The sequence below is a fragment of the Pongo abelii genome, chromosome 14 (genome assembly GCF_028885655.2).
Source record: "Pongo abelii isolate AG06213 chromosome 14, NHGRI_mPonAbe1-v2.0_pri, whole genome shotgun sequence".
NCBI classification, from domain to species: Eukaryota; Metazoa; Chordata; class Mammalia; order Primates; family Hominidae; genus Pongo; species Pongo abelii.
This window is the reverse complement of record NC_071999.2, coordinates 49,351,377-49,621,987: the sequence shown is the minus strand read 5'-3', so window position 1 is coordinate 49,621,987 and position 270,611 is coordinate 49,351,377. Positions and strand designations below refer to the sequence as shown.

The window sequence follows — 270,611 nt, the reverse complement described above, 5'->3', positions numbered from 1 at the left end:
TCTTAGTCACCTATCTAATATCTCTTCCCTTCTTCCTCCTTACTGATAGACTCCCAATTATCAACCTAAATAACAGAGAGGGGCTTTCTAGAGGAAAATTATATTTATGTAGGAATAGGGCATTGCAATAGAAATACACATATCATAGTATGTGCATATTCAAGGAGGTAAGGACAAAGGATTTTAAAGGAAAAATGAGGATTACATAATTGTTTTGAGATAACTATCCTTGACTACAAGGATCAATAAGACCGTGATGCCAGTTCCAGGAGGTACAGGCAGTTGCTGGACAGATGTCCTCAAAGAAATATTTTTTGTTTGTTTGTTTATTATATGTTTTCGTTTTTATAGAAACATTTTATTGGTTGGCTAGGTGAAGTGACTCACATCTGTAATCCTAGCACTTTGAGAGGCTGAGGCAGGAGGATCACTTGGGCCCAGGATTTCGAGACCAGCCTGGGCAAAAAAGCAAGACCCCATCTCTACAAAAAATTAAAAAATTAGTCAGGCATGGTGGCACATGCTTGTAGTCCCAGCTATTCAGTAGACTGAGGTGGGAGGGTCACTTGAGCCTGGGAGTTCAAAGCTGCAATGAGCTGTGACTGCGTCACTGCACTATAGCCTGGATGACAGAGTGAGAGATCCTGTCTCAAATTGAAAAATAAAACAAAGGCCTGGCGCGGTGGCTTACGCCTGTAATCCCAGCACTGGGAGGCTGAGGTGGGCAGATTACTAGGTCAGAAGTTCGAGACCCTCCTGGCCCACATGGTGAAACCCTGTGTCTACTAAAAATACAAAAATTAGCTGGGTGTGGTGTTGTGTGCCTTTAATCCCAGCTACTTGGGAAGCTGAGGCAGGAGAATCAATTGAACCCAGGAGGCGGAGTTTGCAGTGAGCTGAGATCGTGCCACTGTACTTCAGCCTGGTGACAGAGCTAGATGCCATCTCAAAAAAAAAGAAAAAAGAAAAAGAAAATTTTTTATCAGGCAACACTTCATTCTATAAAACAGAATAAGTGTTCCAGTCACAGAAGTATTTTTTTGTCACAAGTATTTTTGTGTAAGATTGCAATGGCCTTTGTGCAAGGTTGTGGTTTTTGAAGTCTTTTGTAATAGTTTTTGTTATCAGGCATTTATGCTTGAGAACCCTCTCTTCATGGCCTTCCTTGGCTGTCAGGTTTTTTTTGCTTTGTTTTATTTTTTGCTTTTTTTTTTCCAGATGGATTTTCACTCTTGTTGCCCAGGCTGGAGTGCAATGGTGCAATCTCAGCTTACTGCAACCTCCAGCTCTCGGATTCAAGCCATTCTCCTGCCTCAGCCTCTCGAGTAGCAGGGATTACAGGTGCACGTCACCATGCCTGGCTAATTTTTGTATTTTTAGTAGGGACAGTGTTTCACCATGTTCGCCAAGCTGGTCTTGAACTCCTGACCTCAAGTGATCTGCCTGCCTCGGCCTCCGAAAGTGCTGGGATTACAGATGTGAGCCACCGTGCCTGGCCTTTTTTTTTTTTTAACAAAAGCAACTCCAGTTTGATTCTGACAATGTTCATACAATATTATTCAAGACAGTCACGTCCCCAGCCAGGGTAGTGGATGAAGATTTTTCTATACCCACTTGACAGTTTTATTCCAGTGTTCCCATCCTCTCCTTGAGTGAGCATGGCCATATAATCCATATTTGCCAGATGAGATCTAAGTAGAACTCTAAGGAGGATAGTGTTTCTGTGAAGACTTTTATCTCTCAATAAAAGGAAACTGATGTGGCTATACCACTAGCATGTTTCCCCCTTATTCCTGCTTTCAGTGTGGATATGGCATTTAGAGATGCTACAGACATCATGCAACTATGAAGAGGCAAGTATAAGGGAAAAACCAAGGAAATTGTACACAGCAATCTTGTCATGGTTGAGCTGCAGAATCAAGGACCTCAACTGTTTATCACTAAACTTCTGTGGAAAAGAGGTGTGCCAGTTCATTTGAGCTACTTTTGACTAAATGTTCTACTACTTGCTGCTAAAAGCAATCCTAATTGATACAGAGCATCATGGTACATAATGTATGCAGAGAGGCCAGTTATGCCTTCTCCATGAGGAAATTTCTTGCTTTTATTTTTTTTTGAGATGGAGTCTTGCTCTGTCACCCAGGCTGGAGTGCAGTGGCGCAATCTCAGCTCACTGCAAGCTCTGCCTCCCAGGTTCATGCCATTCTCTTGCCTCAGCCTCCCGAGTAGCTGGGACTACAGGCGCCCGCCACCACGCCCAGCTAATTTTATTTATTTATTTATTTTGTATTTTTAGTAGAGACGGAGTTTCACTGTGTTAGCTAGGATGGTCTTGATCTCCTGACCTCGTGATCCACCTGCCTCGGCCTCCCAAGGCAATTTCTTACCTGCTAAGATTCCATATTTGAGGGGGCCATTATAATACACTGCTCAGATCTCCTGCTTCAGGGAGCACAACTGACTGATGGCTCCAGCCACTTCCAGCGGGGACCCAGCCCTGAGTTCATGCCAAGGCCATCCTTCTTGGGAGATGCTCTGAGCCTGTGACTGAGCAAGGCGGGGAGACTAATGCAGGCCCATTCCTGCAAGATGAAGGACTCCTTTAATGGGCAACTTTGGCTCAAGGACTCCCTGTCAACCTTGCTGAAACTTTAAAAAATTATGCTGCATGTGAGACTCTTCTCTCCAATTCTCCTTCCTTGCTCCTCTTCTTCACAAGCATCAGATTTACCTATGGTCTGAAAGCTCTCCTTGCCTTCTCTTTTTTCCTTTTCTTTATCCTTCATGGGGATTTCTCCTGATAAACCTCTTGTATGCCTAATCTTTTCTTGAAGTCTACTTCTTGAAGAACCCAATCTAACACAATACTCCTGGCTAAATTAATTAGGAACATAATCTAACCTAGGAAACTATAAGAGGCTCAGCCTGATTGAAGCATGAAGCAAAAGAGGGCTTATATTAGTCCACTTTGTGTTTCTATAAAGGAATACCTGAGGCTGGGTAGTTTATTTTAAAAAGGTTTATTTAGCTTACAGTTCTGCAAGCTGTACAGGAAGCATGGCCCCAACGTCTGCTTAGCTGTTGGTGAGGGCTTTTGTGCTGCATCGAAACATGGTAGAGGTAGCTGGGCACAGTGGCTCACGCCTGTAATCCCAGCACTTTGGGAGGCTGAGGCGGGTGAATCCAAGGTCAGGAGTTTGAGACCAGCCTGGCCAACATGGTGAAACCCTGTCTCTACTAAAAATACCAAAAATTAGCTGGGCATAATGGCGGGTGCCTGTAATCCCAGCTACTTGGGAGGCTGAGGCAGGAGAATTGCTTGAACCCGGGAGGCGGAGGTTGCAGTGAGCTTAGATCACACCATTACACTCCAGCCTGGGCGACAGAGGGAAACTCTGTCAAAAAAAAAAAAAAAGAAACATGGTAGAGAAGGTCAAAGGGGAAGTGGGCACGTGAGAAGAGAGACCAAACCTGAGGGGCATCCTGGCTTTATAACAACTCACTGTCTTAGGAATGAATCCATTGCCCCAAAACTAACCCAGCCTTGTAAGATGGAGAACTCACCACCAAGTAATTCATGACCAATCCACCCCCATGACCCAAATACCTCCCACTAAGCCTCACCTCCCAACACTGCTACCTTGGGGATCAGGTTTCAACCGAGATTTGGTGGGAACAAACACACCATATCACCATATGCAAACCACAGTAGGGCTGGAGAAGTAAGAAGACACGGAAGCAACATTCAAGCCACTTATTTACCAGCCTCTCTCAGCTTTCCTACATTTAAAATTCTTGCCACTAAAAAAATTTTCTTTAAATTTCAATAACTATAAGGGTACAAGTGGTTCTGGGTTGTACATGGATGAATTGTACAGTGGTGATGTCTGGGCTTTCAGTGTACCTGTTACCCAAATAGCATACATTGTATCCACTCTTGCCATGTTTCAGAGTCTAGACTCCTCATTCCCTCTGGATTAATCCCAAAAATCCACTCCTACCTTTCTGGATAATTCCTATCAGCATCAGTTTGGTTGCTTGTTTTCAAGATGGCCACAATAAATTCCTTTTCTTCATATGTGCTCATAGTATTTTTTATATTGAGAAAGAGATCAGTCTGTTCCTAACCTCCTCCTGAATCTGGAATAGTCTTGGTGACTTGCTGGACCAACACATATGGCAGAAGTGACACCGTGACTTTTGAGACAGTCATAAGAAGCCTTGCAGCTTCTCCTTACACCCATGGGCATGCTGTCTGTTGGGATTCTCTTGTACTCTGGGGAAAACCACCTACCATGTAAGAACTGTGGCCACCATGAAACCACCTTTGTAGACAGAGAGAGACAGAGTGAGGCCAGCCAGCCCTCAACCGTTCCAGCCATCCCAGCCCAGGCACTATACCTGAGTGAAAGAGACAACTTAGACTTCTTAGGCCCATCAGATGTCCCAAAAAGAAGAAAGGAGGTTCAGACATATGGCCCCAGTAAAGATATCTCAGCCATCTCCAACCATTCAAGCCACTCTAGTGGAGGACACAGATATCATGGAGCAAAGATAAGCCAGCCATTTCTGCTGTACCCCGCCCAAGTTCCTGACTCCCCAGATCATGAGTGCAATAAAATGTTATTTTATGCCACTAAATTTCAGGATGGTTTTTTATGCAGCAAAAGATAACTGGAACATCCTTGGGGTTTCTCAACATCCACATGGCTAAGCCGTTTAAAACAGTAACTTCTCAGAACTTCATTTAGCTCCCTGAACTCCATCTCATTGAACCAATTTAGCTTCCTAAACTCCATCATATTGAACCAATTCTTCTCAGTTTCTCTCACATTCCTGCCAGACTTGTTGTCTTCCTCACTGGATCCAGTACCATCTTGTACACTTGTAGATGTCATGCGCTGCACAAAGGTATCAGGCCAATGAGTTGAGTAGTGGCTGATGAGGGTGTCGTTTTTCATTTTTTGGTTTTGTTTTTGAGATAGAGTCTCACTCTGTTGCCCAGGCTGGAGTGCAGTGGCGTGATCTTTGCTCACTGCAAACTCTGCCTCCCAGGTTCAAGGGATCCTCCTGCCTCAGCCTCCCAAGTAGCTGAGATTACAGGCACAGGCACACCACCACTATCAGCTACTTTTTTTGTATTTTTAGTACAGATAGGGTTTCACCATGTTTGCCAGGCTGGTCTCAAACTCCTGACCTCAGGCGATCTGCCCACCTTAGCCTCCAAAAGTGCTGGATTACAGGCGTGAGCCACCGCACCCAGCCAGGGGTGTCTTTTTTTTTAGTTCCCGTAAATGTGTTAGGCGAGGCATGGTGGCTTAAGCCTGTAATCCCAGCACTTTGGGAGGCCAAGGCTGGTGGGTCACCTAAAGTCAGGAGTTCGAGACCAGCCTGGCCAACATGGTGAAACCCCGTCTCTACTAAAAACACAAAAATTAGCCAGGCGTAGTGGTGCATGGTTGTAGTCCCAGCTACTCAGGAGGCAGATGCAGGAGAATTGCCTGAACCTTGGAGGTGGAGGTTGCAGTGAGCCAAGATTGCACCACTGCACTCCAGCCTAGGCAACAGAGCGAGACTCCATCTCAAAAAAAAAAAAAAAAAAAAAAAAGTGTTATACAACTTAGTGGCTGCCATGACTGGGACAGTCAGATTCCCAAATTTTTCACTCCATCAGTTTCTATTGCTGATATCTGATTGCCTGTGCAGTATAATCCAATCTGCCTTTACCTCTATTTTCATTTTCTTGAATCCCTGATTGAAGTGCTTATTGTGCCTATCCTCAGTCTTGGATCTCTTTTTTTCCTCTTTCTCTATTAATAAACTTTCCTCTCTCAATGAAAATAGTTTATTTTCCTAATTATATGTATTTTCATATTTAAAAAAATTAAACAATGCATAAATTTATAAGAAGAAAGTAAAAACTCACCTGAAATCCCATCCCTGATGCAACTATAATTTAACTGCCATTAACATTTTGATGACATTTTTCATGTGTTTCTATATACATGGGAGTTTTTGGATCAATCTCACTGTCTGTTTTCTTCAGTCCTTTTCCCAGAGATAAATGAAGAACCATCTAATTAGAGCCCACTACATATTTAGTTGTCAGACTTTGCCTGAATACTTACACTGCTTAGCCATATTTAAAAATCTGTTTCATTTCATGTGGTAGGAATGTGGTTCCTATCACTTTCAGTTAGTTGATGCCTTCTAATTTCTCCTCAATAACTACCCATCTTGCTGAAAACAATGAATCTCTCCTCAACTCCCCTTAATCTCAGTAGATTTCTGTCATGGCCCATGCATCAAAAAACAAAACAAAACACACTAGGAGGAGCAAAGACAAGGGAGGCAAGTCAGGGATACTTCGGAGTGGGTTGTTGACAAACAAAGAGACAGAAGTTGGGAAGGTGAAGTATGTCAGGCCAGGATGGCATGTTCCCTGGAGCAAGGCCAACGCTATTCTAGATGCAAGGGTCAAAAGCCAAAATGAAATTGTAATGGAAGCAAAATAAAAAAGATCTTGTAGAAATTCTGCTAGTGTCGGTCTGTTTTGTGTTGCTATAACAGAATACCATAGACTGGGTAGTTCATAAAGAAAAATAATTTATTTCTTACATTTCTGGAGGATGAAAAGTCCGAAGTCAAGTGGCCTTCATGCTATGTCATCCCATGCTGGCGGGTGGATGGGCAAGAGAGGAAGAGAGGACAAGAGGCGACCAAACATGCTTTTATCAAGAACCCATTCCTGGCCGGGCACGGTGGCTCATGCCTGTAATCCCAGCACTTTGGGAGGCCGAGGTGGGTTGATTACTTGAGGTCAGGAGTTCAAGACCAGCCTGACTAACATGGTGAAACCCTGTCTTTACCAAAAATACAAAAAAAATTAGCCAGGCATGGTGGTGGGCGCCTGTAATCCCAGCTACTTGGGAGGCTGAGGTATGAGAATCACTTGAACCTGGGAGGTGGAGGTTGCAGTGAGCCGAGATCGCACCATGGCACTCCAGCCTGGGCAACACAGAGATTCCATCTCAAAAATGAATAAATAAATACAAAAATACCATCACAATGGCAATTAAATTTCTTTCTTTCTTTTTTTTTTTTTTTTTTTTAATTTTTCTTTGAGACGGTGTCTCGCTCTGTCGCCCAAGCTGGAGTGCAGTGGTTCGATCTCGGCTCACTGCAAGCTCCGCCTCCTGGGTTCACGCCATTCTCCTGCCTCAGCCTCCCAAGTAGCTGGGACCACAGGCGCCCGCCACCACCCCCAGCTAAATTTTTGTATTTTTAGTAGAGACGGGGTTTCACCGTGTTAGCCAGGATGATCTCGATCTCCTTACCTCGTGATCCACCCGCCTCGGCCTCCCAAAGTGCTGGGACTACAGGTGTGAGCCACTGCCCCTGGCCAGCAATGAAATTTCAAAATGAGTTTTGGTGGGGATATTCAGACACTGGCATTCTTCACTGGTCCCCCAAAACTTATGTCTTTCTCACATACAAAATACATTCATCCCATCACAACAGCCCTCAAATTTTTCACTCATTCCAGCGTTAACTCAAAAATCCAAAGTCCAGGGTCTCATCTAAGTTAGCTATGGGTAAGCCTAAAAGCACAATTCATCCTGAGACCAATTACTCTCCAGCTGTGAGCCTGTAAAATTAACAAGTTACATGGACCCAACAGGTCCCATGTAAGTCCAAAAGCTAACCAGAGGAACAACATCCAGTCTTCTTAAAGCTCCAGCATAATTTCCTTTGACACCATGTCCCGCATCCTGGGCACACTGGGGTGGGATATGGGCCTCCCAATGCTGCAGGCAGTCCAACTCCTATGGCTTTGTTGGACTCAGTCCACCCAGCAGTTCTCATAGGTTGGAGTCCTGTGCCTATAGCTCCCTGAAGCTGGTGCTGCAAGCTGGTAGCCCTACAGTTCTAGGGTTTTAGGACTGGCCCCACTTTCATGGCCCCAGTAGGCACTGCCCTAGTGGAGACTCTCTGTGGCAGCTCTGACCCCACATTTCCGCTTGACAATGCCCTAGTGGAAGCTTTCTGTGGTGACTCCGCCCCTGCAACAAGTGTCTCCCTCGACCCCCAGCCTATCTGCAACATCCTTTGAAATCAAGGTGGAGGAAGCCATGCCCCCACAGCTCTAGCATTCTGCTTGTCTGCGGAATTAGAACCACGTGGACACTGCCAAGGTTTCTGGCTTGTTCCTTCCAGAGCAGCAGGTCAAAATGTATCTGGGCCCACTTGAGCCATGGTTGGGGCAGTCCAGGAACACTGCACCAGAATGCAGGGAGCAGAGATCTGAGGCAGCTCTGAGCAGCAAGTCCATGGAGGGTACCCCAGGCCCATCTCCTGAAACCATTCTGCCCTCCTAGATCTCTGGGGCTGTAATGGGAGAAGCTGTCTCCAAGATCTCTGAAATGCCTTCAGTGTCTTTCTCCCATTGTCTTGATGATCTCTTCCATCCATGTATTAATCTACTTAGCAAACAGTCACTTGGCCACACGTTTGGTTTGCTCTCCCAACAAGTTTTTTCATCCTTTATGTAGCCAGGCTGAATTTCTTCAAAGTCTTTTTATTCTGCTTCTGTCTCTCTCTCTCTATTTTTTTTTTTTTCCCACAGACACTATGGTGACTTACGCTTTTCTTTTAATTATAAATTCCAACTTCACATCACTTTTTTCCTCTCATATCTTACTGTACGTGGTTAAAAGTAGCCACATAGCTCCTTTAATGTTTTAATTAGAAATTTCTTCCACTACATATCTTAGTTTATCACTCTTAAATTCCACCTTCCGTAAAGGCTTAGGGCATAGATAAAATTCAGCCAAATTCTTTACCAGTTTATAACAAAGACGGCCTTTACTCTAGTTTCCAATACCTGTTCCTCAGTTTCAGCCCTTACTATCCATATTTCTGCCAACATTCTGATCATGACAACTTAAGTAATCTCTAAGAAATTCCAGACTTTTCCTACATCCCTTGTCTTCTTCTGAGATTTCACCAGAATTTTTTTTAATGCTCCATTCAAGACAAAGGCTTTTTCTAGGCTTTTCCTCTAAATTCTTCCAGCCTCTATCCATTACCAGTTCAAACTCCTCCCACATTTTCAGGTATTTGTTAAAACAACAGCCCCATTTCTCCATAACGATTTTCTATCTTACCCATTTTGTGTTACTGTAACAGAATACCACAGACTGGGTAATTTATAAACAATAGAAATATATTTGGCTCATGGTTCTGGAGGTTGGAACGTCCAAGAGCATGGGGCTGGCATCTTGTACTGGTCTTCTTGCTGTGTCATCTCATGGAGGAAGGTGGAAGGGTAAGAGAGCACAAGAGAGCAAGAAAGGGCAAGAGGGGAGTAAACTTTAACCAGGAACCCATTCCGATGATAACAACATTAATCTGTTCCTAAGGGTGGAGCCCCACATGACCTAATCACCTTTTAAGAGTTCCACCTCTTAACGCTGTCACAGTGGCAATTAAATTTCAACATGAGGCCCAGCAAGGTGGCTCACATCTTAATACCAGCACTTTGGGAGGCTGAGGTGGGCAGATGACAAGGTCAGGAGTTCAAGACCAGCCTGGCCAACATGGTGAAACCCCGTCTCTACTAAAAATACAAAAATTAGCAGGGCGTGGGGGCATGTGCCTGTAATCAGAGCTACTGGGGAGGCTGAAACAGAAGAATTGCCTGAACGCAGGAGGCAGAGGTTGCAGTGAGCCAAGATCATGACACTGCATGCAACCTGGGTGACAGAGGAAGACTCTGTCTCAATAAATAAATAAATTAAATAAATAAATTTCTCTATGAGTTTTGGAAGGGACATTCAAATCACAGCAACCAGATACCAGAGTGTGACTCCAACTGGGCTTTGTTACAGCCAAGTCCAGATGCTAAATTACTTAAAGATGTAAGTGTGGGCTGGGTGCAGTGGCTCATGCCTGTAATCACAACACTTTGGGAGGCTAAGGCAGGCAGATCTCTTGAGCCCAGGAGTTCAAGACCAGCCTGGGCAACATGGTGAAACCCTGTTTCTATAAAAAATACAAAAATTAACCAGGCATGGCGGCTCAAGCCTGTAGTCCAAGTTACTCAGAAAGCTGAGGTGGGAGAATCACCTGAGCCTGGGGAGGTTGAAGCTGCAGTGAGCTGCAATCATACCACTGCATTCCAGCCTGGGCAACTGAGTAAGATCCTGTCTCAAAAAAAAAAAGGATCCTTTTGTAGTTCATGAGGATGATGATTGGGTGTTTCACACATGTGTGTGAAATGTGCCACCCTCAAACCTTGTTACAAAGTCAGCACATTACCTGCCTGACCTGAAAAAAAAAAAAGTTACAAGTGTGACCTAAGACCCTCTGGAGTTCTGGTTCTTGAAAGTGACTCCACATGAATCCTTGGCTAGTTGCTCCATTCACTCCAATTGCCTAACTATACGCCTTGGAACCAGCTCTTGCTTGCATTATGGCTCAGCTTGTACTCATGGCAGAAGGTGAAGTGGGAGCAGGCATGCCACATGGCCAGTGCAGGAGCAAGAGAGACAAGTGCCACATACTTTTTTTTTTTTTTGAGACAGAGTCTCACTCTGTCACCCAGGCTGGAGCGCAGTGGCGAGATCTCGGCTCACTGCAAGCTCCGCCTCCTGGGTTGACACCATTCTCCTGCCTCCCTAGTAGCTGGGACTACAGGCGCCTGCCACCCAAGCCCGGCTAATTTTTTTCTATTTTTAGTAGAGGCGGGGTTTCACCGTGTTAGCCAGGATGGTCTCGATCTCCTGACCTCGTGATCCACCCGCCTCGGCCTCCCAAAGTGCTGGGATTACAAGCGTGAGCCACCGCGCCCGGCCAGTGCCACATACTTTTAAGCAACCAGATCTCCCAGGAACTCCACTGACTATTTCGAGGACAGCAGCAAGACGTAAAGGATCTGCCCCCATAATCCAAACACCTCCCTCCAGGCTCCACCTCCAACATTGGAGATTACAATTTAACATGACATTTGGCAAGGACATATATTCAAACTATATTGGCCCTGCAAAAGACTGGAAAGTTTGCTGTGATGGAGAAGCGGCTGTGTGCAGTAGGGGTAGGAATCTAAGGATCTAATGACTTTTTATGCAGACTTTGAAGCAATCGCTAGTTTTCAGCTGCATGTTCATTGCCAGTGAGTGCCCAAGCTTCCTGTGATTCCAATTCCTAAGAATCTCAGAGATTTTGTGATATAAATCAGGTCACTTACAGACTTCCCTCACTGATTTAGAATTCAATTTTCACAAGTCTAGTGAGTCAGTTATCACTCATCCATCTGCTTTACAGTTTTCAAAATGTTGATGATGTTTGTCTTTATGGGTTTATTTATTTTAAACATTTTACTGTCATTTTCAAGGGGTTTAAGAAAAGAATTTGAAGTCAATATGTGCTCAATCCATCATCTTAAACAAGAGGCTATCATAAAAGTATCTGCAAAGGAGAACAACATGGAAAAAACCTTATTTTAAGACGCTGAGATCATCCATAAAATGCAGAATAAATTAAAGGGGCAGAAACTAAAGCCATGGGGTCAGAAAAACATACAAAAATCCAAAAGGGAGACAATAGAAGGACCAAAATACGATGGCAGCAAAGGGGATAAAAATAAAGAACAAGACTTTTGAAAAGAAAGAAAAAAAAATCTGTGGACCAGTTGACTAAGACAAAGAGGGTTCTATAGTGTTGTTGGTTTGGAACAGAATGACAGATAATTCTAGCGAATTTATGAAAAGTAATGAAGAGTAAGGGAAGAGGATTTGGGGACAGGTCATGGGTTGTGTTTTTATAATAGTGATTATTGAGACTGTGTTATGGAGGCTGATGTGAGCAGATCACTTAAGCCCAGGAGTTTGAGATCAGCCTGGGCAACATGGCAACACCCCCATCTCTACAAAAAATACAAAAAAATTAGACTGGTGTGGTGGCGTGTCCCTGTAATTCCTGCTACTTGGGAGCCTGAGGCTCAAGAATCGCTTGAACCAGGGAGGCGGAGACTGCAGTGAGCCGAGAACACAACACTGCACTCCAGCCTGAGCAAAAGAGTGAGACTCCATCTTAAAAAAAAAAAAAAAGAAAGAAAGAAAAGAAAAGAAATCTGGCCATCTCAAGAGGAACACCCTAAATATACAGACAGTAGAGACTCCTTTTGTCAGTTAGGGTTGTCAGAGAAACAGAACCAATAGGATATACGTGTATTTATATTAAGAGATTTACTTTAAAGAATTGCCTCATGTGATTATGGGAGCTGGAAAGTCCAAAATCTGTAGGGCTGACCAGCAGGCTAGAAACTCAGGCAAGAGTTGACTCCTCAAGTAGTCTTGAGTCTGAAACATGTAGGGCAGGCCAAGAGGCTGGAAACTGAGGCAGCATTTCTTTGTTACAGTCTTGAGGCCAAATTCCTTTTCTCTGGGAAGCCTCCATTTTGTTTTGCTTTGTTTCTCTTAAGGTCTTCAACTGATTAAAAGAGGCCTACCCACATTATTGAGGGTAATCTCTTTTACTTAAAGTCAACTGACTGTTGATGTTAGTCATATCAACAAAATACCTTCACAGCAATGTCTAGCCTAGTGTTTGACCAAACAACAAGGCTCCATAGCTTAGTCAAGTTGATGCATAAAATTTAGCTTTTACACTCCCCAGTGAAACTGCCCAGCTAGAGCCTTCCAATGTCAAAGTCCGCTATCAATCAACAAGGTCCACTCATAGCACAGAACTCCCAGTCAGCCTTCTAAATGCCCCATCCTAAAGAAAGAGCAGGGAACCAAAAATTATTAAATAGACATCTGTGGAAAGTTACTAGGAGGAAACAAAAACAATTCAGGAAGAAGAAAACGACAAAAAGTATTGATACCTTCAGAGAGATAAGAGAAGATAATTCAGTCATGAAAGAAAGAAGCTAGTGGGGGGAAAAGATTTCAGAGAACAAAAAGGAACTCTTGGAAATTACAAATATGATAACATGAATGAAAAACTTGGTAAAAGGATTATAAATTAAAGGTAAGAAAATCTCCAAGAAAGTTAAACAAAATGATAAAGACACAGAAAAAAGAAAAGAGAAGAAAAATATCAGTTTCGGAGGATTAGCATCTGAATAAAGTTTCCAGAAAGAGAATGGAGAAAATGAAGGAGGGGAAATTATCTAAGTAATAATTCAAAAAAATTTTTGAGCATTATCAATCATGAGTTTCCAGAATGAAAAGGTCTACCAAGTTCCCAGCACAGTGGTTAACTACATATCCACACCAAACCACTTCATCATTGAAGAAATTAAAGAAAACAAAGATAGTAAAGTTTTGAGTGGGTGAGAGGGACAGATGACACAGAAATGATCAAGAATCAGACTGACTTCAGGTATCAGAAAGGGCAATGAAACCATGCCTTCAAAACTCTAAGGAAAAATGACATTTCGACCCTGGATTCTATTTCCAACCAAACATAGCAAATTTAAGGGTAGCAGAATGATCTTTTCAGAAATGAAAATTCATGGTGACTCAAGCCTGTAAGCCTAGCACTTTGGGAGGCCAAGGCAGGAGGATCACTTGACCTCAGGAGTTTGAGACCAGCCTGGCCAATGTAGTGAGACCCTATCTCTAAATTAAAAATATTATGTATAAAAAATATAAAAATCAAAAATCAAAAAAAAAATAAAATGAAAATTCTCCAAAAATTTACTTCCCAAGGACTTTTTATCAGCAAGTGATAGTGGAGGTATTCCCCTAAAAAAAGGAGAAACCAAAGAAAGAGGAGGACAAAACAGTCAGGAATCAAGAGAATCTGAGGCCACATGTGGTGGCTCACTCCTGTAATCCCAGCACTTTGGGAGGCTGAGAAGGGTGGATCACCTGAGGTCAGGAGTTTGAGACCAGTCTGGCCAACATGATGAAACCCCATCTCTACTGAAAATACAAAAAATTAGCCGGACATGGTGGCTGATGCCTGTAATCCCAGCTATTTGGGAGGCTGAGGCAGAAGAATCACTTGAATCCGGGAGGCAGAGGTTGCAGTGAGCTGAAATTGCACCACTGCACTCCAGCCTGGGCAACAGGAGTGAAACTCCATCTCAAAAAAAAAAAAGGAATCTGAGAAAGAGAGAGGCAGGGGAATACTTAGCAGGATGAAGGGAGATCCCAGGATACAGCATTAGACATAGATAGCAGTCAGTCCAAACTGGATGAGGTCAGAGGATTCTGGGAGAGATGCCTTCAAGAATATGGAATCCATAGGGCACCTGACATGTTTCAACTAGTAAGAGGAGATTTATACCTCTTGAGGACAATTTGGGGCCAGAAAACTAAGCAAATTTTTTTTAAAGAAACAAGAAAAGTCAGGTGTGGTGGCTTTCGCCTGTAATCCCAGCACTTTGGGAGGCTGAGGCGGGTGGATCACCTGAGGTCGGGAGTTCAAGACCAGCCTGACCAATGTGGAGAAACCCTGTCTCTACTAAAAATACAAAATAAGCCGGCGTGGTGGCGCATGACTGTAATCCCAGCTACTCGGGAGGCTGAGGCAGGAGAATCGCTTGAACCTGGGAGGCAGAAGTTGCGGTAAGCCGAGATCGCGCCATTGCACTCCAGCCTGGGCAAAAAGAGCAAAACTCCGTCTCAAAAAAAAAAAAAAAAAAAAAAGAAAGAAACAAGAAAAGTATTAAACCTAAGAGAAGCAAAAGGTTATTCAAGAGTGGAAAAGTAATAATATGGGTTCATAGTACTTGGGTCAGTTATGAATAATATTTACCTAGTTAAAATAATGTAAATAGTGGATATTGTTTAACAAAATTACCTTTTTTTTTTTTTTGAGACAGGGATCTCACTCTGTTGCCCAGGTTGGAGTGCAGTGGTGTGATCACAGCTCACTGCATCCTTAACTTCCTGGGCTTGAGGGATCCTTCTGCCTCAGTTTCCCAAGTAGCTGAGACTACAGGTGCACACCATTACACCTGGCTAATTTAAAAAATTTTTTTTATAGAGACTGAGGTCTCACTTTATTGCCCCAGCTGGTCTTGAATTCCTGGGCTCAAGCAATCCTCCCACCTCAGCCTCCCAAAGTGCTGGAATTACAGATATGAACCACTATGCCTGGCCCAAAATTACATACTTGTATGAAGGATAATATTTGTGGTGAAGGCAAGGGAGTGGAAAAAGAGAGTTAAGTTTTTATCATTTATGATGAAAATAGATAATATATAATATCACAAAATTAAGAAACACTGGTTCAGGAGGGTTGTGTAAAGATTTAGGGGTAAATAACAAAAACAAAGATTTGATTTTTAATTAATTAATTAATTTTATTTTATTTTATTTTATTATTTTTGAGATGGAGTCTTGCTCTGTCACCCAGGCTGGAGTACAGTGGCGTGATCTCAGTTCACTGCAACCTCCACTTCCCAGTTTCATCTGTTTCTCCTGCCTCAGCCTCCCGAGTAGCTGGGATTATAGGCGCCCACCACCACGTCCAGCTAATTTTTGTATTTTTAGTAAAGATGGGGGTTTCATCATGTTGGCCAGGCTGGTCTCACACTCCTGAACTCAAGTGAGCCGCCCGCCTCAGCCCCCCAAAGTGCTGGGATTACAGGCGTGAGCCACCATGCCCAGCCAAAAATAAAGATTTAAAAGGACTTGTCTTTGGAAGGAAAAAAATGGTGGAAACAGGGAGAAAAGATGACTGCTGTTTTTTATACTAAGCATTGCATAACTGTTTACCCTTCTTGCTTACATAATTTTGATTAAAAATATAAACTTTCTTTTAAAAAAACTTCTCATACCTGTAGAAAAAAACACAAACTCCTGACAGTCTAAGAGCTCAGCTTATAGGATCAGAGTACCAGCTATGTAAGCTTGGTCAAGTTATCTAAGTTTTCTAAATTTTGTGAAAAGAGAAGAATAATTCTCATGGTAACGGTGCATACTGACTGATTAGCAGCCCTGGTTGTGAAGAATGAATTAAAAAACCCATGTGGAGTCTAAGCATTATGCCTGACACACAGTTAGTGTTGTGTAAACTTTCACTAGTTTTGCTATTATCAGGCTGACATTCAAGGATCTTTGTAATCTCTCTCCAATCTACTTTTTCAACCTCATGTCTTATTACTCTCCTAGAGAAACTCCAATCTTGGACCAGGCAGTTCTTATCCTTTCTGAAATATATCATGTTTTTTCAAACTGCCTCCTCACTATTGCTTGTGCAATTGTTTGTTTTCCTATTCACCAACCTATTTGGTTGAAATAACAATGGAAATGAAATGTGTTACACCCTGTAAATAACTGGACAGTATTTGCATTCATAGGATCAAAATCCAAGATGTAAATATTTCCTCTAGGGGCTAAAAGCTGAAAGGAGGAGTTCCATTTTTGTTCAAGATGTGTTAATCTTGTCATTGCTCAGGTTGCCATGGTTCCTGTCTGAAATATTTTCTTGGTGTTTCTAGGACTTAAGCTTATGCCACTGCATCTGAACAAGTGGCAATAACCCCATTCTATTGAGACAACGATATGGAGTTGGGAGAGGGTAGGATTCTTGTGGATAGGTCAGTGCTAGAACCAGAAATATAAGCCAAGATTTTTCATGTCTCTATTACAAACTAATTCTTGCTACTGCTGACACTGCATATTTCTGTTTTCATTTTTTCCTGGTGATCAGGGAGCAATTTATTTTGTAAACCAGGGAAATACTCTTTTCCCTTTCTCTCCTGTGGCATAATTTATTAAATGGGAAAAACCTAGTAACTGTTTCCTTGTAGTTTTTTTCAAAAAATAAAGGCTTTAATTTTATAAGTAAATTATTAGTCAATTATTTTATTAGACAGAGAGATAATTCACTAGAATATAAAAAGGAGTAAATTCTAGCCTAAAAAAAGATTCAACCAATGAAAAGTAAGTAAATTAACTTTGGTAAATCATAATCATCGGTCAACTTCACAATCATTTTTAATTTCACGATCATAGATAGAAGAGCTCCTTGAACAAAATGGAAATTGTGTTTTTATGAATCTTGCTAATCTATCTCTGATGACATTTATGTCCCATGGGACATCCTTGCTTCTTTTCTAACCTCCTAGAGACTTGTGGTCTCTAGTGTATATAGGAAGTAAATAGTAATATGAGAATAGTGTTAATTGCTCTTGATTGCCTAAAATGATCATAACATTTCATAATTTTATGAATTTCATAAATCATTTTATAAGATTTTCTTTTGCAGATTCAAAGAGGAGGGATAATATTATCTTCTTTCTTTCATTCTAAGTTGAATTCAGACTATCCAGAATCTTACACAAATTCACCAGCGTTTCATTATTTATTATCCTTGCCATCAATATTTTGTTGACATTTGCTGACACTTTATAAGTGTCCTTAAGGCATATGATAATAGATCAGTTGCTGTAAGTTGTGCATTTGTATGTACTAGGAAGATTCTCTTTCTTCATAGAGAGTAATTTGTGAAGGGCTGTTTCATGTGAGCTGTATTCATTTTTTTAGATATGAACAATAAAGTGAGATACCTTTTAATGCAAAATAGAAAAATGGAAAACCCTCAAGTTAAGTTTTGAGAACCTTTTTTCCTTGGCTTTAAGGAAGGATAAAGTAGAAGCCATTTAGGTGAGTAAAGGGCTGCTAAGACTTACGCTTTAATTTCAATTACTCAGTCCTGTTCCTGTGTTCTCCCTTCCAAGCCAAGTACTGTTGCATAGGATATTTCAGGAACAATTAGAGCACAGCTTAGTCTCTATTTGAGATAAATTCTTATAATCTAAATATTAACCCATGACTGCCCTTTATTTCTAATTACTTTCTTATTTTTTGATATCTTTCTTAATTTAAACATACTGTCCCTGCTTAAATGTCATGATACCAAAGTCCTGAAAAGTAGACAAGGACATGTTGCCAATGAAAAGTTGCCAACTACGGGTTGAGAATGTTCTTAAAATAAGAGCAGGGCGCAGTGGCTCATGCCTGTAATCCTAGCATTTTGGGAGACTGAAGCAGAAGGATTGTTTGAGTTCAGGAGTTTGAGACCAGCCCAGGCAACATAGCAAGACCCTGTCTCTATAAGGAAAAAAAAAAAAAAGAGTCTTCTTAAAATAAGAAAGTCATATCCTAAAAAGGACCCATAAACCAAGAAACCAAGTTCCTAAGACCCTCTAGTATACTCTAGATACCAGTGATTTCACGTGAAAGTAATACTGAATATCAACCCCTAGGGTTCAAAAATTTCATCCAATAACAACATCTTTCATGGATTCAATACTACAATGACTTCAAGTGCAATGGCTACCAACTCATCAATTAACAGATTGTTTGATGAATTTATTGAAAAATTGGCAGTTCTCAAGTGGTAATCCCACTAATGGATATTATGCCTGATAAGTTAATTCTGAGGCTTACAATCTATGCAATGTAGAAAACAATTAGAAAACCAGAAAGAAAACCAAAATAAAAACACTAGAGCACTAGATACACATTTCAAAGAAATGGCCTGTAGCCTCTTGTATAGAAGAGGACAAGGAGAAATAGACATTCCTGAAAACATGGCACATGACACAAGATGACTTATTAGCTTGCCTCAAGTGGCTAAGTGGCATGGAATGCTGCCTTGAACTGAACGGTGCACATGATGTGAGTGCAAAGGCTGTTCGTTCATGATGATTTTTACTGCCGTCTATGCAGAATTCACTCAATTATATGTGATGACCACATATTTTTTTTTTCCAAAGCAGCATCTATAGGACATTCCAGAACAACAGTCTAAAGGCCAACAGGACCTCACCTTCCTTCCCACCAAGTGGTGCACAGTGAATCCTCTTCCTGATTGTGGTTGATGACTGACTTAGGTTTCATACTTTCCTGATTTCTTCACCTTAATTTTTTGACTTTTTTCTTCTCTTTCAATTACTGGTGACATGCAGATTGGGGTAAAACACTTCACAAATTATTTCTGGCTTAACATTCCTCATTTCCAAATGTGCTTTTCAGACTTTAATTAAACCTGGTCTCCCTGAGCACCAACAAAGAAGCACTGTTTTCCTGCTTTCCAGAAGGGGACAATGAAAATGGAATAATGAATACAGCCAGTAAAAGTGAGAAGGGACAATAAAAAAGAAGCTCTCCTGACTTAATCAGAGTTTAGAAGCTTTTCTGCCTTTCTTTAGATCTAAATTCACATTATCAAGCATTTTGGAAAAATTTGTTTCCTTGAGGGGATTAAAAGGCATTGTGTTCTATTTCAAATTATGAGAAAAAATTTTATTAACAAATTCCTTTTAGATGTAACATTATATATAAATTAAAATACAAAATATAAGAAAAAAATTACACTTTTAGCTGATTTGCATAGATAAATTATTTTTGTGTGTGTGTGTGTGTTTTTTTTTTTGAGACCGAGTTTCACTCTTGTTGCCCAGGCTGGAGTGCAATGGCACGATCTTGGCTCACCGCAACCTCCACCTCCTGGATTCAAGCAATTCTCCTGCCTCAGCCTCCTGAGTAGCTGAGATTACAAGCATGTGCCACCACACCTGGCTAATTTTTTTGTATTTTTAGTAGAGACGGGGTTTCTCCATGTTGGTCAGGCTGGTCTGGAACTCCCGACCTCAGGTGATCCGCCTGCCTCTGCCTCCCAAACTGCTGGGATTACAGGCATGAGCCACCGCGCCCGGCCCTAGATAAATTATTTTTATTATTTACTGTTAAACATTAAACATTTACTATTAAATAATAAATATTATTTATCATATTTAGATAAAATTCACTTATAATTAGATTAAAATGATTATAATTTGACCAGTTGATCTTCAAGTCACATAATTTTTTTTTTTTTCCTTAAGACAGAGTCTCATCCTGTCACCCAGGCTGGAGTGCAGTGGTGCAATCTTGGCACACTGCAACCTCCGCCTCCCGGATGCAAGCGGTTCTCCTGCCTCAGCCTCCCTAGTAGCTGGGATTACAGGCATGCGCCACCACGCCCAGCTAATTTTTGTATTTTTAGTAGAGACAGGGTTTCACCATGTTGGCCAGGCTGGTCTCAAACTCCTGACCTCAAGTGATCCACCTGTCTCAGCCTCCCAAAGTGCTGGGATTACAAGCCTGAGCCACTGTATCTGGCCTAAGTCACATAATCTGATTGTTTTATAGAATTATAATTTATTAAGAAAATTTAAAATATACTACTTTGTCTTTAAAACCCACACAGGCTGGGCAATCCAGCGAAATCCCATCTCTATTTTAAAAAAGTTTAAAAAAATACCCACACATACTGGACATAAAAGAGTTAAACTACAAAACCTCAGTGAGGCAGCCACTGGACAGCTGTAACCACATTTACTGAGGCCAAAGAGTACATTTGCTAGTGGTATACACAAAATAACCATAGAAAACATTTTTGAGGGGTAATGAAGTCCTTGAGGTAGCACTTACCCTTTCTTCCAAATTCCTCAGCAGGACAAAGAAAATCTTTTTTTTAAAGGCCTGTTTTTGCAAAGGAGGCATTAAAACAGAGTTTCCCTTCCTTGAGGTCTGGTGCTGCACAAATATTTTTAACAGCTAATAGGGACAGAAGCAAAGATGTACAGAATTTAAGCTGATAAAGATACTTTTATCTGAAATTTATATTTTTAATAATTGCAGATAGAGAAATGAAAGAATAAGAATGTGCTACAGATATTATATTAAGAAAACACTGGCCAGGCACAGTGGCTCATGCCTGTAATCTTAGCACTTTGGGAGGCCAAGGCAGGAAGATCACTTGAGGTCGGGAGTTCCAGTCCAGCCTGGCCAACATGGTGAAACCCCCATCTCTACTGAAAATACAAAAATTACCCGGGCATGGTGGTGCACGCCTGTAGTCCCAGCTACTCAGGAGGCTGAGGCATGAGAATCGCTTGAACCTGGGAGGTGGAGGTTCGAGTAAGACGAGATTGTGCCACTGCACTCCACCCTGGGTGACAGAGGGAGACTCTGTCTCAAAAAAAAAAAAAGTACTCTCCAGCATGGGCCGGTTTGGAATGAAGGGAGGAATGTGAGTAACTCAGAATCCCAGGGCAAAGGAAGCAGAGGACATGAGCAAGTCCAGGTGAGAAACAGTTGCCTCTACAGCAGTTCCTTGGTGCTATATAACGTTTATTATGGTTGACTCCTCATTAGCCATTCCACTCACCAGGTGATTGGTACAAGTCAATTGTGATAATCCCATTTGTTTTGCCAGTGATTGGGTTAGGAATGGGAATGTGACTCAATGAGAAAAAGTCTGCTGGGGGGGTTTTAGAAAATATTTCCTCACTACCATGAAAGAGACAGAGGAAAAAATGAAATTTCTTTCTTCTTTGGGAACCAAATCTATACTCAGAAGTTGGCAGAGTGGAAAGAACTTCAGTATCTGATGACATTTTTGAATTACTAAATCAACGAATCTTGAATCCTTCCATAACTATGGACTTCCATTTATGTAAAATAACGTTTCCCAATGTTTAAGCCAGTTGAAATCAAGGTTTTCTATTAACTATTAACCAGGAGTATTCTAATTGTTATAATTATTTGGAAAGATTAGATATTTTATCAAAATTCTTTCATGGTTTTATTTTATTCTATTTTTTTTTTTTTTGAGATGGAGTTTCACTCTTGTTGCCCAGGCTGGAGTGCAATGGCGCGATCTTGGCTCACCACAACCTCCACCTCCCAGGTTCAAGCAATTCTCCTGCTTCAGCCTCCCACGTAGCTGGGATTACAAGCATGTTCCACCCCAGCCCCAGCTAATTTTGTATTTTTAGTAGAGACAGGGTTTCTCCATGTTGGTCAGGCTGGACTTGAACTCCCGACCTCAGGTGATCTGCCTGCCTTGGCCTCCCAAAGTGCTGGGATTACAGGCATGAGCCACCACGCCCCGCCCATGGTTATATTTTAAATATGACTTTCATAATATGTATTTATACTTAAGTTAATTGCACTTACTTTATTCCACAACTTGAGTTCTCTTCTGACTTCTGAAGTCTAAATTCTCTTTCTTAAATCCTAACTCAAGAACCCTTTATAGCCGGGCATGGTGGTGCATGCCTGTAATCTCAGCTACTCAGGGGGCTGAGGCAGGAGAATCACCTGAGCCAGGGAGGCAAAGGTTGCAGTGAGCTGAGATCGAGCCCCTGCACCCCAGCCTGGGTGACACAGTGAGACTCCGTCTCAAAAAAAAAAAAAAAAAAAAAAGCACTTTAGGCCAGACGCAGTGGCTCATGCCTGTAATCCTGGCATTTTGGGAGTCTGAGGTAAGTGGATCACCTGAGGTCAGGAGTTTGAGGCCAGTCTGGCCAACATGGCGACATCCCATCTCTACAAATAAACACAAATTAGTTAGGTGTGGTGGCAGGTGCCTGTAGTCCCAGCTTCTTGGGAGGCTGAGGTAGGAAAATCACTTGAACCCAGGAAGCAGAGGTTGCAGCAGTGAACTGAGGTTTTGCCATGGCACTCTAGCCTGGGTGATAGAGTGAGGCTCTGTTTCAAAAAAAAAAAAAAAAAGAATCACTTTAAGGCCAGGCACAGAGGCTCACACCTGTAATCCCAGTACTTTGGGAGGCCGAGGCAAGAGGAATGCTTCAGAGTAGGAGTTCAAGGTTGCAGTGAGCTATAATTTCGCCATCGAACTCCAACTCCAGCCTGGGTGACAGAGCAAGACAACGTCTCTAAGAAAAAAAAAATTACTTTACATGTTAATAGAAAGATAACTGATGGCTGGACATGGTAGCTCACACCTGTAATGCCAGCACTTTGGGAAGCCAAGGTGGATGGATCACCTGAGGTCAGGAGTTCAAGACCAGTCTGACCAATATGGTGAAACCCCATCTCTACTAAAAATACAAAAATTAGCTGGACATGGTGGCACGTGCCTGTAGTCCTAGCTACTCGGGAGGCTGAGGCAGGAGAATCACTTGAACCCGGGAGGTGGAGATTGCAGTGAGCCAAGATTGAACCACTGTACTCCAGCCTGGGCAACAGGACGAGACTCCATCTCAAAAAAAAAAGAAAAAGAAAGATAATTGATGAATTGACTTTAAATGTCTTTGCAACTAGGATTTTGGTGTTCAAAACTGGAAGATAAAACAAGCAGCATCACTGGTAGAATAACACTTGAAGCATCTATGCAGGTGTCACATGTTATCCTTTCCAGATTATATAACAAAATGGGCATATTTGATATTCCTAATAATGTGAACAGAAAAATGTGTATAATTTATACAGAACGGCCAGGCGCAGTGGCCTATGTCTGTAATCCCAGCACTTTGGGAGGCTGAGGCAGGCAGATCACCTGAGGTCAGGAGTTCAAGACCAGCCTGGCCAACATGGTGAAACTCCATCTCTACTAAAAATACAAAAATTAGCCGGGCGTGGTGGTGCACCTGTAATCACAGCTACTCAGGAGGCTGAGGCAGGAGAATCACTTGAACCTGGGAGGTGGAGGTTGCAGTGAGTTGAGATTGCACCATTGCACTCCAGCCTGGGCTATAGAGTGAGAATTTTTTCTCAAAAAAACCCCAAAAAAGAATTTATACAGAATTTATTCTTCCCCTCACACTTCCACCATCTGATGATTATCTTATTTATGACTTAATATGTTCTCCATTCTTTTTTTATTTGAAATGGGATCTCACTCTGTCCTCCAGGCTGGAGTGCAGTGGCACAATCATGGCTCACTGCAGCCTCAACCTCCTGGGCTCAAATTATCCTCCCACCTCAGCCTACTGAGTAGCTGAGACCACAGGCATGCACTAGCATGCCCAGCTAATTTCCCTTTTTAGAAAATTTCTTGTAGAGACAGGGTCTTACTATGTTGCCCAGGTTGGTCTCAAACTCTTGTGTTCAAGTGATCTTCCCACCTCAGCCTCACAAAGTGCTTGGATTACAGGTGTTAGCCACTGTGCTTAGCTGTATGTTCTCCATTCTATGCTGGCATTGAGAGCTAAGCATTCACTATGAATATCCATGTTCACATTGCTGGGATGAGGAATAATGAGCATTAAAGAAGAATCCTGGCCAGGCATGGTGGCTCGCACCTGTAATCCCAGCACTTTGGGAGGCTGAAGCAGGCAGATCATGAGGTCAGGAGTTCCAGATCAGCCTGGCCAACATGGTGAAACCCCATCTCTACTAAAAATACAAAAATTAGCCAGGTGTGGTGGCACATGCCTGTAATCCCAGCTATTTGGGAGGCTGAGGCAGGAGAATTGCTTGAACCTGGGAGATGGAGGTTGCAGTGAGCTGAGATCGTGCCACTCACTCCAGCCTGGGCAACAAAGCAAGACTCTGTCTTGGGGGAAAAAAAGAGGAATCCTGTTATTTCAGGAATCTGTAAACCAATATTTCTAAAACTGAAAAATTACAGGTCTTTCAGAAAGAAAATCATGGTTTAAATTTTGACCTTTTAGAATAGCATGGTAAGAGCACCACTACAAGGAGCATAGCCTGTGGCAGGTTTGGATAACGAAGTGAAGTAGGATGGCCTCTAGCCTAGAGTATCTTACATCCTATATAGGGCCCCTTTGAATGAGTCTTAGGAGTCATCTGTCCTTTTGCCAGGACTCTTTTGTTCCTGGTTTGATCCTAATAATAGAATACAGATATAAGGTAACAAAAGGGGAAATATGATAGAGGAGACATTAGTTATTACACCTAGTATTCTTAGCAATACATCCCTTCCCTTTCTATTAATAGTCTTCCATAGTGCTTTAGTGTATCTAAGTGCACCTTGGAGTGCATCTAAAGTTATCTCAACCTCTTGCCTCTACTACTTCCCACTTCAAATAAATCTCATCTAATTGTCTTTCTTGCCTATAGTTCTGATTTATTATCCTCATGACAGCCACAATGATTCTTTTTTTTTTTTCTTGAGACAGAGTTTTGCTCTTGTTGCCCAGGCTGGAGTGCAATGGCGCAATCTCGGCTCACCACAACCTCTGCCTCCTGGGTTCAAGCGATTTCCCCTGCCTCAGCCTCCTGAGTAGCTGGGATTACAGGCCTGCACCACCACGCCTGGCTAATTTTTTTGTACTTTGGGTAGAGACAGGATTTCTCCATGTTGGTCAGGCTGGTCTCAAACTCCCGACCTCAGGTGATCCGCCCACCTTGGCCTCCCAAAATGCTGGGATTACAGGCATGAGCCACCACGCACGGCCCACAGTGATTCTTTCAAAACATTTTAATGGCATAACATTTTGCATCATCTCACTCTCAACCTTTCCGTATTCTTATATTTAGGTATGCTTCTTGTAAGCAACATATAACTGGGTTTTGTTTTCTTATCCAGTTTGACAATTTTTATATTTTAATTAGAACATTTAGTCCACTTACATTTAATATATGTATTGATTTATTTCATTTTAAATCTACTATAGTAATGTTTACTTTCTGTTTGTTCCTCTATTCTATGTTCTATTTTCTCCTATTTCCATCAACTTTTGAACTTATTTTATGATTATTAATATTCCAGTTTTTTGCTGGGTATAGTGACATATACCTGTAGCCACAACTACCAGGGAGAATGCGGTGGGAGGATCGCTTGAGCCCAGGCATTTGAGGCCAGACTGGGCAACACAGACAGAACTTGTCTCTGAAAGAAAAAATTGTTAATTCCAATTTTCCCATTCTGTTAGTTTAGAAGTTATACACTTTTATTTTTCTCTTACTGTAGAGATTATTAATTTATCAAAGTCTCAGACTGGGCACAGTGGCTCACACCTATAATCCCAGCACTTTGGGAGGCCAAGGCAGGCAGATCGATTGAGCTCAGGAGTTCAAGACCAGCCTGGTCAACATGGCGCAACCCCATCTCTACAAAATATACAAAAATTAGCCAGGCATGGTGGTCCCTGCCTGTAGTCCCAGTTACTTGAGGGGCTGAAGTGGGAGGATTGCTTAAGCCTGGAAGGTTGAGGCTGCAATGAGCTGCATTTGTACCACTGCACTCTAGCCTGGGCAACAAACAAGATCCTGTCTCAAAAAAAAAAAAAAAAAATCAAAGCCTATTTATTTTTTTAAGAGACAGGGTCTCACTCTGTCACCTAGGCAAGAGTTCAGTGGCACAATCATAAATCACTGCAGCCTCAAACTGCTGGGCTGAAATGATCCTCCCACCTCAGCTTCATAAGTAGCTGAGACAACAGGTGCATGCCACCAGACCCGGCTAATTTCTTTTTCATTTTTTGTAGAGATGGGGATCTCTCTATGTTGCCTAGGCTGGTCTTGAACTACTCTCAAGTGATCTGCCTACCTCAGCCCTCTGATGTGCTGGGATTACAGGCATGAGCCTCTGTGCCTGACCCCAAAGTCTAATATTAATTGGTATTTTCACACTCTTACCCAAGTCTGTAATGAAAGCACTTAGAACATTTAATGCCATTTATACTCTTTCTGACTTGGATGCCATTGTTGTTATATTTTAATTTTACATTTATAAAGCATTCTACATTATTATTATGTTATACAGTCCATATTTATTTATATTTATTCACATATTTGCCTTTCTCATTGCTCTTTATACTTTCTGGTATCTCTGGGCTTCCACGTAGGGTCATTTTCTTTCTGCCTAAAGAACACACTTAGTGTTTTCTTTATTGTGAATCTGCTAATAATGTATTTTACCAATTTTCATTTGCCTGTATATTTATTTCAGCTTCATTCTTGAAGGATATTTTCACTGGGTAAATAATTCTAGTTTGATGATTTTTCTTTTCTTTTTAAGATGAAGTCTTGCTCTGTCACCCAGGATGGAGTTCAAGCAATTCTCCTGCCTCAGCCTCCCAAGTAGCTGGGATTACAGACGCTAACCACCATGCCCAGCTAATTTTTGTATTTTTAGTAGAGACAGGGTTTCGCCATGTTGGCCAGGCTGGTCTTGAACTCCTGATCTCAGGTTATCCATCTGCCTTGGCCTCCCAAAGTGCTGGGATTACAGACATGAGCCACCGCACTCGGCCAACAGCTATTTTCTTTTAGCTTTTTTTTTTTTGAGACAGAATCTCTCTCTGTCATCCAGGCTGGAGTGCAGTGGTGTGATCTCGGTTTGCCACAAACTCCACTTCTCGGGTTCAAGTAATTCTTCTGCCTCAGCTTCCTGAGGAGCTGGGATTACAGATGAGTGCCACTACACCCAGGTAATTTTTATATTTTTAGTAGAGATGGGGTTTTGCTATGTTGGCCAGGCTGGTTTCGAACTCCTGGCCTCAAGTGATCTGCCCACCTTGGCCTCCCAAAATGCTGGGATTACAGGTGTGAGCCACCACACCCAGCCTTCTTTTAGCATTTTCAATTTATCATTCCATTCTCTTCTGGTTTCTATAATTTTATGAAGGAGTTAGCTGTAAACCTAGTTTTGTTGCTCTGAAGTTAATCTTTTTTCTTTTTGTCTGTGGTTTTACTATGATAAATCTAGGTATAGTATTTTTTTATTTATCCTGCTTTGGTTCATAGTAATCCTTGAATCTGTGGCTTGGTGTCTTTTTTTTTTTTTTTTTTAGACGGAGTTTTACTCCCATTGGCCAGGCTGGAGTGCAGTGGCATGATCTCAGCTCACTGCAACCTTCACCTCCCAGGCTCAAGTGATTCTCCTGCCTTAGCCTCCTGAGTAGCTGGGACTGTAGGTGCACGCCACCATGACTAGCTAATTTTTATATTTTTAGTAGAGATGGAGTTTTGCCATGTTGCCCAGGCTGGTCTTGAACTCCTGAGCTCAAGTGATCCGCCCAACTCAGCCTCCCAAAGTGCTGGGATTACAGGTGTAAGCCACTATGCCTGGCCAGCTTGGTGTCTTTTATCTATATTATTTAATTCTGGAAAATCCTTAGCCATTCTCTTCAAATATGGTTTCTGCCTCATTTTCTCTCTCTCTTTCTTGTTGGGGATCTATTTATAAGCATCTTGTACATTTTCACTGTATGCTGTATGTCTCTTATACTCTGTTCTGTACTTTCCATCCTTTTTCCTCCCCATTCTGGATATTTTCTTGTTCTCCATCTTCCAGTTCACTAATTGTCTTTTTATCTTTGTCTAATTTTCTGTTAATCTCATCTCTTGAATTTTTAACTTTAGTTTTGTGTTTTTCAGCTATATAATTTTTTTTTTTTGAGACAGAGTCTTGCTCTGTTGCCCAGCCTGGAGTGCAGTGGCATGATCTCAGCTCACTGCAACATCTGCCTCCTGGGTTCAAGCCATTCTCCTGCCTCAGCCTCCTGAGTAGCTGGAATTACAGGCACCTGCCACCATGCCTGGCTAATTTTTGTATTTCTAGTAGAGATGGAGTTTCACCATGTTGCCCCGGCTGGTTTTGAACTCCTGAGCTCAGGTGATCCACCCACTTCGGCTTCCCAAAGTGCTGGGATTACAGGCATGAACCACCGTGCCTGGCCTCCAGTCACCTTATATCAGATAGTAGCCACTGATTCCATTACTTGCCATTCTCATTCTGCTTCATTTTTTCATTAAGGCCTTCCTCTTCCCTCTCTCTCATACACACATATACATATCCATATACATACAGATTTTTATATATATATATATATATATAGATGCACACATACACATATTACAATGGTCCAGAAGAGCCTCTGTGTTCCAGCTCCAGCTTTTATAATATATAAAAAATATATATATTATTTTTATATGTATAAATTAATTTTGATTTGCCTCACTCTATTTGAATATATGCTTCCCCATAAAGATGACAACTTTTATTTGTTCAGTGCTGTATCTGATACCTAGAACAGTGCTTTGATTATTGCAAACACTCAGTAAGTGTTGAATGAATAAACAAAAATGTAGTAACCAATACTGCCTTGGAGAAGTACCTGAATTTTGGCAACTTGTAGTTGGTTAAGGGATCTCCAAGTGTCTTAGGATCCAAAAATTCTCTTAATGTCTTCTGCAAATTAAAGGGAATTCTATTCCTTTTTATTTATATTTAGCAAGTCAGTTTGTGTGAACATAGAGCAGTTCTTCACCAATAAATATTGTTGGTAGCCTACTCTATGCTTTGGTGGAAGGATATAACAATAAATATGATACGGTCTCTCCTCTTAAGACTCTAGAGTGGCTTTCTGTAAATCTAAGGATCAACACAATATAAACTCCTAAAGAGATCTTGTGATATGTTTAAAGCATTTAGATTACTATCAAAGCAATATAATCAATATGATTAAATTTGACTACTTTAAACAATAAAGATCCCCCAAATAGTGGCTTCAACTAGAAAACATACTTTTTGCTTACAGGGAAGAAATCCGGAGATTGGAAATTCAAGGCTGATATGAAAGCAGCACGTATTGGGAATCCAAGTTTTTTCTATCTCACTGCTTTACTGTACATGGCAGGCCATCTGTGGTCTAAGATGGCTGCTAAAGCTCCCGCTAGGTAGCAGTAAGAAGAAAGATGGAAGTAAAAGGGTGCCGCTACATTTTAGGAGACCTTCCACAAGTACTACATGCCACCTCTGCTTTCATTCTCTTTACCTAAAACTTAGTCACATGGATTCATCTAGCTGCAAGGGCAGCTGGGAAATGTAGTCTTTTAGAGGAGCTGCAGTGTGCCTAGCTAAAAAATTGGAGTACTTTTATTAAAGGAGAAATCAGATACTGGTATGCAACTAGCAGTCTGTTCCACAAACCCTAAGCATGGCTTTCTGAAATTGGAGTTTCTTAGTGTCTTTTTCCTTGATCTTGATCTCCTCAACTACTGCTCATAGACTCATTCATTCACTACTCACCTCATTCAAATGCACGATTTCAATTTCCCAAAGATTCTCCATGCAAAATCCTACAATTGAAACTTCTCCACTAAGGAAACCAATCTCTCTTCTCTTCCTTACACAAATATAGAAATATTATCTCTTTAGTGAAATACTCTTTGACTGAGTGAGGGATGGGACAATTTCCCCTGAACACCCGGAGTTACCAATTGTATTTCTCCAGTGAGTTCACCTGGCATCTGCAAAATGTGAATATTTCCCTTACTTAATTCATATCTATATTTAACTTATGTAGTGTGAGTATGACCATTTGTGAACCTCTAATTAATGTGTCTTTTGATACCAATATTGTCTACATTAGATTTGACTAATGTGTGTCTTTCCCCTGAGAATGTAACCTCCAAGAAGGTAGGAAGTCTGTCTGTTCCCATTGTATTCCTACTGTGTAGCGTAGCGTAGAGGGAAACCACACGTGCTCAATAAATATTTGTCAAAAAAAGGAATTTTAACACTTACTGAATACCCTCTATGTGCCAGACAATATGGTGAGTACTTTGTAAATACTATTTTATTGACTTTTTTTTGAGACAAGTTCCCAGTCTGTTGCACAGGCTGCAATGCAGTGGTGTGTTCTCGGCTCACTGCAGCCTTGACTTCCAAGGCTCAGGTGATCCTTTCACCTCAGCCTCTTGGGTGGCTGGATCTACAGGAGTGCACCACCATGCCTGGCTAATTTTTGTACTTTTTGTAGAGACTGGGTTTTGCCATGTTGCCCAGGTTGGTCTCAAATTCCTTGCCTCAAGCTATCTGCCCACCTCAGCCTCCCAAAGAGCTGGGACTAAAGGCATGAGCCACAGTGCCCTGCTAATTTTATTGACTTTTCACAACCAAATGTTATAAGAATTTTATCCCCATTTCACAGCTGAGGTAAATGGAGCTTAAGGAAGATGAATAATTTCACCAAGCCCACACAACCAGAAAGAAGTAGATCTGAGGTCAGTCCTATGAGCTCTGCCTCCATAGTAAATGCTAATTTAACTCTGCCACATTTATGTTGGGAGCGTGGGTTGATACCTGGCTTCCTATGATAACATAGGTTGACTGATTTTATAAGATGGAAAAAAATAAATAATGAATTAATATCTTTCAGTGGTAAATTCCTCAGGTCTCGTTGCTTTAACCAAAGGAATGAATTTGTAACAATTAAATTGTAGGCATAATGGCAGGCAATTGAATGAGTTGGTAGTTTGGAAGGGATAAATTCAGGAATATTTCTTCAAATATTATGCTATGTAGACATTTGCCTACTTAGCCAACACCAATTGCCCATAAGGATCAGTTGTTTAGGTGATACAATTTTGATATTAGTATTACTAGTAAAGAAGCGGGAGCAATGACAAAAATTCCAGCCAAGACAACAGATAAATTCTATTTTTATTTATTTAATTTGTTTAAATTGGGACAGAATTTCACTACATTACCCAGGCTGGTCTTGAACTCCTGGCCTCAAACAATCCTCATTCTTTGGCCTCCCAAAGTGCTGAGGTTACAGGTGTGAGCCACAGAGCCCAGCTGAGATAAATTTTAAAAGGCAAGAGAAAGGGAGATTTAAAAACAGAGAGATAGACAAAGGAAGAGAGAAAACATAAAAAAGGAGAAAGCACAGTGAAGTGGAAAAGGGATGGGGATGGTACCCATTCATTTTTTTGGTTATTTTTGCCTTTCTAGCTTTCAGTCCATCTTCTTGCAGCAGTAGCATCCCCACTTACTATTTGAGAATTACTAATTACTACCTGGATAAATCTTGTGGGACTGTTGTTCACATACTCTGCCTTCTCCCAGTGAAGAAAAGAGGAACTGACTCTAGGACCCTATTAAACCAAATACTCTATTCCTGGAATTGGCATCATTTGTGCTGGATGGGGTTGTTTAGATGTGCATGCTTTGGAGACTCATGTGAGCTGCCAGGGCTGTCTTCTCAATCCTTTGATATTCCCCCAATTTGCCCAATAAATTCCCTTATTACTTAAGTTGACCAGCAGCAACTACTATTGCTGGCAACCAAAGAACTCTGATACAGTCAAGGAAGAAGAAAATAAGTGGAAATAAATGCTGAAATCAAGGCCTGGAATGAGACCCATTGAAAACATATTTTCACTTCCTAAAATAGTAGCTATTGGAGACAAACAATTCTAGTTTAAACCTGAATCAAAGTGCAAATTAGCGTTCAATCATCTTAGTACATCTCTAGGAGCAAATGTAATTACACCATAAAGTAGCAAAGAGCTTTCAAAAGATGCGAGTACAAAGAGCTAAAAGCAGAACTACCATTCAACCCAGCAATCACATTACTAGGTATATACCCAGAGGAATATAAATCATTCTACCATAAAGACACAGACACACAAATGTTCATTGCAGCACTATTCACAATAGCAAAGACAGGGAATCAACCTAAATGCCCATCAATGACAGATTGGATAAAGAAAATGTGGTACATACACACCACAGAATACTATGCAGCCATAAAAAAGAATGAGATCATGACTTTTGTGGGAACATGGATGGAGCTGGAGGCTATTATCCTTAGTAAACTAACAAAGGAACAGAAAACCAAATACTGCATGTTCTCACTTACAAGTGGGAGCTAAATGATGAGAACTTAGGAACACAAAGAAGAAAACACTGGGGTCTGCTTGAAACAGGAGGGTGAGAGGAGGGAGAGGAGCAGAAAAGGTAACTATTGGGAACTGGGCTTAATACCTGGGTGATGAAATAATATGTACAACATATTATTGACACACATTTACCTGTGTAACAAACCTTCACATGTAACCCCAAACCTAAAATAAAAGTTAAAAAAAAAAACAGATGAGGGTAATAGTCTTTTTCAAGGCTAACCTACTATAGGACTGATGTAATAATTTTTAGTATTGAAAAGAGAATGCAAGGCAGAGGTTTGCCTCTGTTTTTACAACGTTAAATCTTCGTTTCTTTAATAATTTTACATCTTTGGCATGACTAAAGAATTTTCGATTCAAATTAAACTCCTTCAACTTGGCTAGTCCCTCCCCTCCCCTCACTGACTTCCCCTGTGGGATTCTTTCTTTTCACTGCCACAGATTACATTATCTGTGAAAGCCTTGAAGGCAACAAACATCTGTACTGGAAATGAGATACAAAACTATCCAGAAAGAACGAAGCAACCTCAAAGCTTACGTGAGAAAATAATTGAATGCTTATGCATATTGGGAAAATGTCTGGTTTCAAACCGAGTTTTTTTTGGTCATAAAAAGAATTATAATTTATGTTAAACTGAAACTTTATTTATTTATTTTTTGAGACAGAATCACTTTGTTGCCAAGGCTGGAGTGCAGTGGTGTGATCACGGCTCACTGCAGCCTCAACTTTTCAGGCTCAAGTGATCCTCCCACCTCAGCCTCCCAAATAGCTGGGCCATCACGCCTGGCTAACTTTTTTTTTCTATTTTTTGTAGAGATCGAGTCTCCCTATGTTTCCCAGGCTAGTCTCACTCCTGGTCTCAAACAATCCTCCTGCCTCAGCCTCTCAAAGTGCTGGCATGAGCCATCACGGCACTTAGTTTGTTATTATTTTCCTTTGCCAAAGATGCAAAGTTTTGTATGTTTTAAATACCAAGCATTTCCACAGAAAATGACTTGCTGCCAATATCTGGTGTGTCCAGGAATGCAAACTGATCTTGTACCTAAAGCACAGCATCACATATCAGATTCTTTGAATACTGGTAATAAACATAATTTAACCAAATGTCTAAATGTTTTAGAAAGGCAAACCACTTGTGATTTAACTAAGTTATAGTGTGGTAATGGAGTGATTCTTTTTCTTTACATGGGCTAAGAGCAAGAGAGCAATCTTTGGACAGAATGATCTTTCTCCACATGTGAAGCTAGTTGCAAGCATGCCCGCCCTTCAGAACAGTCCAGTGACACCAGTTCTGTGTTGGCAGTTGAGTAATTCAAGGCAGAATGCTGAATTAGAATTCAATCCTAATCCTGCTGCAAGTGCTGGTTTTACTGGGTCATATCTTGGTAGTCAGAAAATGACCCCACAGCCCCAACAGTTTCACAGATGCAATATCTGCCCCTCAAGTCACACACATGAAAGGCATCATGTCACTAGTGATATGCAAACATCAAATGTGATGAGTACAAATAAAAAGGACCCACAGTATACAGTGAAATTCTTCACTATTGTTCTTTTATCAGTCCTTAATCTCTCCACCCTCATACATGAAATATCGTACAAAAATTTTACATACTGACACGGGTGGGTGGAGTCATAAGTTGTGCCAAACTAAATTGATTTAGACATGATGATAAGGAGGATCATAGAAGAGTGATGTATTATCAGAACTGTACCACCTCAACTGTAGTTGGCCATTCAGTGTATTAATCCAAAAACTGTGAGGAGCCTGAGACTGGATTTGGGGAAATCTGATTCAATGAACAAGAACTGAGCTCTAAATATTAGCGCTTATAGAATAGCCCCTTGAAAATGTCTTTTCTTTATGCTTATTTGCATGGGAAATGACATCAGTTTTGTTCTGTGTGAGAAAACTTAGCTCGAGGTAAAATCACTTAGGTTATCGTGTCAGGTCTCCCAAAAAGTTAGATGACCCTTTAATTAAGAAACCTAGGGCAGGCGCGGTGGCTCCCGCCTGTAATCCCGGCACTTTGGGAGGCTGAGGCAGGCGGATCACGAGGTCAGGGGATCGAGACCATCCTGGCTAACACGGTGAAACCCCATCTCTACTAAAAATAAATAAAAATTAGCCGGGCATGGTGGCGGGCGCCTGTAGTCCCAGCTACTCGGGAGGCTGAGGCAGGAGAATGCGTGAACCCGTGAGGCGGAGCTTGCAGTGAGCTGAGATTGCGCCACTGCACTCCAGCCTGGGTGACAGAGTGAGACTCCATTTCAAAAAAAAAAAAAAAAACCTAAGAGTACTCTGCTTTTCTTATAACTGCTCAAGCTTCAAACCTACTGAAAAGTGACTGGAAAGGTCATTCTATGAAATGACTCTTTAATATTTGATGAATGATTCAGTCTTATGGGCCTACACGGTTACATCAGTCACCAGCTAACACTGCATATGTTCACATGGGATGGCCATTAAAACTTTCAAGATGACAGGAGTTCAGTTCTTCTGTCTCATTTCCCAGGAAGAAAAATAAGGCATAAAGTCTTCAGAGTTAAAAGGAAAAGAAAAAGTTGTGCGCACAGACACACACACATACACATAAACACACATGCACACACAGGCACATATGCAGATATGTACATGAGTCTTTCTAACCTAGAGATGCCACATAATTTAGTGGCAAATAGCCATATTCTAAGTGGCAAAGTGAACAGGAGACACTTTTTTTTTTTTTTGAGACAGAGTCTCTGTCGCCCAGGCTGGAGTGCGCCACCACACCCAGCTAATTTTTGTATTTTTAGCAGAGATGGGGTTTCACCATGTTGGCCAAGCTGGTCTCAAATTCCTGACCTCGTGATCCACCCACCTAGGCCTCCCAAAGTGCTGGGATTACAGGCGTGAGCCACCGCGCCCAGCCTCAAAAAATATAATTTATTTTTATAGAGATAGGGTCTTGCTATATAGCCTAGGCTGGTCTCAAACTCTTCAAGCAACCCCCTTGCCTTAGCCTCCCAAAATGCTGGGATTACCGACATAAGCCACCATGTCAGCTGCAACACCAAAGTATATTGGTAAGGTTAATTAATGTTGTTTATTAAATAATGAAAGGAAAATCTCTCTCTCTCTCTCTTTCTATATATATATATATATATATATTTTTTTTTTTTTGAGACAGAGTCTCACCCCATCGCCCAGGCTGGAGTGCAGTGGCACAATCTTGGCTCACTGCAACCTCTGCCTCCCGGGTCCAAGCAATTCTCTGCCTCAGCCTCCCCAGTAGCTGCGATTACAGGTGCCCGCCACCATGCCTGGCTAAATTTTTTGTATTTTTAGTAGAGATGGGGTTTCACCATGTTGGCCAGGCTGGTCTTGAACTCCTGATCTCGTGATCCACCAGCCTCCCAAAGTGCTGGGATTACAGGTGTGAGCCACGGCGCCCAGCCGGAAACCTATACATTTTTAAAGGATGCCTAGAGAGGTGGGGAGCAGTGGCTCACACCTGTAATCCCAGTCCTTTGGGAGGCCAAGGCAGGCAGATCACTTGAGGTCAGGAGTTCGAGACCAGCCTGGCCAACATGATAAAACCCCAATTCTACTGAAAATACAAAAACTAGCTGGGTGTGGTGGTGCATGCCTATAGTCCCAGCTACTTGGGAGGCTGAGGCAGGAGAATAACTTGAACCCGGGAGGTGGAGGTTGCGGTGAGCTGAGATCATGCCACTGCACTCCAGCCTGGGCAATAGAGCAAGACTCCATCTTAAAAAATAATTTTTTTAAAAAAAAAGATGCCTAGAGAAAATATGCACGAAGCAGGTCATACTCATACTGTAATTAAGTATAATATCTTTTTTTTTTTTTTTAAATAGAGACAGGGTCTGCCTTTGTTGCCCAGGCTGTTCTCGAACTCGTGGGCTCAAGTGATCCTCTTGCCTTGGCCGTCCAAAATGCTGGGATTACAAGTGTGATCCACTGCATATGGCCACGAAGTATAATTTTCTGAATATGACATTGCAGTTTCTGACATTAGACTCTTTTTTTAACAGCTTTACTGAAGACTTAGAAAATGAGGTAAGCAGTATGATGATGGCAATTCTGTCCATTGCTTAGACAATTCTGTTCTCCATCAAAACAAAAAATATTCTTGGCTGGGTGCGGTGGCTCACTACTATAAATCATAGCATTTTGGGAGGCCGAGGCGGGTGGATCACTTAAGGCCAGGAGTTCGAGACCAACATGGTGAAACCCCGTCTCTACTAAAAAAAATACAACAAAATTAGCTGTGCGTGGTGGCGGGCGCCTGTAATCCCAGCTAGTCAGGAGGCTGAGGCAGGAGAATCGCTTGAACCCGGGAGGCAGAGGTTGCAGTGAGCCGAGATCTTGCCATTGCACTCCAGCCTGGGTGACAGAGGGAGACTCTGTCTCAAAAAGAAAAAAAGGATTCTCAAGGACAAGAAAAAACAATGAGGTTTAACCTCTAGCAAATAATTTTGTTAGGCTACTGATCCTGATAGCACCAGCGTCTCCCTTTGCTTCAGAGCTATCTCCAATTTCCCAGTTACAGCCAGAGGGGAGGGCTAGACCTGGGCTAGAGCTAGGAGGAAAGAGCTAAAGTAAGGGCACTAAGAGAAGACTGTGGCTGGTTGCAAAGGTGATTATGGGCTGTGATTAGCTGCATTCCAACCCAAGGGTTGTTCCTTCTGCATCACCTGGGTAAATGACCTGCACTGTCTGGGGAATCCCTTTCCCCATTTATACAGTAGGGACAATAAAACCTACTTTTGATAGTAGTAGATGTTTCTTGAAAGTTTGACTATTGTCATTTATAATTCATTTATGTTATTTCATGTATTTCTACTTGCCCTTTACTTTTTTGACCATGGAATTGCAGCCCATTTCAACAGCGGTTCTCGTTGCTTGCCTTTGTTCATTTCATCCTTATCATTAACCTACCAGACTAGTTCTACGACAACCCAGACAGTTTCCTTCTAGTCTAGGACTTGCCATTTGATGTTTAATAAAACTCTTAGGTGGCACTGATAATGTTCTTTAAACATTAATTAAACAAAATATTTCCTCAGTAATTTTTTTATTGAGAGTCTATGTGCTAAGCATTATGTGCTAAGGACTATGCCAAATGATATATCTAGAAATTTATAAATCCTGACTGGAGAAAACTGTCTGGATACATTTAGGAAAAAGCTTGGGCAAATATTTTTTAAATGTGTAACAGGGCTAATAAAAGGTAAAATTCTAGGTGTGTCATGAGTTAAAGACAATTTTGATTTAATTTCAAGAAGTTTTCTGATAGTGAAAGAATATGAATTAAGAAATTGGAAAGTCAGAGTGAAATAGTAATTAGGAGACTTGATCTTCCGGCAATGAATTTGCTATAAAATTTTGAGCAAGACATTTAATTTTCCTGGACTTTAGTTACTTTATCTGTAAAACAGAATTTAGGGGTAACAAACTGAAAAAATACTCTTCTAAAAAACCCATGGGTTCAAGAGAACATCAAAATGGAAATTATGAACTATTTTTGTATGTACAACATATCAAAACTTGTGGGCAACTAGAAAGATAATGGGAATTAGTGTCAATTTAGAATGAAATGCATAAATGGAAATGAATTTATTTAAAATATAGGACAGATTGAGAATAATTGAACTACATGTGCAATTCAAAAGCTAGTAAGAAACAAAGTAGAAGAAGAAAATAAAATTAGCAATGGAAATTAAGGAAATATAAAAAAATAATAAAAAATATAGATATAACCAACAAAACCAAAAGCTATTTTTGGGAAGTAATCCAGACAAGGTAATTTATGGAAAGATAATTATAGGCTAATTTCACTTACAAATTTAGAGGCAAAATTTATAATTTACTAACAAATCATATTCAATAATGCATTAAAAATACATGGCAAGGACTATGAGCAGTGGTTCATGCCTGTAGTCCCAGCATTTTGGGAGGTCGAGGTGGGAGGATCCCTGGAGCCTAGGAGTTCGAGGCCAACCTGGGCAACATGGTGAAACCCCATCTCTACAAAAAATACATAAATTAGTCAGGCATGGTGGCATATGCTTGTAATCCCAGCTACTCTAGAGGCTGAGGCGGAAGGATCACCTGAGCCCAGGGAGGTTGAGGCTGCAGTGAGCTATGATTGCACCACCGCATTCCAGCCTTGGTGACAGAGTGAGACCCTGTCTCAAACAACAACAACAACATTGTAATCAAATAAGGTTTATCCCAATATCTGTCAGCCCAAGCTGGTGTGATCATAGCTCACCACAGCCTCAAACTCCTGAGCTCAAGAAATCCTCCTGCTTCAGCCTCCTGAGTAGCTGAGACTACAGGTGCACGCCAGCATGCCAGGCTAATTTTATAATGATTATTTTTACAGGTAGGGCATAAACATTTATATATAATATACCAATCATGTAAAAATTAAAATGCATATATAATTACGTTAAAAAAAGACTGGGTGCACCCTGAGGTTAAGCATTGAGAAGATGAAACAGCACATATATAGTATTCCTGTCTGCAGTCTCCTCCTCAAAAAAAGTTTAACCTGCAACTAATTATAAAAAACAAACAAGGCCAGGTGTAGTGACTCATGGCTGTAATCCCAGCACTTTGGGAGGCCGAGGTGGGCAGATCACGAGGTCAGGAGTTCGAGACCAGCCTGGCCAACATGGTGAAACCCTGTCTCTACTAAAAATACAAAAATTAGCCAGGTGTGGTGGCACGTGCCTGTAGTCCCAGCTACTCGGGAGGCTGAGGCAGAAGAATCACTTGAACTGGGAGGTGGAGGTTGCTGTGAGCCAAGATCGTACCACTGCACTCTAGCCTGCACAACAGAGTGAGGCTGTCTCAAAAAAAAAAAAAATCTAGCTTGTGGGACATATTACAAAACGACTGGCCTGCAATCTTTAAATTGTCAGTGTCAGGAAAGAACTAAAGAGACTAGAGATTGTTCCAGATTAAAGAAGGGTAAAGGGACATGTAAATGAAATGCAATGGATTTTCTTCCATTGACTCTGGGATTTTTATTTTTTCAAGTTATAAAAGACATGACTAGAACAGAATTGGAGCCCAGGTGTGGTGGCTCACACCTACATTTCCCAGTTTTGGGAGGCTGGGGTGGGAGGATCTCTTGGGGCCAGGGGTTCAAGACTAGCAAACAAGGCCAGGTGCGGTGGCTGGGCAACATAACAAGACCGTTTTTTTCAAAAAAAATTTATATTAAAAAGAAATTAAAGAAAAAGTTTTTTAAAAGAGAACAATAATTGGGAAAATTTGAATGTGGACTTTATATTAGATAATAGGATTGTATCAATGTTAAATTTCTCAAGTGTGATCAGAGTATTGTGATTATGGGAAAGAATGCTATCATTCTTAGGAAATACATATTGAAAGCTTTAGGATTAAAATGAGACCAACTCTCAAGAGTGTGTGTGTGTGTGTGTGTGTGTGTGTGTGTGCGCGCGCGCGCGCGCGCACGCGTGTGGGTGTCAGAGAGAAAGAGAGGGCTACACAGAGAAAAAAGAAATGTGGTAATATATTAATAATTGGTGAATCTAGGTGAAGAGTATAAGCTGTTTATCCTAGTATTACAACTTTTCAAGTTATTTGAAAGTTGAGAAAATAATCTTTTAACAGTAAATGCAAGATTAGAAGGAATTGAGGTATTAAGCATAGCTTTATTTTATTGTAGAATTAAGATACATTTTTACACTTTTTGGCCAGGTGCAAAGACTCACACCTGTAATCACTTTGGGAGGCTGAGGTGGCTGGATCACCGAGGTCAGCAGTTTGAGACCAACCTGCCAACATTGTGAAACCCTGTCTCTGCCTAAAAATAGAAAATCAGCTGGATGTGGTGGCCCGCGCCTGCAGTCCCAGCTGCTTGGGAGTCTGAGGCAGGATAATCACTTGAACTACACTTTTCTGTAGTTCTGTATTTTCAATATTTTAACATGCTGAGCCTGTTTTTATTATTGGCAAATAATTAAAGATGGAAAAAAGGCTGGGCGCGGTGGTGCACGCCTGTAATCCCAGCAGTTTGGGAGGCTGAGGTGGGTGGATCATCTGAGGTCAGGAGTTTGAGACCAGCCTGGCAAACATGGCAGAACCCCGTCTCCACCAGAAATACAAAAAATTAGCTGGACATGGTGGTGAGTGCCTATTATCCCAGCTACTCAGGAGGCTGAGGCAGGAGGATGGCTTGAACCCTGGGGGTGGAGGTTGCAGTGAGCTGAGATCGCGCCATTGCACTCCAGCCTAGATGAAAGAGTGAAACTCCGTTTCAAAAAAATAAAAATAAAGAAAAAATGACAGATTCTTCTTTGTTAGGAACATCCATTTTAGTTTTGTGTACCTGATTCTATAAATTCTTTAAATTGGCTTTATTTAACTTTGTACACGGCAGAAATTTTGCCTTGAAATTAAAATGAGATGATTTGGAGATACCAGTCAGAACCACCATGTATGTTGGTTTTAAAAGACACGAGTTAACAACATGGATGATCCTTTAAAGTATTATATTTATTATATTGAATGTCTAAGAAAGGCAAATATATAAAGACAGAAAGTTTGGTGGTGCCTAGGGCAGGCAATGGGGAGAACTGTAAAAGGACATGAGGTTTGTTTTTAGGATAATGGAAATGTCCTAAAATTAGATTGGGATTATGGTACACAACTCTGTAAATATAGTAAAATTTATTGAATTGTATACTTAGAATTGATAGAGACAGGAGGCAGGGAAATTCTGGGAAGAAGAGGGCAGGTCCCTGGCAATGGCCCCACCCTCAAGCAGAAAAGCCTAATGCCACGGCCCAAAGTGAGAACTTACATTCCTGTTTTCCTGCTCAAATGTTGCCTTTTCCAAAAGCACCCATGGCCCACCCTGCCCACCCATCCTATACCTACAAAAACCCCAGAACTCAGCCAGCAGAAAAGAGAAGCAGCTGGATGTCAGAGACTACAGTTGGATGTTGGAGAGAAGTAGTTCCTGACTTCAGAGGGAGAGTTTGATAGCACAGCTTCGGAGAGGAGTCAGGCCAGGGACAGCCAGACTCCAGGGGAAGATCACCTTCCCACTCTGTCCCGTTTTCAGCTCCCCCTCCTGTGAGGGGTGGAATGCAGTGGTACCAAGTGAGTAGAGTCCACCCCTGCCAGCACTGAAGCAGCCAGCTAATTCTAGCATCCGTGCACTCCAGTTCCTGCTAGTGAAAGGGTCAGGAAAATATCCTGCTTCACAATGGGTGCGTTTTATAGTATACAAGTATCTCGGATGTTAAAAAAAGGTATGTAGGTTAAAAGACGTTAGCCAGCTGAAACATACAATCTCAATTTGAAGGGACTTAAAGGTATAAGAAGTCTATTGTAACTACTTGTGAAATATTCAATAGAATCTTATTGTTCTATCCTTAGATTTTCCCTATTTTTACCAAAAGAAGCATCATAAATTCAGACTGCCTGGAGGCATTTAGATGTAGAGGAACATCTGATTTATAGAATGATTCTCTAAAACATAGTTTAATAAATTTAAACTATACACAATGACTAGAATCAAGCTATTAGAGGATCAGAGAAGACCCATTCCTTAATTATTAAGTCACTCTGCAACTACAATTTAAAATTTTAATTCCTTCAGCAAATGACTATTGAATGTTTATTATGGCCAGTTTTAGTTTTGTTTTTTTAAAGACAGGGTCTCACTATTTTTTCCCAGGCTGGTCTCCCACTCTTGGGCTCAAGCAATCCTCCCATACTTAGCCTCCTGAGTAGCTGGGATTACCAGCTACTGTAGCAGCTCATATTATGGCCAGTTTTAGAGATAACTGCCAAGATATAATTGTATATAGCTAATGATAGATATAAATATTTTAAAATGCTATTTGGAGCCAGGTTTTACATGCTTAATTTCTCGATTTTTTTTTTCTTTTTTTCTTTTCTTTTATTTTTTGATAGATCTTGCTCTGTCACCCAGGCTGGAGTGCAGTGGCATAATCTCGAGTCACTGCAACTTCCACTGCCCGGGTTCAAGCAATTTTCCTGCTTAACCTCCCGAGTAGCTGGGACTACAGGCATGCGCCACCATGCCCAGATAATTTTTGTATTTTTAGTAGAGACAGGGTTTCACCATGTTGGCCAGGATGGTCTCGAATTCCTGACTTCAAGTGGTCCAACCACCTCTGCCTCCCAAAGTGTTGGGTTTACAGGCATGAGCCACTGCGCCTTGCCTACATGCTTAATTTCTTTTTTTAAACCAAAAAACATTTTTTCATTTCAAAAAGTATTTAGAACACATGAAACAAGGCAACATTTATTCTTTTTTCTCATCTTCTGGTATGGGATCTGTTGGTGGCTCCTCCACTGTTGTGCTGTTGCTCTCTGAGCCAGTGTTACTATCACTGGTTCCTTCCTGTGCCATACTGTTGACCCCCTCCTGCCACTCTCCTTGTCCTCAGGAGTGGACGTGTCTTCTTCACCATTCTGTTGGCTCTCTGTCATTTCTTCAAGGTGTGTCTCCTCTGTCTCCATTGGAATGTTGTCATCTTTCTTCTCCTTGCCTTTGTTGGCTGCTTGTTATTCCTCAGGAAGGATGTTGCTCTGACTGCACTCAGCTTGCTCTGCTGCCTCCTTCTCCCTTTCCTCCTGCCCTTTGCGGGCCTGTTCCTCTGCCTGTGCAATCTCAGGTGCAATTTTCTCCATATCCACTTCTACTTTCAGATGGCACAATCTTTTAAGTTCATTGTTAAGTGAATCTGTGCTTTCCAGGAATTTCCTCTGCTTCTCCTGGTGTCGTTCCTCTATTTGAAGAAGTTCAGTTTCTAGTTTTCGCTGATGAACCATTAAGGACTGGACCTGTCGTTTGAGGACCTGCATTCTAGCTGCTGTGACAACTGACCGAATGTCTGCCACCACACTCCCACTAAGGATTTCACTGATGAGGAGGTGGTTTCTCTGGAAATGGGTAGTGGCTGTATGCTTCATTGAAAAGCCATCATCATAATCATCTGGATCTTCAGTAGGCTGAATCCTCATGTATGGTTCTCCTTTCTCCAAGCGAGACTGTCTCTGTCCACTTTCTCCCTCTAAAGCAGCTTCTGCACGACTTTTTGCATTTATGTAAGCAAAGTACACGGGGAAATTATGATAGGCCTTCATAGATTCATTGTACTCTATCTTTTCTGCTTTGTATTCATTTAAATATTCTTGTTTTTTATCAGTGAGATCTTGCCACATGCCATCAATAATCTAGCGAATCTCCCACAACTTTAGGTCAGGGTTGGAAGACTTTATTTGGTCTCAGACCTTTCTGCTGCACCTCATGTAGGGCAACAGCAGCTTATCTCGTGGCTTCCAGGGTTTTGGAATTGTAATAGCAGAGGATGCCCCGTGACCCAGCTGTTGGTGGGCGGGTTTCCCACCAGCCTGTAGTTGCTGTCTGCGAGCTGACTGTATGGATTGTATCCCACAAACCCTGGTGTGCTGGGCATTTGTGTTGCAGGAGCTGGGGTGGGAGGTGGGGCATAAGATGGTCTTTTTGACATTTTGGAAGATTAAGTTCTCAGTTCCTTAAGAATGAATCTGAGACACCGTGGGCAGAAAAAGCACCTGCAGCTCCAGCTTCACTTCCCTTTACATGCTTAATTTCTAGGCAGACCCTTTAAAAAAAAAAAGGTAATACAAATGTAAATTTACTCTCAGTCCATGAATCCTGGTGATTAATGCAGTCTGAATTTGTGAGATCTTACTGTGTTTTTGAAAGGTGAAGCCAGCTGGGCTTCTGGGTCGGGTGGGGACTTGGAGAACTTTTCTGTCTAGCTAAAGGATTGTAAACACACCACTCAGCGCTCTGTGTCTAGCTAAAGGTTTGTAAATGCACCAATTAGCACTTTGTAAAAACACACCAATCAGCGCTCTGTGTCCAGCTAAAGGTTTGTAAACGCCAATCAGCACTGTGTAAAAACGCACCAATCAGCACTCTGTCTAGCTAAAGGTTTGTAAATGCACCAGTCAGCACTCTGTAAAAATGGACCGATCAGCACTCTGTAAAATGGACCACTCTGCACTCTGTAAAATGGACCATGAGCAGGATGTGCGCGGGGCCATATAAGGGAATAAAAGCTGTGCACCCTAGCCAGCTGTTGTGACCCACTCGGGTGTCCTTCCACGCTGTGGAAGCTTTGTTTTTTCGCTCTTCACAATAAATCTTGCTGTTGCTCACTCTTTGGGTTCGTGCTACTATTATGAGCTGTAACAATAATTGCGAAGGTCTGCAGCTTTACTCCTGAAGTCAGCGAGACCACCAACCTACCGGGAGGAACAAGCAACTCCACACGCGCTCCCTTTAAGAGCTGTATCACTCACTGTGAAGGTCTGCGGCTTCATTCTTGAAGTCAGCGAGACCGCGAACCCACCACGAGGAACAAACAACTCTGGATGCACCACCTTTAAGAGCTGTAACACTCACTGCGAAGGTCTGCGGCTTTACTCCTGAAGTCCGCAAGACCACGAACCCACCAGAAGGAAGAAACTGTGGACATACCCTCTTTAAGAACTGTAACACTTACTGTGAGGGTCTGTGGCTTCATTCTTGACGTCAGGAAGACCAAGAACCCACCGGAAGGAATGAATTCCGGACACATTTTCACATGTATTAATGAAGTTATGCTCAGTAAATCTAAACAACTCTATATTAATTGAAAGGTATTTAATCAGAATTAGATTAATATTATTCAAATTCAAATTGTGGCAATCAATTCTAAAGCACAGTGATAGCAGGACACCTCTTTTTTTTTTTTGAGACAAAGTCTCCCTGCGTCACCCATGCTGAAGTACAGTGGTGCAATCTTGGCTCACTGCTCTGCCCACCTTGGCTTTCAAAGTTCTGGGATTACAGGTGTGAACCTTCACACCTGGCCTCCTGGAAAACATTTTTATTTTTATTTATTTTTATTTATTTTTGAGACGGGGTCTTGCTCTTGTCATCCAGGCTGGAGTGCAATGGCACAGTCTCGGCTTACTGCAACCTCCAACTCCCAGGTTCAAGTGATTCTCCTGCCTCAGGCTCCCAAGTATCTGGGATTGCAGGTGCCTACCATCACGCCCAGCTAATTTTTGTATTTTCAGTAGAGATGGGGTTTCACCATGTTGGCCAGGCTGGTCTCGAACTCCTGACCTCAGGTGAGCCACCTGTCTCGGCCTTCCAAAGTGCTGGCATTACAGGCATGACCCACCGTGCCAGCCCCGGAAAACATTTTTGAAGGTGCCTCAGTGATAGCCAACTCAGTACTCATCTTAGTGCCTTCCTTCCCTATTTCACTGCCCCTGCTGACATTCATGCCCACTGGCTCCATTTTTTCAAGTACACTCTGCATGTGAGCTTTGTCTCTTATTTTGAGGAACTCAGGCTAAGATATATGGGATATTTGATATATGCAATATATAGTGCTTGATAGTAAATAAATACAATGTTGTGCCAATAATATTTGCATTACTCACTTGGATCATTCAGGTAGCATGAATTTTATACAAAATATGTGCATAATCTGATAGGAAATAAGTCCCTAACACACATTTGATGGCAAAATCTTCGTAGCATAGCTCTGATTACATCTGTCATTCAAACCACTCAACAGTATATGAGGGTCATTGTCATTGAAAATCAGCTTAGGCCTCAGTGGAAGAAAATAGCAATGTTATGGGATCTCTGGGGTGTCAGTTTTCTTCCTGGAAACCTCTGTGGCTGGTGGTGCTTTTGCCTGAGTTCTTGTCCTGCATCCAGGAAGAATGAAGTACACAGACAAGTGAAGGGTGAAGAAGATGAAGAGGAGTTTTAGTGTTAAAACAGTTCAGAAGAGACCCACAGTGGATAATTCCTTTCTGTAGGCAAGTCCTCCCATTGAGTGTTCAGCTCTCAGCAGAGAGAAGGCCCTGGAGAGGGTGGCAGAGAGGAGGCCCTGGAAAGGGTGGCTCCTCTCCACAGGCTGTGCAGACATCTCTGCAGGCCTCTGAAGTGCTCAGCAGAGAGGGTAGCTCCTCTTTGCAGCTGGTCCTCCTGTTGTCTCTCCATCTTAGACAGGCAGGGCAGCCCTTTGCCCTGCTCTGGCTGAGCCCGAGGCTTTTATGGACCTCAGAGGGGAAGAAGTGCCAGCCGATTGGTCCATGGGCAGCCATGGGCAACCCAGAGGAGGCACCACAAGTCCCCATTCCAATTCATGAACTGGTAGCCCAGTGCTCAGCCTTTAGGCCATCCCTGGCCTGAAGTTGGGCCTTGCTAGGAACCAGCCCCCTTCTGCCCAGGAGCCTGTCTGCCTCCTGTGGCCATCCATGGCAGGGTGCTGGCACCAAAGGGCACCTGCAGGCCACTACCCAGCCACCCTCAGCTTCCCCTCCTGTGCTCCTCAGTGCCCAAAATCCAGAGGGGGCCGAGGTGGCAGAGGGATAGCATGTCAGCACTGGCCCAAGCCTACGCTTACCTGGTCTGGCTGTGACAGTGCTTGGGCTCGACCCCAATCCCGCTTTAAGATCAGAGTAGGCCCTGGGAGTGGGGAGATGCTAGGCAGTGGGAGTAGGCACTTCTGAGTCTGCAAGGGCATGGGGGGGCCTTCCCAGGCCCCCCAAACCTGCAGGATACCTGGCGCTGCAGCCCCGGTTTTCAGTGGGGTGGGGTGGGGCTCCTGCCTATTGCATGGAGCTGGAGGCCCTGATCCACAGCCAAGACTTGGGAGGCTGTAGCCTCGCCCAGGAGGGCGGAGCTCCTGCCTACTCCCGGCTCCCAAGAGCACAGAGGTGCTGGAGTTGCTGTTGTAGCTTAAGCAGCTGCAGTTGTACCTGGGGAGGTCCCGCCCCACTAACTTGTAAGGGGCAGAGTTCCCGCTTGTCCCTGGCTCCCAGCTCCTCGCACCGGCAACCGGCAGCACCCCCTCGAAGCCTGGGGCAGGGGCTCCAGGTCCTCACTGGGTCTGGACCGGCATCTCGGGTAGGGGCGATATTGCTGAAAGCTCCTGCTGTGGTCCTGGCTCTTAGGGGTGGCCTGGAGCTCCCCCATCGCCAGGCAGGCGACTTGGCCATTCCCCATTGTGGTGGCCCCCAGGGTGGCGGGCTGGGGGTGGGGGGGTTGTGGTGGGGTGGAGGGGTGGAGGAATTGGGGGTAGAGGGGTGGGGGCAGTCTGCCTCCTCCCTGTACCCTCCTTGCAGTGGCCAGTGTGATGGCAGCGGCACACCAGATGGCCCACTGCAGCCATCAACATGTATAGTAACAATATAGGGCCGGGTGTGGTGCCTCACGCCTGTAATCCCAGCATTTTGGGAGGCCAAGTCAGGCAGAACACTTGAGGCCAGGAGTTGGAGACCAGCCTGGCCAACATGGAGAAACCCCATCTCAACCAAAAATACAAAAATTAGCTTGACGTGGTGGCATGCACCTGTAATCTCAGCTATTCAGGAGGCTGAGGCAGGAGAATCGCTTGAACCTGGGAGGTGGAGGTTGCAGTGAGCTGAGATCACACCACTGCACTCCAGCCTGGGCAACAAAGCGAGACTCTGTCTCAATAATAATAGTAATAATAATAATAAACAATATAAGATGATGTTCACCTGGAGCAGTGGTTCACGCCTATAATCCCAGCACTTTGGGAGGCCCAGGCGGGTGGATCACGAGGTCAGGAGATCGAGACCATCCTGGCTAACACGGTGAAACCCCGTCTCTACAAAAAGTACCAAAAAAATTAGCCGGGCGTGGTGGCAGGCGCCTGTAGTCCCAGTTACTTGGGAGGCTGAGGCAGGAGAATGGCGTGAACCTGGGAGGCGGAGCTTGCAGTGAGCCGAGATCACGCCACTGCACTCCAGCCTGGGCGACAGAGCGAAACTCCATCTCAAAAAAAAAAAAAAAAAGAGAGAGAAAGCTGTTCAGGCCAGGCATAGTGGCTCAAGCCTGTAATCCCAGCACTTTGGGAGGCCAAGGTGGGTGGATAACCTGAGTGATCCACATGGCCAACATGGCGAAATCCTGTCTCTACAATCTTGCCGGGCTTGGTGGCTGGCGCCTGCAGTCCCAACTACTCAGGAGGTTGAGATGGGAGAATCCATTGAGCCCGGAGGTCCAGGCTCCAGTGAGCCGTGATCGCACCACTGCACTCCAGCCTGGGCAACAGAATGAGACCCTGTCTGTATGAGATCCAGGTTCTGTAGGCCTGGGCTTTCTTTTTGTTTGAAGAAGGCATGCCTGCCCCGAAAAATAAATAAATAGAAAGCAGGCTTCTTACTCTTACAGAGACCTCTCCCAGCCGCTCTCCAACCAACTGGAGAGTTCTGTGTTAATGTTAAACAGTATCCCCAGTGCAGTCTTTGAAGAATTCTGGACATTACCTCAGTTTCCTGAATGAAGTTCTTGCTCTGCGATTGACCCCCTTGGCCTGCCTTTAGTGTTTATTCTTCAACGACCCAATCATTCCAGATTTCTGCTGGTGGTCTAAGTATAATACAATTTACTGAAATGTATTGTTAGAATCATTCTAGAATGACCTGTTATGAGAAATGTAGGCACAAGCTGAGTTTTCTGTTCCACATTAAAAATGAGCTACAATTTAGGTGAGTTCTTAGTAAATGTGTGCAGAGAGATCTCATTGAAACAGCAATCAATTCTTCATTAACTTTGCTATTAGAAGCAAGCAATAATAGAATTCTCCCAAAATAGTGGATAAACTATAATATACTTTGAATTAAATTTAATGGATTTCTTCCCACTCAATGGATTTGACTGCCTAAACTCTTTTGGTCTGAATTTTAAATGATTTCATATCCCCTGTGCACATATTGTGGTGTGGCCATGGGAGACCTGATTGCTGTTGGGTAAGAGGTTCAAGGTGGTCTGGGAATGGAAACGGCCCATGGGAAATTCACATGCAGATAATGAAGTGGTGGTTGTACCTGAAATAGTGAACAAAATGCAATTCAATCTGTGTAGAGACTTCAGTCTCTGCTCTTCTGGGGCCTTTCCTGCATAGGACAAGCAAGTTAATGCTTTTAAAATGATCCCCATGTTCCTTCTTGAGAATGGAATTTAAACTTACATTTTAAATCTTCGGTTCAGTGCTTTAAAGGTAAAGTTGATAATTTATTATAATTATTAAAAAAAATAAAACCCACTTTCTAGTCCTTGTCTTTATGGAATACTCTGTCACTATGTAGACAATGGCCTGCTGTGGAATAAAATTGGTGAATGCTAAATATATGAGATAGAAACAATTTTATTCTACTATGCATGCTCATTTGCTACCATCACATTTATCAGGGAACAAGTAGCCTCAAATAGTCCTTTAGTGTGTTGTTATTGTTCCTGTTTTCCGTTAAGTTTTGTGTATTTTCCTGGTCTTAGTAGTAATGTTACTATATTTAGTTATATTGCAAACACAATCTTCCTTTTGGTAGGCTTTGTTCTTCCTAAATGTCTGCCATGAAAAACCAGCCAACCAACCAACCATCCAGCCAAACAAACAGCAAAAGCTTAATTACCAAAAAAAAAAAAAAAAAAAAAAATTAAGACAACGAGGAAAACTCAAACGTTTACTCAGAATCAATTATCTTACTAAGAAGCCGTAATTGCAGTTTTTACATATGTAGCAGGCACTAACCATATGCTCAGTCCCCAGCAGATGTATGCATCAATGAGGCCTCACCATTATGGTTTCTAAACTATATTGCTGTCATTATTTCACATTAAAATCATTCTTATCTAATTTCCAAAGATCCATATTGTGCCTATATATAATTGGTGGATTAATAGGTATTTACAATTGTTGTAGGACTTCTTAGTTCAGCTAAAAGCCAGGTTCTTGTCACACGGCCATGAGAAATTAGGCTCGCAGACACTTTGAAAGGTAAGAAGAATGGAATTTATTGGGTGAAAAGGAAAAAAAGGGAAATGGGGGCTCTCGCTTGCTAACTGGTTTCCTGCCTCACAGATTGAATCCCAGGTTCCACCCCAGAACAGGAGAGGCCAGGCTGGAATCCCAGACTCCTCTCCCATGCAAAGGGCACAAACTTACATGGCTCACCCTATTCTCCCAGTGTGCAGGCCAGTTGGAGTTTCTCCCGGGACCCCTTTATACTTGGCTGTCTCACAATGATTTGGAAGTCTCTGATTACCTTTAACCTGAAGGAAATATATCTTTGGTGAAACATGAACCAAATTGTTCTCCTACTTCCCATTTGTCCTTTGTTTAGAATAAGGTTATGTAAATACACCTTTGAGCTGGGGATGAGGTTTGGGGAAGTTGCCTCAGTGTGTGCCCTCACTGATATGTAAAAAAAACAAGAAATGGCATTTTTGTCTCCTAAAGAACAGGAAGTAGATATTTAATTAATGACGCCAAAGTTGGACCAACCTTAAATGTTTGTAGTTTTTCTTTTCATTATATACATAAATACATATATACATACATATATATATATATTTAAAATTAATAGTGTAGGCCATGCTCAGTGGCTTACACCTGTAATCCCAGCACTTTGGGAAGCTAAGGTGCATCACTTGAGGCCAGAGGTTCCAGACCAACCTGGCCAACAGGGCAAAACCTTCTCTCTACAAAAAATACAAAAATTAGCCGGGCATAGTGGCACACACCTGTAATCCCAGCTACTAGCGAGGCTGAGGCACAAGAATCACTTGAACCCTGGAGGCGGAGGCTGCAGTGAGCCAAGATCACACCACTGCACTCCAGCATGGTCAGCAGAGCCAGACCTTGTCTCAGAAAAAAAAAAAAAAAAGAAAAGAAAAAAGAAAAAAACATTGATAGTGTAAACCAAAAATAAAATTTGAAGGACCCCAACCATCTGAATGGACCCCTCCTCTCAGTTAAGGACATGCCAGAGTCATCTAAAAATCTAGTTCAGGCCATGAAAGAAGAAGGGGTTGGACATGCCTCATTATACCTCTCTAGAATTAACATCAACACAGACCTTTATATAGTAGTCTATTCTCTCCAAAGCCTGTTAATTGGAAGATTCATCTGCATGATGAAACATAGATCTCTGCAACCCTTTATCCACAAACCCTTATCATAACCCAGATATTCCTTTCTACTGATAACTCTTTTAATCAGTTGCCAATCAGGAAATTTTTAAATCTGCCTATGACCTGGAAGCCCCACCCTCTCCCTCGGACCTTTGAGTTGTCCTGCCCTTCCAGATCAAACCAGTGTAAACCTTACATGTACTGATTGATGTATTATGTCTCCCTAAAATGTATGAAAGCAAGCTCCACCCCAACAACCGTGAGCACATGTCATCAGGACCTCCTGCGGCTGTGCATCCCTAACCTTGGCCAAATAACCTTTCTAAATTGACTGAGACCTGTCTCAGATGTTTTGGTTTCACAATAGTGATGGGGTCTCACTAAGTTGCCTCAGCTTGTCATGAACTCCTGGGCTCAAGCCATCTTCCCCTCTCTGCCTCCTAAAGTGCTGAGTTTACAGGTGTGAGCCACTGCACCTGGTCCCTGTTCCTTTTTTTTCTAAGGAGAACAGAATCCCATATTTCCCATCTTCTAGTCCTTAACAATGTAGCAGCCCATAAATTATCACGCACTTTTTTTCCTAAGACACAGTTTCACTCTGTTGCCCAGGCTGGAGTGCAGTGGCCTAATCACGGTTTACTGCAACCTCTGCCTCCCAGGTTCAAGCAATCCTCTTGCCTCAGCCTTCTAAGTAGCTGGGATTACAGGCGCACACCACCATGCCCAGCTAATTTTTGTATTTTTAGTAGAGATGTGGTTTCACCATATTGGCCAGGCTGGTCTTGAACTCCTGATCTCAGGTGATCCGCCCTCCTCGGCCTCCCACAGTGTTGGGATTACAGGCGTTAGCCATCGCACCTGGCCCCCTCCACTTATTTTTATCCAGTTTCTGTAGCAGTACTATTCATGAAATACACTCATTATGTACTTAGGACGAGCAGAATGGTGAATGGTGTTATTAGTTGACTGCTGCTGCACAATTACCACAAAGAAGAAAATAAAATATTACTATTTGGGGGTTTCATCAACATGAAGATGGCTGTAATTTCAATTTCTGAGTTACGGTAAGGAAAATGGGAGCAGAGGGAAGAGTACAGTGGAGCAGTGAATGGTAAGGGAAGGGAAGAAGGGTTGGGGACTGGTGTCGAATATCCAATGTATTTGGCATTCAAAAGACTTGACTTGTATATCAAAGCCACTTTGAATGTATGTTAGCGACTGAGTCTTAAACGAGTGACTCGTCTGGCACAACTAGTAATAAGATGAATGCTAAATTAATGTTTTATTAGAACAGAATTACTGAAAACAGTGCCAAAGGCTATTCTCTTTGGACATATTAATAATGTAGAGCTGGCCGCACTTTGGGCAGCACTTTGGGAGGCTGAGGAGGGCAGATCACAAGGTCAGGAGTTTGAGACCAGCCTGGCCAACACAGTGAAACCGTCTCTACTAAAAATACAAAAATTAGCCAGGCGTGGTGGCACATGCCTGCAGTCCCAGTTACTCAGGAGACTGAGGCAGGAGAATAGCTAGAACCTCGGAGGCAGAGGTTGCAGTGAGCTGAGATCAGGCCACTGTACTCCAGCCTGGGTGACAGGGCAAGACTCCGTCTCAAAAAAAAAAAAAAAAAAAAAAAAAAAGATTCTTCATTTAGTAGCATCTGCAAAGTCTTTTGGCCATATAAGGTAACATCACAAGCTTTGGGGATCAGGATGTAGATATCTTTTGGAGGCTATTATTCAGCCCACCATGATTATATAAATGTTCACAGCAATTTAATGGATCTTATTGTCATCCTCCAATGCTATGATTGTTACATTCTCCTCCAGGACCCCCTCCTTCCCAAAGCTATCAGAAGAGGAGATACAGATTCAACTCATATCCTATTACCATTTTCACTTAACTTTGCTTCTTACAAAAAAAAGTGCTTTGGGCATGATGCTTAATGAAAAGAGTAGTCAGCAAGTTGTTATTGGCTTAGGTTGGGCAAGGAGAATTTTACAGATATCAAGTGAAAGAACAGAGAAGGAAATTTAATACCGTTGCATGCCCTTGACCAAAATTTTAATAATGAGCTTGTTTTTAATGCTGTAATGTCTGAACTTTATGTTCTTCAGAAACACCTTGTGAAAAGTTCAGTACTAAAGTTCATGTGATCACTTAATGTTGACAATGTTACTACATAGTATAGGATTTAGAACATTTTTTCTAAGAACTTTTAAGTTTCTGCTATATACTTGAAATAACAAAGAAAACTTAACACCTTTCTCAAGATGCTTTTAATTGGAAGTATTTCTTTCAAAGCTCTTGTTTTTATTATCAAATAATTTGGGATCAACATTGGGGTAAAACAGAGTATTACTCCCATTTTACTCGAAATATACCTTGAGTTGTAATATAGTTGTACATCTACTAACCATTTTGTATGTCAGTTATATCAGTGTGTCTCTTGAATAAATTCTTTTGAAACACTGAAGTTAAACCACTAAGTTGGCATTATCATTCCTGTCTATAAATAACTGTGGCAAGAAAGTACCTGGACCTTTCTAGTTTTTGATGGAAAACTTTGTTGGTATCTTTGCAATTAACTTTATGTTTAACTCAGTGAAGGGGCTGAGTCAGTCATATTTTTAATTTTCTTGAATGTGATAAGTGTGTATATATTGCATATAAAACAAATCATTTTGCTGGGCTTTTTCTCCTAAATCCCATCTCACAATTTTGTCTAAAAATCTAACATTTCCTCTTTAATCATTCTAATTTATCATCCATATAGAAAGGTTTTGTAAACATCTACCATATGTAAATTGTGCTGTTGCATTTAAATTTTTGTGGTCATAATATTTTTGGGAATTTATTTTGTGTCTCTGACTCCATTTTAGAGTGCATACATTTAGGATTTTCTTTTCTTCTTTTATTAATGGTATTAAAATCAGAAAAGATGTTGGCCTTTAAGACTACTGATTTCCTGTTTTCTACAATGAAAATAACTGGAAATGTCAATTTGAATGTGTTACTAAAAATTATTTTAAAACTATTTTATCAATTTTCTTATCTTAAAAGACATGTTAGAGCAGAGGGAGAAAATAAATGATCAAAGGAAATTTCCAGACTAAGGAATGACCCCAGTAGCCATTCTTTTTTCTTTGAGCTTGAAGACTTGAGATATACCTAAATATTTGTGAATGTAATCTTAAAATACAAAGGAATATCGGTTGCTTTCATTTTTAAATTTCATTAATTTCTTTTGAGGCAGGGTCTTTCTCTGCTGCCTAGGCTGGAGTGCAGAGGCATGATGCTTACTGGGCTTACTCAGCCTTGACCTCCAAGGCTCAACCAATCCTCCCACCTCAGCCTCCCAAGTAGCTGGGACCACAGGTGCACACCACCACACCCAGCTAATTTTTGTATTTTTTGTAGAGATGAGGTCTTGCCATGTTGCCCATTCTGGTCTCGAACTCCTGGGCTCAAGCGATTGGTCTGCCTCAGCCTCCCAAAGTGCTGGGGTTACAGGTGTGAGCCATGGCACCCAGCCGCTTTTGTTTGTTTGTACAACTTGGCCTTATTTTTGTTGACAGTGAATGGACAAAGGTCTTATTAGAATCATGATATAAACAAATGTGATAAATGTGTTTATTTCTATAATTTTACGTATTCAAAAAATATATAAATACACATGGGCCCTTAGAACATGTTGAAAAGACTGAGTTATTACTTTCTTATTACTCTCTCTATTCTACAGGCTCTTATGTTCAATAAAGACTAACTGTTAAAACAGGAAAACATTTATCTTGTCCTATATAGATAGCATTTCTCACTTACGTGTGACTGATGCCTTTTTTCAAGTATTTGGCATCTGTTTCGATCAGTGAAGAATCCTCCTACTTAAATCATTGTTCTGTTCCTTTATGTCTAATTCCTACATGGCCACAGTAGTCTCTAAAATGTACATTCTTGGAATGTCTCTGCATAGGAGAAAATGTGCTTATAGATTCTTTGAAGGTGTCTAATTAGAAAAATTAAAACATGAGTATTCTGTAGAAACTTAACTTGGGAGCATGAGTTGGCAGTAGCCTGAATTAACAATATGCCTTGGAAGCAGCTGTGAAGGGGTGGTTAGACTGCCAGGATTTTCATTTTAGCCCTACCACTCTAGTCAAGTTGTAAGACTGAAACCTCCCAGCACCTCACTTTCCTCACTTGTAACATGGGGCAATTTCGGCTCTTACTTTGTACAACTGTGAGGACTGAGTGGGATAGAACATTTACAGCATTGAAAACAATGTGCAGTATATAGTAGGCATTAAATAAAATTAGCTAACACTGGAAAGATTTGGAGGGCTATTTGATCATAGTCTTTAAAAATATAAATTAATAAATTCTTTTTTCAATGTCATTTCACAGTACTGTAGCAGACATTAGAAATGATTTTTTTAGGTTGTGAGAACATTCTCCAAATTAACACGTTTATAAATCAGAAAGGAGTATAGAAGAATCTATAACATTTACATTGGTTCAAACAGGGAAAAAGTCTTTTATCCTCTTCATACAGAAGAAATGCTGTTTCAAATTAATGTGTATATGGCACATCTTCTTTGGCACTCAAAAGCACCGAAGGAACATTTATTAATTTCAAGAGATTTTTGAAAAATACTTGTCTCTAATGCTCAGACTTTTTCAGAAAAATCCTTAAATACAGAGGCATAGAATCTGATATTAAGAGGACATGAGTATTCAGATTTAGGCATGAATCTTGGAAAAGTTATTTAACTTCCCTGTGATTACTCACTTCTAAAATGAGAATGATAATGTCTTCTCCCTCAAAGGGTAGAATTAAATGAGCTAATGTGTATCAGTGTGCCTTCTGAACCACAAATTCAAATAACTAGACTTTTCTGTTTTATAAGCATTATCTCCTTTGAGGATATAAAATTGTTTAGCTGGACTGAAATATACTATTGAAAAACTTAACAAATGCTGCCAAAATTAATCAGTTATAAGCTAAACTGTACTCATTAAAATTGGAATTAAAGTTTTGAAATAAGCATTTTGTGATATCGATAGTGATGGCACACTCCTGGTCTCATTAAAAATTTTACAGAGAGCAAATTGATTAATAAACATACTGCAATATCCCCTTGCATTAGGTTCTTCATATGTAAAAATGTGTGATTATTTGAGTTTATAAGTCATATTTAAACATCTGACTTTTTTTTCCCAGATGACATCTAAAAGCTATAAATAAGTATTAATAATATTACATGACTAAAGCACTGGTTAGCCAGAATAATTACTGGAGTGGAACAGTGGCATATTTTCTGTACACATTTCTCTTTAATAATATCTATTGTTGTAGCTCAGCCATTCGGAGTATAGGTATTCCCTTTCTGCTTTTCAAGGGCATTGCTTTTGGAGAATTACTTTATTTATTTATTTATTTATTTTTTTGAGACGGGGTTTCACTCTTGTTGCCTAGGCTGGAGTGCAATGGCATGATCTCGGCTCACCACAACCTCTGCCTCTTGGGTTCAAGAGATTCTCCTGCCTCAGCCTCCCGAGTAGCTGGGATTACAGGCATGCACCACCACATCCGGCTGATTTTTTTTGTATTTTTAGCAGAGATGGCGTTTCTCCATGTTGGTCAGGCTAGCCTTGAACTCCCGACCTCAGGTGATCCACCCGCCTCGGCCTCCCAAAGTGCTGGGATTGCAGGCGTGAGCCACCACGCCTGGCGAGAATTACTTGATTTTAACTGATCTATTTCACAGTACTCACAAATAGATAAATTGTGTTATAATGTTCAGCAAATTTTTATTTTTTTTTTTGAGACGGAGTCTCACTCAGTCGCCCAGGCTGGAGTGCAGTGGCGCGATCTCGGCTCACTGCAAGCTCTGCCTCAAGGGTTCACGCCATTCTCCTGCCTCAGCCTCCCGAGTAGCTGGGACTACAGGCGCCTGCCACCACGCCCGGCTAATTTTTTGTATTTTTAGTAGAGACCGGGTTTCACCGTGATAGCCAGGATGGTCTTGATCTCCTGACCTCGTGATCCGCCCGCCTTGGCCTCCCAAAGTGCTGGGATTACAGGCGTGAACCACTGAGCCCGGCCGCAAATTTTTTTTTCTTTTTTTTTGAGACGGAGTCTCACTCTGTCGCCCAGGCTGGAGTGCAATAGCGCGATCTCGGCTCACAGCAACCTCAGCCTCCCGGGTACAAGCGATTCACCCTGCCTCAGTCTCCCAAGTGGCTGGGATTATAGGTGTGCCCCACGGTGCCCGGCTAATTTTTGTATTTTTAGTGGAGAGGGCATTTCATATGTTGTCCAGGCTGGTCTCGAACTCCTGACCTCAGGTGATCCGCCTGCCTAGGCCTCCCAAAGTGCTGGGGTTACAGGCGTGAGCCACTGCACCCAACCCAAATTTTCTATTTTTACGGTACAGTAAACAGTAAACATGTCCAAATATATAAGGCTGGTTTGTAATGTTGCAACTGAATTTAAGTGAGCACCGCAATACAGGCTAATCTTTGAGTAAGCAGAAAAGTAATTCAGAGGCTGGGCGCGGTCGCTTACGCCTGTAATCCCAGCACTTTGGGAGGCTGAGGTACATGTATCACCTGAGGTCAGGAGTTCGTGACCAGCCTGGCCAACATGGTAAAACCCCGTCTCTACTAAAAATACAAAAATTAGCCGGGTATGGTGGCACATGCCTGTAATCCCAGCTACTCGGGAGGCTGAGGCAGGAGAATCCCTGGAACCCGGGAGGCGGAGGTTGCAGTGAGCTGAGATTGTGCCTTTTTACAGCCTGGGAGACAGAATACGACTCTGTCTCAAAAAACATCAACAACAAAAAAGTAATTCAGAGGTACAGCTTCAGAATGAAAACAGCTAAAATTCGGTCTTTCAAAAGGCAAAGGATAGCTCTAAGTACTTGGTTAAAAGGATTTAATGACTTTATTATACATAGCAGTCGGCATTTAATGTTTATGTAATAAAAATCCAGGCCTTTTTAATTAAAAGATGATAGTATAAGAAAATCTGGCTCTTCAGGTGCCTTCTCCTTGTTTTAATGTATTTGTGTTCATATATTGCTGGTCGTAAGAATTTTGGAGGGGGAAAGAGAGACCCAGATTTTTGAAACTCAGATTTCTCTCACTGTAGAGTTGCCCTTTTTTTTTTAATTTTTAATTTTTAATTTTTTGAGACGGAGTCTCGCTCTGTCGCCCAGGCCGGAGTGTGGTGGCCTGATCTCGGCTCACTGCAAGCTCCGCCTCCCAGGTTCACGACATTCCCCTGCCTCAGCCTCTCACGTAGCTCGGACTACAGGCACCTGCCACCACGCCCAGCTAATTTTTCGTATTTTTAGTAGAGACGGGGTTTCACCGCGTTAGCGAGAATGGTCTCCATCTCCTCACCTCGTGATCCGCCCGCCTCAGCCTCCTAAAGTGCTGGGATTACAGGCGTGAGCCACCGCGCCCAGCCGACTTGCTCTTTATATCTTAGTGGGACTTGATGCAGCCTAAGCAGGAGTTTGAAAGTGATATGGCAGGCAAAAATTAATACACTTCAAAATATCTTATTTTCTTAGGTCTTATGTTAATTCTGGATTTTTTTTAAACCTTTATTTTAAAGGGAATAACACCCCAACCCTTCTTCCCCCATCAAAACAGCTCAAACAGTACCCTTTGCTACTGGTCATTAAAACAAGCATCTGCTTCCATAAGGCTATCTCAACAGCTCTTTTACTCTATCAGCTTTGGGTAAGACTTTAATATATGTGTTTATTAAGCGTCAAACTGTATCAGCACAATCATAGTGAATTATTTAGGCAGCCCAAGGGGTGTAGAGCTGCTGTTTGGGGTAATTTAAAACTTTGACTTAAAAAAAAAAACAAAACAAAAAACCTTTGACTTAAGGCTACATTTTGAGAGATCAAGAGCATTTTCTTTCATACTGAAGTCCAAAGAAAGGACATTCCACCCATCTACATTCCACTGCAGTTTCAATCGGTTAGGGTAGTTTCTATTTTCCATTCAAAAACTATTGAAAAAGAATGTCAGATTTGCATTTCAACAATGGATGGCAGCGATTAACCAGGCATATCACTTGCAACAAAAGCTCAAGAAGTTAAAAACAAATAATTATTTTTGTGAAAACACAAATAGCCATAGTTCTATAAAAACACAACCAATCACATATTAATGAATATCATAGAACAAGTGGTCTTCTCAAACATATTTGATTTTTATTACTGTAGCACTTTGAATATTTGTGAGAGCCTATTCTAGCAGAGGTTTACATTAGCAATATAAAGTAAAAAAATAAATAAATAAATAAATGAAGTCCGGGTTTTTCTTTTCAGTGTGGGAGACCCCAGATAAAGCAACAATGTATCATAGCTTTGATACTGGATAAATGGGATGTTGAGAGTGCACTTCTATTCAATAACGTGCACATGGTGACATAATTCACTTTTTGAAGTCTTTCCTTTGGAGCAAGGGGAAGAGTTCAGAGAAAACTAAAGGTAAAAAGTTGAACTGACAACTGGAGGTGTATCAAAACTGCAAATGACAATCGTTTCTGCTTTAACAATCTTCTGAAATAGGAATGTAAATCCGTGAGACTTCCTGAATCAGAGGTCTAACCATAAGCGTTGATTCCCCTAACAACCTAAATTTAACAAAATGAAAATTCCTCCCTACAGTTTTTCGGCTTGCTTTATCATTTTTAAATTCCTGGGAGAGACTTACATTCTCGATTATTGGTAAGAAACGCTTAGAACTAGGTTTTGACATGAAATACGAAGAAAGTAACTGCCAGTAAATTGCCCCCAATCAAACCTAACATTGCTTCTGTAGAACTACAGTTGGACCTATGAAATGTAACGTGTGTGTGTGTGTGTGTGTGTTTTAAAACTGGAATTTCGGATGGCTTTTTCTTTTCTAGCCCTAAAAGGCATTCTTATCATTGTGTTGCTCACATGTCCGGGCCACCTTGCCTCCTGAGTCAAACCAATGGGAGATATAGCCAGGACGATGAACGAAAGACGCGTCGCTGCTTGGAAACACCTGTTGAGGTCAGTCGATTACAGGGCCGGCCTGCTTCTGTCCTCCAGTTAAGGATGGATTGCAACCACTCCTCGTTAGAGAAGAGCCTACCCCAGAGGAGCTCAGGCAGTTAACTGGAAACAGCTGCAACATCTGCCCGGCCGCCTCGCCCCTGCCCGTGGAAGGGCGAGGGGACCGCATGGCAGCAACTGCACTGCACAAAAGACAACACCTATCACCGGGAGCCACCGGTCTTCCGTAGACCCCACAGCTCCCGGCCCCAGGGCATCCCCCGAGGCGGCAAGGGCCGGGGGCGAGCCCAGGTGCGGCGAGGGGGAGGAGGTTTCCGCCACGCGCCGGGGAAGAAAGCCTGACTCATGTCGTGGCAGCGGCAGCAGCGGCGGCGGGCTCCTGGGAACTGAAACTCGTGATGCTGTTGCTGCGGAGAAACGCCTCATTACCCATTCCGCAGGCGGGGGACACCACCCAGGGCGCGCACACCAAGCGCCGGCGCTCCCGCCGCCTCCGCCGACCCTTCCGCGCCGCGCCCCCTCTGCCGCGTGCCCGCGCGCGCCGGCCGCGAGTGTGAAAAGAGCGGACACACCTAACCTGGGCGCGCGGCAGGCGCGCACCCTGCCCACCCCCACCAGGCCGAATCACGCAGTCCGACCCGGACTCGCTCCTTCGGCCGAAATTCCCCACCCCCACTATCCCCTCCGGCTCCACCACTCCCGGCTTCGGCGCCTCTGCCAGCCTTCGGTAATTTCCGTCGGAAGACCCGGCGCTCGCTTAGGCCCGAAGACCCGCCGCCTCCTGCCCCGCCAGACCCGGCTTTATGTCTGCGGCGCCGAAGCGCATGCGCAGACGCCATCTTCCCTCCTTCTCCTCCGCCTGCCCCCTCCCCCCCGCCACCACCGCCTCCTCTCGCAGGCGGTCGCCCCTCCTCCTCCTGCGCTCCGCGCTGGTCCCTCCCCTCCCGATGCCGCGAGAGACTGGGGGATACGGTGGAGCCGGGGGAGCCGAAGAAGAGCACTAGTAACAACCACCACAGCCCCCTCCCCGCCCGACACCCTCCCTCGGCACCCACCCACTCCCCCGCCCTGTTTGCCGACACCGACCAACCCCACCTCGTTCCTTTGAACGGCGTCGGCTGCAGTCGCTGCACCAGCCCGTCTGGCCACCAACGCCGCCGAGAAAGGAGCCGCCGCCGCCTGCGGCCCCCTCCCGCCCGGTCGCGGGAGCAGCGGGGTGAGGAAGAGCTGGCTGCGGAGGAAGAGGACAAGAGAGGGTCGCACCCTCCGCCCTAGCGCACGTCCCGCCGCCCTCCGGGGAGGCTCGGGCGCCGGCCCCTTCCTCCCCGAGGACGTGTGCCGAGCCGAGGCGCCTGCCCTGAGGGAGGAAAATGCTCGGGCTCCATGGCTGCCAGTGATGGAGCGGTCCCTGGGCTCCTGCTGCCACCGCCGCCGCCGCCGCGCCCCGGCCGTGCTCCGCGAGGACCCGGCGTCTCTGCGCGCCCGCCCGCGCCTCGTTGCTGGGCTCACCGTACCGGGCGCCTCGCCGCCGCCCCGCTCGCAGCCGCGTCGCCCCGGCCCCAGCCGCGGCCAGCGTTTCCTCACCGAGCAGCCACTGCGAGCCCAGGGGGTTTGAAAGGGTCTGCGGGGCGCGGGGGGAGGGCCGAGCGGGGCCGGGAGGGGAGGTTTGAGCGACACTGAGCTCGGGGCTCGCTGGCGGCGGCGGCGGCCCGGGGGGTGGCGAGGGGAAGGCGACACTTGCTTGGCGTTGCCTCCGTGCAGAGCGGCCGGGAGGGCTTTGCAGCGGCCGCCGCCGCGGCGGGAGGAGGGGGCTGAGGCGGCTTCGGAGTTGGCCGGAGAAGGTGGGCATTTCTCGCTTTTCCTCCCCTTCCTGCGCTCTCCCCCTCCCTCCTGCCCCGCACCCCACGTGAAGCGGAGTATAAAGGGGGGTGTGAGGCTAGAGGGGAAAGTGAATGGCGAAGGACTGAAGGGATCCCCCCTTCGGGTCCCCGGCCGCCCTGTTCACCCTCGTTCATCCTCCTTTCCGAAGCTCGCTCTCGAAGGCAGGAGCGACCGGCGCCTTCGGCTGAGGAGCAGGAGAAGGAGGAATCGCGCCAGGCGGAGCGTCAGGTCCCGTTTTCCTCTCCGGCGTCTGGAATACAAAGATTACGGTGCAGAAGGAGATTGCACTCGTCTCCTCCGCGCCCCCGGTACCCAACACAATGCACCAGCCGCCTGAGTCCACCGCCGCGGCCGCCGCCGCTGCAGACATTAGCGCTAGGAAGATGGCGCACCCGGCAATGTTCCCTCGAAGGGGCAGCGGTAGTGGCAGCGCCTCTGCTCTCAATGCAGCAGGTACCGGCGTCGGTAGTAATGCCACATCTTCCGAGGATTTTCCGCCTCCGTCGCTGCTTCAGCCGCCGCCCCCTGCAGCATCTTCTACGTCGGGACCACAGCCTCCGCCTCCACAAAGCCTGAACCTCCTTTCGCAGGCTCAGCTGCAGGCACAGCCTCTTGCGCCAGGCGGAACTCAAATGAAAAAGAAAAGTGGCTTCCAGATAACTAGCGTTACTCCTGCTCAGATCTCCGCTAGTATCAGCTCTAACAACAGTATAGCAGAGGACACTGAGAGCTATGATGATCTGGATGAATCTCACACGGAAGATCTCTCTTCTTCGGAGATCCTTGATGTGTCACTTTCCAGGGCTACTGACTTAGGGGAGCCCGAACGCAGCTCCTCAGAAGAGACCCTAAATAACTTCCAGGAAGCTGAGACACCTGGGGCAGTCTCTCCCAACCAGCCCCACCTTCCTCAGCCTCATTTGCCTCACCTTCCACAACAGAATGTTGTGATCAATGGGAATGCTCATCCACACCACCTCCATCACCACCATCACATTCATCATGGGCACCACCTCCAACATGGGCACCACCATCCATCTCATGTTGCTGTGGCCAGTGCATCCATTCCTGGTGGGCCACCCCCAAGCCCAGTAACTAGAAAACTCTCTACAACTGGAAGCTCTGACAGTATCACACCAGTTGCACCAACTTCTGCTGTATCATCCAGTGGTTCACCTGCATCTGTAATGACTAATATGCGTGCTCCAAGTACTACAGGCGGAATAGGTATAAATTCTGTTACTGGCACTAGTACAGTAAATAATGTTAACATTACTGCTGTGGGTAGTTTTATCCCTAATGTGACAAGCAGCATGCTTGGTAATGTTAATATAAGTACAAGCAATATTCCTAGTGCTGCTAGTGTGAGTGTTGGGCCTGGAGTTACCAGTGGTGTTAATGTGAATATCTTGAGTGGCATGGGCAATGGTACTATTTCTTCCTCCGCTGCTGTTAACAGTGTTCCTAATGCAGCTGCAGGGATGACTGGGGGATCGATTTCAAGTCAGCAGCAACAACCAACAGTTAACACTTCGAGGTTCAGAGTTGTGAAGTTAGATTCTAGTTCTGAGCCCTTTAAAAAAGGTAGATGGACTTGCACTGAGTTCTATGAAAAAGAAAATGCTGTACTTGCTACAGAAGGTGTGCTGATAAATAAAGTGGTGGAGACTGTAAAGCAAAATCCCATAGAAGTGACTTCTGAAAGGGAGAGCACTAGTGGGAGTTCAGTGAGCAGTAGTGTCAGCACACTGAGTCACTATACAGAGAGTGTGGGAAGTGGAGAGATGGGAGCCCCTACTGTGGTGGTGCAGCAGCAGCAGCAACAACAACAGCAACAACCAGCTCTCCAAGGTGTGACCCTCCAACAGATGGATTTTGGTAGCACTGGTCCACAGAGTATTCCAGCAGTTAGTATACCACAGAGTATTTCTCAGTCACAGATCTCACAAGTACAATTACAGTCTCAAGAACTGAGCTATCAGCAAAAGCAAGGTCTCCAGCCGGTACCTCTGCAAGCCACTATGAGTGCTGCAACTGGTATCCAGCCATCGCCTGTAAATGTGGTTGGTGTAACTTCAGCTTTAGGTCAGCAGCCTTCCATTTCCAGTTTGGCTCAACCCCAGCTACCATATTCTCAGGCGGCTCCTCCAGTGCAAACTACCCTTCCAGGGGCACCACCACCCCAACAGTTACAGTATGGACAACAGCAACCAATGGTTTCTACACAGATGGCCCCAGGCCATGTCAAATCAGTGACTCAAAATCCTGCTTCAGAGTATGTACAACAGCAGCCAATTCTTCAAACAGCAATGTCCTCCGGACAGCCCAGTTCTGCAGGAGTAGGAGCAGGAACAACAGTGATTCCTGTGGCTCAGCCACAGGGTATCCAGCTGCCAGTGCAGCCCACAGCAGTCCCAGCACAACCTGCAGGGGCATCTGTCCAGCCTGTTGGCCAGGCTCAGGCAGCAGTGTCTGCTGTACCTACTGGCAGTCAGATTGCAAATATTGGTCAGCAAGCAAACATACCTACTGCAGTGCAGCAGCCCTCTACCCAGGTTCCACCTTCAGTTATTCAGCAAGGTGCTCCTCCATCTTCGCAAGTGGTTCCACCTGCTCAAACTGGGATTATTCATCAGGGAGTTCAAACTAGCGCTCCAAGCCTTCCTCAACAATTGGTTATTGCATCCCAAAGTTCCTTGTTAACTGTGCCTCCCCAGCCACAAGGAGTAGAACCAGTAGCTCAAGGAATTGTTTCACAGCAGTTGCCTGCAGTTAGTCCTTTGCCCTCTGCTAGTAGTATTTCTGTTACAAGTCAGGTTAGTTCCACTGGTCCTTCTGGAATGCCTTCTGCCCCAACAAACTTGGTTCCACCACAAAATATAGCACAAACCCCTGCCACCCAAAATGGTAATTTGGTTCAAAGTGTTAGTCAACCTCCCTTGATAGCAACTAATATAAATTTGCCTTTGGCACAACAGATACCACTAAGTTCTACCCAGTTCTCTGCACAATCATTAGCTCAGGCAATTGGAAGCCAAATTGAAGATGCCAGGCGTGCAGCGGAGCCCTCCTTAGTTGGCTTACCTCAGACTATCAGTGGTGACAGTGGGGGAATGTCAGCAGTTTCAGATGGGAGTAGCAGCAGCCTAGCAGCCTCTGCTTCTCTTTTCCCGTTGAAGGTGCTACCGCTGACGACACCCCTGGTGGATGGCGAGGATGAGAGGTAAGATCATGTCATATTTCTGGACACATTCAACAGATTTGAAGTTAATCTATTTAGTAGCTATATGTATGCACAAAATTAGTCTAAAACATTGTATATTGTTTTCATTTTGTATGTGAAAAATGCATTTTTATGGGAAGTTTTATAGAGCAAGAGTTATGGAATGGTTTCAGAGTGGGTAGGAAATAATAGTAGTATGTGAACAATATTTTCAGAATAGTTGAGCATGTGTTCACATTAAAAACAGGTTTGGGGGCACCAAGTGGTTTTATTATCTATAAAATGCTTTTTAGAAATATTAATTATGGAAAGCTTAATTTTTGCTAACCCACATAATAGTTAATCTGTTTTGAGCTGCTAAAATAATCTCTTGGGGGGTTGTGGTTCCCACGTTTGTTCTCCTTTACTAGACATCCCTTTTTCATTTCTACTGTGTTTGATCTTAGTCTGTGAAAGATACTGTTGCCTGCTTTTCCTAGTCAGATATGGTAGGAAAGATGACTTAATCTGGGTTATATAGGTTGCCCTCATACTCCAAGTGACCAACTTTTGCGTACTTATTTAATGGTCATTTTATCTGAACAGTAAAGGAATGGGGATCTTATTTTGTGGGAAAGGAGGACATAAACTATCAAAATAACCAGACTTATCTTGATAGTATGCTGTACATTTTTTCTTTTGCATGGTAGATCAAGGTGGTAGCCATTTTAAAGAATAGAGAAAGTAAGTCTTGGAGGATTGAATTTATAGAGGCGTGAAAATAAGACCTTGGTCTCTGGCTAATCTACTCCACCTGTTCCTTTCTCTCCTTACCAAAAAGGTACAGAAAGCCTAAAGTACATTATTAAACCAAGCGTTTTTTCACTTAGATTGGAAATAATATGCCAGTAACGCTTATTGAATCAAATTGTGTTTTTGAAGCTGACTGGCTAAATAAGTTGTGAAATCTTTCATGTTGATTTTTAAAGTAATGTTCTTTTCACAAATTTTCCAGTCTTACTAACCTTGATTAAAATGCTATTATAGGAGTTATGAAAAGACATCATTTTCACGGTGGAATTTGGAGTAAGCGTGCAAGATATTTAATTATTTTAGTATTAGTTGGAGGGTTTTGTGATTGAACTTTCATCAAGCGAATTTAAGCATTTATATTCTATATGTATGTTTGTGGGTTTTGCTTTGGAAAAATTGAGCATATTGCAAAATAGTTGTAATTTTAGAAAAAGAAAACAGGTCAAATGTTTCAGTGAGGTTTGTGTTATTTAGTTGTTTAAAAGATAAGATAAAGACATGGTTAAATTGATAAAATCTTGTCTTTCAAGATTTTTATTATTTTTCTAATAGTCAGGTAATTAAAACCTTGTTACCCAACCAAATGTATTCTGTATTATTTGTACAAAACTGTACTCTAAAAGATAAACTTTTAGGAGGTAGTTTCCTTAACTGTTCCATTATTATTGTTAAACCTTTAATTTTATCATGCTAATACTCATCTGTAATTTTAAAAGAATTACCACAAATATTAATGTTTTTTTAAGTCAAAAGGTTATGATTTAAGTGAAGCCTCTATAAAAACAGCTATATTATGTGGATGCTAAGTTTAGAGAAACAAAAGACGGGTAAAATACACAAACGAAAACACTCATTTTGAATTCAAACTTGCCATGATTTTGTAATTGCCATTTGTGGTCTCCTGGCTTGACTTTCATCTCTTTTTCCTCCTATTGGTAAGGACATGATAGGATTTTCCACAGCTTGCTCTTCCAGGCAATTAAAGTCAGATGATGCTACTTTCAACTAGATTTTTAACTATAGGAATAGGGTCCCAGTTTAAGATATTAATATAAAATTAATTTTCCAGATAATAATTGAGCAAAGGATTAATAAGGTAGAAATTATGGAATTCTAGAAAGGGACAAAAAGACATACTGAGAAATAAGGAAATATAAATCTAATACAACAAGTTGTCTTCAGACACTGTACACATTCAATTATAATTATGTTTACCAGTCTCTCCCACAAGACCAGGAGTTCCTCAAGAGCAGGGACTGTTTTGAATTTACTACCTATTTGGGCCCTGGTTAGTTAACATCAAAGTTTCGTGATTAAAAACCAGAAAATTTTTGTTTTAGCAGTATCTTAAATTCTGTGAAATCAGAATGTAGCCCTAAAACACCTTGTAAGATCAGAAAAGATATATATTATATTCTTTATTGTGTTTTACTGAAGATTATTTATCACTACAGTTTGGAAAAAGAAGTTAATTTTTCATTTAAATTTGCCCTTGGAAGATAACTTAAGTATAACTACAAGAGAAAACAGTGATATGATTAAAAAACAAACTTTAAAAACCTTTCTTCCCATGGTAGCTTCTGTTGTCACTTGCATCTTCTGGGCTTGGTCACCATTAGTCTCAGGAGAGAGAGAATACATATATAATTTCAATATTATGAATCAGGAAATGTATTAACAATATAACTTGGGCAGTAGGACAGATGAGGATGGTTATCTTTTAATCATCTTTTGAGATAATACTCAACACTTTAGATTATAAAATGTTTAGACATGTAGAAAGTGCCTTCAGTTGATCACTGGGAGAGACTATAAACATGGATCAGGATGTTAAGATTATGTATCTTGTTTTAAAAAAAAATCATTCTTATTTAAAAGGTCTTAATGTCAGGCTGTGTGCGGTGGCTCACACCTGTAATCCCAGCACTTTGGGAGGCTGAGGTGGGCGGATTGCTTGAGCCCAGATCATGCCACTGCACTCCAGCCTGGGTGGCAGAGCAGGACCCTGTTTCAGGAAAAAAAAAAAAAAAAGGCTTAATGTCTTAGACTATAACATGAACTGTGAATTCACCTCTACAAGAATGGGAAAATACAGGTATTTCATCTTTTATGTTTTGTGATTGTTATTAGCACAGCCTCTTAATGTGAAATGGGTCAAACTTCTATTCATCCTTCAAGACTCAGCTCAAATGTTCTCTTTAAAGCATTCTTTTCACTCAGGGGACATTGTTTCCTTAGCACTTTTAATATTCCTCTATTTAAGCACTGTACACATTCAATTATAATTATGTTTACCAATCTTTCCCACAAGACTGGATGTTCCTCAAGGGCAGGGACGAAGTATTTTTTTGAATTAATTAGCAGGCATTTCTCTGATTTTTTTTTGTCATGATTTAAAGTTTATATTGTCCCTCATCTTAAGCACAATTGTGAGAGATGCAGGATCATATAATTTATGCAACAAATGGAAAAGAACTGAATAAAAAGACTTGCTTTTTTGTATCTCTCATCAACATTTTTAGGTGAATTGATGTCTGTCTGCAAAATACAGTGCCTGTTTTATAGTAGGTCCTCAAATATTTAAGACGCATGTGTGTTACCTATAAAATAAGAGTAATACTCATTTTGCCTACTTCTCAGGATGGCAGTAGTATCAGTTAAAATACTTTGTTAACTAAAATATGAAATAATTTTTAAAGTTTTTTTCAAGATATACATGCACAGTTTAAAGATAGTTTAAATGGTTTTCCAAGAAATAAATGGAAGAGCTTCCTGCACCCTTACTTTCCAGTTTTCCTTTCCTAGAAACAATCACTTTCACCTCTTTTAGATGATTATTGTGATATTTACCTCCCAGTCTCTAAATAACTTGCTTATCTTACTACTAGATATGTAATATAGCCTGCTGGTTAGGAGCGTGGACTGTGGAGTTAGATTGCCTAGATTTGATCTTTCTTGTCATTTACTAGTTTTATGTAACATTGGGCTATTTATCCTCTTTATGGTTCAATTTTCTCATTAAAAAAAACGATGACAATAGTAGTTACCTCATGGGGTTGATATAAGAATTAAATGAATTTGGAAATTCCCTAGAACTTTGTCTAACTCACATGCCCTATGTAAGTATTTGTTAAATAAAATACACCTTTCATTTGTTTTTGTCTTTATTAACTTCCTGGTTAGAAAATGAAGATTTAATTTTGTTGTTACCATATACCTACCTGGTCTCCTGTTTTCCCAGTACCCTTCCTCCCAGTAGTTATCACTATTGATTATTCAGTATTCTTGTCAAATATTACTTTTCCTATCCTGTACAGTGTTTTGTGGCTGCTTCCCTTCCCCATCCCCACCTGTCTATTATAGAAATGGATTTTCCTCCACTCCCAAGTTTTCATCTGTCAGCGCTGTCCGTTTTCTCCAAGTTACCCCTCCTTTCCCCACCCTCATCCCATTTTTGTATGTTTTGGGCTCTACCTTTCCTGTAGAACCTTTCCTTAGATGTCTGGTAAGTCTTGATTGTCTGCTTGCAAATAAGTGTTAAAGGATTAAAGAGCTGATTAGAAAATTGCAGTGTGGGCCTGGCCATGGTGGCTCACGCCTATAATTCCACCACTTTGGGAGGCCAAGGTGAGAGGATTGTTTGAGGCCAGGAGTTTGAGATTAGTTTGGGCAATATAGCAAGATCCTGTCTCTACTATATATATATAATTATTTTTAAAAATTCTTTTTCCATGTGGCTTGTTGACTGTTAACTTTACCACAGAGTAATCTGGCTAGAGTTCATTGTCTTTTTTTTACCTCTTTGCCTAGTTTTCTCTATATTTATTACTAAATCCACTTTTCATCAGATGCCTCTTAGGATGTTCCAATATCAGATATTGTTAACAATTTTATCTTAGGAAGTCTCATATACCACTGACCTCCATTCTTGACTGGTTGCCTTCTTGGCTTGGTACACAACTATTATTCTGGGATTCCTTTCACTTTCTCTTGTGTTGGATGTTCATTTTCCAGAGACTAGTGTCTTTATTCTTAGTTTACTTGTTTTAAAATGGCTTTAGTTTACTCTGACACTTTCTTAGGTGAAGAATACCAGGTGGGGAAGTTACGTTCTCTTATATTTTGTGCCATTGCCTTCTAACATCCGTATTGCTTTTGAGAAATCTGAAGCCATTCTGATATCTTATATATTGTATGTGACCTTTGTATTTTGTTTTTCCTTCCTTTCCTTTTCCTTCTCCTTCCTTTTCTTCCCCTCATTTTTAAAACCTCTAAAACCTTTATAAGATTTTATGTTTCCAGTGTTCTGAAGTTTTGCCATGATGGATTTTTGTGTGGGTCTGTTTTCATCCACTGTGCTGAGTACTTGGTGAACCCTTTCAGTTCGGAAACATCTTTTCATTCTGGGACTTTTTCTTGAGTCAGGTTGTTGATTATGTCTTTCCATTTTTTCTCTCTTTCTCAAACTCCTCTTATTTGGATAATGGACCCTCTTGACTGGTCTTCTAATTTTCTTGTGTTTTCTCAACTATTTTTCATCTGTTTTTCTTTTTGCTCTATTGAGTTTCCATTTCCGTTATCACATATTTAATTTCCAAGAACTTTTTTTGCTCCTTTTTAATAGTATACTATTGTATTTTAATAATGGTAGTATTTTTTTCTTAGCTATCTGAATATATAAAATGTTAGCTTTTTTTAAAAGTTTTTTTTTTTCTTTCTATGTGGTGTTTCCTCCAGGTTTTATTTTCTTACTTTTTGTTTGCTTTGGTCTTTATCTTTCATCTTATAGCCTTTCCTCAGATAGTTGGTAGTCATGTGTAAGAGTAAGGAATTGAAATGCTAATTAGAAATTCTGAGCGTGGCTTGTCAATTGTTAGCTTTCCTATATGTTAACCTGGCTGGGGTGTTTGGTTGGAGGACTTCTAGTGTCGGTTTCTTCTTGTATATCCTCCTAGCTGGTTAGATCCCTATAAGAAGGCTCTTCTGATTTCTTGCTTGGAATTGAAGGCCTTTCTACAAGCATTCTGTGGGGTGGGCAGTGAGGGGGATGTGGAATGAAAGGTTTTGGGGGATCCCCAGATATGTTTCTTCACTCAACCCTGTTTTCAGTATGTTCTGCATTTTGCTGTGCCTGATTTCCTTAGTCCTGTGATCTTATGTTTTACCTTCTTCAGACAATATTCCTTTTTTTTTCTTGGGATTAGGGAGGGACAGTTGGGAATCTGTAGGACTGGTTGCTTCTTAAACTGACTTCTAAACAATCTTTTTAATTTTAGCACCTTCTCCCCCCACATCCCACTTATATAGATGTGGTACTGCCAATTCCTGAGTCTTTTGGGGATTTTGCAGTTTAAATTGGGTTTGTTCTTGGCATTCTCCATTGTTTGCTAAAGATTTGATTTTCTAGTGTTTGCTAAGTCATTTGTCACTCAACTCTCTGCTTTCCAGCTTTCAAATTTTTTTGCTATTGTCTTTTCATCTGCCTCAGTTTTTGTGGGCTTATGTCTTTATATCTTAACAAATTGCTTTTCTGTCATTTTAGTGGGGTTTTAGGGAAGGAGTGAAAAAATAGATGTGTGTGTTTAGTATCATTACACATCTATTTCAGTGGCAGAATACTGTACTATTAAATGTAAAGAATGATGCTAATTTTAATTAAGTCATTGCTCCAAGTTAGTTCTCTAATGAATACATAAATTTTAAGAGTGGAATTACTTGGTTTATATTTATTAGAAATAAGAATAGTATGTAATTCAGAATTTCAGTTCATAGAAGTGATGAAAAATGTTAGTATTAGATTCAGTTAATGTCTACCATATTTAACCACTCAGTAATCTTGTGAATTAAGTTTTTTTCTATTTTATTGGTGAATAAACTGAAACTTGCTGAGTGTTTAGAGAGGGCGAGTTGTCTAAGGTTACATGCATAGCAGTAAAGCAGAGCTAGGATTCAAGGCTGTTTTTTCAATTCAAAATCTAGTGCCGTTTTTACTTCTTATAAAGCTAATAAGAGGTAAGGCCAGTGCCTTATTTTTAAGAGTGTCTGTAAACCTAAAAAATAGGCAGGCTTCATTGCTTCATTGCTTTGTGTATTCGTATAACTGATGGAATTGGCATAGAACATAACATTTCCCTGCAAGTCCTTGGTGAGAAAAAAGTGGGTAAAGTCATCACAGTGGTGTGCCTGGAATGCATTAGACATTCAAATGTTAAATGTTAAGGTGGACACGTTTTATTTATTTATTTTTTCTTTTGAAACTTATGTGGAAATTTTCTTTTTAGGAAAACCATTTTAATTTTTTAATAATTTAGATTCAGCTTTTGCAGCATTAGCTTCAGAAATACAAAACACGTAAATTTTATTTCTTGTTTAGAAAGTTTAATTTCACACCTGTAATCCCATCACTTTGGGAGGCCAAGATAGGAGGATCACTTGAGCTCAGGAGTTCAAGACCAACCTAGGCAACATAGTCCCCATCTCGATTTAAAAAATTCGATAAAAGAGAAAGTTTAATTTAAAAATATGAAGCTGTTAAGCATGACCTGCTCTGGTGCTACAGTATTAGAACTTTGGTGGTTGGTTTTTGCCTTCTCACTGTTGTTAAAGTTGAATATGTCATGGTAAGAACATGCTTTATTGGCTCATTAAGAGAAACTACACGAGGTTGAAAAATTTTAAAGTATCTTTATACTGATTCTTAAAAAATTATAACAACTTTTTAGATTCTAGGTTAACTTTTTTCCTAGTTTCACATATATTCAAAAGCTGCCCTCCACCACTCCATTTCTTCTTTACCAGTCAATTTGACCAGGAAATCTTGACCTTTCAGCACGATTAGGCCTAGTTGACCTTTGTTTGCCCTCCTTGAAGCACTCTATTTTGCTTTTTGTGATAATCTTGCATTTTCTTCCCACTCTTCTGGCCATTCCTTTTCAGTCTGTCTTTCAGATTTCTCTCTTCTGTCAGACTCTGTTTCCTAGGTTTTCTGAGTCTTCTTTATACTTACTACCTTTTCCCTAGGTAATCATTGGTTTCCATGGCTGTAAAGACAGTTTGTATGCTATTGGCTTCTGAATGCCTATCACTAGTCCAGACTTCTCTTCTTAGCCTTAGACGGGTAAAGTCATCTGCCTTCATAACATCTCCGCTTGCATTCTCATAGGCTTATCAGTCTCAACAGGTCATAAATGTAACTCTTGATTACCTAGTTCCTCAAATTTCCTTCTTTAGTTGTCTTTATTTTGATAAATATCATTTCTTAATGCAGTTCTTCACTTTAGAAACCTGAGAGTCATTCCTGATAGTTTCTTTTCCTTGCTCTCTACCTCTTGATCATTACTTTAAAATATATCTTCATCTTTTTTTCCATCCTTATTGCCATTGCTCTAACATAACACCAGCTCTCATTTAATGCACTGCATGTGGTAGCTTCCTCACAGAGCCTCCTGCATATGTCTTGCCTTTTTCTAATATTGTATCTTACAGTCAGAGTCATATTCTTAAAATGGAAATCTGTTCAGGTAACTCACTTGGCCAGAACCCCTTTTAAGCCTTTCCGTTTATTTTAAGGTAATTTCTTTCTGTCTTTGCTTACTGCTGGCTTCATCATGCTTCTTTCTCCCAACTTTCTTCATTCCAGTTGTACTTGACCTTTCAGAAAGTTTTTCAGTTTTCATCCATTCTTCTTCTAGGCCTTTGCACATGCTGTTATTTTAGCCTGAATATCCCCTATGCCATCTCACTTTCATTCCACTTTAAAGCTAAACTCACTTTTTGAGAGGCTGCCTCTGACGTACCCATCTAAACTTAGGTTCTTTGTTAATAACTGTTTAATAGCACCTTGTTCTTTTCTTTTATAATGCTTATTACAGTTCGTAATTAGATTTTGTTTTCATGATTATCTGATGATTTTAAGCTTCTTGAATAGGAATGGGGATGTTTGATGTGCTACATACATTCAAAGCCTATTTCAATGCCTGTTAGATAAAATCTGCTTAATCAAGAAAATATACTGTTAATATTGTCATAAGAAATCTGCTTAATCAAGAAAATATACTATGAATATTGTCATAAGAAAAACCAAGGAGAACTTCTGTTTTTAAAAACAGAAAGATAAAGTTCTTTATGATCATGTGATAACACTATTTTCTTCTTTAAGAGAGAATTAACTGATTTACTTTTTGCTGTGTTTGTAAGCCAAAAAAACCAATGCTTAGGTATAATCAAATATGGTTCTTGTCCCCAAGGAGTGTATAATATTATAATAAGATATGTATGCATGTGGCAGTTATTTGGCAATATAAGGGCTAAGTAATAGTTTTAAGCAACATGAAATATTAAATCAAATAATCAGAAACTTAAGAGTTGGAAATCTTGATCTCATTCAACCTATGAAGGAACAAGTTTTGGTTAGGTGAATTCGCTGAGACAGTTTTACAAATTGTTTGTTAGACTGTACCTGGAACTTGGGTTTTCAAAATTACATAAGCAAAGTTCACAGATGGTATAGATTTGACCTTTGGTAGGTCAGAAAAGCAGTGTTATTTGAAGTGACTTTTCACAAGTTTTAGGGTGAAGGAAAATGTTTCAGGTGGGAGAATATTAATAGAAATGGGGGGAAATAAGAAAAACACCTGGGCAGCAGTAAGGCAACAGTTGGATTAAGTGATAGGAAATGACCGAAGGTTGAATTGGGGAATTAATGATTGGCCCTCAACACTTGTTGACTAAATGGTGTTCAGGGAAGATTAGTGTAAAAGGAATCTGTAGTTTGGATGGAAGTGGGAAGCAGGAAGAACCATGTTGGATGTTATGCATTTCTATAATTTGTTAATGAATGAAGGAAATAAATGATGGGGATAGGGATTTTCATTGCAAAATGATTCAGTACAGGGTTTCTTTGCTTAGCAGATTCCACAATTTGACAAAGCACTGTATTCACTTTCCTGTCTTCTCTCTCAAAGCAATATGTTAACTCTTCTCATTTTGAAAAAGGGGAAAACAACCCCAAAACCCAATTTCCCCAAAAATTGATGACCCAGCCTCAGTTTTAAAGGTTTGAAGGATAAGCGGTTATAACAAGACAGGGTTTTTGGCAATTTAATTTTTTTTTTTTTTTTGAGATGGAGTTTTGTTCTTGTTGCCCAGGCTGGAGTGCAATGATGCAATCTTGGCTCATTGCAACCTCCCCCTCCTGGGTTCATCGATTCTCCTGCCTTAGCCTCCCAAGTAGCTGGGATTACAGGAATGCACCACCATGATCGGCTAATTTTTTGTATTTAGTAGAGTTGGGGTTTCACCATGTTGGTCAGGCTGGTCTCGAACTCCTGACCTCAGGTGATCCACCCGCCTGGGCCCCCAAAGTGTTGGGATTACAGGCATGAGCCATAGCTCCCAGCTCAATTTAGCGTTTTTATAGGGTTTATCCATATCTGAAATCCAAAGCAGATGTGTCCCAAATATATTTAGTAGTGGAAAGAAATCCAGGTAAATGTGAACTAATACGAATATTTTAGGATTGGTTCCTTATATTAGTGATTGTAGAGAAGTTTGCCAGCTTCCTTTTCATACTAAACAGATTTCCATTGTCAGTCTCTTCCAGGCAGTAGAAAGGAGGAATTATTTTTTTCCTGTCTACTGGGGACTCCTAGGTCTCTACCAAAAAGGAAGTGGTGTACATCTTAAATTATTTAAAATGTGAAAAACATTAATGCTACTGTTGATACTAAATGTGAGCATTTTGGTTATTTTGCTGATATTTAAGGAGCCACAATACTAATATTTATTCAGTTCTTTGTTGGTGCCCTTTCACGTTGCCATTTTTCAAAGTATAAGGATATATACATGTATATAGATACATATATAAAGAAATATAATTTTTTGGTCTGGGCTTGGTGGCTCACGCCTGTAGTCCCAGCACTTTGGGAGGCTGAGGCAGGTTGATTGCTGGAGTCCAGGAGTTTGAGACCAGTCTGGGCAACATGGTAAAACCCTGTCTCTACAAAAAAAAATACAGAAATTAGCTGGGCATGGTGGCGTGCATGCCTGTTGTCCCAGCTCCCTGGGAGGTTGAGGTGGGAGGATCGATTGAGCCTGGGAGGTGGAGGTTGCAGTGAGCTGAGATGGCGCCACTGCACTCCAGCCTGAGTGACAGAGTAGTGAGACCTTGTCTCAAAAATATATATATATAATTTTTTAAAAGTCATTTTGAAATTGTCTTTAGATGATTATAAAATCTCTTAGGTATCTGAAAGAATGTAATTTATTTAATAAGTATGTGCATAGCGCTCTCTCTCTCTCCTTAAGGAGAGCCAGCAGTTGAATACAAGAATAAATGTGTGTTTGTATTTAAGAAAAATGACAAAAGATTCCATTACTCCTGCAATTTTTGGTCCTTTACTTCAACTTTTTTTCACCTATTTTAAATTTACTTTATTTCAAAACATTTCTGTCTTTGTAAGCTGCTTTAAATATTTTAAGGAATGGCTTGGGATGGAAATCTAATCGCATTTGGGAAAAGTGTGACAAGGTAGAAAATTATGTTTAGGAGAGGTACTAAGAAAGGAGTATTGGGAGTCAGAGAAGTTAAGATCACATGCTTGAGGAGGAGTTTGATAGCTACTGGGCATAGTAAGTCATTTTAGTAGAGAAAACGTTAAGCAAAGAGGTTCAAAGTACACAGATGTTGATAGAAAAGAATATAAGACATAGTCCAAGTTGGTATCAGATGGGCTTTGTATACATAAGGCTAACTTTGAAAAGCCTTAAATGTAAGATTGAAAAGTCTGGATTTGATTGGACATGGAATGGAGGGCTCTTTTTTGTTTTTGTACGATGCAGTGGCCTGATCAGTACTATGTTTTAGGAGGATGCTGGCTTTACTTGGGATGTCTAGTTGCTTCCTTCCTTAATTGAGTATGAGAAACTCAATAATTCCTTTTTCCTCAGTGGTGGAAATGGAGGCATATTCTCTGTCATTGTCTGAGATAATGGTTTGAATCAGTCCCTTTGGCCTAATTAGGAAAAGTAAGGAGGTTAGGACCCAGTCCACATATGGTAACACTCCACTTAATCCAGAGGTTAAACCAGCTCTGGAATGTAAGGAGCCCAAAAACTGCTTGAAATTGCTATCAAAGCCATGTCCCCTCCTCTCCCTGGTCCCCCGACCCCCCGGGGGGTATTTTTGCATAGCATTTCTGATCCTTTTTTTGACTTTTAATAAGTCTTCTTATGTTTACTAGCTTTGTTATCTTAAAGCAGATGAGACTAGGGAGGGAAAAGAAATGGGATTCTGAGGCATGTAAGTTGACATCAGGAAAGTTAGCAATTTATAGCCTGACATGAAGGTAGGAGTTAGAAATTTTAAGAAAACCCCAAAGAACTGTGATAGGGTATTGAATATTTGCTAGTTGAAAGTTAGATTATGTTCGTTATATTGTTTTAAGGAATCATGGATGTAAGAATAAATTCCAAATGATGTTAATGACTGAGCTATGGACAGGTATAAAGAAACCATGTTTTAGTTGTATTGCCTCCACTGTATCATTTAAGCATAGACAAATCATTTTACTCCTCTATATTGCTTTTTTCCTGTTCTAAAATAAGACAAGATGCTTCATACTTTTTTACCTTTTAGGGCAGCAAGGTTATTCTCTAAGACATTCTTAACATATGTTCTAATATGTTACAAAAATAAAAGCTAGACCTTTACATATAGAAATTACGAAGAATATTTGTAGTAATATTCAGAAGTGTAAAATTAGAAGTTCCTAATAGATGCTAAGATTTAAGTAATTGGTAGTGATAATTTTTATTTTTAGTTAAATTAGCGAATGACATATTAGGTACTAAGTCTGCATAAGGTATTTTGTAGATATTTAATGATTTAGATGTTTAGGTATAATGAAGATCCCCCCCAATTTTTCTCTTTGAAATATTTTTATTAATTACCTTTTTATTTTTTTAAAAAGAGATGAGGTTTCACCATGTTGCCCAGGCTGGGCTCAAACTCTTGAGCTCAAGTGATCTTCCCACCTCGGCCTCTCAAAGTGCTGGGATTACAGGCGTGAGCCACTGTGCCTGGCCTAATTACCACAGTACATCAAATACTGTATCAACGAAAACTGACTTTTCTCATTCTATAGGTTTTTATCTCCTTTTTTAGAAATTGACAACCAAGCCAACTTGGTTTTTTTCATAAGGAAGCTTTTGTTTGTGCCTAATATTAAACTGATTTTTAGAGACTGGGTGTGGTGGCTCACACCTGTAATCCCAGCACTTTGGGAGGCCAAGGCAGGCGGATCACTTGAGGTCAGGAGTTCAAGACCAACCTGGCCAACATGGGGAAACCACATCTCTACTAAAAATACAAAAATGAGCCAGTCATGGTGGCACACACCTGCAGTCCCCAGCTTCTTGAGGAGGCTGAGGTATGAGAATCACTTGGACCTGGAAGGCAGAGGTTGCAGTGAGCTGAGATCACACCACTGTACTCCAGCCTGGACAACAGAGCAAGACTGTGTCTCAAAAAAATAAAAAAAGAATAAATTTTTGGGCTGGGCACAGTGGCTCACACCAGTAATCCCAGCACTTAGGGAGGCTGGACAATTGCTTGGGCCCAGGAGTTAGAGGCTGCAGTGAGCTGTGATGGCACCACTGTACTCTAGACTGGGTGACCAAGTGAGACCCTGTCTCAAGAAAAAAAAAGTTAATTTTTTTTCTTGGTTGTGTCCTCTAAACAAATTTGTTGTGGTACTTTTGACAATGATCAGTACATCTTCCTGTTGAGGAAATACACTCCCATGTTTTAAAAATTACTTTTTAAAAAAGGTGGTATTTAGTGAAATTTGTCTTAGTGAATTTAATTTAGGAAAAAATGCTGCTTTATAAGTTATGTTTTTTGCTTTATTTTTGGTTAAGGTTGTTCCTTTGGGTACAAGGTGTGTGAGATGTGTGAATTGAGAAAATCCCTGGTTTGGGCTATAGACTGTCCACTGCTTAGGTGCTCAGATATCTGAGTCTTTCCTTTTCTTCCTCTTTTAAAAGGCTTTTATTGCTGTAGTTCACCTAAACTTCTTTTTGAGAGTCAAACATGGAGCCAAGTCTTGTCTTTGGTTGATGGTTCATTTTACTGTAGAATTTGGAATAAGAGTTTTAAACTGTTCTTCATTTTCAATGTGTTATTTTGCTCTATGGAGATCCACCAAACATTCATCAGTTATTCTCTGAAATAATGGATAGCAGGATTTATACATTTGTACAATCGGTTATGTTTTATTATTAGGAATTTTACCTATTTTGAGGTTCCAGGCAGGAAGGGTGGGTACAGAAAGAGGAGATGGAAATGAGAATTTCACCCTAGATAACCTTAGTGGTTTCCTACCTCCATCTCTGAATCCCATGATAACGATCATGATATCACACCCTAATCCTTTTAGGAACAAGTATATTTAATACTTGGTGAAGGTGCATAATGTTTATTTTATTTTATTTTATTTTTTTGAGATGGAGTCTTGCTCTGTCGCCCAGGCTGGAGTGCAGTGGCACTCACTGCAGCTTCCGCCTCCTGGGTTCAAGCTATTCTTCTGCCTCAGCCTCCTAAGTAGCTGGGATTACAGGCATGTGGCACCACGCCTGGCTAATTTTTGTATTTTTAGTAGAGATGGGGTTTCGTCATCTTGGCCAGGCTGGTCTTGAACTTCTGAGCTCAGACTCTCCATCCGCCTCAGCCTCCCGAAGTGCTGGGATTACAGGCATGAGCCACCACGCCCAGCCTGAAGGTACATAACATTTAAATTGGCAGCTGTTTAGCTCCTCTTTTTTGTAAGCTTGTATAAGATTGATAATAAATTCATAGTAGACCTGAGGATTATATGACAGGGAAATGATTCTAAAATTTTTTTTACTGTATTATTGGCTGATATGTTACTACAAATAAAATATTGTGAAGTTAAGGACCTTGGTCACATAACTACTAAGTGATGGAGCTAGTCAGTATTCCATTAGGTGATTTCATTCCAAAACTTGCACTCAACCACATTCTGGAGGTTTCTTATGTCCATTGAGAAGAACAAAAGGTGACAGCTGACAACTATAAAAAGCAGTCGTTAGCCTATTGAGTATAGAGGCGTTTGAAACTATAGACTTCCCTGGTTATTTCGGTCACTATTTTATGGAGTTGTCCAGTAATGAGTGTACCTAATAATTCCTTCAATCTTAATTATTATTTTCTCTTAGTACATTTAAAAAGTATAGTTTCTACCCCAGTGGTTAAATTCTCCAGATTTATTGCTAAAAAGTAAATTTTAAATTTGGAAAATTTGCTGAAGTAGATTGCAATTTCAGAAAAATAAGTGAATATGGAGACACTCAGTTTCATGACATATTTCAATAAATTAGATTACTAGCCTTCTAGTGGTCTCAGATTCTATAAGCTGTTGATGCTTAGGATTTTTTTTATAAGCTTAATGCAATCAAATTAAAATTTGATTAAAATACTTTTAAAGTAGAAACCTAATTTTAATCAGCTGAATAATAGCACATTTTATGAATCAGATTTTTAATTTTGAGTGGTTACAACTTATCTTCACATCATATTTATTATTGGAACAAGAAAGTGATAATTTTCCTGTGAACTCACTTGGGAAAGTATAAAAAAAAAAGAAAATGATAGTTTATATGAATGCTTTAATATTCATTTGAAAAATAGGATTTAGCTTGTCTTTTTGCTTATTCTAGAAGGTAGAATTAACTTTTTGTTTTGTTTTGTTTTGTTTTGAGACGGAGTCTTGCTCTGTCGCCAGACTGGAGTGCAGTGACGTGATCTCAGCTCACCGCAACCTCCACCTCCCAGGTTCAAGCAATGCTTCTGCCTCAGCCTCCCAAGTAGCTGGGATTACAGGCATGCACCACCATGCCCAGCTAATTTTTGTATTTTTAGTAGAGACAGGGTTTTACCACATTGGCCAGGATGGTCAATCTTGTGATCCGCCCACCTTGGCCTCTCAAAGTGCTGGGATTACAGGTGTGTGCCACTGCGCCCGGCCACTTTTTCTTTTTTTTTTTCTTTTTATTTTTTTTCCCTTTGAGATGGAGTTTCTACCTTGTTGAAATCCAGGCTGTTTCAACCTACCTTGTTGAAACCCAGGCTGGGTTGAAACCTAGGCTGTTTCAACCTACCTTGTTGAAACCCAGCCTACCTTGTTGAAGCCCAGGCTGGAGTGCAATGGCACGATCTCGGCTCACCACAACCTCTGACTCCCGGGTTCAAGCCATTTTCCTGCCTCAGCCTCCCAAGTAGCTGGGATTACAGGCATGCACCACCATGCCTGGCTAATTTTGTATTTTTAGTAGAGATGGGGTTTCTTCATGTTGGTCAAGCTGGTCTCGAACTCCCGACCTCAGGTGATCCGCCTGCCTTGGCCTCCCAAAGTGCTGGGATTACAGGTGTGAGACACCATGCCTGGCCTTGAATCTTAGACATCTGCATTAGGTCTTCAAAGGTTTTTTAGCCCATGTAATGAAAATTTTTTTTGGTTTTTTTGAGACAGAGTCTTGCTTTGTTGCTCAGGCTGGAGTGCAAGTGGCATGATCTCGGCTCACTGCAGCCTCCGCCTTGTGGGTTTAAAGGATTCTCCTGCCTCAGCCTCCTGAGTAGCTGGGATTACAGGCATGCGTCACCACGTCCAACTAGTTTTTGTATTTTTAGTAGAGACAGGGTTTTGCCATGTTGGCTAGACTGGTCTTGAACTCCTGACCCCAAGTGATCTGCTCGCCTTGGCCTCCTAAAATGCTGGGATTACAGGCATGAGCCACTGCACCTGGCTACAAAAACTTTTTAACGTATTCAGATTTTTTTTTTTTTTTTGAGATGGAGTCTCATTCTCGCCCAGACTGGAGTGCATTTGCATGATCTCGATTCACTGCAACCTCTGCTTCCTGGGTTCAAGTGATTCTCCTGCCTCAGCCTCCCTAGTAGCTGGAACTACAGGCGTGCACCACTGTGCCCAGCTAATTTTTGTTTTTTTTAAGAGAAGGGGTTTCACCGTGTTGGTCAGGCTGGTCTTGAACTCCTGACCTTGTGATCCATCTGCCTTGGCCTCCCAAAGTACAAGGATTACAGGCGTTGAGTCACCGCACCCGGCCCCAAGAGGTGGTGGTGGTGGTGGTTTTTTTTTTTTTTTTTTTTTTAACAGTAGAACTGTTTTTTTCATTTTCATTATTTATTTCCTGATTCACTTATAAATGTTGGAGCTGTTGAAGCAATTGGATTTTTTTTGAATTGTAGTTAACAATAGTAAAGATGTATCTTAAAAGATATAGTAGCTTGATTTATCATTTAATAGTAATGTAAGCCTTACTTGCATGTTCCATAATTTTTACTTTCTGCCAGTATGAAATAGCCAAAAGTGACTGAAAGCCGGTAATTTTCACATCCCGTGCAAGTCGATTGCATTTCTAGATATTTTACTTATTTAGTATGCTTTTGACAGCCTAAAATTGCCATTCTCCCCAATCAGTGTCAACATTCATGGAGAAGAGAGAATATTTTTTCATTTTGTTAGATATTATTTTAATACCATATCAAAACACCTTAACTAATGAAAAAAGCTTTTCTCTCAAGTTTTTAACATTTTTGAAGGCATTTCATACTTTTTTTTTGGTATTTTAATGTATAAATACAGAAACCTATCTTGCATGGGTGGATGCCACATGTAAACATCAATGGCTAAAATGTTCTCAAAGTGCTTGAAGACAAGGATGGCTGTACATATTTATTTATTTATTTATTTTTTAGACAGAGTCTTTTGCTGTCGCTCAAGTTGGAGTGCAGTGGCACAATCTCGGCTCACTGCAACCTCCACCTCGTGGGTTCAAGTGGTTCTCCTGCCTCAGCCTCCTGAGTAGCTGGGATGACAGGCTCGTGCCACGACACCCAGCTTATTTTTGTATTTTTAGTAGAGACGGAGTTCACTGTTGGCCAGTCTGGTCTCAAACTCCTCAGCTCAGGTGATCCATCCTCCTTGGCCTCCCAAAGTGCTGAGATTACAGGCATGACCCACCACGCCTGACCTACGTATTTCTTATTAGTCTTTTGTTGTTGTTGTTTGCTTAAGTTTTCTGGAAAAAAAAAAAAAATTCACAAGGGCCTAAGAATAACATTCTGGCATTTTTGTAAGACACTTGTGGCTGTTGAATCTTCTTAAGAGATAATATTTTAAAACTGGGTTACCTTTTATAAAATGGACAGGCTAAGATCAACTTTGGATTTTTTTTTTTTTTTTTTTAATTTAGAGGTCTAGTTATCTTTCCAGTTGTATTCAGACTCTTAGCCCTTAAGGATCTACAAGTGGCTTATTAGGAAATTGATCCAATATGTAGAATCAAAAGCTTCTAACAAGTGGACACATTGGCCTAACAAAAACCAAGTTATACTATATTTGAGTTTATGACTGTCTGACCTAAATGCCATTAGTACCATTCATTCAGTAATCTGAATTAGGCTTAACACATGAGAAGGGGAGAGGAGACAAGAGAAATAGGGAGTTGAAGACCATTAGAAGGAGTGGAAGAGAAGGAGGGGATTTGGTGATAATTGATAATTTGGTAAACATTTGGTGCAGTTTGCGGTCAGGGGCACTGTGTCCTCATTACCTGCATCAGCGAATTTATCTATATAAAAATTATTTTAGAAAAATTACCTAAGGTAGTTTAAGCAATTGTCTTTTAGCCTGGAAGGTTTTTAACAGTACCTCTTTTTTTTTTCCTGGTATTGGGATGATTTATTTACTTCAGAAATACTCATTCAATATTTATTGAATGCTTGTTACATACCTAGCACTGAGCAAAGATACTAAGGGTATGAAGGAAAAAAAAGACATGGTTTTGGTCTTCAATAGTTTCATCTAGTACACTCAAGCATCATAAGATCTTGATTTATCTTCCGAATTATCCAAATAAGTTTATATTGTGCTCAATTGTTATTGTGTGTATGGTATACATGACAGTTTTTCTATTCAAATGAATTGATGCATGTGGACTATCGATGAATGAGCATAATGAGGTAGAGTTTAATGAACGTTAGTCTTGGCATCAGCCCTGGCATCTAATCTTATTTCTGCTACCTCTTCATTGTATGACCTTTGTAAATGAGTTAACTTTTTAAAGCCTGATTTCCATAGCTGTTATGTGCAGGTAATAGCTACCCATGCTGTTGTTGTGAGGATAAAAGGAGAAAGGCATATAATGCACCTGGCTCAGTTGTTGATAGTTCTGTAAATCGGTGGCTGTTTTTATTACTGTGCTAAGTAAGAGTGATTTCTTTCTTAAGCACTGTAAGTTAAAATGGAAAGCTTGTTTACTTGTTCAGAGACTTTATACATAATTTTCTAAAGCAGCGGTTCTGTACCTTTGCGACAGTTTTGGTGCAGTCTTTCTCACCTGGGGTCCATAAGACAATCCCTACGAGAAAAGAGTGCCTACTCTCTTAGTTCTAAGAATGGCATATATCTAGCACCATCATTCTAAATGCGTAAGAGAATAGTGAATTCATTACATACAGTGGAGGCATCAGGGATTAATTCTTTCGCTGACTCTCATGCTGCCAGGACAGTACTATATGTGATTATTGAGAAGTTCTTTGAAATTCCTAAATTCACAAAAACATAAGTAGTTGTAAAAGCACCCTTTTCCTTTTTTTTAAATGGGGGTGGGGAATACTTGGAAGAAATATAGCGTCATGTAGCAGTTCATTAATACTCTAAAATAGAACCATTACCCCAATTAAGTGATTCTCAAACTTTTTCATTCTGAAAGATTGTTTTAGATGGGCATTATGCCCTGAAGACCATCTCTTCCATGCTCAGTCCCATATGGGCCTGAAAACTATCTCCTTAGAATGAATGGGATTAATCTGTTTGTTTTAAGTAAGATTATAAGTCAATATCTGGTTTTTTAAGTTTCAAACATTCATTGAACTGGATTTTGAAATCTATAAAGTTTCAAAACTAGTTTTTTTGTAATACTGATTCTAAAAGTTGAAAAAAAAATAGTATTAGAGCCCAGAAATTTGGGGGAATGCTTTTTGTCATATATATTTTGGAAATTGACATTGCATTTTAGTTTATTGAAGACTGATACATTCTGAAGAAGAAAGACGGTTTTATTGAAATCTGGCTCTTTCATCATATAATACCTGTTACTGACCTGGAGAACCAGTGTTCCTTGAAACACAGATTGAGAAATGTTAGTTTGCTTCATTTTATATACGAGAAATGTCGTTGGTCACGTGTAGTCAAGTGATGGCAGGCCTCAACTGCAGCCCATCTCTACATTTATTATTCTGCTGTAACAGTTCCCTTTCTCTCATCCAAGTACTAACCAGGCCCGACCCTGCTTAGCTTCCGAGATCAGACGAGATCGGTCGCGTTCAGGGTGGTATGGCCGTAGACAACAGTTCCCTTTCTGTTTACCACCTTATTTTCTTTTTTTTTTTGAGACGGAGTCTCACTCTGTCGCCCAGGCTGGAGTGCAGTGGCGCGATCGCAGCTCACTGCAAGCTCTGCCTCCCGGGTTCACGCCATTCTCCTGCCTCAGCCTCTGGAGTACTGGGACTAAAGGAGCCCACCACCACGCCCGGCTAATTTTTTGCATTTTTAGTAGAGACAGGGTTTCACCATGTTAGCCAGGATGGTCTCAATCTCCTGACCTCGTGATCCGCCTGCCTCGGCCTCCCAAAGTGCTGGGATTACAGGCGTGAGCCACCATGCCCGGCCTACCACCTTATTTTCTATTAGTATTCAATTCATATTAGAAATAAAAGTATAATTATTGTCATGTGAGAGTGTTTGTAACAAGTAGAGATCTGGCAGATGTTAAAGAACACATTTTGAGAAGTGCAGCACTGACATATTTGCAGACTCTTTTAATTGGCCCTGTCTTTGTAAATGGTTTGCAGACCTTAGCGGGGGAATAGACTTTCTATGTGGTAGTATATTCCTGATGGAAATCTTGTACATAAGTTAGAAAGAACTAGTTAACGTCATAAATGTAGGGAAACGATCAGTTTATTATGTGCTTCAATTGCCATCAGTATGGGATATTTTACTAGCTTTATGTTCTCTGTTCCTCATGTTGGAGAGTTAAACCTTGATGGTGTTCGTGAAGTAAGGGAGCCAGTTGAACATTCTTGTCTATTGTTTATCCATTTCCTAGGTTATGCTTATCAGAAAAATGAAATATGAAGTACAGAAAGGGTTGTCAAAAACTGGAGAAACCTTGAAGTCATTTTGGGAATAAGATTTGCTAAAGGATTTGGGGCTAAAAGATGGTTATTGGGAGACATTTCTGAAGATATACAGGTAAATTAGGGAGTGAATTCATGGCTCTTTTGGGAATGCCTTTAAGATGGCCAGCATAAGCTTCATGTGGGGGTAACAGCTACCCTTGTAAAGGAGAGAGGTGTATAATGCACCTAGTGAAGTTCTTGGTCGTTCTGTAAATGGTGTCTGCTCTTAGTACTGTGCCAAATAAGAGTGATTGAAAGTGTTGGTCTTTTTTTGTTTTTTTACTTTTAATTTTTAGACACAGGGCCTTGCCCTGTTGCCCAGGCTAGAGTGTAGTGGCACAATCATAGCTCACTGCAGCCTCGAACACCTGACCTCAAGCATTCCTCCCAACTCCGTCTCCCAAAGTGTTGGGATTACAGGTCTGAACCACTGTACCCAGCCTATGTCAAAATCTTTAAAGTACCAGCTGATGGTGGCCGGGCACAATGGCTCATACCTGTAATCCCACCACTTTGGGAGGCTGAGGCAGGTGGATCGCTTGAGCTTAGGAGTTCAAGACCAGCCTGCCCAACATGGTGAAACCTCGTCTCTACTAAAAACACAAAAATTAGCCAGGCGTGGTGGCACGCTTCTGTAATCCCAGCTACTTGGGAGGCTGAGGCACGAGAATTGCTTGAACCTGGGAGGCAGAGTTTGCAGTGAGCTAAGATTGCGCCACTGCATTCCAGCCTGGGCAACAGAGTGAGACTCTTTCCAGCCTGGGCAACAGAGTGAGACTCTGTCTCAGACACACACACACACACACACACACACACACACACACACACACACACACACACACACACACACACACACACACACACACACACACACACACACACACACACACACACACACACACACACACACACACACACACACACACACACACACACCTAGCTGATTGGGGTTTTGGGTTTTTGTTTTAGTTTTTGAGACAGGGTCTTGCTCTGTCACCCAGGCTGGAGTGTAGTGGCGAGATCTCGGATCACTGCCACTTCTGCCCCCAGGCTCAAGCGATTCTCCCACTCAGTTTCCTTGAGTAACCAGGACTGCAGGTACATGTCACCATGCCTAATTCTTGTTTTTGTTTTCTGAGATGGGATTCCATTCTGTTGCCCAGGCTGGAGTACAGTGGTGCAATCACAGCTCACTGCAGCCTCAATTTCCCCAAGCTCAGGTGATCCTCCCACCTCAGCCTCTTGAGTAGCAGAGACTACAGGTGGGTGCCACCATGCCAGGTTTATTTTTATTTTTTTTGAGACTGGATCTCACTTTGTCACCCAGGCTGGAGTACAGTGGCAGTCATAGCTCATTGCAGCCTCAACCTCCAGGGCCCAAGTGATTCTCCCACCTTGGCCTCCTGAATAGCTAGGACTACAGATGTGTGCCACCACATTTGGCTAATATTAAATTTTTGTAGAGATGGAGTCTCACTATGTTGCCCAGGCTGGGCTGATTGGTTTTGAAGGAAGTATGGAAATAAACTTTTCTTCTATTTAGAAATACTATAATCTGGTATTCTGAATAATATTTTAAGAAGTGGCTTATTAAAAACTGAAGGAATGTACACTAGCTTTACTTCTTTTTTTCTTTTTTTTTTTTTTCCCCGAGACAGAGTTTCACTCTCTTTGTCCAGGCTGGAGTGCAATGGTGCAATCTCAGCTCACTGCAACCTCCGTCTCCCAGGTTCAGGCAATTCTCCTTCCTCAGCCCCTCAAGTAGCTGGGATTACAGGCATGCGCCACCACGCCTGGCTACTTTTTGTATTTTTAGTAGAGATGGGGTTTCACCATGTTAGTCAGGCTGGTCTCGAACTCCTGACCTCAGGTGATCCACCCACGCCGGCCTCCCAAAGTGCTGGGATTACAGACATGAGCCACCGTGCCCGGCTGCTTTATTTCTTAATGGAGCTTGCCAAATAAAGAACTTGAGTTCTAGTAATATTAGCACTTTCAAAGACATAAACTAAGATCTGTTGTGGCTTTTGTGAAGTTTTACTGATAGTTATTACAATGTTAATTAGACTCCACATACTTTTTAAATCAAAGCATATTTTTTAAATTGTTAATTTAATGGTGGGTTGATGTTCTTTTTTCTTAATACATTTTCATTTTCTTTTTGGCAACATTTTAATTTCCAGACGTGGATTAGTCACTATCAAAATTTTATTCCTAAAATGTTTGGAAAGTGGAAATAGCTGTGGAAACTGTGAATAGTCAGTAAGGTAGCAGAATTCAAATTATTTTTTCCAGTACTGACATTTAGAATGTCATGTTGGACATTTAAAATTTTTCTGGTTTGTAGCCTCGTTACTGTATAGAAATCAACTACCAGATGAGTAGTTGACAGACACAGCTAGCTTGGTTGCTTGCTTGCTGTTCTTGCCGCCTTCTTCTTCTTCTTCTTTTTTTTTTTTCTTTTTTTTCTGAGGCAGGGTCTGGCCCTGTTCCCCAGGCTGGAATGCAATGGTGTGATCTTAGCTCATTGCAACCTCTGCCTCCTTGGGCTCAAGCCATCCCCCCACCTCAGCCTCTCCAAGTAGCTGGGACTACAGGTGTGCGCAACCACGCCTGGCTAATTTTTTGTAGAGATAGGATTTCACCATGTTGCTTAGGCTGGTCTTGAACTCCTGAGCTCAAGAGATCCTCTCTCCTCAGCCTCCCAATGTGCTGGGATTACAAGCCTGATCCACTGTGCCCAGCCAGGCTTTCTTAATTTCTGACAGTTTGCTGAAATGGGCCCTAAGGCTGAGGATGCCTTCTGAGATTGGTGGAAGCTACTGATATTTCCTTGTCACTTTAGGCTCAATTGCTGTATAAGTTATAATATGATAGAGTAGATTAAAGGATTTATTTGTAAGTAGATGTGTTCTGTCTTTTACAAAACCTGCCCCACTTTATTGGTAAAGAATTGGAAAACGCCCTGTTTTAACTAAAATGTTGATTGCTTCTGCAGATGTCTAATATCATATTTATATTTTTTATTACATTCAAATTGAGATAAGGCAATGACCTTTTCATCTTATTATATATGGAGGAACTTGAATAGATATATTGTAAGCTATCATAAGTAATACTTAAAATATATTAAAATTCAGGTCAGCCACAGCATTCATGCAGATTATTATCTATTCTGTAATAAACTAAAGACTGTTTCTCTGGTTCTTTAAGCAGAATTGAGCTCTGAATCTAGTTTATTATTGTCGGATTATTATTTTAATCATGCTTATAACAAATGGTGACTTAAACTGTTGCTATAAATGTTTACATTATGTTAGGATAATAAAACTCATTAAATTATGAAGTTCTTGTACATTTAAAAGTCTATCTTATATATTTGTTATGCAAATCAATAGATATGTATCAGGTAAACCAGAAATTCTAGTTAGAAAAAATCCTTTTTGTGTCTTGGTGTTTGAAGATATTAAAAGGTGAAAGGAATTTCTGATTACCATTTTAACATGTTTAGATATGGGCTTTTTAGTTTTAATAGAAACATCTTTTCCTAGATTATCTTGCTGATATTAAGTTGTTAAATTTTGCTACACTTTATTTTGAAGTTTTACTGTCTTGTAAAACTCCATATTTTTACATAGTTTTACTGTCTTGTAAAATTCCCTATTTCATAGGTTGATAGAAATGGCAAAACAAGTTAACTTGCTTAAGCTTAGCTTGCTTAACTGTCAATTGATGTATGTTTAAATGAATTTGAAGTTGTTTCAGAATTCTACTTAAAACAGTACATTTATTCTAGCTTTTATCATATACTAAGTATTTATTTATTTATTTGAGACGGAGTCTCACTCTGTCACCCAGGCTGGAGTGCAGTGATGTGTCTCTATTTTAGTAGAGACGGGGTTTTGCCATGTTGGCCAGGCTGGTCTCTAACTCCTGACCTCAAGTGATCCGCCTGCCTTGGCCTCCCAAAGTGCTGGGATTACAGGCATGCGCCACCACACCCAGCCCCAGTCTATATACTAAGTATTTAAAAAGAAGTACTCAGTTGTTAATCAAAATAATATGATTTGGAAAAATGTAAAATTAAACCTCAGAGTCCTAGAGTCAAACTGGTTTTGAATTTCCTGTTCTTTACTGACATGTGATCTTAGGTGAGTTAGTTCACCACTTTGTGCCTTAGTTTCCTTATCAAGTAAAGTTGTGATGATAATAATATTCCATATATGATAGGGTTATGCTAATGAATGAGGCAATATATATAAAATGCATAATACAATGCATAATAATGCACACAGTGGCAATTTCCTGTAGTTCCAGCTACTTGGGTAGCCGAGACAGGAGGATTGCTTGAGCCCAGGAGTTCGAGGCTATAGTGTGCCGTGATTGTACCTGTAACTAGTCACTGCATTCCAGCCTGGGCATCATAGGAAGACCTTGTTTCTCTTTTCTTAAAAGCATAATACATTACCTACCGTATACTAAGCTCTCAGTAAATTAAAAATTAAAACAAAAAGTTATGAATATTTACCTGTAACCAACTTTGTAAGTGAAGGTATTAATACATTGGAGTTTATCTCTTGAATTTTAATTTAAAAAAAGGAAGAAGGATATTTATGGCACTAAACTCTATTTCCTGCGAAAATTTTTGAAGAAACAAATGAGAAGGTCTTCAGTTTTAATAATGCAGGAATAAACGTACATAATGTAAATTGGAAAGAACTTTTGCTTTTTTATTCACCTGTTCTATGATATGCTTGCTATAGTCTGGAGTTAATTTCCACACTTGCTATTTAATGTAGACATTGTTTTTCTATCTGTAGGAAAGATTTTCCCTTTTGATCTCTCCCATATTATCTTCTGAATTAAAGTTCTCTATCTAGAGAACTGTTTACCAAAGGGAAAGAAAAAGACTATTAACATCTGGTTACTTTTCTGATATTAGTACAGAACATGACATAATGCTCTCATTTCCATTAGGATTAGCTTTTAAAGAAAGATTGGACTAAATTTTTCATCTGAATGAAAAATTGGAGATTTATATTTCTTAATTTCTCAGTGGATATTCCACAGGTGTGTTGAATATGGAACCGTATTCAGGATGTTTTGTTCTATTTTTTATTTTTAACTTTCTATTTTGAAATAATTTTAGACTTACCAAAGTTGCAAAAATTTAGTACACAGGCTTGGTGTGGTGGCTCATGCCTGTAATCTCACCATTTTGGGAGACTCAGGCAGGCAGATTACTTAAGCCCAGGAGTTCAAGACCAGCCTGGGCAACATGATGAAACTTTGTCTCTACAAAAATTAGCCAAGCATGGTGGTGTGTCCCTGTAGTCCCAGGTACTAGTGAGGCTGAGGTGGGAGGCTTGCTCGAGTCAGGGAAGTGGACATTGCAGTGAGCCACGATTGTGCCAATGCATCCCAGCCTGGGCGACAGAGCCACACCCTGTCTAAATACACACACACACACACACACACACGCCACACCCTATCTAAATATGCACACACACACATGCCACACCCTATCTAAATACACACACACACACGTATTTCACACCGAATCCCCATATACCTGTCACCCAGCTTTCCTTAATGTTCGTATCATGTATAACCATAGTACAGAAGTCAGGAAATGCAGTAGTCAGGAAATTAATACCAACTACTCTAGACATTTTTTAATTTTGACGTTGTCTACTAAATGATCTTTTTCTGGTCCAGAATCCAGTTTAGGAATTCATATTGTACTTGGTTGTCATATCTCCTTAATCTCCTTTAATCTAGGCCTGCTCTTCATTCTTTCTTTCCTTTCATGACTTTGACACTTTGGAAGAATACTAGGTAGTTTGATTGGTCCTTAATCTGTGCATTTTTGGCAAGGATATGACAGAGGTGATGGTGTATTCTTATTAGTAGATAAGGAGGTACATGATTATGATCCATCCCATTATTGGTGATGTCATCTTGATCATTTGATTAAGGAGGTGCCTGCCAGGTTTCTAAACTATCAAGTTTCTATTTTTCACTTTGTAATTAACACGTGTCTTGGGGGGAATATTTTGAGACTGTGTAAATAATCTTATTTCTCATCATACTTCCATTAATTTTAGTATCCATTGATGATACTTGCTTGATCAGAATCTTTTACATTTAATTATTTAACATCTGTTTTTGTTTCGTTGTTGACTGATATATTATTTTCCTTGTCATAAATGGTTAAAGACCCCAAAGGAATTAATGTAAAGGCAGCCTAATTCGCAAAACGTAAGTGGTTTTGTTGCTATGGTCTTTCTTTTCTTTTTTATTTATTTGTATTTGTATTTGTTTGTTTTTTTGAGACGGAGTCTCGCCCTGTCACCCAGGCAGGCTGGAGTGCAGTGGCACGATCTTGGCTCACTGCAACCTTTGCCTCCTGGATTCAAGTGATTCTTGTGCTTCAGCCTCCCAAGTAGCTGGGATTACAGGCATGCACCATCACACCCGGCTAATTTTTGTATTTTTAGTAGAGACGGGGTTTCACCATGTTGGCCAGGCTGGTCTTGAACTCCTGGCCTCAAGTGATCCACCTGCCTTGGCCTCCCAGAATGCTGAGATTACAGGCGTGAGCCACCACGCCTGGTCTGGTCTTTCATGTTTTCTGAGTTTTCTGAGTGCACTCTTATGAACGTAATGCAACTCAAGATCCTAGAATGAAAAAATACAGTAGGAAGATTATCCTTTTTTTTTTTTTTCAATACCTTATAGGTCCTTCAAAATGTGCTGCTGGCCATTATAAGAATAAAGCTAAATATTTCATGCTAGCAAGACGAAGAAGACACTAGCGAGGTAAAAGTAATGGATAGGTTAATTATGAAAAAAGTATTTGTTAGAGCAATTTAGAGATCTTAAAATTACTAAGGTTTTTTTTAATGACATATACTAGCCTTTTTCATTTAAAGGAGTCAGTGGCAAATTTAAGCTTTATTTATTTTTTTTTTTTTTGAGACGGAATCTCGCTCGTTGCCCAGGCTACAGTGCAGTGGTGTGATCTCGGCTCATTGCAACCTCTGCCTCCCAGGTTCAAGCGATTCTCTTGCCTCAGCCTCCCAAGTAGCTGGGACTACAGGCGTGTGCCACCACACCTGGCTAATTTTTGTATTTTTTATTAGAGATGGGTTTTACCATGTTGGCCAGGCTGGTCTTGAACTCCTGACTTCAGGTGATCCGCCTACCTTGGCCTTCCAAAGTGCTGAGATTTCAGGTGTGAGCCACTGTGCCGGCCAAATTTAACCATTTTTATATTTAGTTTTTCTTGACCCTTAGGTTGCCTTATCCTTTTTTATAGTCAATATAGTTTATGCAACTGTGTTTCTATGATTGCCTTTTATCTTTTATTCTATAGTGGATTAACTACTCTAAAATATATATATTGTAGATTGTTTCTTTTTCATCTGTTTTACTTCATCTTCTACCTTAATGGAGCATGAACACATTTGGGTTATCTGTTGCTTGTCTTTTAACAAATAGTTGATATTTATATCTAGTGGACTAACTTGAATACCAGTAACATTTTCAGATGGTATATTTTCCAAAAGGATGAAGAGAAAATATACAGATAATGGAATTTGGCTGGATGTTGAGCTCTAAAAATGCTTTAATAGTTAGGTTTTTCTGTTTTCGTTACAGCTTCCTTCTCTTTTAGGAAATTACTGTCCATGATTAAGCACATATCCTCTTGATGGTATTCAGCCCCTTAAGTTCAGACTTCCTTCCTGTTGGTTGTTTTTTTTTTTTTAATTAAAAAAAAAATCTTTTTAACACACAACTTTGCTCAGTCTTCCCTATTTTTTTCAAAAAATGTGTATTCCATTTGATAATACACACAAGATTTATGGTTTAGAAATAATCTTTACCTCCAGTGCCATTACAATACCTTAGTTAACTAATTCCGAATAACTTGGGTGGGGTTTTTTTTTTTTTTGCCTTTTTGTTTTGTTATGGGGTAAGATCTCTCCCTTTTTGCGATTGGATATTCTGGCAGTATCTGGTTTTTGTACTACTTTTAAATCTCTGAAAAAGAATATTAGAAATCTGTAATCGTTGCAATTTGGCTAACATTTGTATCATCTCAGGATAATACCTTTGAAATTTCTGCTAACTATGCTAAAAAATTAATCCTTAGAAGTTGACGACCCCAAAAAGAGATGGACCCAAGAAAGTTTATTTTTAATTTTTTGAGACGGCGGAATCTTGCTCTGTTGCCCAGGCTGGAGTGCAGTGGCTCAGTCTCAGCTCATTGCAACTTCTGCCTCCTAGGCTCAGGCGGTTCTCCTGCTTCAGCCTCCCGAGTAGGTGGGACTACAGGTGAGCGCCACCATGCCCAGCTAATTTTTTGTGTTTTTAGTAGAGACAGGGTTTCACCATGTTGGCCAGTCTGGTCTTGAACTCCTGACCTCAGGTGATCGGCCTGCCTCAGCTTCACAAAGTGCTGGGATTACGAGTGTGAGCCATGGTGCCTGGCCGAAAGTTATACTTTTGATAAATTTTTTGTTTTCTTTAGGATTAGAAAGTTGAACTTTTTAGTGTCTACTTTAGATATCAGCCACTTGACAAAATTCTCCTTTGTTTTTTTGATCAGTAACTTATTTGTAAAGCATTTACTGAATTACCTATTCCATGTGCCAAGCACTTTTCTAGGGGCTAGAGATAAAAGACACACTGCTTCTGTTAAGCATGTTCTTTCCTTTTCTTCTTACTGCCAGCTAGGACTGTTTTGGATACTTAGAGGAATTTGTGAAGAGTTTGTTTTCTTTGTAGAAGTGCCTTAGAACCAGTATGAATGGGTGATAATAGGTAAAGAATAAAAAGATGCTTCCAATGTATGTAGAATGTCCAGGTTAATGAATAATCGGTAAATTTATAAATCATTAAGTTCAACTTTAGAACAGTCAGTTGTAGCACGTTTGAGTAGAAATCAGTCTTTGTAGAAACATAATGCCTTCTATTTCATAGCTTAAATAGGTGTAGCCTTCCCTTATGCTTAGCTATTAGAAATGCTTAAAACTAATAAGCTGTGTATGCTCATTTAATAATTTAATATTGAGAACAAATATTGCAAACAGCCTAATTTGATGTACTTCTCGTAAAATTTTTTCAGTGGTGTTTATATATAAAATACTGTTTCTGATTTAAATATACATGGATTTTCAGTAAGAATCTTTAAAAATTTCATTATTTACAGAAAATGTTAAAATGATTTCATTGATGTACTGGTAGGTTAATAGAGCTTATAACAGCCATTTGAGGTAGCAGCTCAGCATTGCTGATTTTGTTAGCTTTGGTTTGAAATTTTTTCTCTAGTGGTTGAAATGTAAGTCTTGCAGTGTAATAAATATTTCCCCCTCTTAAAATATCACATAGAAGAATGTTGTCCACTGAAATAGAATTAGGTAAGGGCTTCCTGTATCATTTTTAGGAGCTTCTATCAATAATATTCTCACAAAGCCTGCTCTTCCTTGTTCAAATAATGACCCCATTTTGAAAGCCTCTTTACATTTTTTATATAAATGATACATTATCAAATTCAGAGTCTTCATAAATTATTAACTCTTAAAGCAGGAGAGATACCAGCTCTCAGTGATTTCAAAATAATTTCTACTTAGAGAAATCTGCTTATTCATTTCTGAGTATGAGTGTTGAATTAGGATGTTTTGGTACTTCAGGCAAAATAAAGAAGTTATATTCTGAAAGCGTTCTGACTTAGGGGAAGTTTGTAAAGATTCATTTTCTCCAGTGAGCTCTCATATTTAACTTGCTGTGTAACCTAACCTAAGGACATTTGGTTTTTTAAATCTAAGTTTGGTGTACTTTTAATCTATATTATACTGTGGTGTGTGATAAATAAAGATTTGGATGCATTTAACGTAAAGTTCCTGTTGTAGAAATTCTAAATTTAGAACAATGTTAATCTGAGCAAGATCTGGTTTTTTGTGAGTTGTTTTTCATTTTCAAAGTGAAGTAGGCCTGTAAACTTAAAAATGAAAATTACCAGGTGTATTTCCTATATCAAAATGTACCTCTTTCTTTTTGCCTGTATTTTCACTCACCTATATGTTATTATTGATTAGTATTCAAGAACTGAAGGAAAACTATTGGAAAGTTAACTATTGGAAATGACTGGAAAGGAAACTAAAGGAAATTTGGAAAATCATATCTTAATTATAATTTCTGAATAGGTTTTAAACTATTTTAAAGTAGTAAGTTTTACTTAGAGTTCATTAATTTAGAAATCTTAGATAATTTTCATGGTTGATATTGAGCTATTACTATATGAAAAAGAATAATTTGTCAAGGAAATTGATTAGAAAAGACTAGAGGATGATTGTTTAATAAATAAATTTTAAAGCACTTTTGTAGCACCTATTTGCACCATATAGGTACTGTGAAAATGTATGTAGATAGCTCCAACATACTGATTTTAAGCCTTTTTCCTCTGTTGAAGAGCCACTCCTTAACAACTCCAGCTGTGGAATGCTTTGTTAATCTACTAGGGTTTTTTAGGCTCTTGAAACTACTTAATTAGATTGCATTTATTTACTAAGATTCGGCATTCAGATCCTTTTTCTAATCTGTGCTCCTTTCTTCTTATCATCCATCATATACCTCCTCATTGTGATTATACTGTAAAATACTTTTTAAAGCCTACTGATCTAAAGATACAGTCTTTTAAATACTAAAAGGCTTTTGGACTTAAAATCTATTGGAAACTTAAATTGAAAAAATATCTGCCACTTTAGGTGCATAAAGTACTTTCATAATTATTTGATACCTCTTGTTAGATGGCAGTTTCACCTTCTTCTTTCTAATTTGTTTTTTCTTTAATATTTGGTAATTACAGATTTGATGGTTAAATTCATAGGTTTTCTTTACTTAGGCCAAACTGTCTTCATTTCTCATTTGTACAGAATTGGATACGTCCCTGTGCAGAAGGGTTAGCTCATTCTTTTCATCTTTAAGCTTTTAAAGTTACTTAGTCTAAATGTTGTTAGGTAATGGAATAACCATTCCTTTTCAGCTTTTGGTACATTTCCAAACTGGCTGGCAGAGCCAGGAGGAAGTGAAGGCATTAAAAACACTAACTTTGGTTGGTTGCTACCGTCTTAGTGCTGAGACTATAACCTTTGTTGGTTGATTGATAGAGAACAAGAGAACACAATCCTCGTTCCACTAACAGGTAAGGAACTCTTGTGATAACCAGTTGGTATGTGAGGGAGATTACTTGATAGCATTTCATAAAAACTTTATCCCAAAATATAACATGTCCCAGAAATAGGATACTGTGACTGTACTCCATAGAACAAGGAGATGCAGCACCTTTAAATTTAGAATAAGATCTGAAATTTAATAGGGATGTATTACTCTGTACCACAAAGCATAATTGATCTGTTTTCCAAAGGCAACACTGTTAAAATTTATCCTGCAGTCCCTGTAACTTTAAATATGTATCTGCCTATCTTATTCTCCTTTCAGCTTTTCCTTGATCAGATGCTATGTGCTTTGAACTTCCTTCTCTTATTTATTCCTATAATAAAGCTAACTATTTTCTAGTGTCTTTGCCATCATCTATAATTTGGGTATATCTTACTGCTTTAATTTCTATGTTATAGCCATTAATGATTATTCCTGGTTCTTCTTGACCCAAAAGAAAATGATTATGCATTTTAAAAAGGATTTTGAGTCTGTATTGCCTGTATCCACTATTCTGCCTTCCCAGTTTTAAAGCTGAGTGCTTGAAGAATAAATCTTTTCAGTGACAGTAGTCATAAGCTTTGATAAAATATAGGCTTAGCTTTGTATTGCTGTAATATGGGCCTATAGTGTGATTAATTCTTTAAGTTAATGAAGACTTGAACTCAGAGAAGAAATTCAGCTTCTTAGACTTTCCCAAAGTTTAGTAGTATTCCTGTTAATATGCTTGATTTTTTCTGTTTCTACTTTTCAGTCCATCTTCTTTTCTTTGACAGAAGAATTAACTGGGACTCCTCTTTTGATATATCTGAGGTTGCATGCCTTTTCACTGTCCCTTAAAGACAACTATGATCTTGTTTCCAGTCATAATTTATCATTTTTGATTTGGTCTTCCACTCAAAGTTGAGTGGTTTATCACAGAGTGTGTTATGGCTTAGACCAATAAGGTCCCTTCTTATTAGTTACTGAGGAATTAATCATTTGTGGTGACAGACTTCTAAAATTCAAATTAAGAAGGCACTAAAGAAAGTATGCCCAAAGGTAGCTCCTTTTTATCCTGAGGATTAAGCCATTACAAACTCAAATGACCAGAGAATGTAATTTCTTAATAAGAATTTTTTCTTAAATCTATATTCAGCTCTCTATTTCAGTGCTTCTCTCCTACCAGAGGTGCAAGGAGTGATCCTAGAACCACAGATACAGCCAAGACCACGGAGAGCTTTTGACGTCAGGGGTCCACTTTCTCCACTGAACCCTTGGAGACAGAATATCCAGCTTCTGGAGAGAGTGGGAAAGGATAATAAACAAGTGGGTGCTTTCCATTATTTACTTGGGTTAATTTATAGATTGGAGTGTCCTTCCATTGCCCATTTAATTCTGTGGTAAACTCCTTGGGTTCATTTAAGAACCAGGTGGGACTACAATCTGTTTTGTTTTTCTAAGAATGCTAACTAGTACTCATTCAAAAATGAGACCTAAAATTTAATTTTCTCTCCAGATAATTAAAGCAGTGGATGATTTGGGGCACATGATTTGACGAATGCCTATGTAGTCCACAGGAATTTTAAAACGGGAATATCTACCCATTTTGGCCTTTATGGTTTTAGTGGACTTCTAAGTGCTCTTTTATATTCAAGTAATTTAAAAGGTTCTGTATTTCATCTTTGGGCAAACTGGACATTTGAAGTCTAATTTATACAGTCAGATGTCCAGGTGTTATCCTACCCTGTTAGTGAGAACCTTTTGGTCTTCTTCCTACCTCAAATATTAGGACTTCATATTAGATCTTTTAAAAGATGCAATGATAGTACTATTGTGGTTTTACTGTCAATTCTAGGCTCCATTCTTTAATAAAACATAACTATGAATGAATGTAAGTTTCAGGATACAGTATCCCTGAAAGCTATGTTTAATATACTCAAAAGTCACTTTCTAGTCCCTAGGAATAAATATTTGTGGTAAAAGAACGCTTTCCTAGATTTCCCCCATGGCATTAAGATGGTTTTCTCTTAGTTTCTTTGATGCCAAGGGTAGGATTTGATTCCAGGAAGTTCTTACCACCTACAGTGGGTAGAATGTGAACTTGTTACCTTTGGCAAGTTTTCATTTTTCCTTGGTGGATTCCTTCTGTGACTCCAGGTATCTTGATAATGGGAGACTGGTTTATTTGTTCTCTAATTGCCCAGATTTCTTTCAACTGGTAAAACATCATACTTCTTCAGCAAAAGGAATTCTTCTAGCAGAGCCTTCATGGATGATATCTGTCACACATGCCAGCACCTGCAGTTTGGAAGGCAGTGGTGAATGGATCCATGCAATATGTCTAGAAGACACAAGGATGAGCCAGCCACCTGATCTTGTCATTTATAAACTTTTAAGAATTACTCTGGTTTACTTTTGGTCTGAAAATGGAAAGGCTCAAATAATGAAATAATCTTTTCAGATTGGAATTTTACATGGCCATGAAAATATTTCTTTCTATTCAGAAGACTGAAATAGAGGAAGCTTGAGAGACTCCTTTCTTTTAAAAGCAGCTCTCTGTATCTGTTTCATTTAAAACATTTGTGGGATTGAAAATCACCTTAATGAAGTAGGCAAACATTTTTTTAAGTAGTAGAGGAAGTCCAGAAAACTTAATGAAATGGTTTTTTTTGTTGCCTGACACTGGAAGTAACTAGTAAATAAAGGGTGAACTTCTTAATTATTCAAAAACTGCTTTTAATATTAGGATATACTCTTTTAGCTCATCTTTGCTGGTCTTGAGCCTTATTATAATTGTCAAATCAACAAAGTTTCTAATAGAGAAGTAGAAGAAATATCTTTTGAGATGTAAGTAGCTTGGTCTGTCTTCTAAAGTAATACATGCCTGTTAAACTTGAGGTATTTTTTTCATACTGAAGGCATTCTAAAGTTTGAGTGGTACTGTCACAGAACGGTAGTTTACAGAGCAGAGACACTTAGTATTAGAAGAAGCTTGTAGGTGTGAAGGAATAAGTGTTGCAAAATAGTTATTTATCCAAGCTATCAATTAATTGAAGTAGTTATCAAAATGTTTCTGTTTCTTTCTTTGGTATCTATTAACTGGTCAGTCAAAAGCTATTAACGTTTTTAAAGTCACCTAATGCTGCCAGTTTGTTAAATTTGGTATACATTTTAAGAATAGACATTCTAGAGTTATTAATATGGAAGCAGCTAAAATGTTTTAGGAAATCTCAAGAGTTTTAGAAGCCACATTTGCTAAAGCATAACCTGCACTTAGTCTTTCTTGGCTATCTGTATTTTTTTTCTCATTAATTATAAATAAATTTTTGTAAATATAGTATTTAAAAGTAAGTTTAAAGGCTCAATTTGAACTGAAATTTCCCCAGAGAGCTTTGAATTCCCATAAATGATTACAGCTTTTACTTCCAACTTGTTTTTAGTAAATGTTAATAAGACAATTGGTTTACAAACACATATAAATTAAAAAAACAACTGTCCCTCATTTTAGGAAGAACTGAAGGAACTAAAAATGAGATTTGCTTGGAAATTAAGTTAGTTGAACTCTTTGAACCACAGTAGAAACCACTTTGTGTGGCCTGTGAGATTATAAGCTTTTTGTTTCAGCTTTGAACATGAAAAGTGATTTAATCTCTTAATCTCATTCTTTGATTGAATTTTAGCTCTGTTCCTTAAAATATGCAAAAGGAAATGTAAGTGCATTTCTAGTCACCTCATGCCACTACGAGCTATTTATTTAAAAGTGAAACTTTTTGTATATTATTGTGAACTGATTTGTTTATTTAAACTTTTATTTTGGTGAATTTACCTTTGAGTTTTTTAATATTTTATGTCACAAAATGAAGTCCTATATTTTTCAGTGTTTATGAATATTAATATAAACTTTTTTCTAGAATGACTAATTGTGTAATCTCTGTATTATGTGATAATTTGAAATCTAATAAATATTTTCTCCATTAAAAAATGCACTTACTGATAATGGCTTATTTCTGTTTCAGGAGTGGAAAGTGAAAACTTGCAACAGTATTTTTAAATGTATTTTAATTTTCTGTGTCTTTAAATATTTCTGAATATGTATTCTACCTTTCTGTGTGTTACAGTTTTTTTTTTTTCCAGAAAAATACTTTTTTGAACTGTTAAAAAGTGATTCTTCAAGGGGGTCACCAGTGAATGTATGAAATAGGTGATCTGTTTTGTATGTTTTTGCATTTTCCTGATTAGCATCGTCTTTCCTGATTAGTTTCCAGAATTGGATTTTTTTAGATGCAATTTTTGTACCTCAATTTTACAAACCATTAAAACTCTCTTGAGTTAATACTGTAAATACAAGAGTAATTTGGCCAAGTCTTTTAATGCTAGATTGATCAAAATATAACTCTTATAGAATAGCATCCAAAAACAGTTCCTTTACCCAGAAGAACATTTGAAAATAATGGCTGATTAGAGAACTATGCAATTCATAAGAACTGTTGAAATGAAAAATGTTTTGTATTTTAGTGTTCTACTTGCACAAATAATTGTAGAAGGAGAAATCTTGACCTCATAGTCTCTTGTTTATAAATCTTATCAAGACAGATATTTAGTTTTATTGATTCTTGTTTTTATAGCTACATAATTTTACTTAATTGAAGCCCCAGGAACAATTTACCTTTTCTATGCAGGATTTGCTTAGAAGCAAGAGGATTTCATTTCAGATTTGAAGAAAAGTTATTGAAGAAGTGGACCCCCAAATTTAAAAATAACATTAAGATGGGGTCCTAGGCAAGTAAAAATTGAATTAATGACAGTTGGTGGATTAAAATGTAATAATTTGGCTCCCCAAAGAAATTAATACTCTGAAAAAAATCAAATTTCTAAAAGGCAGTTATGATTTAGAATAGCTGTTGTATTGGGGGTGGGGGAAAGGAAGCTAACATTCTTGGCTTTATTAACCTGGTAAGTTTGGAAAAAAAGTAAAGATTCTGTGGACAAAATTTTGTTTTTAGAATTAAAGCTATTAAAAGGTTTACAGACACAGCATGTTTCAATGAAAGGCTGTATTTTATTTGAATATAAAAAAATCTATAAGCTTTTCCTATATGTGTATGAAAGGGTAGGTTGGGCATGGAAGTTAAAATACACCCTGCATTGGAAACCTGAAAAATATTGCAAAGATAATGGTGACATGAGTTTTTAAAAAGTAATTTTTAGAACATAGACTCTTCTCTACATCATCAGTAACCTTCAAAATAAAAATACTACAGAATGTTGAATTTGGCTTACCATTGTATTTTCGAGGTATAGGAACATAGGCTTATGGTTTCACCACCACTGACTATATTAACTATAGTATAAAAATCTGTTTTGATTGTTCTTTGGTAAGGAAACAAAGGGTTTGTTTTTTTTTTTTTGTAGCTTCTGTTTATAAAAACATGACAAGCAGTGTGACTGCAGAGTCCTGACTTTATAGGTTATTGTAAATATGTACACAGATCTTATTTTCTTTGCCGTATTGAAATAGTCTGACAAATGTCAGTGCTTAGATGTCCTAAGCAGTTTTTTTACTTTATTTTTATCCAGGTATTTTTGTTTCCCTTTAAAAATATTTCATAGTAATTTAGTCCTCAAATGTGAAAGATTTGTTTCAAAATTAAGCCCTTAGGTACTCTGGAGTGTTTTTTCCACTAATATGTACATCTAAGGTAATTAGATTACTGCATCAAAAATGTTAGTGAACTTTGAAGTATTCATCGGAGTTTTCAGGAATTATGATCAAAGGGATCTCTGCTCAAGAGGTAAGGAATGGCATAGGTAGAAAAATATTCAAAATATGTTTAATGTTTGGATTATAATGTAAACTACAACAGGTATCCTTGGGTTTTCAGATAGATGTAGAATTAGGAAAATAATTTTTCTTAAAACTCTCAGAGAAGAGAAATTGATAAACCACAAATTTTTTTGTGTGTGGCTTTGGAGGGCATTTAGAAACATGTCCACAGACATTGTACTCTGTGTATATGTAGCCTCCAATATTCCAAGGCATTTCCTACCCCTGCTCTTTTAGTATTTATGATTCATATTTAATATCTCAAGCCTGAGCACTGTAAAAATATTGTACTTTGGTAAGTTGAGTATATATTTCATGAGATTATTGCCTGGAATATTTTTGGCAAAATTTTTGCAGATTTTGGCAAAGCAAAAGGCAAGTACAATCTCCTTTTGCCTGTTTGTATTAAATAATATCTAGAACTTAGAAAACAACTGCTTGACTTAGTAACTTTTATTTTGGTTTGAGAAATTAAGGAATTCTGTAAACGTTTACTTAACACTGTAACTCGGAAGTCTTGTACTGAGGATCAAGAAATAATATTGTTGCCTTGTATATAAAATAATTGACAGGAGAAAGTGATATACTATTATTCTCTAGGGAATATTAAGTAGGTTCAAAGGGTTGTGTTAGGATAATAATCAGTATATCTAGAAACAAAGAAAAATGCAATATTGAATATGGACAAGATAGGAAAATAGATTAGGACTTTTCTCCCTAGAATTAAATTACTAGTGTAATTTACTCAATAAAGGATAACATCGAAAAATGCAATAATCCTTCATCATGTTTTTGAGTTCTTTAAAAAGAACTGCTAGTGGACATTTTTGGCTTTTTTTTTTTTTTAAGACAAGGTCTCACAGTGTCACCTAGGCTGGAGTGCAGTAGCACCATGATAGTTCACTGGAGCCTGGAACTCTTAGCCTCAAGTGATCCTCTCGCCTCACTTTTTCTGCTACAGGCGTGCACTGCCACGTCTGCTTTTTTTTTTTTTCTCCTTGAGACAGGGTCTTACTCTGTCGCTCAGGCTGCAGTGCAGTGGCTCGATCCTGGCTCACTGCAGCCTCGAACTCCCCAGGTTCAGGTGATCCTCCTACCTCAGCCTCTCAAGCTGGGACTATAGGTATGCACCACCGTACCCAGCTAATTTTTGTATGTTTTTGCAGAGATGGAGTTTATGTTGCCCAGGCTGAGGAGTGATCCTCCCTCCTCAGTCTCCTAAAATGTTGAGATTACGGGCATGGGCTACTGTTCCTGGCCTGGCTTTTCTTAAAATAATTTGCTATTTATTCCATCTTACCTTTTGATGTAGAAAAAGGGATAATGTAAATCAACATGCCATCATTACCTTTGCTAAGTTCTTTGTGATAGAACTTAGCATTTCATAGCTGATTCCATGTACATTCAGGATACTGTTTTTGTTTGTTTGTTTGTTTGTTTTGGAGACAAGAGTCTCGCTCTATTGCCCGGGCTGGAGTGCCGTGGGGCAATCTCAGCTCACTGCAACCACCGCCTCTTGGGTTCAAGCGATTCTCCCACCTCAGCCTTCCGAGTACCTGGGATTACAGGCACCTGCCATCATGTTCGGCTAATTTTTGTATTTTTGTAGAGATGGGGTTTCACCATGGTTGCCAGGCTGATCTTGAACTCCTGACCTCAGGTGATCCACCTGCCTCGGCCTCCCAGAGTGCTGGGAAAGGATACTCTTTGCTAAGAAGTTGATTCAGAATTTGCTTCCATGTCTTTTTTTTTATTATTAATTTTATTTGATAATGAAGTCTTACTCTCACCTAAGCTGGATTGCAGTGGCATGATCTCAGCTCACTGCAACATCTGCCTCCTGGGTTCAAGTGGTTCTCGCCTCAGCCTCGTGAGTAGCTGGGATTACAGGCATGGACCACCATGCCCGGCTAATTTTTTGTACTTCTAGTAGAGATGAGGTTTCACCATGTTGGCCAGGCTGGTCTCGAACTCCTGACCTCAAGTGATCCATCCACCTCAGCCTCCCAAAGTACTGGGATTACAGGCACCGGCCATCATGCCTGGCTAATCATGCCCTCAAGTGAACCACCACGCCCGGCCCCCGCTCCCATGCCATTTTTACTTGAAAATTACTTTAGAATTATCTAGCTTAGCACCCTTATTTTACATGCAAGATAATTGGTATCCAGAAATACCACATACATTTCTAATACCACACTGTTTTTAAACAAAGTGTCTGTGGTACTCAAGTCTCTTCACTACCAGATTTAACACTTTACTACTTGGTGCTGCTTGTTGATCCTAGTTTGAGACGACAGAGCAAGTCTGATCCCTTTCAAATGTGACAGCCTTCAAGATAGCTATTAATTTCCCATGAATTCCAAGCCCAAGTCTTCCACATATTAAGTATCCCCATATTCTTACCTCTTATTCATGTAGCATGCATTTGAGATCCTTAAAGATTTTGTAGATCGGCTGGGTGTGATGGCTCACGCCTGTAATCCCAGCACTTCAGGAGGCTGAGGCGGGCGGATCACAGGTCAGGAGATAGAGACCATCCTGGCTAACACGGTGAAACCCCGTCTCACACCATCCTGGCTAACACGGTGAAACCCCGTCTCTACTAAAAATATAGAAAAATTAGCCGGGCATGGTGGCGTGCGCCTATAGTCCCAGCTACTCGGGAGGCTGAGGCAGGAGAATGGCGAGGACCTGGGAGGCGGAGCTTGCAGTGAGCCGAGATGGCGCCACTACACTCCAGCCTGGGCGACAGAGCAAGACTCTGTCTCAAAAAAAAGATTTTGTAGATCTTCTGTGAGCACACTGCAGCTTCTGTTAGTGTGTGACACCAAACCAGCACATTACAAATGTGCTCTTCCTGGGCTTATAACGCGTGACCTTATGTTACGTTTGGCCTGGAATACTCATACCGCTTTCTCCTTAAATATTTATCCAGTGAAGTGCTTGATTTTATGCATGTTGAGATTCTCCTAGGCAAATTAATTATAGTGATATGAAAAAGTATTTTGTTTCTAAAAACTAGGCTAGTAGTCTGTATCTGCAAAGTATTTGTATTTTGCACAGCTTAGAAATTGACTCTGTTACAGCCACAACCTTGGGAAATCATAAATACAAAAGTAGAGTCTCCATTTAAGTTATTTTCAGTTTGCTTTCTTAATTCTGACAACTTTAAATTGTATATTAAATTGTGTAAATATAAAATGTTATTTTTCAGGTTGTATTTACTAATTTAAGGGTAACCAGGCTTCTTGGAGACACTTGTCATGTGACTGGTATTGAGAAGAAAATAAACTTTTTAGTAACATAATTAAAATTAGTGGAAAAGTGTGGGAAATATATCAAATGGCAGAAGATGGTGAAGAAGTAGTCCTGGAAGTTTGAGAATATGGCACAGTCTTGTGTTGCATATTGAAATACAGTGCAAACATTCTGCTATAGCAACATTATTTTAGTATAATAGTGCTTTTAATTACCATTTAAAATATTTATCCTTCCTCCCCCAAATCTTGAACTCCTGGAAGACATGAGGTGTTTTATTTATTTAATGGTTGCATGTACATCTAAGGGTATAGGTACCCTAATTTAAGAAACACTGGTTGTTAGGATATATCCTGTGCCTGAGTTAGAAATAATTTGGGGGAAAATAAGAAAAGAACAAACATTTACATACCTACTAAGTGTACCTTTACTAGGTGCTTCAGGTATATTTACCTAATTTAACTGAGTTAATCTGTGAGAAAGGTGATAATTTTTTCATTTTACACATAAAAATGAAGCTTAGAGGTTACAAGACCTGGCCAAGGACATATAATCTGTAAGCAATGAAGATGGCATTCAAAGGCAGATCTGTTGATCTATTACACCATTGATAATGCATTTGCATATTCTCAGAATTTCATATAGAACCTCAGTGTCTGAATTAAAGGGTTATTTTAGTATTTTTTAATAGACTTTTAAAAAAGAGCAGTTTTACATTTATGGAATAATTGACCAGTAAGTGTAGAGAGTTCCCATTTACCTCCTCCTCCCTCCCACAGTTTCCTGTTACCATCTTGTGTTAGTGTGTTACATTTGTTATAATTGATGAACCAGTATTGATCAATTATTAATTAAAGTCCATAGTTTACATTGGGGTTCATGCTTTCTGTCATGCAGTTCTGTAGGTTCTGTCAAATACATGTCATATATTCACCATTAGTATCATACAGAATAGTTTGACCTAGAAATGTCCTTTGCTCCCTTATTTGTGTGATGGCTGGATCATATGGTAAGTCAGTGTTTAGCTTTGCAGTACAGAAACTGCCAAACTGTCTTCTAAAGTGACTTTACCGTTTTGCATTCCCATCAGCAATGAATGTGATTTCTGTTGCTTCACATTCTCACCAGCATTTGATGTTATCATTTGGTTGTAGCTACTCTAATAGGTGTGTAGTGGTATCTCATTGTTTTAATTTGCAGTTCCCTAATGATATATGATGTTGAACATCTTCTCATACACTTTCCACTCAATCTGCTGAGTGTCTGCTTAAATTATTTACCCATTTTAGAAATCAGGTTTTTTTTTTTTGAGTTTTAAGAGTTCTTGATATATTTTGGATACCAGCCCTTTATCGGGTGTTTGGTAAATGTTTTCTCCCAGCCTGTGGCTTGTCTTCTCGTTCTCTTAATATTGTCTTTTGCAAAGAAATTTTAATAAAGTCTGCCTTTACTGGGTCATGATTTTGGTGGTGCACCTAAAAATTTAAGGCCACCTAAGTTTTCCCCTGTTTTATATTCTACAGATTTTTTTTTTGAGTTTTGTGATTTACATTTAGATCTATGACTTGTTCTCAGTTTTTGTGAAAGGGGTAAGGTTTATGTTTACATTGATTTTTGGAGGGATTAGGGACATGTGATGTCCAGTTGTTCCAGCACCATTCGCTGAAGACTGTTCTTTCTCCATGAATTGCCTTTGCTGTCTTTTCAAAGGTCAGTTGACTATATGTGGTTTTACATCTGGGCTCTTTATTCCATTCCACTGATCTTTTCTTTGCCAATATCATACTGTGTTGAATACTGAAGCTTTTTAGTAAGTCTTGAAGTCTGGAGAGTGTAAATCCTCTGACTTGGTTCTTCGGTATTGTGTTGGCCATTTAGGACCTTTTGCTTTTCTACGTAGACTTTCAAATCAGTTTGCCTGTATCCACCATGCCAGGATTTTGACTGGGATTGCACTGAATCTAAAGATCAAGTTGGGAAGAATTGACATCTTAGCATTATTGAGTATTCCTATCTATAAACATGGACTATCCATTTTTTCAGATCTTTGATTTTTGATTAGCATTTTTTAGCTTTTTCCTTATATAGATCTTATATGAGATCCTATTTTGTTAGATTTATACCAAAGTGTTTAACTTCTTGGTGTTAATGTAAATGGTGTTTTAATTTCAAATTCCAATTGTTCGTTGCTGGTGTATGGGAAAGCAATTGACTTATATACTAACCTTATATTCTTCAACCTTGCTATAGTTGTTAGTTGCAGGAATCTTTTCCTTGATTCCTAGGGGTTTTCAACATACACAATCATATCATCTGCAAACAAGTTTTATTCGTTCCTTTTCAGTCTGCATACCTTTCATTCTGTTTGCTTATTGCACTAGCTAGGACTTCCCAATATAATGTTGAATTGGGGTGGTGAGAGGAGACATCCTTGTCTTGCTCCCAATATTAGGGGAAAGCATCCTTCTTCACCAACAAGAAAGACATTTCTCAACAGTAAGTGAGATGTTCACTGTAGGTTTTTTTTGTTGATGCTCTTTATCAGGCTGAGGGAGTTTCCCTCTCTTCCTAGTTTGCGCAGGGTTTTTATGAATGGATGTTGGATTTTTGTCATGTGCTTTTTCTGCATTTATTGATAGTATCACATGATTTTTCTTTAGCCTATTGATGTAGTAGATTTTATAAATTGACTTTTGAATGTCAAACCAGCCTTGTATATATGGAAAAATCTCACTTGATCATGGTGTAGAATATTTTTTATACATTGTTGGATTTGATTCGTATTTTGTCAAGGATTTTTGCATCAATAGTAATGAGAGATTGGTCTGTAATTTTCCTTTCTAGTATTATCTTTGTCTAGTTCTGTTACAAAGGCCTCACAGAATGAGCTAGGAATTGTTTACTGTTTCTGCTTTCTAAAGAGATTATAGAGAATTGGTATCATATCATGAGATACCTGGTAGAACTCTAAATGGGAAGGTTATTAATGATTGATTCAATTTCTTTAATAGATATGGGCCTATTCAGTTTATCTGTTTCTTCCCGTGTGAATTTTGATAGATTGTATTATTCAAGGAATTTGCCCATTTCATCTAACTTACCAAATTTGTGGAGGCAGAACTGCTCATAACAATTATTATTCTTTTAATACCCATGGGATCAGTAGTCATGCTCTTTGATTTGTGGTAGTATTTTTTGGTGTCTTTTATTGGCTAGCCTGGCCCTAAGTTTATCAGTTTTATTGATCAAAGAACTAGATTTTGGTTTTGTTGATTTTTCTCTATTAACATGTTTTTAGTTTCATTGATTTCTGATCTAATTTCTTTTTCTGTTTGCTTTAGATTTATATTGCTCTTCTGTCTCAGTTTTCCTAGATTATTGGTTTTCAGTCTTCTTTTATATGCTTTCAGTGTTATAAATTTCCCTCTAGCACTGTTTCTACTGCATTCCAAAAATTTTGATAAACTATTTTTATTTTCATTTAGTTTGAAACAATTAAAAAAAATTGAGGCTTCTTTGACCCATGTTATATTTAGAAGTGTATTTTTAAATTTCTAAGTATTTTGTGGGTTTGCAACTATCTGTAAATATTTGGTATGTGTTACTGATTTTTAGTTTAATTCCATTGTGGTCTGAAAGCTTGGTTTGTATTCTTTTACATTTGTTATATGTTTTTATTGCCCAGAACGTGGTCTGTTTTGGTGAACATTTATGTGAGCTTGAGAAGAATGTGTATTTTGTTTGTTGTTGGATGAAGTAGCCTATAGATGTCAATTAGATCCTGTTGATTGATGGTGCTGTTTAGTTCAATTATGTCCTTATCGATTTTCTGCCTTCTGGATCTGTCAATTCCTGATTGAGGAGTGTTTAAGTCTTTAACTGTGATAGTGGATTTGACTAGTCCTCCTTACATTTCTATCAGTTTTTGCCTTATATTTTGATGCTCTATTGCTAGGCACATACATATTAAGAATGGTTATGTCTTCTTGGAGTATTGGCCCCTTTATCATGATGAAATGCCCTTTCTTTGTCTTTGATAATTTTCCTTGTTCTGAGGTCTGCTTTGAGATTAATGCAGCTATTCCCACTTTGTTTTGATTAGCGTTAGCATAGCATATCTGTCCCTATTCTTTTACTTTTAACCTCTATGTGTTTTTATATTTAAAGTGGGTTTCTTGTAGACAACATATAGTGTACAGTCGGGTCTTGTTGTTTTAAATCCCCTTTGAAAGTCTCTGTCTTTTAATTAGTATATTTAAGCTGTTCACATTTAAAATGATTATTGATTTAGTTGGATTAGTTATCTGGTCTAGGTTTGCAGCTTTTCTGTTCATTGCTCTTGTTCTTTTTTAAAAAATTTATTTTGCCTTCCACTCTTTTTCTGCCTTCTCTGTTATTAGTTGAACATTTTAAATAATTCCATTTTCTGTCTGCTCTTAGCATATCAATTATACTTAAAAAATTTTTGTTTTAGTTGCCCTAGAGTTGGCAGTGTACATTTATGACTAATCCACCTTCAGTTAACATTAAAACTGTTTTATGGGCAGTGCTGGTACCTTATAACATAGCATTCCCAATTATTTCTCCCATTTCTTATAACACTGCTGTTTATTTTGCTTTTCCATAAATTATAATTATTCAATATATTGTTGATGTCATTATTTTGAACAAACTTATGTGTTAGATCAGTTAGGAATTTTTAAAATAAATGTTTTGTTTTTATCTTTTATTCTTTAATGCTTTTTCTTTGTGTAGATCTGTAACCTATATTTTCCTTCTTTCGGAAGAACTTTTAACATTTTTTTCAAGACAGGTCTAGTAGTGACAAATTCTCTATTTTTATCTGAGAAAGTCTTTTTTTCTCTTGTACTTTTTAAGAATTTTGCTGTTTGCAGAATTGTAGGTTGATAGTTTTTTCTTTCGGCACTAAATATTTCACTTAAATCTTCTTGCTTGCATGGTTTCTGAAGAAATGTCTGATGTAATTCTTATCCTTGTTCCTCAATAGGTAAGGTTTCTCTTAACTACCATCTGTGGCTTCTTTAAGTATTTTTTCGTTGTCTTTGATTTTCTGCAGATTGAATATGACATGCCTAAGTGTAGATTTTTGGTATTTATCTTACTTCATGTTCTCCAAACTTTCTGCATCTGTGATTTGGTGTCTGTCATAAATGTTGGAAAATTTTCAGCCATTTTTTTCTTCGATTACTATTTTAATGATTTTTCAGCTTTACGATGGTGCAAAAGCAATACGCATGCAGTAGAAACCATACTTCTCTTGCTATGCTGGGCAGCAGCAAGCCTCAGCTTCCAGTCAGCTATGCCTTTTTGACTGATAGTATTTTCACTCAGGATGGACTTATTGGGACTTAAGTGGAGGAGCATCTGTATTCTGTTTCCTTCTCTCTCTCTTTTCTGTCTTGGATTCCTATTATGCATACATTTTACCTTTTTAAATTGTCCTGAAGTCTTAGGATATTCTATTCCTTTTTTCTTTCTTTGCTTTTCAGTTTTGGAAGTTTTTATTGACATATCTTTGAGCTCACTGATTCTCAGGCCATGTGCAGATGATCTGGTAACATGCATTTTTTTCTGTTGCTGTGTTTTTTATTTCTAGCATTTCCTTTTGATTCTCAGAATTTTCATCTCTCTGCTTATATTACCCATCAGTTCTTAACATGTTCTGTACTTTTTCCACTAGAGCCCTTAGCATGTTAGTAGTTATTTGCAATTGTTGACCTAATAATTGCAAAATATCTGCCATATCTGAATCTGATTCTGACACTTGCTTTGGATCCTCAGACTGTTTTATTTTTCCTAACCTTTTAGCATGTCTAATGGTGTTTTTTGTTTGTTTGTTTGTTTTTGAGACAGGGTCTCACTCTTTTATCCAGGCTGGAGTACAGTGGCGCAGTCTCAGCTAACTGCAATCTCCACTTCCCGGTCTCAAGTGATTCTCCAGCCTCAGCCTCCTGAGGAGCTGGGACTGCAGGCGCAAGCCACCAACACCTGGCTAATTTGTCTATTTTTGTAGAGATGGGTTTTTGCCATGTTGTCCAGACTGGTTTCGAACTCCTGAGATCAAGGCGGTCTGCTCACCTTAGCCTCCCAAAATGCTGGGATTACAGGTGTGAACCACTGAGCCTGGCTATGTTTTTTTGTTTGTTTGTTTGTTTTTGTTTTTGTTTTGTTAAAAGCTAGATATGATGTATTGGGTAAAAGGAACTAAGATCAGTAGGCCTTGAGTATGAAGTTTCATGTTTATCTGGCGAGGGGTTAATCTGTGTTTATTTGCTGTTGATGTCAGAGGCTAAAATTTCCTATAGTGTCCTTGATTTTGTCTGCTCTGTGGTATTTGGGTTTCCCTAGAGATTCCCTTTTATTTTTACTTTTTTAGACAGGGTCTTGCTGTGTTACCCAGGCTAGAGTGCAGTGGCACGATCATGGCTTACTGCAGCCTTCAACTCCTGGGCTCAAGGGATCCTCCTGCCTCAGGCTCTTGAGAAGATGGGACTATAGGCATGTGCCTCCATGCTTGGCTAATTTATCTTTTTATTTTTGTAGAGGTGGGGTCTCACTGTGTTGCTAGGCTGGTCTTGAATTCCTGGACTCAAGTGATCCTCCTGCCTCGGTTTCCCAAAGTGCTGTGATTACAGGCATGAGACTCCTTTTTAAATAGAGCCTGAGCCTTACCATTCTTTCAGTTGTGATTTCCTGTTTTACAGGAGCCCTGTTGATTGTAGTAAGATGAGTGTTGTGGGGTGGGGAGAGTAGTCTGTAGTCCTGTGATTAGGCCTCAGGTTTTTTGTGGGACAGTGCCCCTGGGCTTTCACCTTCACAAATGCTTCTCAGCTTTTTTACCCACCTTAGGTGGAACAAGTAAGCTAGAGAAAGAACCCTAGTTGGATATTTTCCTTATTCCACTTGGTCAGGCTTTGATATACCCGCTGTTGGTTAGCCTCTGGTAAAATAATTTTCTTTAAGGTCAGTCCTTTGTTAAGGATAACAGAATGTTCTGGGAATATTTGAATATGGTTACTTTTTACTTTTTTCCTTTCTCCTTCCAGAAGCACAGGGATTTTTTTTCTCTTTTCTTTACCCTGACAACCTGATGGGGCTTTTGGAGTTAAAAATCATGGAAGTAGCTGGGCACGGTGGCTCACGCCTGTAATCCCAGCACTTTGGGAGGCCTAGGCAGGTGGATCACTTCAGGGATTCGAGACCAGCCTAGCCAACATGGTGAAACCTCATCTCTTCTAAAAAAAATATAAAAATTAGCTGGGCGTCATGGCGGGTGCTATTAATACTCAGGAGGCTGAGACAGGAGAATTGCTTGAATCCGGGAAGCGGAGGTTGCAGTGAGCCGAGATCACGCCATTGCACTCTAGCCTGGGTGACAAGAGTGAAACTCCATCTCAGACAAACAAACAAACAAAAATCATGGAAGTGTGGGGAGCCCCTTAAGGCTGGTTTGCCAGGAGTTTCCATCTGTCAAACTAGTCCATATTTAGACTCTCTTAATTAATCTATTATCCTTTAAGTTTTTCTTCCAGTTGTTGGCTTCAGCAATAGTTGCTGCTTCTGGTAAGCTGTGATTTTCTGTATTTGCTTGTTTCTTTAGTTTTGGAGGAGGCAGCAGATTGTCCTGTGATCTCAGTTCTCTGATGGATCTAAGAGAAGCTATTGATTTCCAGTTCAGCTTTTTTTTTTTCTGTTGCATGGACAGGAGTGACAACTTCACTAGTTGAACGCAAAACTGGAAGTAGTATGAATTTTTCAGTGTCTGCATTTGCCTTCAATTTAGTTTGAGTCCCATCACTTAGAAGTATGCTGTTCTAAACCATTACAGTTATTTAATTTGATTCATTTAATCTCTATTGAGGATCTACTAAGTTTCATGCATCTTTTATTATATATAGTATTTCATGCACTGGAAATATTAAGATGCTTCTATCCCCATACTTCTTTTTTCAAAGGCTTTTTCTCATTGTTCTCTAGAGGATGGGTCTATCTCTTGTATTTTGTTAAAGATTTGTTGCCTTTAGTATTTTCTCTTTCCTTCTATTAGCAAATGTTTTTCTCTATTAGCTCATTCTCATGAGTATCTAATTATGCTTTCATACATCATCTTAAGAAAAGGGAACCACCTTGGGTCTTTCCACACCCCCTAACTTCTGCAATCTCTGTTCACTTTCATTATCAAGAGTTGTCTACTTATATTGTTACAATTTCTCAAATTTAGTTTACTTTTCAATCTGTTCCATTCTGGCTGTTGCTTCTGATACCACTGTGAATGCTCCGTCATCAAGCTCCTCCCTGTTGCAAAATCCTTCTTCTCTGTGTGCCACATACTCCTACCTCCCCACCTCAGGCTCTGGCAGCCACAGATCTTACTATCTCTCTAGTTTTGCCTTTCCTGGAATGTCATAGTGTTGGAGTCATGCAGTGTGTAGCCTTTTCAGACTGGCTTTCACTTAGCAATATGAAAGTTTTTTTCATGTCTTTTTGTGACTTGAGAGCTCATTTCTTATTATTGTATATATCTACCACGGTTTGTTTATCCATCACCTGATGAAGGACAGCTTGGTTGCTTGATGTTTTTGGCAGTTCTGAATAAAGCTGCTGCAAACACTCCTGTGCAGGTTTTTATGTGGACTTGTTTTCAACTCATTTGGGAAAATACCTATGTGTGCAATTGCTGAGTCATGTAGTAAGCCTATGCTTAGCTCTGTAAGAGACTGCAAACTGTCTCAACTCGACTGTACTGTTTTTGCATTCCCACCAGCAATGAATATGAATTCATTTGCTCTGCATTCTTAGCAGCATTTGGTTTGTCAGTGATTGTAGCCTGTCTAATAGGGGTGTGGTAGTATCCATTGTTTTAATTAGCATTTCTCTAGTGATATAGGGTGTTGAGCTCCATTTCATGGTTTGTTTTTTTTTTTTTCTCTATTATCTTTGGTGATACGCCTGCTCAGATTTTTTGCTCTTTTTTAAGATTTTTTGTTTATTGTGTGTTAAGAGTTCTTGGTATATTTTAGATACCAGTCCTTTATAAGATAATGTGTTTGACAAATATTTTCTCCTAGTCTGTGGCTTGTCTTTTCATTTTTTTTAAACAGTGTTTTACAGAGAAGAAAAGTTTTCAATTTTAATGAAGTCTACTTTATCAATTTTTTCTTTATGGGTCATGATTTTGGTGCTGTGTTTACAAATTTATTGCCAAACAAGATTTTCTTCCACATTACCTCAAGTTTTACAGTTTTGAATTGTACGTATAGGTCTGTGATACTTTTTGAGTTAACTTTTGTGAAAGATAAAAGGTCATTGTTGGATAGATTCTTTTTCCTTTTGCATGTGGATGTCCAGCACCATGAAGACTCTTCCTTCTCCACTGAATTGTCTTTGCACTTTTGCCAAAGATCAGATTTGCCTCTTAAATCTTTGTCAAACCTGTCCACTTCTCACCATCTCCATTTTCAATCTCTTCAAGCCATCATCCTCTCTTGCCTAATTATTGCAATAGTCCTTACTGGTCTTGCTTTATCTGTTGATCCCTGTTTTATTCACAGAATATGATTTGTGATTTTAAAGGCATAAATAAAATGCCTTTCTGTTTCATATCTAATTGCTTTCCTTTATACAAACAACAAAATCCAAATTCTTTATCATGGCCTGTGAGACCCTAAATGATCAGGCCCTACCTTTTCCTCCAACTTTACCCTCATTCTTGCTCTCCAGCCACCTTTGGCTCGGTTAGTCTCTGAATGTGTTACTTTCTACTACCTTAGGGGATTCCTAATGACTGGAATGCCCCTTTTAAGTCTCAGCTTAAATGTTTCCTCTTCAGGGATGCCTTCTCCAGTCATTATATCTAAACATTTAGTTCTCTTCCTTGACTTTTACTCTCTAACATTACATCAATTCTTTCCTACTATTTTGCCCAATTTAAAAGCATATGTTGTTGGTCTATTTATTATCTGACTTCCTGAGACCAGGGATCATGTCTGTCTTGTTTGCTATTGTTTTTTTAGCAGCTGCTACACAGTAGGCACCAAACAAATATTTTAATGAAGAAGACATAGGCAGCCTTTGAGATGCCCAAATTTAGTGAGGAAGATCCATATGTAAGTAGGTAAATTATAGTGCCATTTTAGTGCTGTTAGAAAGTTGTCGTTTTGGAAAACAAGTAATGAAAAGTTAAGAAAGAAAAATCTTTCGGATTCTTCCTCAAGTGTGTGAACTTTATAGCTGTCAATTTGTGAAGTCTTATTGCCTAGGTTTCTTTTTTTTCTTTTTTTCCATTCTTTGTCACTTTTATTCAGTAGGTTTTTTTCCCCTTATTTTCAGTGCCAGACATGGCGAGGAGTGATTACAGCCAACTATTATTAAAACATTTGTTCGCAACATATACCCCCTTTATACCACTGACCCCAAACTGACTCATTTTGTGTGCTTTCATTCTTTTTTTAATATACCACCACCAAGACTGGGTGGAGGGGGCAAGGGTAAGAGAGATGAAGGGGAGGAGTCCAGGAGGCCAGAAGAGGAGGAATGCACAAGCCACAGTAAGAATGAGCTGTATTTAATTTTAAAAAAGGGGGAAGGGGTGTATCCCACAAATGATACAGTAATGAGGATACACAATTAAATCCCATAGCATGACTGAAGGCTTTCACTGTGTTTGACATCATCACAATGGAATTTCCTAGGTTTCTTAGCTAAAAGTGCATGACTGAAGGCTTTCACTGTGTTTGACATCATCACAATGGAATTTCCTAGGTTTCTTAGCTAAAAGTGCATGACTGAAGGCTTTCACTGTGTTTGACATCATCACAATGGAATTTCCTAGGTTTCTTAGCTAAAAGTAAGTTTGTATCTTTTATTATTTGATAATGGGGGGTTAGCATTCTAGAAGTCCCAGACTTAGATTCTCAGTTGTCCTAAGAAACCATCCATCTGCATTGACAATATGGGTGCTCTAGGGGCAATCTTAAGCCCAATAAGAGGTCTTTTAGCACACTGAGCTTTTGCTCTCTAGGGTCAGTGTTTGGATTTGAATATCCAGCACTGCCACTCACCTTGGGCAAGTCATTTAAACTGCATGTCTCAGTTTCCTCATCTGCAAAGGGACTAATAAACACACCTACCTCCTGGGGTGGTTTTGAGGAATAAATTGGCTAATATATGTAAAGCATTTACTATGTGCCAGACACTGCAATAAACGTGAAAGTAGTCTCTGTTATTACATAAAGGGCTTCTCATTTAGCCAAAATTTTATTACATTCTAGTACACTTACATTGAGTAATATGCAACTTTTTCAGTGGATACTTCATTTCAACCTTACGGAGGAATTAGAAACCATCAGATGGGATATCCTTCATTCTGATACCAGACATAAATCTGACATGTTCAACACCCCTTCCTTCAGCTTCACTTATGCTCTATATGCTATCACCTCTGCTATCTGAGATCTTAAGATTTTTAAAAAATTACTTCTTTGTCATATTTAACTTTTTCCTTTCAGCTAGATCCTTCTCTTATGCATAGAAGCATGTTAAAGTTTGTCTAAAACTTTCATTGATTTATATCTAGCTACTTCCCCATGCTTCCTCTGCGTACCCAAACTTAAAAACTCTATAATCTCTCCATTCCTCCCCTACTCAGCCCACTTGAATCTTGCTTCCACCTCTGATAACCTCACTGAAATAATACTATTGAGGTTATTAGTAGATCAAGCGGACAGTTTTGTATCTAGTCATATGTGTACCCTCAGCAGCATTTGAAACAGTAGACTACATTCTCTTTTCACACTTTGGGTGCTATTAATCTTTAGTTCTCTGATTTCCTGTCTTTCTGGCCAGTTTTTAGTCTGATTCACAGACTCATTCTCACTCTACTTGGACTTTATATATGGGAGTTTCTTAGGCAGGGTCCTTGGTTGTCATGTGTCAATTCTCTGGGCATTTCTACCAATACCACAGATTGAATACCTTCACACAGATGACTCGTGTTTATAACACTGATCAAATTCATAGATCTACCTATTTGACATCTCTTTTTGGGTGTCCCAGGAGCACTTCAAACATGCTTTATGAGTTTATGATCTTCACCTTCAAATCTGGGTTTCTTTTGGGATTCCTCATCTTAGTGACTGTCACCCACATGTGTTCAGTTATGTATGCTGGAAACCTGGGTGTCATATTTCAGTATATGTAGTCCTTACACCGTAATCCATCATCTAGTCCTGTTGATTTTTTTTTGGGGTGTGGGGGCTGAAATATCTCAGCCATATATCCTGTTGTCATTACCTTGTCTCAATCCGTGATTTCCTAACTTGGATACAAGAGTTCTAATTGGTCTCCTTGTATATACCCTTGTGCTAATGAAATTCATTCTCCAGAGTTTGGCTGGAGTGATGTTATTCCTTTAATTAAAACATTATATTGGCTTCCTATTAATTTTGGGATTCATGGGTAGGGTAGAGACAAATATTCTTACTATAATTTGTGAAAACCTGAGAGTCTCCATTTACCTTTCCAGTCTCACCTTTGACCACTTTTTGGCTGTCTCTCTTGCCCATTTACTTACTTCAGGGACGTCTCTTGTGAATAGGTGAGATCATTCTGTTTGCTGTCATTGTGCCACGTATACTCCATTTTGTATACTCCTGGTTTTACATTTTTGCGTGCCATTTCTCCCTGTAGCTAAAATCCTGTGAGAGACCAGGATCTTGTTTACTTTTGCTTACCATTTGCCATTGCTTATTAGCACAGCTAATTGGCTTGTACCCTTCATTCATTGAATTTTAAGATGTCAGCCTTATTTTTCATTTACTATGAAAAAAAGGGAAGGAAAGTAATCAGTGAAAGAAGAAACCTAACATGAGAGATTTAAAACATATTGCTTTGAGTCAATGAAAGATAAGATCACAATGATATTGTTGAAATCATTTTCTGTAAAAGCTGAACTAACTTGAACTATAACATCCTCTCCCAGCCCCTTGCTTTTCTATAATGGTAAAATAAATGCTATTGAAGAAAAAAAATTTAGACCAATTCTAGATTCTAACACCTTAAGAAAATAATTGGCACTAAATAATTCCACTATTTCAGGCCTTTCAAAACTGAAAAATTACATTGTGTTTCTAACATTGAAAATAAAGTTTCAAGATAGTTTTAATTAATTTGGATATAAGTATAGAAGGTTTGATCACTTTCAGAACTCTCAGGTGATTTTGACTTGTGATCATCTCTGGGAAGGGATATTTAGTGATAGTCAGATGGTCTCCCATCAACTCCCAGAGTTCCAGTTGAGGTTTTTAAAATTCAGGCTAAGGGATGGACTAAATAAGTGTACCAGTGTCAGTTTGCCTATTAAATACAATCAAAGCGCAATGTCTTTCCTTTTAAGATAAAAAACCAGTAATTTGGATAATATTTTAATTCAGCACCAAGTAGATTGTTTCTCACACCTGTGTTGGAAGTTACTGGTTTAGAGTATGGTTTAAAATTTTTTTCTCTCATAGGCCTTTAAAATTAAAATAATTTGCATGTTAATTAAATTCCAGCCTTAATAGGGTTTTCCATCACCTTAATTCCCACATTTTTTTTTCATTTCCAACATCTTTGAACTTTTTCTGAATAATTATACAATCTTAGATAAATATTAAACCAAAATTTGATGAAAGTAATACTGCATTCATGATACTTTGCTAGCTAGATACTATAATTAGAACTGAATAAAATAAACAACCTGTTTTTAATTTTTCCCTTTTTTGAGGGATGACACAATTTGCCTAATTAGAAATACCTTTTGTGACTGTTGTTTGTTTACCTCTACTTTGCAGCAGCATAGCACTTCTGAGATTTTTAACTTCTTTTTTCATCAAAATTATTTTGAACATGCTGACATATCTTTGAGATTTAATTCCTAGTCATTTAAAGAAAATAAGGGGCTGGGGCGGTGGCTCACTCCTGTAATCCCAACACTGGGAGGCCGACGCTGGGGGATCACTTGAGTCCAGGAGTTTGAGACCAGCCTGGACAACATAGAGACCTGTTTCTACAAAAAAAAAAAAAAAAAAAAAGTTAGCTGGGCGTGGTGGTGCACGTCTATAGCCCCAGCTACTCTGGAGGCTAGGGTGAGAGGATCGCTTGAGCCTGGGAGGTCCGTGTCTGCAGTGAGCTGTGATCCTGCCAATGCACTCAGCCTGGGCTCAGTGAGACCTTGTTAAAAAAAAAAAAAAAAAAAGTATATATATATATATATATATATATATATATATATATATATATATATATATAGTATTAAGCTGGAAAATACTTAAACTACTTTTTTTTTTTTTTGGATAGAAACAGGGTTTCACCCTGTTGGCCAGGCTCGTCTCGAACTCCTGACCTCAAGTGATCCACCCACCTCAGTCTCCCAAAGTGCTGGGATTATAGGCGCAAGCCACTGCACCTGGCCTGGAAAATACTTCAAAATGCTCAGGTTTTGATTGATCAATGGATACTAATCTTGCACATTTTCAGTTTGAAAATTTAACAATTCTGTTGTTATTGATATGTCTTGCCAATTATAGGGGATAATTTCTTGTGGGAAATTTTCTGGTTTATGCTTACTGTTTATTTTTTCCAATCTTTACCCAACTTTTGTGAGGAAGGAGTACATTTTTTTGTGTGTGTGTGTATGTGTGTTTTGTTTTTGTTTTTACGGTAACGATTGTTACTATTGCTCTCTGTTTTAGAAGTAATGGTCATACATAAGAGCACATTGTGTACAAAAATAAATATTAGTTTGTAAAATAGGTTTTAGTACAAGATGAATAGAGAGGTTTGAAAAATAGGTCCGTTTCCGTTATTTCCTTTAAAATGCATATACACACATATAATCTAGATCAAATTTTTGTATACAGGTATACATGTGTATACACACAAACACACACGTGTATATCTCTGTGTAAACCTTTCATTGATCTCAGACCAGGAGGGGAGCATGATGGATCAGGCAGCTGTAATTCCAGGTTGGTTTTTTAGAATTGTTGCCATGGTGTAGAGCTGAGATCAGCAGACGGCAGGAAGAAGACGGGGTGACTAACTGGGCAGGACTTAGGAAGAGACTGCTATCCCTTTCTTCCTCCATCTTATAGGTAATTGATGTGCTTTTGCTGAAATGTTTTCTGCTTTGATAAGTTTCTGTTGTTAGTAGTGTTGCCGTTTCCAGAAATAGGAGGAGAAATGAAGGGAATTATCGAGGGAAAATTTAACTTTTAAAAATCCTGCCTTTGAGGGAAGAAAACTGAGTGCCTCAGCCTCAGCCTCATTTCTTCTGCTTAATGGATTCTTGATGGGGTGCTTTAAAAAATGTCTCTTTATACATTTTGCTAATTTTAACAAAGGTAAATCAAGTGGGTATTCACTTGTAATATTAGTTTGCTTTTTTCCCCCCCATAAAAAGAATATTTCTTTACTGGTATAATGCAGTCACTGGTGTGCTTTGAAAATGGCCTGGGTATCTTTGATGTGTTGAGGTGTCCTGGGTTTCTTTTCTGTCTGATGGCCACCATGTGGCTAGTTTCCATAAGCCTTTATACTAAAGTCCCCTTTGGGAGCTTGATTTCAAGTCTTCAAGAACTTTTATTTATTAAGAGATTTTAAAAAGACTATTAAGAGAATTTGTTTTTAAAAAGCAGGGTCTTCAGAATTAGAGGGAGGTAACCTGTGGTAGAGGGGAGCTGGTAAGGGGAGGTGCTTTCTCATCATTCAGCGTCAATTTCTAGTGCCCCCAAAGTCTCAAATAAACTAATGATGTTCAGCAAGAGAACTTTTTTCTTAGTAGCATAGATGCTAAAGTTCTGCAGATCAAGTAATGTATTATTCTGGGGATACTGCATACTACTAATAGCTAAAACACTTGAAACCACTTTTTGGGAATTGGATATGTTTTTATTAAAATCAACCCCACTTTCTATTTCAGCTGTTCATTTCAAAAAGTATTAGAAAACATGAAAAGTTTACCTACTCTTGAAAATAGTATACTAGAAGTGTGAATTTTGTTTATATTAATATCCTTATTTCTCCCTCTGTGAAGTTTTACTGCTTATTTGAAGTGAGATGGTTTTTCTTTTGAAAATTTTTAATAGCTGTAAAATGGTACATATTGCAAAGTTTTGCTCTTACTTGTTTTAAATTCACCAAATACCTCTCACCTTCTTAGCCCTAGGCAGCCACTGTTAAGTTTTTTATATGTTATTTCAGATATATACATATTCATGCAATTAAGAATTTTTTCACTTAGGCCGGGCATGGTAGCTCACACCTGCAATCCCAGCACTTTGGGAGGCCAAGGCAGGTGGATCACTTGAAGCCAGGAGTTTGAGGCCAGCCTGGCCAACATGGCAAAACCCTGTCTCTATTAAAAATACCAAAATTAGCCAGGTATGGTGGCACATGTCTGTAATTCCAGCTATTTGGGAGTCTGAGGCAGGAGAATCACTTGAACCCAGAAGATGGAGGCTGCAGAGAACCGAGATTGTGCCACTGCAGTCCAGCCTGGGTGAAAGAAAGAACTGTCTCAAAAAAAAAAAAAAAAAAGATTTTTTTCACTTAAAATTTTACACAAAATTTGTACACTATACACACTGTTCTGCTCTTTGCTTTTTTTTTCACTTAATACTTCTTGGCCATCTTTCCATATAGTAAATAGAGGACTACCTTATTCTTTTTTTAAAAAAATAGTTGTAGAGGATTGCATCTCATGGATATACCACATTTTACTTAACCAGTCTCTAATCAATGCTTATTTTAGATAGTTTATTATCTTTTGCTACTAAATATAATACCGTAGTGAGTAACCTTGTACAGGTGTCATTCCTGTCTATCTGCATATATATATTCATAAGTTAAATTCCCAGAAGTAGAATTGCTGGGACAAAGGGTATGATTTTATAATTTTCATGACTGTTGTCAAATTGCCCTCTATAGGAGTTGTACCAGATTACCCTCCCACTAGCAATGGATGAGAATGCCTCTTTTCCTGCTGCCTTGTCATTAGAGTATGCTATTAAACATCTGGATTTTTGCTTATCTATTAGGTTAATACTGTATCTCAGAGTAATTTCAATTTGCATGTTTCTAATGAATGACTTTAAACTTCTTCTTTTATTTATTTATTTTTTTTCTTTGAGACAGGATCTTGTTCTGTCACCTAGGCTGGAGTGCAATGGTGCGATCTCGGCTCCCTGCAACCTCCACCTCCTGGGTTCAAGCAATTCTCCTGCCTCAGCCTCCCAAGTAGCTGGAATTACAGGTGCATACCACCACGTCCAGCTAATTTTTGTGTTTTTTGTAGAGACGTGGTTTCACCATGTTGGCCAGGCTGGTCTTGAACTCCTGACCTCAAGTGATCTGCCCCCTTTGGCCTCCCAAAGTGTTGGGATTACAGGTGTGAGTCACGGTGCCTGGCCTAAACTTCTTTTTATAAATATTTGTGTTTCCATATACTGTCAGTTGGTATCATCGTGTGTGTGTGTGTATGTGTGTTTTGGATTAGCCCTTTGTCAGTGATATGAGTAGTAAATGTTTTTCCCAGTTTGATATTTATCTTTTGATCTTGTTCATGGTGGTTTTTTTTTTTTTTTTTTTTTTTTTGTGATGTGGGGGGCATGCATAGGTTTTTTTATGTAGTCAAATTCATCAAAGTTTCCTTTTATGACTAGAATTTTGAGTAGGGAAGATCTTGTTTACTTCAAGGCGATAAAGGAATTATTTTACATTTACTTTATTGATTCTTTTATTTTCTACATAAATCTTAACTCCTTTGAAATTGATTTTGGTGCACTGAGTGGATTCAATTGTATTTTTTTGCAGATGGCTTCTAGTTCTAATAACACTTAATGAATAATTTATATTTTCTCCAGATCATCAGATCATATTCAGAATGAGTTTTAATTGGAATGTCCTTCAAATTTGCATATAAGGGTGATAGAATAAATGAGTAATAGAAAAGGTAACATTTTCTGTTCTCAGTTTCCTTGCTAGTTGAGTTGCCAAAACTTTAGTTGTCTACACCTGCAAGTTGAAAGGAACTTTTAGCAACTTTTCTACTACATTGTTAGAGTTTGGTGTGGGTTATCCTCAAGGTTTATCTATTAAAACTGTTTTTAATTGGTGTCTGAGGTTATTTGTGCTTACTGAAGTAACTTGTCATCTGAATTCTCTTTTCCCGAAGGCCTTAATTAGCTGAGAACAAAGTTAAAAGAAGTTAGAAGAGAAAAGATTCTCTACTGTGGTTCAGCATTGCCCTGGTTGATACTGCTTATGGTGACTGTAGTTGGATATGTCTCCTGTTGTTAGGGTTTCCAGTGGGTTACACAAACTCTGAATCTGAATGAAAAAACATAGCCAGGGTTTATAAGTGGATCTCTGTCCTAGCCAATTCACTTTATTTCCGGAGTGTTTTCTATTGCTAAATATTTCACTCTATTTTGTTAGGCCATTTTCTTCCCAATCTAGTTATCTCCACATTTTCAAGTATGAAGACCTATTTCTGTTATCAAAAAAAGTCACAGGTTGTGTGTTTTGTGTATTGTGACTTTTGGAAATACATGACAAAAACCTATCATTTCTAGCAGTGAGATTTAAATTGGTATAGTATTGATCACCAAAAACATTTATATATGTTTGGAAAAGTATGTTCATGTTTGAGATATAAAGCATGAGGCAATTATTAGTCATATGTTAGATCATATATAAGTGATTTTAATCAACTCCTAGATGCAGTAAAGCAAAATGGTATCAGAGAGAGAATCCCTTCTCTCATGCAGAAGCTGACTTAATAGGATAAAGACAACCATTACAAGGACATTTTTTAGTGTTAGGGGAAGTAGAGGAGTACTGTGAGATCAATTGCAGTTAAATCCAACCTGGCCTGGAGAATGGGCAAGACCTTCCTGAGGAGGTGACATTTAAGCTGATTTCTGAAGAGAACTGGTGAAAGTTAGGACTAGAGGTGAGAAAGTCAACTAGGAAGCAATTTCAGGATTTAGGAAGGAGCTAACCTGATCCTGAATTAGGACACAGGCTTTAGAGATAAGAATGAAGAGGCCAGGCGCGGTGGCTCACGCCTGTAATCCCAGCAGTTTGGGAGGCTGAGGCAGGCAGATCACAAGGTCAAGAGATCGAGACCATCCTGGCCAACATGGTGAAACCCTGTCTCTACTAAAAATACAAAAATTAGCTGGGCGTGATGGTGCATGCCTGTAGTCCCAGCTACTTGGGAGGCTGAGGCAGGAGAATTGCTTGAACCTGGGAGGCAGAGGTTGCAGTGAGTCGAGATTGCGTCGCTGCACTGGTGACAGAGCAAGACTCCATCTCAAAAAACAAAACAAAAAAAAGAGATTGCTTTTACTAAGGAATTCCTAAGTCTTGTTAATTTATGGATGTAGATGTAGAGAAAGGGATAAAGATAATCTGATTTTCTAGGTGGGAAGTGGTTCTGTTTCACAGTAATAGGGAATATAGGAGAAACAGGTTTACAGAGGAAACACTAAGCTTAAGGCACGTTGAGTTTGAAATAAATATCCAAGGCCGGGCGCGTTGGCTCACGCCTGTAATCCCAGCACTCTGGGAGGCCGAGGCGGGCGGATCAGGAGGTCAGGAGATCAAGACCATCCTGGCTAACACGGTGAAACCCCGTCTCTATTAAAAATACAAAAAATTAGCCGGGCGCGGTGATGGGCGCCTGTAGTCCCAGCTACTCGAGAGGCTACGGCAGGAGAATGGCGTGAACCCGGGAGGCGGAGCTTGCAGTGAGCCGAGATAGCGCCACTGCACTCCAGCCTGGGCGAAAGAGCGAGACTCCGTCTGAAAAAAAACAAAAAGAAAAAAACAAAAAAATAAATATCCAAGTAGACATGGCCAGTGGGCGTTCAAATTTGAGTTTGAAGATTGGGATACAATTCTGAAATGAAGATGTTGATGGTGGGAGCTGTCATCTTAAGTGATAATTAAAGCTGTGAGAATAAATGCGATTTCCCTGAAAATGTGTGTAGAATGAGAAGAGCAGAAGGTTGAAGGTACAACTTTTGGGAGCATTGGCATTTAAGGGGGATGGAAGATCCTAATTCTGCCCTTTGCTTGGGTAGTTCCTGTTTATCTAAATTGCTCTCCAAGCCCTTCACTTAACCAAATATAATCAGGCCCTCCTTCAGTGTCTGAATTAAAACTTACCTTCATGAATCCATTTCTACTACTTCCTCTAAAGATTTTTTAAAAAGCATTCATTGGTGGCAGCATTTAAAAAAAATCATAAATTCTACTTCAGAGATTCCCAGGTTTTTTGGCTTGGTTGTCTGATTCCTGATTGTTTAACAACAACAAAAAAGTGTGTGTGTGTATTTCTTTTTATTCAGAAAGCTGTCATTTAGATGGATAGGTGTTTTCGGATTGTCATATTGAACAATTACTATATGTCAATTAGTTATATGCCAGATGTTAGCGATAAATAAAACTTGGCTTCTGATCTTAGAGTACCAACAACTTAATTGGGATGATAGACAGCTGGGTGGATGTTTTATGACGTTCATAGCTTTCTTTTCCCAAATATAAGTTAGAATTAACCTTCTTCCTTTCCCACTATTACTGTGACATGAGCTCAGCTATGGAAAAGCAGAAGAATTACAGGCAAAGGTTTTTGTTTATGTTGTTTGAAAATTGTTTTTGGTTTTTTTTTTGAAACAGGTTCTCACTCTGTTGCCCCGTCTGAAGTGTAGTGGTGTGATCATGGTCACTGCAGCTGCAACCTCCCGGGCTCAAGCAGTCCTCCAGCCTCTCAGTCCCCTGAGTAGCTGGGATTACAGGTGCGCACCACCATGCCCGGCTAATATTTTGTATTTGTTTGTAGAGATAGGGTTTTGCTGTGTTGCCCAGGCTGGTCTCCCTGGGCTCAAGCGATTCTCCCACCTCTGCCTCCCAAAACGCTGGGATTACAGGTGTAAACCACCACATTGGCCTGAAAATGTTTGAAATTATACTTGGTATATACAATTTTTCAGAATTTTTTCACAAATTACCACAAGTTCTTCAGAAACATTTTCACTTTCTTATAAAAAACATATGGCTGGGCTGGACATGGTGGCTCGTGCCTGTAATTCCAGCACTTGGGAGGCTGAAGTGGGCGGATCACCTGAGGTCAGGAGTTTGAGACCAGACTGGCCAACATGGGGAAACCCTGTCTGTACCAAAAAAAATACAAAAATTAGCTGGGTGTGGTGGTGCATTCCTGTAGTCCCAGCTACTCGGGAGGCTGAGGCAGGAGAATCCCTTGAACCTGGGAGGTAGAGTGAGCCGAGATCATGCCACTTCACTCCAGCCTGGGCAACAGAGAGACCTTGTCTCCAAACAAAACAAAACAAAACAAACATATGGCTGTACCAGAGCTTTATTCTTATTGCCTGATGTTCATTTCATTTTCTACTATATTTATAAATAGTGCTGTGAAGAACATTCATATTTGTGCATTAATCTTGTTAGACACTTAGGATTATTTCCTTAGAGTTAATTCACAGAAGTGAAATTGCAGGGCTGAAGAGTATGAACATTTTTTGTTTTTTCTGAGACGGAGTTTCACTCTTGTTGCTCCTGCTGGAGTGCATTGGCGCAATCTCGGCTCACTGCAACCCCCGCCTCCCAGGTTCAAGTGATTCTCCTGCCTCAGCCTCCTGAGTAGCTGGGATTACAGGCATGCGCCACCATGCCCGGCTAATTTTGTGTTTTTGTTTTTTTAATAGACAGGGTTTCTCCATGTTGGTCAGGCTGGTCTCGATCTCCTGACCTCAGGTGATCCGCCTGCCTCAGCCTCCCAAAGTGCTGGGATTACAGGTGTGAGCCACCATGCCTAGCGGAGTATAAGCATTTTTAAGACTCCTAATATATGCTGACAAGTTCCTTTTCCAAAGGGCCTTGACTATAGCTTCACTAGCAAAGTACATGATAACTCATTTTCCTTGCCCAGGTTATTTTTTTTTTAATTTTTTTATTTTATTTTTTGCTTATTTTCTAGTTTGACAGGTGAAAATAATATCTTGTTTTAATAATGTGAGTTTATTAGTGAAGCTAAACATGTTAAAAATATATTTCTTTCAACTGTCTCTTTTTTCTGTTAGTGAACCATTACGTATTCTTACTGCGTCTTTAATGATTTAATAGATTTAGAAGATATCTTTCTTAGCTTTTATGTTTTTTCATGGTGAAAAATTGTCTTACAGATCTGATGAAACTTTCTTATTCCTTGAAAAAAAACCTGGTAAAATACACATAACATAAAATTTACCATCTTAACCATTTTTTTAAGTGTATAAAATCATGGATGGAGTCTTGCTGTGTCTCCCAGGCTGGAGTACATTGGCACGATCTTGGCTCACTGCAACCTCCGCCTCCTGGGTTCAAGCGATTCTCCTGCCTCAGCCTCCCGAGTAGCTGGGACTACAGGCGCCCGCCACCATGCCCGGCTCATTTTTTGTATTTTTAATAGAGATGGGGTTTCACCATGTTGACCAGGCTGGTCTCAAACTCCTGACCTCAAGTGATCCGCCTGCCTTGGCCTCCCAAAGTGCTGGGATTACAGACATGAGCCACGACGCCCTGCCTTATACACTTCTTAAATGTACAGTTCAGTGGCATTAAGTATATTCACATTGTTGTGCAACCATCACCAGCGTCCTACCCTGTTCATCATTTTGATTACTCCAGCGTAATAATCTTGGCTTCAGAATTTACTGGTATTGCCTGTAGCATTGTTAGTGTTAGTGCACCATTCTGGGGGGGGGTACTGTTTTGTTTCTAATAATTTTATTGGCCTGTCTGAGTGTGGAAGCACACTGGGTAAAGCTGAGATTTTCATTTTATATTGGGTCTTGGGTTGTTTGATAATAACTTAAGAGTTCTTCATTCAATGAGTATGGCTTATTAGCATTCATTTTAATTTTCCCTAAACTTGTTATTTTGTCCTGTCAAGATTGTTGCTTATCTGCCACTTCATGCTTATCACATGGGGCCTCATGTGCTTTTTATATAGTTTTTTGTTTTTGCTTGGACATTTCCTTCCTCAGTTCTTACCCATGAGCATGGGGGCTGTGTCTGACTGTGTGTATTGGCTGAGGATGCAGGAGGTACAAAGGCTCTGCTGTGGAAAGGAGCCTTGATTTGCTTGAGGAACAGCAGGGAGGCTTGGGTGGCTGGAGCATAGGGAGCAAGGGGACAGTGGTGTGAGATGAAGCTGCAGAGGTAAGCAGGGGCCAGATGCTGTAGGGCCCTGTAAGAGTTAGGTTCCTATTATACTGTGAATAGAGCTCTATTGAAAGATTTTTAACTGGAACTGGGTGGTGGGCAACATAGTCTAATGTGCCTTTAAAAAATCATCCTGGCTGTTGGATGGAGAAACGGATTATAGAGGAATAAGAGTGGAAGCTGGGAGGTGTGCTGGGACGTGACTTATGTTATCCAGGTGGCAGTGTTAAACTGATTCGTTTCCTTTTTTTAAAAAAACAAAATTCATATTGTGACCATCTGCAGCACAACTGAAGATAACTGGCCAAGTTTACTCCATGGAAAAGTTAAGCTTATAGAACGTGTAAACATCGGAACCATGGGTTCATTAGTATCATACTTTAACCAAGCTCACCAACCCCTGGCTAAATATAGTTTCTATGTATGTGAATCTCAAACATTTACTGTCAGCTGTCTTTGAACATCCCTGTGAAGTTAACTGAACTTTAGTTATAAATGATTGAGTGAATTTAGAAGATACTAATATTGCTATTTTACATAGAAAGAATAGGAAGTCTGGTCATTTATAGTACTGAAATAAAAAGCAAAACACTTGTCAGTTTCTCCTAGCTGCAAGCACCATTTTATCAACAACATGTTTTAAGTTTAATTCCCTCCAAATCTATTATAACTTCAGTGTATGGATGAGACTTGAGAGTTCTGGGATATATTATTCTTAGGACACCAGTTAAATTATTCCCACACTTAACTGCTGTCCCAAGTTAGAATTTGTATAATTCCTCTAGGAAGCTACCTGTGATTCCCCAGGGCTCAGGAAGGGTCCCTCTTTGTGCTGTCGTAGTGCCTTATATATTCCCCTGTGGTAGGCATTTATCATGCTGAATTATATGGCACTCTGAGGACAGAGCCAAAGATTCAGGAGAATGAATACAAACATGGGGAGTTGGAGAAGCAAAATTGAAGGGACTTGAGGCAAGAGTGAAAATTCTTTGAAGTCTTGTGAATCTTCTACTTCACTTCTTAATGCGGTTTTGTTTTCATATGAAATACTTTACCTAATGAATAAAATTGATATTACAGCAAGCTGTAAATTTTGTTTATATTGCAGCTTCATCTATTTTCAGTATCTTCTTCAGTCTGAGGGGTTACAATTCTATAGTATTTTCTGTACTTTAAATCCATCTCCTGTGTTAGCTATAGGGGGCTAGCATCAGTACATACATATTAGTCTTTGCACATTAAAAAAAAAAAAAAGTAAAGTAAGATATTTGCTTTGCAAAACTTTGAAAACATCTCAGCTTTCTTAGCCTTTCAGTATAATGTATTACTCTGATGCCTTCTCAGACGTCCCTAAGCTTGGCCTTTCGCTCCTTTTTGAGCCTTCCTCATTTTGACCCTTGTGCTACTGTAGCGTTATTCTTACCTCTGCTGCCTTTATCTCCTTTCTTGGCTGTTAACCCTTCCTCCCATAAGGTACCTGTAGGTATAAAAGGTTATCTCCTTAGTTCTGTTCCTTTCTGTCTACTTACTCCTGAAGCATTTGCTGTAGTTCTTAAAGTCTAAACTCTGCAATTGACTCCAAATCTTTATCTTCAACCTGGGCCTCTTTCCCATTGCCCTGTCGTGAGATAGCTGCCTCATATTTATATGTGCTCCCTCTCCTCAGTTTGTAGCTTCTATTGATGATTGTCCCAATTTTCTAGTACTCCAGGCTAAAAGCCTGGGACCTTTGACTCCATTTTCTCATGCCTCTGACATGCTTGTTCCTGAGTCCCCAGATACACAGCAGGCACTGTGTACACATTCATCCCATTGTGAAATCTCAGATTCTGTAGTGTCTTGCCTTTTTGTTCTTCTCTCTATCCCCGTTATCACCACTGTAGTCCAGTCTGTATGACTTCTTTAAATTATTTGTGGAGACACCTTACTGGTCACCCAGTGTCCAAGCCCACTTCCATCCTTTCCATACTCTCTCAATACCCAGCTCAGAAATCTTTAGTGGTAGAACAGTTTTCCCTGTTCCCTTCTAGCTATCTTCTTACACATACTTTTTATTTATTTTTTCCCATCCACTTTTAAGTTCTGGGATACATGTGCAGGATGTGTAGGTTTGTTACATAGGTAAACATGTGCCATGGTGATTTGCTGCACAGATCAACCCTAGGTATTAAGCCTAGCATCCATTAGCTATTCTTCCTGATGCTCTCCCTCTCCCGTCCCCTCAACAGGTCCCAGTGTGTGTTGTAACCCCTGAAGTGTTCATATGACATCATCGTTCAGCTCCCACTTATAAGCGAGAACATGCGGCATTTGGTTTTCTGTTCCTGCATTAGTTTGCTGAGGATAATGGCTTCCAGCTCTATCCATGACCCTGCAAAGGTAGACTGCTTTCACACAGCGTCTTGCTTTTTCTTAGGCATCTCCCTTTCCCAGAATTGCTACTCAACTGTTCCCCTGAAACTCACCTGCCCTTCTGGGACCATATTTAAATTTCTACTTGATGGAATGTAATCTAATTTTGGAAACTCCATACATTTCTTTTGTAGTCTTAAGAAACTGCCATCATTATTACTTCGTTATACCTTCATCAGTGCTTGAGAGTCAGTGGGGCAGAGTGGTTAGAAGCATGGACTCTGGAGCCACACTGCCTGCATTCACATCCCAGTTCACCTCTTATTATTCTCCACCTTGCTCTGGTTATTTAACCTCTGTGAGTCTCATTTTCCTACCTATTTCACAGGGCTGTTAGGAGGGATAAAATGAGTTAATGTGTGTTTAAAATACTGAAAACACTGCCCAGTACTAGAGAGATTTCTGCTGTTATCATTACATGTTAAAAAAGATTTCTTCTTTTCCATAAGCCCCTTTAGGTTAAGAAATGTCTTATTCTTCTTTGGATGCCCTCACAGAATCTAGCATGGTGCCTTATACATAGTAAGCATTCAATAAATAAGTACTTAATGAAATGGAAATTTATTGAAAAGTCGAGTAGTTCAATAACAATGATTTTTGGTTTTGATCCTCAAGTGAAACCACAGAGTTTTTCTGGGATAATTTAATAGCAGAATATGTTGTTTCCTCATTTAATTGCACAATTTGGATTTTAAAAAACTGTATAGTTTAAATATATATATTGTATTTATTTTATTTTTTGAGACAGGGTCTCATTCTGCTCCAGGCTGGAGTGCAGTGGTGCAGTCTTGGCTTACTGCAGCCTCACCCTCCAGGGATCAAGCAATCCTCCCACCTCAGCCTCCCAAGTAGCAGGGATCATAGACACGCACCACCACGCCCGACTAATTTTTTGCATTTTTGTAGATACAGGGTCTTGCCATATTGCTCAGTCTTGTCTCGAACTCCTGAGCTCAAGTGATCTGCCTGCCTCAGCCTCCCAAGGTTACAGGCAGGAGCTGCCGCACCCACCCTTATTTTAATTTTTTTTGGAGATGAGGTCTTGCTTTGTTGCTCAGGCTGACTCAAGCTCCTGGCTTCACGTGATCCTCCTGCCTTGGCCTCCCAAAGTTCTGGGATTGCAGGCATGAGCCACTGTGCTTGACCCAAAAATATATATTTTGACCAAATCATACAAGGATGATGAAATGGCAAACCTGTGAGTACTAAAATATAAGACACAGGCTTTGACATTAAAGGAAAAGAACATTATGATTCACATTGGGCAAAAATTTGCCTGCAATGGCGATAACCTTCTAAATGAAAGCATCCCAGAGTAGAAAGATCCCAGAGTAGATCCAGTCATGATGTATAATTTTTTTCAAGAACACTAGTTTTAAGTACTGTTCTGGGATTTTTAGCTTATATATGCATTTGGCCTTTAACATATATTTGATAGAGCTTTTTAGTACCTCTTAGAATTAAATAAAAGATGTCCAGGATTAAAATTTGCTGCTGATGTTGATATGTGAAGTTTAATGCATCGTAGATTGTGGTAATCTGATGTTTCAACTTTAAGTATTTGACATCATTTGGGGTGTTAGTTTTATGATTTTAAAGAAATGAAAAACATTATCATTGGGGCAGATATTTCATTCAAATTACTTCTATCAATTTGCTTGAAACTTTTTTTTTTTTTTGAGACAGTCTTCCTCTGTCATCCAGGCTGGAGTGTGGTGATAGGATCACTGCTCACTGCAACCTCCACCTCCCAGGCTCAGGTGATCCTCCCACCTCAGCCTCTCAAATAGCTGGGAACACAGGTGCAAGCCACCATGTCCACCTAATTTTTCTATTTCTTGTAGAGACAGGGTTTCATCATGTTTCCCAGGCTGTTCTTAAACTCTTGTGATTCTCTTTCCTTGGCCTCTCAAAGTGCTGGGATTACAGGCATGAGCTACTGGGCCCACCCAGTGACTTTTAAGAGAGTCACTTGAGACTTTTAAGAGAGACTTAAGAATACTCTAAAACTAGACTACAGGTGAAATGTAGAGTGATATTTGGTTTCCGGGGAGGGGTGGGTAGGGAAGAAAGAAATTAAATACAGGCTTACTTTTTCTGGCTTCAAGTCAAGTAAAGTAGTTTTTTTTTTTTTTTTTTTCATTTGTAGATTTTACAGGGGCTTTGATGGGTCTGACAAAGAAGCACTTGCAATGTTTTGGGGTTTCTGTTATGAAATTAACACATAGCTCAAATTCCCATTAAGTAATCATGACTTAAAATAGAGCCCAGCTATATAATCTTGCATATTTCAGAGTTAAGAATGTAATTTTTATCTTTTAATGTTAATATTCTCTAAGGTTTATTTACTGTATTCTTATTTTGTCATGAGTTTATTTAAAATATTTTTAAATATTAAAGTATTTTAAGCATTTCTAGTTGTAATAAAATGTAGATATATTCAAGAAATTATAAAATTAGGTTTTGTAATTGATCGGTATTCAAGTAAAAGGAGGAAAGCTATCAAGTAGTCATGATGAAATATTCATCAAATGTAAAATGACCTACTCATCAACTTGCCAGGTCTAACCTCTGTTTCTGTTTCATTTGTCTTTACAACCTTTTAAGAAGTTTATTTTGTAAACTTCTTTTTTCTCTGCTTTAGAGTTGGAAATACTGAAAGACTTTTATATTCTAGATTATGTCTTTTCCCCCCAGCCCCAACCCAAATTGAAGAGAACTATTGGGACAACTGGATGATTTACAAATCTATTAGCAATGGCAACAATATGAAAATTTGAAGGTATTTATGTATGGCATCCTGTAGTTTGGGTGGAAATCACTTTTTTTTCCTTTCACTTCTGCCATGTCAACTTTAGTCTCAATGTGTAGATTCCAAAAGAGAATCCCAACAGATTTCTGGAGACTTTCATCTTTAACTGTGTTGTCTCTCTCTTCTCTGTTTTTTTTTTCTGTGTACTTTAGGATATCTGTGTGGGAACATAAGAAACTATCAGAAGGAACTAGGAAGTAAAATTGCTGAAATAGCAGCCTTCATATTAGTATTATATGATAACTTGAAAATTATTGGTGATATGTTTACGTTATGTAAATCTTGTTTGTATTTTTGTTTTCAGATTTCAGAATGTTTAATATGCACATATTAGCATGTCTCTAACAACTGATGACTATAGTTTGGCTCGAGAGGCTTATATCATGTAAGCTAGTCACACCTATTTGAATTCACTTTTCTTTGTTTCTTGATTTCTTATGGCTATTATTAGTTGCAACAATCAAACAAATTTTGAATATCTTTTGTGAGTCTAGCACTGTGGAAATACAAGGGAAGTTTATTGTGGTTCTTACTTTAAATAGTTTGCAGTTTTATTGTGTATACAAATGTATGCATGTGAAATATACAGATTTTAAAAAAGCAGATCATTAAAGATTAGGTCATAAGGTGTAGTCTGTACATGGAGGAAGAGCTAAGTTGATTCAGAATAACATGGTTAGATTTTGAAGCTAGCCTGGATTTGAATCTTGGATCCACCACTGACGAGCTATGTAAGCTTAGTCAAGCAGCTCAACCCCTGCCACAGTTTCCTCATCTGTCAGTCAAATGGTGATGATAATATAACCTACCTACTGTATAGTTGTTACTTGTGGCCTTTCTTTACTGGTATTTCTTGAGAAAATTGACCCCTAATGAGCTAAGCATTTGTCGTATGAATGAATACAACAGATTTTGTGGTTCTGGAATAGCATTGGTCATCAACCATCCTTGGGAGATTTGAGAAAACAGGCACTCAGATCATTTTCTGTGTGCGGTGGTTCTGATGAAGGAATCTTAGTTAAGGATTAAATGAGTTAACATATAATAAATAACAGAAAACAAGGCCTGGAAGTTTTAAAACTAGTATTGTTGGACTCTGAAAAATGAAGACAATTTAATTAATCAGAGGTGAGAGTTTTCAGGCTGAGAGAAATCAAAGGTTTATATGAAAATGTTTTTCATCTTAAGCAAGTATCCAATTACTTTGTCTCTGGGACCAAATGGGGCTGGGAAAATCAACAACGTACTCACCAATCAGGAAGGCATCCAACATTTGGAAGGAGGCTCACACATAGAAAAAAGATTCTTAGTAAGCGTATTACCTGTATCAGAATCATCAAAATTTACAAATATATTGAAATGATAGGAGACAGAGTGCACGTAAGAGTAAGCCATAAAAACTTCTAATAAGAAAGAGATGGTGTATGGAAATGAACCATGTAGGATAAGATGTGTAAACTGATACACCTTTTGTTGCTATATATAAAGACAAATTATTTCACTTGGTCTTCAGTGCCATATGAGTACAATTTTAGGTAGGTTAAGTGTGAAGAACTGGCTGTTAAGTATAAAGATCATTTGGTGACTTTGGGAAAGAGCCATTTTAATGGACCATCAGCCCACAGCACGTGGGTTAGCGCTCATGTTTTCTCTCTCACACACATACATTAGTTTCAATATATTAGTAAATTTATGAGGCTTTGGTACAGGTAATATTTTTCTTAAGAAGTTTAGCTTTTCATGTTTTATTACAGTAGACTCTTAGCTCATTATCCTTCTTTTAGGGTTTGTCTTCCTGGCAGTTTATTCTGCATGTCACTGCCATGATCATTTTCTTTCATCTGTTCCACTTGATTCCCACTAATATGCTACCCCCTCCACCCAGCCTAGCCTGTGGGACCAAGTGTGCCCTTATGAAGGATTTAGAGTTCCATTTCAATGCCAGGGGATTCAGCAGTAAGGGTAGTTGTTGCTAGTTTGATGCTTTATTCAGTATTTATAATTGGTATGCTACCTTATTCCAGTGATTGGTTCCCCACCTTGTACTCCAATTCAGGTACCTGGGCTACTTATATTTCTCTTTGAAGAGTCCTTGGTTTGATAACCCTAAGCCTTTGGAGAGGGGTCTCTCTGATGTGTGACATTTGCGATTTCCTATCATTGGGATATCTGTTAATGCATGCTGAACTTCCCTCAAACCAACCACTTGCCTGATTATTAACTGTTGCCTGTCAGGGTTTTATCTGTTTTCTATTATACCTTCTAAATTGTCCCTCACTGCTTGCTATTGCTTCACCACCTCGCAGTTTCTAGTCCCAAATCATTATTCTTTTCAATCCATGGCAGGAACCTCTGGTGCTACCTGGAAAATGACAATGGCAGAGAATGTAGTGTTCTTTATAAAACTCCTCTGGCATATGAAGGAGCCAGCAGAATCAATGCCATTAAATATACCAGTTGGACCACGCATGGTGGCTCATGCCTGTAATCCCAGCACTTTGGGAGGTGAAGGCAGGAGGATTGCTGGAGGTCAGGAGTTTGAAACTAGCCTGGGCAATAAAGTGAGATGCTCATCTTCACAAAAAATAAAAAAATTAGCCAGGCATGGTGGTGTGCATCTGTAGTCCCAGCTACTCAGGAGGCTGAGGCAGGAGGATTGCTTGAGCCCAGGAATTTGAGGCTGCAGTGAGCTATGATTGCACCACTGCACTCCAGCCTGGGTGGCAGAATGAGACTCTGTCTCTAAACAAAAATGAAGCATGTCCATAGAAAGAAACTGAAAAATGTTAGCATTAAGAACCCAGATGGAGGCCTTTCTTTTGGTCAAGATTATAATTTAGAAATTTTGAGATGGGGTGTGGTGAAGAAAGTGAGGAAGCTTAACTGCTTGGTTTTATCATCTCTGAAATTTAGGCAGTGACATTATTTATTTAGAGCGAGATAAATTGTGATGGCTCAAAGAGAATGAAAAAGCCCTATAATGGTTTATATGGGGGAATAGATATATAGTCAACTAAGAATGAACACAAGGATTGTTGAACAGCTGTGAAATAATTTTATGTCTGGCTCCTGTAACATTTGGAGGCCTAGAAACAGACTGGCTAATAATTAGCCAAGTGTGTATATGAGGTTTTTTTAAAGGATTTCTTCCAGAAGGGATTAAAGGCAGTTTACAAAAATATATCCAGCATGACAAAATTAAATATATATAATGGCAAAGGGGAAAAAAAGTTTAATAAGATGGAGCTCAGAATGAGGATAATAACCAGATTGCATATGAGGAAGTTTAGAAATGGGCCGTAAGTTAGCCATGAGCTTTTTTCTTTTTCTTTTCTTTTCTTTTTTTTTTTCTTTTTTGAGACGGACTTTCGCTCTTGTCACCCAGGCTGGAGTGCAGTGGGTGCCATCTCAGCTCACTGCAACCTCCACCTCCTGGGTTCAAGCAATTCTCCTGCCTCAGCCTCCCAAGTAGCTGGGATTACAAGCACCTGCCACCACACCTGGCTAATTTTTGTATTTTTAGTAGAGATGGGGTTTCACCATGTTGGCCAGGCTGGTCTTCAACTCCTGACTTCAGGTGACCCGCCTGCCTCAGCCTCCCAAAGTGCTGTGATTACACATGTGAGCCACTGCACCTGGCTAGCTGTGAGCTTTTTAGTAGCCAATTGCAAAGATGCAGATAATAATCAAGTGATCCCAAGCCTGTAAAATATAAAACAAATGAATTACTTAGGCAAAGCACAAGAATTGGTGGCATTGAGAAAATGTTTGCCCGAGGTCTTTTCTGGGAATTTATCAAATATTAACTTGGGGGAAATGCTTTGGGTCCAGCAGAAATAGCCCTAGGAAGAACCAGCCTTGATTCTAAGAAAGTTTATAGTTGTGCTTCATGCCTTCCAGGGTTTGAAATCTATAGATATTGTAAAGTGGGCAGAATTAGATTGGATTCCAACAACTAGAGTAAAACTAACCTCATTAACAAAACACTTTAATGTGTCACACAAACGTAATTTTATAGGAAATATTTATATATTTTAGATATTTTAAAATATTAATTTATCTCTAGTCATCAAGGAAATCCTGAGATATATTCTGGCTTTTCTTGGACTCACCTGGGTACATTCAGATTGTCAAAATATTGTCAGATATCAAGTGTGTCAGCACAAACAAAAGGAAAGAGTAGAGAATACTTTCTTTGAAAAATATTCTGAAAGAATCTAGTTTCCAGCATATTATCTAATGCCAACCAAATGATTTGGCAAGCCTGAGAACTTGGCAATATGCCTTAGGGGATTGGTAGATAGTGGTACAGGAGTGAGTATAACTATGTCAAACTCTAAAGACTGAAATTGAATTGTATTTCCAGTGAGGGAGAGAACAGTTAGTTAAATTTTTGTATTTAGGGTTTTTAAAAAATTTCTAAACTAATTAAAGGATTTTACCTTGACTGCAGTCTTATTTAATGAAACTTTGCATTTTTTCTTACATTTCCTTAGATTGACTTAGACTAGTTTTCAGTTTTTTTAATAAGAAGGATTAAAAAGTATTCTTTCATGTATCAAATGTGTTAATCATGTCAAAAGCTCTTGTTTTAATTAGTTTGAGGATGGAGTACTAAACAGAAACATTACACAAACAAGTTGCTAATTATTCTCAAATACTGGCTAGTCATGAAGGATGAGGGCAGTGGTGAGTGGGGAATGACGAATAGTGATCCTCACTACTAAAGATCAAGTAGTGAAGGATGAGCAGATCCCTGAATTATTTTATGTTTGACTGAATGATTGAATGGATGAACATTTGCTGAGCTAGGTTCTTGAGACAGAAGTATGATAAAGTCATGGTCCCTGCTCTGAGAGTCTACTGGGGGATTATCTAGTTGATTAGAAAATAAGCCAGTTATACTACAGTGTGGTATAACTGTATACCAACCATTATCCAAGCATGGCATAAATGGTTGGTATGCTGTGAAAATAGAGAATTGGAAACTGAGACGTTTAGTTGAATTTTTAGGGGAGTTGCTCACTTGGGAAAGAGTATCCGAGGCAGAAGTAGAGAACTTAATTAAACAGCATGGTTTTTGTTTTGTTTGTTTTTGGTTTTGTTTGTTTGTTTTTGAGACAGAATCTCACTTTGTTGCCCAGGCTGAAGGGCAGTGGCACCATCACAGCTCATTGTAGCCTCAACCTCCCAGTCTCAGGTGATCTTCCCACCTCAGCCTCCAGAGTAGCTGAGACCACAGGTGCATGCCACCTTGCCCAGCTAATTTTGTATTTTTTTGTAGAGACATTTTTGTAGAGACATTTTTTTTTTTTGGTTTTTTTTTGGTTTTATCATGTTGCCCAGGCTGAGCATAGATCTTGGAAGTAGGAAGACTACACCCTCTGTATAGTGGAGGAAGGAGAGGAGTGACAGGAAGTGAGCCCAGAGGGATAGGAAGGGGCTAGAATAGGAATGGCCTTTTGTGCTAGGATAAGGAGCTTCATATTATCCTGAAAGCTATCAGGGAACAAGGAAAGATTTTGAGTAGGAAACTTATATGATTAGATTTGCATTTTTAGAAAGGTGAATCTGGTAGCAACTTCGGAAGGGATTAAATGTGGGAACAGTGCTGTTGACAACTAGACAATCTATGAAACTTGTAATTAGTAGGTGAGAAGTGATGGTTCTGAATGAAGGCAGGGACAGTTGCAAAGGAAAAAGGGGGAGAATCACCTTCTAAAGTGGAAGTAGAATCTGCCTTGGCTCAGTGACAGGTGGGATGTAAGTGATGATGGGAAAAAGAAATTGAAGATAATTTGTGGCTTTCTGATTAAGGCCACAGGTGTTTTGTTGTTGTTGTTGTTCTTGTTTCCTTCTTAAATTGAGGTGACATTTAATTTATAAACAACATAAGATTAACCGTTTGAACTATATAATTCAGTAGTATTTGGTACATTCACGGTGTTGTGTAACTGTCACATTTATCAAGTCTCAAAACATTTTCATCACCCCAAAAGAAAGTGGCAATTCCCAGTTCGCCTCTGCCCCAGCCCTTGGCACCCACCAATATGCTTTCTGTTTCTATGAATTTACCTATTCTGAATATTTCATATGAATGAAATCATATACTATGTGACCTTGTATGTGGCGTCTTTCACTTAGCACGATTTTTAAGGTCATCCATATTATAATACAAATCAGTACTTTATTTATATGGCTGAATGATATTTCATGTATATATTTACCACATTTTGTTTGTTTATCTATTGATGGACATTTGAGGTGTTTTCACCTTTTGGCTATTGTGAATAGCCAAAAGGTGATTTGGCTATTGTGAAAGCTCCTGTGAACATTAGAACGGGTAGTATCTGACTACCCATTTTCAATTATTTTGGTAATATCTAAGAGTGGAAGAGTGACTCATAATTCCATGTTTAATTTTTTGAGAAACTACTATATATATATGTGTATATATATGTGTATATGTGTATATATGTGTATATATGTATATATGTGTGTATATATGTATATATGTATATATGTGTATATATGTATATATGTGTATATATGTATGTGTGTATATATGTGTACATATGTATATATGTGTACATATGTGTATATATGTGTACATATGTATATATGTGTACATATGTGTATGTATGTGTACATATATGTATATATGTATATATGTGTGTATATGTATGTGTGTGTATATGTATATATGTGTGTATATATGTGTATATATGTGTATATATATGTGTATACATATACAGCACAGCAGCTATACCACTTTACACTCTCACCATTGTATGAGGGATCCAGTTTCTTCTCATCCTCACCAACACTTGTTATTTTCCATATTTTTGATTGTAGCTATCCTAGTGGGTGTGGATTGGTATCTTGTGGCTTTGTTTTTTGAGACAGAGTCTCACTTTGTTGTCCAGGCTGGAGTGCAGTGGTAGCCTCACACTCCTGGGCTCAAGTGATCCCCCTGTCTTTGCCTCCTGAATAGCTAAGACTGCAGGTGTATACCACTATGCCCCACTAATTTATTTATTATTATTATTATTTTTTTTTTTGAGACAGAGTCTTGCTTTTGTTGCCCAGGCTGGAATGCAATGGCGTGATCTTGGCTCACTGCAACCTCCACCTCTCGGGTTCCAGTGATTCTCCTGTCTCAGCCTCCTGAGTAGCTGGGACTACAGGCGCTTGCCACCACGCCTGGCTAATTTTTTTGTATTTTTAGTAGAGATGGGGTTTCGCAGTGTTGGCCAGGCTGGTCTCGAGCTCCTGCCCTCAGGTGATCCACCCGCCTCGGCCTCCCAAAGGCTGGGATTACAGGCGTGAGCCACCACGCCCAGCCACCCCACTGATTTTTTAAAAAAATTTTTGTAGAGACAGGGTCTCCCTATGTTGCCCAGGCTAGTCTCAAACTCCTGGTCTAAGCAATAGCCTCCCAAAGTGCTGGGATTATGGGTGTGAGCCACTACACTGGCCTCTTGTGGCTTTGATTTCCATTTCCCTAATAGCTAATGATGAGCATCTTTCATGTGCTTGACAGCCATTTGTATATCTTCTTAATTCCACTCCCAGGTGTATACCCAAAAGGTCTTTTCAAATTCTTTGCACATTTTTTAATTGCGTTGTGTTTTTTGTTGAGTTGTAAGAGTTCTTTATGTATTCTAGATACAAGTCCCTTATAACATACAATTCACAAATATTTTCTCCCATTCTGTAGGTTATCTTTCATTTTGATGTACAAAAGTTTTAATTTTGATGAAGTTCAATTTATCTATTCTTTTTTGCTTATATGTTTGGTATTATATCTAAGAGTCTATTGTCAAGTCCAAGGTTATGAATATACACTCTGTGTTTTGCTCTAAGAATTTTATAGTTTTAACTGTTACATTTAGTTCATTGGTATATTTTGAGTTGTATATGTTAAGATGTCCAACTTAATTTTTTTGCATGTGGATATCCAGTTGTGCCAGCACCATTTATTAAAAGAGATTATTCTTTCCCCTTTGGATGGTCTTGACACCCTTTTCTGAAATCAGTTGGTTGTAGATGTAGGTGTTTATTTCTAGATTCTCAGTTTTATTCCACTGGCCTGTTTTTTTATGTTGTTGCTACAAATTACTTCTTTTACGTGGTGTCACTGTCAACAGATTTATGATTATTGTTTTATGTAGATGTCTTTTAGTTCATAAGGGTAAGAAAAGAAGAGTTGCAAATTAAGAAGTAAAATAGTACTGACTTTCGTATTTATCTATATAGTTACCTTTACCAGTATTCTTTATTTCTTTGTATGGCTTTGTGTTATTATCTAGCATCCTTTCATTTCCACCTGAAGGACTTCTTTAGCATCACTCGTAGGGCAGGTCTACTAGGGAGAATGTCTTAATTTCTCTCTCATTTTTAAAAGATAGTTTTGTCAGATACAGAATTATTGTTAGACTGGTTTTTTTTTTTCTTAGCATTTTACATATGTCACCCTGCTGCTTTCTGGCTTACATATAGTTTCTGCTGAGAAATTGGCTTATCAAATTTGGGAAGTTTTTGGCCATTATTTCTTCAAATAATTCTTTCCCTTTCTATTCTTTCCTTCTGGAACTTTCATTATGTGTTGAGAGTGCTTGATGTTACGTCACAGGTCTTTTGGCCTCCATTTATTTTTCTTCATTCTTTCTGCTCCTCTAGTTTGATAATTTCAGTTGGCCTATTTTCAGTTTCACTGTTTCTTTCTTCTGCCTACTCAAATCTGCTCTTAAACCTCCCTAGTGCAATTTTCATTTCAGTTATAGTATTTTTCAATTCTAGAATTTCTCTTTGGTTCCTTTTTATACTTTCTATCTTGTTACTGATATTCTGTATTTGTTGAGACATAATTCTCCTGGTTTCCTTTAGTTCCTTGTCCATGTTTCCTTTAAGCTCTTTGAGCATACTTAAGAAATCTGATTTAAAGTCTTTGTCTAGTAAGTCCAATGTCAGGAACAGTTTCTGTTAATTTCTTCCGTGATGGGTCATATTTTCTTGTTTCTTTGCATGCTTTGTAAGTTTTTGAAAACTGGACATTTTATTATTGTAATGTGTGATAATGCTGGAATTCAGATTCTTCCCCTTCCTCAGATCCTCAGAGTTTGTTTTTGTTGCTTGTGTGGGTTGTAATTGTTTGGTGACTTTCTTTTTATTTTTTATTTATTTTTTATTTTTTTTGCAATGGGATCTCACTGTGTTGCCCAGGCTGAAATGCAGTGGCACAATTATGGCTCACTGCAGCGTTGACCTCCTAGGCTCAAGCAGTCCTCCTGCTTCAGCCTCTTAAGTAGCTGGGACCACAGGTATGTGCCACCATGCTTGGCTAATCTTTTTTTTTTTTTTTTTTTTTTTTTGATACAGAGTCTTGGTCTGTCACCCAGGCTGGAGTGTAGTGGTATGATCTCGGCTCACTGCAACCTCCGCCTCTTGGGTTCAAGCGATTCTCCTGCCTCAGCCTCCCAAGTACCTGGGATTACACATGCACACCACCACGCCTGGCTAATTTTTGTATTTTTAGTAGAGACAGGGTTTCAACATGTTGGCCACGCTAGTCTCGAACTCCTGACCTCAAGTGATCCGCCTGCCTTGGCTTCCCAAAGTGCTGGGATTAGAGGCGTGAGCCACCGTGCCCGACCATGCTTGGCTAATTTTTAAATTGTTTGTAGAGATGATGTCGTGCTGTGTTGCCCAGGCTGGTCTCGAACTCCTGGACGTAAGCAGTCTTCCCTCCTCATCCTCCCAAAGTGCTGGGATTACAGGCATGAGCCACTGCACCTGGCCAACTTTCGTAAGCTATTTTTATAAAGACTGTACCTTTGTCTTGTATGATGTCTGAAGTGTCTGTTCGTTAGCTTGTGGTTAGCAATTGTTTTGACAGATGGCCTTGAATATCTGGAGCCTCACCACCCACCTCACCACTACTTCCAAAATAAAAATAAATAAATAAACAACAAAGCGGATTCTTCTAAAATTTGCTGATTGGCTTTGCACTGGGGCACTTTTTCAAAGCTTAGACAGGTTATTTACAGTCCTCTCATAGCCTACTTGAACTGAGCCTAAAGATCAGCAAGATGTGAAAGTTTAGGGTCTTCTCAGGTCTTTTCTGAATATGCGTCCTACCACGGGCATGCATATGGCTTTCTAAATTCCCCAGTAACACATGGCAGCTTTTCAATGCGCTAAATCTCCAAAGAATCTTTCTTCCCAGGCTGCAGCATATCTTTTGTGTGCCTTAACAGTCATCTTTTGCTTCAGGTGACAGTGGGTTGTTCATTTGCCTTTCACTGTTTTCAAAGAATGCCCTCTGTATAGCCACTTTTCTGCCTTGAGGAAAGTCTTGAGTTAGGTGAAAGTAAGGCAAGTGTCTTTTGTCAGGCCTGAAGGTTGTCCCCAGATAGGTCAAAACAGACAAACACAGTTCTTTGAAAATAAGATCTGCTCTGCCTTCTGTAGAACTGGAGTCCCACACTGGAAATGTGGGCTGCCATTGTCAAGATTGTCACTAAATCAGGGAGGGCATTGGGGCAAGGGCAAGTAAAAATGCCACCAAAATTTCATGTTTCCTCTTTCTTGAGTCACTATTCACTTAGTTGCTGTAAACCTTTGACTATTTTCCAGCGTTCAGATGAAGTTAATTCTGATAGTTTCTTCTCATTTTTTTGTTAGTGTGTTTTTCTGGAGGGAAGGGCCATTGGCACTCTGCTGTCTTTGCTGACATTACTCCCATGGGTGATTTTTTTGAAGAATAAATTTGATAGAAGAGTTTCTGAGCTAGAGAGAGAGGGATTTGAGAGTTAGTAGATGCCAAGAGCTACAAGGGAGGTATATCTCTTGAGCAGTTTTCAAGGGAAATATTAGAACTCATATTTATGTGTTTTAAGAAGTTTTTTTTGTCATTTGTTATGGGATTCATGTAAAAGAAATACATAACTTTTAAGTAAATTATTAGGAAAAAAAACCCTGTGAATCTAATACCAAACTTAAAGCTAAAACATCATAGTAACTTTGAAATGATATTGTATTCCTCCCAGCCCCATCCTCCGCCATTCCTCCAGAGATAAGTACTAGAGTGATTTTTCTTGTTTGGAGAGGGGAGCTTATATTTCTGCATTTTAAAACAAAGCAGACTCCAAAGCAGCTTACCTAGACATGTACATATCCCTAAACAATGTGTTGCTTAGTTTTGTCTTATGCTTTATATGGAATCCTGTACAGAGTCTTGTCTGTTTTACATTTTTCACTCAGTATTGATCTAAGAGTATCCATGTCGTGTATAGCTGTACAGATGGTCCTAACTTAACTATTGTTCAACTCAAGATTTTCCAACTTTACAATGGTGCAAAAGCGATACACATTCAGTAAAAACTGTACAGCCATTCTGTTTTTTCACTTTGAGTATTCAATAAATTACATGAGATATTCAACACTTTCTTATAAAATAGGTTTTGTGTTAGATGATTTTGCCCAATTGTAGGCTAATGTAAATGTTCTGAGCACATTTAAGGTAGGCTAGGCTAAGCTATGGTGTTCAGTAAGCTAGCTATTTAAATGTATTTTTGACTGATAGTATTTTCAACATATGATGGCTTTATAAGAACGTAACCCCATTGTAGATTAAGGAGCATCTGTATGTTGTTCATTTCATGAATGAATGAAACTTAGACGTGAATGTACCACAATTGATCTGCTCTCTACTTGATGGGCATTTAGGGTTGTTTCAGTTTTTATGTTTTGTGAAGATGAACAATGCTAGTATGAACATTTTTATGTGTGTGCTTAAGAAGATATGTATAGTGTTTCCACTGAAATGAAATGACTGAATCATGGAAGATATACATGTTCAGCTTTACAAGATGCTATCACATTGTTTTCTACAATGATTGTTCCACTTGGCTTTCCAATACCATCAACACATAAAAAACCCCACTGATTATTGTTTTCCTAACATTTGATATTGTCGGGCTGCTTCAATTTTGCTGATATAATGCTTGTAAATATTAGTTCATTGTGGTTTTAATTTCAAGCTAAGCATGTTATATCTGTTAAACCATTCATACTTCCTTTTCCGTAAAATTCATTTTCTCAATTTTCTATTGCATTTTTTTGGATTGTACTTATTTGTGGAAGCTCTTTATGTATTCTGGATACTAATCTTTTCTTTTTTTTTTTTTTGAGATGGAGTCTCGCTCTGTCTCCCAGGCTGGAGTGCAGTGGCTCAATCTCGGCTCACTGCAAGCTCTGCCTCCCGGATTCACACCATTCTCCTGCCTCAGCCTCCTGAGTAGCTGGGACTACAGGCGCCTGCCACCACTCCTGGCTAGTTTTTTTGTATTTTTAGTAGAGACAGGGTTTCACCATGTTAGCCAGGATGGTCTCGATCTCCTGACCTTGTGATCTGCCCGCCTCAGCCTCCCAAAGTGCTGGGATTACGGGCGTGAGCCACCGCGCTCGGCCTCTGGATACTAATCTTTTGGCTACTTATATTGTCGACATTATTACCTCATTTGTGGTATGCCTTTTCACATTCTCTATGATGTCCTTTGTTTTGTTTTTTTGAGGCGGAGTCTTGCTCTGTCGCCCAGGCTGGAATGCAGTGGCACCATCTCGGCTCATTGCAACCTCTGCCTCCTGGTTTCAAATGATTCTTCCTGCCTCAGCCTCCCAAGTGGCTGGGACCACAGGCATGTGCCACAAAGCCTGGCTAATTGTGATATCCTTTGAACAGAAGTTCTTAACTTTAATGTAGTCAAATTTATGAATATATATATATTTATTATTTTATATATATTTATTTATTTTATATATATATATATATATATATTTTTTTTTTTTGTAATGAGACGGAGTTTCACTCTTGTTGCCCAGGCTGGAGTGCAGTGGCGTGATCTTGGCTCACCACAACCTCCACCTCCCAGGTTCAAGTGATTCTCCTGCCTCAGCCTCCCAAGTAGCTGGGATTACAGGCATGCACCACCATGCCCGGCTAATTTTGTATTTTTAGTAGAGACGGGATTTCTCCATGTTGGTCAGGCTGGTCTCAAACTCCCGACCTTGGGTGATCCGCCCGCCTCGGCCTCTCAAAGTGCTGGGATTACAGGCGTGAACTACTGTGCCCAGCCTATGAATATATTCTTTATAGTTAGCGATTCTTGGGCTTAAGACATCTTTTATTACCTCAGTGTCATCAAGAGAGTTTCCTATAATTTGTTCTAAAATGTTGATTTTTTTGGTTGAACATTTATATCTTTAATTATTCAGAATTATTTTTAAAAATTGAAGTATAGCATACAGAGAGGAAAATGTACAAATCATATCACTTGATGAATTATTACAAAGTAATGAGTATGTAACCTCCATCCACATGAAAAAAAAAAAACAACAACTTAGCATTCTCTCAAACCACCTGCTAAATACTATTCTTCTCCCCAGCGATACCTCCTCTACAGACCTCTAACACTCAGTTATTTCTGGCCATTTTGAAATTTATATAAATGAAATTATATACTGTATATTCTTTTGTTTCTTATCGTCCTTGCTCAATACTATGTGAGATTCATTCATGTTAAGCTTAATAGAAGTTTGTTCATTTTCATAGATATATACTATTTGTACAAGTATGCCATATTTTATTTCTCTATTCTGTTGATAGATATTTGGGTTTTTTCCATCTGGGGGCTAGTACACCTTTGCATCTCTGTTGGGGATGTTTGTAGGAATGGAACTGCTGGTAGGTTTGTGTATGTTCGTCTTGAGTAGGTATTGCCACATTTCCAAAGTGGTGTACCTGTTTTCGCTCCTTCTAGCTGTGTATGTGAATGTTCCAGCTGTTCCACATTCCATCCATCTCTTAGGTTTAACCCCCGTCAGTCTTTCAAATTTTGGCCATCTTGGTGGTGTGTAGTGGTACCTCACTGTGGTTTTAAGTTGCATTTCCCTTATTGCTATTGAGATTGAGCATAGATTGATCAATAGGCAGACAGACTATTTGGTTATATTATTTTATAAAATGTCTGTCAAAGTCTCTTGCCTATTTTTCTTTTATTTATGTAATTTATTTTTATTTTTTAAAATTTTTTATAGAGATGAGGTCTTGCTATGTTGCCCAGGCTGGTCTGGAATTCCTGGACTGAAACAATCCTCCCATCTCGGCCTCCCAAAGTGCTGGAATTATAGGCATGAGCCAGTGTACTCAGCCTTGCCTATTTTTCTAGTGGTTTATTTGTCTTTTTTTTTTATTATTGATTTTAGGACTTGTCTTAATATTTATAAAATGAGCTCTTTGATGTTTAACAAATATCTCTTCTCTCCATGTGACTTAAATTTTTGTTCTCTTATTGATGTCTTTTAATTATCATAAATTCCTAATTTTGATGTAGTTTACTTTGTTCAGCTTTTCCTTCATAGTTAATGTTTTTGTATCCTGTTTAAAAAATCTTTGCCTATTCCCAAAATATTCTCCTATTTATCTTCTAGGAACAGTTTTACCTTTCACAGTTAGAGCTATAATTCTTCTGATTTTTTTTTTTTTTTTTGCATGAAATGAGGTAAGGCTCAAAAGTAATTTTTTCCCCATGTGGATACCTAATTGACTCAGCACCAATATTTGAAAAGACTTTCTCTTTTTTTGCAGTGCTGCTTTTGTCATAAATCCATATATTTAGGGTTAATTTCATTTCTGCATTCTGTTCTTTTAATGGAATATTGCTTTGCTGAAAAGTTTTGGTATCTGGGAAGGTCTCTTCACTTTCTTCTTTAAGATGCCATGGCCATTCTGGGGTCTTCCATATAAATTTTATGGTTCCTCATAAAACTATTTTGGGATTTTGGTGAATACCATTGGATTTAAGAATACTGCTGAATCTACAGATGAATTTGGGGATTTTTGATATTGAATTTCTCTGTTTATTTCAGTCTCTTTAATATAGTTTAATAAAATTCTATGTATCCTTTGTTAAATTCTAGGTGTTTTATATTTTTGTTTCTTTTGTAAATGGTATGTTTTTGAAAATTACATTTTCTAAGTGTTGATATACGCAGAATGCAATTAGCCATTTTGCTAAACCTTCTTATTGATTCTAACAGATTCTTTATATATTATTTTGTTTTTCTATGTAGATAACCGTAGCATCTGAGAATAATGACAGCTTTGTTTTTTCTTTTCCAATATTGGTTCGTTCTGTTCTTTTTTCTTGTTTTACTAACTGATTAGGATAGCACTATCCCATGGAAATGTAACGTTAGCCTTATGTGTAATTTAAAAATGGCTAGTAGTCACAGTGAAAAAAAAAAAACGAAAAACAGGTGAAGTTAGTTTTAATAATTTGCTTTATTTTGTTTAACTCAAAATTGTCACTTCAATATGTAATCATTATAAAATTAATGAGATATTTTACTTTTGGGGGGGGTACTAAATCTTAAAAAGCTGGTGTGTATTTTGCACTTATAGCACATCTCAGTTTGGACTAGTTGTATTTCCAGGCCTCGTAGCTGTGTGTGTATGGCTAGTAGCTATTGTATTAGACAATGCAGGACTTCAGTTACCAGTAGAGTGCTGATACTGCGCATACTTGTTACTCATTTTGAAACAAATACTTCTGACATTTGACCATTAAAAAGGATGTGTTCTGTAGATTTTGGTAGATATCTTTTATGTTATTAAAGAAGTTTCATTTTTTTTCTTTTGAGACAGTGTCTTGATCTGTTGCCCAGGCTGGAGTGCAGTGGTGTGATCTCAACTCACTGTAACCTCCACCTCCCAAGCTCAAGCAATTCTCATGCCTTAGCCTCCCAAATAACTGGGATTACAGGCGTGCACCACCACGCCCAGCTAATTTTTGTATTTTTAGTAGAGAGGGGGTATTGCCACATTGGCCAGGCTGGTCTCAAACTCCTGGCCTGAGGTGATCTGCCTGCCTTGGCCTCCCAAAGTGCTGGGATTACAGGTGTGAGCTTATGCGCCTAGCCAAGAAGTGTTTTTATACTTTTAGTGTACTGTGTTTTCTTCTTAACAAGAAATGTATTTATCAATTTTTTTTAACCTCTTGAAGTGATCTTTCTTGATTTTCTAATGGTGAGCTACTCTTGTATTGCTGGGATAAACTCAATTTGGTCCTGATACCTCTTTATTCACTACTAGATTTGTTTTAATTTTGTTTTTAAGAATTTTTACATTGTTCATAAAAGGAATGGCTGGTAATTTCTTTTTCTTTTTTTTTTGAGATGGAGTCTTGCTCTGTTGCCCATGCTGGAGTGCAGTGGCACGATCTCGGCTCACTGCAACCTCCGCCTCCCAGGTTCAAGTGATTCTCCTGCCTTAGCCTCCCGAGTAGCTGGGATTACAGGTGTGCATCACCATGCCCGGCTAATTTTTATATTTTTAGTAGAGATGGGGTTGTGCCATGTTGGACAGGCTGGTCTTGAACTCCTGACCTCAGGTGATCCACCTGCCTTGGCCTCCCAAAGTGCTGGGATTACAGGCGTGAGCCACTGCACCTGGCCAGTAATTTCTTTTTTTAACTATGCTTTTCTGATTTTGGTTTAAAGGTTTTACTAGGCTCTTAAAATAAGCTGGAGAGTAAATAATTTTATATATATGTAAAATCTCTAGAAAAGTTTTTATACAAGAGTTTCATCTTCTGTTACTTGGCAGTTTGGTAGATGGTAGAAACTTTGCATTTAAAACCTTATAGGTATTTTTTTTTTAACATTTCCTAAGTTTATAATCCTCTACGTTATTGTAAGCATTTACAATAATATAAGCATTTAAGCTATACAATTCCTTGTGACTACATTCATAGCATATTTTAGAAATCTGCATTTCTTTTTCATTCTAAGTGTCTTAAGTTTCTATTAAGATTTATTTTTTGATCCACATATTATTTAAAGTGTTTTGAAATTATCCAGTGTAGGTGCTTTTATGCTTTGTCATTTTGTTAGTGAATTACACATTAATTAATTGCATAGTGTTCAGCAAACGTGGTTGTATGAACTGATTCTTTTAAATGTATTTGGTCTTGCTGTATGGTTTAGCACATGAACAGTTTATATAGATTGTCCATGTATGCCTATAATTCTTTAATTTTGAGGCTGAGGATTCTCTATGTGTCCATTCAGTCAAGTTTTTAATTGCTTTAATTAGATCTTTAGTATCTTAACTAATTTTCTGTGCTAGACCTAACAATAATATAGAGATTATTTGATACTTCCTTACAGTTCTAGCAAATTTTTATATGTCTATTTATCTATATTCGGTACATGTAAGTTTAGAATTCTTATATCTTCCTGGTGCATTGAAGCTGTTATGTCACGATTCTCTTTAACCCTAATGATGCATTTTGCTTAGATTTATTTTGTCTTATTTAACAAGGTTATTCCACCTTTCTTTGGTTAATATTGCCAGTGATATCTTTTTTTCTACTTCCACTTTCCATCTTTTAGCATTTGCGTGCCCTTATATTTTAGTGTGTTTCTTGTAAATATCATATAGTGGATTTTTTTTTGTGGGGGTGACATTTAAAATCTTTGGTGAGTCTTCTCTGTTTATATTTATTGTGATTATGGATCTGAATTTCTTTATTCCATCCCTGTTCTTCTGTTTGTCCTGCTTTTTCTATGCTTTGCCCTCCATTCTTGCCTTATTTTTTTAGATTAAGATTTTTGCTTTGGATTATTTACGTTTTCTTTTTCGCCTTTTCTGGTTGGGGAGCTATGTATTAATGTTCCTTTAGTTTATACTTTTGTCTAATCCATCTAACAAAATCTAAAATTAATCCATATCTTAAAACCCATCCCCCTTGAAAAAATACAGAAGCCTTACAACAGTTTAACACTAATTACCCTAACCTTCCCCACTACCTACAATTTATATGATATTCTTATCCATAATTTTAACTTTATTTTAAATAATTCTACAAATTTGACATTATTTTATATAGGTAATGTTTGTTTAGATTGGCCCACAGGTTTACCAGTTTCTTTGCCTACTGTTCTTTCTTGTAACTCATACCTTTCTAATGGAGTATTTTTCTTCTTCCTGAAGAATATTTTTTGTGAGTTCCTTTAGTGAATGTCAAATGGTGGTAAACTTTAATGTTTATCTGAAAAATGCTTTTATTTTATTCTAGTTCTACAAATATCTGGGTACCCATTTCCATGTTATTCTAGTCATCTGTTCTCTCTGAACTAGTAGGACATTTTTGAAATGTCTTTCTAATTAGAAAGGTAATCTAGAGGTCTAATATTTGTTATGTATGGGATTAATTTAAAAATCTTACTAAAAACGCTTTTAATAACCTTGTACAAAGTTTGTGTTATACTGAAAGAATTGCTATACATTTAAAGACGGAAATATGACTAAAAGAATTTTCTATATATATATCATGGTGATTGCTTATAGGTTCGTAGCTGGAGTCACTATAGGGCTTATTGTTTATGGCTTTGAGTTTCATTTACTTACACTAAGCACTCATTTTTCAGAAAACTTGTACTTTATTAGTTCTTGGTGTTGGGAGGCAGCATGCATTCTATTCTTTAAAACTCTTATTTTCTAACTGTTGCCTTGATTGGAGTCAGCTTAAGTGGATATGTACTATTATTGCTGCCTGCTCCTTATTGCTTCTATAATATGGTAAAAGAAAGAGGATGGACTCTAATATTTATTGACTCTTTATGTATTACTCATCTTACATACTCTATGTATCTATTCTTTTTTAGTTCTCACTACATATAATCCCACCTTACTTTCATTTTGTAAATGAGGAAATCGAGTTTGAAAGTTAGGTGACTTCTTGAGTTATAGTATACAAGTGTTGGGACTAGGAGTCAAAACACAGATGCTTATGTGTTTTCTACAATTCCAGCGTTATCAGTTAAAATATCTTCTGGTAATCAGTTCTTTATATGCAGCCCAATAAGCAGAAGGGATACCCACCTGTGTGGCTTGAGGTTCGATGTGGGAAAGAGCCCATCAACTAATGATACTACTGTACTATTATTCTGTGGTGCTGCATATGTACTATTATTCTGTGGTATGGCCTATAATTAGATTTACTTCTAGGGTTTGCGTTGGGCTATAAATCGTTAAATATGTTTATCATGAATATTAGTTGTACCTTTAACAATTTCCATCATTTCCTGCCTTCTCCAACCGCATCTCCCATCTAGACTAACATGATAATAATACACAGCTATGCATTTTTCCTCTTCCAGACTAATTAAAGTAACGTATGTTTCTGTGCTCACATTCGGAGACATTATTTACCTCTGAATTGAGAAGCACTATTATTTATAAAGTATATAGGATGGACTAGTATGGGAGGGGAGGAAGGACTGTGTTCCCTTGCTTGTCAACAAGAAATTAGTATATTCTTCATAGCCTTAAAGGGTTTTACAGTAAGAAATGGAAATCTTGTTACTGTAGAGACTAGAGATTTTTGAGAGATTTTTTTAGCATCCCCATAGTTGAGCTGTAGACATAATTTCAAACTCTTAGGCTACTCAAACCTCAAAACATTCAGATACTACTTGTTTTGAGGGTTTTTAAAAACCTGTTCCTACTTTTTTCAGTTTCAAACTTTGTGATAGTATGTATGTCTATTTGTTAGCAAATTTTGTAGTTTTTTATTCTGTTTAAGTAATGCTTTTAAAAAGGGCCAAGATTCGTGTATAAGGTACCAATGTGTTCAGCTTAAGCAAAATTAGGTTAGAAATGAAATTATATGAATCAAATTGTACTTAATTTAAGAGCCCTGATTGCATTCGTAAAAATAGAAGGCTAAATGGACAATTTTTTAATAAAAAGGATACGTTGTTTTAGCGCCATCTACTGTTAGGTCAGAATAATTACTTCTTGGTGTACATTTGGATTTTTCCCAATGGCATATTCCAAGTCCAGCGTCTTTCTGCATGTCCTTTAACTTAATTGACCAGTCTGTAGAATGTGGGCGTTTTGGGCTATTCAAATAGTATCCTGTCTATGTTCAGGGTCAGCCAATTTTTGTAGATCTTGTTTCATAATTTTTTTTTTTTTTGAGACGGAGTCTCGCTCTGTCGCCCAGGCTGGAGTGCAGTGGCGAGATCTCCGCTCACTGCAAGCTCCGCCTCCCGGGTTCACGCCATTCTCCTGCCTCAGCCTGTCGCTGGGACTACAGGCGCCCGCCACCACGCCCGGCTAATTTTTTTTTTTTTTTTTTGTATTTGTAGTAGAGACGGCGTTTCACTGTGTTAGCCAGGATGGTCTCGATCTCCTGACCTCATGATCCGTCCGCCTCGGCCTCCCAACGTGCTGGGATTACAGGCTTGAGCCACCGCGCCCGGCCCATAATTCTTGTTAAAGTAGCAATGGCAAATTTCCTACAATTTTCTTGATAGTTCATGATTTTAAAATAAAGCTAGCTGATTGTGCTAGTTTTCTACAAAGCATCCTTGTTTTAAAATTTGCTAACTGATAATTGTTATAAAGACTGGGAGATTAAAATTGAACATCCAATTTGTAGCTGAAAGACTGTCTACAGAAAGCTATACCGCGATATGTTGCTTGTTCATTCACTGAATGTCTAACTCTGCATCGTACGTTATTGAGTGTATTGGTAATTTAGGGGAAAACCTATATCTAAATAATGTAGTTACTTTTTTTTTAATTTCTTTATGGAAAGAATATTACAAAAATAGTTTTATATAATGTACTGATTAGGAATATAAGCTTTAAAGTTATACTCTCTGAGTTTAAATACTGGCTTTAGCACTTGTTGCATTTGTGATCTTGGGATAATTGTGAAGCATAAATATCTTTCTAAAGCACTTGGAATAACATCTGGCATATTAGTAAGCACTCAATAAATGTTAGTTGCTATCATTAATATTTTAATCAATGTTTACATATCCAAAGTGAACATAATGTTTCAATAACTGTATTTTTATCTTAGTAACTAATAACTTTTTTGGTAATGAAACTTACAATATTTTACATAAAATATGTAACTTAAGAATATAAATGTTCAAAATGTTTACTGTTTGTTTCTGCATATCATTTAGAGTAAAGGGTAGTATGGTAGAGCAGAAACAACAAAGTTGAGTCTTCAGTCTCAGCTCTGTCAGTTACTAGCAGTGTAACTTGAGGTTATTTAATCTCTCTACTGAGTTTTTTGTTTTGTTTTGTTTTGTAATGGAGTCTCACTCTGTTGCCCAGGCTGGAGTGCAGTGGCATGATCTCGGCTCACTGCAGCCCCTGCCTCCCAGGTTCAAGCGATCCTCTGGCCTCAGCCTCCTGAGGTACTGGGATTACAGGTGTGTGCCACCATGCCTGGCTAATTTTTTTTGTATTTTTAGTAGAGGTGGGGTTTTGCCATGTGGGCCAGACTGGTCTTGAACTCCTGATCTCAGGTGATCCACTTGCCTCAGCCTCCCGAAGTGTCCGGATTACAGGCATGAGCCACTGCACCTGGCTAACCTCTCTAAAGCTCAGTCTCTTCACCTGAAAATGAGTTGTTTCGAGGATTAAATTATATAATGTATGTGTAAAGTCATGCTTGGCACTTAGTAGACTAACAGCATAAATGTCAATTCTTTTATAACATACTGCAAATTTACTAACATGCACATGTTTCCATAATTTTGCTTTATGTTATATGAAAATAAAAATATATTAAGCACCCTTTGTATTTGAAAGGCTGATGGAGTTTGAGAAGGAACAAAGAAATTGTGACATCTTGAGAAGTATAACTGAGGATGGAATATAAATGTGAAGAGTTTTAACTGGGAATAATGGTTCAGTCAGTAACATTTGTATGTGATTGCTAAATATACAGAATTTTTTTTAATTCAAAGGAGGAATACTTTCTACACTGGACCTAGATTGCACGTCCCCCGCTGACTTTGTTATTATTGCTATAATTTTTTCGGTAGTATGGCCCATTGCACATTCTAGGAGGACATAAAGAGGATGAAATCCACTTGTGGATTATTAGAAATATTTGTTGATTTCATGTTATCTGCCAGCATCATGGACCACGACTGTAGATATATCCAGCCTTCAGGGTGGGTGGAGTCAGGTGGGCTGTGTTGGTAAATGATCAGCACCGAGTATTGTTCCTGAGCATAGTAGATGCTTGTAAATATTTGAATGAACAAATGAAAGTGTCTGCATCACAGTTATTACACTGACTGAGACTAGTGTTCTCATCACACGCTAATTTAAATTTCTATGTCAAGTGGTAAATAGCTCATTCCTTCCTGTGTTCTCTGGGACTTTGCTTTATCAGGATATATCATCTCTTGTTTAATCTTTTCCACTTTATTGACAACCTAAGTGAACCAGAACCACCCACCCCTCACCAGTTACCTGTCTTCCTCATTTTACCCATTCATCTACACTGCTGTGGTGTGGCTGTTCTTTTTCCTTACCACCTCCCACCCCAAGCTTTTTCTGCAGATGTCACCAATGACTTCCTAATTGCGAAGTCTCAAGCCCCGAGGAGCCCATTTCCATCCTTCTTGTCTCATTTGATCTCTCTGTATCTTTGGCATTGCTGCCTGTTACTTCCTGAAGTTCTCCTCTGTTGGCTCCAGTGCACCAGTCTCTTCTGGTTCTCCTTCTGTCTCTTGGCCTTCTGCTTTTCAGTCTCATTTACTATTTGTTTGGCTTCTCTCCCCAGCTCTCTTAAACGTTGGTGTTTCCCTAGGTTCTGTTGCTTGGCCTCCCTTCTTTTTATAGTAGGTTTTCTTCGTACTCCAGCGACCCTACCCTTATCCTGATAATTGGGTGCCTCCACTTGAGATTTATCTGTGGAACCCAATTCAGCCGCTGATAACACAAGGGGAAGAGGGTGTAGGCAGCAGCTCCCGATAATCTCTATGACCTGTTACACATGAAAGCTTCACTGAGTAAGCATACAATCTATGTAAAACAACCAAAAAACAAACATTTATGTAAAAGGAGTGTGGTTAGTATGGAAACTTGGCCTCAAGAAGTGTCTCCTAACCCCTGTCCCTGGACTCCTTTGTAGAAATTCTAGAGCTGCCCAGAGTGTCTTCAATTTCCCTGTGAACATATCTACTTGGATGTCTCCTCCAAACAGCCTGTTATTTATTCCTGTTTTCATATAATCTACCCCTCCTGTATTCTCTCACAGCTACTAGTACCAACATGTACTCTACCTTAAGCCCAAACCCTACATCATCCTAAATTCTACTTTATTCTCAACAGCTGGTCCTGGGATCGCTGCTGCCTTCATCTCTCATCTGTGAGAGAATTTCCTATATTATAATTATTTGATTCATGTCTGTTTCTTTCATTAGAATCTTTATGTCCCAGGCACCTACAATTTTTATAGTATTAAGTGTTCAACTAATACTTTTATATGTAAAAATGAATTTATCAGCAATCACTAATTCCCAAGGAATTAATAGCATTACCATGTTGTCTTAAAAAATGCCAAAACCATAAAACAATTGATTTTCCAATCTTAATTTTTTAATGTTAATGAATGTTAAATTCATGCTATATTAAAATGAAATACTTTTAAGATCTTTGTCTTTTACAGTTGCTCAATTTAAAGGAAAGTTTTTTTAGGTGCTGTTGATAACATTTTGGAACTTGTACACATCTTATACATTCGATTTAAAAAAAAGATCCAAACCTCTTATCAGTCTTGTTATTAACCGTATTTTTCAAATTTAATATTTCTCAGTATTTATTCATTGAATGCTCTCAAATGGTGGCTTAATAGTTTCATGTTTGTTAAATGCAGAGCTGTGTCTTCCATTTGCTATTTTTGAAATAAAATTTTCATAGAGCAGTCCTTGATAGGGCCAGCCTAGAATCATAGACTTTTTCCATTTTAGTCCTAAATAAATAATAGGATGGCACGCTGTAGATTCTGAATAGTAACAACTTATTTACCTGATTTTTCATTGGTTTGAGTATTTGATACACAGAAATTGAAGCTTAAACTTTTATCTAATCTAGTTTTAACCTTCTGAGAAGACTATGTGTCCTTAGTGCCTCAGATTTAGCATACGGGTGATGAGTTGTCTCATTTGGTGGCCAGTACTTATTTTTTGTCATATTAGGTTGAAAGCTATCTCTTCTTGAGAATGCTGGTGTATGTGACTGGTAACAGCTTGCCATTTTTGTTTAGTTGCTTTTACTTTCCTGAAACCCAGGAAGCCAGATAATTAAGTTTTAAGGATTATACGATATACAAGTCAATAATTTTCTAACCAGATCTTAAAAGCACAGTATATTGCTTTGGTACAGTGGCTTTATGAGAGCTTTTTGAACTGTTTAGAGTAGAGGTGTCCAGTCTTTTGGTTTCCCTGGGCCACACTGGAATAAGAATTGTCTTGGGCCACACGTAAAATACACTAACACTAATGATAGCTGGTGAGCTAAAAAAAAAAAAAAAAAAAAAATCACAGAAAGATCTCATACTGTTTTAAGAAAGTTCACGAGTTAGGCTGCATTCAAAGCTGTCCTGGGCCATGCCCATGGGTTGGGCAAGCTTGGTGTAGAGGTTGGTTTTCATTCTTCGAGTTTCTAGACTGTGTGCTAAAGGTTAGGGTTGCTGATTCTAAATACACAGATGCATTTTCCATTCATAGATAACCTAGTTCTGGTGTTTTTTAGAATCAGTCACTCTTGTGTAGTTTATTTCATTGGATCTGCTCATAGAGCCATCTAGGACCAAGTAAGAGGGCTTAATATTTTTTCATTCAGTAATATTCAGAGACCTATAATCTTTGATGATAGAGGATAGAGAGCCTGACTGAAAAGCTACACACATACACACACACATGTAAACATACACACATACATAAACACACACACAGAGTACCCGTGTGTTTGTTTATATATCAGACATAGCAAAAATTCATTAATCTCGTTTCTTTTGGTTCACTGCCAGAAATCCCTACCTAGTGCTATTTGACAGTCAATTAGTGTCCATGTCTGCATACTGGGCTCTCTTGCTGGGTGGTGTCCACAGTAGGAAAACTAGATACCGTGGTAGAGTGTGGGAAACAAACTAATCATGAGTTTTCCATAAATAGTTTGATGTTGGCTTATGTTTTGGAATGTGGTGTAAATTTACTATCATTGGCTCATTTTAATTATGTAAAGAATTGCTATGCATGAAAAATGTGAAAAAATTCAAATACCCCATTATTTTACCCTTGCCCCCCCCAAATTTTGAGCTTCCTATTTATTTTATTCTTTGTAGAGACAATAAAGCATATACACTCTGGCATCAGACTGCCAGGTTCCAAGCCTGACAAAAAATTATTAACTTATACCTATGAACTTGGGCATGTTATTTAGTCTTTCTGTGTCTCAGTTTTTCTGCCCATAAAATGGTAAAACAGAGTTAGAGTTATCATGAGGATTACATGAGGTAATATACGTATAAAGTACTTAGTGTGTGGAGTTCAATATTGGTAATATTATTCTACATGTATTTTTTTCTGTATAAAACATACAGAAATGTAAGTAAATTTTAAATGTGAGTAAATTTTAATATTTCTTGTAAGGCTTGCAGAATTTTTGGCATCTCTAAGAGAATGTTGTGATTTAACTGTTTAAGTAATTTAAAAATAGTTCTGGTTTTAAATTTTCTCCTAGTTTTCCCAAGGAATCTGTAGAAATTATTTTACTTATTTATTATTATTATACTTATTATTTTACTATTTACTTTTTATATAAGGACTTTACTTTAAAATAGTGTTAATACTTCTGTGTTCTTCATGGTCTCTTCTTCTGTCTCTTAAGGAATGGTATTTAAATCTATTAGCAGGCTGGGCGCGGTGGCTCACACCTGTAATCCCAGCACTTTGGGAAGCTGAGGCGGGCAGATCACTAGGTCAGGAGTTTGAGACCAGCCTGGCCAACAAGGCGAAATCCTGTCTCTACTAAAAATACAAAAATTAGCCGGGTGTGGTGGCACGCACCTGTAAGCCCAGCTACTCAGGAGGCTGAGGCAGGAGAATCACTTGAGCCCAGGAGGTGGAGGTTGCAGTGAGCTGAGATCGTGCCACTGTACTCCAGCCTGGGTGACAGAGCAAGACTCCATCTCAAAAAAAAAAAAAAAAATCTATGAGCACATTTGATAGGGAGACCTCACTTGGTCTAAGGGTTCATGCAAGGCTCACTTCAGGAAGGAACTTCCTGAGATCCAAAGAGTGATCAGAGTTATAAACTAGAAAAGTGTACCATGGAAGGACATGCCTTTCAGGCAGAATTAGACGTTTAAATGCCCAGAGATGAAAGGGAGCCATTATTATATATAAATAATATATATTGTTTCAGGAAAAATAATGGATTCTTATTTTTGCAGTGATTGTATTTTATTGTTAAATATATTCCATCTGGGAAGATCCGTGCAACAATCTTTAAATTTTTAAAATCAATCAGTGACGAGGATAGTCTAATATAGTCTTAGTAAAATCTTTGTGTTTGAGAAAATATAGGTCAGGTTGGCCACGCATGGTGGCTCACACATGTAATCCCAGCACTTTGGGAGGCCAAAGCGGGTGGATCACTTGAGGCCAGGGGTTGGAGACCAGCCTGGCCAACATGGTGAAACCCCATCTCTACTAAAAATACAAAAATTAGCCAGCTACTTGGCAGGCTGAGGCACGAAAATCACTTGAACCTGGGAGGTGGAGGTTGCAGTCAGCCAAGATTGTGCCACTGTACTCCAGCCTTGGCGACAGAGCAAAACTCTGCTCAAAATAAAACAAACAAACAAAAAACAGGCCAGGCGTGGCAACTCGTGCCTGTGATCCCAGCACTTTGGGAAGCTGAGGCAGGAGGATTGCTTGAGACCAGGAGTTTTGAGACCAGCCTGGGCAACACATCAAGATCCCCATCTCTACAAAAAATTAAAAAATTGGTGGCATGCACCTGTAGTCTCAGCTACTTGGGCTGCTGAGGCAGGAGGATCACATGAGCCCAGGAGGTTGAGGCTGCAGTGAGCCATGATCATGCCACTGCACTCCAGCCTGAGTGACACAGCAAGACCCTGCCTCTAAAAGAAAAAGAAAATATAAAAAGAAATTTGATTTTTAATGTAGATTGTAATTACTAACTATAGAAAACAGCCATCATAAAATTTCCCTTTGACTCATAATTGACTATGATTTTTAAATTAAAGTTTGACTTCAAGTATAAGATTTATTTTTCATAATTCAAGGGTCAGATCATGCAGTTTATGGATACTGTTGATAACTTTATTTTTTTAAAATAGAGCACATCATCCCTGCTTTTATATATTGATACTTTTTATTAGATAATAATCAACAAAAAGAAAAAAATCACTTCATTAGTTATTCTGTTTATTTCAAGTTACAAATAATTTATATAATTGTTGACACAGTATTAATGATTCTGTTTTATAATAAACATAATGTATTTTTTATATTTGAATTCCTGGACACAAGTTTCCCTACAGTTTGTATATAGCTTATATAACTATTAAAGTAGAAAGTTGGATAGACTGGGAGTAATACTTAATTTATATATTATGTCAATAATCACATCTCAGCTAATATTTGAAAACTCCATATCCCTTAAGATGTAAACAGTTTTCATTAGAATATTAGTTTTTATTAATTATAATCCATGTAGCCCCCACCTAATGTGGGATACCAGTGCCTCTTCCAAATATTTTTTGGAGTCCCCAGAGTATATCATATAGTTCATGCAGGGCTCTGGGTGTCAACTACATGGCATTAATTTTAATTTTTTTCTTCTGGCCATGTACTAAGGTTTTGTCATGTTCACTGGAGACTGCCACTTTTGTTGGGCTTTGTTGTTGATCTGTCTTTTGGCCATTGCAGGGACTGACAGAGCTGGGTCACTTAGTGCTTTGTAGGACTTTTTGGTGGAGCTATCTAGTCTGGGAGTTTTATTTGAGGAAATATTTTTCACTATTATATTGATTTAATTTTATATGATGGCAATATAGGACTATTCAGATTTTATATCTCTTTGTTTCAGTAAGTTACATTTTTTCTATTTGACCATTTAATCTATATCTCTTAAATTATGGTTATATATTTTTTTCGTTCCTGATACTGCTTATTTCTGCCTTCTCTTTTTTCTTGATTAAATTATACTGGAGGCTTGCTGGTTTATGGTCTTTTTCATACAGCCAGTTTTTGGTTTTGTTGATCTTCTAATATATGCTTGTTTTCTATTTTAACAGTTTTTGCTGTTGTCTTTATCTCCTTTCTTGAATTTTTTTTTTTTTGCTTTTATTTTGTTTGTTTTACCTCCCTCTCCTGACCCTCCCACCCTGCCAGTTTCCTTGAAATCCTTATCCCAATAATCTTTAGCCTTTATTCTAATGTTCAAGACTATACATTTCCCCTAAGTGCTACTTTAGATGCATCCTACAGTTTTGATATATGCTACATTTGTCATTGTTCATTTCATTCTTATAATTTAAAACTACTTTTGTGATGTTGGACCCTTTGGATTATCTTTTTTCTATTACAAAATTTCTTTAATTTTCTAAAGTTTATTTTTTTAAAGAGATCCAACTTGTATACTTACTAATTATATACATTTTCCATCTCATAATTTATACCATTCTGCTTTTATTTAATTCCTTTCACTTGTTTTTTTGGTTGGTTTTGTCAGTCTCTTGTCCACCTTCTGGAACAACATTGCAGACTGTTTAAATAATAGAAAAACAAAGAATTGTAGATCTCTTTTTGTTTCCCGCCCCTTCCCCACACTGCTCCAATAAGATAATATATTTCTAGGGCTAGAGTGGAATATCTAAGATATAAATTGCAGAAAGTACAATGAGGCCTTATTGTACTGGGAATGAAAAAGTTGTCAGACATCTCGTTTCTACATTTCTGAGACTTCTTGATACCTGCTTGCCTGGGTTTTGGTTTACTTGTCTGGCTAGTTTTTCTTCCCTTTCCTCTCCCTCCCTCCTTTCACTCTCCTCCGTCCTCCTTCCCCTACCTCCCTTTCTTCATCTCTTCTCCCTCCTTCTTCCCTCCATTCTTATTTTTATCCCTTCCTTCATCCTTTCTCTTCTTCTTCTCCTTCCCTCCATTCTTGCATCCTCATTGTTTTTTCACCTCTGACATAAGTGTTTCAAAAGTTGGGAAAACCCTCACTAGATTTTCCTGATTTGGGGATCAAGACGAAATGATCTGTAGAGGCCTTATGTTATTAACTTGTTGCACTCTAAGAAAACCTAAAGAAAATCACCTATGCCTTTTAAAATGCTTGAAACATAACAAATCACTATATTCATAGTATTTTTGTTCTCTTTGAAGTAATGAGTCATCATAAATAAATTGGACCACTGCCCCTTTAAGTAGAAACTGCCTTAGGGGACAGATGGAATTTTGGGACTACTTCCTGAAGCACTTGTTTGTCCACCAGGAGTGTCAGTTGGGCCTGGGTGGGAAGAGAGGCCCAAGAAAGCCACCATAGTCTGTAGCATGAAGCTTTTCCTATAGTCTAGTGATAATCCTGCTGTGAGTACTTCACTGTAATTCAAATAATTGTGGAAGGAATTGTCTCAGTTGTACTCAGTCCTGCCTAGTACCTTGAAAGGCAGTTGGTTTCTAAATACTCAGCTTGGAGGGTGAAATAAGGTTCAGTTCAGCCATTTTAGTTCTTTGCTTTGTTTTTCCTAGCTGGAAAAATTTTAAAGCTATTTTAAAAATCACTTGGAGGATTATTTGGAGATCATGATTGAAATTTTTTACTGGTTAACTGAGATGAATTGTATAGTCCTTTTTTAGCTTAAGATCTTTAAACATTTAGTGGCATAACAGCTTTTTAATTTGTTGGATTCCTCAGTTGAAGCCATTACAAATTGGCTTAAAATTGTAAAAGATTGAGTATTATATTGAGCCTTTCTATCAGAAAACATTAGCTTAATTAGTCTATAATTAAAGATGATGTTAGCTGTACTTTAGTTTGTCTTAGGAATAGAGGTCCTTAAATTATATGTAAACCATCAGTTGCATGGTTCTTTTGAAATGTGGATTTTTGTGAATGCTTAATAAAGCTGGCCTGACTCTAGCTTAATTTAAAAATATATACATCTATGCTAAATATATACACACAGACACACACACATATCTACTGCTTCTACTGTTTGTATAACTTAAACTGATTTGCATGCTGACAAAAGTACTCATCCAGTTGTACAGTTTTATTTTTATTTATTTTTTTTTTATTTTTAGAGTCAGGGGTCTTGCTGTGTCGCTCAGGCTGGAGTCCAGTGGCATGATCTTGGCTCACTGCAACCTCGACCTCCTGGGCTCAAGAGATCCTCCTGCCTCAGCCTTCCAAGTAGCTGGGACTACAGGTGTGTGCCACCATGCCCGGCTAATTTTTGTATTTTTTGTAGAGATGGGTTTTTACCATGTTGCTCAGGCTGGTCTCAAACTCCTGACCTCAAGTGATCCACCTGCCTTGGCCTCCCAACGTGCTGGGATTATAGGCCTGCGCTGTTGTGCCTGGCCTCCAGTTGTATAGTTTTAAATGAATGTAAAATACTTCAGTGATTGGTAAATTTAATATTATTTAATAAATTTAATATTTTAAATAAATCTAAAAATGCATTAATCAGTTTGAATAAAAGATATACATTGGGTCTGCAATTCCAATTGAGAAATTTTATGCTTAGTTTAAATAAAAATTCTTGAATCTTAAAGGAAAAATAAGGCCGGGCATGGTGGCTCACACCTGTAATCCCAGCACTTTGGGAGGCCTAGGCAGGAGGATCACTCGAGGTTAGGAGTTCAAGACCAACCTGGGCAACATGGCGAAAACCTGTCTCTACGAAAAATACAAAAATTAACTGTGAGTGGTGGCGTGCATCTGTAGTCCCAGCTACTTGGGAGGCTGAAGTGGGAGGATCAGTTGAGCCTAGGAGGTCGAGCCTGCAGTGAGCTGATATCAAGCCACTGCACTCCAACCTGGGTGACGAAGTGAGACACTGTCTCCAAAAAAAAAAAGGAGAAATAAGCTTTTTTACCCAAATTCACCCTTGCATATGATGGTAAAATTTTCTACTTCTTTTAATGATAAACTAGTCCATTATTTAAAAATTTAAATTTCTTTTTGATTTGTGGGTTTCTGAAGTATTTGTAAACTTTCTAGTAAAATAATCATGAAATTTTAGAGCAAGAAAGGAACTAAAAATAGCATTTGATTACTAATAGTTAAATGATGTTTGTTTTCATAACCATATAGATGTAATTGGAAAGCTTGTTTTTTAAAAGAACATTGAAATAACTTAGATTTTAGTTGTTGATCTTAATAGACAACCAGGAGTTAAGAGTAATTTTTGGCTGGTCTGAAGGTAGTGAGTTATCTCAATTGATTGTTCATGGTCAGTTACAGATTGAACTCCTTGTTTTACTCTTTCCCCCCTTCTCACTACTGCACTTGACTAGTCTTAAAAAAGTAAAAATAAAAAATAATTTTTAGAACTGGCTGTGATGATTTTCAAAAAAAGCCTTTTTTTTTTTTTTTTTTTTTGAGACAGGGTCTCGCTCTGTTGCCCAGGTTGGAGTGCAGTGGCATGATCTCAGCTCACTGCAACCTCCACTTCCTAGGCTTAGGTGATCCTCCCACCTTAAAGATTTAATTAGAAATTTATTTAATGAAAACTTTGGAAGATATGAGAAATTAAAAGGGAAATGTCTAACAAATCTGTGTACCAAAGGCACTGGATGAAGGATAAATTATCTCATATGTATCAGATGTATGTGATTGTAATATATAGAGATATAGTTTTATATCTATGTATATTTAAAACATATAGTATATAATGTATATATGGACATGTATATATGTAAATGTGTGTGTTTTTAGCTAAAATTATACTTTAGTGAATATTTTAAATCTGATAGTGTACCCCTACCTGAGAGACACTTTTCTAGAGGAAATTATGTCTAATTGCAGGGACATTTAAGAAGAAACCTAAGAAAAGCCATTTATTTTATTAAGAAAGCCAAAAGGGAGAATGGAGTAACTTTAGAAGGGACTGTGATAGAGCTTTCAAACATGATGCTTAATTAAAACAATGAAATTTAAAGCAAATCAACTTGCAAATCTTATTGTTTCTTTATTTTTTAATTTCTTATTTTAAACCACATTCTGAAAGCATCTTGAATTTTCTTTAATCTGATATTTTTCTGAGTTTACTTAAGGATTTATAGATAATACTGATATCCTTGTATCTCCTGTAGCCATTTAGTGGATAATTTGGACGTTCTAACTTATGGACAGGAAAGATAAAAGATTATTAAAAAGTCATTTGCATTATCATTATCCCTGATAAACCTTTTTGTTTTATACTTTTTTTTGTTAATGCCCATCTTGAGTCTTTGTAGTAAGACTCATGCTATAAAAATAAATACTTAGCAAAGTTGTTGATATGGTTTGACTGTGTCCCCACCCAGATCTCATCTTGAATTCCCACTTGTTGTGGGAGGGACCTGGTGGGAGGTAATTGAATCATGGGGGCAGGTCTTTCCCCTGCTGTTCTCATGATAGTGAATAAGTCTCATGAGATCTGATGGTTTTAAAAAGAGGAATTCCCCTGCACAAGCTCTCTCTCTTTGCCTACTGCCATCTATGTAAGACGTGATGTGCTCTTCCTTGCTTTCCGTCATAATTGGGCTTCCCCGGCCATGTGGAACTGTGAGTCCAAGTAAACCTCTTTCTTTTTTAAATTGCCCAATCTCAGGTCTTTATCCACAGCATGAAAATGGACTAATGCAGTTGTACAATTAGATGTGGAGCTTATTTCGAGAATAATTTGAGGGATAGAAGGAATGTTCAAAAATATATACCTCAAAACAAAGAAAATTGCCTTTCCTTCAAGATTAGGTCATGGCTCACTACAGTCTCAACCTCCCAGGCTCAGGCAAAGGCAGTCCTCCCACCTCAGCTCCAGGGTAGCTGGCTCTACAGGCGCATGCCACCACAACCGGTTAATTTTTTGTATAGCCGGGGTTTCACCATTTTGTCCAGGGTGGTCTCAAATTCCCGGACTCAAGTGATCTGCCCACCTCAGCCTCCCACAATATTGGGGTTACAGGCGAGGACTATGCTTTTTCATGTTTCCATTTTAAGGACCTGGTACACATAGCAGGTCCTCATATGTTTGTTGAGTGAGTGAGTGGGTGAGAGGGGAGACAGAAATCAGATATGTCAATGGTTAAGAGTGTCTGAAGGATTGATACCAGTGTGCAAAGTAAAACATGCTGTCTCTTATGAAAAAAAAGAAGGAACAGTTCTCAAGTTGTGAGACAAAAGAGATGACCAGTATTTGTTAAACAGAAGAATTCAAAGGATGCTGTATAACAGAAAAATGCCACAGTTTCTCTTTGCATTTGTGACCCCTCTTTATTCCAGGGGTCACATTCTAAGACTCCCCATGGATGCCTGAAACTGAGGATAGGATCAAAACCAATATTCACTATGTTTTTTCCCTATACATACATACCTCTGATAAAACTGAATTTACAAATTAGGCACAGTAAGAGATTAACAACAACAGTAATAAAATAGAAGAATTATAACAATATGCCAGCATTACTACTCTTGCACTTTGGGGCTATGAAGTAAAATAAGGGTTACTTGAATCCTCCAACCACTTTGACATGCTGACAGTGGATCTGATAACTGAGACAGTTACTGGGTGACTAATGGGCAAGTAGTGTATACAATGTGGATCTGCTGGACAAAGGGAGGATTTCAGCACATAATTTAACATTTATGACTTATTTCTGGAATTTTCCACTTAATATTTTTGGAGTATAGGTGACTAAAATTATGGAACGTGAAACCACAGATAAGGGAGGACTCCTGTAATTGGTAGTTTATATTTTCACAGGATAAGCTTTCAATATTTTATTTGTCAAAGGAGACTTAGTCATCACTTAACAATTTTCTAAAAGTAATTATTGTAGATGATGCGCTGAAACTGCCAGTGGTTCTGTATTTTAATTCACTGTTTTAGAACTATTCTCTTATATGTCAATATGATGTTAAGAAACTTAAGTCTATTTAGGTTCATTGAAGAGTCTGAACGATCTAAAAATTATATGTTTAGTAAAGATATAGAAATTTACCATACTTAATCTCTACTTGTAGTTAAAAATTGATCAAGCAATGCTATCTAGTAAGTTTTGCAGTTCTATTTATTTAACATTCTGGCTATTTAACTGTCAGAAAGGAAAGTGGGATGGTAAGAGTTTATCAAGAGATCCAAGTGCTACACAATTGCATTTCCACATCTTATGTTGGAAGAGAGAATTTAGTTTTGACCTGAGAAATAATTTCATTTCAGACAAATTTCAGTGCATTTTAGCTAATGTCAGCATGAGTATTTAATATTTTAAAATAACTTTATCTTGATTAATATTTTTTCAAATAAGCACATTTTTTAAAATTAGAAAATTTATGGTAAAGTATGAAGTACTTTTGAATAGGTACCACAAGGTGGCAGGATTGTATTTTGTAGATTCTTTTTGCTTTGATGAACAGCAAACCCTTGGTTATCTAAAATCTAAGTTTTCCAGGTGGTTAGCTATTACGCACTTTATATGCCAGAACTTTTAAATTTTAACTTTTTTGATGGAAAACTAAACTATATTTCACGCTTTCCTGATTTCTTAAGCAGTAGAATATAACTTATCTGTTGTCAGTGAGCCATTTGAATGCGTTATTGGATGTGATTGAGATGCAGTGGTTAGTAACAGTAGTGTGGAGGGAATAAGGACTGGTCCCAGCAGGGACTCTGGACCTTGACTCTTAAAAGCTGGGTCTGACGTCAACTTGCTTTTTGCTTTATCTGCATTTTTTTCCTATTGGAGGTGAAGTGAATCATGTGAAGTGCCAGCCTCTGGTGTGGTACAACATGGCTGCTTTCTGCAAAATTCAATAGCAAATGAAGGCAGACATTGCCTTCTCCCAGCGGCTTTTGTGACACAGGGTATTTGGGGGAAGGAAAATAAACTATGAGGCCTTAAAATTTCTTCTTCAAACACCAGTATGGTAAAGGTAGCACCAGACCATGAAGAATGAGTTCTGTAGTTATGAGAAATATTAGAAACAAATCTAACTGCTCATGGAGCAACTTTAAGGAATCTTTCCTATAGAAATATTTTAGACTCTGAGTTGTACATCATTTGTATGAATGAGATAATAATAATTATAAAGGATGTGGCCAGACGTGAATCTATTTTCCTTTCGAATCCAATTACCTACTCTGGTAATTGGAGAGCTGTTTCAAGGCAGTTTGTGCCTTTATTGGTGATACAACAAGCAGTGGGTAAAATCTTCATCCTTTGGACTTCTTGGTTTGCTCATTTGTGGATACTGCGTTTCCCTTTCCACAGGCTTCCAGGTCTGGAGTTGTTCTGTTATAAAAGATTTGACTATGGGGAAGTTTTCTTTCGTATTTGTTCCCTTCATTAATTATTTGCATATTTTTCTAATCTTTTAAAATATGAATCAGTTTAACCTCACATAAGCACTAAGAAAGCAACAGTTGAGCCCTACCTTAAGGGGAGAGGAGAGGGCATGGTTTCCAGCAGCAATCCTTTCTCTGGCTCTCTAAAATGTTTATCTACCTGTCACTTTCTTACTCATATGGATTTTGCATGATGGCTACATAAATCATCAAATTTCCCCCCTCATCTTAAAATTCAGTCCTCAAGGGGTAATGGAGAACTTTTATAAGAGCTCCAGAGAAGCCACAGGAAATAACTGATAAATTAGCTCCACCTGAAATGGATATTAGGGCATCATCAATTGACTCTTCCCAGTTCTGCTTGGTAGTAGAACTTTTTTTTAACTTCATAGTAGACGAGTAAGTGGAACTTTCATGACTTAAATATATAGATAAATTTCACTAGCTTGTACTTCTAGGATTGGGTACATTTTCCTCTTGGCATGGTACTATGTGTTTTCAAGTAAAAATAATACAATTCAAGTCTGACAAACTGGCTCAGTGAATTATACAAGATTCGTGCTTTAAAACACAGTCTAAACCCTCCCTGTTGCTTTGGGGCAGAGTTTTTGAGTAATTGGACATCTAAAACTAACTCTGAACTTCAAGATTACCAGAAAGATCAGATGCAAGAGCTTAATTTGTGTTAAGAACATCCTCCTACATATTCTGCCAAAAGTTTAAGAGCTATTAGTAAAAGCAGCTCATTTGAAGTAGTATGAGATTTGAACATTTAACTCCAAGATAGCTAGAATTTTATTAAGACGGATTTAAAGAATTAGCCCACAATTTAAATACTTTTCTCATTTTAAATGTGGCTTAAGATGTATTTGTTTTTATGAAGGAATTTTGGATTAAAAAATGCATTGTAGTTGAATTTAGGAAAGGGAAGCCGGAGATGGGTAGGCAGTGGGTACTTATAGATCTTGAATGCCTGGCTATAAAGATTGCGGGCTTATCCTGTAGGTACCCTGTAATCATTAACAGACTTGTAATTGCATGGGTGACAGGCAGGAAATGTTTTAAGAAAATTAGCCTGAAAGCACAGGGTGGATTTGCTTGGATCCAGCTGGAGAGAGATTGGAGCCAGATTGACCAGTTGAGATGATATAGCAATCAATAATCTGGAAGTTTTATGATATAAATCTGAATTAGTGTGATGTCAGCAGGAATACAGAAAGAATTTAAAAGCCTTTAAGATATTATTAGGGCAGAAATGATAAAACATAGCAACTTGCTAAGTGAGGTTAAGAAAAAACTATGTTATATAAAATTTCTATTTTTGTTAGAAACAGCAAACTTAGACATAAGCCAGTCTTTTACAGGAAAACTATTTCTGTGCATTTAGCACATTGTAAATTCTTCATAATAAAGATGATAATATTTCTTGATATAAAGACCAGTAATAGGAGATACTGTTGATTTTGTGTCTGATTTCAAAGAGTGAAATGGCTAAAGCAACTTGAACTTTCCCATAGTATAGCGGTTCCCAAATACTGGATTAAGTACCAGCTACCTCAAAAAATTACTTGGTTTGTTGCGGGTGGAAGGTATCTTAAATAATGCAGAATGTCATGGTTAGGAGCACAGACTGTTTTGAAACCTGGATCCGTCTACTATGGGCAAGTTACTTCTCTGTGTCCCAGGTGACTGTTAGGGTTGTTACAGGAACAAAATAAGATGATACATACACAGTGCTTAGAAAATTGCCTGGCATATTGTAAATGCTGAATAAATGGTAGCAGCTTTTTTTAAAAAAAAATTCAATAGCTTTAGGGGTACAAGTGGTTTTTGGTTACACAGATGAATTGTACAGTGGTGAAGTCTGGGCTTTTAGTGTACCCATCACCCGAATAGTGTACATTGTACCCAATAGGTGATTTTCTGTCCCTCACCCCCTTTCTACCTACCCTGCTTCTGAGTCTCCAGTGTCTGTTATACAGCTCTGTATGCCTTTGCATACCCATGGCTTAGCTCATGTTTATAGGTGAGAACATTTGGTATTTGGTTTTCCATTCCTGTTGAGTTTGCTTTGAATGATGGCCTCCAGTTCTGTCCAAGTTGCTGCAAAAGATATTATTTTGTTCTTATATGGCTGTTCTTTTTATTCCATTGTGTGTGTGTGCGCGCGCGTGTGTGTATAGGTTGATCCCATATTTTTGCAATTGTGAATTATGCTGTGATAACATATGAGTGCTAGTGTCTTTTTTATATAATGACTCTTTTCCTTTTGGTAAATACCCAGTAGTGGGATTGCTGGATTGAATGATCTTCTTTTAGTTTTCTGAGAAATCTCTATACTGTTTTCTACAGAGGTTGTACCAATTTCCCACCAACAGTGTATAAATGTTCCCTTTTCACTGTATCTGTGCCAACATCCATTGTTTTTTGACTTTAAACAATGGCCATTCTGCCTGGGGCAAGGTGGTATCTCATTGTGGTGGTTTTGATTTGCATTTCCCTGATGATTGGTGATGTTGAGCATTTTTTCATATGTTTCTTGGCCATTTGTATATCTTCTTTTGAGAAATATCTATTCATATCCTTTGCTCACTTTTTAATGGAGTTATTTTTTTTTCTTGCTGATTTGTTTGAGTTCCTTGTGAATTATGGAGATTATTCCTCTGTCAGGTGTATAGTTTGCAAATATTTTCTCCCATTCTGTAGGTTGTCTGTTTACTCTGTTATTTCTTTTGCTGTGCAGAAGCTTTTAGTTTAATTAAGTCGCATTTATTTATTTTTGTTTTTGTTACACTTGCTTTTGGGATCTTAGTGATAAATTAATTGCTAAGGCCACTGTCCAGAAAGTGTGTCCTGGGTTTTCTTCTAGAATATTTATGGTTTCACGTCAGGTATCCATGTCCTTAATCTATCTCAAGTTAATTTTTATATATGGTGAAAGACAGGGAGGGATCCAGTTTCATTCTTCATAGCAGCTATTTTTTTTGTTTATTTTGAGAAGGAGTCTTGCTCTGTTGCCCAGGCTGGAGTACAGTGGCACGATCTTGGCTGACTGCAACCTCCGCCTCCTGTGTTCAAGCAATTCTCCTGCCTCAGTCTCCCGGGTAGCTGGGACTACAGGTGTGCACCACCATGCCTGGCTAATTTTTGTATTTTTAGTAGAGATGGGGTTTTGACTTGTTGGCCAGGCTGGTCTCAAACTCCTGACTTCAAGTGATCTGCTCGCCTCGGCCTCCCAAAGTGCTGGGATTACAGGCATGAGCCACCATGCCCGGCCATAGCAGTTATTGTTGCTAATTTATTATTTTATAACTCTGGAGATTAGAATTCATAAGGTTTGACATTGGGCTCAGGAATCTGTATTTTTTTTTTCTTTTTGAGACATGGTCTCATTCTGTCACCCAGACTGGAGTGCAGTGGTATGATCTCAGCTCATTGCAGCCTTGACCTCCTGGGCTCAGGTGATTCTCCTATCTCAGCCTCCCAAGTAGCTGGGGCTACAGGTGTGCGTCACCACACCAGGTTGATTTTTTGTATTTTTAGTAGAGACAGGGTTTCACTATGTTGTCCAGGCTGGTCTTGAACTCCTGAGCTCAAGCGATTCGCCTCCTACGGCCTCCCAAAGTGCTGGGATTAGGCATGAGCCACTGTGCCCAGCCAAGGAATCTGTATTTTTAAAATATCCCCTCCTGTGACTCTGATTACCAAGTTTGAAAACTTTTGTTGCCACCCACTTATCTACCTCCATATAATAGGACGGTATTTAAACCACTCTGTACGTTTTTATCCTTTATTTTGACATTCCAAAGATGGCCATGTTTTAAAATGGTACGTGCTATTATTTGTATGTGCTAAGTTGCACTGAATAGCTTACCCAAATCCCTCTGGTACTAGTTCTAAGCTTCCACCCTCTCCCTACACCCCTTCCCTAGCTTCTTGAGGATCATAAATCCTAGCCCTTGGGTGCCAGTCCTATGTGCTGCCTTCTTGAGAAGTCTGGATGAGTGCTTCTGGGGGCTTGGCCCTCACACTGCAGCTCTGCTTATTTCCAGCCCTGCTTGTGTCCTAGGAATATCCTTGTAAATTTTGTTGGGAGAAATGAACATACAGTCTTATTTGCTAGTTAAAAATTGCAAAGTTTTGTTTGTTTGTTTATTTATTTATTTATTTATTTAGTTTTTCTTGAGACAGAGTTTCGCTCTTGTTGCCCAGGTTGGAGTGCAATGGCGCAATCTCGGCTCACTGCAACCTCTGCCTCCTGGGTTCAAGCGATTCTCCTGCTTCAGCCTCCCAAGTGGCTGGGGTTACAGGTGCCTGCCACCACACCTGGCTAATTTTTGTATTTTTAGTAGAGACAGGGTTTCGCCATGTTGGCCAGCCTGGTCTTGAACTTTTGACCTCAGGTGATCCACTTGCCTCGGCCTCCTAAAGTGCTAGGATTACAGGTGTGAGCCACCGTGCCTAGCCCAAATTGCCGACTTTTTAATACATAAGTAATATCAGTCATGGGCTTTGTTGTTGTTTAGAAAATTTCTTCCTAAGAGCTATTCTCCAATGCTCTGATTGCTGCCAGTGCCCCCTCTGGTCTAGTGGTTTGTAGCCCTGGCTTCACATTGAAATCACCTGTGGCAACTGACTCACACAAGATGAGTGCAGTCTGAATCTCTGAGGTATGAGCCTGAACATCTGTATTTTTTACAAGCTTCCTACATGATTCTGAAGTTCATCCAAGGTTGAGAACCACTGAATTAGTCTCATCATTGTCATGCTCCTGTCCCCCCATAGAGTCCTATTAGAAAAAGGAATGCTTTAACCATATGACATGAATATAGCTTTCTTAGCCTGGCGAAGTCTTCAGGGGTAAAGACAAAGTTTAAGCCTGCATTTTTTTTTCCTGGGAGGCTCTCCTTGTATTCCTGTCTCTGTGCTTTAAACCTTCACACATGCTATTTCCATATTAGATCAAGGTCCTGTGTTATATACTGTCCTAGTACTGTGAAAGTTTCCTTCAGACACTTCTTCTATGCCACGATATATATGTTCCTAAATACCTCATTCTGCAGCATTATGTGCTAAAAATAAGACAGCCTACGAAGAAAACAAGGTGGGGGGTCAACCACTCAAAACTTGTGCAGCATTTTAACCAGAGCAGTGAGAAAACAAAAAGTTGGTACCAGTTTAGTAAAACAGCAAGCTCTAATGGTAGGTATTAAAAATACTCAAGAAGAGTGAAATGCTACCAACATTTTAATTAGAGCAGAGGTGGCAGGTGCTGATATAACATAGAAGGAAGTGGAGCTCCAAACCAGGGGGGCTGCAGTAAGGTTGGGCACAAGAGGCAGGGTAACCTGGCATAAGCTGAAAGCAGCACAAAGCTGGTAGGGGCTCCTGGTGGAAGTGCTTGCTTTTAGGTCTTGTTAAATACAAATGAAAAGATTCTTCCTGCTGCTATACAGCAGAGCTGAGAGCTCTTTCCATTCTTGATAAAGGCTGTAATTCACCGGCTGTACTGAGTGCTCTTGTGAAGGAAAAAACCCTGTGAACCAATACAATTTTTGTGTTATGCTGACATCATTTTCCCATTTACTAATCGCTTAATTGATTTGCCTTCTAGAAGGAATTAATTTGCCTTCCAGAAACATAGGGAAAAAAAAAGGACTATATCACTATCTGTAATCCTAGACAAATTTGATTAAAGTCTCCTGTAAACTCCATAAGGTCAGTGATGGTAACTATTCTGACTTGTCATCCTCGCAGGCATTTGTTCAATGAGTGAATGACTTAGGTAAGACTTCTCCAAAGAAAATGGTGGGAGTAATATGAATATTAAATATGCTTCTTAAAAAATGGAACAATGAAAGTGACATAACCTTAAAGAAAGTTTAGGAAGTAGAAGACAAAATTACTCCCAGTCTTCTATTACAGTCACACTAAAACACTATTATTATTTTTACATGTCCTTTTATTAGGTCTCTATTGCTACATTACAAGTTACCCTAAAATTCAGTGGCTTAAAACAATGAGGATCATCTTAGTTTCTGAGGGCCAGGAATTTGGAAGTGGTTTAGCTAGGTGGTTCTAGCTCAGGGTCTCTCATGAGGTCAAGATGTCAGCTAGGGCTTCCATCATCCCAAGACTTGATACTGGGGCCGGAAGATCTATCTTAAGACAGCTCACTCACATGGCTGGCAAGCTGATGCTGTCTGTTGGCAGGAAGCACCTCAGTTCTTAGCACTGTGGAACTCCCCATAGGCCAGCATGAGGGTTTCATGCTTGAATATGAAAATTTAAGCTAGGTACATACATGTAAGATAACTCAACAACAGGTACAGTAAACAGTATGGGAAATGACTAATTTTTCTCTTATGATTTAATCTTCTATTCTGGCATTCTTTGACAATTACCATGATTGGATTATAGGTAAAGATTCTTTAAAACCTTTTCTTCTTTATTATATCTTAAGAGCAAATGGCCATTAATTTGCAAATATATTTTTTTTTCATGAAATCCTCTAATCAAATGCCACACATTTAAGGAGTTAGCTATTTGTTTAAAAAGGCCATTTTGAAAGAGAGAACTGTTCTCTTTATGCAAACCTCCTAATGAAATTCAACAGTGAATCTGATTTTATTTGCATTGACCCACCTCTGAGTTTAAGTTTTTTATGTTTAACATATGGGCTGTTTAGCCACCTTAACTTCTAATTCAAAGTCAACCAGTAACTAAACTGCATTTTAGCTAGAACTGCTATTTCTATAATTCTGGATAGACTAAAGAGTAATACAGATATGTGAGAAGCTTGCAGATTTGTCAAATAAGTTGAATTTGATGTATGGATGTTAGGTCATTACCACACTTAAAAGAAATTTCCATAGACTGCTGAAAATTCATAATTTTAGGAAATACCATGTAGCTTTTATATCTATTTATTACTTTTTTTCTCTATGCTTATACAGAGATGGTGACGTCTGTTTTTGTTACTTTGTCAAGTAAAACTGATCCCTTTAATCAAACACATGAGAAACTCATAGGCAATATTTTCTTGTATGATCAGCTTTAGTTTTTATTTTAGAACTAGGATTAGTAGGGGAAAGAAAGAAAATATTAAGTGATCTCTTTCACTGATGACTGGCAGGATTTAAACTGTTTAAGTTCTTCAAACTCTTTGTAAGTACAATATGCATCTAAAATCTTTATAATTTATAGTTTATAAGTATATATTAGCTTGTAACTCTTTTCACAAATAAGTAAACAGTTTTTAAAAATTCCCAAACACATTAATCATCCTAATGGATCTGAGACATACTATGCTTGATTCTTTTTGTTCCTTATTCTCCTGTACTCTAGTTTTATGACTTATTTTGTGTTCCTTTGAGGGTCTTTCTAAATTTTTTATATTCTCTTATTGATTTGGAAATAGAGCCTATATCAAGTACTTAAAGCACCCGGACAAATACTATAAGTAGAGGAACCTCTAATATGTTGTATCTCATAATATGGGCATTTTACATACCTTGATATTGTATAAGATTTGTTTTTATTTAGATTTTTGTGCTGTGATTGTACACATTGCCATTCGTAGGCTTGTAAATGGTTTACTGGCGTAGTGATCCATATAACTGAAAGTAGTGTGGGCCAGAATATATAGCTTGAACATTTGCTACAATAAAATGATCACAGAGTAGGACTCAGAGGCTTATTAGAAATATATCAGTACTTATTTCTTTTGTTGAACAAGTCTGCTTTCTTTTTCCGTAAAATAGATTAAATGAGGCCACTGTGAGGTAGAGTTTATAGAACCATATTTTCTGTGGTCCAGCACCTTTCCGAAAATGTTTGTAAAATAGATGTTTGATGTTATGTAACTTGAACAAAACAAGGTGCTTAGTTAAATGATAGTAATTTTTCTTGTTACTCTGCTGAAATAACATTCAAATATATTTGTGGGGGTAATCGCAGAGTCACCAGTCTGAATTATTCTTATCGTGTAATGGTTTCTGTATAATACATAGTCCTATTTGTTATTGTAATAGACTCATTTGAATGATGTTTACATTTTGATTACCTGGCGTCTTTTAAAATCATTTATCTCCCCTCTCCCTCTAGCAGAAACCCTTTAACAGAATTTATTCCTGGTCTCTGCTTTTGCCTTCCTTCTGTTCATACTTCATATTATATCTTCATGCTATATATTTAGGAATTGCCTTCCTAAAATACAGAGCTGGTCAGGCTACTCCCGTGCGGTAAACACCCCACTGGCTGCTCCCATTTCCTAAAGGCAGGGTTGATATTTCGCTGGTTTGCACTAGTTAGGTTGAACTGGCCATTTACAACTGGTATCTGTTCTGATTGGCTGGGGCTCATGTGCTGTGGAGTGAATTTCGGATTCCTTAGCAGTGTTTTCAGTGTTTTGGGGGATTAGAAGATCTCTGAATGAGTATTTATCTGCCTTAATTTCCCACCATTCTGTAATTATTTCAGAGGACCCTACTGTTTGGGCACCTTCCATAACGACGCTTTGACTTTCTGCCTCTGTTTTGGACATTTTCTGCTTTTTCCTTAATACGGTCATTCTCTGGTCTAATTAATGATTTTAAGATTATTCTTGAAGATTTAATTTAGGAGAAAATTCCTTGGTGAAACCTTTACTGACTACTCACCATCTAGTACTTTACTTGGTTACCTTCTCTTATGCTTTCCTGGTACCTGCCATACCTAAGATATCACACTTATTACTTTGTCCTATAATTATTGCTTACACATCTACCACCCCTTCTGGACTATGGGCCAGTCACAATGCTTACCACAGGTAGGCACTAAATAAATATTTAAGTGTATGGAAAGAAGTTAGATTTTTGAGTCAGAAAAACCTAAGTTCATATTCCAGGTCAGCTATTATACTTACTAGCAGTATGAGAGTGAACAAATTAATTTTGCATAGTCTCAGTTAACTACTAATTTGTATATGCAATGATAATATAGATGTGAGTTGAATATTAAGCAAGATACTGTGTACCATGCTTATTATATTACTTAGGATTTAGCTGTTCAATAAACATTCCAGTGTCCTAGTTAAATTTGGTTTAAAAGTATTGTTTTGCATTTCCTTTTCTCTTTGAACTTTAATTTATAACAAGAAAGCTGTTTTTATCTGAAAACATCTCTGTTCTACTGGTCTGTGATAAAACTAGATGATAAATTATATCATTCCTACTGCTAAGAAAAACCATTGTTTACACATTTCTACTAGCATTTTTTGGTTTGAAAGCTTTTTAGAAGGAAGGCTTCTTCACTCTTCGAAAGAAGCCCAGTAACTACTATAATGCCAGGCACAAGATGTTTGTGAATTAAGTATTTGTGGAAAGGAGCTGTGGTGGGAAAGAAAGACTATCTCCCCTTCCTTGTTCTGGGGGGAAAGTCACTTGATTTCCTGCTGGAGCAACAAATATGACAAAATCAAGAGAAGAGAAGACTAGAAGCGGATGGGGCCTCCCTCCATAGCTTTTCCTAGAGGACAGTCTAGGAGGGCAGAGATGGCCTCAGTGAAAGAGGCTGCAAGGACTCTAACACAGTTTAGGACATCAAATAAATGGGTGAGGAAGTAAGAGGTGGTTCTCTTTAAAGACATAAAGTTAAAAAAATTAGGAATCACCCTCTGAACTAATTCATCATGTCATAGGGATTAAGGCAAAATTTGAGTTGCCTTTTTACCAAAAACAATGAAGTCACTTATAAACTGCTTCTCCAGATAATTATTCTGTGTCAGGGAAAAGGGCATCAAGTTGTATAAAGGTGGTTTTCATATTTGAAAAAAATTTCTTTTGGAAGTAATCTATAATAATACTTTTTATATTAGGCCATTCTCAAGCAACTTTCTACTTTAAGGAGTAATTTGAGAAATGTGAGGATCTCTTTTGATTAACCCCAATTATGGCTAAAACCAAGTAGTTCAGAACACAAGGTCTTCACCTTAATTGGTCACGTTAATTACTGTGGAAAGAGCCAGGTTCTTGTGTTATCTCTTTTAAATGTCATAACAGTATTATTGTCACAGGATCCTTGGGGTGTCGCTTTTTCAGCCAGAAACCTCTGTGGCTGGTGGTACCTTTGCTGGAGTTTTGCTTAGGCCCTCTGAGCTAATAATTCCGCCCACTTGGCCTGGCTGGCTGCTTTCCGCTGGCTGCTCTCCGCTTGTGCTACTGTCCGGGATCCCATGCCTGCCAAGGATGAGACAGGCACCCATGCCTGCCAAGGGTCAGTGGCAAGGGGTGTGTGAAACGAGTGTGGGGTCTCACCACTGTGCACAGCCAGGTGTGCTGGCTGCAGCAGGTTAGGCAGCTCTAGGCGTTGGCTCTGTGTAAGGCTGTGGCTAGACCAGGCATACTGTAAGTGGCTTCCACTGTGGGCACCGGGGAATGCAGTGGCGCCTGGAAGCTTGGAGATGCCAGGAACTGCAAAGCCCCAAAGAGGGTGTCACAGCCCTGGGTTGGGGAGCCCCTAGGTCTGGGCTTCCTGAAGGGCTGCAGCTCTTCTCTCTTTCTTGTCGCCTGCAATGTGGCAAGCCCTGTTTCTGTTACAGCTCTTTCAGTCCCGCCACTTGGCAGGTCCTGGGTTCTTGTCTCGTGTCCAGGAAGAATGAGGTATGTGGACAACTGGAGGGTGAGCAAGGCAGAGAGGAGCTTCATTGAGTGACAGAACAGCTCTCAGGAGACCCAAAGTGGGTGGCTGCTTTCTGCAGGCAGGTCATCCCATTGAGTGTCCAGGTGTCAGCAGAGAGGATATCCATAGTGGGTAGCTCCTTTCCACAGGCAGGTCATCCTGGCAAGTGTCCAGCTCTCAGTGGAGAGGAGACCCCTAGTGGATAGCTCCTTTCCATAGGCAGGTCATTCCCCACAAGTCGAGAAGACCCTAAGTGGGTCGCTCCTTTCTGCCACTGGTAGTCCCACATCTGTGCAAGTCTGGCTGAGTCCGGGGCTGTTTTATGGGCTTAGAAGGGAAGAAGTGTGTGCTGATTGGTCCATGGACGGCCATAAGTGGGCCTGGAAAAAGCACAAGTTCTCACTGCCGTCCCACGGACTCTACCCGGAACTGGCAGCCCAGCCCCCAGGCTTTAGGCCATCTACCACCTGAAAGTGGGGTTTCACCAGGGATCCTCCCCTTTCTCTCCAAGAACTTGTCTGCCTTCCGCCATCAACATGTCATCCATAGCGCCCAGGCTGTTCGTACTGAGGGGTGCCTGCAGGTTTGCATGGAGCTGCCCTCAGCCCCACCCTGGCCTCCTTCCTGCACTTGTCGGTGCCCAAAGTCCAGAGGGGGCTGAGGCAGAGTAGGGGTGGCTGGCATGTCAGCTGCTGCCCGGAGCACACACACACACACCTGGTGGGACAGAGCCCAGGCTTGGCCATAACTTTGCTGCAAAATCAGAGCAGGCACTGGGAGTGGGGAGAGACCAGAGAGCAGGATCGGGCCCTTCCAGGCCTGTGGGAGAAGTGGGGCTTCCTGGGCCCCCGAGAGCACAGGGATGCCCAGGTCCGGAGGTGCGGCTGGGCAGCTGCAGCTGTGCCTGGGAGAGCAGGCTTCTGTCCTGCCAACTTGGTAGGGGGTGGGGCTCCCGCCTGTTCCTGGCCCTTGCTGGCTCTCTGGAGCCTGCAACGCCCGCCGCGCCTCCCCAGCTGCAGCCAGCGTCTTTGCAGTGGCTGCTCTAGATGGGCTGCTGTTGCCGTCATTATGAAATATGTATTATCACTCCCATTTTACTATGAATAAGTGATTTTTGGAAGTTTGAATTAGGATCTAACTCCAGTGCTCAAAATCTGACTCTTTAAAAAGCTGCACTAAAGTCAGTACTGATGAAGATGTTTTATAATTGCATTTATGGATTTAAATGGTTAAAACAACATCATAGATGCTTTCAAACGTTGTTTGGAAATGATGCTTTAGTTGGAATTAAAAAGGAAAAGGATCATACTATTAAGAGAACATTAAGAATTTTTGCTGATAGAATCACAGTGAGAAATTAGGAGGATCAGATTTGATAGGATATAGTGACTGGAAAGACTTCAAAGATTTCACCTATCTGTTTCAAAAGTGAAAGTAGATCCTAAAACTTGTTCTACTTTTATATGAGCAGCCTTTGAAATCCTTGGAAACTTAGTTTTCTAATTCTGTCCAAGAATATGAAACAGTGTCAGTTGACAGATCTGATGTATGTGTAATAGATAACTATTTCATCTGAATTGAAAGTTTGACCCAATATATAGCCACCTTCTTCAATTAGCTTCTATATCACTGCTGGAAATTCTTTTTGCAGTTTTCTTAGGTGAGCTCTCTGCTTCACCCTACAACTGAAGGCTTTGGAAATTATAGAGATTTTTGAAACTACTAAACCAGCTACTACTAGCACAAAAGGAGCAAATTCTGCAGGATTTAGCGATTTCCTTTTTATATAAACAGTGCTTTCTCTTTGATTCTGAGAAAGATTATTCCTTTTTTTTTTTTTGCTATTTGATTTTCAGTACATATATTCAACAAGCTTTCTTTTTCTTCTGTTTCTTTAGAGGTTGCTCTTTTTGCAGCCCTTGAAATTGCTTTAGCAATAGGCGTTTCTTTTATTTCCATGCATTGTTTGTGAAGGCCCACAACATGAATTTTATTTCTGTTGCTTGGGAGATACCACATGTTCTCATCACGTATTCTCTCATTTCTTTCAAAATGCCTTATTTCTGGCTTCTCCTCAATATTTAAAAACTTTTCCTTTGTGCATGCTGCTTGATGTTTTGAACCAGTGTGATTAGACATATTTGAGATGTTGAATGCGTGGTTTTATATAGAAAAGTTATCCTTTGCAAAAGAATAGCAAAACATAATTTTGCAGAATAACAAACGTGCTGAACTGAGGTAGCTGTTACATGTTTGAGATATGTGCTATTTGCGTTTTGCTAGGTGCAGTTTTGGTTCAGCTGGGTGCAGTTTCCTGCGTTTACCTAATGTTTCTCACAAACAGAATCACACATAAACAAATGTGAATTGTGCATTACGCTCAAATTGTTCTCTAACATATGAATTGTGTTGGAACAAATTGGTGTTTTCCAAACAAGTTTTATAACGGAACAGATTGTACTTGATAGGCTCTGTTAATTTTTAAAAGCCTGATCTGTAGTTCTAGGAAGTTTTCTTGAATTATTTTATGACACTTTTCTCCTGTCCATAGTTACATTTCTGAAACTTCTTTTGTTACGGTGTTAGCCCTTCTAAATATTAATAGCTATTATTTATTTTCTTTCCTGTATTAACCTTTTTGGTATTTTGTTCTAGTTTCTGAGATAGTTCTTCAACTTTACTTTCTATTCTAGCACATTTTCACTTACGCTCTCATATCAATTTTTCAGTTTCCAAGAGCTCTTTCTAGTGTTCTGAATGTTGTCCTCCTCTTATTTTATCCATGTAATCTTTTAGGATTTTACACGTTTCTTCAATTCCCTACACTGTCTCTGTTTCCTCCAGGTTCCTTTTGACTGAGTGTTGGCTATACTAGAGAATTGTTAGTCATTGTGAAAGGCGAAGCCGGCTGGGCTTCTGGGTGGGGTGGGGACTTGGAGAACTTTTCTGTCTAGCTAAAGGATTGTAAATGCACCAATCAGTGCTCTGTGTCTAGCTAAAGGTTTGTAAATGCACCAATCAGCACTCTGTAAAAACGCACCAATCAGCACTCTGTGTCTAGCTAAAGCTTTGTAAACGCACGAATCAGCACTCTGTAAAAATGGACCAATCAGTGCTCTGTGTCTAGCTAAAGGTTTGTAAATGCACCAATCAGCACTCCGTAAAAACGGACCAATCAGTACTCTGTAAAATGGACCAATCAGCGCTCTGTAAAATGGACCAATCAGCAGGATGTGGGCAGGGCCAAATAAGGGAATAAAAGCTGGCTACTCCAGCTAGCAGCAGCAACCAGCTCGGGTCCCCTTATCCAGTGTGGAAGGTTTGTTGTTTTGCTCTTCACGATAAATCTTGCTCCTGCTCACCCTTTGGGTCTGCACTACGTTTATGAGCTGAGCTGTAACACTCACCGCAAGGGTCCGCGGATTTATTCTTTAAGTCAGTGAGACCAACGACCCACCGGAAGGAACCAATTCCAGACACAATTGCTCAGTTATTCCGTTGGGTAAGATTGGGTCTGTCTTACACAGACTTACGTTGTCTGCACCTTGTGCTTTCTGAGTATTGAGTTTTTCACTGAGTATCAATGGTCTTTGGACTTTCTTTATGGCTTGCTCAGGTTTCAACTTGATGAATTACCATCTTTTTTCCAGCTTTGAAAAACTATTGAAGTTGACGTCTTTTATATTTATTCTTATGCGTTTAAAACTGGGTTCTCATCTCTTTAGTGGTGTGTAGGTAGAAATAAAGATAAATGAGTGTGTTCAGTGCACCATGTTTAGTCAGAAGTAGCTTTAAAAGGCTCTGTAATAAATTCCCTATGCGATTAATTCTCATGGCTTCTTGAAACTATCCAAAGCAAGACTCAGAAAAGAGCTATCGTTGCATATCTAGTGCTTAAATTTTGTAGACAGATGATTCTACAGGAGGACCTGACTTATTTGTACTTCCAGGCAGGGAAAGTTTTTATTGGAAAGTGAAAAGCATCCCAAAATAATTCTTGAAGAAACTAGTTTAGAATATAAAGTGACATGTAATACCTATTGCTATTAAGTGCAGACCAGTGCTTCTTGAATGCACTGTGTACCATATTGATGGTCTCAGTAAGCATGCTTTTTTAAAGAAAAGAGTCTTTCAGAAAACCAAGATAGCAAAAGTGAGAGAGATCTCTTGTATCATATATTGGTTACAGCGCAGTCCTATGATGCATCATGCTGTCTCGACTTTGTTGGGACTCTTGAATACAGCTTTTCCCTTTGCTGTTCTCCCTGCTGGAAGAGTTCTTCCATGACTAATCCCATCATCTCTTTTAGGTCTTTACTCAAAACTCATTTTCTCAGGGAGTCCTTCCTTGAAGGCTAGCTAAAATTTCATCCTCTCTGATCTTTCATATCCCTGCTTCTGTTATTTCATTTGTCTCCTGGGTACTTGTCCTTATCTCACATACTATATATGTACTTATTTGTCTTGTTTACTTTTTCAGCCCCAGTTGAATGTAAGTTTCAGGAAGACAGAGACTTTTGTCCATTTTGTTCATACTGAATCCCCTGTGCCTAGAACAGTTCCTGACACAAAATGGGTGCTCAATATGTATTTGTTGAATTTTTATTATTTTAGAAAAACTATTTCCAGTGATAACCAGTCTTTCAAGGGACTGAGGATTACTAAAACATGACAGCATCTGTTATGATAAGAGTGCAGAAGTATTTTTTGCTTTTCATAGTGGTGATGAGTATGACCTTATCAAGTCACATAACTCCTTTGCGCCTTGGTTTCCTCCTCTGTATAAATGGGAATAATAATGGTACCTAGATGAGGTGGTTATTGAAAGGATTAAATGAGGTAATATACATAACGTGTAGAATAGGGACTGACAAGTAGTAAGTCTAATCAAGTATTAGTAAACAAAACTTCTGCCTTTGTCTAGTATGTTTTAGTGGAGGAAGGAAGCCAATAAACATAGTAATTAAACATAGTAAAGTAGTAAATATAGTAACTAAGTAAATGGGAATGATTTCAGGCTGGAGAAGAATTGCCCCTGGGGTGGGAGTAGAGGATGAGGAGGAGCATAAGGGTTTCAGTGGTGTTGATAACGTTCTTAGTTTAGGGGGGGCACTTTGTGGGTGTTTGTTCTACCGTTATACTTCCTAACTTACATATATGTTGTTATATATGTTTATATAATGTAAATACTTCATTAAAAAAGTACTTTCTGTTCCAAGCATACCTCAGTGTTAAAACAGGTTAATCACTCATTTAATTTAGTTATCCTGATTAGGTAAGAAACTTGGTTTTAAAGAAAATCTCTTCATATAACATAACTGGTCTTCCCCTGCTGTCCCCCTCCCCCAATCTAATTTATTAAAGCCAAACTTTTTAGAATTAACTCTGTTTTTACTAACAATATGTATTTGAGGTATTCAGTTTTACGTGTTTGTGCAGCATTACCCTAATTTGGGTTACGTAATAGGTGATGGAACTTATGCTTTGTCACCAACATCATTTTAATGGCCTTTGCAAAACATCTTGTTTTATTCAAAATAATGCAACTGAATTTTTAAATATATGTAGTATTTAATTTGGGTAATGAAACAAAGGAATTCATTCCCTCTACACCAGACTAAATTAATCCTTTATGTTTTAACTTTACCTTCAAACCAATGCAAAATCATTAAGTAAAATTGAAGCATCTTCAATTAAGAGCATTTCTTATTAGAAACACACGTGTAATACTCTGATAAATCTGTATATTTTAGATGTAAATTGTCTGAAGGTGTCTAGCTATGATGACTAGAAGTAACATTTACTATTTTAAGGACAGGAGTCAGTTTTTTACTAAATTAATTGAACTGCGTATTTCTGGGGTGTCTAGAAATAGCCCACTTTTTGGTTCTGCTAGATTATTGAGTCATGCCCTGTAGCAAAGCCGACTGACTTGAGTTTGGATCTTGGCTCTGCCATTTGTTAAACATATGTCTCCTTGGGTAAGTTGTCTGACCACTCTCAGATTTGTTTGTGTTAATGAAAATAAGCTTTATTGCATCAAGTAATAAATACATATAAAGATATAAACAGTTATTTTCTTCCAGTTTTGATCAACTTAAAGTACGCATAACCGAAATCTACTGATAGTCTTAGTTTGAAAATTTTGGGTGTTCATTGTTAGGTTTGGTAGGTTATTCTGCTGTATTTATAACTTGTGCATTTTAAAAATTGACTTCAGTGCACTAATAGTCATGCATATGTTTATGCAAAAAAGAAGTTATATTAAGCAGAAACGAGGACTGGCTACTAAGTGCGCTGTTAGTATGCATTAAAACAAAATCCTTATGGTTGTATTAGCTTAACAAAGAACAGTTTGGGTCACAGAAACATATTCAAAAGAGAAGGTTAAAGGGAGACACTGGTATCTTGGAGGCAAACTACAGTTTGCTGAGATAACTTTACATGCACCTTTTAAATCAATGCTTAAAAAAAATAAGTTGGGTAGTTCCTAACTACTGAAAATGTAAATTCTAATTAGCTGCAAAATCTTTTTTCAATCTGTGAGAGTGTAGTTCAGAGCCTGGTGAAACAGGAGAGGAAAAACCAACCTGTTAGCATTTTGAAAACAAGAGTTTCATCGAAACAGGGGAGGTGAACTGTAACTTCTCATCCTGTAAAAAGATGGAAAACCTTTAAAGCCAAAAGCAGCAAGGATATGGCACTCTGTTCAGTTTCAGCCAAGCACTTACCTTACCAACTTTCTAGAGTGAATAATGACTTGATTTAGTCTCTTTATTCTGTTCTTACTCCACGTAGGCAGGGTTGATCTCTCCCCAACTCTTCACTGGGGCTCCTGGCTGTTCCCAGCTCCCTGGGTGTAGTCTGTGGATAGTGGCCCATGGTCACTCAGCAGCTGGCGGTACTGTGGGGGCATCACCAGGCTGTCAGAAGGCAAGCAGACATTCCTAGAATGTAGCCAAGTTGCTTTGTAAGACATACTCACCCTTCCCCATGAGTAGCCCAGCCAGGCCACGAGGACAGTGGTGGCATGGGGCCCTGTGAGGCGCAGAGGCCCAGGCTCCCTGTGCTCGGGCTCTGGGAGCACTGGCAAATATGATTGCCCTCACCTCGTGCCCACTGTAGGGTGTCACCCACACATTAGGCAGGTGGGCGGGCACAGAGGAGGCCATAAACTTCAAGCAGACTTTTTAACTTTAAAATGAAGAAAAGAATGGTACCTACTGTCTCAGAGCAGTAAAGATTAACTGGGGTATGAGTGTGCAGCAGTTTCCGTTTTCGAGTAGTCTGCCCCTCCTTTTTGCTATACATTGGGGTTGCCTTACAACATCTCACTTTAGTTCCATGACTTGTTAGTTACTTCTCGTTACTTAACCTCATTTGGGTTCTTAAGACTTAGTTCTGTTATTTGATAGCTTTATTCGTGTTTTGTTCAAAGTTCTCCTCTTCTGTCAAGTCGGACTAAGCTTGTGTCTCTAGCAGTTTGGAATCGACATGAGAGGACCTGGATTATTTCCATCTATATCTGTCCCCTGCCTGCTTTCCTGACTGAACAAGTCCCTGATGTGGGGCTGGGAGCGCAAAAGTGGGAAAGGACAGGGGTGTCCTTGCCAGGCAGCCCTCGGTGAGCTTGCAGTCCTCTCTTCTGTCAGCCATGGCGGATGTCCTATTTGTGATCGGTGGGATAGATATTGGCATGCAGTGGCCCCAACAGGCCCCACAGGTAAGGGGCTATGCCCCCTATAGCTCACTGGGGTCTCCTCAGCCCCGACATGATGTGGCCTCATCTCACAGTTGACCCTCAGCTGGTGGCTTCATGCCGCATTCTTCTGGATCCCCTCCAGAGCCATTTGCTTAAAGTCTCAATTCATTGGTGAGAAATAAGCGTATCATGGTTTATTTTTATTTCTCCTAATAACTGCTATTAATTGTGCTCAACTGAATCACCCTTTTACTCTGGTAGCAGGCTTCCTTACTAGCATGTCGACCCATTTCCATCGCTTTCCAGTTAATTTTGGTCATTTAAACAGTCACTTACCATTTTTTAAACATTCCGTTCTTTGCATTTTGAAATTTGACTCTCAAGTCAGAATCAAAGCTCTCTTCTCTGCCCACTCTTTCCCTGAAAAGGAAAAAAAGAACCCAGTCTGTTACTGGCACCTTGGAGTGGAGGCTGTTCTTGGCTCTCACATGCGTCCCTCCCTCTTGGCAGTAGCAGTGCGCTAGCATGGAGGTGGGAAGGAAGAACCGAGGGGCAGAGTCTCTGTGCCGACTGTTGCAGTGTCCCGCTTCTGTCACGGTTGCAGCTGCCGTCTGTCTGCTTCTAACGGACTGTCCATTGGCTCATTTCGTGAGGCTGCCATCCCACATGGTCTTTCTCGAAGAACACATTTGCTGGCTCTTTGCTGGCACCTTAGGGTGCCTGGCATTGGAGAGCTGACCTGATCTCTTCATTTCCCCGCTCCCTCCACAGTTAAATCACTTTTACTGTCTTGGTCTCCTTGTTGGGTAGAGGCTACTCTCCCATTCAAGGTTCTTGCAACTGCCTCAAGCCTAGCCACCTTCTGCAGTGTCCACTAGATCCACAGAAAACTCAGGTGTCTTTGCTATGCCAAACGGCTGCCCCAGTGTGTGTGGCCGCCCAGCTCCACCATCTCTTGCCTATATGGATTTCTGAGGTAATCTCATCCACTCCCAAGGAGACTTATTGCTAACCTAACAACTTTTCTTATGCCAGTATTATCTTATGCCCGACCCCTCCTGAGTTCCAAAACCGTATTTCCCACTGCCTAGAAAGGCCTATCAATGTTATACCCCAGAACCAGTTTACTCCCCTTAGCCTACAGCCTTATTCTGGCTAATGGCATCACCTTCCACCTGTTCACATAATCCAGAAACCTGTGAGTCATCCTGCCTCCCTTACCTCCCACAAGCCAGTTCGGTCAGTTCTATGTCCCAATGTCTTTGAATCCATCCCACTTTTCTGTCTCCCCTTTGCTCCTTGGTTTCAGCCCTCATTATTTCCTTCCTTTTACCCCCAGTTCCATCTCTTGTAGTCTTATACGTTGTGGTCAGAGTGACCTTGCCAAAACACAAATCCCATTGCATCATTTGCCTGCTTTAAATCCTATTGTGTGGACCTTCATTGCCCTCAGACTAAAGTCCAGTCTCCCATCACATGGCCTGTGAGGCCCCAGCCTGTCTTAACCTTTTTTCCTTTTACTGCCTTTCTCTTCACCTCCCACTGCTAAACCCCAACCTCCTATTCCCTAGCAACACTCAACTACTGAGAGGTGTCCAAACTCAGCATGCTGCTTCATGACCCTGGCTTTTGCCTGGCCCTTCCTTTTTCATGGAGTGTTCTCATTTTCTTTGTACCTTGTAGTCTAACTGGACAACTCCTATTTGTTTTTCAACACCCAGAGGGTAAGTCTTCTGCCCTCAGAAACACTCCCAGGCTGCTTTCTGCTAACCATCATTTTTTATATACACTCAAATTATACAAAATATCATGTGTCTTTCTCTCCTTGCCCCCTGCAACTGCCCCCAAGTCACTAAAAGCAAGGATTGTGTCTTACTCATCTTGATAACTGTGGTGCCAAGCCTAAAGTTCCTGGCCTTTCATGGGTGCTCACTGTTAAATAAATGTGAGTAAATCGATAAAGAAATGGCTGAAGAGCTAATGTATAGAAAGTTTTTAAATTCTAGTTTATATCTTTCTAGCTAAGATGTATTATGTTGAGCATTTCTTTTACAGTAGTTGGCGGCAGGTTTAAATGCTAAAAAGTGACACTCATTCTCATTGTAAATTTTTATTTCCCACTTCATTGGCCCCACTCAGCACTTTATTATTTTCATCACATTGTCTTCTTACCCTTATTTAATCATGGATAGGAGAATGTGGCAATGTCAGAATCACACTAAGATGATATGGAAGGAGATCCAAGGTGATGACCATCTAGAGTAAAAATCCTTGGGGTATATTGGGACACCACGGAAGTTCTTAAAGCGATGTGCTGCTAAAGCCATTTCTCCTATTCCTGGCCACAAGCCTTGGGGACGTGGCCTGCCTGCCTTCTTTACAAGTGAGCATCATTTTCTTCGATCCACTTGGACTTCCTCTAACTCGTCTTCTCACAGCTCTTGAGGGCTTTGCAAGGAACTGTCAGGGCTAATGAAAGGACAATTTGAAAACCTTCTTTAGGCACATTCACTAAGTAATGTGTCCGTCAACAGGTGTGGCTCTGTGTCTGTGGTGAGCCCCCTTCTCTGTCGGGACCTTGTCCCAGTGCCTGGAGAGCACCTTCTCAAACTGTAGACCTCACTGGCACTGGGACTGATCTGAGTGCCCCTGTCAGCCTGCCCAGCCTTAGAAAGGAAGCTGTGGAGGGCCAGTTCTCACCAAGAGCTCACCAGCTCCACTCTAGACTAGGCCCAGAAACCCTGCAGCCAGGCTGCCTGACTCATATGCAGATGGGTCTCTGGCTCTGGTTTCCACACAGCCTCCCAGCTTGTTTCTTCATCTGTAAAATGGGTGGTTTTCAATGAATACTGTGGCTCCGTTGAGATCAGCAGAAGGGCATTTCACTTTATGGTCCCTTTACTCTTCCAGCTCTAACATCTTACATACACACACACACACACACATGGATCTAGAATTTCTGGTGTGCACTTCTAGGGCACACTATATTGAATCAGCATTTGGTTCTATGCTCCATCCCACAGTTGATTAGGTAAACCCTGGACAAAGCACCTAATGCCTTTGAGCCTCCATTTCTAAACCTACAGAATAAGAAAATTAAATGATCTCCAAGGTCCATTTTGCTTTAAAATTCTGAATAGATCAGAGGGTTAAAGAAACCCTCAGACCCCATTTATGTCACAGAGCTGCTGCCCATGGAGGCCATCATGTGGAAGTGCGTCCCTTGATCGAAGCAGAGGCATTTATTATATAAATACACTGTGTCCCCAGCACACAGAGTCAACTTTGCCAATGTGTTAATGCTTACCTAGGCCTGCACTACATTAGACATTCTGGAGCTAGGTAATATCCTTAAATTTATCTTTACTGTTGTAAATACAACTGTGTAACTGAGCTTCATCTGATTGTTTTAGAGTCATGAAGAGACTGCCTCTATGACCCTAAGTGGCTCTGTATGCATAGAAAAATGGTTAGTCGGTTAGTCTAGTTCCTACCAGCTCTTTTAGGACTGCTTATCGTTGTTGTTTTCTTCTGGAATTTAACAGGAAAATTAGCTTAAAGTAACTAGTTATTTTTAAAAAGTGCTCAAAGCATCTATTTTTCATAGCTGTGCAAAAGTAAAAGAGAAATAATATTCATTTTTCACTTCATGCAAGAACCTCACTTGCATGAGGTTCTTGAAATAGAAAATCATAATCAGGACAACTTTTCACTTCTTCAGATGTTTTATATAGAATATCATTTGGCTTCTAAATCTGTGATTCCTTTTTTGTCTGTGGCTCCAGATTTTCATAATCTACCACTATTAAGCAGAAGTGGTAATTTATGAAGAAATTTGGGTTTGAAATGCTTATTATTTTCATGAAGATAAAAAGTAAAATAAGAATGTTAACCATTTGAGTCCTGTTGCTGAAGGGCATTGAGAGGAGTTGAGCCCCATCTCTCTCTCCCATTGCAGTAGTTCCTCTTAAAGTCTCCCTTACCATCTTAAAAAAAAAAAAAGAAAAGAAAAGGCATTGGGTCTTCTTAGCATTATAGATATTCTTTTGGAATTAGGAGTTATGCTAAATAAGGTGAAGACAGCCATGGGAAAACTAAAAATTGTTTCTAGAATTGTAACAATTTAAAAGTAATTATAAATGTTTAGAGAGAGAAAAATACAGAAAAAAATGTATTTACAGGGGTAAATACATGTGTTATATATAGGTGTATATAAATAAAAGATTATATTTAAATCTATTAGCATTTTGTTAGGACTTTTAAAATTCTCACACTTAAAGCAAGTATTTAATTTTTACAAATCTTTTAATGCTAATATGAGATTTAGGAATGATTAATCACCAACAAACTCAACAGTTCTAAGAACAGAGCAAAATTATAGTTAAAAAATTCAAGCCTAGTAATGCATTTTATATAATGATAGAACAATTAGTTATAAAATAGGCATTTTTAGGTCTCCTCAATGAATATATTTAAGTCCTTGCATTATATCTTTTAAAATAGTTTTTGTTCCCATTTTTCTTTTAGTTTAAAATGTTTTAAATCAAAATACTACATGTAGGCTTGGCGTGGTGACTCACGCCTATAATCTCAACACTTTGGAAGGCCAAGGTGGGAGGACTGCTTGAGCCCAGGAGTTCGAGATCAGCCTGGGCAACATGGCGAGACACTGTCTCTAATTAAAAAAAAAAAAAAAAAAAAAAAGTATAGGTGTCTAAAGTAGCCAAATTCGTAGAAATAGAAATCAGAGCGGCAGTTACTAGGGGCAGGAGAAGGGGGAAATGGGAAGTTATTTAATGGATAGGTTCAGATCTGCACATGAAAAAGTTCTGAAGATCTTTTTCACAATAGTAACAATATGCTTAACACTACTGAGCTATACATTTAAAAATGGTTAATGTAAATTTTATGTGTTTTTTACTACAATAAAAAATGATACATGAAAATATAAAGATTAGATAGAATTTTAAAAATATCAGTTTCTTCTTCTTTTCTTCCTCTTCTTCTTCCTCTTCTTCCTCTTCTTCCTCTTCTTCCTCTTCTTCTTCCTCTTCCTCTTCTTCTTCCTCTTCTTCTTCCTCTTCCTGTTCCTCCTCCTCCTCTTCTTCTTCCTCTTCTTCCTCCTCTTCCTCCTCCTCCTCCTCTTCTTCCTCTTCTTCTTCTTCTTCTTCTTTTTTTTCATTCTTCCCAGTCTGCTACTTAGGGGCAGTCATCTTTTCATTTTTTAAGATGTAAATTACATATAGTAAAGTTTGCCTTTTTAGTATACAGCAGTAGTGTTGTTTGTTTTGATTCAGGGCATACAGGCACAGGTTTGTAATATGGGTATGTTATGTGATGCTGAGTTTTGGGGTTCTAATAATCCCGTTGCCCAAGTGGTGAACATGGTACCTCATAGGTAGCCTTTCAGCGCTGGCTCCCCTCCCTCCCCACTTCTAGAGTCTCCAGTGTTTATTGTTCCCATCTTTGAGTTCTACATGTTTTGAAAAACAGTGGGCATACCACCACTACAGTTTAGATATGAGATAGTTCCATCACCCATAACAATCTCCCCTCCCTCCCCTACCCCAAGTTTCTGGGAACTTCTGATCTGGTTTTTGTCTCTATAGTTTTACCTTCTCTAGAATGTCTCATAAATGGAATCATATGGTTTGCAGTCTTTGAGTGTGGCTTCTTTCTCTTACCATAATATATTTGAGATTCATTCAGGTTGTTATTTGTATCAGTAGTTTGTTTCTTTGTATTGCTGAATATTATTCCATTGTCTAGATGTACCATGGTTTGTTTATCCTTTCTCCAGTTGAGTGACATTTGGTTTGTTTCCAGTTTGGGACTCTTAAGCATTACCAAATTTTTGTGGTAACATGTTTTCATTTCTCTTGGATAAATAACTTGAATTCGGATTACTGGTTTTTGTGGAAACTCTGTGTCTAACTTTATAAATAACTGCAAAACTGTTCTGCAAAGTGGTTGCACCATTTTGCCTTCCCACCATCAATATATGTGTTCCAATTTTTCTGCCTTTTCAGCATTTTGTATTTTCAGGTTTAAAATTTAAACTATATTTTAGCTATTCTGATAGGTGTGTAGTGGTATATCATTATGGTTTTAATTTGCATTTCTCTAACAATTAATGGTGTTCAGCATTTTTTCCAGGTGCTTATTTACCATCCATATATCTTTGATAAAGTGACTGTTCATGTCTTTTGCCCTTTTCTTTTAATGGGTTGTTTGTTTTCTTGCTATTGAGTTTTGAGTTCTTTATATATTCTGGATATAAGTCCTTTATCAGATATGTGACTTGTGGTACTTAATTCTGGTCAATAGTTTGTTTTCTCATTCTTGTAACATTATCTTTCAAAAAGCAAGTTTTTCATTATGGTAAAAGTCCATTTTATCCATTTTTTTTCTTCCATGGATTGTGCTTTTGGTGTCTTACCTAAGAAATCTGTACTGGTTCAAGGTTCAAAAGATTTATGTTTTCTTATAGAAGTTTTATAGGTTGGGATTTTACATTTAGGTCTATGATCCATTTTAAGTTAATATTTCATATGGTGTAAAGAATGAATTGGTTGTATTTTTTTTTTTTTTTTTGCAGTTGTTCCAGTACCATTTGCTGAAGACTCTTTTCTGAATTGCTTTACATATTTGTGGAAAATCGATTTGGGGTGTGTTTGTGTGTGTGTGTGTGGTGTGTGTGGTGTGTGTGTGTGTGTGTGTATCTTTGACCTGTGTTTTGTTCCGTTACTCTCTGTGTCTGTCATTTTACTAGTACCACACTGTGGTAATGCAAGTAGCTTTACAGAAAATCTTGAGATCTGGTAATGGGAGTTCAGCTTTGTTCTTTTTCAAAAATTGTTTCAATTATTCTAGTTTCTTAGCTTTTATATATAAATTTTAGAATCACTTTGTCATTTTCAATAAAATGTCTTGGAATTTTCATAGGGATTACACTGAACTTATATGGTAGCTGGGAAGTGTGGAATTGCTAGCTTAATGGTATTATCTTCTAATCCACACACATGGGGTATCTCACCATTTGTCAGGTGCTCTTTGATTTCTTTCAGCAATGTTTTATAGTTTTCAGCATAGAGATCTTCTACATATTTTCTTAGATTTATACCTATTTCATGTATTTTTTGTTTTTAAATTTCACTTTGTGTTCATTGCTGGTATATAGAAATATATTGATATTTGTACATTGAACTTCTAGCTTATAACCTCGAGAAACTTGTATCTTGTTAGTTCTAATAATTTATTTGTAGATTTTTGGGGGAGTGTCCACAAAGATAGTCATGTTATCTGTGAATAGAGATTTTTTTTTTTCTTTCTAGTCTGGATGACTTTTATTCTTTTTCTTGCCTTATTGCCTGGCTGTTACCTTCAGTATGAAGTTGAATAGGAATGCTGAGAGTAGACGCTTGTTTCCAGTCTTAGGGGGAAAGCATTCATTCTTTTACTGTTACATATGATGTCTGCTGAATGTTTTTTGTAGATGCCCCTTATCAGGTTGAGGAAGTTCCCTTCAATTCCTATTTTGCTTAAACTTTTTTTTCCTTTTTTAAAAATCATGAATGGATGGTGATTTTGTCAAATGCATTTTTCTGCATATAATGAGATTATCTTTATATATTTTTCTTTTTAGTCTGTTGATAGGGTGAATTACATTGATTTTTGAATGTTTACTTTGCATTCCCAGGATAAATGCCATTTGTTCATAATATATTACTCTTTGTATATATAGTTGGATTTGATTTGCTAAAATTTTGTTAAGAACTTTTGCATCTATGTTTATCAGAGCTATTAGTCTGTAGTTTTTCTTTTTTATAATGTCTTTATCTGGCTTTAGTGTTTAGGGAATGCTGGACTCAGAATGAGTTGTAAAGTAGTTTTTAAAAATTTTCTCTTTTTAGTTTTCTGGAAGAGTTTGTATAGAATTGATATTCTTTCTTTAAATATTTAGTGGAATTTACCAGTGAAACCATTTGAGCTTGAGGTTTTCTTTATAGAAAGAGTTTAAACTATAAATTCAATTTTGTAAATAGATACAGAACTATTCAAGTTATCTGTTTCTTCTCATGTGAGTTTTGGTAGTTTGTGTCTTTATAAGAATTTGTCCATTTTTGTTTAAATTGTTAAATTTATTGAAATAAATTTTGATATGCCTTGTTTTTATTTTCATTCAGTTCAGAATACTTCCTAATTTTCCTTTTGATTGCTTATTTGACCCATGGGTTACTTAGATGTGTGTATTTTTTCCCCAAGTATTTTTCAGATAAGCTCGTGTTATTGATTTCTAATTTAATTACATTGTAGTCAGAGAACATAATGATAAAATCGACCTTTTATCATTATAATGACCTTTATTCTTTATAATATTCTTTGCACTGCAGTCTACTTTGAGTAATATAGCCACCTCAGCTTTCTTTTATTGTTAACATGGCATATCTTCTTCCATATTCTTATTGTACCTATTTGTGTTTTTATATTTAAAGTATATGTCTTATAGGCAGTATAGTTGTATCTTGCTTTTTCATCCAAACTGGCAATATCTGCCTTTTAATTGAGGTGCTTAATTGAGACCATTTATATTTAATGTCATTATTGTTTTCTTTTCTTTTTCTTTTTTTTTTTTTTGAGACAGAGTCTTGCTCTGTTCCCCAGGCTGGAGTACAGTGGCGCAATCTTGACTCACTGCAACCTCTGCCTCCCAGGTTCAAGCAATTCTCCTGCCTCAGCCTCCCAAGTAGCTGGGATTACAGGCGTATGCCACATGCACAGCCAATTTTTGTGTTTTTAGTAGAGATGGGTTTTTACCATATTGGCCAGGCTGGTCTTGAACTCAAGTGACCCACCCACCTGGGCCTCCCAAAGTGCTGGGATTACAGGCATGAGCCACCACGCCCAGCCTAATGTGATTATTGATACAGTTGGTTTAAATCTGCTATCTTGGTATTCATTTTTTATTCTATTCTTTATTCCCCTTTTCTTCTTATTCTACTTTCTTTTAGATTATACATTTTCTTATGATTCCATTTTATCCTCCTGTGTTAGCTTATTAGATTTAGAGTTTATAGCATACATCTTTAACTTAGTGTACTCAGCAGTATACTTCCCTTCTCCCTTCTTAGCCGTTGTTCTATCTTTGTCATACATTTTACATCTACATATTGTAGTACACTCCCATACATTGTTATTTTTGTTTTAAACAGTCAATGATTATTACAGACAGAGCCTCAGTATGTTGCCCAGGCTGGCCTCAAACTCCTAGCTAGGCTCAAGTGGTTCTCCCACCTCAGCCTCTTGAGAAGCTGGGACTACAGGTATGTGGCACTGCACCTGGCAACAGTCAGTTATCTTAGATTTAAATAGGAAGGGGGAAAAGTTTTTGTATTTAACCATTCGTTATTATTTCTGGTGCTCTTCACTCTCTTGCATAGATCTAGTTTTTTCATCTGGTATCATTTTCCTTCTGTCTGAAGGAGTTACAGTGATGAATCCTTCCAGCTTTTGTATGTCTGAAAAAGTCTTAATTTCACCTTAAATTTCTGAAAGATGTTTTCACTGGGCATAGAATTACAGATTGACAGGGTTTTTTTTTTCTTTCAGTTAAAGATGTTGCTGCACTGTCTTCTGTCTAGCATTGTTTCCAACCAGAAGTTGGGTATCATTCTTATCTTTGTTGCTCTGTACATAACATTTTTTCTCTGGCTGCTTCTAAGATTTTATCACTGATAGTAAGCAATTTTATTATGATACACCTTGTAGACTTCTTCACAGTTCTCTTGTTTGGGGTTTGTTTAGCTTCTTGGATCTGTAGGTTATTGTTTTAGTAAAATGTGAGGAAAATTACTGTTATTTCTTAAAATGTTTTCTCTCCTTTCTTTTTTTTTTTTTCAGGGACTTCACTGCAGATATATTTGGTTGCTTGAAACTGTCCCATAGCTTATTGACACTTTGTTCTTTTTTTGATTTGTTCTTTTTCTTTCTTTCTTTTTTTTTTTTTTTTGACAGAGTCTCGCTCTGTGGCTCTGTGTCCCAGGCTGGAGTGCAGTGGTGCAATCTCGGCTCACTCCAACCTCTGCCTCCTGGGTTCAAGCAATTCTCCAGCCTCCCAGGTAGCTGGGATTACAGGTGCGTGCCACCACGCCCAGCTATTTTATATTTTTAGTAGAGATGGGGTTTCACCATATTGGCCAGGCTTGTCTCGAACTCCTGACCTAAAGAGATCCACCTGCCTCGGCCTCCCCAAGTGCTTGGATTACAGGCATGAGCCACCACACCTGGCTGATTTGTTCTTTTGATTCAACGTTTCTTCTGTGTTTTATTTTGGATAGTTTCTATTGCTCATATATCACTAATACTTCTTCTGCCCTGTCTAATCTACTGTTAATCTCATCTAGTGTATTTTCTTCTCAAATATTGTATTTTTCACCTTGATAATTTAATTTAGGTTTTCTTAAATTTCTCACACCTGTCCTTAATATGCTAATATTTTTCTCTACTTTCTTGAACATATGAAATATAGTTATAACTGTTTTTAATGTTCCTGTCTATAAATCATCTTTGTCATATCTGGGTCATTTTGATTAATTTTTCTCCTCATGAATGATATTTCCCTGCTTGTTTATATGCCTAGTACTTTTCATTGGATGCCAGACATTGTGAATTATTGGATGCTAGAGACTTTATTAAATATTCTTGAGCTTTGTTTTGAGAGAAAATTAAGTTACTTGGAAACAGTTTGACCTTTCAGGGCTTCCTTTTAAACTGCTTTATGTAGGACCAAAACACTCTTCAGTCTAGGACTCATTTTTCCCTTAAATTAGTTCTAGACTGAAGGGAATTAGAATTCTTCTAAGCATTCAGAAGGAGACTTAGGCAGCATACTTCTGAATATCTGATATCCCTTTTTACAGAGTTTTTTTTCATTTAGGCTGGTGGGTGGTAATACCAACTGGTGCCTACCCTATGTGATTGCTGAAAATTGTCTGCCTGCTTCTTTTGGGTGGTTCTTTCCCCAGCCTCGGGTAGTTTCCTCACATGCAGGTGTGCTAAGGGCTCTGCTGAAGCCTGGAAGCAGGAAGAACTGCTGCAGATCCCTATAAACCTTTCTTTTATTTTAAAGTGTTTAAAATTTATTTTATTTAAATTTTTTAATCAAAATACATGTACATACCCAAAAAGCAAATAGAATGAATAGAAAAAAATAGCAGTTCTCTTTTTTCACTCATCCAGTCGGTGCCTTAGATGCAGCCACTTTTAGTTGTTTTTTCTCATCTTTACCTCCACATTTCTGTGTAATATATGTATACTTACACTATTCTTGCTTTTTCCATTTTAGATGTTAGGTAATCAAGTTGTAGTAGATTAGGATTTAGCAGTTTTAAACCATTGCTGCCATACAATTTTTCTTCCTGTTACCTTCTCAATAAAGTTAACTTTTAAAAGGTAAATTCACAAAAAAATGAAAAAATAATATGGGTCATGTAAATTTTATTTATGAGTATTCCATGTTTTCTTCCTTGCTCTATTTTCAGTAAAACTGCCTTTGAGCTTATCTAATTGTTCCATTAGATCTATCATATACCTATCAGTAGCTCCCCTGCGCCCTGCAAATGCTTAGATGTGTTAGATAATCTGTGTGTTCATTAGCACGAAAGCTCCCCCTCCTGGAGTTCTCTATCTTCCCTTACCATTGCAGACCAGGTACAGACCAGCTGCAGCTTGGGCTTGACCAGCAGCAGTCCCCCTGAGATCTCCCTGCACTCCAGCCTGCTGATTCCCTTCCTTTCCTCCAGTATCTGAGTTCCTGGTTCCTATTTCCCATGCCTGCCTTGTTTCTTGATTTGCTCCTCCATTTTGGTGCCTGAAATATCTAAAAATGTTTTAATTCTACCTTTACACTCAAATGATGATTTGGCCAAGTAAACAATTCTGGATAAAAAAACTCTTTTCTCTCAGAATTTTAAAGACATTTTCTTCATCTTTTTCTGGCTGCCAGCAAAGTGGTTCTGTTGCTAGTCCCTGTGTTTGTAACTTGTTTCTTCCATTTGGAAGCTTTTAGTATTTTCTCTCTATGCCTAGTGATTAAGGTTTCAGGGTGGTGTGCTTTGGTGGAGAGCTTTTTCATTTCTTGTGGTGGGCATTTGGTCATCTCATTTAACTGGAGACTTGTGTCCTTCAGTTCTGGAACAATTGTTAAATTATTTGATAATTCTCTTCATTCTGTTCTTTCTCCAAAATAGGAATGCATCCTATTTCGATGTTGGACCTCCTAGATTTATCCTTTTTCTTTTCCGATTCTTTTTTTTTTGTTGTTGTTGAGACAGAGCCTTGCCCTGTTGCCCAGGCTGGAGTGCAATGATGCGATCTCAGCTCACTGCAACCTCTGCCTCTCAGGTTCAAGCAATTCTTCGTCAGCCTCCCCAGTAGCTGGGATTATAGACATGTGCCACCACGCCCAGCTAATTTATTTGTTTTTTTAAGTAGAGATGGGGTTTTACCATGTTGGCAAGGCTGGTCTTGAACTCCTGACCTCAAGTGATCCGCCCATCTCACCCTCTCAAAGTGCTGGGATTACAGGCATGAGCCATCGCGCTCGCGCCCGGCCACTGTTGTACTTTTTGGAAGCTTTTTCCAACCAGACTTTCTGTGAAGATAAGGAAATGTAAAATGTGGTTGAATTTAACAGCCATTTCTTTGGCATTTCTTCTTGTTTTGACAGTGTGTGGGACCCAACACTAAAACACTATTTGTTGTTTATCTGCCATTCACATTTAACTGATAGTCCTGTAGTTTCATTTGTTAAACCTGGTAAGTATATATTCCCATGCCTAGTGAGAGTAAACTAGAAAAACGGAGGTGACGTGGGAGTCCTTACACAGCAGTGATTTGGTCAGGTACAGGGTAATGTGCCTTCGCTTCTTTCCTGGCAGTTGTTTTAGATTTGCAAGGAGTTTGGATAGGGGAAGAAAGAGGTTACTCTATTTCAGTGCTGAATCTCCGACTGTACCAGTGTTGGCCAAGTCAGATTAAGTTAGGAAGAAAAGCCCGTTATAGGAACCAGAAACACCCAGGCCTGTTCCTCTTTTCCTATCCTGTCATGCTTGCTACCAATATGCAGTAGCGGTTGAATTGGAATCTATGTAAAAAGGCTTTTAGGCAGACAACACCAGAAAATACCTCAATCTCAATTGTCCAGGCTGTTTAATGTGTATGAGTTCCCACTGAGGTGATACCTCCTGATCTTTGCTCAGTGCCTGAAATCGACTTATATGGTCCGTGGCTTTAAGTATCTCTCCTAGAAGCCTTTGTAGTATTTTTCTCTGCCCTGTCAGCAAGTCTCAGTGAGCTCTGACGAGGCACCAGACATATGGATCGTTTGTCTTGCAATTAGAAGAGTCTTTGAATGTAATTCTAGCTATTTGTTCCACGGACATTTCTGATCCAAGGGTTTTCCCTCCATGGAGCTTTGCATTTCCTTTGCCTTCTTTTTCAAATTATGTCTTTTCAGTTTTCATACAAAAATCTAGTTATAAAGGAATCTAGCATATTTATGTGAAATATATGAAAAGATTAGATTTCTAATCATTTTTTTAGTTGCATATCCTTTGGCTCAACAAATTCTCCAGAAGTGTGCACACACACATACATGTTCAAGGATGTATGTAGAAGGATGTTCCTTGCAATTTATTTAAAATATCCAAGTATTAACAATGACTGTAATGTCCTTCAATAGGAAAATGGGTTAAATAGACTATGGTTGCTTATATTTGCTTCTCTTGCTTGATACAATGGATGATCAGTTAAAATGATTGAAATAAAAACAGCTTTCTGTTTATGTTGAAGAACAGCATGAATAAATTCAGTTAATTTAGTAATTTTTTAAAACTCCAGCTGGGAATTTAAAAATTTTTTTATATGACCTTAGAGTTTTGTTTTTTAAAGCTCTTTTTATAGCTTAAATGGTGCTTTAATACCCTTTTTTAATGAAGTTGGCATTCAGTTAAAATATGTAAATGGAATTTAGCATACAAATAGTTTTAGGTATAACTTTAATTTTCAAAATATAGAAACTATCATGTAGTAAATAATATTCTGGTTAGCATTCATAGACATAGGGGCCACATGCCAGCTTCCCAAATAATTACGATTTCTAAGCTTCTACTTAGTCTCCTTTTATTGGAAATGGGTATCTTTTTTTTTAAAGCATCGTATGAGTTAATATATGTAATTTTTATAAATTATAAATATGTTAACAATTATTGTTATTCAAAAGCCAAGCCTTAAAATTTGGAGAATATGAACCTTTCAGTAAAAAGGGAATCTCATCACTTTATAGTTAGTCACACTTTAGTTTTTAACCCAAAAGAGAATTGTGGTCTTCATCATTTACTGTGCTCACCAGATCTGGTCTGGTTCCTAATAACTTTGGACAGTTTCTGAAAACCAAATCTACCTACCCCCACTACCAGCATTGAGTCAACTTAAAAACTGTCTAAATGGCTCTGATGGCAATTTTAGAAAAGGATGCTGCTTGAGGAAAGATGCTTCTTTGGAAGAGAAAACTGTGTGTGTTTGTGTATGTGCGTGTATTACATATATATGTTCTACAGTCAGATTTTACGTTGGAATTATTTGTGATGACACAATTTTATCTACAGATTAGAGAGGTCTCCCCAAGTACTTTGTAGATTTTTTGGTTTTTATATTATGCCGTTAGAGGGCAGTATTGTAGAGGTTAAGTTTTCTTTCTCGCATGTATTGACTTGGAAACTGTTTATGTTGTATTATAATTTAGCAAACTTCAGGGCTTAGATTTCTAGTATATTAAATTGTAGCCTTAATTGATGCATCCCTGCAAGTATTTTAAGTTAATATAGGAAATTTTAAAGGGTTAAGCTATTTTATACCCACATCTCTCGATTTTAGTTTGGAGAAGGGAATTATTTGGTTAGTGTGGCCAAGAGGGTGAAACAGAGGTGAGCCTACAGCATCTATTGGCTGCTTAACTATTTTTAACCACCATTATATCCTCCCTTTTCTGGTTCTGGACACTGCAAATGGGCAAAGAGACTAAATTCAAGGGTTTGTATGCTTTGAATACATACTTTATAATATTTCAATACCTCTGATGTAAGAAGGCTCATAGGATTGAGGGGATTGAGTCTTAGAAGAATTGTCACTCAGCTTCCAAAAACGTGCCTTAGGGACTTAACTAAAAATAGATCTATGTGGAATTCAACCTGTGGATTGACTTTTCTGGGTCTAAATAGAAGAAGGCATATTTAATTACTGGGGAGAAGGTGCTAATAGGGAGATGTGATTTTAAGGTTTGTGGCTCTAGGGGCTTTTTGGGAAGATCCTGGATTTTATCTGGAGTCTTTCCCTCATGCCTAGCAAAGAATATATAATGTTTTTTGTTTTGTTTCTATAAAACAAAAGGTATCTCTCAAAGAGCAAATGTGATTTTTTTCCCTCTAAAATTAAAGAAATAGTATGATTTCAGGATGATTATTATCTTTAAAAATAAAACCGTCTATAAAATCCTCCCAGTACCGCTGCCGGTAAGAACTAGATAATTGAAATCAAGACACTCGAGCTCTTGCAAGTCTTACAGTGGTGGGACTGGGCATGCCCAGTAGCTCAGACGGTTCTGGTTGCAAATAGGAAGCTTTCGCCGTTAAGCAGCCGCGGGACACAGCTCCGGGGACCGGGGTCTGACTCCCTTAAACGTAAGCACGTGCGGGGGCCCCCATAGTATTTTTCAGGGACCCTTCACATTTTCTGCCGAAGCAGTGGCCCAGTGTTCTGAGGCCGCCCTGGAAACCTCCGAGCCCAGCACCCCACTCCCTCTGAGCACGGCCCGCGCCGGGCCAGCCCACCCCACGAGCGGGATCTGGAGAATGGGGGCGGAGGTGGGGGTGGGGGGAGGCGGGGAAGCAGGGAAGCGGGGGGACCAGGAAGGGAGAAGGGGAAGGGAGAAGGGGGCGGTCCCAGTGGCGTGCCGGCCAATCGGCGCAGCTCTTTCCTGCATATATTTTGCACTAAGACTGGGAGTCCTGGTCTAGAGCTGAGTGGAGCCCGGCTGCGGATCTGGGAAGCGCCTCTGCACGGCACTGGGATCCGCATCTTCCTGGGATCATCAAGCCCCAAAAGCTGGGTTTCTTTAAATTAGGGCTGCCGTTTTCTATTTCTCCGTGGGCTGCGGAAAGCCAGAAGATTTTATCTAGCTTATAGAAGGCTGCTGGTGGTCCCTCTTTTTTTCCACGAGGGTGTTTTTGGCTGCAATTGCATGAAATCCCAATGGTGTAGACCAGTGGCGATGGATCTAGGAGTTTATCAGCTGAGACATTTTTCAATTTCTTTCTTGTCATCCTTGCTGGGGACTGAAAACGCTTCTGTGAGACTTGATAATAGGTAAATGTCGGCTAAGATAGTTTCTTTAAATTTATTCGTGGGATACTTATAATAATACAGGTGAAAGGTAGCCAGGCGAATTCCTTTGTCCATTGCTGAGAGATTATGGTGACATGGATGTTGTTTTTCGAAATGTTAAAATCCTTATTTTTGCAAGTCTGGCCAGAGAACAGGCTTTCCCCACATTATGTAATTTAGTCCTTTGTGGCTTACTAAAATAGGGAGATGCCTGGATATTCGTTAGTAAGAGAGGGGCTGGCATTTTCTGGAGGGTGATACATTACATAGTGTTAAAGAACATTCAAAATATGATGCTAGCAATATCACAAAATTGGGAGATCCTTTTTATCTTGGACGCTTAAGATAAATTCCATTTATCGATGACCTTTTTCCCTCTTTTTCAGCTCCTCTGGTGCAAGTGTGGTAGCTATTGACAACAAAATCGAGCAAGCTATGGTATGTACTGATGAAAAATCATTTATACTAAATGTGGGCACAGCACAAAAATAAGATGTTTTGTGGCAGCAGTGCATCCCTAAGTTCAGATGATGTTGATTGCTCTTGATGCGCGTAGAAATGCCGGCGCTGTCTCCATTCGGCCAGCGTGGAGCCACCTACCACGGCAGCCGTGGAGGGAGAAAGGGGCCCTGCGGGTATTAAATGGTCTTCTTCCCCGGACTGGTTTCACACGAGGGGATTTTCTCACGGTGACCCTTTTTGCTGGGGATTTATTAGGGAAGCGCTGGCCAAGTATCTCCTTCGGCTGGTCGTGAGCACACCTTTAGCGATGTGGCTTTACTAGGAATCCTAATATTTTACTAGGGAGCCGGGAGGTGGGGAGGGCCCCAGAAGTCGGGATCGTGGATAAGGGTCTTCTAGATGGTGCACAAACGGGTCCCCGGTGGCGCGGGCTCCTTCACAATGAAGAAGAATCAGAGAAAAAGTTTTGTTTTCTTAGCCTGCGCCTGGATTTCTCCTATTTTTTATTTCCGCCTTGGCCGTTCTTTGTTATTGGAGCAGCGCCTGTGGCTCTTCTCACGGGATTCTCTGCCCACTGTTGCTAGGCAAACTCTGAACCTTTAATTCGGAGCTATAAATAACTCGGGCTCCCATTGGCTGCGACGTCTGCCCAGGTTTCTGTGATGTCAGCTTAATCACGAAAAGGGGGCGGCGGGGTGGAGGGAAGAAAATGCGGCAACATGTTCGGTAGGAACTGGCTGCAGCCGGTGCTGAAGGAGGCGGCTCCGGGCGAGCGCGGGGCGGGGCCTGGGGGCGGGGACGCGGTGGGCGCGCTGTGGCCTGGACATCCCCGCTGCTGGTCTCAGTCGGGGACCCAGCGCCCGGCTCTGGCCCAGTCTCAAGAAGCCGGACTTGGGCGTTTCTGGCCAACGTCTGCAGAGAAGCACAGACTTTTACAAAGCTTGATCATTTATACGTTAAACTCAAGTATTGTATAGTCATGGTTGTATTCAGATTTCACCAAGTGTCATTGAACCAACTTTAAAGGCGGAATATGTAAATAGTTAGGGAGATCCATGTAAAATAATGTCTTGGAAACTCAAAGAGTCCAGAAAATACCAAATAATGAGTTAAACCTCTTCTCTCTTCTTTCCAGGATCTAGTGAAAAGCCATTTGATGTATGCGGTCAGAGAAGAAGTGGAGGTCCTCAAAGAGCAAATCAAAGAACTAATAGAGAAAAATTCCCAGCTGGAGCAGGAGAACAATCTGCTGAAGACACTGGCCAGTCCTGAGCAGCTTGCCCAGTTTCAGGCCCAGCTGCAGACTGGCTCCCCGCCTGCCACCACCCAGCCACAGGGCACCACACAGCCCCCCGCCCAGCCAGCATCGCAGGGCTCAGGACCAACCGCATAGCTGCCTATGCCCCCGCAGAACTGGCTGCTGCGTGTGAACTGAACAGACGGAGAAGATGTGCTAGGGAGAATCTGCCTCCACAGTCACCCATTTCATTGCTCGCTGCGAAAGAGACGTGAGACTGACATATGCCATTATCTCTTTTCTAGTATTAAACACTCATATGCTTATGGCTTGGAGAAATTTCTTAGTTGGGTGAATTAAAGGTTAATCCAAGAATTAGCATGGATATACTGGGACCTCATGGAGCTTGGCAGATATCTGAGAAATGGTTTAATTCATGCTCAGGAGCTGTGTGCCTTTCCATCCCTTCCGGCTCCCTACCCCTCACTTCCAAGGGTTCTCTCTCCTGCTTGTGCTTAGTGTCCTACATGGGGTTGTGAAGCGATGGAGCTCCTCACTGGACTCGCCTCTTTCCTCCCCTCCTCCCAGGAGGAACTTGAAAGGAGGGTAAAGTAAAAAGACTAAAATGAGGGGGAACAGAGTTCACTGTACAAATTTGACAACTGTCACCAAAATCCATAAAAAACAATAGTACTGTGCCTCTTTCTTCTCAAACAGTGGATGACACAAAACTATGAGAGTGACAAAATGGTGACAGGTAGCTGGGACCTAGGCTATCTTACCATGAAGGTTGTTTTGCTTATTGTATATTTGTGTATGTAGTGTAACTATTTTGTACAATAGAGGACTGTAACTACTATTTAGGTTGTACAGATTGAAATTTAGATGTTTCATTGGCTGTCTGAGGAGGTGTGGACTTTTATATATAGATCTACATAAAAACTGCTACATGACAAAAACCACACCTAAAGAAATTTTAAGAATTTGGCACAGTTACTCACTTTGTGTAATCTGAAATCTAGCTGCTGAATACGCTGAAGTAAATCCCTGTTCACTGAAGTCTTTCAATTGAGCTGGTTGAATACTTTGAAAAATGCTCGGTTCTAGATAATGAAATGAATTTCCCAGTAGGGGTTTCTGCATATCACCTGTATAGTAGTTATATGCATATGTTTCTGTGCATGTTCTCTACACAATTGTAAGGTGTCACTGTATTTAACTGTTGCACTTGTCAACTTTCAATAAAGCATATAAATGTTGATAAACAAGTGTTTTTCGTATGACCCTGTTAATATAATGGCAGTCATTTCCACAGCTGTTTCCAGGTAAAGTTAACAATTCGACTAGTAAAATCCTGAAGGGCAGTGGAATGATTGGAAAAGTAGGGGCGTGATTTGACTACATGAAGTAAAAGGAAATTGACACATTGAGTTGTTCAGCAGGTAAGGAGAGAGACAGTGGAGGAGTCCAGCTCGATTCTAACTACTGTCTGACTTGGACAGGTTGCTTCACTCCTGGACGGATGTAGGGGTTTCAAAGAGATGGTGTCTTACATTCCCCTTTGGCTTTAAAATTCTAGGAGTCCATGAAAATCTTAATTTTTCACTGAACTGAGAGAGGAAGAAGCCTTATTCTGTGTATAATTGGAATAAGCAGATCTAGGATCAAAAGACGGAAGTTGGAGAAGCTGATTACCACTTGAACAACCCTGTCACCCTGGGTTGGGATGTTTCTCCTAGTGTAGGATGAGTTTCTAGCTCCTGGGATAATAATTTGTTTTGTCTAAGCAAAAGATGATTTGAGGTGGGACCAGATGAGCAAGGATGTCCTTGCAGTTGATTCTGCATGACTATAAAATAGGCCAAAATTAAAACCACGAAGGAATTCTGAGGCAGATTGGCCCCTAGCACCTGAGGAGTGAGCCTGAGGGATCCCACTCTGCAGTAGGAGTAATGTGAGCGAGCAAGTGAATGGGATGGGTTTACCGGCTCTAATCTATCAACCTAGGACCTCAACAGTGGCCCCCTGCCCAGTGGGAATTGGACCAATCCCAAGTTCTAAGGCTTGTCTAAGTCCTTGCAGTACAAGGACAAACTTTCTGAATCCTTCATTTCTCTCATCTAGAGCTGGTGGGAGATTGAGAGGTGAATGGGACATCCAAGATCCCTAAAAAGAATTGTTCGATAGCGTGCATGTGTTATAAAGTGGTGACACGGGCATCCTGTTGAAATGATGGATGGCTCAGTGCCATTGGTTGATAGCAGTTGTCATAAAGATATTTTGGGGGAATTTGAAGAGGACTTGAAGAAAAATCTTTCATATTGGCTTGTTGGTTATATAACTTCAACTTTAATAAAGGAATACTTACGTAGTAATTACATTTCTTTGAAAAAACTATGGTGAATAGAAATCCCTAGCCATTTCATTTTTTATGTTTTTAATGAAGGTCTTTAAAATACCATAGGTGGTAATCGTGGAAAATTTGAAAAATCTCATGTCAGTGTATTATTAAGATGGTGGAGAACTTTTTTCTCCATTATTTAATGGAACTTTGGGTCTTTTTATTAAAAATGTGAGACTCATGAAATTTTGGCAGCTGAATATTGTTTGTGAAATAAGAATGAATTATTAAAAGATGTCTTTCCATACATGTTCCTCATTTTAGTAATTACTAAACATACTTGAGATGATCGACTTATATTTAAACATATTTAAGGTAATTTAAAAAGGCATTTTGCTACTTGCTTATAGACCTGAGTGTAGGTCTTATTGGCCTGTGCGTTATTATATAACTGATTATGTTGCACTTATGTTCTGTGGAGAAGGAAAGATTTTTAAGGGGAATGGCATGCTGTACCAGCACTGAGTGTTCATGACATCAGTTGCAGCAGGAGAAACCCCCATTCAATGAAGGAGAAATAGGAATTTTACATGGATTTTAATGAACGTCTACTTTCTATTTCAAATGAACAGTGTTCATATTTCAGTAATTGTGTGCATTTTTTGCATACTTTAAAAGAGAACTTTTATTTTTCATTATGGGATAAATATGCAATGCCAGAACAGCTTTAAATTTATGCAAGAAATGTATAAAAGTTAATTATAACTAAAATTAGGAATGAAAATTAATCTATATAGACACTACTCTGCTCTTGCTTTGTGTAAAATAAGTAGCTGAAACTACCAGGGCCTGACAACGTGACTGCTTTTAGACGTCAACTTCGAATCCATTCAGGCAGCAATTGTGGCATTACGATTTTTAGAAACGGAGGCAGAGAAAATCAAGTTTCTTCTCCCTCTTAGGTAAAATTGCCTGCAAGTGGAGATCTGTGCCCACCGATAGAACCTGGAAGCAGACAGTGCAATAGGTTCCTGCACTGGTATGTGGGAGGACCCCGAGCTGAGAGGCAGGCTTCTGGCTGCCAGGCCTGGCCCTGCAGTCATCAGCCGTTTGACCTTTGGACCAGGAATGGAATCCTTCAGACCTGAGTTCTCATCTGTGAAATAAGGATTGGATCAGGTCACGAGGATCCTGTCTAGCCACAGATGCTACAGTCCTCTGCATCTGATAATGACTTTATTGTATTCTTCTAACTTGGTGGGAGGGTGTGTGTGTGTGCATGTGCGTGCACTGTTTTTGTTTGTTCATTTAACTTAATGATTAAAATTAATTTGGTTTTAATCCTAGCTTCTCTGCTAGTTACTAGCTAAGTGAGCTCAGGCAAGTTCCTCGTTGTTCTCTGCTTCCTCATGCTTAAAATGGGGACAGGCTGTCTCCATAGGGGTTTTGTGAGGCTGATGCTGGGAAGCTGTCAGCACAGAGACAGTTCAGAGTGAGGTGGGTTCAAGGAGTGTTAACCATTACTATGATTTCTGAGTCATTCATCTGCTTGTTTATGTTTGTTTATATATTTAATTTTGTATTTTTCATAGGGATAAAGGTGTGGCAGCTTTATTTTCTAATAGCTTTTGATTTAGTATTTGGTAATAGTAGTGGCTGTTTAAACTTTACTGTGAAAACGCACTTGGGAATAATGTCCTTTAGAATACAGATAGAAACACACTATTTTTTTCTGTATCAAAGAAATAATAGCAAAAGGCTGCCATTTCATTTCTGTGAATTAGAGAAGGGATTCGTTGGGAATTGTCCATGTTGCAGTGTCCAATATTTTCAAATTACAGAAATAATATTGGTGGAAGGAAATGATTACAGGTGGAGTATATATCTTAAATTATTAATTTCATTGCAGAAAAAGGTTCTATGTAAACCAGTGCTATGGAATGCCAGGCAGGCCTGAAGTCGCTAGGCTTGGAGATCAGGTTCTGGCAACAGCTACTTGGAAGGTTCAGTAGCCATTTAAAAATGTGCAGTATTACAACAGAGGTCTGTGCTTTAGACCAGGTGTTGAGGACCCCAGTGTCTGTCAGATATGATGGAGAAGCTTCTTGAATGAGTAGGGTAAGCAGTAGGACGTGGTAGTGACTGTGGCACTTGGGGAGTGTGCTCAGCTAACAGGGACAGTGTTATGTAGCTCCATCCAGTTGCCATATGGGAATTCAAGCACTGTGTTGCTCGATCTTCCAATTTCTTCCAAGTTCCATAAATCAGGGTTCTGTCTGGAAATGCCTGACTTCTGGACACTGCACAGACCAAATAAGAGAGCACACCTACTAAGCTGGTTTGGCCCACAGGCCACATGTGTCCCCTCTGCCTTCTGTCGTCTGACTGTCTCAAGAGCTAGAATCTGCCCTAAATGGCAGCTCACCCTTCAGCTGAAAATAAATCAGGAAAATCTCTTCTTTTTGATGAGAGAAAGGGGGCACAGGCTATTTGTGTGACTATGGTTCACAGTAAACTGGTACTTTGTGTTGAAAACCATGTGTTAACTTACTCAGAGAACACTTACGGAGTACCTGCTGGAAGCCAGAGATAGTATAGTGAATGAGCCACAGTCCCTGTCCCCAAGGACAGCTCACATAAGCTGTGTTTAAAATAAATGAGGTAGTTTGTTTTCTGGCAAAATTTGCCTTATGCAATATAATATCTGAATTATTCATTTGTTGTCCTCAGATGAACCCTTTGGCAGAAATATTTCTGGGAATTCTTCTAGGAACTCTTGTTAAAACAAATGAGTAGTATTTTTTCAATGTAGTATATCCCCTACCACTACATTTTATAGCTGATTCATTTAGGAACAAAGACCATGTTTGTAGATGTGTATCACCAAGGTTATATAACACATGACCCAAATTTCCAGGAACAACATATATTTCAGTTAAAATAATCTGCCCTGTTGTCTCATAAGTACATCCAATTCATGCCCTGATAAGTGGTTTGTAGTCACTGTAGATTCAGAGACCAAGAAAACAGAAGACTTAGTGTCTCTACTTAAACAATGAGACTTAGTGTCTCTACTTAAGCTGGTTTTCCCAGGACTGAGGGTGTTCTGAGTAGTGGAACTTTCAATGCCACATCCATGAAAGTCCCAGGCAAACTGCGAAAAATTGGTTGCCTAAGATTCCATTTTCTATTCCACTTGGGCACACGCCTGAATTACATCTCCCTGCCCCCTTGGAGTCAGGAGTGACCGTGGGACTCAGGTTTAGTCAATGGGTGAGTGATGAAGTGACTGAAGCCCCCCAGGCTTAGCCCATGAGGAAACCATTCTCAGTGATCTGCCAGGCCCCTTCTTCCACTGATGGGATGGAGAAGACCCGGCAACCTTGGGAGTGACAGAGGCTTTGTCAGCTGGATCCCTGAATGACCGAAGTATAGTGCCCTCCCCCACGAACCAGGCAGCATATTTGGATGAGCAAGAGTGTTGCTGCCATTAGGCATTTTAAAATTTGCTTCAGTGGCTAACCTTTGCTAATATGGTTATCAGTATCTGAAGTGGAGTGATGTTGTCAGAAAAACCTTAAATATGGGGCATTGACTATGGTTGGCTGGTGGTGGGTGGTGATGAAACTAGTGGAGGCTAGAACGATCAAGACCCATATTGTGAAGTGACAAAGTGTTTTCTAAAACTGTGGCCAGCAATAACTTAGAAGGCTGGCCATGTGCCTGGTATGCACGTAGCTGGTGCTAGAATGTTAGGACCTTTCACTCCTCACTGTGTTACTCCTCTGATGTTTTTCAGGGAAAAGGTGAGCTCACAAAAGAATTAGTTTGTAAGTACAAAGGAAAGGGAAAAAGAAATGCAGAAATTTGGGGCTATTTGATACTGGAAAAGCCTATTGCTTCCAAGGAGCTGGAAATCAGTAGGGCCCATTAAGCCTTTTCAGTTAAGGTGCTTTATCCCTTCAGCAAAGATTAGACAAAGGGTATTAATTCCCCATATATGCCTTTTGTTTCAGATGACTTCTGCACGGTCACTGTCCAGTGGATAGAGGTAGGGGAGCAGAAGTACAGGCATGTGCAGAAAAATATTTTAGGTCTTGCTACTGATACATTAAAATGACTGGAAACAGAGAAGGGAGAAGACTACTAAGTTTTTGAGGAACGTTTACTACCAAGTAAATCACAAGCCAACCCAGACTTAATAACAGCAAGAAAACTTCGTTGAAACCTTCAAACAACCCTCAGGCCCCCCCACACTGGCAGGAGATGGAAGTAGGTGAAGTGGGAGCCTAAAGCTGTCTAGCTCCCAGGAAGAGCATTCTCTCCAACATCCATTTCATACATGGCCCTGGGGGATACTGGACAAGAAAAGTCTCTCAGAGGTAAGAGGTCTGCAGTTTTAGAGAACAATGCACCAGGGGTTTCTTCCCAGAGAGTAGAATCAGGGTCTGTCTAATCGGAGAGCTTCCCCTATTGCCAGGGCAAAGGGATCTTCTCAATGCCTGCCCAACAGGATTTCCTAATAGCTGAGGGCTGGAGCCTACTGTGTGTTTCCTATGCTTCCGATGGGAGGTTTATTGCAATTATTATGCTGCACTCCACCATTGTGCATTGTCAGTGGAGGGGAAGATAATTTGTCTTAGATTACAGATCACCAGACCTTAAGGAGCCACATTCAGACCTGTGCCTCATCTAAAGATTTGGAGTTTTGAGCTGGATATAGTAGCTAGATGGGACTTTGGGTTATCGCCCCTGGGGAGGGTGAGTGTGTTCTGTGAGGGCAAGAAGATGAAACGCACATTAGAATCCATTGGCAAAGATTGGTAGGTGTTTTCCAAAAAGCCTCCTCTCTTCCTGGTTACACAGACTGCATTTCCCAGGTTCTCTTGCAGCTAGGTGAACCCATGTGATTAAGTTCTAGTGAAATAAATGTGGGCATAAATGTCAGTTTGTCATTTCCAGGCCTGATTCATAAAAACTTCCCATGGGCAATCCTCCATGCTTTTTCCCCTCCAGCCAACTGATTGGAGACAACTACAACCACTTTGAAAACCACGTGTTGGAAGATGGCAGAGCCTCATCTTGGGCTGGGCCCCTGAGTGACCAAGTGGACCAGAGTTCTCGGCCACGTCCTCAACCTGGAACTGCTCAGGACTGTTATAAGGAAGAAAGGAACAAATTCCTATTAGGTTTTAGACATAAATTTGGAGTTTACTACCTTCATTGGTATACATACATGCATAAAACCTGAAATAATATTACAAAGAAATATAACTGCCGATTAACATAATGCAAGTTGAGCATGTCAGAGCCAAGGGGCAGTAAATAGAGTTAGATGAGTAGAATATATGTCAAAAAGGTAAATATTGAGGTTGACTTCGAACTGTAAAATAACACATGGGAAGAATAATGTTTGGCGTAATTATAAAAAGCAATTACCTTCCCGTGTGGTAGGAATATAAGAGTTTAGAAACATTCTTCTATGCAGTGAGAATTGGCCTGCTGAACCTGTAAAGTGTAACTCACTTTGAGAAACACCACTGGCAAGGAGTCAGCTGAGATTGGAGGTCACAATCCAGGGTCCTCAGACCGCATAAAGCCCACTAACCAGAGCTGCTGCTCAGACATGATTTTATGCAGTGTTTAAGAAAATAATGTGAATTAGTGATATCTCTTCTGAAACTGGGATATTGTTCCAAGTTCTAGCAGCTTTGAGTCTATATTCCTGTGTGACAGTCATCAGCTGTGCTGAGTCACAGAAGCTGCTCACTTTAGAATCGATTTGGTCCTCCGGCTGCCATGGCCCCACCACACCTGTGATGGCCCCATGCTGCCAGTGGCTGACGTGCCCCACTCATCTGGCTACATACCTGGCTCAGGTAGGCATTTGAGGTTGTATTTCAAAGCCAGACTACGATATCTGGTTTTTAAAATGTTGTAGCTTAATTCATTTTAATCCTGCTCTTAAAATTCAAATGATTTCTTAAAGAAGACAACAACTAGATCTTGTTATAGTATCTGTTGGATTTTATTTTGCTTCGTAGATGCAAGCAGTTGGAAATGAGCAGTTCTGCATTATCCTTCACAGATGCATGAAGACCTGCGATCCCCTTCTGGAGAAAGGAAAATGGAATCCATTTACTACCATCACATGTTATCAAGCATTTACTGTGTGTTATGAACTTTGAAGACAGTGTCTCATTTATTCTTCATACCAGCTCTGTGAAGAAGATATTATTAACCCATACTACAGAAAGGAGAATAAGTAACTTGGCAAGTCAGGTTGAAAGAGCTGATAAGTGTAATGCAAACCAGGTTTGCCCAACATCAAGGTCCATGCTCTTAGCACTATTTCAGCTGCTTCCCAAAGACAGGCAGCTCCTTCCTGACATGTGGAGCCTGTCTGGCATCTGTGGCTTCCCCAGAGCTAGCATTCAGCCCATCCCCTTAGTGTGTGCCCCAAAGAGGGATGCGAATCCCATCTCCTTCAGAAAAAAGCAACAGACAGGATCCTGCCAAATCCTTCCAGTGTATCAAGTTGCTTGGTTAGTGGGATCTGGTGGAATTCTGTGTCTTTTCAGAAACTACAAAGGGCAGAGTAGGTGCAGATCAAGTCAGAAGATCCCCAGGGGAATACACACACAAAGGCAAATCGTGCCGCCCTCTCCCTGCCCAGCACAGCTGCAGACAGATCCATAGCATAGATAAGATAACTACATTTCCCACGCTGATATCACGGCCACTTGACCCAGAAAAGCCAGTGCTGGAGGACTAAATGTTTCTATAGACAATGCTACTATTTATTCATCCATAAAACCCTCAATAGTTATTAAGCACCCACAATGTGCCAAGCTTAGGGAGTCCCCTAGGTGCCATGGGTACAAAATGAAAACACTTTACTTCTGTCTTTAAGATAACCCAGTCTAGTGGCCAAGAAAGTTATATTAAGAATTATTATAAGCCTACATGACATTCCTTCAATATCACTATACACTGAAGTGTATACACTATACACTATACACTATACACTGGGAACAAAGAGGGAGAAGATTTATTTGTCTGGGAAGTGGGTAACCGAGGGAAGAAAAGACATAGCTTCAGAGAGGAAGTTTTGGTCTCATTACTAACTTGTTTTGGGAAAAGTATTATAATACCATCTGCTGTTGGCTGCCCAGCATGCATTCTCCTTCCTTCCTTTGGGAAACCCCATATGGCTACAGAAATGGCCCTGATTGGCATATGTCACTCACCTGGCCACAGCCCTGTCAGAGTGAACTGGTCCAGTCAGAGTGAACTTTACGTGTGTTACTCCGAATCTTGTCCCAGTCTCTTGTCCCAGTTTCTCTCTCTCTCTCTATCTCTGTCTCTCTCTCTCTCTCTCTCCTCTCTCTCTCAGGATTGGCAATTTGAAAATGAAACACTTGCAAGTGTCAAGCGTGGTGTCTCACGCCTGTAATCCCAGTACTCTGGGAGGCCAAGGCAGCAGATCATTTGAGCTCAGGAGATAGAGACCAGCCTGGGCAACATGATGAAACACCACCTCTACAAAAAATACAAAAACTAGCTGAGTGTGTTGGCACACGCCTGTAGTCCAGCTACTTGGGAAGCTGAGGCAGGAGGATCGCTTGAGCCCAGGAGGTTGAGGCTGCAGTGAGCTATCATCATGCCACTACACTCCAGCCTGGGTGACAGAGTGAGACCCCATCAGAAAAAAGAAGGAAGGAAGGAAAGAAGTGAGGGAGGAAGGGAGGGAGGGAGGGAGGGAAAAGGAAGGAAGGAAGGGATGCAGTTGTGAGCAGAAAGCTTGAGGACCCTGCAGGAGCCATTATTTGATCCAGAAGACAGAGGCAGCTGAAGGAAAGCTGGGCTGAGCTGTGTATCTGCGGGCACATCGCTATTTTCTCTGAACTGGTTTAAGTTAGGTTTGCTGTGGCTTACAAACTAGAGGATCCCTAATGAATACACGTCCTTTCTCTGTTTACTTGTCAACAAATTGGGATTCCGTTTATTTTTTACACAGAAATAATTATGGTTGCATGCTTTGGATTTTAGAAGGAAAAATTATTGTTGCATACTACTTTGAATTCCCATAGTTTTATGGAAATTATAATTATCTAGTTATGAGATGAAGAAAGAACTAGAGCTGCCCTACCGGAGTTTCCAGTTGAATTCATTATCATTCACCTGATACCATAGATGAAGGACACGTTCTCTGACATATTTAACTGGTCTTCGTGGTTGAGACCATTCTGTGAATGACTGACAGGAATCTACATGGAGGTAGTGGTCAACTCTATCAGGGGAAGTCTAGAAGGATCCCTGAGCAAGTGATGATTGAGCGGCTCCTTCTACGATAAAATGCAGACAGCCAACAGGAAGAGGAGAGGAATGTCGGAGACATCTATCTTCTTGTGAACATGCAGAAAGGAGTAGAAAATACAGCTGGTTTCCTGTAACTGGGGCCCATAAGCTGGAAAGAGAGGGCCAGTGAGGTAGGAGTGGGGAGAGGGAGGGCTCAGGGCTGGTGGGCCCTGCAATCATGCTACCAAGTTGTAGGGGAGGACCACAGCAGACTCTGTTTTAGGAAGAATGAAAGAGGATGAGAGTCTGCAGAGCAATCTGCCATTAAGCTATTGAAATAGATCAGAGGCTAGCTAACTGAGGGCCTGAATCCAGCGGTGGGGTAAGGGCAAGGAAGGGGTGAACCAGAGACTCACTAGGACAGAGAGGCTTGTCAGGGTGGGGCCACAGGAGGAGCGTGGGGCCCTTCTCCGGCTTCCGGCTCAGGTAATTGGGTGGGTGATAGTACCACTGCCAGGACAGGAAGATAAAGGGGCAATAAGTCTGACTATGTAGAGTGAGGAGCCTGTAAGATAAGTAAGTGGAGATCTCTTCTAAGGCTCTGGGGCTAGAGGAGAGATCTGGGTTAGGTTGACAGAGGCTCTGACACTGACCAACATCCCTTCTGTGCCTTTCTCTTAATCTCCAACCTCCCTGGCAGCTATGTACAGCCACGTCTGCCCACGGGATGTGAGAAGAACAGATCTGTGCTACTTGCAGGTGTGGCCCTGGGAAAACTTCCTACATTCTCTCTCTGCATCCACCAGCTGCCTGGGAGGACTTGGAGGATGTGGGGGAGGACAGTGTCACAGGACTGAAGGAGCTGGCTCTCTTAGTGACTCTGAAGGGGGCCACCTCCTCCCTTTACTCCTTCCAACTCATAATGAACACCGAAGTGAGTGAAAAACAAAGTTGAAATGTGCTGAGCCACAGAAGCTCAGGGCTGGTTACCGCGGTCTTCCAGCCTTGACTGACACAGCTGCAGAGGGTGACGAAGAGCCATTTGCACACAAGGGGTGGTGGAGCTGCTCAGGACAAGTGTAGCCCAGGAGCAGAGGGCCCAGGATGGAAGCCCAGGCAGGGCTCGCTGAAGGCTGAGCCAGCAGAAGGGACTGGGAAGAGTAGCCAGAGGCAAGGGAGGAGGGCCCTGAAAGCCTGGGAGGTCCAGGAGGAAGCGGACGTGCACGTCATCACCCGCTGGAGAGATGCCAGGCAGACTTGAAACAGGAAAGCGTCCATGCAGGTCAGCGAGTAGCAGGATGTGAGTAGCTTCCATGGGCTGGAGCAGAACCTAGTTTTAGAGGCCTGAGCAATGGGTAGGAGGTGAGGGGGAGTCAGTGGAAGTCGGCATTTGAAGGAACTCAGCTACAAGACAAAGAAATTGAGAAACAACTAGATGGAGGATCAAGGAGAAACATAGGAAGATAGGAGACATTGGCACAAGCCTATCAATCACAGAGCTAAAAGGCTGACTGTCCCCGAGGAGGCAAGAGGAAATTGGAATCACACACAGGAGGAGAATCAGGGTCTTCTTAGAGAATGGGCAAGAGAATGAAGGTCGGTGCAAAGACAAATCAGTCTGCAGGTGTTGGGAAACTTAATGTTCCTCCTCCCAACCAAATTTGTCCTCTGTGAACAAGGAAGTGGGGATCTGCCTAGAAAGTTCAGATGGCAAAGGCTGCAAAGGAGTTTGAGAAAAGCAATCAAGCTAGAATCACACCCAAGATTTGGGGAAAGGAGTGTTGAAGTCAAGGAATTTTCATTCCAACAGGAAATTCAGACCTTGAAGAATCCTTGCAGTCCCTGCAGAAGCCTTTGCCCCCAAATAAGGTGACCTGGAGACCAGGCTCTAGGGCTGGCCATCTGGGCTGTGCAGAAGGCAAGACGGACTTGGATGAGATGAGAGATCACGGAGTTGCTGACCAAGGTAGTTTGCAGAGAGGGAATGGGGGCCTGAATTTCAGCCAAGGTCTGAGGGCAGGCAGGGGTGGGACTTAAAAACATGAAAGCTGTTAGTAAGACTAAGTGGCCAGCTAGATATGAGGGTTAGGACCTTGGTCTTCGTGGGTACCTAGGACAGAGAGTGTGGCCTTGGGAGACTCTTCCATTCCAGCAGATGCTGACACCCACACCATTACACAACAGAATCACATTACATAGGAGCAAAAGAGCAGTCTCTAAACCGCCTCTAGTTCTACCCACTCCCTTCTGTTACAGGGACACTGAACCCCAGGGGCATAAAGTCACTTATCCATACTACAGAGTTAATGGCTAAGCCAGCACTGGAACCACAAGTGATTGTAGGAGAAATAGAAAAGAGTCCATGAGAGGGGGACGAAGAAGAGAGGAGGTGCATTCATTCATTCATTCTTTCATTCATTCCTCCACTCACTTCTTCATTTGGCAGGTAAGTATAGCCTTTTAGCCGCTGGGGCCATAAACATGGATATAAATATGACCTGGTGTCTGCCTTGAAGGAACTTCTAGCCGGGGAGGGGACATCAAGTGTGCAGCACACGGTGGGATGTGAAGGAGGAAACGGTCATTTCTGCCTGAGGTGCTGGAAGATGAGTATCAGGAAAAGCGTCCAAAAAGAAGCCACTTGGGCCAGGCGCCGTGGTTCACGCCTGTATTCCCAGCACTTAGGGAGGCTGAGGTGTGTGGATCACTTGAGGTCAGGAGTTTGAGACCAGCCTAGCAAACATGGTGAAACCTCGCCTTTACTAAAACTGTAAAAATTAGCTGAGTGTGGTGGCGCATGCCTGTAGTCCCAGCTACTGGGGAGGCTGAGGTGGGAGGATCACTTGAACCTGGGAGACGGAGGTTGCTGTGAGCCAAGATCGTGCCACTGCACTCCAGCCTGGACGACAAAGTGAGACCCTGTCTCAAAAACAAAAACAAGCCACCTGAACTGAGTGTGGAAAGATGTGGGGGACTGAGTGGAAGAGGCCATCTCAGCAGAGAGAGTGGGGATGCCAGGCCTAGCGGGTGGGCTAGGAGGATTGTGTCTGAGCAGTTTGAGAAGGAAAGTGGCCCTCCATTGAGCGGGTGAGCAGGTGAGTGCTTCTTGGACATCACGTTTGGATTGGGTGGAAAATGTAAGAGACAACTCTTAGAGAGCTCTGGGTGCAGCAGGTGGCACAGTTTTGCCCCTGGTGGACCTGGCAGATGCCCATCGGCCAGTGGAGAGGGGAGTCAGCTACCCAAGTCACTCAGCCTCGAAGTAGGGGAGGCAGAGCTCAGGACAGGCCCGCTGGGCTCCAGGACCGGGGCGGCCCATGCCACCACACAACAACACTGAGGGCTCTGGATCCCAGGCAAGTCAGGCTCATAAATAAAGCAAATGAGAAGCGACAGTGCTAACATCTGGGAGGGAGCCTGCTGAGGGAGGGATGATTCACTCCAGCTGGGAAGGGGCATCCAAGGTGGGATCTTGAAGGCCGCGGAGGACTTTGACAGACAGACAGGATTGGGAGTCACGGAGTGCCAAGAGCTCTCTATTGGGGACACTATTAATTATTCTGATGGAATTTCTTCCTTAGAGAGGGAACATCCATGGATTTCAAAGCAATGAGCAGCTGAAATCTGCATTTCCTCCAGCTGTGGCTCCACTGGTGGGCCCAGCCCTCATTCTCTAACCTGCCAGAGTCAGTGATTCTCTCAGGAGGGCATCTGGGTGTTGTTTTTTCTCTTTGTTTGGCACTTAAATTTTTTTTTTTTTTTTTTTTTTTGAGACAAGGTCTCACCCTGTCACCCAGGCTGGAGTACAGTGGTGTGATCTTGGCTCACTGCAGCCTTGATCTTCTGGGCTCAATCAATGCTGAGTAGCTGGGCATACAGGCATGCACCATCACATCTGGCTAATTTTTTGATTTTTTTTTTTTTTTTGTAGAGACAGGGGTCTCTCTACATTGCCCAGGCTGGTCTCGAACTCCTGAGCTCAAGTGATACCCCTGCTTCAGCCTCCCAAAAGTGCTGAAATTACAGACATGAGCCACTTTGCCCAGCCCTAGCACTTCGTTGACGCTAAATAAGTGTTTGTTGAATGAATGAATGAATGAATGAATGGAAAAGGGATATGCAAAAATATCTCTATTCTTCCACTATTAGGGAAATCTTTTATAACTTTGAGATTATAAAACAAAAGATTTGGTTTACCCACAGGGCCCAACATTTAGCTTCCTTCTCTGAGGTTCTTAATTTTTTTGTGTGTCACAAACTCCTTTGGTGTATGGTGAAACCTATAGAACCCCTTAGAATAAAATTTTAAATGTTAAAATATGAATATATGGGATCACAAAGAAAACATTTATATTAAAATACAGTTATCTGAATATTTTAAGAAATGCATAGATATGTTTGTTCATTAACACATTAAATAATAAGATCTACTATCAGGTCTCATTAATTACTGTAATTTGAAAGCCGTGATGAGCTTAATGACATTTAAAAATCTCTACAACAACTGTAATAGATCTAAAAACATCTATGATTTTCTTCTGTTGACAAAGTCACAAAACTGCTAACACTAGTATGGCCTGTTGCCTGCTGCATTTATTGTCTAAGTGACCATTAAAGATTAATGAAACAAATATGCCTTTTTTCTCCCCCATCCAAATTCATGCAGCCACTGAATTCCATCCCTGGTTATGAACTTCCTCAGCCTCCTTACCTGCTATTCTTGCAAAGGCCATGGTCGCTGAGAAGAGGCGTACCTGAGACCAGGCCCTCCTGAGCCTATGACTGAAACCACTGCAGGAAGTTCAGGTGGGGAAACCAAGTTACTGGAGTTTAGAATAATTTTGGTTCTTTGGTTGCAGAAGGAAATGGTAGAGACAAGTTGTTTGCTTTGCCTAAGACCATGCAGGATTTGCCTCCAGAAAAAAATGACTGGGTTCAGAAGCTCTAATGGATTGAGTAGGCTCTCCTGGCTTGGTGGCATTTAAGCAGGCCTCAACTCTGAATTTTCTCCTTTCACCTCAGTGGACAAGAACTCAATGAAATCCTTGTATAAACACCTTGCGTTACCAGCAATCGGCTGAAGCATTTTGTTTGTCTCCCCATTTGTCTTCTGGGCTATGTATGAACTTAGAGACAAGGAGAAAAGAACAATAAAACCTCGAGTTGATTGAGAGTGTGTAGAAACACACAGCATTTCTGCATTTGGCTTCACATTTCCTCACGGCAGTTTGGCAACATGTACCCTAAACCTTAAATCTGTGCATATACTTCGGTCTAGTAATCCTGCTGCTAAAATTTTTTCTTAAGAAAATAATTATTTTTCATAAAGATATGTATACAAAATGTTTATTAGTGTTTTAAACAATAATACAAAATAGAATAATTAAAACACAAACAAACCAAACAAAAGAAGAAGAAAAAGAAGAAACCATTTGCAACATATTGCAAAATGTGCCAAACCAAATGCTACCAAGATTCAAAAGAGTATTACCGTACAACAGCAATTTGGAAAGCTAGAACAAATATACATCAAAAATGCTAGAAGCACTTACATGAAATGTTAACAGTGGTCATCTTTGCCTGGCGGGATTCCTGATGAGTACTATTTTCTCCATGTGCTCTTCTAGGTTTTCTAAAGTTCTTGCAGGGTGCATATATTATGTAGCTCAGCTAGATGTATTTATTTTTGAGAAAATGAATGCTAAGTTTGTGTCTGAAAGAAGGACCAGTGCATTTGCTCCAAAAAATCATTTCTTCACAAAATTAGAGCTCAATTCAAATCTATCATCTATCTCCTAACAGTGTGAATTCAATAAGACAACCTGGTTTGTTTTTTGAGACAGACTCTCCCTCTGTCACCAGGGCTAGAGTGCAGTGGCACGATCCTTGATCCTCAATGAAATAACTTGGAAAGGTCTGGACGGGAGTTGGCCTGGTGGCTCCCTCTTGAGGCTCCTCCTCCCACTAAATAAGGTCAGCAAGCTTGGTGGTGAAGCAGGTCCTACCCAGCTCTCCTATTTACTGTTGTTATAAGCAAGCAAGGCTTCTGGGCTGCCATCTGCACTGAGACGTGGACATGAAAGTAGTGAGTGTCTCCTGGGGCTTAAGGACTACTGGGCTCATTGGGCTCCTCCACATTCCAGAGCTCTCACTTCCTCCTTCTCACGTGGAGGAAGCAGAGGTGGCAGCAGGAGGACCCAGGTGACTCCTGCAGGGAACACAGGCTCATCTCGCTAAAACTGTAGCCTTCTGGAATTCGCTAACTTCACAGGTTTGAAATTCCTGATGCTCTTCTTCGGCCTTACAAACCTTTCCTTTCAGAGGCTGATCACATCTCAGTTGGAAATAATATTTAGCGTACATTTGTGCCTTCACTACACAAATCTCCAGTGATTGTTTTCATCAGACAGAGCAAACCATGTGTAGCTCCCTCCTGGACCGTTGGGCCCCTCTGCCCCACCATCAACAGGCAGATTCCAATCATTCTTCCCACTGTGGCTGAAGGAGGCCCTTCGGGTGAGGATGAGGGGAGGGACTGATGTCCTGGGCTCTGTGGAGGCCCCATTCGGGTGATGCTGGAGGCAGAAGGGAGCTGGGCTTTGATGAGGGAGGAGTTGGTCAGGAATGCTTGTCACAGGCACAGCAATGAGTAGCCCATGCAGGCTGAGAGCCCTGCAGAAATGGGCCGGCCCAGTGTGTGCGGAGCTGATCAGTAGGGCTTTATGCCTCTGCTAGTCAGTGTTCTCCAGAGAAACAGAACCAATGGGATACATATACATATACTATACATATACATATATACATATATACATATACTATACATATACATATACAAATAATATACTATACTATACATACACATATACAAATACATATACATATGCATATGTAAGAGGGGAATACAAGAGGGGATCTATTATGGGAGTTGGCTCATGTGATTATAGAGGCTGAGAAGTCCCACAATCTGCTGTCTGAAAGCTGGAAGACCACAGAAGCTGTTGGTGTAATTCAGCATGAGTCTGAGGGCCTGAAAACCCAGCGCTGTGACATCCAAAGTCAGGAGAAGATGGAGAAATCATCTCAAGCAGAGAGAGCAAACTCTTCCTTCCTCTGTCTTTGTTCTACTCCGGCCCTCAGTGGATTGGATGAGACCCACTGACACTAGGGAGGGCCACCTGCTTTACTCAGCTCACCAATTCAAATGCTGATCGTTTCCAGAAACCCTCAGAGACACTCCCGGAAATCATGCTTTACCATCCATCTTGACATCCTTCAGCCCAGTCAAGTTGACCCATCAAATTAAGGATCACAATGCCTCTCATTCTTTCCTTCACTCCACCCATGCTTCTGAATGTGATATCTATGGAACTACTCTATATACTATATAGCTCTGGATGCCATAACATAGTTCCTATTGCCTGGGAGCAGAGAAAGGCAAGTAAACAATTGTCATCTAGAGAAAGTCCTGGGTGAGTGTGAGTTTAAGGGGTAGCCTGCTGGAGCTAAAGAGGAAGTGACTAGCTCTGCTGGAGATGAGGGGAGGGAGGGGATACAAGGGGAAGGAAGGAAGAGAGGTATAAAAGCAGAGCCGCGTGAATTGGGACAGCCTCTCAGGGAACCGGGTCTTGCAGCCAAAGCCGAGGCTGCTCACCGTAGAAGAGGCTGGCAACATGGCAGGCAGTAGGCTCCAGGGCCACCAAGAGAGCTGAGGCAGGCAGGCGGGCCTGTGCCCAGACTCCTTGGGAATCCTATGTTGACATTCGCGGGGCAGTGTGGGTTGGAGGTCAGGGCCTGGGCAGGGGCCACAGCTGATACTGCAGCACAGAGGCCACTTGGGCAGCTGTAGCCATGGACACTGGCAGGAGGGAGTGGGTCTGAGAAATATTTTGGAATGAAAGGATGGATGGAATGTGATGGGTTAGGAAAGAAAGGGAGGGCCAACAACGACTGGTGCTGTGTGGGCAACCCGCGTGTTCCGGGTCAAGAAGCTGAGTTCAGTTTTGAGTTGGTTATGGGGCAGCCCTGTGGGGAAACCAGCAGGCAGTTGGTCATTGGGATTTGGAGCTGGGGATGGGGAGGAGCCTGGGCTGCCGCTGAGCTTTAGGCATAACACTGTCCTGGGGAAGGGGCCCTGCCGCATCCCAGTGCACCGCCTACAACTGTGGGCAATTCCTTTTCTCTCTCCGTGCCCCAGCTTCCTCCTCTGTAGCGTGGAGTGCATTAGGTTGGTGAGGATTGAATGAGCCATGCTCGGTGCGTGTTAGCTATTGTTATGACTGTTTGAGACTCTGCAGGTTTTAAGTGGTGGCTGAAACCTTGGGTGGGTGCGACAGCCCAGGGAGAGAATTGTGAGTGAGCGGGGAGAGGCCCCAGGACAGCGACGAGCCTCCGTGGGCAAGAATGTTTTCTCACTCCGATTCTGAGTATCTGAGGCAAAATGATGCAGAGAGGCTGTGGCTTAAAATCTCTTTAAAATAAATTCTCACCAGACCTTATCTAAGCATATAAATAACTGAGTTTTATAAGCAATCTAAATTAAACATTTACTCGTGATGTTTCTGAACGAACAAAGCGACACAATAAACACTGCATAGGACACTTGGAGGCACCCAGGGACACTGCTGAATCCACGCCTCGCTGGTAAGGAGTTGCATGACATTGGGGAGTCATCTGTGCTCTCTGAGCCTGAGTTTATTCACCGTAAAATGAATCGGTTGGGTTAGAGTCATTGCTTGGTTTCCTTTCAGCTCTGGGTCCAGCTTTTTTTTCTTCCTCGAGATGGAGTCCTGCGCTCTGTTGCCCAGGCTGGAATGCAATGGCACGATCTCGGCTCACTACAACCTCTGGCTCCCGGACTCAAGTGATTCTCCTGTCTCAGCCTCCAGCATAGCTGGGATTACAGATGCCTGCCACCATGCCCAGCTAATGGTTGTATTTTTTAGCAGAGACAGGGTTGGCCAGGCTGGTCTCGCACTCCTGACCTCAGGTGATCCGCCCGCCTCAGCTTCCCAAAGTGCTGGGATTACAGGCGTGAACTACCACGCCAGGCCGGATCTAGCATTAAGGGCAACCAAATGTGAACCTAGTTTTAGTCACCCGAAATACTTGACAGTTAAATGCCGGGTCTTCTTTAAAAGCATGGATATAGAAGGCAGGCGGGAGGAGACAGTGGAGTGGCCGGCGCTCAAGTCTAGAAGTCAGGCAGCCGCCGCTCTGACGCCAACTCTGACTCTGGTTGATTCCCAGTGTTACCAAAAGGGAGGGTCTGTGGCTCACTCGGTCAGCAGCCCAGCCTCCCCCGCATCAGAGCTGCTGTGCTGGAGGCAGGCACACTCCTATTGTGTCCCGAATTGGTGGGTTCTGGGTCACACTGACTTCAGGCATGAAGCTGCGGACCCTCAGTGAGTGTTACAGCTCTTAAGGTGGCGCGTCTGAAGTTTGTTCCTTCTGATGTTCGGATGTGTTTGGAGTTTCTTCCTTCTGGTGGGTTCGTGGTCTCGCTGGCTTAGGAGTGAAGCTGCAGACCTTCGCGGTGAGTGTTACAGCTCTTAAGGCAGCCCGTCTGGAGTTGATCGTTTCTCCTGGTGAGTTCGTGGTCTCGCTGGCTTCAGGAGTGAAGCTGCAGACCTTCCCGGTGAGTGTTACAGCTCGTAAAGGCAGTGTGGACCCAAAGAGTGAGCAGTAGCTCATTTGCAAAAAGCAAAAGAACAAAGCTTCCACAGCGTGGAAGGGGACCTGAGCCAGTTGCCACTACTGGCTGGGGCAGCCCGCTTTTATTCTCTTATCTGGCCCCCACCCACATCCTGCTGATTGGTAGAGCCCAGTGGTCTGTTTTGACAGGGCGCTGATAGGTGCGTTTACAATCCCTGAGCTAGACATAAAGGTTCTCCAAGGCCCCACCAGAGTAGCTAGATACAGAGTGTCGATTGGTGCATTCACAAACCCTGAGGTAGACACAGGGTGGTGATTGGTGTGTTTACAAACCTTGAGCTAGATACCGAGTGCCAATTGGTGTATTTACAATCCCTGAGCTAGACACAAAGGTTCTCCACCTCCCCACCAGACTCAGGAGCCCAGCTGGCTTCACCCAGTGGATCCCGCACCGGGGCTGCAGGTGGAGCTGCTTGCCAGTCCCGTGCCCTGTGCCCGCACTCCTCAGCCCTTGGGTGGTCGATGGGACTGGGCGCCGTGGAGCAGGGGGCGGCGTTCATCGGGGAGGCTCAGTCGGCACAGGAGCCCACGGAGGGGGTGGGAGGCTCAGGCATGGAGGGCTGCAGGTCCCGAGCCCTGCCCTGCGGGAAGGCAGCTAAGGCCCGGCGAGAAATCGAGTGCAGCGCCGGTGGGCTGGCACTACTGGGGGACCCAGTACACCCTCCGCAGCCGCTGGCCCAGGTGCTAAGCCTACCTCATTGCCCGCGGCCGGCAGGGCCGGCAGGCTGCTCTGAGTGCGGGGTCCGCCGAGCCCACGCCCACCCGGAACTCACGCTGGCCCGCAAGCGCCGCGCGCAGCCCCGGTTCCCGCCCGCGCCTCTCCCTTCACACCTCCCCGCAAGCTGAGGGAGCCGGCTCTGGCCTTGGCCAGCCCAGAAAGGGGCTCCCACAGTGCAGCGGCGGGCTGAAGGGGCTTCTCAAGTGCCGCCAAACTGGGAGCCCAGGCAGAGGAGGCACCGAGAGCGAGCAAGGGCTGTGAGGACTGCCAGCATGCTGTCACCTCTCAGCATGACCACTGCAAACACAGTCGCTGCCCTTGTTGTGTTTCCAGTCAGTTGAGGAAGCGAGATAGTGAACAAGTTCCAGAAAAGAATGAAAAAATTCTAAGGCCATGGGTGAGTCACTGAATTTCTCTGGGCTTCAATTTCCTTCCCTGTAAGATGAGATATAAATGTTTAACACAAGGGCTGTTATGAGAGTAAATGTGCTAACGTGGTTTATTCGCATTTGGCGGGGCTTGTGGAGATGCATTCAGTACCAGGAGAGTTAATAAATGAGGACAGAGTGGTCAAGTTATAAGAACATGAAGGCAGGGTGAGTGAATCTTCAAAGAGCAAAATGGTGTTCCCCAAGAGTTGCAAGCAGTGGGGTGCAAAAATTCAGTTCCTGTTTCCAAGCTATCAAAGAAAGAAGGAAAGATGATCAGTCTGATGGCATTGCTTCTGGCTTTGAATTTTTCAACAGCTTCCTGTGGCTCTTAGATAAAATCCCAGCCCCTTCCTCTGTCTCACACCCTCCTCTCCTCTTCCCAGCTCTTCAGTTCCACAGCATGGAGAAACCAAATTTCTCTCTTTCTGGGGCCAGCTGTGTGCTGTCTCATTCTTCATTCCCAGCTCTGCTCACCAACCCCTTCCTCTGTGACTCTTCTCCGCCGTGGGTCAGTCGCCGGAGGCTTCCTCGTGCGCTCCCCTGGCCTGCCTGTAAATGTGGGCCTGTCTTCTCTCTAGTCACTACTCCGTCCCTCTCAGGTTGCTTGACACAGAGTAGGTGTTCGGGAAATGTCAGTAGAATGAGTGGATCTGCTGAAAGTACACAGTTTTCCCCATTGTGAGATCTCCGTGTCAGGATCCCCCCGGATCTTCAGAAAGAGGGAGCCGCATGACGTGGTGGACACACCGCTTGGCCCAGGGCCTGTCTGCTCAGATTGCAAAAATGGTGATCTAAGAGGAACGAAGGAGGCTGGTAGAGAAACAATTTGAGATGATGAGACCTGAAGTGGGAGTTTACTGAAAGCAGGGCGGGAAAGGACAAGGGGGAAACAGTGAGTTTTAAGGCAGTTTACACAAAACTTGCAAAGGGCGCATTAGGAAGCCTGCTTTCTATGACCACCGCCTGTAAGGTACATCTGTAAAAGTTAATGAGGTTTTTGGAAGTAAACAAAAGGTCAGCCCCAGAAAAGAGAAAGCCTAGGACAGTACAAACCCGTAGAGTCAGGGGACCCATTTTAAGGCAAAGATCACAAAGGTGAAGGGCCAGTAACTAGTCATGAATTATCCACAGTGTAGACGGGTAACAGGAAATCAGAAGTTCACATGGTAAAAGCTTTTCAGACATGTTGAGCTGGGAAGATGGTATATATGGTAAACCTCAAGGTAAAATATCGCTAGAACCTTGAAAAGTGATAGCAACCACTCCACACAGCATTTCACAACTAGACAGTGCTCCAGAGATCTTTATCTCCTCTCTCTCTCCCTCCCTCCCCTCCCGCTCCCTCTCTCTCTCCCTCCCCTCCCCCTCCCTCTCTCTCTTTCTCTCTCTCTCTCTTCCTCACTGTTAATCTGCCACATTGGAGAGAGCTGCTTCAAAACAGTAGAACATGTCCTTTTCAGACATCTTCCACAGTAACGATTCCAGAATCTTCACACCATACTGCTTGCTGAATTACATTGGATTCAAAGGATTGGAGATGTGTAGTTTTCAGATGTAGGGAAGACATGCTAAGTTTAATGACACAAGTCAGCATTTCAGGTGGTTTAAAAAGAATTATTGGCCGGGCGCAGTGGCTCACACCTGCAATCCCAGCACTTTGGGAGGCTGAGGAGGGTGGATCACTTGAGGCCAGGAGTTTGAGACCAGCCTGGCCAACATGGTGAAACCCTGTCTCTACCAAAAATACAAGAAATTAGCTAGGCGTGGTGACACATGCCTGTAATCCCAGCTACTCTGAAGGCAGAAGCAGGAGAATTGCTTGAACCCTGGCGGCGGAGGTTGCAGTGATCCACGATCATGCCACTACACTCCAGCCTGGGCAACAGAGCAAGACTACGTCTCAAAAAAAAAAAAATTACCCACGCACACAAAAATTACCACTTGTAAAAATGTTTACTTGCCAATTAAAAAAATGATCCAGAGCCTACATGAAAAAAAACCTTAGGGCTTTAAGACAATACTGTTTTCCATGTGAGCCATCACAGTGAGATGACTTCCAGGAAAATCCTCAGGCCCCATGGGCTGTGTTCATAAAAGTGTGTGATGGTGCCTTCCTCCATTGGAGTATTGTTCTGTTGTGGGCCCTGTGTCTTCTATAGGACATGGATAAACTCAGAATGCTTTCGGGGGGAAAGCGATCATGCTTTCAGGAAGGAGAAGACCCTCAAAATTATGAGATGTGGGAAAAAATGGAAGCAAGATTCCATTCATGCCATCATCCACCTTCCCACCCAAACCGGAAACTTGCTACTAATTGTAGACTCTTGTACTTCACTCAGTCCCTCTGGGATCCAAGAACCGCTCTCCATTCCCTAGGGTTCCCAGCTGAGTTCTGGTGCCTGCTGTGTCTCCCGCGGCTTCCTCCGGGCTGGCTCACCTCCACCCATCTTCCACACAGCTCTCAGAGGGAGCTTTCTAAGATGCACCTCTGTGTGTGTGTCCCCTCTGTTAAAATCCTTAATGAATACTCATGCCTTCCCCATCTGACCCAAGCCTTTCATGATCTGACCCACACTCACTGTGACAGCCTACTCCTAGGTCCCCATTCACAGGCACCCTGGGTTCTGGCCAGGCCATACGCCCAGCAGGTTCCTCACCAGGCCAAGTGCCTTCTCCTCTCCATGCTTCTGCACCTGCAGGGCACGCTAGGACAGAAATTCAGCTTCAAGACTGCAAGGACAGAAACTCACACTCAAACAAAAAGAGAAACGATCAACACGAATACAGTAGTATATGCCCAACTAGAAGGTAACCCTCAGTGAAAAACATGTCCCAGTAAAATTTCTGCCCCACCCCAATTTTTTCCTAAGTTGAATATGTATGCTTATTGGGATAGGGAGGAGATGGCAGAATAGTTTTAACTGTACAGCCTCTCAGTCTCCTGAATTCAGAGGCAACAGACAGTTTTTGTCACAAGTGGAAGATCCCCAGGGAAGACTCTGAGGGGCTGTGGCCAGGAAATAGGAGCATACTCTGATTTGCTACCCTGTACCAGAGAAGGACGGCACTGTTCTGAGATCCTACTAGGACCACGTGGAGGGAGGGAAGCAGGGAAGGCAGCTCTTCAAAGGAAAGGATGCTTGGAGACAGAACACTGGACTTCTTTCTTGCAAGCCTTCCCTAACCTCCCCAGGAGTCAAGCGCTTCCTCCTGGGTGCTTCCGGAAGTCGTCATTAATACCTCTCTTCCAGCATGAGTTATAGCACCACTGTCGTTTTTCTGATGATGTGCCTTCTCATCCATCCAATTCAAGTTCCCAGCAGGCAGTGATTTTGTCTGTCTGCCCTCCATATCCACCCTCCACCCTTTCCCCACTGCTCTCCCATGTGGATGGCACCCTGGGGTCCTGTGCCCTCTGGCTTCTGGGGGCATTTGGCCAATGTGGCTCATCATCAGCAGGAGATGAGAGCTGAGCTCTTGGTCTCTCTGGCAGCTTCCCTACAGGGTTCCTGTGAGCTGGTGGCCTCCTGACTAAAGGCGACAGCCTCTCTGTCAGGAAGTCCCCCCCACATAACTTCAGGTTCTGGAAGCAGCTCCCTTCCCTCAGCCCTGCCCGCCTTGTTCTGCTGTTCATGGCCCTGGAAGTCTGCGCTATCTCCTTAGGGTTCCCTATACTCTGCCCACACTGAATAAATATTGCCTTTATTAAACTCTTCTCCTACGACCCAATCGGGATGTGCCCTCCACCACCCTGGTTCCTGCCTGGACTGTGACACACAGTGTCCTGTTCATCTTCATTGCCCCAGGATCCAGCTCAGTGCCTTCCACACCACAGGTACTGAATGAGCTCATGGATTATGGAATGATTACACATCAGCTAGAAATGGGAGTATCGAGACCTATATAGAACATGGATCAGAGTAGCCGCCTTCAAAATTTTTTTGACCAGGTCTCATGGTAAGAAACATTTCATAATGCAATGCAGTAAACACATCATAATTATATATAACTAAACAAGAAATTTCATGAAGTAAGACTTACTTTTCTATGTGCAATGCCCTGTGGTCTTTTCTATTTCATTCTGCTCTATTTCAATTTTCAAATGAAATTCTCATTATGGTCTGCTGCATTGATTTCACGGCACGCAAAACGATAGCAACCCACAGGTTAGGAAGCACGAGCCTAGTGATGTTTAGCTTTCCCTCTAGGTTGGAGAATCTGTGATTCCTGAAGTAGAATTCAAAGGCACGATGAATGAGGATGCAGTAATGTCGCAGTGACGATGCATTTAGTGGGAGTTGACTTTATTGCCTTGAAAAAGCAAAGGAGGTCAGGCGAGGGGGCTCATGCCTGTAGTCTCTCAGCACTTTGAGAGGCTGAGGCAGGCAGATCACTTGAGGTCAGGAGTTCAAGACCAGTCTGGCCAACATGGCAAAACCCCATCACTGCCAAAAATACAAAAAGTTACCCAAGTGTGGTGGCACGTGCCTGTAGCCCCAGCTATTCAGGAGGCTGAGGCAGGAAAATCACTTGAACTTGGGAGGCGGAGGTTGCAGTGAACCAAAATTGCGCCACTGCACTCCAGCCTGGGCAACAGAGCAAGACTCCATCTAAAAAAAAAAAAAAAAGAAAGCAAAGGAACTTGCCATTCTATCTTCAGTTTTTCATAGAACTCTTACTCAAAGTTGGCTTTGTTTTAGGTAAACCTAATTTGGGAGCGAGGAGGTGGGGAGATTGGAGTCCTTCTTTTTTTTTTTTTTAAGACAGAGTCTCGCTCTGTTGCCTAGGCTGGAGTACAGTGGTGAGATCTCAGCTCACCGCAATCTCCACCTCCCGGGTTTAAGCAATTCTCCTGCCTCAGTCTCCCACGTAGCTAGGATTACAGGTACCCACCACCATGCCCTGCTAATTTTTGTATTTTTAGTAGAGAACGGGTTTTACCATGTTGACCAGGCTAGTCTCGAACTCCTGGTCTCAAGTGATCCACCTGCATTGACTTTCCAAAGTGCTGGGATTACAGGCATGCGAGCCACCACGCCCGGCCCTGGAGTTCATAATGCATGCCGATGTCCATGAGCAATTTTAAGCATCAGGTTCATAAGCATTAGTGTCTAGGAACCACAGGCCCTGAGAGCCAGCCGCGCCCATGAGGGTTCAGGGTGAGCCTGAAGTGGAGGCTAATCAGGTGAGCTTGCCTCAGGCCTCCTGGAGCACTTCCCTGTGTCCTTGCTGGCACCAGCAGCTTCTCTTTAGCAAACACATTTCTTAGTGCCCTGGTTATGTGCAGGGCAAGACTGAATGCACAACACAGGCCCATCCGCATCACCAGGGCTCTGCGACCCACTTGCAGTTGGATATTCTCTCAATGCTTCAAACTCAGCCGAAGTCTGTGATCTTGTCCACCTCAAAAATCGTATGATTCTACTTTAAAAACTGAGTTACGTATGTTCGCTAAAATGGAATCTCCCCTCTTAATTCACTCCCCGTCATTCTCCTGGTATCTAAACCGTAAGGCCAAGTTGAAAGGGTAGAAGATGATCATAGATATTATATAGCTGTGATTCTGAGTCAAATTCCCAAACCCTGTCATCACCTCCCTGCAAGGTTCTTGAGAGAGAAAAATGCAAAAAAGGTAAGCCTCAGTAGGTGGGCTTGTGGCCAGGTGGGGGCATTGGGCTCAAATTTCCAAGGGGAGCCCTGGCAAGCTGGGCAGGCACCCCCATTTCCTTGTTTCCTCATCATCCTTCAAATTCATATGAGCACGTACAATCTTTCAAGCATAGGGGAGAGAACAGTGAACAAAACAGAGCCCCTGTCCTCCTGAAGCTTATATTCTAGTTGGGGAAACAGAAAATAAATAAATAAAGATATATATACCAGCATAGGAGATCGTGGTTAGTGCTGTGCAGAAATCTGCTACGGCACGTGGTGGGCAGAATGTGTGTGTGTGTGTGCACGCACGTGCATGTACATGCTTTATTATAGTTAGTGGTGTCAGTGAGGGCTTTTTGAGGGGTGACATTTGAAGAAAGAGCTGAGTGAATTTGAGTCATGGAAATATTGAGGGGAAAAGCATCAGGTGAAAGGAAGAGCATGTGCAAAGGCCCTTTGGCCTCACGCCGGGGGGTGGAGGCAGGCCTCGGGCCTTAACATAGAGGTCTGGGCAGTGTCATTTCTCCTTCTCCCCCTCAACCCTTGCCAAACCCTGGCCACTTTTTGGACACATACTCAACAATTTTTTAAATTATTATTTTTAATTGTGGTGAAATGCACATAAATTTAACATCTTAGCCATGATTAAGTGTACAATTTGGCGGCATTAAATACATTTATTATTGTGCAACCGTCATCATCACCCATTTCCGGAATGTTCTTATAATCCCAAACTAGAACTCTGTGCCCATGAAACACCAACTCCCCGTTCCTTCCTCCCCTGAGCTGCTGGCAGCCACTGTTTCCTTTCTGTCTCTATAAATGGGACAGCTCCAGGTACCTCACACAAGTGGAATCACACAGTATCTGTCTTTTTGTGAATGGTTTATTTTGCTTAAGCATAATGTTCTCCAGGTTCATCCATGTTGGGGCATGTGTCAGAATGTCCTTCTTTTTCAGTGATGAGTAGTGTTCCATGGTATGGATGTGCCACGTTTTAGTTTACCCGTTCATCCTCTATGGTCGGTGGACACCTGGGTTGCTTCTGCCCCTTGGCTATAGTGGATAATGCCGCCATGAACATGTCTGTACAAGAATCTCTCCAAGTCCCTCTTTCAGTTCTTTTGGGGACATTCCTAGAAGTAGATAGACAGTTTTAGCTCCCTTTTCCTTGAGTTGATCCACTGTGCTTTGCACGCTGCCCCTTGTTAGTTTATGTCACTGTTAGGGAGAGCGTGTTGATCGGCTCACCTGTTTCCCTCCTCTCAGCTGTAAGTTCCTGGGGAATAGGGAGTGGTGCTTGGCACTGCACCCCCTGATGCCATGGATGGCGCACAGTCTGTGCCCCAGCAGGATTTATTCAGTGAGCAAGTCTGGAAAGGGCTGCTCCAGAAGGAGGGTGAAGGCTGGGCTGCACAGAGCCTGCCCCTCCTTTGTATTTTTACATTGGGCTTCTCTGACTGCCCCTAAAATAAAAATGGGGATAATCCATCTTCCTGTGAGAGAAATGAAAACCCATGAAGACTAAATGTCCTGCCTGCTGTCCACGTGCAGTGAGGGTTGTGGCCGGGACCAGAATCCTTGCTTCCCTGTTCTCTAGTCAGTGCTGCTGCTGGAAACCAGAGTCTTCTTTTGTTTTCCCTCTCACCTCTGGCTGCCTCTCTTTCCCCTCAAAGGTCAGAGCAGTGCCAAGGACAGAAGAGAGAGTAGACCCAGCCTTGGCCCTGCTAGGCTGGGCAGCCTGGCAGGTAGAGTCAGCAGGGGTAGAGCTTGCTTTCCTGTTCACAATCTTCAACCAAGTTCAGGGAGGTCTGAGTACTGAGGTCTTCAGAGCCACTGCAGCCCCAGGTAGCTGAGGACAACCTCCGAGCGCAGGAGCGCAAAGGCTGGCGTTCTTCAGGCTCTGAGGCTGTCCCTCCTGGTGGAGGTGAACTGCTTATTATCGGTGTGGACAAGACTGTGGGTATGTGTGTGAGTGTGTGGAGGTGATACAGAGAGGCCTAAGGGGTGTGTGTGTGTGTGTCAGGGGGTGAGTGTGTGTATGAGAAAGGCAGAGGCAGCGGGAGAGAGAGAGTGCAATGCAGAGAAGGCAGAACCTTCCTCATAGAGTTTTGGGGGTTACATGATCTGAAAAGCACTTGGAACAGTACCTTGCTCACAGCAATGGCTGCGTTGATGATTTTTATTGTTATAGAGGCACAGACACAGAGAAAGGCAGAGAGGGAGAGGGGAGAGTGAGGAAAGAAGGTGGGAGGCGGCAGGAGCGAGGAAGAACTACATTCTGGAAACCTCAGAGATTTAACAAAAGGGTGGAATCTGGGAAAAGCTCCCCTGCCTGTTTGTTCTCTTATAAAGCTGATTATGCTTACCTTCTTCTCCCATGGTATTTTAAACTTAAATAACACAGTCTCCATTGTGTAAAGCAAAATAATTTTCCAGATTCCCTGTGTACCTCAGTGCACCATGCTTAGGGAATCTGCCCGGCAACACGGACAGACTGTGGGAGTCTGCCGCGGAGGCTGCGTCCCCCGCTTGCTGGTTAGGGTGCTCCTGTGTGCCCAGCCTTCCAGGCCTGGCCTCCCCGCAGCCCCCCAGCCAGCCCCCCAGCACAAATCATTTGGGCTTTATCTTATCTTTAGCAGGAGAATGCTTCCCAGATGTGTAGGATTAATGGTGAATATTACACAGCACCCCCTGGACAGAGATGGGTCCTGGGTGACTCCAGGCCCTAAAAACCTTTCCCCAGCGTGGACTAGCGGGGAGCTCCAGCCCCCACCTGAGAGCTGAAGGAGCATCCCCTCCCTGCTTTGTGATGGCTCCAGAGACAAGACGTGTGCCCTGCCCCCACCCCACATTGTCTACTTTGATTTACAGCACAGCCATCACAGGGGGACCTTTTTGGTTAACATTTACAAAAGTGCTTTCTGTCTGGTTTCTAGATGGAGACTGACAGGATCCTGGCTTGGGGGCCCTCCGGCAGGGCTGGCTGCTGGGCTGGCAGGCTCTGGCGCTCCCCTTCCCCAGAACCGACTTTGTCCCTGGCAGCCATGGTGGCTGTACTAACTACATTCTTCCTCCACCTTTGCACTAAGAAAAGCAAATAAGCAGACCAAAGAACTGTTTGCATTTGCCCCAGATGCTCCCTGGCTGCAGGAAGAGGTCAGTAGGGAGCATGCAGGGAGAGGGGAAGGGAGACCGGCTTCTGCAGGGAGGGCACGCTGGCCACCTAGGCCTGGGGAGGGACGGAGGGAAGGCTTGTCCAGCCCAGCACAGGCCTGCGGAGGGGCACTGTGGCCGCAGTGCATGAAGTCTGAAGAGGTGATGTGCTAGATACCCCAATCCCTGGCATATTCTGCATTTCAAAACAGAGAATAAATAGTCTTGCCACTATAGAGTGGCAAGAGCTGTTCCTTAGCAAGAGAAAGAGACAGAAACAGAGACAGAGAGGAACAGACATGGAAAGACAGAGACGGAGACAGAAAAATACACAGAGAAATGGAGAGACAGAGAGAGAGAGACACACAGATAGACAAAGGCATAAAGAGGCCCGCCGCACCCTAGGGATATGTTGTCAAGGGTGGCTTTTTTGTGATGAAGATTTGCAGCCTATTTTGCGCGGCTGGCCGGCCTTGGCCTCCTGCGGTCGTTGCTGCCCCAGGGAAGGCTGCTCGCTGTCTTCCTCCCACCGCCTTGCCACTGGCAGCAAAACCAAGCTGGGTTATGACATCAGCGACTTTTCCCCTTCTCAGCCCCGGGGTAGATGGGCCAGGTTGGAAAGCAGCAGGAAACTTTTCCAACACTAACAAACAATGAGCTCAGGTAGCAAGCCCTGATATTAGAAAACGGGAGAGACTCTTAGGGGTTTCACTCAGCCTGAAAGGAAGCCATGTCTTTCCCAGAGCCAAGTCCCAGTCCCTTTTCAGGGCAGCCGGCCAAGCTGGGAGATTGGGAGCTGGAAAGATGTCCCCTGAAATACAGGTTTGGTGACTCTAACCGTGAATGGCCCCGATTCACAGGGGAGGGTTGCTGTTCCTTTGCCATCCTTTGCCTATTTGCAGCACTTGCTGAAAAATAGAAAGAAACACCCAGACAGGAGCTTGGGCTGTATAGGCAGGGGACAAATGAAATGTTTTCCTACTGTGTAAAAAGTCCAAGTGTTCCCATATGCAGAGCTTGGGACAATGTCATCAGCTCCTCTTCATTTTTTCCCAAATAACCTCCTTTAAGAGACAGCAAACACCAGTGCTGTGGAGATATGTCTAATTGCAGATACTTTCTGTTCATCATCATATTGAACGTCGTTGCGTGTTCCAGCAGCCACCAACTTCCTCAAGAGGAAAATTCGATTGTGCACCGAGCGGCAGCGTGAAGAGACCGGGCCAAGCAGGCAGGGTGCTGCGGGTCAACAAGGTGCTGCTGTGCTCCTGAAGCCTTCAGGATCCTCAGCCTGGGAGCTCAGGAAAGGGTGGGGCTCCAGCTCACCTGGCTTTCCGCCTTACTGAGCTCCAAAGACAGGCTTGTTCCATGTCACGGAGAGCCCTTATCCTGCGTGTGCGTCTCGCTCCCTGAGAAGCCTATTTGTGCCTTGTCACCAGAAATGTACCTTTTTTCTTCTCTCATCTGTCCCTGACACCCCCAGCTTATCTAGCCTGAAGAGAGGCTATCAAAATGCTAATAGCCAGATGGAAAACAAGGAAAAATAAGCCCTTTCCCATAAGGAAGCAATACGGATTTTGGAACCGAAGACATTTCTACTATTCTCCCAACATCATTCCCTCCGCCCTGGGTGTGCTTCCAAGAGGGTCGGAGGTGTCACCTGCCGTACCCTAGGACTGGCTGAGGCAAAACACACCTGGAGATTTCCTGTAAATGAAAAAGTGAATCACTAAAAGGGGGAGCTGTCATCCCCCGGCATTTTTCTGTGCACAGGCGACCTAGTGTTGGGATGGCAGCAGAACTCGGACAACGGAGCCAACATGCGGAGGGAAGCCCTCACCAGCCTGCATTCGACTTGTGTGAGAGAGAAGTGAACATTTACGTGCAAAGCCACTGAGCTTTTGTTGTTGTTCCTGCAGCACAGGGCATTCTAACCTGCCTAATACTGAAACGAGTACTGTTAGGCTCGATCTGTAAAAAGGAGAACATAAAAGGCCTGCATATTCTCTTTTAGGTCCTAAAAATGCAGTGCTCTCTTCTTGGCCTTGCTCTGACCAGGCTGTTGAAAATCTGTCACCCCGCCAGTCGCCATTGTATTATCTTGCTTTATTTTTCTTCATAGTATTTATTGATAATTTATGTGCTTATTATGTCTCCCTGACTGGAATGTAAGTTCCATGAAGGCCAGGACTTGTGCCTTAAAACAGGGCCTGGCACAGAGTAGGCACTTAATGTGTATTTTTGAAAGTGAATTGCGGGCTGAAAATTCTGAAAATAGTTAAGCACAGATTTTTCAAAAAAGTTAATAAAGGTGAAGGCCTTCCTTGCCTTTATTAAATGCTTAAAATGGATCAGTGGCGGGGTAGAGATGGAAGGAGTCACACACAGACTGTACCTTCAATGGGTTTCAATCTAACTGGGAGACAAAATATAGAAACATGAAACAAGCAGAAAGCAAATCTCTAGGTACATAAGAGTTAATTAAGTACTAAGAGTGTACTTAAATTCGTGAGGAGGAAGGGGAAGAGGACTGTCCAGAGGTATGGCTAACCACCAAAAACTCTCTGGAGCAGACAGGTTTGGCAGCAGACTGAGAGCAGGGTTCTCCAATTTGAGCTTGCAGAAGAATCACCTGGAAAGCTTCTAAAACCCACACTATTGGCCCCACCCCCAGAGTTTCTGATTCACTAGATCTGGATTATACCTGGGGATCTTTTTTTTTTTTTAAGACAGAGTCTTGCTCTGTTACCCAGGCTGGAGTGCAGTGGCACTATCATAGTTCACTGCAACCTCGAACTCCCCGGTTCAAGCGATCCTCCCACCTCAGCCTCCCCAGTAACTAGGATTTCAGGCATGTGCCACCAAGCCCAGTTAATTTTTTTTTTTTGTTGAGATGGAGTTTCATTCTTGTTGCCCAGGCTGGAGTGCAATGGTGCAATCTCAGCTCACTGCAACCTCTGCCTCCTGGGTTCAAGTGATTCTCCAGCCTTGCCTCCTGAGTAGCTAGGATTACAGGCATGTGCCACCATGCCCAGCTAATTTTGTATTTTTAGTAGAGATGGGGTCTCACCATGTTGGCCAGGCTGGTCTCGCACTCCTGACCTCAGGTGATCCACCCACCTCAGCCTCCCAAAGTGCTGGGATTACAGGTGCCCACTGCCACGCCCAGCTTAATTTTAGTATTTTTAGTAGAGATAGGGTTTCTCTGTGTTGGCCAGGCTAGTCTCGAACTCCTGACCTCAGGTGATCCACCCACCTTGGCCTTCCAAAGTGCTGGGATTACAGGCCTGAGCCACCACACCTGGCCTCACCTGTATTTTAAATTGAGTTTTACTGGGTAACAGCCATGGTCATTCATTTACATATTGTCAACTGCTGCTTTCAAGCTACAACAGCAGAATTTAACAGTCTCAAGACCATATGGCCTGCAAAGCCTAAAATATTTACTGGCCCTTTACAGATAAAGTTTGCTGAACCCTAGAGAGAAGTCATGGCCCATGGCTGGCAGATGGAAGCCTCAGGACCTGAAGATTTCTCAAAGAAAGGGACCTGCTGCTGAGAGCAATTAATACATGTTCACAGCTTGCAGCTGAAGCCTGATGATGGCTGTAGGATAAAGGACATCACCCAGATGACATTTTGCCTCCAAAGCTCTGGGGACCAATTGTGGAAGAACTGCAGGGATATTATGTTAGAATGTTCTTGTGTCTGGATAGGATGAGAACTGTCTTATAACAAAGTGCAGCCCCCATGTCTGAGGGCATGTTTCCTGTGTTTAGGCACTTCTGAAGCAGGGAGCACCTTCAGGGGGCACTGGCCTTCCCAGAAAGAGTGTTTGACCTGTGATGATGTCCTGGGGGAGGGGACCTAGAAAAAAACCTTAGCCTTTCCATAGGCACGATTATTCTCCTCTATAGAGCCTCAAAAGTCAAGTCAAGTAGTAAGCACACTGTGCTCCAGTCTGTGGCCACAGACACACACAAGGACTGGAGCAAAACCAAACATAGTGTATCATCACCACTGAGCCCCCAGGAGCCCCCAGATGCTTCTGAACGTCAAAGGAGAAAGAAGCTGTCAGAGATCAGGCTGACTGTGGTGGGTTAGGTGTGCGGCATTGCCTCTGGGTCCCTGCTTTAGTTTAATCAAACTAAATCTGGTGGTGAATTGGTTCCCAAATGTTCATCGGTGGATGGGCAGCATCAGGATTGTCCACATCTTTTAAAAAACACGTACGCAAAACCTATGCATGTCTTCCTCTGAGAGTTTGCTTTTCAGCAGGCTTGGGGTGGATTCCTACTTTTAAGAACTCCCCACGCCCGTCCTAAGTGATTGTGAGTCCCAGTAAGTGAATGCTGACAAAGTGAACCTGCCAGCATGGACATTTATATGAAATAAATGGACATTAATTTCACAGTCTTTCTATGGATTCAAGGTGGTGCTGGATCCACAGGCTCACCTGGCCCCCTAGCTTTCTCTGCAGAATCTGCCAATGTGCCTTCAATCCCAAAAGAAGTAGCTTTTCATGTGCTGCTGGAGCTTTTGATTGGCTGTGACTGAGATGGGACTTTAAGTTCTCACCAGGATGCAAAGTGGGGTTCCAACTTTACTGCTTTCTGAACCCTGCTGATCTGTCCCCAACCAAGGGCTTGATTTTCTTCTGAAGTGCAGTGTTTTTTAAACGGTGGTTGAAATCTGTTCATGGGTTATAAAATCAGTTGTTGAGGATGCAACCATTTTGAATTAATTTTTAATTCAAAAAATTAAATAGACTAGAAATTTTTAATTTTTAATTCAAAAAATAGACTAGAAAAAAATCAGAGTGCATCATATATGGTAGGGATAAGTGTAATTCTTTCTGTAAAACTTGTTTTGGAGGGTACGTTGTGCATTGGGCTGCTGTGTATTTCTTACTAGGTTTCACAGGGAAACTGCTGTCATCTCTGCAGTACAATATAGATCAACAATGGCCCTAACTTCCTTAAGACAGTTCTCATGTCTGCTTGCAGAGGACAGATGGAAAAAGTCACCAGGGAGGGCAGACTGCCATATACAAGTACTTCAGGGAGGCTACCTGGAAACTAATAGAAAACCAGTTTGTGGACGATTGCAAAGCCTGGGGAGAGAAATCAATCTTGGACAGTTTTATGGATGGCAGCCAACAGCCCACCACGCTCAGCCCATCGCACCTGTCACCTGGGGACAAGCAGGGTCTATCTGGAACCGACTCTGGCCAGGATTCAGTTTCCCTTTCCTTGAAGTGGGGATAATCACCCTCTTGACTATTGCTGTTATGGGAAAGGCCAAATTAGGGGAAAAAATTCTGTCCAATAAAGGATGAACCACAAAGCTCAGGCCAGTAATGGCCTCTATTGGTGGTTTGGGAGGTATGCTTGTATGGGCATTAAGGGAGAAAGAGAAGGTCTGCACTCAAATCAAGTCTAGGCAATGTGGGAGTTGGAAAGAGACACGTGGGAGCACAGACCCAGTCACCTGAAGGCAAGGAGCCTTTCTTTTTCCTCCTCTTGGCAGGCAGTGTGGGCTCCCAGGCCCCAAGCAGGATCCCTTAGGGCTGATCTCTTACCACACACTGGGTGGCATCAGAATTGTCTACAATTCTGATTGTAGACAATCAGACTCGGTGATTGTCTGACTCGGTGACCTAGAAGAGGACAGTCAGAGCCAACAGGATGAGGGGACCAGCTTGGAGAGCATCTATTGTGTGCCACCCTTGAGTGGCTGGAAATGTCTTCTGCCACTTTGCGAGGGGCTGGGGGCTGGGGAGTGGGAGTGGCAAGGGAACACGGGGTGGTAGACTGTTCCCAGGGCTGCTGATTTTGGAGCAGTCTGACTACCCTCTCTTCTTAGTGGGAAAGAAAGGAGGAAGAAGGGGGAAGGGATGCTTTTGGAGGGGAGCTCAAAGGGTGGGAGAAAAGAAAGCCTGAAAGAACATCACTAAAAGGTCTGAAGTTAAAGACTCCAATGAACAAAAAGCCCCCTAATTCAAACAGTGCCACTAACACCAAAACCTGTAAAGTGGTCCAGAGAGACCCTGGTCATGTCTGTCACTTTCCTTTTTAAAGCTCTCGTGAAGTTAATGAATGAAAAAAATTGCTAATGCAAAGATGGAAATTAATAAAAACAAAAGCATGCTTCGTATTGCAGGGTGACCACCTCTAATCTTACCAGTGATCCTGTGGCTGTCCCTGTAACTTCCTTTGGCAACACCATGCTTTGAAGCTGTGGGGAAGGCTGGCCAGGGAGAGAGCCTCACCCCCGCATTCTGCCAGCTGATCCCCCCAGAGGGCTGCAAGACTCCTGATTTACCCAGAGCTCTGGAGTGGCTGAGGCTGGGCCCTGGGGTTGGATGGTTCTCACCAAGAGGCCTGGGACATCTGCTCTGTGCTAAGCTCCGAGGCAGACTACAGAGGAGATAATGACTAATCGGACCTTCACGTACATTGTACATGCCTTTTCTGAACTGAAAAAGAGAAGAACAAACAAGATAAAAATATTGAAAAAAAAGAACAATCAAATGTGTAGAAAATGCAGGGTCATTAGAACTGCCCAGGGCTTCATTCAGGCAAAGATCTTGAGGGTCTGGCCAGGGACCTGCTGAGTAAATCTAGCTCTGGTTCCCCTCCCACAGATTCCCTGCTCCTCCTCCAACTGCATAACCAAGTCTCCCCACCTCCCAGCTTTCCTTGAGCTATTCTGCTATTTTCTTCACTTTAGTTTTCTCACTATAACCCACACATGGTATAAGGTTGAACGAAGACATTTATTTGTAAAACCACTTCTCAATGGAGGAGAGATTGTATCCATAGAAAGTAAACCAGTGATCATTCAGAGGGTCACATGCACGCATTAGTGAAACCAAGGGAAAAACCAAAAAGACAGCACTGCTGCGGACGACCCGCGTGGCTACTAATCCTGCCAACAGAAAAGCAAAATGTCCTTTCCGCTTGAGAACACAGATGCACCAAGATGTCCTGTGAGAAGGCAATTTGGTCTGACATCCACAATGAAGTGATCAGGGAACAAGTGGGGGAGCGTTTTTTTCTATTCCGTGTGGCCTGCTTGTTTCCCGCAGAAACTGGCTGACCGCTTCCGTTGTCCTCCCCCCTCCAGTGGGAGGGAGGTGGTGTCAAATCCCTGGCCTTCTCACATACCCATCCTTATGCTCTGAATGATCTGAAAGATAGCTGAAAAGAGGAAAACACCACAGCTCAGACACCACACTGCACACAGCTGGAAACCCAGCCCACAGTGAGCCCGGCTTCTGCAGACCCCTGGGCCCTGACGTGTTAGCTCACAGCTGATTAGATGTTTCCTAACAAGGAGTTAAGTTAACAAGAGGTCAGTGAACTTCTTTAAAAAGGCAGCCTCGCTCAGTCGGCTGATGGATGCCTCAGGGATTTATAGATAACTCCTGCTAATTCCACCAGCAGTTAAGGCCAGAAATCCCTCAGGCACTGAGAGGAGATTTGGCCCCCTTCCCCAGCAAAGTTCTGGGGCTGCCTGGGAGAGGGATATGGGCTTTCGTGCAGAAACTGCACTCATTAAACAGGTCAGTGAGTCTGCCTTTTCAAAATGGCTGTGACCTGTAAAACAATGAGCCCTGTGCTGGGAAGGCAGACCAGGTGCTTGGAGCAGCCCACCGGGCCCGGCCTCTGGCTGCCCAGATCCCTCCATGCGTGCATATCTTCCAGCTGCTTGGAACTCTCTGAAAGGCAGCTGTCTCTCATGGAGAGCGGCACTGATTTATTCAGGGCTCAACCTTTAATAACTGGGGTTGTCAAGGGGGTGGGTAGCTTGTAAGCCCACAGAGAACTCCTGGGACCCTTGCCCATGTGAATGAGAGCTGGTTACATAGCTTCAGCCTGCTTCCAGCTATTGGGTTTCAAATGTGTCCCAGGAGAGGAAGATCCCAACTTCTTTTTCACATCTTCCCAGTGAGCAACCTTGGTCAGTGTTGACAAAGATGATGGTAATGATAAGAGTAACTACCACGTATTGAATGGCTTTTTTTTTTTTTTTTAAGGAAGGTGGGTATAGTCTCATCTAACCATATGTAAAAACAGAATAAACACTGAGCTCTCAGGGGTCTTACCCCTTCTCGCCTTCTTAAAGTCATCCTGGAATACATCCAGGATCCACCGCAAAACAGTTATCCAGAACCCTAGGAAACAAGTCATTCAAGTTTCATCATCTGGCATCAGTGAGCACATCCTATGTGTCAGACACTGTGCTTCAAGGATACAAAGAGAAATGATGCACAGGGCCTTGGGGAATTGTTCTTGGACAGCTGGGTTTTAAGAGTAGACAAACGTGAATGCATTTTTTGGCTTTTTTCCCCCTAAAAACACTGTACCCATCATCACTACCTTTCTAAATTGGAGATACAAACATATTTCAATGCTAACTTTTCATGAGTGTTCAGTGTCACCATAATGAAAACCAGTAACTGATGAGACGTGCTGTGATCTGGTTACAGAGGAGGCAGCATTTGATCTGACACTGAAATGCTTCTGCTCAGCTGCACTTCTGGGCTCCCATTTCTGCTTCTGATCATTTTTTGGGTCTCTTTCTTCTCATCTCTGGTCACATCTCTCGTATTACTACACCAATCTGCAGTGGGCCCTCTACTATTATTTTGTTGCTGTAGACTAAGCTGAAAACAGAAACTGTTAGAATTATGAGTCAAATCAGAGTCAATCAGCTCCATGTGAGTGTCAGGGACTCATCTGTAGATATGGTGAAGGTGTTGGTCCAACAACTTGTGATATTTAATTCTGGATGTGCTCAGATGTTTTCTTAGCTAAGTTTGGGTTCTTGGGTGGGTCTTTTTTTTTTTTTTTTTTGAGACAGAGTCTTGCTCTGTCGCCTAGGCTGGAGTGCAGTAGCGCGATCTGGGCTCACTGCAAGCTCCGCCTCCCTGGTTCACGCCATTCTCCTGCCTTAGCCTCCCCAGTAGCTGGGACTACAGGTGCCCGCCACCATGCCCGGCTAATTTTTTGTATTTTTAGTAGAGACGGGGTTTCACTGTGTTAGTCAGGATGGTCTCGATCTCCTGACCTCGTGATCCACCCACCTCAGCCTCCCAAAGTGCTGGGATTATAGGCATGAGCCACCGTGCCCGGCCTTGGGTGGGTCTTAACAGGAGCAGTTGGAAGAGAAAGTACCCTACAACAATTTATAAGCTTGCAGAAATATCTGATGTTCCTTTCCTCCCTACCAAGGCTCACAAGGAGTAAAAATTAAATAAATATTCTGTATTCTGGCTCAATAGGAATGCCAGGAGGCAGCTGTATATTCAACATTAGGAAAAAAAAAATTACATCTACCATGCCTCAGACTTTGTTCTTGTGATCAGGGAACTATCGCTAATCCTGACAAACAAGTTGACTTTAGAGCAGAAAGTTAGGATCAGATGGAATTGGGTTGAATATCAGCTCTTTGCTGAAAAGCTGTGTGACTGGACAAATAATTAACCTCTGAGAGGCTGCTTCCTGTTCTGTAAAATGAGGATCATGGCCTTTGCAGGGCTGTCATAGGGATTAAACCATATGACATATAGGAAGGGTCCTCACACATGGAGGACTCACTGCTTGGTAGCTACTGCTATCATCACTGTTACTATGACTACAACAACTGCTGCTTCTCCCTGTCCCAGCATGCAGACCAGTGCTTAGCACTATCTGCCACCCTACAGAGTTGTGAACTTTGAGAAATTACTACACAGTTCTGAGCCCTGCTTTCTCTACCTGTAAAACTGTGGATAATAAGTACCTCAAAGGATGGCAAGGAATAAATATGATGACATATATAGATGCTCAAAAATACTACTTCTCACTTACTTTTGCCCTTAGACAAAAAATTATCAGCAGGATGTAAGTCACCAAATAGGAAACCATCTGTGTCTTAGTCCATGTAACTCTCATATTAAGTTAATTCATAACTTCAAAAGTTTGAGGTAATAAGAAACCATGCAATTCTTTTTTAAGGAACTGTTACAAATCTCTTTAAAGAATCTAAGACAGTCCAGGTGCGGTGGCTCATGCCTGTAATCTCAGCACTTTGGGAGGCCAAGGTGGGCAGATCATGAGGTCAAGAGATCGAGACCATCCTGGCCAACATGGTGAAACCCCGTCTCTACTAAAAATACAAAAATTAGCTGGGCGTGGTAGTGCCAGCTACTTGGGAGGCTGAGGCAGAAGAATCGCTTGAACCTGGGAGGTGGAGGTTGCAGTGAGCCGAGATTGCGCCACTGCACTCCAGCCTGGGTGACAGAGCAAGACTCCGTCTCAAAAAAAAAAAAAAAAAAATACATAAAAATAATAAAAAGAAAGCATCTAAGATAAAGTTTGCACGTCTCAGAACAGTGACACTGATATTAAAACAACTTACCTAGTTCCTTGAGTTTGCTTTAAAAACTGAGGATCATTCCTGATCATAATTGAATCCATGAATTAACATATAAGAGTCCAACAATCCTTAACATGTTCACAGATGAACCTTCTTGGAGACACTACTTTGAATAAAGTCTATTTTTTAAGTTCACCATTTACCTCCACAAGATAACAGAGAGATGGCTGTGTTTATTATTTCTTTTTCAGTTGTATCATTGTCTTTATGAAAACGTACACATCTTATACTAATTATATCAACTGTAATTCTGTGTACCTGCCAATACTGACCTGCAGAGTAACCTCAGCCTTCCAAATGCTGACTTTCCGAGGCGGCAAATGGGAAGGGAGCCAGCAATGAGTTCAAAAGAGGGAAAGGAAGCGGGGAGTCTAGACCCTGACAAGTTAATAACTTAACAGTGGGTGAACAAAGCTGAGAAAACAGCAGAGCAGGCTGCAGGAGAGGAACTGTGGGCAGGCGAGACAGCGGGGAGGAGAGATGCCAAGAAAGGGAGGGACAGTAGGCATTCCAGGGCGGGCGATCAGGGCGTGGGCAGGTCCCAGAGGTTCAGAAAAGTCCAGGGGAGAGCAGGAGCTACCAGACCCACGAAGCCTCTGCATCCTCCTACCTGTGTCAAGGATCCTGGCCCTTGGTAACCTTAGATGATCCCATTTCTCTTTTTTCAGCACCCCTTTCTACAAAGTCTTTAGGCTTTAACATGCTAGGAGCACTCCCACTGAAAAATCAAATACACCAGAGCTATCTGCCTGACTCCACATCCCCATCCACGGGGCCCTCTCTTCCTCTTCACAACCATTTCTAAAGAGCTGTCTATGCTCACTTTCTGCACTCTCTTACCTGCTATTCTCGCGTCAATCCACCTCATTTTAGCTTCTGTTCTCTTCCCTCCATTGAATATCTTTTGCTAAAGTCACAAATGACTTTTGAGTTGCTTAGTGTAACAGGCATTCTTCCACCTTCTTTTGCCTTACCCCCTGCTCTCCCCCGCTGGGCACTTCCTGCTGGAAACTCTTCCCTTGGCCTCTGTTCTAATTGGCCTCTAGGTTCTAATTTTCCTCCTTCTCTTGGATCTTTCCTCTAAACTTGTTTTAGAGGAAACAATCCACTTGACCATTAAACATAAGCACTGACATTCTGCAGTGAACATCACTGGCTTTCTTCTCGTTATGTTCTTTCTCCTTAGGCAATGCCTCCCAGCCCACAGTTTGAATTGCCACCTAGCTGTTGATGATGCACAAATGTGTATCTCCAGCCCTGACTTCTCTGAGCTCCAGCACACCTTCCACTATCTAGTTGATATCTACACCTGGGTGGCTCAGAGATACCTCGGACTCAACAGGACCTTCTCATGATCTCGTCCCACTGCTAAAACTGGCATCATTATCTTCCACCTTGCATGTAGACTCAAAATACCACAGTCCTTCCTGACACCTCCAATTGATAACCAAGACCTGTGGATTTTACCTGGGAATCTTGTGATTATGCACCCTTCTTTCCATTCCTCAGAAGCCACCCTAGTCCAAGTTACCATCATCCTCCCCAAGACCCCAGTGAGGCCCTCCCAGTGCTCGACTCTTGCTCTTCTTCCATCCTTTCTCCATACTGTAGCTAGAATTATCCTTTCAATAAAAGCAAATAATACACTGTCACTCCCATGTTTACTGCACATCAAAAGCTTCCCGTTGCCCAATCCCTGATGAGGCCTCCATGACCTGCACATCATGGCCCCTGTCCAGACCTGTCAGACTCACCTTGTATCACTCTTCTCCTTGCTTGGGGTACTCCCTCATGTTTTCAAAAGCTTCCTGCTCTCACCACAGGGCTTTTATTTATTTATTTATTTATTTTTTTGAGATGGAGTCTCACTCTGTCACCAGCCTAGAGTGCAGAGGCGTGATCTTGGCTCACTGCAACCTCTGCCTTCCGGATTCAAGCAATTCTCCAGCCTCAGCCTCCTGAGTAGCTGGGACTACAGGAGCGCCCCACCATGCCCAGCTAATTTTTTTGTATTTTTAATAGAGACGGGGTTTCACTGTGTTGGCCAGGATGGTGTCAATCTCTTGATCTCATGATCCACCCGCCTTGGCCTCCCAAAGTGCTGAGATTTACAGGAGTGAGACCACAGGGCTTTTACACATGCCATTCTTTCTGTCTGAAATACTTCTACCCCACCCTATTCCCTAGTTTCCTTCATCAACCAAAATTTAATGTCTTCAGAGAAGCCTTCTTTGATCACCTGGAGCAGAGGTTCTCAGACTTGAGCATGCATCACAGTCTCTTGGGGACAGGTTAAAACACAAATGCTGGACACCTTCCCCCCAAACCCTGGAGTTAAGGGACTGAGAATCTGTGTTTCTAACAAGTTCACAGGGGACGTTGAGATGCCGGTCCAGGGACCACACTTTGAGAACCACTTACCTGAGAGTACACCAGTCCTTTGCATTATATGATTTCATAACCTCATGTGCCTCTCCTTTACATAGTTTCATGGCTGAAATTGTACAGTTTCATGGCTTGAAAGTGTTTTGGTGTGATTACTTGATTAACTCATCTTTCTTTGCCATTAGACTATAAGCTCCAGGATAACAAGGACCAGGTATGTACAAAGTAGGTCCTCTGTAAATATTATTGAATTACTGAAAAGTGAACGATTGCGAAGAGCACAGAGGAAAATACATTTTAAAAACCTCAAATGACTACTTTGCAAACCCAAAGAGTCAGCATCAAATGGCTGCCTTTAGATCCAAATGTCTCTAAAGCTCAGTCTTTGAAGGGGAAGTACAAGACCATAAACTCCTAAAGGCCTGATAATGGGCCATCCCAACCCACTCTCACCCTGGGGACTGACCCTCCCCAGCTAAGAGGGAGTGCCAGAAGGACACAGGGATGACATAACAAGTGGGTCCCATAGGAAAGTGTCAGAAAGCTGGAACGCTGTCAGATAACAGGAAGCTTCCTAAAGCCACTTTTATTGACAATAAATTGATGATAAAAGAGATCAAGGGAGTTGCTGAGAAGAGAGATTAAGAGAGCCAGGAAGAAGAATATCCTTTAGGAGAAGAAGTCAACCTAGCAATCATACAGTTTTGCTTATTTTTCATTAAAGAAAATGAAAATGATGAAAGAGCTGGTAGAAAGCAAAGTACAGGCCCTCTGAGAAACAAGCTGAAATGTTAGGAGACAAGACATTGCAAAATGGATCACTAAGTTCTCTAAAAGAATCAGCACAAAGAAAGTCAAAAGCAAGATGCCATTTTCTGGTGGCTTCTCTAGAGATGGAGAAGAGGGAAAAAAGAGAGATGCCGGAGACAGGCAGGGCAAGGAGGTGCTATTAAAACCCAGATGTTATTAGCAAAGAATGTAAAGCTTTCTATCCGCATTAAAATAGCAGAAAGATGCTTCTGAGAGAGAGCCTCTACACAATCCCAAATGCCCCCAGGGCACCAATGAGGCTGCAGGTCACCTTAAGGGAGCCGATGGCTGATGAGATGTCTTCTCCAGGCTGTGCATCTCAGATCCCGAGGATGAACTCCAGAGCAGATGAATGGCCTCAGTCTTTCCTTCAAGGCCGGCCAGTTCCTTAAACATCTCACTTGCCAGTCTTGGGGGTGGGGTGACTCCCTCTGGATGTTACAGTTTTGAGAAAGTTCTGGCAGTCTCCAGGAAAGGCCAATTTATGTGGTTGACCTGCAAATATGGTGAATTCAAGTCTGTCCTGGAGCAAGTGTCCAGGGCGGGTGGGTGGGGACACCGGTGACCCAACCAAGAGGCAGCCTGCGGCTGGGTCAAGTCTTTCTCCATCTGGGAGCAAGACCCAGTATGGCTGCACATCAGGAACCTCTGAAAAACACACTTTTTCTGGCAGGAAAAATAGGGGATGTTTTAGCAGGAGCTTTTTTCAATACACAGTCATATGCTAAAGGCCTAAATTGGTGGAAAACTTTTGCTCCATAGAACTTCTAGGGAAACAGTAAGAGAGAGGGAATGCAGGGTAATGGAAAACAGATGGGTTTTAGAGTCTGAAAGAAGTAGGTTTGGGGACTAGCTCTCTCACTTTTTAGCTATGGGACATTGGCCAATTTCCTCTATGAGCCTCAGTTTCGTGATCTGGAAAAATGAGTGTAATGGCATCTTTGCAGGGACTATGTGACCAGAGGAGAAGATGTATGTGTAGGGCCTGGCATTACAAGTAGTCAGTCCTCAATAAATGGTAGCCAAAACAGTTGTACGAACAGATCTTGCTCACCCTCATGGGCTAGTTTATACAGAATTCTTTCTAGCCTTAGAGAAGTTCTAGCTATTCCTGCAGAGGTGACACCACTGACTCTCTGATTTACAAACCCTATGCTTTATCTATCCAGGGGGGCCGCTGGTCTCGGCTCATGGAGGTTCCTCAATATCTCAGTGCTATGCTCACCCACTACAAATTTTCTCACCATCAAAAAGCAAAGCTACCAAAATGGGCAACATTTTATTTCTTCCTTCTTAAGCATTCAGAGCTTTGGTAAGGACCTTCCCATGGAGGTGGACAGTTGGGAAGGCAGTGTGAGCAAGACCATAAACATAATTACAAGAACAGCAAACACTTATAAAGCCAATACTGTCACTCCACTAAACATTCCACATTCATTGCCTCAGTTAATCCTCAGGATTAATAGTCCTGAGAGTCCCAGGAGTTAGGAACCAGTACCATCCTCTTTTAAGAAGAGAAGAACTGAGTCTTAGAGTTGGTGTAAGTATCTTAGACAAGGCCACATAGCTATTAGGTGATTTCAAATACACAAAGTCTGACCCTGAAGTTGTAGCTCTTAGCAACCATGTTAACTTCCCCCCTATGGCATGTGCACATGCTAATGTGGTGGCTTTCACCCAATACACCACAAAATACAGACCTTTCTCAAATTTTGTGTCCCCAAAAGATTTCAGAGAGCAGCTAACATTTCACAAAGAAACGTTTCTTAGTTGTTGCAAAAGACTCCATTCTGGCTCCTCAACCTTTGGGCTCAAAGACAGTTTGCCACAAAACTGGTGGCCACACAGGGAGTGGGAAGAGAGAGCACTGAAAAGAGTGTCTCTTTGGCCTCCCATATGTCCCTGGCATGTGTGTGACTTGTACTTTTCTTCTTCCACACCATCCTTAACAGAACAGTCAGTCCTGGGGAAAGTTTGGGTGTGGCCCTTCCAGAAATGGAGAGGCCTCCAGCACATTCATACAGGGAGAGACCTGGACCATTCAAAACACAAGGCTGGGAGAACGGGAGGATTCAGGCCCTGCCAAGGACATCTCAGAGAATCACTTCTTCACATCTGTTCTGAAAAGGCTGTCCTGAAAAATGACCTGTCTGTGACATGATCTCTCTCCCCTCCCCCGACCCGCAGCAGGCAGAGGCCCTGGAGAATACAGGGGGAAAGTGCCGCCTGTTAACTGACAGACGAAAGGAATGTCCCTGCACAGAAACGGTGGAGCGACTCCCAACGGATGGTGCCTGATAAACCTCACAGGCTCTTTGTTGAAAGGCATTAACTCTGCAATAACAGAGGCCAGCCCTGGAGCCAGGCACAATTTCCTATTTGATGGGCAAAGAGAGTCCAGATGTGTGCTCCCTTCTGGTGATGAGAAAGTCATAATATCCAGCAACATAGGGAAATATACTGTACATACACACACACATGCAAGCATGCATATGCATGCATAGACATATGCACACATTCATGAACACACTAACATATACACATTCACAAATACACACACATGGAAACAAACACACACAAAAAAACCCACATATACAAACACACACACACAAATGCAAACAGAAACATACACAGGCTTCACTTCAACCAGAACAGCTGCTCTTTCATTTATTTCCCTCTAAGATTTGAACAAAGTTCTGCAGCTTAAAAAAAAAAAAAGCCCAAAAACCACTAGTCTAGATTTTTTTTAAACAAATTTTTTTCTGCTTATAAAAGTAATATATGCTGATTGACAAATTTGGAAACTATAGGAAACAGTGAAGAAAATAACAGTCACTAGTTAATCCTGTTACCCCAGAGGTTTCCCTTTGATGGGAATAAACGTTTGTCAGTTTCAAGAATAGCCAGGCTTTGGTCACCATTAAAATTCTCATAATCTCTAATTAGGAAATGAATATCAGGGTTGGCCAGAGAAAGAGAAATAAAATTGAAATTAGGAATACATGAGGGAGAAATAGTCTGAGGGAGGGAACTGGGGCATGGCTGGTATTTAAGAGTTTCCCTCTGAGAGTCAAAGGATGATGGGAATTAGATGGTGACTCCATTGATGCTGCCTGAAACTATCACTGAGGCTTCAGGACAGAGAGAAATACAACCGCATTGCAAAGAGTGGCATCTCAGATTGCTGCATCCTGTCAATGTAGGGTATCACACCCAGAGCTCAGAAAAGGTAAATAATACTGTGTGTGAGACCACAAGAAACATGTATAGGCTGACTCTAAATAAAATTATCCAAACAGGTAGCATATTAAGGAAAAGACCTCGTTTCACCAAGGCCAGGAGGCATTCTGGTCAAAGAGGAAAGCTGGAAATGCCGAAGACAGCTGTCTTGTGAATACCGTGGCAATAACCTTATAAAAAGTTTAGGCTAAGGATAGCAAGGATGAGAACGTGGCCCTGCCAGCCATATCGTGTTCAGGACAGACATTAACAATCAACTGCAGCCCACTTTCCCACTAAGCATTGGTATAGCCTGAGAGTCCTTCTCAGTAAGGCTCATACAAGAGCTGGGGACAAAAGGGAAAGAAAATGCCCAGAGGAGAGGGCTCTGGGCACAAACAGCAGTGACTAGGTCCATGAATGGGCTGGGGACGCATGTCAAGTCTGCAAGTGCCTTGAGAAGATAGCAGTTGACCTATCTGTGTGACAGTATCTTTGTGGGGAATAGTCTCAGACAGACATTCCAGCTAATGCTTGCCTCTGAGTCTTGAGATAAAAGCAAGCATTCTTCAGAAGCTTTCAAACAGCTCTCCAAATAGGCAGGTTTCAAAACCCGGGACTGGCAGAGCCAGGATGAGCTGCTTATCTGGAAAGAGGCCCCACTGCCTGCAGAAATGGAAGATAATACTTGTATTAAAAGGGGAGAGAAAAAAAGGGCAAAGTCTCTTATGAGGGCACTGAAATCCCTTGGCCTTCGATGTGGATCTGGGTCCTAGTAGATCAAGGAGAGGCAAATCCAGCCAGTTAAACAGACTCAAGCAAAACAAAATCCCAGGCTAAGGTTTGACAAGAAGTTTCTGGCCTATTTGGGTTAATAATCTGAGCAGACCCATAACAGGTATTGATTAAGAAATGGGTTTTTGATTTCTTACATACTCTATATATTAACAAAGCCATCTGGGTGCGGTGGCTCACGCCTGTAATCCCAGCACTTTGGGAGGCCGAGGAGGGCCGATCACTTGAGGCCAGGAGTTTGAGACCAGCCTCAACGACAGGGTGAAACCCTGTCTCTACTAAAAATACAAAAATTAGCTGGGCATGGTGGCGCATGCCTGTAATCCCAGCTACTTGGGAGGCTGAGACAGGAGAATCACTTGAACCCAGGAGGCGGAGGCTGCAGTGAGCTAAGATGGTGCCAATGCACTCCAGCCTGGGCAACAGTGAGACTGTCTCAAAAAGAAAAAAAGAACTGGTTATCAAATTAAACAAAATGAAACAAGATACAGCCCTGAGATGTTCTAATTGGATAATACCGTGTCTTAGAAGAATATGCTATTCCCAAAGCTTTTGTATCTCATAAAGATAACTTTTACAGTAAAAGAATGGTGGATTGGGGTTGCTTTAAGGAAATGAAACTCGCCCTTTTTTTTTTCCTGACATTCAAATTAAAGGACAAATTGCTGTTCATTGATTGTGGTCTGCATATTGGTGTTCCTTCTCCCTCTGTGGGGAAGACCTGATGCTTCCAAAGTGTTATCACTTACACTGCTCCCACTCATCCGTGGAGTGAAGAGGCAGGGCCCATGGCTTGCTGATAGATTGAGACCAATGTGAGGGGTCGAGTCTGCAACTGAACATGCAGCCTGGAAGGATGAAAGGCGTGTGGGAGTTGAAGCACCCCACAGCACAACCGATGGTCGCGTGGTGCCACTGTTTCCCATGAGGGCTACAAGGACAGAGGTGGTGGTGACTGTAGCTGCAGGCTTTGAGCTTGCTATGGGCCTGCACTTAGATCCCTAGAGCTGCTCAATGCCAGGACACCTTGGGAGGGCTGCTCATTATCCCCATTTTCTTGATAAGGGAATCAATACCAAGAGTAAATACCTTGTCCAAGGTCATTCAGCTGACAAAAGTGAATCTAGGCTCGAAACTGACATCTGGCAGATCCTGAAACTATCCTCCCTTCGGAGGCCTCTTATTCTGAGTGCTAGTTCGTCAGTTTTCAAAGCAGTCCCTTGCCTAAGAGAACTTTTGCAATCATGGAAAGTGGAAATTTGCTTATTCTGAAGAGGATGTATTTAGATAACCTCCTCAAACTCCCTCTCACCAGGGCACTGTATTAGAGGTTTCCACCAAGTGCCTAAGACAGAACAGGGCTGGGGTGCACTTGGATCTGGGGGGCGTGGGGCAGCCCCGGGAGGTCTGTTGCTCCCATCTGGCTTTGCAGTGAGGGGTGGCATTCCCTGAGTGCGTGTTTATGCCAGGGGTCTCTGGGTGCCTGGACTGTGTCCCCTCACTACTCTCCCAGTCCTCATTCCTTCCTTTTCATTATCTTGCTCTTATTAGGATGGCAGGCATGAAAGGCACATGCAGAGGAGGAGGAAGCCACAGGAGAGAAGCTGAGAAGCAGGAGGCAAGTGATGGCAGTGACCTACGACTGTCTATAAGAAAGGGGTCCTATAGACTTTTTACAGGCTTGTTAACCTGTTTTTCCACATAAAACAGAGAAAGGGTGACCAATAAGTGAGCACATACTTAAATGCTAGCTTCTTACCAGTCCTAACTCTTTCCCAGAAGACAGCCAGAAAAACAGATAAAATGTGCATTCGTTACTGTCTGCCTGACCTGAATATTTATTTACCCTAGGTACACTGGCACTATTTCTAAAAAGAGCACTTTGCCCAACCAATCACCAATGAGAAAAGTGGGTTAATAGAGTAAGGTAATGAAAGCAAGTGAGACTTCCAAGAGACTCACATCAATGATCAACATCTTTATTAATATTAGAAGATTTCGCCTTTTTCCTTAGCATCTGTATAAAAACATACAAAATAAGAGTAACCAACTACATGAACGCAAAGAAAGGCCATATGACCTCCAAGGTCCCACTGGAACTTGGTGAAACGGAACTTGAGCCTGGCATAGGGGTGCATCTTGTTCAAAGGAAAGCTAATAGAAAGGCATAGGAAAAGGGTCTGTCTGCAGAGATGTGGAGATCCTACAAGACACTCCAGCGTATTTGGCCTGAGTGTTGCAGGTCAGGGCAGGTGTGCGGGTGCAGGTGTGCATGCTGCAAACAGGCAGATGTGAGATGTAGGGGATTTTCCTATTTCAGATTACAAAGCTGGAACAGAGGTGAGACAGACCACCGATGAGGGCTTCAACTATCCCAGCACCTACCAGAAAGCTCATTACCTAAAGCAAAGCAGCTGACAAATGGGCTAGACTTGAGTACCGCACATTCGTTTAAATGTAGAGAAAAGAAGGATAGGCACTTATGGTCTGTGACCCTAAAACGGGAGAAACTCAAGAGGGAATAGTTGGCTCTGCAGGAAGAAATGAATCATGACTAATTCCAGAGAGGTGGCAACAGGGACAGATCTAAAGGAGCTATTGTGTTTCCCATGACATGTTCTGTTTAGAAAAGGACATGTACAAAGATAGAAGGAAGGGCACAGTACCAAGGACAAGCTGAGAAGAGTGACACATTTCTGTGAGAACCGTGCCCGACTTGAGCTGAGGCTTGCAAAAAAATTGCTAAAGTTGGCAAGAAAAAAAAAAGATGGTGGTGAATCATTTTTAGTTATGATTAAAAAAGGGATGAGGCCCATTGCTTAGGGATCATGATAGCATGTTAACAGAAGACAGAGAAAGTAAGATGGCTCAACTCTCGTTTCATGTCCAATCTCTCCATGAAAGCAAAATGACTTTATAACTAGAAAGCTTTAAATCAGCATCATTAAAAGAGCCCTGGGTGGCCGGGCGCATTGGCTCATGCCTGTAATCCTAGCACTTTGGGAGGCCAAAGCGGGCGGATCATGAGGTCAAGAGATCAAGACCATCCTGGCCAACATGGTGAAACCCCGTCTCTACTAAAAAAAAAAAAAAAAAATTAGGCGGGCATGGTGGTGCGTGCCTGCAGTTCCAGCTGCTCAGGAGGCTGAGGCAGGAGAATCGCTTGAACCTGGGAGGTGGAGGTTGCAGTGGGCCGAGATTGCACCACTGCACTCCAGCCTGGCAACAGAACGAGACTCTGTCTCAAAAACAAAAACAAAAAAAAACAAAACAAAAAAAACAAAAACAAACCTCCAGAGAGGCAGAGCTAACATACTTATTCCCTGGGAAACTGCTGGAGACCGGGAGAATTCCAAAAGATGCTTGTTAGGAAATGTCCCAATTTACCCAAGAGGGAAAGATACAGGTCCTGCTGTATGAGCTGGTAAGCCAGGCAAAAGTTTAGGCCATATAATAGTTTTTTAAGCCTTTCAAAAAGGAAGAGCCTTTCAAAAAGGAAGCCTTTCAAAAAAGCCTTTCAAAAAGGGTTTTGAGAGTTGGCATGGGTTTGAGAAAAATAAGGCACACCAAATGACTTTACTGACTTTTTCCCTTATAGGCTGCCTAAGGGGGCAGACTGGAGAAGGCCACAGTTACTGTGTATCTTGAAGCCTATGTATATCTTTATCTACTTAGACCCTTGACAATACAGGTGGCATAGTCACTGAGCTCAGGGATGCCTGAGAGTAGGCTTTGGCCATTCTGAGCCTCTTATATTCTTGAGCCCAGCACATTCTCTGAAGCCACCATGCCACTGCCACATAGTGTTCCCATGCAGAGTCACCTTGCTCACACCCTTTGTCTGGCTGTTTGTTCTTCAGGACTCCGCTCAAACAGCACCTCCCCTTGGAAACTTTCTCTTCTGCTGAGTATGATTTAGAAGTTCCTTATCCATGCCAGCCAAGCACCCTGTAAACTCTGCTGTCACTATCGCAGTGCGCTTTCCCTGGGCTGCAACTGACAGCTTCCTTATCTGCCTCTCCCAATGCCTGCAAGTACCCAAACAGGATTGTATTTCCAAAGCCCAGCACAGTGCCAGGCACAGAGGGGACCCTCAAGACATGATGATTGCTTGAATGAGTTTTGCTTAGAGGCTCAAAGTCAACCTGAAAGAGGTTGTCTCTAATTGTGTTCTGTGTGTTTCTCCAAGTCTAGACTTTTATCAGTGACTTGGAAGAATAATATACTTTCAGAGACCATAACGCTGGGAAAAAAGGGTAAGGTAGATCAGAGGCTTAAAGTTCAAGGTCTGACAATCTACAGACTGGTCATACAGCCTGAAAACATAGCGGACTTTTTTGTACAGGTTTATTATCTTGATTTTCCTGTGGTATGATAAAGGCATAGTTTTTATTTGTTTGTTTTTATTTTGTTCTTGGTTGAAAACCAGAGACAGATCATCTGAGGCAATGCATCACAGATGAATATGTAGGTATTGATGGAAATGCTGCATTAATGTACCATATTCATTGCAATTTTGCACAGTGCCTGGACTTACACATTACTAATGAAGGACAATACATGAATATCTCATGTAATGTAATTGACCATATTATGTATTATAATGTAATATCAGTAAGCCATTTATTATACATGTTAATCTATGTTCTGAACTTTATGGACATGGCATAAAAAGATAAATGATAACCAACAATAAAATTTTTTTTTTTTTTTGAGATGGAGTCTTGCTCTGTGGCCCAGCCTGGAGTGCAGTGGCGCCATCTTGGCTCACTGCAAGCTCCGCCTCCCGGGTTCATGCCATTCTCCTGCCTCAACCTCCCGAGTAGCTGGGACTACAGGCGCCCGCCACCAGGCCCAGCTAATTTTTTTGTGTTTTTAGTAGAGACCAGGCTTCATCGTGTTAGCCAAGATGGTCTTGATATCCTGACCTCGTGATCCGCCCGCCTTGGCCTCCCAAATGCTGGGATTACAGGCATGAGCCACTGCGCCCAGCCTAAAATTTTAACAGAAGTAATCATTCTTCTTTGAGAATAAAAAAAAAGTCATAAAGTGTTATATTAGGTCTCAAAAAAGGTCAACTAGATATCTACAGTATGAGGAACATCTGGCTTTATCCATCCATCCATCCATCCATCCATCCATCCTAAGCACTAACTATGTGCTAAATACTAAACTAGGATCTACAAATTTAATGAAAAATAAACACTGCCTCCCCTGAGCTTATATCCTACTGGAGGGGAATGAACATAAGTAAGTAAACTAAATAACTGCAACTGCCGATGAGGGTCATGAGTAAAATAAAATAATATGTGATGGAGACAGGAGAGATAAAGGGGTATGTAGATGTGTTTCTGGGGTTGCAGGAAGTTTATGTGAGGAAGAGCTGGGTGGCACCTGGCTGGCCATCAGCTAGATGTGAGTCAAGGATGTGCTGCAACTGTTAAAAAGTAACTGCAAGCCTGGGTCACATTAATAGAGGCAGAGTGGTGAGCAAAATCAAGGGCAGTGACAATCCTACTGCCTTTGTGGTGGTCGCACTGCTTCTAGACCACCTTCTGCAGTTGCAAATGCTATACTTTTTTTTTTGAGACAGAGTCTCGCTCAGTCTCCCAGGAAGGAGTGCAGTGGCGGGATCTCGGCTCACTGCAAGCTCCGCCTCTGCGGTTCAAGTGATTCTCCTGCCTCAGCCTCCTGAGTAGCTGGGACTACAGGCACGTGCCACCATGCCCAGCTCATTTTTTGTATTTTTAGTAGAGACAGGGTTTCACCATGTTGGCCAGGATGGTCTCGAACTCCAGACCTTGTGATCCTCCCCGCCTCGGCCTCCCAAAGTGCTGGGATTACAAGCGTGAGCCACTGCGCTTGGCTTTTTTTTTTTTGAGACGGAGTTTCGCTCTTGTTGCCCAGGCTGGAGTGCAATGGCGAGATCTTGGGCTCATGGCAACCTCCGCCTTCCGGGTTCTAGCGATTCTCCTGCCTCAGCCTCCCGAGTAGCTGGGATTACAGGCATGCTCTGCCAAATGCTACCCTTTAAGAAAGTCATTGAGCACATCCAGAAGAGGAGTCTAGAAACCACATCTTATGCGGCAAGGTCGAGAGATTTAGGGAAGCTTAGTTTGCAGAAGGAGCCACCAGGCAGTCATCTTTAAAATATCTGATGATTCAAGGTGCTTAGAGGAGAACGAGTCCATTCTGTGTTACCCTAGGAGTTCAAATCTGAACAACTAAGAAGACAGCATAGTGTAATTCAAAACAGGAGAGACATTTCTAATAGAATTCCAGCAGACATGGAATAGGCTTTTTGAAGAAGTATTCAAACAGGGATTGGGTAAACAGCTGTTTAAAAGACGTCCTTAAAGATACTTCTTTGGGAATAGAGTAGAACTGTGTTTCTTTGAGTGTAAGATTTTCTCATCTTGGAATGCCAAATCATCTTTAAAATATTTGAGCCACAAGCAACAATAATGCCAAGTACTTTGGATCCTTCCTTCCTCCTAAGAGTTTTTGCTTCTTTGGAAGAGTAGTCTCTTAAAGATAAAAGGAACTGATCCATCTTAAATTTTTTTTTTAATTTTCATGATTTTAGCTTTGAATGCATGATTCATCTTTAGTCATGGGCTTCTCTTGTCATTGGGGCAGAGGCTGTCTTGCTGGGAGGCCTAAGCCTGAGCAGGAAGATGTGGACCTCCTGCCTCCCTGCCCTCAGTAACAGTGAGATGATGGAGGGTGGGAATCCCTCAAGGCATGCTGTGTAGTTAGAAGAAGTGACCTCCACTCACAAGGATTTCTGAGACCCAACATATGGGGATCAGGAACCATGTCAAGGCTAGTTCAGCATGTTACTAGAAACAATGGCACAATGCTTCTGCCCATCTTCCTTGCATTTGTGTGTATGTGTGTATCTGCATGTGTGTAAGTAAAGCTTTCAACTTGCCACCTTACAGTATCAGGTGACCCATACCTTAAGGCTTGGGTCAAAGGCTCAGTTGTATCTAGGAAGTTGTATCTAGGAGCTCTGCAGAACTTTCTCGTAAGGCATAAGGCCTCTCCCTTTCTCGGAATGTGGATTTATCACAGGCAGACAGGTGTTTCACCTTCTGTTCTAATGCCCTTTTAAGGCTATGTCTGCACAAAAAGACTTTACTGAACCCTACAGTGTATACAGCCATTTTAACTACTCAGTGTAATCATTTTATGATTAGGATTTGATAGTGTATCAATTCTGTCTCTACCTATATTTGGAATAGAAACTAAATCAAAACCCATTAAGATTAAGGCTTAAGGCAGTGATAAACTTGAATCCCACACCAATATGTTTTTCATCTATTTGCTTTGTGAAGAAAACACGTGTTTTTCAAAGTCCAGGGGAAAACATGGGATATAAGTTCAGTGAAACACCCATACCTGAGCCACAGACAACAAAAACAAACAGTGCCAACAGCCATGGTCCCACAGGATATTTCTCCTCTTGCGGCCTCTAAAAGGGAATGGGAAAAAGTAAGATTAGGTTCATTGACTCAATAAACAATTATTTGAGTATCACTAGGCATTGTGCTAGGTGCTGGGGATTCTACTGCGAATGAGACAGACTTGGTTTCAGTCCCTCAGTGGACAGATATAGATGAATGAAGTCCATTAAAAGGATTGAGATAGGTTTGTAAAAATTCATCAATAACCTTATTAACATCCCCGTAACTCAGTGAACTTGGTGGTCTTAAATATTCTGGGGACAGATATGGTATGAATACAAAAACCAATACGGCGATTTAGGAACCAAAATGATATTAATAATAACTTTCCTTCTGCTGAGGTATGCTCTGTGCCAGGCACTATACTAGGCAGTCTGCATTCATTATTTCTGGCAAGTATTATTATTTCCATTTTGGAGTTGAGAAACTGAGGCTCAAAGTTCGTTAACTTGAGCAAGAGCTGGGATTCAAATTTAGGTCTGCCTCATTACAAAGCCTGGGTGTTTTCCATTAACAGATTCAATATTTAGTTTCTGCATCTGTGAATTCCAAGCAGGATCAGAGAGTACAGACATTTTCTGAAAACCTTTTACATACCCCTAAATTAGGAACTCAGTACAGTGGAAATCCTTGCAACAGTAGAAGCACCACAGCAATTGTGAATGGTTATGAGTGAAGCAGCATTTTGTAATAAAGCTCCTAAGCCTTAATAAAGCTTGCACTTGGGGGAAGTCTCTGAATTCTCTGGGAAGCAGAAGGGGACTGTCGAAACTGCATGGATGAAGCCCCACAGACCTCCTGCTTTTTCAAACCAAAAGCACAGACATAATAAGATCTTCCCTCCACAACACCTCCAGGTCTATGTGCAGGTAGGGCTTGGTCCTTAAACCCAAATCAATCAGAACAACAAATATTTTCTGAGAGATGCATCAGAAAAGAAGTGAATTTCTCAAATAGAATGGGAGAGTGAAAAAAAAAAAACCAAATAACTCACTAATTATTTTCTGATTAGCTTGAAAAATAGGCTGCATTCAACACACGTTAAAGAATTCACATGCATAACACACAAAGAAAAACGTGTTGGTAGAGTGGACTGTTCACAAATATTTATTTGTGGTTGATCTCATAAAACCCAATTCCAGATTTCAATTAAATGTTGTTGACATTTAAACATTGTATTCAACACTGTAAAATATGGGCTAAAAAGTATGTTCATATCCATACAAATACCACAGCTTGACATTCAGACTGAAGGTATGTAATAGTGTTTCAAAAAAAAACGAGTGGTGCTATCATCAAGGATGTAAGTTTTTGAAATGTTGAACAAGTTTTAGTAATGTTTCTAACAAAAACTTCTTTAAAAAAGGATAATATTCCTTTCATTTTCACTGTAGTTGCTTTCCTAGAAAATTTATCATATATTAAAACTGTAAAATCTATGGTGTGTTGTATTTATATGTAAAATTAAGTTCTAGGCTAACGTAAATATAAACTGGCTTCTCATCTAAAAAAGGAATTTATTTTATCATAGATAAGGCAACAGTTCTTTAGTTTTCAGCTTACCAAAGAGCCCTTCTCTTTTACCTCACTTAGGTCCACTTGTCACTTGTATGGCCACATACTTTTTCTTGATAGCATGTGTCACAGTTTGTAGGTCTATATTTATTCTTGTGATAATGTGTTTAATATCTGTCTCTCTATGAGACTACAGACCCCACAAGGGCAGGGACTATGTCTTGTTCATGTAGTAATGTATAGAAATGCCTGGCACAGAACTTAAACATAGGAGATAATAAACGTTCATCAAAGAACAAATAAACATACAAGTTTCATTAAATAAGATTTCTTAGGTTAGGCAGAGTAAACACAGGTTCTAGGAAGGATATTATCTTTTTAGTAATAATTCCTAATTGGTGTAAGATTATCCCTGTATCTCTCCTACATGAGAAATATGGATTAAAGTGTCAATGGCAGGTAGACTTTGACTAAGGATTAAGACATTCCCTTCTCTGTCCTTGACTAAGCCTGTATCTACTACCTACCACTTGCATGCCGGCAAGTCGCACTGCAAAGGAATTGGTGGCTGCTCTTAATCAGACGAGGACAAAATCAGTCTTAAATAACTGCATAAGATAACTGTGCCATTTTTTGGCCCTTAAGGCCAGGCCAAGTTCCGATCCGGTAAACAACATTCATAAAGCTACCTGAACAAAGTGTGACATTCGCCCTTCCCACCCTCTTCCACCACCTTCCCAGGAACTTGTCACAGTTGCCCAGAAATCAGTTCTGTTGCTGTTGTGCCACTAATGCTATATAAAAAAATTCATTTTATCTCTATTTCCAGCAAAGCTAATAAGTGAATTCACGAGCCTGTAATGAATTATTCGCCCAGGACAGATACCAAATAGAGTCCTTTATTTCTCATATGCAGAAAAAACAGATGATCAGCATGTAGAGCTTGGAGCATATAACACAAAAACCTTTTGGATGACATTCTCCAGGGAATCAACATTATTTGGGGACTTTGGCTGATCATAGTACCCATATATCTTTTTTTTGACAGCTTTGGGTGACTACTTTTTAGAAGGGGTGCCCAGCACAATCCCATTGGGACAATTCACATAAACCTGACTCTATGGCTGGAAAAGGTGGGGAAAACTAGTAGTGATTCTGCAAATGACATGGTTTACTCCAAACATGAGTTTGCTACTTCTTGAAGCTCCAAAAATTTCAGGGAATGGCTTTCCCTGTGATTAAGATAGACCTGTAGGGTAACTCAGAACTCTGAAATTTAAATTCCCCCTTCATTCTGGAGAAGTTACTACTGTATAATCACAAAATGATTATTCCATTTCTCTGTTTCCTTTTTTTTTTTTAAGACAGAGTCTTGCTCTGTCACCCAGACTGGAGTGCAGTGGCATGATCTCGGCTGACTGCAACCTCTGCCTCCCGGGTTGAAGCGATTCTCATGCCTCAGCCTCCCGAGTAGCTGGGATTACAGGCACCCACCACCACGCCTGGCTAATTTTTGTATTTTTAGTAGATACAGGGTTGTGCCATGTTGGGCAGACTGGTTTCGAACTCCTGACCTCAGGTGATCCGTCTGCCTTGGCCTCCAAAAGTGCTGAGATTATTGAAAATGCTGAGCCACCATGCCCGGCCTTGTTTCTTGGATTAGTCTGCTATCTGGGAGAATAATATTAATTTATCCGTAAGCTATTAGCTAATAATAAAATACTGAAGCACCTGCATACAATTAAAGAAGTTTATTTCTGAACAATTAGTCTGAATTTTCAGTTGGAATCTATACTTGTTCCCATTTAATGAATTTCATCCTGAATAGTGATCTTTTGCAAGTTACTTTTAACAAAGTATAATCATACTTGACTTGTAATTGAGAACATGAGATTTAGGATTTATCAAGTTTCTCTTTGAAAGAAAATTTCATTTTTCTATTGGATAGTAATCTATTTACAATAACATTAACCAAAATCCCCCCAACCAATGCAAAGCAAACATTGATTGTGGCTTAGTCTGGAAACCTTTCATTACAAATTCAGCCGGGCCATTTAAAAACTCTTATAGGTGCAAGGCACTATGAGAGTTTCTTGGGGGCCACCCCATGACATATCAGAGCATATTAAAATGAACTCATACTGTACATTAAATGTAATTTAGATGTAGCTCTGAACATTGAGTTGAATGGCAGGTGACTGGTACCTTTTCTAGGTATTTAAACAGTGTTTTCCCAATTTTTCCATTTTCTTCTTTTATTTTGGAGCTAATAATTTTTGTTTTGGGTCTCAAACATTTTCTAGTCTTCTTGAAGAACTTGAGGTGGCAGACACTGAGTCTACAGAACCTAATAGATAAAACAGCCTTAGAAATTAGTTCTTGTTTTCTTCTTACTTTTGTAATCAGATGAGCTGTCAACTGAGATCTGACGACTGAACTCTGGTTTTTTAGTTCATGAAAAAGAGCCACATGACTAGTTATTTTTCACTGTGTCAGTTAGCAGGTCTCTTGAGAAGATCTCTTGAGAAGGAAGAATTGATCTCTTAGGGATATAAAACTCTGCAAGCCTTAACATCAATTATAAGTTGCTTCTCAATGTCAACCTGGGCAGCCATTTTTTTTCCTCAGTAAAAATAGGGAAAACATAAATCAATGTGACAAAATGGTTCCAATTTGATGGCATCTTGGCATTTTGCTGCCCTAATCACAACTAAGTGATCTAATTCCTAAATGAGAGAATTTTAAGGATTACTTAGGTCTTGTGTATAAAGCTCTGAGTAGAGTTGAGTTTGATCCTAGAGTTTCTCTGCCATAATACTGCTTGGTTTTGCAAGAATTCTGGTGTGATGATTACAGATCTAGTTTTTTGCTTAGTTAATCAAACCAGTATAGTTTCTTTGGCTAAAAGGAATTGATTCATCAAATCTGCAAGCTTTCCCAGCCAAACTCCAAGCTTCAGCTGGATTTCCACTTAACTGTACGGGGTAACAGATCCCAGGCGCCTTTGCTCATATACTTGGAGACCAACTTCGCCAAACTACCCATGCGACTCATGCCTCTGAATGTCCAAAGTCACAGGCCTCGAATTTTCTGTTGAAGATAATCTGCTTTGCTAAAAGAAACTCCTGAGTGTAAGGCACAGGTTTTACTTAAAAGTCCAGTTACAAAGCTTCAATTTATAGTTCTAGGGACACCGAATGCCTGACAATAAACTGGTCTCTAAAGTTATACCATGAGAATGAGTCTGAATTCACCAAGTGGAAAGAATAGTAACGCTGCCCTTAGACTTTAGCCTAGGGGCTGAGGGAGGTCTCGCTGAAAGAGAGGTAAAAGAGAAAAAGGAGGCTGGAGGGAATGTGGGTCCAAATCTCACTCCCCATTTTGAGCCCTTTCAATACCTCCAGGGAAACCCTCACAAAGGGGCTGGAAAGAAAACTTGATCCTGGTGCAAGTCTGTTGGGGAGGGAAGACAGGTGGAGTCTGGGAGGAGGAGATGAAAAGTGACCTCCATTTAGCCATTGATTCATTCATTCAGTCATTCAACAAACGTTCTAGAACATACTAGGTTCCAGGCTCTGTGTCATGCAACGTTCTAGAACATACTAGGTTCCAGGCTCTGTGTCATGCAGTTGACTTAACTGGCTCCTAAGGATGAGGCTTTCCGTCTTTCCCCGGGACAAGGCCCTGCTGTCTCCCGGGGGAGTGGGGGACGGTGGGGGGGGGGTGGGGGGGTGGGGGAGGAGGGCTCCTCTGTGCCTCCCTGGTAGCCCAGGCGGCCACTCCCAGAGGGGCCACGACCAACCAGGGCCCTCTCCGCCCACGAGGACGCCAAGCGGACCGCGCCGCCCTGAACCTAGCTCTCAGCCCCCACTCTGCAGGACCCCGCAGAAGGGGCGGGCCGGGAGCCGGGAGGCCGGACCCGGCGCCGCTACCCGCCCGGCCCCGCCCCCACCCCGCCCGGCTGCCCGGCTCTGCCCGGCCGGCGCCGACCCCGCCTTACCAGGGTTTTGGCTACGTTCCCCCTCTGGGTGATGTTTTTGCTGTGTTTCTCGTTAGCCATCCGGATCCGCTGTTTGGCCACCATGGCTTGGGCGCTCTGAAATGCTCCCACCTGCAAGGATTCCCCCCGCGTTAGCTCCTGCGACAGGGACGAGCGCGTCCCGCCGAGGCCCCCGCGGCCCACCCGGGCGCTGCAGGTGGCAAGGCGCGGCCCCGAGCCCCGCGCACCCCGCTCCCCGAGCCCCGGCTAGCCGACTCCAGAGAGAGGCCGCAGCCCGGACGGAAGTAATCTCTCATCTCAGGAAACCCTCTCCGACTTCCTCGCCATCCTTCCGGTCCCCGCAGCTACCTACCCCGCGCGGCCACCGAGGCAGGCGCGACCGCGCGTCCTCCCGCGCCGAGCTGCCCGAGCGCAGCGCGCAGAGCCGGGGCCCTGCAGTGTCGCGGTCCTGTAGCCGAATGCTGCGGGGCCGAAGGTTCGGGCGACCACGGCGTTTGTGAGCGCGTCGGGGACGGGGGCACGGCCCCTCCTGTGTTTGACGGCCGGTGACCCACCCCAGCCCCGGGGAAGGGATGAGGGCGGCCGCGCTTCAGGCCGGGCTGCGCGGTCTCCCCTGCACCGCCGCACCCTGGACGAGGGCTGGACCCAAGGCGGTGGTCAGGGACCTCAGAACACAAGTAGAACCAGGCCAGGCCCGGACCCGCGCTGCCCGGGTATGGTCCACCAAACCAGCCTTCTCTTTAAGGGTCTTGGGAAGGGCCCCACGCTGGGGGACCCCACTGCAGAACTTTTCGTGAGGGCTGCAAGGAGGGCCGCGTTGTAAAATAAAGAGGAGACACGAAGCGGGATCCCCTTAGGGTTGGGGATCGGGCCGTGAGGATGGAGTTGGGACAGGCCTTTTTGCTTTGGTAGTTGTAGGGGTTACATTGGAAGATGGGCCAGCGGCAGAGCGGAGCATGCAGGAAAGAGGAAGAGGCCTTGGACCTGCAGCCCAGGTCGGATTTGGTGGTTACTGTCTAAATCTGAAGCTTTGGCCTGCCTTGACTCCCCACCCACCCAGGGGAGCTTGGACCTCTCTCTAGCCACCCTTGCCCCGAGGGGTCTGAGTGTCTCCCAGACTAAACTGGGCATTTTCTGCAGTGGAAGGATAAAAATGGAAGCGTTTACGCGCCTCCCATACACTGGTATTAGGGCTCAAGAGCTCTACAGATTGCCTGCGGAGGTAGGGGTGGAAGGGGTTCAGTTCCTCACTTGGAGTTAGCTCTTAGAAGCTCAGAAGAGTGGAGGCGAATAGGGGACATTCAGCCTGGGAGATCTGGGGCAGTAGGAAGTGGGGATACAGGGTCGGGGTGAAGGCAAGCAGCAGCACCCCCAGCATGGGGAAGAAGGCCTGAGGCTGGCTCTGGCCACTGCATCTCTAGGCCTTCTCTTGCAGCGCGAGGTGGCTGGGTTTCCAGGGAATTTTGTGTGAGTAAAATTTTCCCATGTCATTGGAGAGTTAGGGAGAGCTCCTCTTTTGGAGCCTTTCTCCAAGCAGGTCCCCCTCACCCCGCTACAAGCTTCTTGTCACTCAGGCTTCAATAAACGCCATTCTGGGGGCTGCTTGCTGTAACCTAGAAGACAGAATTATCTAGGATCATTAGTAGGGTCATTTTTTTTTTCCTACTCTACAGGCCAATTAATTTGAAACAAGCTTCTATGGCCTTTTAACTGTTAGCATCACCACTGTTGTAACAGGACCATAAACCCAGCCTGCCCCACTCTAGTCCCATGTTTTTAATAACTGCTGGCTCTTTTTTAGGGGTTTGGGTGGGGGGGATTCCTACCTCAGTGATCCCTGCTGAGCCTGGCTGTTGTCTGTGGTCCAGAAGGTTCCTTTACCTAACTCACTCCTCTCAGATCACGTCCAAATACCAGGAGACTGACCCGGGTCCTCACCAGGTGAGTAGAGGTCTGGCTCTGAGCGACATTAAGGAAAAGATACAGACAGAGACTGTTTTCTCTTTGGGTCTTCACATTCAGTGAGTACAGTTAAGAAGTGTTCTTAACTGAGAGAAGCTCCTTTTGGGGAAAATTTTTCTTTACCCTGGACTCCTTTTTCCTGCTATGCTTCACTTTTCCGGCATTTTAAATGTGTTTGTTTTAATTATGAGTAGACTACATCCACACAGTAAATAGTCAAACAGAAATAGGATAG

At 40.8% G+C, this 270,611-nt stretch overlaps 2 protein-coding genes, 2 long non-coding RNA genes, 1 other non-coding gene and 1 pseudogene across 21 annotated transcripts; 3 read left to right on the top strand and 3 right to left on the bottom strand.

Moving 5' to 3' along the window:
• Positions 1-10,225: 10,225 nt before the first annotated feature.
• Positions 10,226-10,330, top strand: LOC112128656 (small nucleolar RNA U13). Its single transcript, XR_002911145.1, has one exon. It is a non-coding gene; the product is annotated as a small nucleolar RNA U13 (small nucleolar RNA).
• Positions 10,331-42,749: 32,419 nt separating this feature from the next.
• LOC134759837 (SWI/SNF-related matrix-associated actin-dependent regulator of chromatin subfamily E member 1-like) lies at positions 42,750-43,980 on the bottom strand (annotated as a pseudogene).
• Positions 43,981-61,404: 17,424 nt separating this feature from the next.
• TSC22D1 (TSC22 domain family member 1) lies at positions 61,405-208,754 on the top strand. 8 transcript variants are annotated; one of them, XM_054528706.2, is made up of 4 exons: positions 61,405-62,142; positions 62,553-65,627; positions 206,174-206,225; positions 207,385-208,754. In XM_054528706.2, the coding sequence occupies exons 2-4, from the start codon at positions 62,725-62,727 to the stop codon at positions 207,640-207,642; spliced, it is 3,213 nt and encodes a 1,070-aa protein (XP_054384681.2). In that variant the 5' UTR covers positions 61,405-62,142; positions 62,553-62,724; the 3' UTR covers positions 207,643-208,754.
• On the bottom strand, positions 176,217-205,268 carry LOC129049515 (uncharacterized). The gene is made up of 4 exons (XR_008512652.2): positions 204,968-205,268; positions 189,684-189,767; positions 188,377-188,568; positions 176,217-176,522 (listed from the first exon to the last, which is right to left on the bottom strand). It is a non-coding gene; the product is annotated as an uncharacterized LOC129049515 (long non-coding RNA).
• A 17,929-nt stretch (positions 208,755-226,683) lies between the features above and the next one.
• SERP2 (stress associated endoplasmic reticulum protein family member 2) lies at positions 226,684-270,011 on the bottom strand. Of its 10 annotated transcripts, XR_008512650.2 has the most exons (6): positions 268,767-270,011; positions 268,415-268,525; positions 262,835-262,907; positions 251,688-251,911; positions 243,980-244,274; positions 242,254-243,455 (listed from the first exon to the last, which is right to left on the bottom strand). XR_008512650.2 is itself a non-coding variant. In XM_054528977.2 (4 exons), the coding sequence occupies exons 2-4, from the start codon at positions 268,496-268,498 to the stop codon at positions 229,584-229,586; spliced, it is 372 nt and encodes a 123-aa protein (XP_054384952.2). In that variant the 5' UTR covers positions 268,499-268,525; positions 268,767-270,011; the 3' UTR covers positions 226,684-229,583. The 10 variants fall into 10 exon arrangements, 8 of the variants coding, with proteins under 8 accessions (XP_054384952.2, XP_054384957.2, XP_054384950.2 ...); XR_010136687.1 differs by lacking the exons at positions 242,254-243,455; positions 243,980-244,274 and adding an exon at positions 245,806-245,975; XM_054528977.2 differs by lacking the exons at positions 242,254-243,455; positions 243,980-244,274; positions 251,688-251,911 and adding an exon at positions 226,684-229,798.
• LOC134759836 (uncharacterized) lies at positions 237,578-240,081 on the top strand. The gene is made up of 2 exons (XR_010136688.1): positions 237,578-237,799; positions 238,955-240,081. It is a non-coding gene; the product is annotated as an uncharacterized LOC134759836 (long non-coding RNA).
• Positions 270,012-270,611: the final 600 nt, after the last annotated feature.

Coding starts and splice junctions, on each gene's coding strand:
- TSC22D1 (XM_054528706.2), top strand. CDS start 62,725: ATGCACCAGCCGCCTGAGTCCACCGCCGCGGCCGCCGCCGCTGCAGAC. Junction 65,628..206,173: donor GTGGATGGCGAGGATGAGAG/GTAAGATCATGT, acceptor CCTCTTTTTCAG/CTCCTCTGGTGCAAGTGTGG. Junction 206,226..207,384: donor ACAAAATCGAGCAAGCTATG/GTATGTACTGAT, acceptor TCTTCTTTCCAG/GATCTAGTGAAAAGCCATTT.
- SERP2 (XM_054528975.2), bottom strand. CDS start 267,941: ATGAATCAATGGCTAAATGGAGGTCACTTTTCATCTCCTCCTCCCAGA. Junction 262,908..267,812: donor TTGTGAGGGTTTCCCTGGAG/GTATTGAAAGGG, acceptor ATTCCCTTTTAG/AGGCCGCAAGAGGAGAAATA. Junction 229,799..262,834: donor TTTTGTTGTCTGTGGCTCAG/GTATGGGTGTTT, acceptor TTTCTCTACCAG/CCTCCTTCGTTCCTCTTAGA.